We start from the raw sequence: 288,358 nt of genomic DNA on the forward strand, positions 1-288,358 counted from the left end.
GGTAGGTGAGGTAGACACAGCCCGCAGGTTTTCCACCGGCCTGGGAACTTGCACTGCACGGAGAGGAAAGGATGGTGTGAAAGGTCCATTCCCGTATCACCCACCACTGCATTCCGACCCAGCCAGGACACAGATCTACCCCCCAGCTCCAGGGGGATGCCTATACCGTACATCTCCAACTTCAGAACAAAAACACAACAGGGATGACCAACCCATGGAAAATACACGGCGGAAAGACCGTTGCAGATTTAGCACTGTGAGTACATGAAATACTGAAAAGGGTTGTTCCATCTAGGCTGCATCTCTGCGCCTTTGGCTCAGAGGGTGGACTCCATCTCAAAATTGAATTTCTGGGGAACAGCACAAATACCCGATGCACGCAACCAACGTGTTTACACGTAGCAGGAAATCGGAGACATGCCAATCCTCTCACCCCAGTTGGAGCAAAGGGCTGCCATTTGAAAAACCCACAGGCAAACACCAGAAAAACACCAGAAAAAAAAAAAAAAATCACAGAAAACCACAGCAAACACACCACTCGACACAACCCAAGTTATCTCACAGCCCACGAACCGCGAGCCCAAAACTGCTTCCCAGCGAGGCACCGCTTCGTTGTGTGTCTTTCTCTCCCAGCTCTGCACATGCCAGCTTGACGCTATTAAATTATTAAATGGATTTGGTGCACCGCAGCAGGCTTTGGTTACTTTTAGCAAGTAATTAGCCTTCCAAATCCCTCTGTTAGTTTCTGCTTATTTTGCACGTGTACCTGTTTCTGCTATCTGTTTAGACTCCTCTGTGCATTGCTCTATTTTAGCCTCCCGAGGAACTGTGGAGGACACCTGAGATGAAGCATTAAGGGCAGTCCTTGGCACTCTCAAACGACTGAGGGAGCCCACAGAAGCCAGGCTCCAGGCTGGTAGCCCCTCAGTTTAGCAGGAGCATGAGACTGCTCCAGCAAAGGCAACCTGGGAGCACGGAGCAAGGCAATGGGTTGGGGCAGAAGATGTCATACAGCTCTTCACATACAGCCCTGGGGTCTGGGCTGATCTGGGAGCTGACCTGCTTTGGGCAGGGGCTGGACCAGAGCTCTCATTACCTGCAAACCCTAACTTGCCCTTAAAACTTACACCTCCCTGGTGTAAGCTCCAATATTCATTACGTAGCCGGTGATATTCATTCCATAGTATTCATTACGGAAACTGCAGGGCTGTAACAAACCCATCTTCGAAACCAAAAAACAATACAAGTGTTAAAATATTCCGTCCTCGAAACTCTTATCTGGTTCGATTAGTTCTGAGAATACAGAGGTTTGCAATAGGTTTAGCCTGAAGTAGAGATCATTTGAAATGCAAAATTTAGAATGCCTTCACAGCGGATCATGCTGGTGGGTGAAGACTCACACAACTCCTCCTCAAATGGCAACACAAAACAATCCCTTATCATTGGTAAGGAAGCCATAAGAAGTCACCTTTCATTATCCAGGCTGTATCTTCAAGTGCTCTAATTTCACCCTGGAATGCAACTTATCATGCATCAACTACATCACCCTTTGGGATGTCAGCTGAAATCACTTCCTAAAAGAAAAGAGCTAAAAAAGCTTAATAAACTCCTCTGACTACCAGCAGTCTTTTCCCAGAAAATCACTCCCTGCACATCTCCGCTGGACCTAAACCCAGTGACACCCAATGGTGGGAGCTTGTCTGTGCCTTCATCTTGAACTCGAGCAAAACTGGAGGGAAAAAAAAATGAATAACTGCAGCAAAAACGTAAAGGTTGAGCAGAAGGTTATTTCTGAAGATCTTCAACACCAAATTGTAGCTTTTTGCTTTGAATAGGGAGTGTGCTGTGGCATAAAACAAACTCACAAGCTATTGTGCAACTGGCAGATAACAGAATTGCAGCTCCTGGAACAGGCTTTCCGCAAAGTTACATCCCCATTACCAGCCGGTTTCACGCTAACAGCTCCCTTTTGTAAACCGGTATGTGTGCGTCGAGCAGTGATAGCTCAGGACCGCCTGACCCTGCGCTGCCCAGATCCGTCCCTCACCCACATTTATATATTTAATATATTTTTATTTCCTTGGCCCAGCTTTCCTTTTCATTCCATTTCAGTTTTTCTGACAGGCATTCTAATATGCTTAAGGTCTCCATATTTTCAGCACACACAAAGCATTTAATAATCTCTCCTGATCCCTTCTGTCAAATAATCATCTCGTGAAAATTGGCATTAAGTTTTAAATCTTTCCCTAAATTCTTCTTTTTCTAAATAGCAGAGAGGCCCTAGATCTGCTTTACATTCCATTAAAACAAGACATTAAATCATGTTTCTTCTGGAGTCAGTCTTTTACAACAAACAGCCTCCTTGCTTGAAGAAAAAAGGATAAAGGAATGAGGGCAGGCAGACAACTGATGCATTTTCTTTTACCATGGGCTCCACGTTAATGCTGCGATATATTCAGAGAATCACTGCTCCTCCAAGAACACCCTTCCGCTCCCACAAAGAGCTTGGTTCAGCGCCTCAGCCCGCTTCATCAACACGAGCCACCGCAACTGCTGGCACAGTTTGCTGCTGCCCTCACAACCGCCAGGTCTGGGGCGATTTGGTGGCATGAGCCCAATTCAGCAGCAGCAGCAAAAGCAATCGGGTCCAAAGCCAGAAACGCTTGAACACTTTGCTTTCTTCCTTCCCCTGCTGGTTTTAGAAGGATGCAGTCAGTGCCCTTCTGCTGCTGCTGACGGGAGCTGTCAGGGTGGTGGATCTCGCAGTACGGGCTGGAGAGCTGCATCCAGGGCTGGAGAGCTGCATCCAGGGCTGTGCGGGGACAACACGCCTCGGGCTGCCCCGAAAGCGGGTACTTACCATGGACACCTGATATATACCTTGATTTTAGGTATATATTACTGTTTATAGATCTATATTAGGCATACATTGGGTATATATCGTTGTTACAGATCTATATTAGGTATCCATTGGGTATATACCAATATTACTATAGATCTACATTAGTTATCTATTGGGTATATATTATTATCACTGTAGATCTCTATTAGGCATCTATTTTGTATATATTAATATTACTATAGATCTATATTAGGTATCTATTTGGTATATTTTATTAATATTACTATAGATCTACATTAGTTATCTATTGGGTATATATTATTATCACTGTAGGTCTCTATTAGGCATCTATTGGATATATATTAATATTACTATAGATCTATATTAGGTATCTATTTGGTATATATTACTATTACTACAGATCTATATTAGGTATCTATTGGGTTTCTATTACTATTACTATAGATCTGTATTAGGTATCTATTGGGTATATATGATTATTATAGATCTATATTGGGTGTATATTATTATTTTATATATACCTATGTATGATGTATTATTGCAGAGATAACTACCTGTGTTCCTAACGTACTCACTGCAGAGCAGTACTGGCGTGTTTCTAACCCCAGCAAAGAGGGCTATCCTCCACATAAATGGTTACGTCTTGCTTTTCATCTTCCAGCAGTTCTCAAACCTTATGGATTACGGGCTATTTTGGGAGCTAAGCACCTGCCAGCGGTCCATACAAACCCAAAGAGGTCACGTGCAGGTGGCAGTAGAGAAAGGGCCTCCAGAGAACGTCCGTAACTCATTCCCTCCCTCTGTCTTACAGAGCAGGGTTGCGCGTTCATGTCCTGACCTGGCTGCTGATGCACCACACGCAGGGGGCAAGCCGGGAGCCCCTGGCAGGAGGAATGATGCTCAGATCCATCCCTCCAGAGTACGAGCTGAGTCAATGCAGCTTGACTTTGGGGTCAACAGACCACAGCTTCAAGTGGGCAACAGCTGCTGGGAAGACCCGGCCACTTGTAAGGTCTGAGGGCTTGAAGACCTCTAGTAACCCTGCAAAGTTGGATTTGTGTAGGAGCACAAAGGGCAGGCAGCTCTGTGTGCCGGCGAAAGCATCTCCTTACTGAGAGACTCTGGTATTGACCACGCTCATTTTTAGTTGCATAAAACCAGATCTTCATGTAGTCAACTGCTCCTCCAAACCTGCAGGAACACAATTCCTACTCTCACCAGCCCTCACTGCTCTTGCACAGAGAGTTCCTCTTTGCTAGTGTTCAGTTCAACTGCTGATAGTAAGAGCTAATAAGATACAACCAAGATCCAAGTGCCTGAAATAGGAATGTAGGCGAAAATCGCTCAGCAACTGCCTAAACATGCTAAATCTCTCTCTCAAACTTGACATTTTTCCAGCTTTCTGAAGCTCTGCCTTCTGTACCTCAGGCCACCCTGCCTGTGCCAGTGGGAAACTGGCTCAATGCTGAAGCCCTGCTGGAGACCAGGGAGAGGAGCACCTCAACTCCCTGAGCACAGCTCTGGCACCCAGAGAGTTAAGTTACCCCAAGACTGCTGCCTTAAGCTCCATCTCAAGGCGCTGACCTTCCCTCCGAGCTATTGATGGGCTCCAGCCTTGAGTTCTAAGGTGCAGCGATGCAGAAAGATGCACAACAGCCTTTGGACAAGAAAGCAGAGTCCTCAAGACCACCTTGAAGTTGAATGCCTGAATATGAGGTGAAAGGATCACGGTCCTGCTTGTTTTCTCTCTCCTCCTGGTCCCAGGGGTCTCAATGTTGGCTACCCATAGTCCAAACCAACCTCCAGCCTAACGGCCACGATGCTCCTGAACCCAGCGCGCCGTTCAAGGTGTTCACGCTCTGAAGCCTTTCAGGTAGAACAGAGCATGAAACCTTTGTGTTCAACCTTCCCAGGAGAGAGCACATTCCACCAAGCATGTACCACCATGCTTTTAGAAGGAACACAACCCCACTTAGTCCAACTCAACGTTTTTAAAGGCATGCGCCTGTTAATTCTGAGCGAGGCTTCCTTGCTTTCCAGCTCCGTGTTGGGCTAGCCATCTCCATCATGAAAGCTGCTCTTTAAAAACATTTTTCTTAGTGATTAATTCTTCTCTATAATGAGAGGCAATGCTTAAAATGTTCTTGTTATTACATTTCTCTTTCCCTTTAAGCAGCTGGTTCTGTGCTGATCTGCACTGAAAACATTTCAAACATAAAACATCTATGAAGCCACTTGCAGTTATTGATAATAGAGTGCTTGCTTTGATTGCACCTTTGATATCCCCCCTCCCCCCGCTCCTTTCTCTGTAGTTAACAGCTCTAATGATATTTCATTAAAATCTGGTTCCATCTTGCACAGAAAAATGCAACTTCAGAGAGCCTGCAGGCAGTGTAATTATTAACACAGGGAAACCTGCTTCTCCATGCTAGACACGCTCTGGAGATGTGACAGTTGTTTGTCAGGACTGCCCCGGACACCTCCAGTGCTATCCACAAAAGCTGGTGTCGGAATCAGCTTTTGGAAGTTACTGTCATTTATATTTTCACCGAGTCTTCTGGTTTTCATTGCTTTGCCCTTTAACTCTTCACGTGGTGCCCAGCTGCGCCCCACAGATGGATGCGTGAATCTAATATTCTTCGATTTGTTAAGGAACGTGGGACCAGGGATGGTACCCAGCAAGTGATACGATGGAGGTGGCTCAGCTCCAAACATGCAGCGAAGGGAAAGTGCCTCATGGGACCTGCCTTTACCGGAGGAGGTTTGGGAATGCAGCTTTCTTCACCCTCCTGATGTGGAAGGGCTGAGGCTCCGAGGGAGGACAGGGAGCTCAGGGCACCCGTGCATTGCCAGACACCCTGAATGTGTCACAGTGCCACAATGCAAATACTAGAAAGTTTGGACCAAGAGGCAGGTGGGAGTATGGTGGTATCTTCTGGTATCCAGCGATGGGACGTGTGGGAATGGCTCAGAGCTGCACCAGGGCAGGTTCAGACTGGATTGAGGAAGCATTTCTTTACCGAGAGGGTGGTCAAACCCTGGAACAGGCTTCCCAGAGAGGTGCTCAACACCCAGAGCTTGTCAGCGATCAAGAAGTATTTGGACAATGCCCCTCAGAACATGCTTTGCCTTTTGGTTAACCCTGAAGCGGTCAGGCAGTTGGGCCAGATGATTGCTGGAGGTCCCTTCCAACTAAAATAGTCTATTTTAATTAAGGCCAAATAAATCCTTGGCCAGAAATGGATAAAACAGTGGCCAGCAGAAGCATCTCAACACCTGTATGGGTACTTCATTAATAACAAAACTTCATAAAAGTTACGAATATAAAATATATATGTGAAAACGATATAATAGTTTATATATATGAGATATAAGATAATAAAGTATCTTTAGCACCCAGCATTTTCACTCCCCTGCTTATTTTGCCTGACTTCCAAACATTTCAGCACGGATCCACAGTGCAGTTCTCGGAACTGAGCTGTTTGTAACCAACCTGTTAGCCCTGCTACTAAACGCTGAAAGAGAACCACATTTTAAATGGTTTCCTACTATTATTTTTACCCAGTAGTGAGGGGGGCTCTATTTGTGGCAGGAAAGCCACAGGACTGTGGATGGAGGAAGAAGTAGTCTACTGTAATGGTTTGCACTGGGGAGAAAATCTCTCTGCACATCCAAATGTATTAGGATTTCACTGGTGTCGATAAGCGATCTGAAAGCAAATAAGGGATGCAAACATCAACACTAAAAGAACATCACCAACGTAGAAATAGGGAATAGGCTGCAGTCAATGAGATGAATTAATTTAGAAAACAAGCTTTTGTTACAAAATCCATCTGCTTCTGGGTGCCTACGCATGTCCTGCATTTGTTTGTGGACTGAAAAATGGAAGGAAAACCTTGCTGAATGGCAGGGCATTTACAACGGCTGGAGGCTCCACTATGCACTTAGGCAAAATGATAGCATCCGTGGAACCAAAAAGCAACTCTTAGTGACTTCAATAGGGACAGGAATTCAACCTTTAATTTTGAGAAAGAGTGCACAGAAAGATAGGTTACAGCAATCCCGGCTCTGGCTCAGACTTCCAGAGGGAGCTTGGATAAATAATTTAATGCTTTTATGCTTCAATTTCCTTCCCGTAAAATGGCATAATAATATATCTCCTACCCATTCTTTATCTTACCTGCGGCTATTGTAAGATTTCTGGGATAGGAAGAAAGGTCCAGATAAAACAAAGATGAATGCACATCAAACGGAACTGAGACAGAATTTCAATTCCTACATCCAAAGCTATTTTAGAGATGCTCAGTGGCAGCCCATTTTAGAGAACATCCTCCCTTCGACCCTCTCCCAGTGCTGTGCTGGTGCTCCCGCACAGGACCAGAGCAGCTACAGCTGAGCACCTTGTACCCTGCTAACCCTGCTAAGGCAGGACTGGTGATGGCAGCGCCCAGGACCCTGACGGGAGTTGAGCAGGATGATGCTTAAGCAAACACCTCTGTGACAAAGTGATGGGCTTGGATAGCCCACAGAGGTGACCGATCCAGAAAGGACCAATGGACCTACCTGAATTGTTGGCACTTGCCAAGTTTAGCAGGCTGCAGTGCATCCCTTGCTCAGCTGCAGAGGTTCAAGAGTCCGTCTTCTCTTTCAGGTCTAGTCCCTCCATTACTTTATGTGGATTCCATTACTTACTGGAAATCACCACACAAATTCCATGTGGATGCCATTACTTACTGGAAATCACAGCACAAACGGCATCGATTGTAATTTAGGTCTCTAGACACGGCTGCCCTACAGATCAAACCCCGTCTCCCTATAGGGATACCTTTGTTTCTGATTCAAAGGTTTGAGACGAGCTTTGTACCGCTGTTCCATAAAATCGGGTGGTGTTGGCTCCGCTGGAGGCACTGAGCAGGTCTCTTCCCAGTGCCCAACACTGGGCTCGGTGAAGTTTATTTCAGTTCCAGTTCATTACCAGTGTCCTAATTGCCATTTTTTAGGAAAGCTGTAGGGAGACAAACACATCCACAGCTCAGCGGAGGTTTTTGACTGAATATCACCAGTGCTCTTGTCCAGAGGGAGAGCGGGCAGTGCCAAAGCCAAGTGCCAACCCTGGCTGGTGACATGCTGCCCTGCGTCTCACTGGTGTGTGAGTGGGAAGGACGGCCACGCCGCTCGTTGCCCTGCAGCATCAAAACGCTCCCTTAGGGATGCAGGGATGAAGGAAACTGAACCCACCTATTCCATAAGCTAAGGTGACATCTTCATCACTGGCAGCTGCCTCTCCGTGCCCACCCGTACCCCCTGAACTGCCGACTTCTCTGCACGTGGGGTACATCCTGCCTTGGCAAGGGGTGCCAAGGCAGGTCCACCGTGCCTCTGCACTACTGTTTGCATCAGGGCCCTATAAATGTGGAGGTTTCATGCATAGGATGCAATGCCTTGATTTGCATAGTTGATTAAGACACGCTCGTCTGTTCTGCATTTTTCTTTTTGCAGAGAAAAGTGGCTTTAATTTTCTGCTCATTCTTGGCAAGTCAGTCAATGGAAAGGATTTGACTTGGCGTGATGGTGCCTTTGCATCTCAGCAAACCTGGAGCAGAATTACAACACGCTTCTAGCCAGCAAAAAAGCTTGTTTTTTTATAAAAAGCAATGATTAGGTGAGAGGCATGGAATTCTACATACCAACCACCTCCATGAACCATGGAAAGGCAGAAGTGTGCAGCAGAGACAAGCCTCAGCAATGGAAAACCCCCTCTTCTAACACTTGGAGTATTTGGAGTATTTTCTTTGAAGCAGATTATTTCTGGTAAACATGGTCTTCGCAGTCATCAAAACATTTGGGGAAATAATAGTGACAATTTTTGCTTCGCAAGAAAATGAAGCACAGTACTTCCATAATGCTGAAACATCCAGTAACGACATTTTCAATCAGAAATATTTCTTTTCTAAATAATTTTTAAATTCCTTGCGCTGATTTTGGTGCAGCTTTTTGCAAGTGTTATATGCTGGATGACGGAATGAAATATATTGTTTCATTACAGCCCCCCCCCCCCAAAAAAAAAGGAAAGCAATCAAGAGCTGGTTTTGCTGTACTTCAAAAAATACAAAAGCCTCCAGCATCAGAATTACCCGTGAACCCCAAACTTTTGGTCCTTGCCCTGCTCTGGCTGTCATCAACCTGTATGTAAAGTGTCTGATGAAAACCACAGAATAGTTTTAAAGAAGAAGGAAGCAGAAGGGGAAACTTTTAAAATAATAATAATAATAAAAAATATTGTCGCTGTTCTTTCACAAGTCAGTATTAAGTTCATGAAAAATGGGCAGACGCTACTGGGAGAAGATCTGTTAAGAATAAGAGGAAAGGGTGGCCAAGCCCTGGACCAGGCTGCCCAGGGTGGTGGTGGAGATCCCATCCCTGGGGGGATTTAAAAGATGCGTAGATGCGATGCTCAGGGCCATGGGTTAGTGGTGGGCTTGGCAGTGCTGGGTTAACGGTTGGACTCGATGATCTGAAAGGTCTTTTCCAACCAAAATGATTCTGTGATTCTAAGGCCTTATAAAGGAGATGCAAAAGCATTTGAATTCCATTTTAATTACAATATTTCCTATTAGAATGCAACTTTCTAAGGAGACTGACACTTTTGACAGGAGGCAGAAGAACTGGTCAGAAAAGAAGAAAAAATAATCAACCAAACAAAACCCCCAGAAGAAAACATTTGGACTGCGTTACTTCAGTTAATTAAGATAAATGATGAACAGCAAGCAATGTGTGGTACTTTAAATTGAACCCAAGACAATTTGAAAATGAACAATTTTTCTTTCTGGGGTTGATTTGCTTTTCAGTTTAACTCCTAGTCTACCAAGTGGTGACCCCCGACGTGATACGTTTAAGGATCTAACGTGAAGGGCTCTGGAATCGCCTAACTGAGCGACATGCAGCGAATCCCACAGAACTTTGAATGATCTGCTGAAAGGAAGCAGGAGCCGGCTGGCCATAAATCCCTCCGGAGTTGAGAGGTGAGCTGTGGGAAATCTGTAACGGGGAATCAGGCTTCGTCCCCAGAAAGAGACGTATATATCTAGTCAGATCAGGGAGTCCGTGCCTCAATCTCCTCAAATGGTGGCCCCTATGGTGGTGTTCCGAAGCCTTGGAAGAATAAGGATGGAAAAAAGACAGCTCATGGAAGAGGGCTGTGTTCCGGAGGAGATGGCTTGGCTGAACGATCGTCTTGCTGTCTGGACCAGGCGGACAACCTAAACCCCGAGGATAACGCCTGTATGCATTGAGACAGGTGAGCAGCCAAGAAACCTTAGAGATTTTAAATATTTGAAGAAATTTTAAGAAGCTTTAGAAACCTGTACTCATTGAGACAGGCGAGCAGTCAAGAAACTTTAGAGACTTTGAAAGAAATTAAAGCGGTCAGCAGACAATTGTATGATGGTGCCGCAGAGGGGAACTCCGTGTCGGGAATGCATTTAGCACCTTGGTGGCAAATTCTGACTACTCTTTGCCAAGTGTGGACTAATTCTACTAACGGTGCTAAACCAGAGGAAGCTGTAAATTCCACCGACAGCATGACTCTTCTCAAGACATCGTCAGCGATGGCGATTCCGTCCACACCTCCTCTGCCCCCAAAGCTTCTGTCACTGACTGCAGCGACCCTCACAACACAGGACCAAGCACGGGAACAGGACAACTCAGACAATGATTTTATTGACACTGATAAACCTTTTGATCCAGGTCCTATAGATCTGGAAAAGGAGCTAGACCTTTCCCCCACCCCCTCGTCTCTTCTGATGCATTGATTGTATTTTGGGGGAGGGTGAAAGGGGGTCTGAGGGATTGGTGGCAGGAATGCAAGTGGGAAGTGCTTAAGCGAGGGGATTTGGGAGTCGCTATGGCATGTTCAGTATTTTGTCAGACAAATCAACCTGCAGAGTGGCAGCCTGTGCAATACGAGGCTGTTAAAGGGTTAAGCAAAGCAGTGCGGGAAGGGGGGATTCATAGCATATTTGCTATGTCCCTTCTTGAAGCGATGGCAGAGCCTTATACACTCACACTGCATGATTGGAAGTTATTGCTTTGTATGGTACTAACTGATACAGTCTATGATGTGGTTATTTGATTTTTGTGAGCTATGTGTAGTGGCCTTGACTGAAAACCTTAATCGGCGAATTGCTGTTAACTATGAGCAGTTAGCTGGAGAAATTAACTGTGCCGATTCTGTGACTCAGGCAAGGTATCCCAGGGACAACTGTTTGCAAATGAAGGAATGGCTATTAAGGCAGTCAGGATGCGGGAGTCTTGCCACATTCTTGCAGGGTCCTAGAGAGTCACTAACTTTAATACTAACTTGATTGATTGGCTTCAGATTATTTTGCAACAAGTCGAACATCAGGAAGCTCAAGGGTTGCTTTTAAAACAACTGGCTGTGATAATGTCAATGAAAATTGTAAACGGGCAACTTTCACAATCGCAACCCCAACATGTGTCAAATGATTGTAATGCAGAACTCACAGCAGACTGTAATTCTCAGGCTGAGTTCTGGAATGCAGCATAACAGATTTTTGCTTCTCTAATCTCTTCTGTAAGAATAGTACACGCTCTTAACTTGCTTAGTAAATTAGGCTGCTAGCTTGCTGAACAAAGTAATACTACAAATACTATTTTTTTTTCTGGCTTATTAACAGATGTTGATTCTGTCCATCATATGTTGCTACAGAACCGAGTTGCTATTGATTTTTATTATTAGCACAGGGACACAAGTGTGAAGACTTTGATAGGATGTGTTACGTGAATCTGAGTGACCACTGTGAATTAATTTACAAAAGTATACAAAACTCAAAAGCCTTAAAACAAAGATCTGCAGCAGAGCCTGGGGCAGGATGCCTTTGGTCTCTTCTCACGGCTGGGAAACTTTGGGCCATGACTCAAAAGTATTACAGGTTTTATTATAATTATCTTTAACCACCTTATTGATGTTTGCCTTATGTCTCCCATGCATTTTTTTTTCTGTATTCAGTGTTTAGTTGATTGTAACATAAATCGGGTCATGGTCACCCAGCTACACACAACCATTGCCTTGTCACAATTAACAAGCAAAAAAGAGGAGGATAGAGAATGTCTGAAGAGAGATATAGGAGAGGAAGCTGGAGAATATTTGACCTAACAAGAGATGAGAGAACAGCTGGGTATTGTGAAGGAGACTAGGAAAGATAAACATGGTTATCTAGTGTTTAATAGGTGTCTGCACGCTTGTAGAGATATATAGCTATGTAACTACATGAACGATTTCTGCCCTGAGCCTGGTGGCGCACACAGCTGCGGTTTGTGTCCGGGCTCAGATGTAAATAGGGGCTTCTCTGTTATGGTAAAAGTGTCTCTCTTTGCATAAAAAAAGAGAGGGAATGAAGGGAATGACCCCAGAGGTATGTTCAGAGAAGGCATGCTATGTTTCGAACTTTTTGACTGAACCAGTTCTTGTTTGGTGTGCCCTTCCACCTATGTATAATGTTAATCCAAAAGAAGATGATATTGTTTACACTTTGTCGATCATTGTCTTTCTGTAGATGCTAATGTAGTAGGAGGCTATGATGGGAACGTGTTGCAGCGGTTCTTCTCTTATCCAGAGTAACAGCAGGGAAAGCATTAAAGAGTTAAATCACCTTGTTTGGTAGGCAGTTAAGAATGTGAGTCAAAATTGCCACTGCTTTTTGTTGTTGGTTCAGGGACATGGCTGTGAGGATTTTGATGGTACGTGCTTCGTGGATTTTAGGCGCCCCATTGCAGCAACATGTTATCAAAATCTGAGAAAATTTCGGCCTTTTTTGGCATCCATTCACTCAATTGGCAGTATTGTTTGTTTGCTATTACCTTGGTTGCTGTCATGTTTGCAAGGGCCCTGCAGAACATGGCAAACCTGGTACTAGCTGTTCAAAAACAAAAAGGGGAAATTGTAAAATTGTACAGAACAAAGACAGTGGGTTATTTTGACATTGATAATATGCCTTAGTTGGTTTTTTATTTGTTCTATTACTTGTGCCTTGTTTTTGCTCGATTTCAGGGGTTCTTTTTGTGCAACAGGAAGGGGGAGATGTAGGACAAGGCCTCAAGGACAAGAGTCCAAGTACTGATAGCCTGATGAATAGAGACTTGTTAGAACTTGTAGGGCACAAGCCCTGGGAGCAAAGGAACAAGCTAACTGCAGACCCCTGAGCCGTCACAGTTGAGGAGGCAACCAGACGGACAGAGAAACAAGTAGCCAGATAAGGGAACAGATGGCACCAATATGTAATTAAGAAAGCCGCGTAGAAAGAAACTCCCTAACCTTGGAATAAAAATTATTGCTAGGTCAAGATAAACTAGTAAGTACCTATTGTTCTAACGGTGTGCCTTAAATATTAACCAATCAGTGTTTTTTACGCTTAAGATTTAACCAATCAGTGTGTAATATGTAGAAGGTAGAAACATATATAATTGTAAGAAAATCACTAATAAATGGACAACTTGCTTGCATCAAGCTGCGTCCCGTCTCTTCATTCGCCGCAACCAAGGTGGTTACAAAGCCTCCCACTATCAAGAAGCCGGATCCGCCCTCCTTACCCACAGAAAGATGGTTTTTTATGGCATCTCCCAAGGGATCACGATTCCAGCATGCCTTCCCCGCATGCCCATTTTGCAAAGGAAGGGTGGCGATGCCAGGAATGAAACACTTTGCTCGGTGTTTGTTTCGCACGACCCAGCTGGAAACTCCAACTTCAGAGAGCTTCTGGAATTTGCATGATTGATCTGGAAGAATTAAATTTGTTATCTCATCAGGTCCCCCGACAGCTTCTGGAGGACCAGAGCCGGGGCTGAAAGGGGTAGCAGGGCAAGGAAACGGGGCCACACCACCGCAGCGAGGCACGGGGTGGAAACGCACCCAGGGATGGGGACTATTTGGAAAGATGGAAAATTTTCAACTGAGTAAATATCTTGAAGAATCAGGTCACGGTGGCTTTCCCAAGCCAAGATACTTCAAAATTCACTAAAATACTGGAAGAACTGGCGAGGTGCTCACCTGGTCACTTTTTTTTTTTGTCACTTAAACAGGAGGTGAGATTCAATCTAAGCTTCAAGAAAGATGTGCTGAATCTTTTCCTCTCCTTTGCAACTTTTTTCCATAGTCTCTAGGAAGCAGTACAACATAAATCCTTTCTTCTTGTAAACAGCCTTTACAAAAGCCTTAATCAGCCTCCCCAGTGATGTGCAGGGAACCACATATTCAGCAGGTAAGTGCAGATGGAGTCACTGAATATCTGGCTTATGGCACTGCATTTTGTTCCACAAGAGAAACTAGGAATTCAATGGGAAATACAAAGAAAAAAAAAAACCACAACACAGCACTAAAGCGAGCCAGAGTCTGAAGAATAAACAGCATGAGTTGATCTTTAATCTCATATATCAATGCTAACAGCATCTATTAACCAGCTCTGACTACAGTTTAAATGTATCCAAAAAGCAGAAGCTGGCCTGACCTCCCCCGTGGCATGCAGGGACCCAGCTCCAGTGCGGCGGAGGTGGCCGGGGAGCTGGCAACGGGAGCAGGCAGGTCACTAGCCCTGGGAAAAAGGCTCCAATTCCCCACAAAATAAACCCATTTCGATTTGATTTGAAATTAAACCTGCTGTAAAAATGAAAACAGAGGAAACAAAAGACACAATTCATACCACGGAGGCATCCAGGGGATCTGAATTCCTATTTCCCAGGGCACAAGAGGGTACCAAGGATGCGCAACTCTTCTCTCTCTCAAAACAAAACAAAATAAAACAAACAAACAAAAAAGACTAAAAAAATCAAAAGTCTTGAAGGGGGAAGGAAAAAAAAAAAAAAAAGCAGATGGGAAGCCAACAGCAGGACTCTGAGACAGACAGAAAAACAGACACCACCACCTTTTCCTTGATATCTGCCCAACTTTTAGAAAGGAAGATACGTTTCATTAAAGTTTAAAACAATTGGAAACCTCCCCCCCCCCGCCAATGCTCCACATAAATTACTCATAAAATTAAAGAACCATGCAAGAATGGCATAAAGTTACCCCAGGGTGTATTTTACTGAGCCATTATGGAAGAATACACACAAATGAGGAGGATATTAATGACTCCACAGAACACATTTTTCAGTACTGCTTCGCCCTTTTGTCAAATGACAAGAAAAAATCACTTCTGAGGCACTACACCAGAGATGCTCATGGCTCTGCCTGCCCTAGCTCTTCCACATATTGATAAATATCTGAAATAAATGCAGAAATACCCCCGCACCTTCCAAAAGGGCCACTGCCCAAACCCAAAGTGGTCACTCGTTATTCCGGGGATCTTTTTTGTACACACAAGATTTGGAAGGGTGAGAATGCAAACTGAGGCGCTTTTTTTTTTTTTTTTGTGGCTTTAAAATAATATATGTCACGTTGTTGTAAAGTGACGGGTGGAGAACAGGAGCACCGTGTCCTCCGTCCATCACTGTGACAGCTGCTGCAGGATGGGCTGCGGCAGAGAAGGCTCCTGATGGAGCCCATGACTCCCTCGTTAGATGGCACCAGCGGCAGGTCTGTAAAAATTATTCATTTTGGTTAACAACAGTTCATGATGGAAAGGGAAATCCCTGCCACGAGGGATCTTGTTTAAGCAGTGCGGCTAGACCTGTAGCTGGGCATGAGGAAGGAAGGAGGAAAAGTCAATCGGCTCCCACTGCCTCTTTGGTCAACATTGCTTATTTCTGTTCTGGGGATGAAGAAACCAGGAGGCTTCAATGACCTGCCCAAAGCCAGACAGCCTTGCCTCCAGCCCTCCCCACTTCTTAAACACAAGCTCAGTTTTTTCTCCACCCAGATCCATGGCCATTTTGCACTGGAGAAGGGATTCTCATCTCCCTGTTCCCAAAAACCTGATCACACCCACTTTGGTGGAAGGTTTTCGAGATGACCTGCGGGACCTGCCCAAATCCCATCGCAGGGCTTTCCTTTCAGCCAGACCCTGACTATCACGAGATCATTTAGCATCATTTATAGCAACAATGTCATCATCACTGTGACTGAAACCGGTACCCAGGAGAGGTGAGCAGAGAGCAAAGGTGGCACCGGTGCCCTCTGAAATCCTCAGCATCCACCAGCAGTGGGGGCCAGCCCTTCCTGGGGACCCTCACCAGCCCTGAGAGGTGACGATCTGGTGCTGTCTCTACATCGGTGTCTAAAAGGGATGCAGGGTCTTCAAAAAATTAAATTACGCCAGCACATGTTTATTCCGCAAACTTCATTTGTGTGGATCAACATATATGGAACTGATCATTCCTTAAAAAAATTGTCATCTATATGGACTTTAAAGACAGCCCTGCCTTCCCTCGCTTTTTCATGTGAAATTTCATTGCATTAATTTTAATAGCCTTTTAATTTTCTATGTGGTTTTGACATTTATCTAAGAAATGTATGTTAAAAGAGGCTACAGTTGAAATTTTGTCTGTATCTTTGTAACGTTCCCTGTGCAGTAACTTCAAAGAATATTGTCTCCACTGAAAAACTTGTTGCAAAAAAACCCAAAACCAAACCCACCCAACCTACCACCAAACCCAAAAACTTTAACAGCTTCTGGTGCAATTGAACTTGAATGCAGTCCTGCTGGTAGTTTTGTTTCTAGCTGTCTTAGCAAGAAAATTCAGGTGCAGCCAGTCAGTGATTAAAAAAAAAAAAAATGACAAAAGGACTTATTTCTGAGGTTAGGTGCACCAGTCTCTAACAGGAACTGAAAGTAATGACAGAAGCGTCTAGGCAAGGTGTGAACCTTGGTGACCAAAGTCACCCAAGTCTCCTGCACAAGTAAGGTCACCCTCTAGCTGCTGCAAAATGCCTCGCTCACTAGACAAATCCATCCCAAATCCCTGCATTTCTGTCTCAGAATTCCCCTTTTCAGGACGGTGGGGTGGGGAGCACAGCTCTTCCCAGCTGCTCCCCACCTCGGGGGGTCCAGGATTTGCTCCGGGCAGCAGAGCACAGGAGGGGGCAGACATACGGGGACACAGCTGAGCTTCTCTTAAGTAGATATAATAGTACCTCCCTACCTGAGGATGCAGTAATTAACGATCTCTTACAAAGCCCTTAAAGATGCTCGGGTAGAAGTTGAGATGTCGGCGCACGCTAAATTGAAGGGGGATGATGAGAGGTGGCTTTGTGAGGCTGGAGTGATGCCGTCAAGTTTCTTTGGGGCACACCAACGTGCCTTCCTATTCATCTTCTCCTCCACCAACTAATACACACATCAGGGAGACATGAATTTATTAGGAAACTGGTTTTAATTCCGAAGGGGTGTGAAAAGCAGCGAGCCGGTACCCCAGCAGGGAACTGCTTTCAAAGCTGGGATGGACAATTCCAATCCTCCTTGCGAGGATAGATGCTTTTCTTTATTCTCTACTACCAAGCTGCTTTAACAGAATCTTGAGGAGCCCAAATAATACCTCACAAAGTCTCCACATGTGGTATGAAAAGATTAGACATGGCTTAAGCGGGCAGGGATTTAAATCTGGACTGATAATACTGTAGTGAAATTATATACCATAAAGGCAGAGAAAAAGAGGTTGCGGTTTAAAAAAAGAAAAGAAGGGGAGGGAGTGGTAATCTGGGGACAAACCCCTTCATATCAATCCAGCCCATATATTCTGGATGATTATTTCAAAAAGCTGGAACTTGTTCTGGTGATCTTTTAAACTGATTACGGAGCACATGGATGCACTTGTAGAAACGGGAGCTGACGGACATGAATTTCAGATGTCCTTTTTCATCAGCTTTTTCTTCTTTAACAATGCCAGGTTGCATAATACTGCTGATATTTTCAAATAACATGGAAATTCAATTTATGAGCAGCCATGTAATTTATTGTACAAGAGTTTCAGCATGTTGTAAAAGACAGCAGCGTAGAGGCTGACTGCCTCCCAGGACCTGAGAGAGTTGTTTCGCAATGATAAGATAGTTTGGTCAACACGAAAAAGCGAAAGGAAAAATGGAAAGCAATACTTTCTCCAGGCTCAAATTTGATGCTTTAGAGAAATCTTAACAATATTAAATAGGAAAGATATTCTAAATGTCTACACTGCGCCTTCAACAGAGCTGGGAACTCTGTGCTGTGGCAGCTTCAGAGGGTGACAGCAGAGGGTAGCCATGCCTGCTTTTCACTGGGAAGGCATTTTCCCAACTGAAATGTTATTTTACTTCTGTAAATCTAGCTGTATGTTGTTTATATTACATATCTAAAATACAAACAGACGCAGCAACGCGTATATGCACATGTGCGCGCATGCATCTAAGCAGAGGTAAATTGCTAATAGGTAAATGATACTGCTGGGTGGATCCTTGGTGCCTTAATCTCAAAAGGCTCTGATTCCTAAACTGACTTTCAAGGATTATTTCCCCAAAAAGGGCTGGGATAGAACCTTGCTTATGTTTGCACACGGTAACTGCAAGTAAGTGGCAGAGCAACCTCAGAGCAGGATTTGAAGACGTACCTAATGTGCAAAGCTGTTGAAAAAAACAGAAAGCGACACATCTCAGGTGATACTTTCACCAGCATCACAACTCTCGGGGGTTTGGGAAGTAACAACAGGGAGTGAAATTCGTGTTTTGTGATAAACAAAGCTCTAGACAACAGTATCACAGAGTGAGGTTAGTTGAAAGGTCCCTTTTCCACTTGTTCACAACACCCCTTGCCTGGTCAGGGGACATCGCACATGCTCTCGCTGGAACTAATAGACACTTTGCCTGCGGCTCAGCTTAGCTGTTAAGGAACCAAGCAGTTCAAAGGCCACCTAAAGCCACCTGCAGAGGCTCACCTTATGCACAGAATTTGCTTCCAAGCTCTTCTTCTCCTCCACCACCCATGCAGAGCCATTCCCACCTCCTCTACCTGCTCCCAGCCACAAGTCGCCTATGGCAATGAACCGAGAACACATTTCAGGGTGTTCACAGAACAAGGGGGTTTCAGACAAACACTGTCTTTCAGATAAAATCTCTCTACGTGGCAACACGTGGCGATGTAAAACAGTTTCTGTGCAGCGGTACACTCCTGCCTTACTGCATGGAGCATAAAAGCAACTCAGCATCCCACTCCCCCCGAGATGGTTCACCAAAGCGGTCCAGTGCCCATTGGTATCAGACCCAGCACCCAACTCAGTGCTAAGGACTAGATACCAACCTCATTTTAAAGACCAGTCCCTCTGAATTATTACCTTTGCCATGGAAGGGCTCAAACAATGTTTCAAACCTCTCCCTGCAACAGTCCTTCTTGGACCTTCCAAGCAAGAAAAGCTGCAGTAGGACAAACACAACCGGAAAAAATGTCTCTTCTTTCTGGAGAGCAGACATGTGTGCAAGTACTTACAATAAAATGAGCCATAGAGAAAGAGAAAAGTGTCTGCTGAAAGGTTCCACCTGCTCCAGAGATTTATAAAACACACTTACTGCTAAGCATCAACTAACAGAAAACCTTGCTTTCAAACACCGATAAGCCAAAACGTTTACTCCAGCAGAAAGATTTTGTGTTTTTCAGCGAGTTTATCGTGTTTCCTTGTAAAAACCCCAACTCCTTATGTACCGTAGCACAGCTTTTGAGATCACTTATGCTGTCACATTGTAGAAGATGGGACGTGCGATCAAAGCCGTGACACAACCCAGCAATACGCTGCTGTTGAGCAGCTCAGTGCTCTGCCAGAAATTTTACACACTGAGGAAAGGTCTTATTTACCATACGTAAGGACTGGGCCATATTTTCTAAGAGGAGCTGTATAAAACCCTTGAAGCAGCACATGAGGAGAGCTGCAGTTTTTCACTAGAGCTGTTGGTGCCACCCGTGCCCAGCCCCGCTCCAGCACACACTCACGCTCTGGCTGTGTGGCGACCTTGACGGGCTGCGAGCTCTCTCCTGGTCCCCACTCGTTGTACGCCACTACTCGGAAGGTGTAAGTCTCCTCAGGCTTCAGGTTTCCCACAGTAAGTTGCAGAGTCCCAGACTGAGACGTGTTGACTGCCCGTTCCCTAAAAAAAAAAAAATTAAAAAAAAAAAAATCACTTTAAAATGCATTTGGATCTTAAAGCATTATTTATTTATGCAGCTGGTAACCTGCTCTCAAACTGAAGTTTGAGGCTTGTTTGTCTATAGGGCTTTTTTTTTTTTTTTTTTTTTTAAATTTTAAAAAGCCTAATTCAAGTAATGGAGCCCGCTGGGAATGCTGCAAGCACTACAAAGACGACTTGTATTTTAGCACTTCATAAGTTATACGGTATATTGGTCCTTTGTCTTCCTTAATACAACAAAAAAAGGAAAGAGATGGAAGGAAATGGCTATTCAATAAAGGAACACATCTCTGATACAGAAAGGGAGATGCACACGTAGCTTTTGGGATGCAGGAGAGAATTGGAAGGGTAAAAGTGAGAAACCTCGTCGGGTGAGATAAACCCAGTTTAATAGGTAAAGCAAAAGCTGCACACACGAGCAAAGCAAACCCAGGAATTCATCGAGCACTTCCCACTGCAGGCAGGTTCAGCCTCCCCCCCCAGGAGAGCAGGGCTCCATCACACCTAACGGGGACTTGGGAAGACAAACATCATCATTCTAAGTATCCCCCCTTCCTCCTTCTTCCCCCAGATTCATACGCATCCTATGGGATGGAATATCCATCCCCTCCCAATTTCTTGCACCCCTCCAGCCTTCTTGCTTGCAGGGCCCCAGAAACTGCAAAATCCTTGACTTAGTAGAAACATCACGAAGCAGCAATTAAAAATCATCAGCGCGTTATCAGCCCTGTTCTCCCACCAAATCCAAACCATGGCACTGCACCAGCTAAGAAGAAAATTAACCCTATCCCAGAAAAAAACAGGACACCGGGACATCATCCTCCCATCAGGGCAAGAGCCGGGTTAATTTTTCCTGGCACCACGAGCAGCCAGGGCTGAAGGGTGACCTGCACCCTGGCACTGGCTTCCCCAGCCTTGGGTCACACAAAGTTTTGCCAGAAAAATGATTGGTGAGAAAGATACGGACCTAAAGTCATTAATGTGCGATTATCCTGGAAAAACACAATCCCTAAACAGTAAAGCAGGGTTTAAATTGGGCGAAATCACAGTCATTTCACGGACAATCTGCAAGCAGAAGTAGGTAAAATTGCTTTTGTAACTGATTTACTATGGGTGGTGTGCCTCGCTCTTCTCCTTTACTAGGAGCCCCCTGAAAAAATCACAACAACAAAAAGGTAAATTTCATGCTGCAGGAAAAAAAAAACCAACCCCAAAAATCATTTAAGACTGAATCAACTAATTGTTAAACTTCACACAGCGCTGCAATAGCCATAGCAGCAATTCAGAGAATGGGGATTATTGGTCCTTTGGGGAATGTTTCCTCAAAATGAAATTTATCAAACAAGAGATCGGTCCTGTCCTCTAAGCATCGCGCTCCACCGTCGCTCCAGCCCTCCGAGGATTGACTGAACAAGGCTTGGGTGACTGTTCCCTGGGGATAAACGCTCGGATCGTCCCTTAAGGGAGCCAAGGGGAGTTTCATGCCTTTATTCGAGCAGAAAAGTTTCTCTTGGGGGGCTGCTGCTCCCCGGTGAGGATGCTGGCAGGCAAAGCCTTTGCTCTTCCCAACTCTGCTAATTTTATTCTCTTGCCTCTTACCCCTGGTTTCTGTTTGCAAGCTGTCCAAGTGGGTACCCAGTTGCACTGAGAGTGGCTCCAATGGATTTGTAACCATTGGATTGCCTCTGAAGGCAGTGGGGCTGCGGATGGCCAGTGACAGCTGAACAGAACAGCTAGGATATGCTCTTAAACCCTTTAAGAAGAAGCAGGAACCCACAGCCCTAAGAGAGAAAACATACTCTGCCCCGTGTCTTCCCACCTGCAAGATGAGGGGACTGTCAGCCACTTCTCTCACTGTATATATCTTTTTTTGGTAACAGCGAAGAAGCAACAAGACCACCTTTCAACGCCACAAGAGCAGTAAAGAAGCAAGAGAATGAAAAGATGACATGATAAAACTCCAGTCAGATCTCATATAACACTTCTCTGTGACGGGGGTACCTGTGGTGATATGTATATGCAAGTCTGGAAAGGTGCAAAGGTTTGCAGCATTCTTTCAGGAAGTCTTTTCCCATTATCTGGTAAGAAAGAAAGAAGAAAAAAAAAAAAAAAAAGTACAGGTCTCTGGTGCCCTTGGCACTCGTATTGCTGGTGAGTGACTTCCCGAGAGGAATCAAATGCGCTTTTTAGACTAAAGGGACTGAACTAGCACAACTCTCTCGTCTCGTGTCGTTTGGGACGCAGGTGTGAAGGGCTATGATGAGGAATGAAATTCGGACACAGCCCCTTTGGTATCGGATGCTGAGGGTGCGGAGCAATGGAAAAACTCCAGCCCTGCCACAGAGGCACGCGGAGACCCAGGGGTGCCGTTCCTCTTTACAGACCCGCCTTTGCTGTGTCACCCCCCAGCCTCAGCCGCCTGGAAACATCCAAGCAAGTCCTTGGATTTTACTCCAATGCACTCATCTGCAAATGCAATCTCAGCAGCTTCAGTGTTCATCTTCCACTGGATGTCAATGGTGGGACTAAAGCCCATCTCCCAGGACACTTCTCTGTATATAGATACATACATGTATATCTCTGTATATATATGTATAACCAGGAACTGTATAACCACCCAGGTACATCAATGCTCTCAAGCTGATGAACCCAAGGAGCTCTTATCACCTGCATGGATGGGCCAGTCCATTCCTAGGTAAATGTAAGTCCAGGTAAAACTCTGCTGGCTGCTCCCACTGGAAACAGCTGGGCTGGCAGCGGCTGGAGGTGCCTGCAGCCCACCCCATCTTATCCACACATCATTTCCAAAGCTAATTAGCTCAAATCCCAGCCCTGCGCTCTGGTAATTTCATGGTTTCCAGTTTGGAAGCAGAGTTGACCAGCACAAGCTCTTGGCCTGTCCCCAGCCCGTGCCAAAAAATCACAGCGGGAAATCTCCCCGTCCTTGGTCACCCAGTGTGTCCCCTCCACACACCTCAGGAGAGCACTGAGCACATTAAACCTTTATAGGTTTTACTTCCTATAGCTTGGGTTTTCCAGCTATCAGATCCAGAGCATCTTCCAGATGCAACACCAGAAGCCCACAGGGCAGTGCAAGATATTGTTTGTAACTTTAAAAAAAATAAGAAATGGATTGTATAAAATTTTTTTCTAGATTTTCCCCAAGTAAAGAATGAATAAGAATCGGGCAAACACCCCAGAACTGAGACTTAGAGCAACAAAGCAAAAAAGGAAAGGGCTGAGGGTTCCCCCTGGGCAGGCTGAGATGCGAGAACAGTCAGCAGCCCCCATAGCCCCATCTTCCAACCTGTCACAGACATTTAGAGTAATAAGTGACCCAGGACAGAATTAGCTGGTTCTTCTCCTGGCACGGGACAGAAGTACCTGGTTACTCTCCTGGCACAGAGCTCCTGCTCACAGGTTTCTGGAATTTGGGCACCCAGACGATCGTAGACACCCAGATGGGTCTGTCGCCTTCAGACTGACAAACCTCCCCCAACTCCACCGTTCCTGTGTATCCCGGGGCAGCGTAATGATGAGACGTGAGAAAAAAAATTATCCCTTGTCGCGACGGAGGGAAGACACAGTCGCTCAATATGAGTGATCAGCAGACTTCGTTTATTGTACCTTACAGTCACCTTTTATGCCTTCTTATAATTAGCTCATACATATTACAAAAGTTAAGCTCATTATTGGTTAGTTGCCTAAATACCAAGCCCGCCCCTTGTTTCTCTTCTGTAGTTATCTGTTCCCACCTGCAACATTCTTTTCCCACCAAAATCTTCCTGTTATTGTGTAACAAGGACAGCCAAAGACAGTGTATTTTGCTTTACTTCAGATAAGCTGAGAGCGATGTGCATTTTTGTCCAGCCAGCTGGACTATGTCTATGTGACCCTTTTCAGCTAGCCAGTTATCCACAATTCCCCCGTTTTTATTTTGGGCGACATAGGCTTGGTTGACAATCTTCAATAACAGCTTTTTAACACAAGAAAACTACATATCTAAGCACTACTAAAACTATTACCATAATGATCAAAAAAAAAGAATAATAATAATCCCGTTTGCTATGAGATTGTATCTTTGCTGTCAAAAGTTCGAGTTTTTCATGCATGGTCCTCTGTGTGTGGGATTGGAACAGATGTCGAATAGATTCCAGAACAGGGCCCATCGCAAAGTGCTGGCAAAGCAGCGTTCTCACATCGAGCTCCTCCAGCGTGCTCTACAGCAGGTTTTACCCAACGGCTGGGAACCCAAATAGTGCCTGAATTGGTAGAAATACAGACATAACCACGCCCCACATAAATCACCTCCACAGGACCTACCCATTGTCCTGTTTTTGCATCCTTATACAGTACTTTCATGTGTGGTGGCCTGGGGGGTTCTGAGCCAGCGTGGTGCCTTATTATAGGCGGCTCATTACTGTCCCCAAACACACACAAATGATTAAGCACAAAAAGGGCTTTCACCACCCTTTCTCTTACATCCTGAATCTCTTTGAACTTTTCTATATAGCGTTTTAGCGTCCCGTTAGCCCACTCTACAATTGCTTGTCCAGTTGGAGAATGAGGGATTGCAGTAACATGTTTAATATTCCACATTTGCATAAAGCGTTTGAGTAGTCCGCTACCATATGCAGGACCGTTATCAGTTTTAATAGTAATAGGCACCCCTAAAACAGCAAAGCAACTAGTTAAATGCCGGCGCACATCCCGGACCTTTTCCCCGGGCTGTGGTGTGGCCCATAACATATGGCTATAGGTGTCTATAGTAACATGCACATATTTCAATCGACCGAATGCAGGAACATGAGTAACATCCATCTGCCAAACATCATTAGACTGTAGCCCTCGCGGGTTGACCCCGCAACCGAGCCCTAAGCCTGAGTTATGGTGACTACATATAGGGCAAGCCTTCACAATGGCCCGAGCCTCCTCCATAGACAGTTTGTAGGCTCGTGCCAATCCCTTCGCATTTTGATGGAAGATCGAATGGGCTTCTCGGGCTCGACAATGTGGTGCTAATGGGGGTTCAGTAGTGATTGCGACGAGACGATCAGCTCGAGCATTGCCCTCTCCGAGGCCTTCTTCCCACTGGTGGCTTCGGATATGGATCACCGCATACGATTCCGATCTCTGTGCGATTGCAAGCTGCAAGCTCACAAGTAGTTCTGTCAAGCGTTGATTCTTTAATTCACGCACGCTTGCATCTTCAATCCGGCTGACTATGCCGGCAACATAGAGAGAATCTGTGACTACGTTCAGTGGGACATCTCTCCATCTAATAAATGTCCAGACCACTGCATAGAGTTCTAGCGTCTGTAGAGAATCCTTTGGCTGCGCTTGTAGAATTTGGTGTTGCCACCCTTGCTCATCTTTCCATGTTATGGCAGCAGTCCTAGAGCGTCGACCCGCATCAATAAAGGCCGTGAGAGCGTGTGGGATAGGCTGGCTGGATCGCTTCGGCTTAACAATCCAGCCCATGTTCTCCATCCACGACAGGATGGGCGATGGGAGTGGTTTCACTATTATTGCTGCTCCATCGTGGAGTAATGCAGCCTGCAGTTCCTCGGAGTTCTGCAAGTACCACTCCAAGTCGATCTGTCTCATCGGCACCCATATCGTGCCAGGAGGAGTGCCATCCACCTGTAAAATACGACAGCGACCTTTCTTGATCAGCTCCGTCAGCGTCGAGATCTTGTCTTGTATTGTGCGTCGTGGTTGCAGTGGGGGAGCTATCCATTCCAATACGATGGTGGAGTACTCCCCTTTCTCCCCCGTTTTTATTTTTTGCTGTGTTAGAGCACCCATGAGGTACTGAGTGCCACACAAGATAGTCAAATCGATGGGTAACCCTACAACACGCCGATGCGTGGAGCGCGCAGTCACCATTGAAGCTATTTGTTGTAACGTTTGTTCTTGCTGTTCAGTAAGCTGTACTGGGGTTGAAGGATCTGTCCCTCTCAACAGGGGGCGTAGTTGATTTAACAGTTCATTGGGGATGCCCACTACAGGCCGGAGCCATTGCAGATCACCGAGCAGTCGTTGGGCGTCGTGAAGGGTTTGGATATCCAAATGGAGTGACAACTTTTGAGGCTGAATTGTTGTATCAGTGATGCGCCACCCCAGATACTTCCAGGGGCTTGATTCTTGCACCTTTTCGGGTGCTACTACCAATCCCCTAAGCTTGAGTTGTTCAGTTAAAACCTGTTTTTGTCGTAAAGAGAAGGGTGTTGGCTGGGCTAACAAGATGTCATCCATATAATGGTAGATTAAAGTCTTAGCCCAGCGTTGTCGCAAAGGTTGTAGTGTGGCAGCAACATAGAGTTGACACAAGGTGGGCGAATTTCTCATTCCTTGCGGGAGGACCGTCCATTCAAAGCGTTGGTCCGGTCCCTCCCGGTTGATCGCGGGTAAGGTAAAGGCAAATCTGCGCTGATCATCTTCATGTAAAGCAATTGTGAAAAAGCAGTCTTTCAAATCTACAATGAGTAAATGCCACCCTTCCGGTATCATAGCTGGGTTGGGTAATCCGGGTTGTAAGGCCCCCATATCATGCATCTGTTTGTTTACCGCTCGCAGATCATGAAGCAATCGATATTTTCCAGACTTTTTCTTGATAACAAAGATGGGGGTATTCCAGGGGCTCGTTGACAGACGCAAATGACCTTGTTGATACTGCTCTTTAACCAGTTCATGCGCCTGTTCTAGACTTTCCCTTTTTAACGACCACTGCTCTATCCACACTGGTTCCTCTGTCTTCCATCGGAGTGGGATCGGGAAAGTCCAAGCAATGGCCGCCCCTAGAAAGGGAGGTCTGAAGTGAGGACCATCCCCATTTGGGCCAAGATATCGCGGCCAATCAAAGCATGCACCCCCTCAGGCAATGGAATAATTGAGACACAACAGTTTATAACTTTGTCAGCTATAGTCCATCGCAGAAGGGGGGATTTGCGAGCGAGGGTCAATCCCCCCACTCCTGCAACTGTAGCATTGGTCGTACAGGTTGGCCAATGCGCCGGCCATTTGTGTGCACTGATTATAGAGACATCAGCGCCAGTATCCAACAGCGCAGTAATCGAGAGAGTCTGGTCTCCATACTGCACTGTGACCGATCGCCGTGGTCGTTGACGCAAGCCAATAGTCAATAAAGCCATTTGCCCTGTAGACCCAAAGTTACCTTGTCCTCGAGGTTGTTCTTGCAGTGGTTGGAGGGTGCCTGCAAGATGCGGTAGTGGAATCAGCTGGGCTATCTTGGTCCCTTTAGGTATAAAGAGTGGGGGAAACAGCGTCTGAGCCATAATATGAATTTCTCCGTGAAAGTCCTCATCAATCAGTCCCACCAAAACATTGAGTCCCAACATGGTGGCTGATGAACGCCCGATGAGTAATGCTCCAACAGCTTGTCCGCGTATACAAACTGGGCCTTGTATGCCAGTAGCAAGTTTTGTAGGCTTTGAGTCCAAGAGGGTACAATCTACTGTTGTTGCCAGGTCCAAGCCGAGGCTTCCGCTGGTTGCAGGTCGGAGAGGAAAGGATTTTGTGCTGCTGGGCAGGCAGCCGCTTTTTGTGTCAGCGCAGGGCGGCTCTTCCCGCTGGGTTGCCCGTTTCCCGATCGACGACAAGCAGCTTCATTGTGAGTGTCCGAGCGGCAGTTTCGGCACCATACGGAGTTGACATTGCAGTCCTGTCTCACGTGTCCGGTGGCACCGCAACGGAAGCACCGTAGACGAGATGGGCCGCGGTCATTTGATCGCCCAGCAAAGGCTTGCAAAGGAGCAAGGGCTGCTAAGACCTGACTCTGGGTAGACTGCGCCTGCTCTTTTAAAGCACTCCCTAGTTCTTTTATTGCCTCGACTAACATAGCCTGGGGCCCGACTGGCACTTGTGCCATTCTTTCCAAAGCTTCTTCTATGGTCCATGCCCCTGGTAGCATAGCTAGGATGTTACGTGTGGCTGGGTTACAATTCTGTATGGCACACTGCTTTAAAATGGAGCCTTTGAGATAGTCTTGCACCCCAGCCGCCTGTATGGCGTTTGCTACCCGATCAATAAATAACCCAAATGGCTCCTCTCTTCCCTGCTTGATTCCCATATAGGAAGGGATTCCCCCGGGCTCCTTTATACGGTCAAGCGCTAGTCTAGCTAGCCTCATCGCTTCCTTTGCCTTATCCGGTCCCATCAGTGCCTGCGCTTCGGTTCTAAAATAGGGTCCTAAACCCATCAGCTCCTGTAAAGTAACCCCATGCAGTGGGTCCCCTGGCTGTCTAACCACTGCTACCGATTCCTGACAAGCAGCCTGCCAATGAGCGTTAAACAGAAGCTGCTGATGTTGGCTCAAGATTAACTTCATTATACTGCGTATGTCACTCGGGAGTAAGATATTAGTTCCCCAAAGATAATCTAACATTTGCCTGGTGGGTTCCCCTTTTAAACCTGACTCACTCACCGTAGCCCGTAGCTGTGTTAATAATTTCCAATCTAAGTTAGTGAGAGAAACCGTGATATTCCCCTGCGCATCTGGCTGTGAATACGTGACCGGGAAAGCCTCATGCACGATTCCCGCGGCAAAATCGCGTTCACCCTCAAGCATAGCACTGTCTGCTATCTGCTTCCAGACCTTTTGCCTATTTTGGGCAACCTGAAGGCATTCTGCAGAAGGATTCGTACATTCCCTACTCTCTACGGGGTTTTTACGGTCTATCTCTTCGCTTACGTCATCATTCCCCGACGGGGGGGGGGCTGAGGGATTCAACGAGGGCGGCGACGGGAAGGGCGACTGGTCCCAGCTTCCCGCAGCCCCCTGCTGAACCGTCAGCGTACGCACCGAGGGAGGCAGCGGGCAATCGGGGGGGGGAAGCCGATTCCCCCTGCCGTGCGGCTACTGCAGTCCCGCTTGCAACTCCCAGCCGCCCAGAGGCAGCAGCAGCCGCTCTCTGTTCGGCTCGATGTTGCAAAAGGGCATTAGTGACAGCCTGCCACGGTTTCATCAGTTTTTTGGCAGTTTTATTGTCGGCTATTACTTCGGCAAACAGCGTGTCCCCATAATTGCGCCACTCTGCATGCTCGAAAACTGTATCTGGATTCCCAAAATGACCCCTCGCTACCCCATAAGCTAATAACCCTGGTAATTCCTTTTTACAATCTATGCCCCGAATGCTCCGCTTTTCTAAAAAGCCTTTGAGCAAATCATACGTCGCTTGTCTCTCCATACCGTCGTCAGCGCTGTTGTAGCCTTTGCGAGACTTCGGCGACGCGTGGCCGGCGGGACCCTCTGTAGGTGCTCCCGGGCGCGGGGACTGTGCCCTTCCGCCTCCTGCGCTGCTTTCAGGACCGGGCCCCGAATCTCTGTCGAACCGTGGCTCGCAGGTTCAGCCCTCTCTAGGGTCCCTGTTCGGGCGCCATTTGTCGCGACGGAGGGAAGACACAGTCGCTCAATATGAGTGATCAGCAGACTTCGTTTATTGTACCTTACAGTCACCTTTTATGCCTTCTTATAATTAGCTCATACATATTACAAAAGTTAAGCTCATTATTGGTTAGTTGCCTAAATACCAAGCCCGCCCCTTGTTTCTCTTCTGTAGTTATCTGTTCCCACCTGCAACAGTCTTTTCCCACCAAAATCTTCCTGTTATTGTGTAACAAGGACAGCCAAAGACAGTGTATTTTGCTTTACTTCAGATAAGCTGAGAGCGATGTGCATTTTTGTCCAGCCAGCTGGACTATGTCTATGTGACCCTTTTCAGCTAGCCAGTTATCCACAATCCCTTTTGTTTAAACGAGACGCCTGCTAACATCACCTGGCAGGGACGTCTTCTGCGACACCGCAAAGCCTCCAGCTAGTGAAGAGGAAAAAACTCCTTATGACTACAGCAACCCCACACTCGTCTTTGTGAAATAAGTACCGAAACCACACAGATGGGTGCTGTAAAGCAGGGGGCTGCCTCTCACCCCCGAGCTCCAGTGCACTCAGGCTGAAGTTAGGCGAAAGGAGCATCACCCATGTCCATGAGATGAGCATCACCCATGTCCACAAGTCCATCGCCTGCTCCCGCTTACCAGCGAGGGGTTAACACACTTCAGTTGCTACCACAGCACAGGAATACTCTAAAAAACACCAAACATCCTTGAAACAGGCACTCTTTACGTTTGGGCTTTTCTTTTTCAAACCCATCTTGGCCATAAGTTACAATCTAAAAATAAAAGACCTTGACTAAAGTTGTTCACTTTCTCGTAAAATGGAGGCTTTGACATGTAGTTTCCAGTGACTGAAGATCGTGTTACATTACAATATCAGTATGTAAAAAAAAAAAAAAAAAAAAAGATAATTACAGTTCCCATATATCTCTCAGGTGTGTAACAAATGCTTTTATAATGTTTCAAACACCCAATTAGTTACTTCAAGTAAGACAAGTCATGTTAATGCTCCTTGCTGTGAAATGAATACTATTAATTTTAAAATGGATGGACTTCTACTACCTTGAACTCTTTTTTTTATCTCCCATTCTCATTCTCCCACCAAAAAACACGAAGTTCTTGATTATAATAAGCAAACCTCAAAACAAATGTAAATAGATCATCTGGGAATGATATTTTAGAACTTCAGCTGAATTCGGAAGCTAGGCTTTAATCAAATATAAGTTTTTGTATTCAATTAAGTGGTCCCCCGATTCATTTCTTCATGCTGCAACATGCAGGGAGCTAAAGTGGGAGATCTGTGAGCTCGTTGTGACATTTATTTGCATTTATTTGGAACCAAAATCAAGTTCTAGTGAATGCTCCACTAAAACCACACCTGGCTCCAACCTTGCAAGAGTCCTTCACCAAAGGGTTTTACATTCAGCTGTAATGTGGCTGATCTCCAGGGTCATTTTCTTCTTCTTTTTTTTTTTTTTTCCCCTCCTTTTAAGATCAGAGCATTTAATTTCCTTTATTGGGAAAAATGGTTGCTAACAGTTGGTTCAAACAGAATGACAGCTACAAATCAGGACCCGCTGTTGAAGCCAACTTCATATTTCAAAGGTGCAATCAAAACCTGAACTCTATTTTTAGGCTTTGTGCCTTGTCTAATATTGCTAAACAGAAATATATCACCACATAAACGTTTCTCATTATTTATAAATAAATACAGTGAAATTTTTATTGTAAATTAAATTTTAAATTTAGTGATGCAAATTCTCACCGAGAAGGCTGAATTCATTTCAAATGATGCACAGGTAATTAAACATGTCTTGAGGTTAAATTTGAGGAGGTTTGTGGGGTTTTTTTGGTTTAGAGAGATCAAGAGCAAATCAGCCAAAATAAACAACATCTCTTTCTTTGTGGTGACTAATGTGCTCCCATATAAATATCAAACGCTGGTGTGAATCAACGCTGTGCACCGAGAAGCCAACCAGCGGAGATGGAAGAGAGGAGGGAACACACACCACGAAAATCTCAACAGCAACATCAGAGCAACATTTCAACCTGCCTGGGGAGTGAAACATTGAATCTGGCCCATTTTGCAAACAGGAAAAAAAATTGCTCAACAACAACAACAATAACAACAAAATAAATCAGTTTTGCAATTCAGCGTGGGCAACATCCAGGCATAAATTCTGTGGGTTGGGTTGGAAGTTGACTAAAGATGGAGACAGATCCAACGCTTCCCACCTGGAGACCATCCTCTAGCTTTAAAATAAATAATAAAAACACAAGTTTTATCACCGTGTGGATGTGAGAGATGTCGGAGATGAAGCAGCACCTCTGCCCTCGCTGCCCCAAGGATGGCCCTGCTCCCAAGAGCTCAGCAGCTGGGCAGCATCCCACCAGAAAATGGGAAATAAAGCAGCCAGGCAGGGATTTACCCCTGGCGTTGGTAAACTCTGTCTTTTTAATCTTTCATATGACCTTAGTACTTGCATACAAAATAGGGGTTTTTTTTCAGTGAGTTTGTAGCTAAACGAGCTCCTTTCCCTTCTGGAACACCTCTCCTGCGTGGCAGGACAGGTTTTTATGGTCTTTGTATGCACGTACGTGTCAATCCCTTGAAGAGTAATCTCCATCAAAATGCATGCATTAAATTTCTATTGTGCCATTATAGCTCGCTCTATTCAACAGAAAATAAACACAATCAAATGCATACTAAGAGTCATGGACCTACTAACAGGTCCTATACGTGAAACACTATTTCAGCTCATTTTTTCCACCAACAGCCTGCTGTCACCAGGAAATGTTACAGAATCTGTCACTCTTAAATCTGAACTTTTATCTCAATCAGAAACTTTCCTGAGAACAGGTGTATCGTGTGGCTGTTTATTTATTTCCTAATAGATTTAAGGTTCATTTTATCCTTCGTCTTTTAACTTGTAAGTGCTCTTCCCAATCATCCTTATCAGCAAGCAAACCCCTTTGATCCCATGCAGGATGCCTTGCTGAACGAGCGGGGAGATTAAAGAGCATCCCATCAGAAGGCAAGAAGCCAGAAGTGCAATCGCTTCCAAAAGGGGTTTCTTTGATAGGGCTGGGCTGAAAACCCCTTACGAGAGAGTTCAAAGCATCTCTTTTTTTCTGGCTGGTCCCTGCCATGGCCGTGCGCCCTGTGTGTCACGTTGGCCTCCGTGATATCACCAGCTGCCACATGAACACTGCCTGCCCTCCAACCTGGGAAGGCGGCCTCACCCCAGACTGACAGTAATTTCTCTGACAATTCCTTTGTATCCCTGAGGTTAATGTCAAACCCGATATTTATTTCTGAAAACAGAAAAAGAGCTCTTTTGTAAGTGTAACGTGGAAACAAGAAACAATGCGCAAATTCCATTTTAGCTCCCAGTTAGACATTAATTTTAGCTCCTAGTCGGGCTGAAAGTTTGCAGGATGGCAGGTAAAGCATTCCAAAGTTTTCAACCACAGGTGGTATTGTGAGTCTCTCGCTGGAGGGAGCGTAAGTGGAATTTTTATTCTATTTATGTGTTTAGTTCTGTGAACACAGAGCCCTCAGTCTCCTGCAGGAGACTCTTTAAGAAGCCGCACACCTTGTTGGGAACAGGACTCAGGTGTGCTTCTGGCACTCGGGACTTTGAGCAACAACACGGAAATTCTTGAAGTAAAATTATTTGGATGTGTAAGGAAATGAGGGGTGAGCTCTTTTTACATCCTTTTTAATCTCAGAAACACCGCTAAAGGCCTTGTAGAACAACATTAGTATTTCCTCCTCATTGCTAAACTAAAAGGCTGAGTTAGAAGATGACTCGACCCAGTTGTGTGTGGCAGCTCTGATGTTATTAAGCCAGATAAAATAAAGGAGATGTGATTGCACCAGCGCCCTCAGCATGGCCATGTCACAGGCATTTCACGCCCACCCAAAAATCTCAAAGCACTTTATGAAGGGGATGAGAACCCTCACGCAGAGCACAGGAACCTGTTCTGTTATCACTGGTGGCAATGGCTGCAGACAAACGGGAGGACCCACGTGTGCAAAAATATCTGTGATTCAGCCCTGGTTTGGTACCCAGGCTGGTGCAGTAAGGATGCCGCTGAGCATCCTCACTTCCTGAGGAACCCTTCCATCACCCTTTCTGCTCCAGTTACTTTTCCAGGGCCAACTCGTATCTCCCAACCTTCAATAGACCCTTCCTGATGCTCTCCTGAGGGGCTGTTCTTGTTTCACACAAGCTACTCACAGCTGGAGACTCGAGCAAACACAGCACCGGCTCCCAACTCTGACACCCCACCACCACCACCTGTCTCACCCCGCTCCAGTCTCTCCCTCCCCGCTCAGGTCAGGCTTGGAGGGGTGTGTGGAAGGCAAGATGCCCGTGTCTGACCTGCAAACCGACTCAACAAGCCTGGCTCCTACCCTGTGTTTTTGCCACAGACTGGCCTACGCGCCATCCAGCCCACGCGTGACACCCTGCTGCAGCAGACGCTTGCCTCCGGCACCGGCCTCAGAAATGCCAACTTGGATTATCAGAGCTTTCTTTTACGGAGGGAGAGAGTGTTTCACGCTCCTCCCAAGCCCTTTGGGTGTTGTGTCCTTTCAGGCTGCTCAGCCAGACCAGATGGATACCCATCTATAACTAGGAGCATCTGCCTCCTGCAGCAGGTACCACTGCTGTAGCTACCAACGTCTACAAGCATTGAAGCAAATTAAAAAAACTTATACATAGAATCATTTCGGTTGGAAAAGACCTTCAGGTCATCAAGTCCAACTGTTAACCCAGCACTGCCAAGCCCACCACTAACCCATGGCCCTGAGTGCCACATCTACATGTCTTTTAAATCCCTCCAGGGATGGTGACTCCATCCCCTCCTTGGGCAGCATGTGCCAGTGCCTGACAGCCCCTTTCGGTGAAGAAATGGATACGTGGCTATAAAAGAAATCTGGACCTTGTTGGAGATTGAGATCAGGAGCTTGCAACTGTCCAGGCTGGGGCAGAAAATTTTGCCTGTGAGACTGAGCCCATTGGATGAAGGATAAGCCCACGCTGCGGCAGAGGGGAGCTCGCTTTGGTAACTGTGGGATCCCACTTCTTTAGCTCTCATGACTCCAAACCATGTCCACTCGTTTTTCAATTAAATACAGATTTCTATCCAGGTCCCCTCAGAAGCTGAGCTGCCATCAGCGCACACACCAGTACTAGTCACCAGCTGGCAGCTGAAGCGTATCGTGAGCGCAGCGAATACAGGACAGGACACTTGAAGTGAGTTCTTCGTAACGATGTACCGCAAGAGAAAACCACAAGATTTTTCTCAGGCATAAACCCATGTATGAAGTTAGGAAAATAAAACCCAACTCAATGTGCAATACCTTTTCCAGGGTGAAATGAACACATATGATGAGGAATCATGCAAACACCAAACCATCTATCATGCCATTATCACAAAAGACCTATCTGCTGTGCAGCTATAATCCACGTGGCCAGAACAGCCCAGGCTGGTCCATGGTATTTGCAAGCACGTAAAATCCTCACAACCCGCTTCCTGGCTGTTTTCAAGGTCCTACGCCACCTACCCTGCTCTAGAAGCAGTCCTCCTCCTCTCCAGCTGATCAGGGCTCAAAACATTCATCTCCGCCGGCAAGGCAAAGAATATTTGAGCCAGGGTCTTTGCAGGAAGATAAAAGGTAAATATGGAGCTAATGATACTTTATTGATGTTCGACAGTTGAGTAATAGCTGGAGGAGGTAAGATCCAGAGACATCACTGTCAACGCAAACGGTCCTTCATACCAAGACAACAAGCACTGTTACAGAACTGGGGAGATGATGGCTACAAAAATACACCAAAGACATTTCTAGCTTCACACTTACCACAGGGAGAACATCATAAGATCGAGAACCATTTGCAAGATACCCTTAAAGACTTCAGGCCCTCTTAGGACTGACTATCCCCCCATCCAGAGGAGACCTGTGGAGGTTAGGTCTTTACCAGAGGTTGGCACCTACCTGTTGACACCATCCCTGGAGAAGAAGATGGTGTAGGTCTGGACGCTGCCTCGGGCTTCTGCAGGAGGACGCCAGCTGAGACGGACAAATCGGCTGGAGACCAACACAGGGACCACATCTCGAGGGGCAGAGGGGAGGACACTGGAACTTGGGACAGCTGGAGGGGAAGGAAAGGAGTCAGTCAGAGAGTCCAATGGCATGGGGGTTGCGGGGCGGGTGGGAGGAGCCATGATGGCCATGGCTGAGAGGTGTCACAGAACAAAGGGCCAAGGTGGCGTGGAAGAAACGTGAATAAAATGAGAGGGGATGAAGGAGAGAGAAAAAAAAAACCCAACTAACAGTAAAATCACACCTTAAAATACACCATCCTGAACCATCCTCTAATGTCAACAGCAACACGCAAGACTGGAATAGGCTACTTCCTCAGAATCCTGGAAATTATGTCTTGTAGCAGTGATCAGTACGATACCTTCCTCCGTTTTCTCCTGTCTCACTGCTTTTGTCTCTCGTGCCCCGAGTAGCAGAAATATTTAAACTCATAAACACGCGACAACCCACCACTGATAACCTGACACCTACAAACCGATGGGCTCAGGAAGAGCAGAAGCTAAGTAAGGTGCTTCAACACATGAGTTATTAGATCATTGCAACAAAGTGAGATGAAATGAAAAGGAAAAAAAAAAAAAGACAGTGAAACTTCATATTAATGCCATTCCTCACGGAAAAGCGTTCTGTCTACATGCAAAACCCAGAAATGCCTGAACTGCGGATTCAAGTAGTAAAATTCCTTTTAGAGCAGCACCTCTTTACAGAGTTTGAGGGTTTGGTTGTTGCTCACCAAATCCATGTGAAAGCTGGCCTGCCAACAGAAATTAATAAATCAAACACATTTTTTAACAATACTTTAAGTGATCGGCTGCCTCCTGATTTAGCACATGCACCTTATGGAGCGCCCACAGTCACCTAATCCCCTCTGAGGGCAAACATGATGAAGAAGGTCCAATTTCATGGGCCATGCCAGACCTAAAAAGCAGGTTTTTCACCATTGGTATCAAAACGATTTATTGTTTTTCCTTATTGCAAATCTTTTTTGGTCAGTCTCTATGCATATAACTGTGAACTACATTAGCAGCATTAATTTACTGTGAGATCATTAAGAGCATTGTAATATCTAAACAGCTTATGAAGAATAGCTTTGTGTAAAAAGCATGACGTTCACTGAATACTAGCTTTGCGTTTCCTTATATTATCCCTAAACTATTATTATTAAAAGTCATTAACATTGCTATCATTAACAACAAATATCATTACCTCTTACTTATTGTGCTCAATCCAAAACCAGAGGGAATTAAGGAATTTCCCAATGGCATTTCCAGAGTAATGATGTGTTGAAAGAAAATATTAAGCCATGGTCTCGGCTCTTTTGGCTGCAAAGTTCTGATCCATTATTTGCACTGAGGTCATGTTTAGCATCCTTAGTCACAGGCCACTGATCTAAATAATGTGCAAACACAACGTGAGAGAATAATTCCGTGTACATTTATATTACGATGACGCAACTATTTCGCTTGATAGTCAGAGTGAGCGGATTTGGGCTCCTGGTCTATTCTATATGTTGACTCTTGTATTATAAGCATTAAGTGCGTTGTCTTCTTCTAACAAGGGCCGGTGGTAGGTAAACATCTCTAGAGAAGTACCAAGGGCAAGATTGGGGAAAAAAAAAATACACCAAGAAACCTAAGAGGCTTTGAGTTCTGGTACTTAAGCCAAACACAGCAATTCGGAAAACTCCCCGGTTTATTATTAAATTAACCGTTTTGGCACCCGAGGGTCTGTAGAAGCTCAGCTCTCCTACAAAACACCCTGCTTTGTGGTTCCTCCACCGAATCCATATCCTCCCGGTGGAGCATGGCAGTCTGGCACCTCTTTTCCACTGCAACCCATTTAGTACAGAGAAACCGGTGCTGCCGTCAGCCCCAAGCTCAGGCACGGGTATTTAGGTGACTATGTACATGTCTACGTATATACGGGTGTCTACCCCCCCACCCCCCTCAGGAAAGGAGGGCATCCTACCTGACACTGCTGATGGAGCCCAGAAAGCTACTCAAACTACCAAGCAGTTGTATCTCCTTTACTGAGTGAGTATCTAAAACGTGGAGGCGAAGCCACACGCACTGTGACCTCCTGCCTGTGGATGCGGCAGCAGCTGACCCGCTCGGGGCCATCTTATGAAAAGAATAGCAAAAAGATGAGGTGAAAAGTAGCAAGGTTGGGACTGAAGCTCCACTAAGCATCTGTTTTACGCTGGCTTTCAGAAAACTTAGTAGAGCTATCACTGACAAAAGCAATTTCACTTTTATTGTTGCTAGCAGTGAATAGCAAACATATACAGTGCAACAGTACAATATAGAGAGACATATAACCTGAAATTATCTCAGCAAGTAACGTCTGAAATCCTTCAGTCTTTCGTATGACTACACAAGATCAATCCACCACTGGTTAAACCATCTTCATCAGAGTCTGACAGGCTCTGACTTGAGCCTGATGTGGTTTATATTAACTCCTGGCGAAGTGCTACTCTCTCCACTCTCGTGGCGGTGTGAATAATCACCTACCTCTCTACAAAACCAGCGTAAAACCCCACCGGTTCATTTTCCCCATGTGGAAACAACGGTACAATCAACAGAAGTCTGAATATAGACCTGAGAGGAACTGATCCTCCTGTTCCCATTCAGGAAGCCAAAACGAGCATCCCAAATTCCTCATTTTTTTTACAACCCCGAACCAGCTGTGTGTTCTGTGACATTATTATTATTTTGCCAGTAGGGCCCAGCCTTCCACTCCTAAAGCAAACGGTCTTCAAAAATGTAGAAACACACCTGCTGTAGGTGTCCATGTACAAGTTTGACTGGTAAAACCCAGCCCAGATATAAAACATGCACACAGCCAATTAGTTATGGGGTTTTAAAACAACTAAGGGCAAAACACCGCATGTGACATCCCCCTTCACCGCTGCTCCCCACACACAGCGGCCATGGGCTGTTTGTAATTAAAAATAATAGGACCTGTTATTTTTTTGAGTTTCTTTTTAAAATATTTTTATTTTTAATATATATTTTACATATATATATGTTATACATATATAAAAATATATATATATAAACCTATAAAGTTTTTTTTATCAAGTTATAAAAAAAATAACCAGACCTGGCTCAAAGAGGCAGGGTGGATTTTTAATACTTTTCACAGGTAGGTTTGGTTTTTTTGGTTTTTTTTGTTGTTGTGGGTTTTTTTGTATTTAACATATATGTACAGGTAGGGCGAGGGAGGAGATCCTGTTAGCAGCAGCTGCCTACCCTTTAAATGATGTTTGTAGAGGACAGCAAAACTTGTATCATATCTACACGAAGACATGATGAATGAATGAAAAAAAAACCCAAATCCAAACCCTCTTGTAATTATATCCCCCAAGGGATTTGGTACTAAGAAGATACAACATCAGTACTGCTAAGCAGAGGTGGGAATAGATCACAGGAGTTTATTCACGAGTCTCTCCTCGTACAAGGACAGGAGTGCAAATCCTCTAAATTCAAGTTATAAACCATCTCATATTCTCATTTAAGTGCTCATAGGGACTGTATGTGTGTGTATATACAAACACAGAGACCTCAGCACCACTTCTGTCCCCCCGTACCAAAAATCCATTTCTCTTTTTTGAGGTTGTTTTTTTGGGGGGTTTTTTGGTTTTGTTTTTTTTTTTTGTAACATATTTACCAATCTGACAGAAAAGGGAAGGAAGTTTAAGGAAAGTTTGAGGAAAGAAGCTGTAAGTTTAAGATGAAAAGTTAGTCGAGAGTTTACTGTGCATACAGAAAACGCTGCTCTTCGGTGCCAGTAACAGCAATCTCAAAGCCACCCTGGCAATCTGCACTGAGGTCCTAGTTCTGAACTGGAAAACACAAACTGGACTTTTCCACTTTTCAGGCAATGAAAATCTGCATGGGTTTTGTTACTCACATTTAATTCACATAAAACACTGAAGGCTGTTATACGCATATACCACGCTGCCACATGCTTAAATTAACAGTTATAACCATTTTTCAGGGGGATAAATGAATACAGAAAGAGATTGGGCTCCATATCTGTCTATATTTCGCAGAAATTCATGTTCATGACTTTATCCATTTAATGGTTGGTTGTTTTTTTTTTAAATTGTAACCTAAGCAAAGACTATTCAAGCAATTGGTACTGCTTTACACGTAGGGACTGTTAAAATAAGAACATCTACAATAGGCTATCCATACTTTTAAAATACTGTCAAATTAGAGCTTGCCAATAAAATTTGAAACTCAGTACTTTTTCAGCAAAAATAAGAAAACTATCACACTTACAGTCTTCAACTTCCTGCTGCAAATCACACTTTCCTTAAATATCCCACATACCCTGATGCCAAAAATGACATTTCAAGATATCAAGTGAAAGTTTTCAGCCAAGACACTACCTCAAAATATTTTTTATGCCTTCTAACAACTATTTCAATTCCTTGATTTGGATTTTTTTTTTTAATACGCACATGAATTTTTAATCTATTTTGGTTTTAAAAGACTTTTGAAAACTTCACTGAATGTATTTCAACATAAAAGGAACATCTGGGCTTTAGAGTTAAGCATTTAATTTCAGAAAAAAAAAGATATTTTATTCAAGTTAAAATAGAAACCTTTTGAGTTAATTCAAGCCTCTTCCCTGCTCTCCCCCACAACATTTTCCTTGGGTTATGCACTTTACATCAGCTATTTGTACAGCATGAATTTCAAGGATGACCTAAGAACATGACTCTGTTCTCATCTCCAGATCTTCCGCGTTAAAAGAAAAAAGCAATTTACTCGAAATTTTAATTCCAGAAATAACATCAAACAAGTGCTTATTGCCTGGTGTTGCTCAGTACAGCCACAGCCTGGTCAATCTGCCCCTTTGTTACACTCCTGCATTCAGAGAACTGGGTCTTTTTTTATTTGCTATTATTCAGAACATTTTTTTGACCTGTCTTACACCTTCTACCGAGCAAACTGTGAAAGTTATAAGTGAGTAAAAAAACAAACCTCACTGGAGAAATATATGTAACTCAAGGGACACTGCATATGTAACACCCAGCACCCCAACATCGGGGCACTCTTCCAGCAAAGTATCCTTAAATAAGACGATCGGGAAGAGATATCAAATTTGGTGGATTTGTAATTTTTTTTAAAAAAAGAAGAAACTTTTGGAATAATCATTCTCATTTAATTTTACTGCATGCATTTTATTTGAATGGGGCTAAGCCATTAAAGGGCAGAACAGCAGGCAGCTGGGGAAGCTGAGGGACAGGAAAAGGATGGTTACAGACCCGCAGCAGTCACCTGCATGGCTAGCAGGGGAAAAAAGTCATTAAAATTTTTATTAGGTTTTTTAAAAGGGGATTAAATTATTTTATGTATGTTCTTTAATAAAAAATAAATCATTAGTCACGCACATGAGAGAAAGAAATAGAACAGCTCTAAACAAAGTTGAGGTGTAGAGCCCAGTTTTACTTTGCACTGGCTATCACGCAAATACCAATCTACAATTATAGTAAATTTGTAACACATCAATAATTGTTTCTAATTTACTGCACCGGGGACGCGTGGATGCGAGAAGCTGTGTTTTTACAGTGTTATTTTAATGCTGGAAAATTCATTTTTTATGAACTCAAAATAGAAACACAATCCACACCTTACACGCTCCAGATACAGCCATAAGCAAGTCAGGACAGTAACCTGGAGCTGTTTTCCTCCAGATCGGGGAAGACAGCGGAGGACGGAGGGTTTGTGCCACTGAAGAACGTGGTCTCACCCCAAAGACCCTCTGTGTGGAGGCACCACCCCCATGAAGCTATCTGGTACGTGCCTTGAGAAGGGAACACAAGGAAAAATCCTGCACTTCAGACGGGCGAGTAAAAATGTCACCTGAAATTTCATGATGAAATGATGGATTTCATCGCCCAGCCTCCATGCCACCTCTAAAACCCAACGCTAACCTGCAGCGGGAAGATGTTCCCCAGGAAAGCCCTGGGATGTGGATCCAGGAGCTCTCACCATCCCACGTTCAGGAATTAAATGGGTGAGAATCGGTGAAACAGAGGAACAAGAACCAAATGAATCACAGTTGTTTGGTCTGATCATTGCACAATCAAATTCTGGTCTTGATTCCAACAGCTAGGAAGAAAAGCAGACTTTCCATCAGATCCATAAAGAAATGAGACATCTATCAGATGACCTTTATGGAGATATGAAAGAAGTGCAATTTACCACCCCAAATGAGTATCAGATTGGACAAATTACTGGTAACTCATGACTTACACTCAAACAAAACACTCTTTTCCGCACAAGCAACTCCTATTACCTTTCCCGGGGATCATTTCCACCATTTGGCCTTTCCAGCTCCAAGCCCTGCTCCGAGTGCCAGCAGCGATCCCGTCGGCACAGCGCGGATGCCAGCGCACCCATGCACATTTCACCAGCGTCGTGGAGCACATGCTGGGATGACGGGGGACGCCGACATATGTTTAGAGGTTCTCAGCCCATATGCAGCAATACTAATTTAACCAAAGAAAAGCTCTGTCCTCGTTGCCATCCATCCATCCTCCCTTCTAGCTCCTCGTGCAGTAATTCATTACGACTTGGTGCCATAATGATGTTCTCGGAAACAAATCATGCAGTACTACTTTTTATGATGCCTCTTTTATGACATTACGAACCTGGCAATAAATCACTGATGTTCATGTGTGTCAACGATGCCTGAGATATTACCATATAAGGAATTCCCTCCCGACTCAGCACCTCGCAGGATTAGGCCCCTAGCGCTTTGGAAGCAGCACGTATGTATCTGAAATACAAAACCCTCGCAGAGATAGTACCGCCCTATGCCCCCACCAGCACGGCAGCAGCTAAACACACGCTAGTGCTGCTCTTTTCTCTCCAGCATCAGTTTTCCCAAATTCAGGCAACAGAAATGTGCGGAAGGATTCCAGCTAAATTGCTGAGTTGGGAGAGGGGGAGGAAGGAGGCTAGTTATCCGCTAAACGGCATGATCTGAGAGTAGTAACCAGGGACACCCCCCCAAAAAACAAGCCAGTGTATCTCCTCCTACACGCTGCTCGTGGTAGGGAGGTGCTGCTCATGCCCGTGGAGGAGCACCAGGACCTGCTCCCAGGATGGAGCATCAGGCTCTGCAGCTGCAACCACCAAGAGACCCTTCCCCAGCCCCAGGAAACTTGGGACGCGGAGCTGTTGCTCCCCTGCCCCCTAGCCTACACCTGCAATACAGCCCTGCTGTCCCTAGGGTTTTATCCTTATTGCTGCAGCACCTGACCGCCCTTCAGTACGGGTGGAAAAAGAAGATGAACGTGCACCAAACATCTACTCTTTCAGCCTCCAACCCTGCCCTGCACACGGACAGGCAATGGAGGGAAGGGAGCAATGCAGTCTTCTCCCTCTAAGTTGACAACAAAAGCTTGTTCTCAACTTGCCAATGCCATAGACTGAGAAAAACCCACAAATTTTCTCTACAACCCCCTTACAGGGGCTGGAGCCAGGAGGGTCGGGCTCTTCTCCCAGGGAACAAGCGACAGGACGAGAGGGAACGGCCTCACATTGTGCCGGGGGAGGTTTAGGTTGGGAATGAGGGAAAATCACAGAAAGGGTGGCCAAGGCCTGGCACAGGCTGCCAGGGGGGTGCTGGAGTCACCAGCCCTGGGGGGATTTAAAAGATGTGTAGATGTGGTGCTCGGGGCCATGGTTTAGTGGTGGGCTTGGCAGTGCTGGGTTAATGGTTGGACTCGATGATCTTAAACATCTTTCCCAGCCTAAGCAATTCTATGAAGACCACCACATCTCACCTTCACTCCTACCAGAGAAGAGCCAACAGCTTTCATTTTCCCCTCCTTTTCCACAGGGGAGAGCCCCTAAAGGGGTGGCAAAGCCTATGAAGACAAGAGCAGGATAAGCGGGAAGGTAATAGGATGCCCACGCCAAGGTCTGACGGTTGAGGTGTAGAGGAGTGGGGGTAAGAGGAGAGGACAGGAGGAAAGTCCAGGGAAGAGCCCACATCAGGTGGTCAGGGAGACAAAAGGGTGAGGTCAGGTGGAGGAAGGCTATAATAACTACCAAAGGAATAGCACTGGTTAAAATATAACTTGACTGGATCCCCTAACAAGAGCCAAAAGATGCGCTGTCTGCGCTTACTTGTCAATTCAGGCAGAACTCCAAGACCCCGTAATTCAAATTAATCCAGGGCAGATCTTCCCGATGGTTATACTTAAGGTAGTTTAAGGAAGATGTAACCCAGGCGCTTATCTGCTGTTAAAGGTGCAAAACAACATCTCGTACAACTGTGTCCCCTTTGGGGAATGAAGGATGTTTGGAAGTTGGAACCTGTAGCAGGATGTAGGCAGGCCAGGCCAGGCAAAGCTTGGCACAGGGGCCGAAAGGAGATCTACGGGGATGACACCAGTTGTATCGTCACAGTAAAGCTGCTTGGTCAGAGTCAGAAGCAAGTTATTTTATTTGTCTTGTGCGGCGAATGAAGAGACGGGACGCAGCTTGATGCAAGCAAATGTCAATTTATTGTACAGAAGCACGAGTTTATATACACTTTCAGAAGCTGCGCGTTTTAAACAGTTGGTTCTTGAAGCTAAGCATTGCATACTAGGCAATCCCTGATTGGTGGTTAACTACCATCAATTAACAGCAAGGTGTTACCTTTCCTTGGCGCCATCCGTCTCCCACTCCCCTGTGCTCTGTAAACACGTCTCATCATGTTAATTGTTGTCTAGACAAGCTCGAGCACATTCCCCTCAGCTAACTGATTGCCACGCATGGTCCTAGTTTCCAGACCGCTCCTGCAGTCTTGGATCATTAACTATTGTCACCTAAGAGCTACTCAGTGCAAAAAACCCAGCCTGGGTCAAGGCAATACAGATAAAGTCCCGCTGACCAAGGTCAAAGGATGCTGGGTGTGAAGAGCTGTGTGGCACTGGAGGAAACTCCAGGTGTGACCTGCTGGAAAAGGAGACGTTTTAGCGGTTTCACTTATTTTTGGAGAGCTGGTGCTCCTCAGGCTGGCAGCTGCAGCCCTCCATGGATGCATGCTCCATCCACACCCAGCACTGCAACAGCACTCAGCACAGGCACGGCCACTACTCGCCGTTTTATTTTAAAAAGTCACCTTTAAATGATCCAAACGCCTTTCATAGCATTTCTTTACCTGCAGTAAAATCTGGGGTATTTCTGGTATCCTACCTGAGCTTGTTTTGGACACAGCTTGGCTAGCATCTCTCCAAGGGGAGACTCAGGCTAGTACGTGCACAGACATCTCTTCCCGTGCATGTGTAAGCAAGCAACACCTGTACGCACATCTGTCCGTACATCATACTCCACGTCTGCTATTCACATGTCCAAGAAAAAAAAAATAATCCATGGCAGATAGAGCCTTAATGGTTGCTTATGTTCATACAGTAAAGAGATCTCATTAAATGACACTGCAAAATAAAAAAAAAATAATTAAGCAAACCCACCAGTGATCAGCTCTCACATTCGGAGAAGCGCTATTACTCTCCCCCTCGGAGCTGTGAAGGCAGGGCTGGTGTCACCGCGCAGGTGACATCTGTCATCATCAATTAGTCACCAAGAAAAATGGGGGGGGGGAGGGGGCAGGAGGGGCGATGGGCAAGAATTTCAATCACCTGCAAATGATCCCTGAGGAAATGCTGGTCAGTTAATCTAGTCAGCCGTCTCCGACCCACCGAACAATAGCTTCTGCCTCCGGAAAAAGCAGGAATAAACTAAAAATTTTTTTTTAAAGCAGCCGAGGGATTTGGGAAGGCATTTCATGGGCAGATAGCGACGATGTTAAACAGCCGCCATAAATGTTGTCATCATCGGTGTGCTCAAGATGCAGCAGGCGAGCGTGAGCACCTTCATTATTTTTGCAGTGCAGCAGCTGCTTCTAGGAATGCCAGGATGAGTGGCTGGAAGGTCAACAATTTCCCACTGTTGCTGATCAGCTTCTTGTCCTCTGCTTCTTCCCTGTAACCATCAGCTCCCCTGCAACAGCATGCTCTGTTAAAAATAAGCACGGCTTATTTATTTTTATTTTTTTTAGCAACTTGCTGTAAACCTGAGCCCTGAAGGTTTTCAAACAAGCCATTAATGAAGCAAACCTGAAGAATAACTTTTGCTAAGGAAAAAAAAAAAAAGCAGGAAAATTTTGGAAGCATGACAAACTGAGACGTTCTCATGCTGAGAAATAACCATTACTTTTAAGAAACATTATGGTACGTCTCAGCTTGACCTCAAGCAAACTTTCTGCCTTTTGATTTTGGGCTCTCTTCTCATTTTTAATACTGGGGTTATACATGAATCAAGACTGCATCCCCCCACCCGCCTTTGATTCTGTAGAGCACCCCGAAACGGCGTAAGCTTGGAGCACCTACCCAGGGGACCACCCCTTGCTGCCACATTTGAGATTCAGGCACTCTGGTGTTGAGTGGACATTTCAGGGAGGCAGACTACGTACTTCCAAAGTTTGTCCACGCTTAGAGATGTTCATCAAGACCCACCTCTCAGCTTCTTTTTTCCATCAAGTGACACGCACAGCAGCAAGCGGCCACACAAGTCCAACAGCTAGCACCAACGAGACCTTCAAAGGTCTTCAGCCAACTGCTATCCAAACACCGAAGTACAATCTCTGAGTTGTCCCAAACACCTACTCATTTCTGCTACTCAACCTCCTTAAGGTTTTGCCAATGGACACACACAAGCCTCCAAGCCCTGCCATGGTCCGTTGTGTGAAGCTTCAGCTCACAGACCCCTTAGCAGCTCCTCCAGGGATGCAGCCTCCTCACCACACGTGGCCCAAGCCAGCAGGACTTAAAACTGTCCTGCTGCCTTTAATATTTGGTCTGAACCCTCTGTTTTCAGAAAGTGTGGGACAAAACAGGACAAAAGTGTCTATGTCAAAAGGTATTTTACAGCCGATTATAAAATAACAATAATTTCAAGCTAAGCATCCCGAGTCCAGCAAAGACACAAAATGCTGCAGCATCGCTCTTTTCTCCACAGCATTTCCCCGAACGTGGCTAAATGAGGTACGTATTGGCTCAGTATTTTAAATTCTTGTTTCTAATTTTAATTCTATTCCTCAGGCACCTAATTCTTCGCAAATACTATGCAAAAAATAGTTCTTTTCTGCACCTCAGGCACCCACCAGGCACATTAGTTCTTTTGTTAAATTGTACTTTAGTTCTCACCGTTACTCAAAGTTTTGGCAGAAGGTGGCACGTGTTACCTGATCCGTTTAGCAGATTATTTATCAATATTAGTGACGTGAGGGTGAAGTTGCAGGGCAGTCACGTGTAGCTGGCAGGGATGCTTTGAGGTGAATCTGCCTGCACCTTTCCTCCTCACCTGAACGCAGAGAATTGTGAATCCCAGTGTGTTCACAGCAGTGTCGAGGTTCATCCGCTCTGGTACCAAGCACCAGAGGAAAAAAAAACAGGAAAAAAAAATATTAATAACGCCATCCTCAAAGCAGGGTTTAAACAGCATGAAGCATCATCATGGTGTGCTTTATAAATGCAGATTAATTTGATTAAAACACCCGTGGATCACCTGGCAAACCCCCCGCTCTCCACCTGGAGCAAAGCCATCACCAGTCAGCAAGCAGCCCACCAGCTTAAGTTTTTTATTCCCCAAAATGAAATCAAACTTTCCTGCAGCAACTCCTCCTAAAGGCACAAGGCTTTCAAAGCTGGTACATGACGGGAATGGCTTTGAAAGTTAAAAAAAAAAAAAAAAGGAAAGATACTGGACCTCACAGTAATAAAAGAGTAATAAAAGCATTTTGCCTGGATTATAGGCGTTGCGGGTTTAACTGCTACCTCCAGTTTTTTCAGCACAACTTAGAGCATCTCTCTTACACCGCTCCAGTCTTTTCCCATCTGCACAATGAAATAACAATGCTTTTTTTTTCATTGCTTTTTTTTTTTTTAAATGACATGAATTGTAACATACAGCATTCCTCAGGCGGGCAGTTAAAAACGCTCCAAAATCACTTGGCTTGAGACAGGAGTCAACATGGAAGTGAATTCAGTAACATGAAATCACAGAATCACGGAAGGGTTTGGGCTGGAAGGCACCTTAAAGATCATCTAGTTCCAACCCCCTGCCACAGGTGTGCTCAGATCTTACAGAAATAAAAGCATCAAAAGAGATTGATGAAGATCTAAGAGGTCCTTCTCCACCTGTAATTGCTCAGATGCCATGACTACTTTGCTCTTACCACTACCTTTTGCCTGGCGTAGGAATTACATCAATTCAGTTACCTTGAGTTTCCTATGCGGCCCATCATTTTATTGCCTGCTCTGTGTAAAATGGCACAAAAGAAATGCTACCACCCAGCTTGAAAATAAAAAAAGAGAAGAAAAACATCTGAGCCCAGATTTCCTGGAAAGTGAGATTTTAAATAATGTGGACAGCTTATGAATGCTGTCATTGTGGGGAAGGCACGTGCCACTGGGAGAGAACAGCTTAGGAGCAAGGTCAGCCTTGAAATCAGCCATCAGCTCACAGAAAGCTCTGTCTCCCCCAAATATTTCCAGGACTTGACAGCAAAGCTACACAGGGAGGTCCAAGAGGGACCTCCCTCCCCTTTCCCAAAGCAGTCCACCCCCTCAGGAGGTGGGAACAGCTCAGTTCTCCTCCAGGACTGACTCTGACGGTCCTTCTCTGCCCACCAGTCCTTCTCTGCCCACCGTGCGGTTCTAAAGGGAGGCAAAATCTTTTGATCTTCATACTTTCCCCAAGCATTTTAACCTGCCCAGCTGCTTATAACTAAACTAAACAGGAGAGGCAGGCAGATGGAGGGGACAGAAGGACGGTGCTGTCGGAGGCTCAGCTCTGTTATACCGTACATAACACAATCCTGCAATGGCCACAGTCCCTGCGAGGCTGCCCAGCCAGAAGGGCCAGGACTCTAAAGACCGATGGACACCAGAGAGGCAAAGCACCGAAGGGTTTCTTGTCATAATCTGCCCTCTGGGGTCCATCGGCTCCAAGAAGTGAAGTTGCAGCTGCTGCTAAACTGCGGGAGGCTGAAGCACTGGTGGTAAAGAGACTGAACACAAAATAAATTATTTCATTGCCTATCACAAAGGCCAGGCACAGAAATGGTAGAAGTCCTTATCCCTGAAACCAAGACTTGAAGCCCTAGATTGAGATCTAAAAACGAAAAAAAAATAATTTAAAAATATCATCTTTCATGGCAGTTATTGCCATTTCATATTTTCAACATATTTTTTTTTTAAGGAAGTGAAGGTTAACAACCATTCCGTCTTCCTGTCTTTAATTTTTTTTTTAAATTTTTTGGCCAATTCTAACTAATTCTAATTTGATATCAAAATCCAGGAAATCACCACGAGTCTTAATGAAAAGCAGGTCTCGGGTGAAGTGTCCCCATGGAGTAAAAGGCTTCAAGAGGAACTCAGTGACTCCTCAACCTGATGTACAGCCTTGGTACCAAAACCGTGGTCCCCTCTCAGCTGCCTCTTGGTAGGTGGCACTCGGGGGCATCAAAAGCGCTGGGGCTAATGTGTTTATACCTGCTGGGACCCTGGGATGGGAAAAGGGGTCCAGGAAGGACCCCAGTGACCAGGACTGTGGCTTTGAGGGATGGGCTCGTAGGACACAAGTCCCTAGGGAAGCAGGCTTCGTCACTTACGCTGCTCCCAGAACGATTGTTCCACCATACGAGTAACAAAATTAGTAATTAAGAGGATTTCCAACCTCAGAGAATTAGTGCTTCCAATCTATAATAAACCTATTAGAAAGCTCAATGGCAGATTGTGCTGCCACGGGGAAAAGAAAAAAGAAAAAAAAAAAAAGTCAGCAGAGATTTTAGTGCCCTGTCCTTTCTAAAAATTATCTCCCCATATAAGCCAGTTTAAAAAACAGCAATCAGATGGGTTGAATACTAATTCTGAGAGCACTATCACAGTGCAAAGCACTGAAAAAAATATTGTAATATGTTACATATTTCTTAAGGGAAGTTTTTTTTCAGGATATTTGGATTTACAGATAAAAGCCAGAAACCGGCAGATCTAATCTATATATTAATTAAACTCACTATGCCCCATTAGAAAAGCAGTTACTCTGAGACAACAGGAATGATATTTATAGCAATGTGTAGTGTTACTAATAGTTTTGTTAACATTATCTACTTTGCCATAGACTTTAAAAGAATTATACATAATAGTGGTAGTTACGGTAGCATCTTAAAACTTGCTGGCTTTCTGCCATTCTAATTCTCTCTTCAAGCACCTGTAATTTCCAGCCTTTTTCTCACCTATTAGGTTGCAATTTATCAGTGGAGAACTACCCACTAATATTTTGAGAGGAGAAGGGTATGGGAGATTTAATGGGAGAAATATTTTACTCAGTAGAAGGGGAAAAAAAAAAGGTTTGAAATTATTTTGCTTTATAGAGAAGCTACTGAGCCAAAATTTGATCTGGAAATCATTCTAGTGAACAATCATGCGGGCATCTGGAAAAAAAAAATAATTTGGTTAATTTTATGCATTAATGAGGAAAAATCCCATTGCACCTGGATAAATGGGTACAGTGAGCACATGAGACGGCCTGGTGAGGAAGACCTTGATGTCCAAACAGTACATGAAGCTGACCCCTCACCGAGGAAGGCTGGCTGCCACCCAAACCAGCTTCTGAAACCCACAGTGGAATTGGCAAGGTGGGCAAGAGAAGGACCCTCCAGAGGAGCTCCCATGGGGGATGGCACGGATGGGGTCCATCAAGGTGAGAAGCGATGCTTGGACAAATATTAATACAAAATTCAGATTTTTACTACACTTTGGTTTGAGGTTTTGTTGGGTTTGGAGTGGGGTTTTTTTGTTGGTTTTTGTTTTTTTTTAGAAGTTGACACCACCCTCCTCTCCCAGCTCTGTTCCTTGCCCAACGTCATCACAGCACTTTGGTTGGAAATGCTGCTTGCTTTTTCTCCTGGATAATGCTTTGAAATGAAATAGCATTTCTTAGCAGAAAAACTGCAGGACCAAAGAAGGAATCCTTCCTTTTGAAATATTAAATGCAATTTTATTTTGAACTGCAGTGATTAAAAAAAAAAAGAGAAATCTTCTGTGGCTGGGGTTACGGTTCCTCGTCATGTCAGGCGACAGGCTTAAAGCGAGTTTATAATTGTCAGGGAGCTTTAAATAATTAAACAGCAAGGCACAGCATGGGAGGGTGCGTTATTATTGTGTAATAACATCTCAGGATTCATTATAATAATTATGATTAGTCTTGCAAGTTTTATACTGTTTCCTTTGAAAATTACAAGACAGATTGTATGAGGATAGAGAATTTAGAATAACACCGTTGATTTGCTTTTAGTTTATTACATTCCCCTACACTGAGTTTGTTACAAGAGGGAATAGTCCTCTAATGTGCAAAAGCAGAGAAAACAAACTCCTTGACAAATAAATAAATAAATAAATAAAATGAAGTCCTCTACAGTTCAGCTTAAAATAGTCCATGTTGGTGTGATTTGGCGCCTCTTTGGCCTGAAGTCAAGGGCAAACTCCTTTCTGTTTTCAAACGTGTAAAGCAGACCCATATAAATCTATAAAGAATTAAAAATTCAGGAAAACATTTGATGTTGGAGGGATGAATGATGATATCCTTATTCATCCTGAACAGTGCTTATGCTGCAAACGCTTTGATATCAACAGGGCTCCTCCATGCTCTACTTTATTATTCAGAGCCAGGCAGAAGCGGTTTTCCTGTCTCGAGAAGAAATTTGAGATAAAAGAGAGCAAGAGAGAGATGTTCCTGCATTCAGATGAGCGCCAGACCTTTACAAGTTTTTTCAAGGAGAAAGGGAGAGGGAGCTGCTGCCCGGAGCGGTGGGAGAATCCCTCCTTGGAATAAACCCCCAGCTCCCACCACCCCCATCCAGAGGAGCATCCCAGCTTTGCACCCCATTTTGGGAAAAGGGACGGTTTTCATCAGCCCTGGATGGAGCATTATCAGCAAGGCTGGAACTGGAGAGAGAGCAGTGGAGAAGGAAAACAGCAGAATACATCCCTCTTATTCATTGCGTGCACCGTGATGGGCAAAGTTGAAACAAAGCAATAAAACAAAACATGATTAAGTTGGGTCAAGAACAAGAAAGTTTCCCGACTGAGGTATTTCAAGCCGCAGTTAAGATGACAGACAAATAAATATTTTTTTTCCCCCACAGTACTCATGAAAGATGATTCACCAAAGAATGCAGGCAGCTGTAAACAATCACCAGCCCCTTCGGTGGAGTTATTTTCCAGCTAGTCACTGAAGGGAAAATGGAACTAAATATTTCACTGTCTTCGCCTGTGCCACTGACATCTTTAACCTCTCAGCAAGGAACTCTGTGCACACCAGTGTGTAAGACAAGGTGTCAAAGATGCCCAGACATTTATGGAGGTTTAATCTTGGCTGGAATTTTGAAAGTCAGGCTGAAACTCTGCAACGTGGAAAGGATGCCCAGCCAGGTAAGGATGAAACCTGCTGTTTTCTTCCTTCCCGTGTCTTTCTGCAAGCTTCAAGGTTTAAAATGCAAATTCTCTGGCTGAACAACTAAGGGAATAATGGAACTTTCTTGACCTAAAGATGTCATAGTTCTGAGAACAGGTTTTTTACTTCTAAAATGATACTAAACTTTTCACGTTTTATTTACAAAGAGAGACAAATTACTCAGGCTTTAATGTGGGATGACTATTTTTTGGAAGGAGAAAGCAATAAACACATTTCTAAAGGGACTCAAGATCTCAGAGAACTTAAAAACATTTTCTGATGGATCTTGCTGAAAGAACTGGATTCTATGACTCCATACAATAAGGGGGCTAGAATATAAATCAGGAATTTATATTTTTTTCAAATGACAATTGATACTGAATTCTGGAAAGTGAAGCGCTACTAGCATAGCAAGCTAATGAAAATGCAAGGCAGCCAGAAGAGAAATGGGAAGAGAATGGGGGGTTTTATGTAAAAAAAAAAAAAAAAAAAGAAATGTGTTTTATGCAGTAAAAGGAAGCACCATTTAAAAGAAAGGAAAAGACCACCTTCTTAAAAACTCACTGACTCCTGGTAGTTTGTGATGATGAAGAGCATTACAGTATGGGTGATACGGGTGATCACCACCAAAAAAACCTATGGACGTGTGAGCATGAAAGAAAAACGTGGAGAACCGTCTGTACCAACCCTGGCATTGAAGGAATAGATGAAGAAGAATTTTAAAAAAGGATTATTCTTCTTGGGTCTTTGTACAAAGACCCAGTAACCGATTGCTATGCCATGTCCTGAGGAGCTGAAAAAGCACAAGATCTATCTTACAGGTGTTCCAAGACCCATAAATAAGCTTTTATCATGTGTCATCACAGAAAAATGTCATACTGTATCATGTGCTCAGAAACATCAGGCTAGCAACTAGCAGCCGTAAGGAACAGCCCATTTCTCGCATTGCACTGGAAGCCGGCAAGAACAATGGCAAGGAGCATGCACTGGTGACCACTTGCTCCCTCAGAAGCCCCTCCTGAGAAGGGGACACATCCATTGTCTTCAGACAGCAGCCTTAGAAAGTTCTGGAGTTATGTTCTCTGAAAATAAGGCAGCTTGGAAGAGAGGAATACATCTTACCATCATGGGAAAGATGCTAGCCCTCAAGCTTCCTTGAGACAGGGAAGGATGAGGGGAAAAAATATCTAGTAATGTGAGTAAATACCATCCTGGTGGCTATTACAAGCCTGGAAGAACATCCTGCTGGAGCCTGAGGATGTTCCTACTGCTTGAGAAGCTCTCCCTGCTACCGTGGATGTGAAATGCAAAGTGGTGCCACGACTGGGAGATCAGTCCCTCCTGGGGAGCTGTTGCCAGTCAGAGTCTTCATAAGCAGTTCCAGTCTGGGGCTCTCCTTGTAGGAACAAATAAGGATGACAACAGACATCCAGAAAAGAAAGTCTTGGAGATGTTTACAAAAGCCACCTACAGGTTGGAATAACGACTGCTAAGAAAAGCAAGAGATAGGGATCATGAGCTGCATCTCAGGAGATGTTCCCATGGCACCAAGGAGGTGGCTTGGTCAGGATTTGGTCCAGCACTTGGGGGGTGGACATGAGTCATGGCTCAGGGAGAAGGCTTAGCAACAACAGGGAGTGTACACAGTCCTGCAGGTCAGCACTTGGGGTAACAGCTCCTGTTGGTCTCGCTGAATAAATACGCTTTTGAGAAAGAAGAAAGAAGCAAACATGCAGAAACGCTATTTAAGAGTGGTTCTGCAAAAGGATAGAGGAAAACCAGCCCAAAATCAATGTTTCCTGTAAACAGGAACAAAATCAACAAAAGTCAGGGAAAAAAAAAAAAAAAAGGTGCTCCCATCTATATGATCAGCAGCGGTGAGGCTGCGTGCTGGTACAGCTCTGCAGGAAACAATCTGGGGTTGATCATGGGGATAGTAAATCAAATTCCTTGCTACAGTGAAAAGATGTACAAAGCTCCTGGTAAAAAAAAAAATAAAAATATTAAAATATCAAAGCGATTCGTGTAGAGCAGAATACAGCCCAACAGTTTTAACAAAAGAGAAAATGCTGAGGAAATACTCATGCATATCTGATGCTGAAGGAAAGCCAGGGTGCGACTAACATATTGCAAAAAGTGGTTTCCTCTTTGTACAGACGTTGCCCCAGCAAATTCTGTCAAGGTTACAAAGACCTTGCATTACAGCTTCTGTAAAGGAATAGCTGTCTACAAACAGACTTGCAAATGTACTCATGCATCTCCATTTCCCCCCCTTTAATTTAAACCTTTAGTAGGAGTTCTTTATTTCAAGAGTTCCCTTCTGTTAGCAGCAACTATAGCTCCTTCCCCTCTACCCCCTCAGAAATTTCCATAATAGAAGAGTTTTCTATAATGGCATCTTCAGTACCCTGTTTAAAAAAAAAATAAAAAAAAATCATATAGATGAGAGCACACCACACTTCATTAAACGTGACAATCACATTCCTCCACACAGTTGGCCTCGCAGAATGCATTCTGATCCAGCTACCTATACTCTGTTTAATCCATCAATACAAACACTGAATTTTGTTGTAACAGAGGAAGAGCAAAACATGCCTTTTAGCCACCCCACTAAGGCTCCTTTCCCTCCACCAGTAACACCCCTCCTCCCCAAAAGCCAAACTGAATAAATTTTAATGACTGAAAGCTGTTCCAATGAAAACAGAATTCTCTGCAAATCTGAATTTTCTTTTTTAAAAAAATATTTTTTCATTCTTCTTCCAAAAAATTCAGGTTTTATTCATGTCTTTTTAACTCCGTTCCATTTTTGCCAATTAAATGAAATCATGTTAGTGCAAATCAATGAATGAAACAGGTTTTGGTGCTCTCTCTTGCTGGCCAAACATCTCCTCTTTCTGCCAAACTCCCTTTCCAAAGGCAGCCTGGATTTCCCACCGGCAGTTGTTGGGGTTGCATCTCTGTAGTAACATAGTGCTGGACCGACGGTGGATTCTGTGTCCAGGATTGTGTTTAAACAACTCGTGTTTGGCTGAAAGGTACTCTGGGGAAAGCCAGCTGAAACCCTTGGAGAGCCACCCAGCCCCTACTGCAGAGGTGGCCTCGGGAGTGCGGTGGGGAGGCATCACAGCAGCTCCCCCCTCCTGCTCTCTAATCCTCTACTTATATACCGAAATTAATGTATTTAATGCATTATCCCTCTTCTTCATAGCACTTGGGGGGATTCCTATTTGAATGCGCTCTTTCTCCTCCGTCCTTTCCAAGGCGATGCCTTTCCGTGGTATTTCTCCAGCATCGCCTGCTTTCATCTTCCCATATATATGATTTTCTAGTTGGCTATAGTCAAAGCACGGCATTTCAATAGGCTTCGTTTGCTCAGTCTGTGTGCCCATCTCTAACCCATCAAAAACAGTGGTCACACTTTGAATGAGAGCATCGGGCAGCCCCAGCCCGGCACACCCCCCCACACCAGCACCTACATGGTGCTCTCCATCGATCAAACGTGGAAGCACATCAAGGAAGGAGATTGGGTTGATCCTCAAGACGGCATTACCCACAGAGCCCTTTCTGCAGCTGTTCTATCTCCAATCTTTTAATTCATTAAGAACCGATACCTGCGCCAGACCGCCTTACATCCCCCCTCCCCCCCCTGCTGGTGCAACCCCAGTTTGTTAATACTTCCTGCAGCTGCTTGCTTGCCATTTTTTAACGTCAGTGGAGCAATATACACATTCACAGTTTCCATTTCTAGACAGCTTCATCTTTTCTCACCCCAGATTTAACCTAAAATTAGCGTTGAAATAGCTGAATTGCCCACCACATGAACTCGGTGGTTTGCTCAATCCACCTGGAGCTTCCATCAAAAATCCTGCGCCAAAGAGGAGCTTAAAGCTTTGCACAGTGTGATGTTGTCTCACTTCTACCCAAACATAGGCACTTCAACTTTTTTTTTCTTCCTTTTTGTATTTTCACGCTAGTGATTCTTGAGATCAACAGGTAGGGGTTTTTTTATAAAACCTCCTTTCTGTTTTCTTCTCTTCCCAGCACATTATCCTTCCCTTCTGAAGCTGATCACGTCAACATTAGCAAAAGAAACTGCTTCTTCGCAAGCCCACATACACTTTTTTCTCTTGTCCTGCTTTAAATGACCCATCTTCACCTCTTTCTTAGTTCTGTGAACCAAGCTATTCATCTTAAGTGTTTCCTATCCAATTATATATGTGGTATCTATTTTATCACGAACATCCTCTTGTGAGTCTGCAACCATACACTTCCTTTCTTTTTCCAGGTGTTTTAACCTCTTCTTTCCTTTACCCATTTCAAATATTTTTCAGCTATGTTTTAATTACTTTTACTACTTTATGACACTTCTTTGTGAAAGAAACCATCGAAGAATACACACTGTGTGATGAAATGACTATGACAGTTTTTTCCTCCTTATTTCAATATTAGAACCTTGAGCAAATACTGCGATGCAGGATGAGCACGGCATGTTTGGGATTTTTTTTTTAACATCACAAAAAAAACCCCACAGTCCAACAATTTTCCCCAGTATCAGACCTGTTGCTAGAGGGATTTAATGCCCTTTGCTATTTACCACTCCATCATGCCATCCTCTCCCTTATACCCAGTGCTTGCTACACCTTAGCTGTCCAAATCTCCTCCTTGCACATATGTGACCACCAAAAGGGTAGCACATACTCCAAGAATAATAAAATACATGAGGTATTTCACACACCTCACTGCATTGCTGCAGAAACCTGCTCCAAAGCCATTGTGAAGAACTTCTACCGTCGGCTCTTCTCAGCCAGGACAGAGGTTGGCTCTGCCAGTGACTGCTGCAGGCTGCCCTGGGGACATCACCTGAGCTCCCTCCATGTCCCCAAAACCCCTGAGGACCCAAAAGCGCCACAGGTGCTCAGTTACGGCGTGTGGGCTCTTTATCATGAGAACTGCAGGAATTCATACAACTTTAGTCAAGATAAAACACAGACGGATACAACAGATCGAACTGTCCATGGTGAAGTTGTGTTTAGTGTGTATGTATATATTTGTGTATCATATATAAATTTTCCAGACTGAAGCAGAAATAATGGCTAAAGATGCCTGACCTCAGCCCAGCGTGTAATCCCATTCAGCAAATACAGAACATGCAATAAAGCAAATCTGGTGGGGAAAAAAAAAAAAAACAAAACCAGACTGACCCAAACCTACCACCTACTGCCCAGGATTCTTTAGGATGGGAAACCCGGTGCAACAGTTGAGCTGAAAATACTGAGCTCAGCGCCAGAGTCAGCCAGCACGGTAAACTCATGGCAATCTCTGTAAACATCTAAGAGATTTGTGTTAATCTAGAACATTTCATAGATATATCTAACATAAATACTGCACATTATCTAACATAAACACTACATATTTATCTAACATAAATACTACACATTAATGACTACAGACACAAATGAGTGTACAGCACAGGAGGAAAACTGCTGTGGTCTTTAATGGCTGACCCTTCCCATTGCAGCATCGCTCCAAAGCAGCTTTTCCAGAAACAGGAAGCTAAAGAAGTTTCCAGCTTAAATCCAGACTTGGCTTGAAGGCTAAACTTTTTTTTTTTTTTTTCCCCCCCTGTGTCCTGGGAAACCATGAAAACCCAGAGATGGTGAGAGGTTAAGAGGCACGCTAACCGAAGCGCCACGAGGAGGGGAGGGCAGGGTGGCGCTGTCAGGGGATGCGCACGCCAGGGTTGCCCCGTGCCTGCTCACCTTGTGCCAAAGCCCCAAACGCAAGTTTTAGCGCTCAAGCTCTCCAACGCCATTACACACCCAGGTGGAAACCTATAGCTAAGATGTATTGTTCCACAGCAGGAGGGCGGTGCCATTGCAGCCCATTTATTAGCCCGTTCCCACCGTGGGGGACCACGACTATATTGCTCACAATAAGTCCTCCACCCCACAAAAGCTCCTCGCATGTCAGCTCACAGCGGGCGCCTGTCTTCACACCGCGTTTTTCTTCTTACTCCAGAGATATTTTCTTATTAGTTATTCTCTCGGGCTGCATCGCTTTGTCCCCGTTTCCAAGGCGACAGACAGGAAGCAGGAGTTAAGCAGAATCTTTCATCTGGGAGGGGATGATGGGAATGGATGAGGGAGTTTGAGCAAGGTCAGGCATTTACCACTGAATACAAATCTGTCACGCCTAATAGATGAAGCTCTTTAGTTTCTGAGCTACTCAGGCTGCTCCCAGCATCGAAGGAGAAAATAAAAAGACACTCAAGCATGAATGCCAATCAGCTTGTGCTGGCAACAATGATGTATATACATGTGCCATAGCAGCTGTACCAGGCTTGGCCATGGATGAAAGGATAAATTAAATAGGTGTCAATAATTAGAGAAGGTCAGGATCTAAATCCCTGAATACTAAATATATTTTAATAATACTGGATGGCGAAGCAGAGAAGTTATTAAGCTGGGAAGCTCAAGAGTCCTCGACCCAGAGCACAAGGAGATGCCCAGGACGCGGCGGTGGAAAAATGGTGGCACATAGAGCGATCCTGAAACGTGACAGGGACACTAAGGGCATATTTAGCACATACAGCTCTTTAAGCTGGTCTGGCCAAACAGATACGGCTATGCTGGCTGTACAAACAAGGGGAACAAAGCAATGCTGGAGCCGCAAAGTTTGCCCAAGCCGGGGAGGGCTTCACTGAAGGAAAAGCAAGAGGCTGGGAAAGCACGTGCCAGGGTGTCCAGAGCTGGTGTGCCATTTGACACGGGCACTGGAGAGTTGCGGATATCGGAGCACGGAGGGACAGGTATGCCAGGTAATACCCCCCTCCCCCGCCCACAACTGGGAATCCACATTCCAGGTTTAGCATTGTGCGTAAAAATTAACATCACAGCGGTCCATCACTGCCGTAGAGTGCGGTCAACTGGCCATAACCACAGCTATGGGGTGCCCGTGGTCCCAAGGTGGTGGCACGGCCACCTCTACCCCCTCTTCCCCCTCGGGACACTGCCCTGGGGGATGTCCTTTGGCAGCTTGTTGCTGCAGAGGTGGCTGCCATGGCAGGAGACCCCCTGCCTGCAAATGAAGCCAGGAACGGGTCACCATGTGCAGGATGCCCTGCAGCGTGCCATCCCCTCCCCATAGCCACAGCCCCAGGGATGAATTTGGACTACACTTGGCATCGTTTACAGGAATAATTAAAAAAAAGAAAAGAAAAAAAAAAAAGAGAGCGAGAGAAAAAGGGTTGTTTTTTGGTTGTTTTTTGCACCATACATTTTGTGGGACCACCGTATCCCATCTAGCACCCCTCAGCAACTTGCAAACTTGACCGAGAGCATGGAGATTGGTTTTGAATAAGCCACAAAATAAAACATTAGAAACTCCTCGGTGGAAAATTCTGCCAGTGGAAGAGAGGCAGCGGGCAGGCATCCCCCCATCACACATCTGCTAGGACTATCAGCCCAAAGCTCCATGCATGGGGGAGTGCAGAGAGCGCTCCGTCGCTCCAGAATCAATCCCACCTGCTCCATCCCACCCATAGCCACGTGCAAACTGGGTTTTCTCCCAACTAGCGTGCTGGAGTCAGGGCTGCACAGCCCTGCTCCGAAAGCCAGCCAGCGGAGATGGGCAGCTCCTCACCCGCTTCCCTCCATCCTGCGTTAATTAGGAACAAAACCCAGCTGAAGTGACTGAACCGCTGGCTAAACCAAACCCCCTTTAGAGGATAACGCTCGGACTGTAGTTTTCTTGTTTACACACAAATTTCAACATAAAACCACCCCTCGCACACTGAAGGAAAGGCTTAATGGGATTTCAGTTCCGAACGGCACAGCATAACTACAGTAGTGCAAATATACAAGATTACATATGCAAGATTAATTTTTATATGGCTTTCGATTTCTGTGAAAAAGCTTGGTTTCAAGTCGGCGTTACATTAAGCATGCCTTCAACACACTAGAAAAATACCTTAATTTTGGGATATCAGCAGGTTGATTTTGCTTTTTACCAGCGTTGGGCAATGATGCAGGAAGGTAAATGTCACACAGCTAGCACAGAAACACAGTCCTGCAAACATACCAATAGCAGTAAAATATAATAAGCCAGATTCTAATACAATAAGCAACATAGCAGTTGAAATCCAAGAGAGTTATTTTCATTTTGAGCAACTTTACATCAGAATAATTCAGGCCAGAAGTGAGAATAATTCCTCCTGGTAGACTGGCTATATGTTGTCATTGATTTTTAAGAAACACATATAGCTAACAGTATCTTTTTTGTCCCCATTACTATTTTTGGCTTCTCCTCTCGTTTCTTTGCTGGGTTTTACTTTTAAGTCCATCCATCTGCCCCCAGACAGACAGTTACACCAATGGACCCTGGCAGATGCTGGTCAAAAATTTGCTCTTCATGACATTTAGCGATGGACATCATCAGAAAGGTTGGAGCATCGTGGTCCTCTGCACCCTGAATCCTGCTGCCTGCAGTGGGGTTTGGAGAGCAAATGATGTTCTTGACTTTTCCATTACTGCCTGCAAATTTGCAGACTGGGATCCTGTGTGTTCTCACTCATCTGTTTCCATACCTACATTAAAAGCCTCCCAGTTCTTCTGGTCCTTCTCTGTATGACCCTCTGACGATTCCCATGGCTTTCCTCCCTGGTGTAGCTCTGTCCTTTCACGGAAGGGCTCAAAACCGAAGACCAGATGTCACCCCGAGCCTTGGCCCATGCTGACTGAAGCAAACAGCAATTCATTCATCTCACCAACTTCTCACACTGCACTTTGGCTTTTCCAGACAAAGCTGTTTTCAGAAGGATTCATTTTAATTTCTAACTTTAGATACGTATTTAACTTCGGTCAAAGGTAATGGAAATTAACTTTGTTTTTATTGTTTTGTCATCTGATTGAATTGAAAAATGATCGGATTTGATAGCCAGGCTGCAGCCAAATATTTTGCTTCACATTATGCATCTGGGCTCCAGGTCTGTGGGGAGAGTCCAGGCAGTTCCCACCACCGCTGGTGCACGAGGCAAATCACGGCCGCTGAAGGGAATCTATAGAATTAAACATCACCCTAATTAAGCAATTAAACTCAGCAGGTTCCATCTGCCTTTACCTTGGTGTGCCAGATAATGTTTTTGGCCCACAGTGATTATTCCCCATAAAAGAGAAAACGGACTCACACATTGCCAGCATGGGGGACGCAGGGTCAGGCTCTCTGTGCCCTACCCATGCAAACCACGCCGTTAATTGTCCTATTTCTTGTAATAATTACAAAAAGGCATCCACCCCCACCTGATTCTCAGGCTCCTTACCCAAATTCTGTTTATTCCCAGCTTTAACAGCTGTGACAGATGCTTCAAAATTCTCATCCACTCTTCCACACTGCTAGATTCGCAAAATTTCACTTGATTCAACTGAAACCGCAGCCATAGATGTTTTAACTGACAAGAATCGTGAACAGCTGTTGCTACCTGAAGGACAGACACTAACTTTTGGCAGGGAAAATCCTGACAACTGTTTCCGTAATTAAATTGTTAATCTCTCTGAAAAGCTCAGAAATCCGACATAGGCGAACTTACAAATAACAGGGAAAAAAACCAAACAACCAAGAACCCCAAAGCAAAAACTAAGAGGTAAACAAAGGATATCTAAGATATTTTTTTTTTAAAAAAAACAGAATTAAGGGAAGATAAATGTAAGGATATTAAAAGACTGAATTCCTTGGAAGCAGACTAAGGCATTGCTCTTAACTACAGCTTTGGTCCTTCAAGGAGATGGACTTCTTACCAGGTGGTCACCATAAATCAGGACCACGGCCACCTAAGATCAACATGGGTGAGCCAAAATCTATTGGCGTGGAACATTAATGCCCAGAATAGCAGACAGTACAGTAGTTTATTCAGCATTCTTCCACCATGAGGTGCTCAGGTAGGGAGCAAAGGGTCCCTCTTTGCTCCTGAAGATGGGAGGGACACAACGAGGGGCGTCCAGCTCGGTGGAGGAGCCCTTGAGGTGGCCAGCAGCAGGCGAGGGGCCTGGGGGAAGCAGGGGAAATGTTGGGGCAGCCCGTGGAGCTGCTCAGCACCCTTCGGGAACACCACCATGCCCTGGTCTGGCTGTTCCTTTTTTTCCCAGCATATGCGCAAATAGCCAGCGCACCTCCAAACCATCCCCTGGCTATCAGATTCCTTTGTCGCCTCAGGGGCAAAGCAGTTGTATTCTAAAGACAATATTTTGAAGATTTTTTCTTAAACGATCCTGCCCACAGAGATGGCACAAGCTTGAGAGAAACAAAAAGTGTATGGGAAGACCAAGTACATCCCCTCCTTCCTCCCTCTTTTCTCAACAGATGATGCTGCAGAAGGATGGAGAGGACAGAAATACATGCATTTTTAGTTTGGGACAAAAGGAGAGAGGGAAATAATTCTTTTCCACAGTTTCCCTTTATAAAATATTCTTTTCTTTCTCATGTCAATCCTGATTTTCTTGTATGTGCTTTAAGAGCTTTTCGAGCTCTCACTTCCCACCAACACCTTTTTTTAAAGAGATTTTTTTTTTAATTGAGGAGCTAGATAGATGAAATCCTGGAATTTCGGCACATCCGTTCGGACCCTTGCTGTGGGTTAAGCAGATCTGCGCTGCTGGGAGGCGAGGGCTCATCCTCACACTGAAGCTGTCCCATGTCTAAAGTAGCATAAAATAATTAACCCCTCACCGAACAAGAGACCAGAGGTGAGGGCAGAGTTCTTCAGCAGGGCTTTCGGAAATTCAAGGGCAAAAAAACTTTTGCATTTCTTGAACCTAGTCTTCGCTCGAACTAACATTTCTTTCTACAGACGGGAGCCCCATGAATATGGAAGGAAACGAACTGGAAACACCTTTCACCCCAAAATCCGCAGCAGGATTAAGACCCCCCTCATGGGATGACAGGTTCAAATCCCATTAGGTAGAAGGATAGCGCTGCCATACACCGCACGTGAGGGCTGCAGTTGAGATTCTGAGGGAAATGTAATGATATTAAAGAATTTGCAGAAAGAAGACGCACGAGAAAGAGAAATCTTTCAAAGTGAATCAAGATAATGCGATCATTTGGGGTTTTTTTTCTTCTTGAATTTCAACAGGCTGAAGGGACAATATCTTAAATATGAAAATTAGGTGTTTGCTAGCAAAGTGTTCACCTGAAATGCCATGCGGCAGAGATGTGCCATCAGCTTGCAGACGCAGCTCAACCAGGCCAGCAGGACAACTTCTATCAAATGAAACGCTTGGACCTTTCAAAATGAACATCTACCCTTGCAAGGAAAATTACAGTAGATAGGGAAATCGATCCTCATCTCTGCTCCGGTCATACCAAGTACTTGACTTCTGCAAATCTCTCTTTGTGGTCCTGCAATTTTAGCCGAAAGCAGATGCATTTGAGGGAAACAGGACCGTCACATCATCATCTTTATGGGGCCATGGGTAAGAGAAACCCTCCGCTTGGCAGCGTGCCTGGGGCGCAGCGCCGGCTCCCAGATGTCCATGCCAGGAGAAGTCTGCTTTTTTCCCTGCTGGAGGGGCCAGCAGGTTTAATTTTGACAGGACCAATTTCAGAGTACGTGCTCCAGGACAGTCAGTGGTAACTTTTGATGGCTGCTTACCTTGGCCCTCTATTCCTCGTAGAATCAGGGTGTTTTCTGAACAACAATGGCTCTCGCCACTCACCAGCCACCCTTCCCCAGCCCAGTCTTCCACTCCCAGGGAAAGGAACAGTAAGGCAAGGATGTTGCTGAATATAAATAGGAGTAAAGCACAGGGTAGCGCACTACACAGACAAACCCATCAGTGCTCAGGACTGCAGACAATGCATCCCCTGACCTTATTACTCCTGAACTCTGCTGTGTAACTTCAGCCACGCTTCTAAAAGAAACCATTACGTTTAGGGAAAAACGAGCACCTGCCACGCAATAACCAAAAAGAGGAGGTAACTTAAAAAAAATAAGCTCTCTCTGGCTTGCGAGGTGACATGAAGTGGGATGAAACACCCAGATATAGGTGGCCAAAGGAGCAAGGCTAAAAGATCGTGAACCATACAGAGGTGAACAGCTCCTGCTCCTAGCCAGCGTCCAGCTATAGAATATACGCACACCTCACACTTTCCAACGTAGTTACGTTAAGGCCACCTTTGATAAGCAGCCAAACTATTGAAGGTTTGGGGCAAAACCTTTGTCACACCAGCAGTTTAAACATCGGTCTCTCTTCTCTGATGCTTTTCTCCCTATTTCTCCCCCCAATTTCTTCCCTGCAGGTGGTTTAAAAGAAGAAAAGCTAAGCCCGCACAGGCTGCCACGTCCAGTAAAGCCCCCTTACAACTTGAACTGTGGAAACTCAGGTCACAGATGTTTCCCTGGGAAGAAGGGCAGAAGGATCTCAGCCTCTGGCCAACCCTCAGAGCCTCCAGAGGAGCACAGATACTCAGGAATGACCATGGCTTCTCTGAAACTTGCTCTGTCACCTCTCCAGACACGCGGCAAGCCCCACCATCTGTAGCCTCCCTCCATTCCCATTCCGTTTCTTCTTTTCCCGTGTTTGCGAGATCAGCTGTCACTGTTGCTCTGTTACTTGAGAGCATGAATACATCGAAGGTCTCTTTTAAAGTCTTAATCACCTGGCACCTTTATAACGAAGAAAGAACAAGATGATCACGCCTTCACAGCCTACTCAAGTAACCTGTACGTGCCAAGGCCAAAACCCCAAACCTCCTCCACACGTAGACCAATGCACAGCGACTCTTCCCCTTTGCATGTCTGAAATTCACTTACATGGAGATATGGCTATATAGACATGCACAGCTTCTTCCAAGCCGTGAGGAGCCCGATGTTCCCAAAGCAAGGAAGAACACAAACCCAAGGGCCCCTGGAGAGCAGGAGACCCCGCGCCAGGCGGAGCAGAGGGAGAGCAGATGCACAGCCGCCAGGTCTAAGGGGCAGCAGACACCCGCGGCCCCAAGGCTGAGGCTTCCCTCACCTCACATTCCAGCTCCTCAAGAACTGGACTCGGCACCTTGTATAGATTTTTCTATAGCATTGCTTATCTGTGCAATACATCGCCTTGCTCTCGTGAAAACAGAAAACACTGAGGTTATTTACGCCAAACCTAAATGAGCAACTCTTCAATGGCTTCTCAGGAAAACCTTTTTCTTTGCACTTAAAATTCCTCTACAAAAAATAAAGCTTTCTGGTACAGAAACCAAGTCGTTCACACAATATTTCCAAACCCCAAAATCTCATTTTCAAGGTTAAAAAAAAAAACAAAACTAAACAAAAACCAACAACTTCCCCCGTAAAAAAACCAGCCAAAACCTAAACAACAACCCCCCCCACCCAAATAAAATACTCATAGTAAAGAGTTCCTATATGAATTCATTATGTTCAGCTATCTGCAATCTCATATAAGACTAAAAAGTACATCACTTTCCATATTTAAAACAGAGTCATTTCAGTTCTGCTATTCCGACAAATTAAATTCTAACACATAGCAAAGTCTTAGAATTAATTGTGCCGTTATTCATTCTATCTTGTGATTATTCTGACATTACCATGTAAAGTTATTATACAGTAAGTGATATTTTAATTAACACCACCTAAAACCTAATTGTATTCTGGTTTCTCATTATTATTATTTATCAACATATATCCTTTATTAAACGACAAAAAAAAATATATCAGGGTAAGGCTGGATTTTAAACGGTTAATAGCATTATAGGAGATTATTACTCTTCTTTGCCTTTTTTTTTTTTTTTTTTTTTTTTTATTTCCAGTCCACCAGCAAGAGGAGAGACCTCCTACTTCATACCAGGAGACATCTCTTGGTCTCACCACACTCACACAACCTCTCTTTTCCTAGACCAAGGCTTCACTCTTGCTGAATTTCTCCCGGACTGTCTGAAATTTTGCCTCCACTGCAATTTTACTCTGTCAGGGGAAAGCAGAGTGACTCCAGCATGGCAGCTCACCTCCTGAGGTGGTGTAGAAACCCCGCTGCCAGGTTTTTAATTCATCACAGCTCTTACAGAACAAAGCCACCAATTTTTCAACCATTATTCGAAGACAAGATCAAGCATATCTAACCACATCTTTCCAGAACCTGTTGGAATTCAAGATTTTCAGCAACATTCCCTAGATTAATGGAAAGCAGAGCTAGACACGAGCTCATGAACCCAACTCATCCTTTCCTACACCCAGCTGAAAAATATCCCTAGCAGATGGCTACCTAAGCTGTGCTGTAAGACCTGCAAAACTGGACGCTCCAAAAATCTTCCAAGAGAATCCCTTTGGAGTGCATCTATCTAGAGGTGCCTTCTAAGCACCTCTGCTGGTTTTAGGGTGGCCCTTCTATACCAACTCTTTTTGAACTCGCAAAACATTCCACTGATTTTGCATTTTTGCATATGCCTGTTATAAATCCCCAGTAAGGTGTCATAATATTTTAGGAAAGACCACCATAAAAGCATACAAACCAAATTTATTCTTACTATTATCACGATGATTACTGCTTATACAGTGCAATAAATGTGAACAGCTTACCAGTTGGGCATACCAAAACAAAGACGCTCAATCTCGTTTCAACACAAAAATTCCTTGATGCCATGGTTCAGGAGGTTATTCTTTTCCCCATCCCTGGGCATCACATGCTCTTATGGCTTTTTGCTGCCAGTAGTTTCCCCTGCAGCACCTCTTTGGCCAGCACCAGCGGCAGGGCTCCAGGCAGGGTGACAATAGATACAGTATATTAAAATCCTCCAAGGCCATGAGCCACTGGGGCTGTCACCTCGCCTTTGGGAATAAACGATCACGACTGGGCTCCATGGCATTTCATCCTTGGAGCTGCATCCCATGGAAGGTTATACCTCATAACCCTACAGGATATTTACACATCTGCACCACTTCTTGCATTTCAAAGCATCTTAAATACTTGGGACTGTCTCGCAGCTCAATAGTGTAGAGTGATTTTTAAAGGACCGAGGACATATGTTACCATTGTCCGGGTTGGACAACCCAGGCCTGTTAGTTGAAGCTGCAGAGCAACTTTAAATTGTCCTGGGAACAAGCAGGGTGAGAAAGAAAACAAGCTATGCACAAACAAGAAGCCAGGTGCAGAGCAAGTTCTGGGAACTGCAAAATCCACACACTCTCATCGGCACACTCTGATCAGGCGCCTGCAGCATGCTCACCAATCAGTGACACGGATGCCCACGTGGCCAGAGACTTTTATCCAATCACCTGTGTGTAAAGTCGGGTGAGTGGTTGGTTTAAGTTATAAATATGACCTGTTTGTTTAATAAAGTGAGCACAGCATGTAGCCATATTGGTGTGATTGTCGTGACTTGGCCGACTCTCCACGGGGGACCCTCTTTGTCTGGCACCCGAACAGGGACCCATTAAGTCGCTTAAATGCTGTCCGCTTAAATGCGGAAGTCTCCGTGCATCGGACCCGAAGGGAAGTTGTCCAATTAGGGAGCTGGAGGTCGGAGGCGGGCGGAACCTGGAAGGCAAAAAGCGGGGTCCAGAGTTCGGTGAAGAGCTGCAGATTGCACCCTCGCCGGAGGTAAGACCGCGTTGAGTAAATTGTGGCAGGGCTCCCCACTGATTTCCTCTCTGAGAGAGGGGGGGGGCACTAAGGAAGACGGCGATGGAATTAGATGCGGCAATTAAACTGTTAACTAGCATCCTCTTTAAGAGAGGGGAGGGCATTAAAGAAACAGAAGTGGAGACTTTTAGTTCGCTGGGCACGAACAAAGGATAAGATTCCTGAGCCTGAGTTATTGTTTAGTATTACGGAATGGAGAGAAGCGGGAAATTGCCTCTGGGATACTACGATCGAGGGAGGTAAAGAAGGAAAAGAAGCTAAAGCGTTAGAAGCTATGTGGCGGTCTGTAATTAACACTCTGGAAACTGTGAAGACGGAAAAAAAAGTAGCGCCAGCAGCTATAGAAGCATTGGGAGGAGATGTGGTAGAAAAGCCGGTAGAGCAGAAGGGTGATTCACCTAAGCCTTCTCTCTTGGCTACATTTTTCGGAGTTGGGCATCCTCGTCCTATGAAGGGTATGTCAGCCCCTGCGTGTTCAACAGTGCCAGAGTTTTTAGATAAGACAGCGGACAAACCGGAAGGGGGTCTGTTGTAACTGAGCCGAACCCGGAAGAGGCTGTTGAGCCTCCCCAGGAAAGTGGAGCAGCGAGTCCTGCTGCACAAATTGGAGCTGTGGGTGGAGCAAGGCCAAAACGGAGGGTGGCTACAGCTCGTAGGTCACATCAGGGGGGGCAAAAGCGCCGTATCCTCCTCTTCCTGAAACATCATCGGACGAATTTGAGGAGGAAGGCGGGGAGAAGCCTTGTGATAACAATACAGAGAAATCCTTACAGGAGGCAATAGATAAATTAAAGGAACCTGGAAAAGTGAGTTGAAATGAACCTGCCTACTACTTCAATCCCTGTAATTCCTCCTGTTAGCCCAACTACCCCTCCGAGGCTGAACTTGAGAAAAGATCCAATTCTACAGCGTTGGTCTGGTGTTGTTTGTGATGCTATTTTGGAAGGTGACTGGCAGGTGACTAGCTCAACAGCTTGTCCAGTAGTGGTCAATAATATTGCTGCACATAATTGGGACATGATTTATGGAAGGTTAATGATCAGATTTTAGCGATGGGAGTGCTGCAACCTGGTCTTCCACCTTTTATGATGATCCCTCAGATTTGGCAAATTGTTGTGATAGACTTGAAAGACTGTTTCTTTATGATTCCCTTACACCCTGATGACACACAAAGAGACTCACTAACAATGATTTGCAACCGTTCCGATCCTGGTTGCATGTCACTGAAGCCAACAGTCCTCGAACTTGTTCACCAGAACAGCGGTCTGCCCTAGAAGTTGTGTCCCGCAAGATTCAGAATGGCTGGTGTGGTTGCCGAATGGCGAATCATCCGTTATCTTTCTGGACTGCAATGTTGCCATTTCACCTTTTGCCCTTATTTTACAATGGCAAAAGAAAAAGAGGGAAAATACGACGATCGTTTTAGAGTGGTTGTTTTTGCCATTGACACCCAGACATTGTATTTTAAGTCATCCTGAAGTAGTAGCGGCCTTGGTGAGAAAAGGAAGAGACAGGATTGTTGAAATTGATGGGACTGAACCGGCAGGTATCAGTATTCCAGTCCGTGGTGATGATTAGGAGTGGCTCCTGAGACATTCAACAGCCATACAGGAAGCCTTGATGGGCTATACAGGTGCTGTACACAACAACTGGCCCAAAGGACCTCTCTGGAAGATGTTAGAACATTACCAGTGGATTGAGAGACCGTTATGCTCAAAAAGACCAGTTGAAGGGCCAACGGTGTTTACAGATGCAGGATGAAAGATGAAGAAGGCTGCGTGTGTTTGGCAATCCGATAATCAGTGGCAGAAACACGTGATCACCGGTGAACCATGGGACAACCTCCAAACCTTAGAACTGAAAGCAGTGTGTTGGGCATTGGGAAGCTGGAACAATACACCTGTAAACATAGTATCAGACTCATTTTATATAGGTGGTGTAGTACAGCGCATTGAAGATGCCTTGTTGAGAGAGACAAAGAACCAACATCTTGGTGAAATGTTTATACAACTGCGTAGTACTCTTCGACAGAGAAAACATGAATTTTGTATTATGCATATTAGAAGTCATCAGTGGACCATTGGGTTGGGCAAAGGTAATGCTAGAGCTGATGAAGCAGTCAGCTGTCTGGCAATAACTCCTCCAACAAATAAGTTTGAAGAAGCTCGTAACAGCCACGAGATGTTTCATCAGAATGCAAAGTCTTTACATCGACAGTATCAAATACCCATAGCAGATGCAAAGGGCATTGTTCGCTCCTGTCCTCAATGTAGTCATCATGGACCTGGTTTAGGGGTGGGCACTAACCCAAAAGGCCTGAGGGCACTTCCGGTTTGGCAAATGGATGTAACACATGTACCTGACTTTGGGAAGCTTAAGTATGTGCATGTCACAATTGACACCTATTCTCATTTTATATGGGCCACTGCACAAACCGGTGAAAAGGCATTACATGTGGAGAGACACTTAATGTCTTGTTTTGCTGTCGTGGGAGTACCTGTAGAAATTAAGACAGACAATGGTCCAGCGTATAGTAGTCAACGAGTCGCTAGGTTTATGACAACTGGGGGAATTAAACACGTTAAAGGGATTCCTCACTCCCCAACGGGGCAAGCAGTTGTTGAAAGGGCAAACCGTACCCTGAAGGATTATCTTCAGAGACAGAAAGTATCGCAGGACATAGATGTAACTAAATGGTTGACTAAGGTGTTGTTTACCTTAAACTATCTCTCCCTTAGGGAGGGTAGAGAGGGACCACCTGTTGTTATACATCACCAAACAGCGTGAGGGAACCAAACAACTACAGTTCCTGGTTTGAATGTTTTGTATAAAAATATGGCTTCAGGCATATGGGAAGGACCTAATCCGGTGTTATTTATCGGTAGAGGTTATTTTTGTATCTCCACAGATAAAGGACCTATATGGGTCCCTAGCAAGTTTGTGCGACCTGTATGTCAAGATCAGAAGACGGAAGAGAAGACTCAGAGCGAGCAGATGGAATAAACTGTCTATGTTGTAAGGGATGTAACCCACGGGTATTGTTCCAATGTATGCTATGTGGGGTAAAACGGTTCTGTAGGCCAAAGTTTAAATGTAAACGGTGTAAAGAGTGTATGTGTTTGATTAATAATCGGGCATGAAGCAAGAGAAAATGTACGACTCGTGTAATACCATTCTGACTGGAGACGGTATACATCATCAGAATCTGTGAAAGAACAGATTTGTGGGGTGGAATGTAAAAAAAAAAAAAAAAAGAGAAAGTGAGAAAAAATTGTGGAAATTGCAGGACTAAACATGTTTGAGTGGTGGACTTGGTTTATGGTCTTGAATTTTTTACCCATTGGCCAAAGTATTTTTGACATCTTGCCTAGGACAAACATATGAGTGACATGGGGAAATATCATGGGAGTAACAGACTTTTGTTTGAGTCTGCAACAGGCAGGCAACCCCTTTAGAACTTGTTTAATTGGTATTCCCCTGCAAGAGAATGAAAAAAATTCTGATGGTTTTTTTGAATGTTAAAACAGTGGATCTGACTTCCAATCAGAATGGTACATGTATGAGTCCAAATGGGCAATATGTTCGGCCTTCTATGCGTAATGCAGCGTGGCAGAAGATGGTTATTGAGAATTTAAATCAGCCACATCATTTACCTTTGCAGGAGTTAGACCTATTGGGTAGCGTTGTACCTGTTGAATATGTTAATGTAACTGCAACTGGTATGGCAGACTGTACCCACATGTCATCACCACTTCAACCCATGAATGGCACTGGAGTAATTTGGTTTGGTGACCTGTGGCAGTTATGGCTGACACGTCAAGGTGAACGGGGTTTTATACAGGGTTTCAAAATCTAACCGGTTCACCTATTTGGGGTGAATTGAAAACTGGGGGTTTCCATGTAAATGTATCAGGGGGTTATCAGCTGCCACCAGGAGTCTTTCTGATATGTGGGGACAGAGCGTGGCCAGGGATTCCTTTGTATCCTGTCGGTGGACCATGTTATTTAGGGCGGTTGACTTTCTTTGCTCCACATATGAAAGATTTATTAAAAATGACTCAACAATCTCATAGATCACGGAGGACACTGCGCACCTTTGATGAAACATGTAATGACCGAGTCGATCTACATTCCGTAACAGCAAATGTCCTAGCCTCCATATTTATGCCGGGGGGGCAACGGCAGCATTAAATGCTAAGAATATACGAAGGTTAGCGTGCTGGGGAGAGAAAAAATTTAATCTTACATCGCAGATTTTAAGTTCGTTATTGCTTGATGTAGATAGTGTTAGGCATGCTACGTTACAAAATAGAGCTGCAATAGATTTTTTGTTATTAGCACATGGACACGGTTGTGAGGATTTTGAAGGGATGTGTTGTATGAACCTTCCCATTCATTCCATATCGATGCACAAGAAGTTGTCACAACTGCAGGGAAACATGAAGCATATTCTTGCTGATGATAATCCCTTCGATGAATGGTTGAGAGGACTGGGGATAACAGGTCGGTTAAAGACGTTGTTGATGGAAGGAATATGCTTTGTTGTAATCATCGTTGTGATATTTTTAGTTTTTAGCTGTTCATTTTCTTGTTTGAAGAAAGGGTTAACTTCTATTGTGAAACAGACATGGGTTGTCCAAAAAGAAAAAGGGGGATATGTAGAGGGATTTTTAAAGGACCGAGGACATATGTTACCATTGTCCGGGTTGGACAACCCAGGCCTGTTAGTTGAAGCTGCAGAACAACTTTAAAATTTCCTGGGAACCACGAAATCCACACACTCTCATCGGCACACTCTGATCAGGTGCCTGCAGCATGCTCACCAGTTAGCAACACAGACGCCCACATGGCCAGATACTTTTATCCAATCATCTGTGTGTAAAGTCAGGTGAGCTGCTGGTTTAAGTTATAAATATGACCTGTTTGTTTAATAAAGTGAGCACGGCATGTAGCCATATTGGTGTGATTGTTGTGACTTGGCCCAGTCTCCATGGGGGACCCTCTTCGCAGTAGAGTGCAGCTTTTAGAGCACAAACCCAGCAATGGGTTGCACGCCATAGGATATGTCAGGGGAAATCCTCCTGCAGCTACAAGAAGGTTTGGAGGGTGCTGAGGCTGCTCAGATGGTGCTGGAGAACCACGTGCAATGGAGAGTGATGCCGCACACCAGCTCCCTGGTCTCTCCCTGATCACAGCACCCTGGAGCCACACACAAGTTTTCTCGCCAAGATCTACCTGGCAATGCCCAAACCGGAGGCAGCGAGCGAGCCATCAAGCTCAGCGGGGCAAAGGGTCCCTGGTCCAGAGCAGGAATTTGTCCCCATGCTCTTTTATTTAGCCAAAGTCCATAAAATCAGTGGAACTTGCACCACGTGCTTCAATAAGGCTTCAGAAAATCAATACATTTCCACATCCCAGCAGAATTAACATTTTCTGTGTTCAAGAAAAAAAAAAAAGTAATATATATACAATTCTACTCTAAAATTTATGGGTATGGGTGGGATCTTAAAATAGTCTCTTACTTCTTTCTTCTGCTCTGCCTACACAGTGCAAAGTGGCTCTGTGAAATTTGCTGTTTCTAATTCAGGGCAAAAAGAGCAGGCTGAACAGGGAGCACACTCCAGCTCCCTCTGCGAAGGCAGGAACAGCACTGTTAGCACACAGACACATCTGCCCAACCTCCTCCGAAAATTTCCAGTGCAGAGCATTCCTCAGCATTGCTTTTTTACTGGTTTACCAACTGTTAAAAAACCCCACCCTACCCCTATTTTTCCTGATATTTGAAATCACGGCTATCATTTCAGACTAATTTTAAGGTTAACCCCATCAGCAAGATTCACATACACGGTGTGGCTTTCCAACAGACCTGCCAGGGCTACAAATCTGCAGTTTTAATAAAAAATAATAATAAAAAAGATAAGTTCAGTTTCTTAGCACAGAGATGGATTTTATTTTGTGGTGGGTTTTTTAATGGGAAATTAGAAGTATTACTATACTATCATTGTAAGTAACAGAAGTAACGGAATTAGTAATTATAAATAATAGTAATGATAATAAAGGGAGGGGAACTGGTGCCTCACAGAATGTTTTTGTAATAGGGAGAGAGGAAGGGTTTTGAAAATTATTTGAGTCAACCTCTGCTTCTTCGGCAAAGAAAATTAATTCACAGTTTTACCAACCCTAGAGTCTTAGACACAAATGCAAAGTCTTTGCGAAGATCTTGCGCATGCAAAAATTTTAAATCTGCTGGCTGCTAAGCTGAAAATCTGACATGAGCAGGAGCTACGCAACTTGTAAGTAGAGGAATTAAAAAGAAAGAAGTACGTGACCAGAATGGTGATGTAAATGGCACAGAAAGTTGAGCCCGAGCAGCAGGGCTCTGAGTCCACCTGCCCGATGGGGACCAGCCATCGAGGACCACGTCATCCACGAGCTCCAGCGCTCTGTACCCATCCCTGCCCTCCCTGCAACACCCATCCTTGGGTATCCCAAACAGCTGGATATGATCCGTGGACAGACACGCAATCCTTCCTACAACTAATTCCGGCACCGCGTCCCTCCTTGTGCGGCAGCACCTGCAGCCCAGGTGCTGGTTCGGTTAGCGATGCCACTCAGGGCATCGTTTTCTTTCTTGCCCTGTTTGCCAAATTAGCTACCGCTCGTAATGCCAGGAGCGACGCCTGATTTACAGCGCTTTTACCAGCCTCTGGGAGAGAGCACCTGCCTAAGCCGAAGATTTGTCGAGCAAAGAATTTATTGCAGAACATCACTAATCATTATCCTACCTTACACACAAGTTGATTATTTCAGGGCTGTCTTTATCTGATCTCTCACCTGCTAGAATAAAACAATCCCTCCACATATCTTGTGAATATCTGAGGGATATTTCTGCAAGAAGCCACTGGCATAAAGCAAATAACTGTCTGGGAGCTCTTTATAGGAAGATTTTCCTCTGGGACACTCTCCTCATCTGAAGTTATGCATGTCCATCACTCACCACCACGCTGTTCTGTATTAATTTTCTAGGTGTGCAAATAACAGGGTTTATACAGTTATAAAAATAAGACAGTTGGATGAGATCTCTTTCATCTGCTTTTTCTTGCTGAGAATTTCTTTCCCAATCCACATAACCAGAAGCACACACGGTAAGGCTTTATTCCCGGTACCTGCTCGGTGTGACCACCCATTCCTACAGATCGCACAGAGCCCATCGCCCTTTAGCAGAGTCAGGGAGCAGAAGCAGGGGAAGCCAAGCAGCGGAGTGGCCTGAGAAACCCTGAACGTGTGTGTTGGAGATTTAAGGATTTGAGTTCTCCCATCTGGCTCATCTATTGCTTTGTTTTTTACAGAAATAAGAAGCATTTAAAGTTGCGCTTTTTTTTTTCTTTCTTTTCTTTTCTCCCCCATTATAAAATAGTGAGCAATCTTTTCCTAAGAGGATAACATTATGGTTGGCAATGGGAAAGAAAGGAAAAAGGAGGAGATGCATTCCCAAGCACCTTTTCCCCAAAGTGTGCTGGAATCCACAAATGTACTTTGATTTATTGACTACAGCGTGTATCGCAGCCCATCTACCACCACTTACTTATTTTACTCTGAGTCATAATGCACTAAGTACAATGCCTCTCCAGTCTTAATCTCAGTTTTAAACAACAGAAATTTGGTATTTCTCAGGGAGCTCGTTGGCTTTTTATAGCCTAAGCAACACATACCAAAATAGTTTTGATTACCCTATAGCCACATCCGGAATGCTAAAAGTGGAAGCTATTATCTGTGTGAGCTCACAGCCTGTTTGGCTTTCACTTCTCATTTCATTATCATCTAACTCTAATTTAGCACCACAGCCTTTACAAGGGGTATATTTGATCTCAATTTGAGCTCATTTATACTCACTTTAATGCCATCTTATGTGCTGCTACTTCAGGTCCTACAGTTAAAGGTGCTCAGCAGCGGACATGAATCCACACATCTGTGTAACAACGATAGGAGCAGGAACACCCAGATGGATTACAGCCTTCTACTCGAATAAAACTTCCCCCCCCACCCCCAACACAACATATTTAGCCCATTGGACTGTCCAAATTATTTGTAATAAATAAAAGCAACTACCTCTAGTTTTATGAATCAAACACACAAAAAAGAAGTGGTTAGTTTTACCCTGATGTAAATTGGGGGTAATAATCACCATTAGGGTAAAATCATTATTAGTTTAATAAGGAGTTGGTTTGACCCCAGCTTGCAGAAAAAGGAAGCTCTGATAAGCCCTCGGCATGCCTCTGTTTACGCCCCTTCTATTAATGGCTCCAGAAAGGGATGATGGCTATGAACGAGTATATTGAAACTTCCCTGGGCTCTCCTCAAAACACCCACGCAGCCAGAGTGGGATCTGGGGGCTCATCGCCTGCCCCGGGAAGGGGGGAGCCCCCACCAGAGCCCAGCTCCCCAGCAGAGCTCACGCTGAGCATGGCCCAAAGGATCAAAGCAGAGGGGGCTGCATTCCCCTCGCCACAGCCAGCCCCCCCCTTTCATTTGTATTTAGAGCTGGCTTCTCCACCATCTGTGCATACTGGCCCTCCCTTCATCACCCAGGAATTGGAGTGGCATTATTTGAAGATCTTATTAAATAGCCAGAAAAAAGTAATCCATCACTGAAAAAGGGAAATGGAAACGGTTTACAATGGTGTCCTGTAGCTCTTTAGGATTTTCTTTTCATTTTCTTCTATTTTACTTTTAATCCAATGCCAAACACAATAAACACCAACACCGAGCGTAAAATTTACTGACAGCATTTCATTTGAAATGACTAGCTGGGAGCAGCAACAAGTTATCATTTTCCCCAGGGATGATCCCAGCACCAGATTAAACCCTGCTGCAGCAAGGGCTGGCCGCCTACTCCCTTCAGATGTTCATGCAGGTAAATATAATCCAAGCGCACAGACCAAATGTGAGAACCAGCTTAAAAGCAAGCAGAAAGAGAACAAACAAAAAGCTAAAGCAAAACAAGCGTGTATCCCATAGCGAGATCTGAAGAGGAACAGGCTGGTACTGAGCAGGATGAGGATCCCAGCCAGGATCTCACCAACATGACACGAGATGCATTTTCTGCCAGTGAGAACCAGTTTGTAAGTGCCTTCTCATTTTTAAATTTGTCCCTAAGGGAAGAAAACTTCATCATCCCCTCTGGTGACCGCAGAGGGAAATGCCCACCTGGGCAGACCCTGGGCTGCACCGACTGGAGGGCATGTACGGAAGCAGGAACCCAAATCAATACCTACCCCTCCATCCTGGTGCCCAACCACTGACCTCAGGCAGCCGATGGTGCAGAGGAGGGAGCCCAGGCTGCGGGGTCACACTAGCAGGAGGAGGAGAACAATGATGACTCTACAGACATTACATTACACTTCTTCTCTAGTTCCCCCTTCCTGACTCTTCTCCTACTGCTTGATGGGGACCAGCACAGTTTCACGGCTGCAAAGTGGGATGAGCATGTAGGGGAGAGGGGCTGAGAGGTGTCTGACAAGTCCCCAGTTACCACTGGAGTTGCTTTCAGGCAGTGGAGAAAGGAGAGAGAGAAGAGAAAGAGACCAGGCTGAAGGAGATGCTGAATCTCAAAGGAGAAGCAATAAGAGGGACATGAGCTTCGAAGACAGGCAAAAATACATGTTCAATCATTCATTTGGGACCAAGACAGAAAACACAGGGAGAAACCTTAGCCTTGGTCCCATTTCCATCTGCCTTAAGCATCTGCATGGACAGGGCATTGCAAACTGGTAATCTGTGGCTTTCAGTGGTCCTTCCTCCTCGCTTTTGCCTAAAGGTGGTCTCAGCCATGTGGTACCACCACCTCCCCCAGTACTGCCTGGAACAGTGCTGGATAACGGTGCCCATAATGGAGCAGCCTACAGGACTGGACTTACATGGAACTCAGCAAACATCCCTGCTCAGTCTCCAGCCAGATGCTGATGACGTTTATTTACCAGGAAGGTGGGCCGTGGCCATACCACCTATTTCTCTATTTCCAGATGGCCAGCTTTCTGGCAAAGCTCTTGGTGCTTGATCCTTTTCAAAGGATTTCCTAAATAAATTCTACAGTCCGAGCTACCGGCCTGGTTAATTGATCTCAGCAGGGCTGTCTCCAGCAAGTATTTGTGGGCTACCAAGATTCTGCTCTTCCAAAGCCAAACGGGAGAAGGAACCACGCTCCAGTATGTTCTTTTGTTCTCAGCTTGCTGCCACAATCCATGAGGAGCAACAAGTGTAACCTGCAGCTCAGTGCAAGTCACGAATCATCTACAACCCAGAAACTTTGAAAGGCTTTTATCCATGTTTTACAACTCATCTAGCTTCAGATGAAGACATCTTTCTGTTACTTAAAAACCCATAAAGCAGGAAACACTTATGCTGCTGCACAGTACAGTCTATAAAACTAAACACCTATTAATTTCAGGAGAAAATAAATAAATAAAAATCAATCATCCTTCCAGCACGTAGGCACAAACCTTCTCATCTCAACGGTTGGCTGCACTTGATATCCCACTGCCAAACTCTTCTTTTGCTTCCTCTCTCTGTCTCCTCTTCCCCGAGACAAATGCTCCACAACAATTTAACGCAGAACTACGTCTGATGGAATTCCCTATCACTTAGGGACCCCCCCATTCCCTCACCTCACCCGTCTGTGGTCACCTTCTTGCAGTTCAGCGGCACAAAAGCCGACCGATAGATGGGCAAGGCATCGCCGCCGGCTAACCATGCGGGTCTGCTGAGCCTCCAGAGTAATTTCTAGGACAAGGCCAGCATCTGTAATTGCCCCAGAGACCAAAACACCTCAACCTATCTGATAGCCTGGCCACGCTCTTAACTACAGCCAGTCAGCTGGAGAAGTAAGAGGGAGTAAAGAAGAGTAGCTGCTCATTTGGGATTTTGATTGTTAATAGCATTAATTACACCTACAATTCTGTATGTCCTTTGCATCTTACCAGGCTCGGGGATGATTAGCTGTGTGCTGGCCTGTGCATTTCCAGCTTCATTTTCAGCTACACACTGATAAAAACCTTCATCTGACTTTACCAAGCCCAGAATCCGTAAGTTGCTGCCACCCTAGAGAGACAGCAAAAGAGAAAGAAAGGAAAAGGGAGAGAATTAATTAGAAAAACACCATCCAAAGTGAATGCAGATTAGAAAACTTTCCCAGAGCAGATAATTCTGTGAAACGCGCTCCTGGTATGTAACCTCAGCTACAGCTCGCACAGCCCCAGTCCTCCAAGGGCTGTAACCATAGGAACAAGCATCTCTCGAGGCCTCATGCTCTCAGCGCTTGGTTTGATGGTGCCTACAGCCCAGGGGTGAACTCCCGTCCCTGCTGGGACCACCCAACACCCTTCTCGAGGCTTAAGCTCCAAATTACAGCCATCACACGAGCACTCCTCGGAATTTTGTCCTGCCCCTTTGCTGCAGGGATGATTTAAAAGCACTTCCAACTTCGGCATCTTTGAACAAACACTGTTCTGAAGGTCAAATCCTCCTTATGGCTCCAGGCCTAGAGATCCTCAAGAAAAGGTCACTCTACGCTTACTTCATTTGAAACAGATTTAACTTTTAACTTCTGTTAGCACAAGAAGAAACCAATTATGTTGGGTTAAAAAAAAAAATAATAAAATCTCAAGGGAGGGGTATGCTCTGGTTGTAATGTACCTTCCGTTAACTATTGAGTGAAAGGATTTTCTAACACCTCCACCACACAACCATGGCAGCCACAGAGCTGCCTTTCCTTTGGATGGCTTCTGGCTGCTTTCTAATAAGCAATGATGTATTAAAAAAAAAGGCTGAATTAAAAAAAGGCTGAATTAAAGGTTGAATTAAAACAAGGCTGAATTAAAAAAAGGTTGAATTTGCTATTCTATACGGCAGAAGAAATCTATCCTGCATGAAAACCACACTAGAAAAACCCCTTTTTTGTGATAGGCAATTCAAAGACATGATGATCATCAATATTCTTTGTTACGAGAAGAAAAATGAGAAAGCGCTGAACCCAGCCACGTCTCTGAACAAGCCACATCCCATGGCCTATGGAAATGTCCACAGTGGCTGATGGTTTCGGGGTGGTCCCCAAAGTCTCAACTCGCTTACAAGTGAGACGGCATTCAGGAGAGGCCAGTGAGACCAACCCTTTCAGAAAACACAGCGTAAATCCTTAGCCTATATAATAGTCCCTAATAATTCCTATATAATTGTGGCATTTAAACTATGAGATTGGAGTCCCCGATGGGGATGGGCAGGATGCACGACAACTGTCTTAAAAAAAAATAAATACTCAAATAACTCATAGCATTTTTAAACCCCTCTGTCTGAGCACTATTTCCTTGGAGAAGCCACCTATTATTTTTGTGCACCAAGGTCAATGGTAAAGAAGTCACTATACATGGCAAACCATGTTATTAGTAGATACTCAGAGTATAACCTGATGCTTCTTTCTCCCCCAAAAGACCTCGTTCCACCATCACTAAAATCAGGAGACAGTATCAACGTACTTGACCTAACACAAGGAAAATCTATCACATTGGGATGTGTTAGGAAGCAGCAGAAATTTTGTTTTCTTTGGGAAGACTGACAAGTTTACGAAGGCAGCGACTGCATCAAGTATCAGAATGCATTTCAGAGCTTAGTAAAAACATAAAAAGGTCTAAATAAGGAAAAGCCAGATAATTACCACTATCTGAAAATAGTCGCTGGGAATGAGCACTTCTCCATTCTTGATCCACTCCACCGTAGGCACAGGCTTCCCAGCCACGGCACATTCAAACTCAATATCCATGCTCTCGTAGGCATAAAGATTTGCAGGGCGAATTAAAAACCATGGAGGAACTGCAAAAAAGATCAGGCAGGGGGGAAAGAAAAGTGCAATGAGTGGATATAAATCAAGGTTTAGCAAGTAAATAATTTCAATAAGCCTGAAGAATATTAGATGTAAATAGAAAACACATCTGTAATTCAAATTATTCTTTTTAACCCTGAGCCTATTAAAAATTAAATACTAGGGAAAGCATTTATTTTCTAGAAAATACCCTTAAACAGTTGGTGTTAACTTCTTTTTTGCCAGTGAAAGAATGCAAACCTCAATTTAGAAGACAGGGAAGATTTATGTAAAACAAAATACATACATATATATATATATATATAATTCTCACTAAGTGAATAGAGGGGTAATAAAATCTCATTCATTTCAGCGGATCAGATGCCAAGTGCATATATAACAAGGTCCTACAAATCCATACAGGGACAAGACAAGTCCAAGAATTTACAAGTATTTAGAGACATTTCCATAGAACCAAAAGGACTTCTGCCTGGGCTTATAGAAGATTAGGAGATAATCAATAACCAGGAAAACTCTCCTTAGTGATTGGAAGATGAAAAAGGTTGAATTATCTTTGCTGAAAATGAATTCTTATTAAGCCAGCAATTAGCTGTTGCCTTGTATTACTATAATGTATTCACCGTTTTTCAGTATGTATTATGATATGCTAATTTAATTTAATTTCATCATTACCGTAATACTAGGATGATGGAAATTAGCAATTTGAGGAAAACTGCTAATAACATCACATTTCTAATGAGCCCCCCCTCACTGTACTGGAAAACACATGTGAAGACGCTGCAGCCCACACACATTCCGCTAGCATCCATGGGGGAAGGGCAGTCTCGGTTTGGAATATCCATAGTGGCCAGGAAGCCAGAATAGATCCATTTCTAAATCCCATGCATGACTTATCATTTCAGACAGAAAATCCAATTGTATTTCTTGAGCCATCATTCCTGACATCTGATTATAATCTTAAAAAAACCCGAGCCCAAACATCACCCTCTAAATTAAAAGAAGGTGAAGATTACAAAATAAACTGTACAGAAGCTAAGGAATGTTAGAAGCGGGACTGCCCTCGCCTCCCTAACTCGGAGCCCAGGTTTGCAAGGATTACAGCACGCTCTTCCATCACACCATCAAATTCTGTTTCTTCGCAGCTCCAGCAGGACCCCGCTCGCCAAAAAGATCAATTAAGGATTTAATTTCAAGCTTCTTATTTAGTGCTTCATGCTTTCTAGTTCTCAAACTTTTCCCTGCAAACAAAATTATTAATTTCCCAGTGTTTGTTGGGGTTTTGCTGTTTGGTTTTTTTGGTTTGGGTTTGGGTTTTTTTTGGTCCCCTCTGGTTGCTCTTTCTACAATACCCAAGTGAGCCACAAATGTTTTTAATCTTGTAGGAGCTGGACACTAAGAGGTGCTAGTAGCCAAGCTGCCAGCCAACAGGCAAAAGCACCCCCTCATTTTTCTCGTCCGGCTAGGTATGATTTAGAGCAGCCTTTGTTATGCAGTACTCAATACACCAATGTGGGGTTTTTTTCGCACATCAGACCAAAAACTCTCATTAGGGACGCAGAAAACGAGAAAAACAGTTGCAAGTTAGAAACGCGTGGTGTAAGCGACCAAACCCATGTCCATTAGGAATCCTATGGCAGGCATACAGATAAAATTGCATTCTTCAGTGTTTGCATTTCACCACCTTAACTACAGAACTTTTTTTTTTTCTTTATTGACGATAGAGTTTCCAAGCTTTAAAAATAAGCAGAGCCCCAGACATCATCCACTCTTCAGTCACATGCTCCCAATTAATCCCGAGTGCTCTCCAAACAAACGAGGCAGAAATACTTTTGAGAAAATGAGATTTTGTTTAGAAACTGTTTATAACACAAAACTCAAGCAGATCAAAGCCAGACGGCGAAGTTTTTTATGTCAGCATCTTATGTCACACTTAAAAAAGCACCTGACCCGGGACCCTCCTGCACTGTTCCCCCCGTCTTCTCTATTCCTCCTCCAGATCCGTCTCTCCTTCACTGTATATTTAATAATTTTGGATACCTAGAAGCTCCTGATCCAGTTCAGCTCAAACCCAACGCATGCAAATTAAAACTGATGAGGTGTCCTGATTAACTTAGCTGCCTAATTGCCTATCAAAAAGGCTCGGAAGGATGTGCGCGATCGGATCAGGAACGCTCCAGGCTGGGATGCGCTCGCTCTGCAGCCAGACAGGCATTCAACTGGCGTCTCCAGACCACGCAGCCACAACATAGGAAATTTTGTAGATGATTTTTCAAATAAAATATCACTCATAAGGGAACACGGGTAACTAAGATGCTGATCAAGAGGTTGTTAAAAAAATAGCGTCGCTTATGCTAGAGATACACAAAAAGAGGTAATTTAGTGGCAGAGCTACAAAGAATCAGCAGTGATAATATGCCTCCAAGAAAACGAAATAAGCTCTTTTGGTAAGGAAAACATGAAGAAAAAAACCTTTAAGATGGAATCACATTCATATGTTAATTTCTAACACTTTTTTTCTTTTTTACACTAGAGCCCTAGCATAATTTATTCAACAAACTCACATAAACACACCAGTATCTACATAGTTTAGAAACCATACAATCTTTTAGAGCTCTGACAAAATTATAAACTACTCAATCTTCATTAGTGTGGTTTATTGCGATGTCATCAGAAGCCTACAATTAATTTATAGACTTGTAACTCTCAGATTCCTGCCAGTTATTCTTTACGACGCACCAGCTCCGGGACCCTGACCCTGCTTGCCTGCAGCTTCTCATTCCCTCCACCAGAACTGTTGATCCTCTCCCCCCATATCTCCCCCTCCCCCGCATTTTTTTTTTTTTAATTGCTGGCATTTTTACAGACTGCTAGAAAGCTTGATGCATCCTTTTTTTCTTTATGGTTTATGTTCAGTATATGCATATCTGGGTGCCAAGTTTCATACAAAATAGTTGTATTTAACAACTGTAATGCCCTCACCAGCATCATTCCCACAGTGTGTGGGGGTGCACCCTGTGTTTTTCTTAAGGTCGCCATTAAAGCCAGTAAATTGCATCATTACTTTGTTGCAAATTATGCAGTATTAAATACAGGTAAGAGGCCACCAATACGGATAATGTAACACCCTAAAGCAGGCAGATGTAACACATTTAGATGGGAAATATGTATGCATATATATATGTGTGTGTAAAATGTCAAGCACTATAAATATACATTCTATAAATATTTTATATATGAATAAATATCAGGCACTGCCATATTTGCTGTGTCTCTGTTTTTTCTCAATACTGAATATTTTAAAGGCGTGCATATATGAAGAAGACTGGCGAGGTGGGTTGCAAAGGAAATAAAAATACATGCTGTTTTCACGCTCCTTCTAATTATATTGTGGCAATATAAAATGGTTTAAACAACCTGCAGACTCTTCCCCCCAAAAAAACTTACATTTCACAGAATTTTTCTTTTGATTTTCTTAAATTATTTTTCTTTTCTTCAGAAAACATCTGTGAACTGTTGCAAAGTGGGACTGCAGCGAGATTTTTCTAGAACAGCCTTGCACTGTAGGATGCTTATATTGTACTTTGCCCCAGCCCTGGGTGAAAGTCTTAAAATTCTATCTTCAAGCAAAAATAATTTAAAATAACACCTCAGAAGGTTACATGCATTCCATATCAGGATGAAGAGGCTTTCAAAATGTTCATTTTCATTATTTCATGTTAGCCTAGCTCTATCAAAATGTCCCAGTCACAGACTGAGGATATTTTACATTAGATACTGAGCCAAAAAAAAAGGAGGAAAAACCCTAAAAGGCTAATGGAGATCTATAAACGAAGATGTCCATGAGATTTTGGGTTTAACAGAATTCATATCAGCAAGTAGTATCACAGTCCTCACTGAACATCTCCGGATAAAGGATTAGGAAAGACCCCAGCGTGCCACTCTATTGACTTGGGAGGATTTTTATTTATCTGAATGATGAGACTTAAATGAAATAGAGGATAGGAGACATTTTGTTGGGACGTGGCATCACAGGCTCTGAATCAAACCGCATCCCCGTGCCAGCGCACCCCCAATGCCTCCGAGGAGAGAAAGCCCTTCGCATTCCGCAGTGCAAGGAAAAAAAAATAATGGAAAATTAAATTGAGTGTGTATAGCCCTGTAAAGATGATGCTCCAGCCCTGACCTTCACTTGCCCAAAGGCAGCTGGGATGAAGAATGTGCTCTGAAGGCTGTCCCGGCTGCCAGCCGGCACCGAAGCCCATCATCCCACATGGGCACCTACAAAACTTCTGGGAAGCCGGCGTAGGAATGATGCCACGGCTGCCGGTGTGGGTCTGGGTCTCAGCTCTTCAACACTGGCTTCAAACAAAGGGGTTTTTCCCTTTAAGAACCACAGCTGGCTGCATTCATTACCAAAAATGTCAAAGATGGGTTGTAATGAGCCTGTAGCAGAGGCTCAGGGACTAATGGAACACTTGCCAGCAGAAACAGCTAGTTTAGAGAGCCGCGTGTTGGGATGACCTCCCTAGTTCTAGAAATACCTTTTGTGAGATGACAGCTGATCTTGCAACAAGAGGAAACAATTTTCACTTGGAGAAATGTCAGCGTTTCCTAATGCAAAGTGTCTTTTTTGCATGTTTGAATAAAGAATGTGTTTCTACTGACCCAAGAAAGATAACTACTGTCAGCAAATGCCCAACCCTGTCAGCCTTCTGCATGGGAAGATTTCCAATTGCATGTACTTAAAGGGTGGCTTTGTCATCTCATAGATTCAAAACCTTAAAAAAAAAATTAAAAAAAATAATAATGAAAAAAATCCCTTGTACTTTTCACTGTTAGCTTGCGCAAACCGTGAATTGAAAATAAAGTTACATCAAGTGAATGTGCCGGGTTGTGTCTGCCTTAAAGGGAGTCAGCACAATCCAACTCAAAGCCAATGCCAATGGAGTCCTGCCAGATCTAAAAATGACATGAGAATTGGATTTCTATATGAATATTTTTTTATATGTATGTATTTATGTATTTACTACTCTTGCCTATTATACATAGAAATTCCAGAACCCTTATTTTTCGAGAAGTTAAAGAAAGAAATAACAAACTATGAATAGTATTACAATATATGACCCTTTGGAAAGAGTCCGAGACATAAAACCCTAAAACTCCACTAATGTGTGGAGTTCAACACACAGTAGCTTAAAATTACTCTCTCTCTACCTCTTACCATAGCTCTGTACCCTCATCTTACTCTAAACTGTACCCCTGACAAGCAGAAAGACAATATGATCTCAATGTATCTCCCCTCAGACCAGCCTTGAAGAAATAAATGAAAAATGAAGCTGTTATTCTATGTAAAACTTCATTCTTCACCTAAATAAAGTTATTACTTGTCTTATTTAATGATTTATTTTCATGCTGCTTTAGCTCTCCACATGAAGGTCAGCTCACACCATTACTGCTGAACAGCAGAAGTTCATGGTTCCCAAGAGAAAAAGAGCTGAGCCACCACAACTGCAAATGATCCATCAGCATGATCCCATGGGAACGGGAGAGAAGGCATGGGAGACAGCTCCCACAGCTGGAGCGGGGCTGTTGCACCCAAAGCGTTCCCACCCCAGACACCCACCACCCCACTTTGCGCTGAACATAGTAGAAACATATTTTCATCGTCTGAATCTCCCATCCTGCGGGTACCCAACAGGGACCCTAGTCCCTCAGTATAACTTGGAGCAGCCTTTAAACTTCCAGAGTTGCCCGTGGGTTCAAATGCATCCTTAGAGTAAAATAGTGGGACCTGAGTAGTGACCGGGGAAAACGGGCTAAGAACCAACACCCACCAGCACCGATCTCCCAGTGTCTAAGGTTAGCTTTAGCCAACTGAAAAACTGCTAATCTTTCAACTCCGGCACTATATAAATGAAAAATAATCAAATTAAGACATTTTATTTTCAAGGACTGCATTACTAAACACACTTCTGTTAACGAGCGCCCTGATGACACGCTTAGAGAAAAAGACAATTTCAGTTTTATAAATTACGATGAAGATTCTTCCTCGTTCCACCCCAAAAACACAGTGAAAAGCAAATCTTAACATTGCTCCCACCCCTCTTTCCAAAGGTGGAAATCCTTCTGAAGTGCTGGGAGGACCTGTGCTGTGCCTAAAGAGCTACAAATCATGATCTTAACTACATAAAAAGGTATTTTCGCTCATGGATTTATAGGAGCCAGCCCCTCACCCCAGTGCACGGGAGAAGGAGACGCTGGTTTTGCAAGGAAAACCCATTGTTGCCTCTGCATTGGTTAAATGGCAGCTCCGCACGGAACCCCAAAGAGCTCAGATGAGGTCAGAGCAGTAGGGTTCGTTAAGATGTTAAGAAAAAGGGACTTTGTCAGTAATTCACATCCACCAAGATTTCGTTCACACGCCGGGAATCAAGTAAGAAATTCAAATCACAAAACACGACTTGCTCCTATACGCTATGTGTCATTTCCTTTCTGTCTAAAAATTAATTTTAAAAACTTGCCAAGGGCATCACTGTGTCTCATCATAAAAATTAAATAAAATAAAAAAAACAACCACCACCCTCTTGAGGTTTTTTTGGGGAAGCTTGCATGGTCAGGTGGCAAATAACAGCTCCCACTTTATTGCCCTCCTGGTAGCCAACCCCTAGTAAGTTCAGCAAGGTTGGTAATGACCCTGTGAATACGCTCCCAGCTCCATCTGGCTGCTGCGACCTCCGCGCTGTCCATCCTCACAGCAAAAGCCTACACAGTTAAAAAAAAAATAAAAAGTATTGGGAGCAGATCCAGAGAGGGCAAAGCTTCAAGGTCTGCGCGGGGAAGGTGCACGTGCTCATCCCCAGGTTTCTGCGGAGTATGCTCTGTGTAATTCCTAGGAGCCCTACCGAATAAAAGCCACCCAACCCCAGAGACCCCACACATCCTACCGCAGCGTAGAATATTACAGGATTAATGTAAACGTCTGTGAATTTCGAGTTTATAAACAAATCAAATGGATCATCCTACTAAAATGTTATTTCAACAGCGTTCAGAAGGACTTGTGAAATACAGGGACGCCCCCACCACCGGGAGAGAAGTTGGGCATGGAGGGATTCTCTCCCACGAAAACACCGCGTCACGTACAACCACCAAGTTAAAAGCAACATGAAATAAGAGCATCCCAGCCCCTTGTAACAGGTAAAAATGTTGCTCCGGCTCCTGGCTGGGTTTTCCTGGCTGGGGACCACAGAAGCAGGATGCCGTATGTGTAATGTGTGGATAACGGACAGCCTGGGAAGGGAAAACTAAGGTCACCTGTATCTATCGATTTCTAACTACCTAAAGATTTTATTTGATTGCTGCCTTTATGACTTATAGGACAGACAACAGTTATTGACCACATCCCATCTGCCCTGGGAACAAAATGAGCGTTTCATAATTGCGTATCGGGTCAAATTTTATCTTTGGATGCATTAACGTTATTCCTGTCAACCCCTGTGTAGCAGCAAGCATGCATCACAGAACAGGCTTTCCGAAGGGTAATATGATACTGACAATTAGCTAAATTTTGAGTAAATAACATGAAAGAGAAAATTAGGTTGTAAGAAAGTTGCAGACAGAGCTGTATCCTCCCTCCTCCTTTTTATTTATTTATTTTTTTTTAATAATATCCTCCCTGTGTGCCTAAGGATAGCCTAAATGGGTATTAATAGGACCACAAAATTGGAACAAAATGTAAAGTCACACTTTCCGGGGTCTCACAAGGCACACCTGGTGGGTTTTGAGTTAACGCAAGATAAGCGCTTAGAGGCACCAACCTTTATCTCATCAAGAAACCTCCCAAAACGCAAGAATATTCTACAGCCTTTCCCCCTAGGCATCCCCGCAAGAGGCAGTGTTTGTGGGTAGAGAGAAAAATAACTGGTGACCCTGGATGCTGCACCATCTCTCTCCTGTTCCCCACAGTACGTTAAGGACCAGCAAAGGATCTTTTCCAGAGCTCTTTGCTGAGATTTGGGCTGACACCAGCATGCCCCATGCTATCAGACTTGATAATTGCCACGATAATGCATTGCATTTGGGGATCTCAAAGCAATATGTAGACATTAAATAATTCACAAGCATTTTACAGATACACACACAGAGATTAAATGACTTGCTCAAGGTCATGTAACATATCAGTGACAGATAATTAAAAGCTAGTGTAATTAATAGATGTCCCTAGTGTAATTAATAGATGTGATATTTCTGTATATCTAAGGCTCCCTTCCCTCTCCAGCTGCAAGAGCAAGCTGCCGCTTCGCAGTATGGATTTCCCAGGTTTACTTTCAGACTGGCTTCCTGAAAAATCCCTTTCAGGATCCGCATGTTTTCGCTGTGCTGCACCCAGTATGGTCCCAGCAGCTGGCAGCTGCTCCTGCTGGAGCAGAAGCCCGGTCCTGATGCCGGCTCTCGTTTGCAAGCAGGTCGGTTAATGAGCCAGCCCCATCCACTCCATACAGCTCTCCTCCTCCTCAGCACTCCTCATTAAGGTTAAAAGCAACCACTGTAACCTCATCAAAAAGAAAATTGGAGAGGCTGAAAACAGCTAAAACCACAGCAGAAGTGAGGGGAGCACTGTATGAGTTGATTACCCTCTTTGTTGCAGGTCTGATCTCTAATAAAGGCGCTTTTTTTGATGTTGTTGTTGCTCTTATTTGCAATTCTATTCCTTTTCCACTTCTGCCACTTCGTGGCTTTCCCTGTGGTAAAGAGTGGGGCCAGAGAAGGTGCCTTTCCAAACGTATCCTGGCTGATGCCACCTTTTTAATTCAGGAGCAAAATTTCCAAAGAAAGCCATTGAGATTTGAAGGTGTAGAGATGGTAAATCATGGGATTCACTCCATGACTCAGCCAGGTCCGTGCACGGGCAGAGCACGGATCCATGCTTGCTGAGGCTCATCGTCATGCCTCAAAAGAACAAGGAAAGCACTCTTACCTTGAGAACCTGCAACACGCTTGGAAGTATTAAAAACACAGAAATATTTTTTTTAAAAAAAAGAAAAAAAATATTATGGCAGCCCCTCTGTATTTTTCTTTCTTTAATTGCATTCTATTCATTCCCAAGCTAATATTTCATAAAGAAAAATCAGCAATTGATTCACATGGAAATACCCTTTCCCAAAGCATGCAAGCTGATCCCTGGAACAACCCATCCCATCCATTAAATTAAACTAAAAATACATTAAATGAAATTAAAAATACAAGTGTTAATCCACTTGAATCACCCCATGTGCAGTTTGCCTGGCAGGCTGAAGTTCTGCCTGGAGGAGGTCCAACACTAAAGACTGGCAACAGTCTGTCACTCTGCAAGAGGGAAATATTGAGGAAGTCTGCTGAAAAGGTACTCTTTTTTATTATTTTTTTTTTGAGCTATTTGTATGGCCTTAATCTTCAGTTTATCACACTGTCTTAAAAGAAAGGGAAATGAGAAACTGAGGAGCAACCAGATAAGACGGAATATGTATTACAGCAGTAAATCTATGGGACACGTTACTGCACTCTGTTATGATGTTTATGGTACTTTCAGTACCATCTTGATGGACCTGGCAAGTTCAAGAGTGATTCTCACGTCATTTTTTCAGGCTCGGACATTAACTTTTAAATTACCCCATTCAAACCAAACCATTAACACAGACTGAGGGCAGACGCTCAGAACGAGTACCCTGGAAAAGAAAGACTCAAGTGGTGCAGGGAAGGCTTTCCAAACCCCGCTCTGTAGAAGACTGCAAATGAAGAAGTGCCAAAAGGTAAGAAAACCTTCTGAATTCAATTTTCAACCCCTGGAAATAGTCACGAGGAATCGCTGGCATCCGAGCTACCACAGCCCGCAGGTAAAGCAGAGGAGAGCAGCTGCCCGCCAGGTGTGATGCCAGCGCCCTGCCAGCCGTTGTTCACCCACCTCCTAACCCCAGTGCCCACCGCCTGTGCGGAGGAACCGCTCCTCACCCAAACTCTTTTGCAACTTACCGGATGAATTTTATCCCCCTCGCTCAGAACAAAGGAAGAGTGGGGAACAGCTGATGGGAGCTGTGGTGGTACCTGCCAGGTTCTCCTGCTCAGAAATCAAATGAAAAGAGACCCCGCATCAAGGCTAACGCCAGCTCTCACTCTAGGGGTCATGCCACTCCATGGGCACGTGACTGTCAGTCCGTACTAGCTGTTGAATAAATACATGCAATGTCATTTCACCTTCCTCGTAGAGAGGTAAGGCTAACAGCCAGCGAGTGCTAGGTCTTAATGAAAGCATCGAAAAGCTCCATTTAGCTTAAAAACCTAAAAGCATAACTAGGCAGATTTATTTTGGTTGATTTGGTTAACAGCCCTACCTGCCAGCTGAGTATAAAGATGTGAGCAATGGCAGAACATGAATTATGGAAAAGACTGAGGATGCTTTTGGTGCAGCTGGCATGACTCTCCCTGTGCCCTGGCCGCTCTGGCATGGGCCGACCTTTGTTCTCGGCACTAAAATTGAAGCACCGGGAGATGAAAGGGCTTGGAGCAGCCCTCACAGCTACAGGCACTTCATTACATGACCCCCCGCTTCTGCTCTGGGTGAGGCAGTTGCATTTTGATCAAAGAGAAAGGAATCAATAAGCTCTAATTCGATTAGCAAGTGAAAACGGCAAATGATTTTTAACTAATCCAAGGGCACCGAGAATAAAAGCAACTGAGGTAGGCATGCACTGTTCACCAAAATATAAATCAGACGGATATTCCCTGGGCAGCGTCTAAGTCGCCTGCTCCAGCCACCCAAAGCCCCAGTCTTTGTTTTCCATTCATTCCCCCAAAAGGCAGCACCCAAGCAGCCGACAGCCCTTGTACCACCCAGCCAGGATGAAGCGGAGCGAGGGGTCTCCTCTCCCGCAGACACCGCCAGGCACACCTTGCTCCAGCCCTCTCTCCCCAGATGCCCTGTGTACAGCTACCCAGAGAGGGGAGAAAAACACCCTAAAAACGCAGATTGCTTAAGCAAAGCAGGGGGATGGGCAGGAAAGCATGCCCTGAGCTGGCACCAGCCGAGGGGATGCTGCTGCCCCAAACACCCCTGCATCGCCCACAGGGCAGCCAGAAACAGGGAATCTGTGAAAACCCCGAGACAGCTAGGTTTCAGAAAGCACCCCGCTTTGTGGAATTGCTTCCTTGGGATAAGACGCATTCGCTTTTTTCAAAACTGGTATCAATTAAACAGCCTGTGCCTGTGTAATGGCCTTGAGTGCGCCGCTTCTTCATTTCAGCCTTAGTACACCACAGACTGCACAGATATGGCTTGAACGGATCAAGCACATTGAATTACTGTCAGTAATTCAAAAAAGCTCGGGAAAACGAGTGCAAGTGGATCAGGCTCATCAGGAAGGGGTGCTCCGATGATCTCGGCCAACCTAACGTTTAACTCCGAACAGGACTTCCCTGAATTAATCACTTTTTTTGAATTACCACGTATATTTTAGGAAGCTCATGTTTTCTCCCAGTGACACTAAATACAGCTGAGCCCTTGGTACATTGTTCTACTGATTAATTATTCTCATTTACATAAAAAGTATTATCTTCTAGCCTACACTTGTCCTTTTTCAGCAGTGGTTGTTCTCCCTATTGTGGCCAGGTAGGCTGGAGGGCTCCACTATTACATTTCTGTTCTTTGCACAGACGGTGACAGACCCTGATCAAACCACCCTGTAACCTTCTCTGACAAATTAGATAAATAAAAGGGGCTCTTTCATCTTAAGTATCTTTTCCAATTCCTTAACCAATGGCACAGTTCACCCTGGATACCTTTATAGCGTCTTTAATTTTCCTTCTTAACTACGGACGGGATTCTCCAGCAGGGTTTTCCCCAGTGCCAATTGCAGAGGTTCTAGGTTTACTCAAGGGTCCAATTTTTTTATTTTTATTTTTTTAGGAGGGATTTATAAAATCACATCAACAGTGCTGGGTGTGACGTTCAGCTGCTCAGCAGCCTTGACCCTCAAAGACTTTCAGGCTCCGTATTTTCCAGCACAGCCTGCAATCCGTACAGCTGACCTCTTCCATCCAGTGTACACACCCACACCCATCGCACGTGCTTGTACCAAGCTCCCCTAATTACTCTAGGTCAATCAGCCACACGTTTTCATTAATTCCTGCTCTAGCAAAATAACGTATGCGTGCTTGTGTTATCTATGAATTTTGTCAATGCTTTCTTTTCTTTCGGTTCACAGGTCAAAATATTAGAAAAAATATTTTCTCTGCTGTGGAGCCCACCACCAGCAAGTCATACCCTTGGCATCTTCCACGATTTCCCGCTATTCCCAGAATTACTAAAAAAAGGCACATGAATAATTCTTTTAAAGTTCTTGAATACAATGTATTTGGACAAGCTAATTTGAATGTAGGCATTTGAAGACATTTATTTTAGGTGGCACTTTTAGACTTTCCTGATCTAATTCCTACTCAAGTTCCCTCGATGCCCAACTCTGGATCCATCACCCACCTTTGCCTCAGATAGCAGCTTTACTAAAATACTACCAGCCTCTGTGTTTCTGTGGCACTTTAAGCATCAGGCATGTATTCGTTATTTATGGGGTTTGCTGTCCACACAGCTTTCGGAGCTAATATATTTTTAAGTCAGGGAAGGGATGAGCTCTGCCCTGGCCTTGGATGGGTGCAGGATCCAGGACTTCACCGGAAGCCCTCCTAAGCACCCCAGAAGAAGTAGGAGAAATAGCGATATCCTCCAGTTATCCACGAGATTATGTCCAAACACATGGGTGCATGAGGTATTCCAAACAAACCAAAGAAAGCCCAGGTGAATACAAGACTACTGCATCATTAAAGTACAGTAAAATTAAAATACAACCCCTTTGGTTTTATGGGGAGGTCAATAGGTTACTTCTCGCCCAACTCAGGTCAGATCGATCTGCGTGTATGAATTTATACTGAAGAAACCAGTCTTAAAACGTACACATGCATACGCGTACACAAAAAGATGTACTTCTCCCAGCTCAAAACCTTATTTATATTCCAGATAGTACGTGAAACAAAAAGTGACTCTTCAAAAATACAGCTGCTCATTTCATTATCACTACTGCCCGATATTTCCCTGACAGCGATCTGAGCTACCAGTGCTTCCCTGTGTGACCTACCTCAATACACCATAGGACAGATACCGATACACGCGATGCCTTGCATCACACCGCTCCCACGTCTCTGCCACAATCACAGCTGAGCATCTCTAAACTGGTTTCAAATTTTATCTCACTGCCCTTGGCTATTTTGACCCCTTATTTGCTCCTACTATAATCCCCATGATTTTCAGCATATGATTGCGTCAAGAAATATTATGAGTTAATTACAGCTTAGCGCATTTGCAACTCGGCCTTTTCTTGTGACTCTAAAAGCTCTCAGTGCACCAAGGAGCTACGGGAAGTCCCTGGATTTAGCAGATAACTAAGTTTTGTCTCCGCATGTAAAAACCAGCTGGCAGCTGAGCCTACTCCTACAGGTGAGGGGCCAGGAGAGGCGTTCACCTTAACTCGGGCAGAACTGGGCATCCTGCATCCTTGAGCTGTGCCCAGAGCAGGTGCTGGTTCACCAGCGGGCAGTGGATCTTCACCGAGGTCATCCTTGGCACCACAGCAAAGGATAACGGATCGCAAAGGCACGGGAGCATGTGCATCTGATGAATTCCATGCATCCAACGCATCTGATGCATCCTGCGCATCCGACGCACCCACGGGCAGCCTCTTCACCTCTGCCAGGCAGGTGTGAACCCACTCGTGGCGCTTTGTTTCTGTTCGTGTCGCTGAACTCACTCATCTGATGGAACTGGAGCAAGTGTTTGGCTGAATCTGGGTCACATTGCTGATCCCAGTCTCTGTCAGCCACTCTTCCCTGAATTATTAAATCAACGCGCTGTGTCATGCCAGTGGGGACACAGGACTGCTGGGAGTGCTGCCTCTTTTTAATTAAAAATTAGAACCAAAGCTTTCATCGTTACTGGTGATGATTAAAGCACCTGCAGCACCTTTTTTCCACAAGGGCAGCGTTAACTTTAAAACCCTGAATGACCATTGGTAGGAGGAATTAAACTGGCCCAGATATACATCTCATTACTTTAGATACAGCATTTACAAGTGTTGGTGCACATTGCAATACCATTTTTACAGCTCTTGCATTCTCAGCAGTTTACAGAAGAAATAAAAGCTATAATCTATAACCCTAAGGTCGTCCCAGTATGATCCCAAACTTGTGGGCTCTGATTGTATTACTAGGATTACTGTTTACTACTTGAAGTAATGCTCTTGACCCCTGTTTAATAATAGATATTTCATCTCCTCTGTTCAAACAGCCCTCTGCTTCACGGGCTGTGGATAAAATTCACATTGGCACACAAGACACGACTGTTTCCTTGAGGCTTCGTAGAGAATTTAGGATGGACACACAAGGCTCTCTGCTAAGCCACGCACTGCATCCCCAGAGCATCCTTTTTGAAGAAACCATTGATGATCTTCAGAGAAGGCGGTGATTGTTAAGACAGGACCAGAGGGAGGTCCTGGGTTGCTTCTCCCACCCACCCTGTGATTGCTCATACCTTAAGTTATGCACAAGACAAAATTTCATCTGCTTTAAGTACTCGGCTGATGCGATACTAATCACTCTGACAGCTGTCACTCTTCCCATCACCACTTCACACATTTTGCTGTTGAAGTGAAAACCAGACTAGCACACAAATAAAAAGGCTTATTCTGCAACAAAGAGTTTTAAAGATTTGCCCCTGGAAAGTCTCGGGAAAATTACAGTTTTAAAACTGCAAATAAGGACAATAAGGGGGAAAAAAAAAAAAAGGAGAAAAGCTGAAAAAGCTGATAGAAATATTAGTAAAAACCAGCTTGAGTTCTAAGGAATTACGTGTATCAATCAAAATTCACTGCACTTCAGGGGATGTAAGGAACACAATTTATCAATTTATTAAATGAGCTTTGATTCTTACTGAAGTGTTTCATTTATTGAAGTAGGAAAACGTACTCATAAAACTAATTCAGGAAATGTATGCGCCTCTTGTTACCAAATGAACTACCTTGCTGAAGTCCAATTACTCCCAGAAACACCACGCTGAATCCCATTGCAACAAGATGCTGGGCACAGAGCAATGAATGTAAAAACCTCCATCACCTCTGCTGGATAGGAGCAAACCTGCAAGAAACCTCAACGGCGACCAAATTTTCACCTAAAACTCTTGGTTTTAAAGCCAGGCTTTCTGAAACCAGATGATGAAGGCAGGCAATGGTCAGTGTGGAGAGAGGGAAAAAAATATAAATAACTCACACAATGAAAGCAAGTCATTGTGAAAAGAGAAAGGCTGTTTCCTACAATTAACACAAAAATTGCACAATTCTAGCTGTGCAGCCAGATAGGACTCACCAGGGCAAACCTGCTAAGTAGCCATTGTGGGATTATTTCACATTCTCCTTTTTATTTATTAGGAAAAAAAAAAATCCTAATTCCCCCCTCCCCCCCTTTAATAATTACTTCTATCAGAACTGGTTGTATCATTGGGTGATATCGCACATACACTCGGCAGAGCTCCACGGTGTCACTCCTGCACGTTCGCTTGCTGCCTACCAAGAAAACGAACCTCTCCTGAAAAGTCACCCTCAGCACCACTTTCCTTGAACAGGTATTAAAAACGCGGGAACAGCTTTGAAAGAGAGAAAAATTGATTTCAATGCTGCTCCTGAAAGCACGACCTGGCTCAGCACCGAAGCCACAGGTCCCTTTCCCCCAGTAGATAATGTTATTGCACTGGGGCTAAGGAAGTTTTCAACACTGTTTTACGAATTAGTACCTAGCTCAGGGGTCCTCAAACTTTTTAAACAGGGGGCCAGCGCGCGGATGAAATGGCAGGAGGTCATCTGCTGCTGCTTGGTTTCGCCCCCCAACCCCCGGCGGGGGCGGGGGCGGGGGGGGCAGGGGGGTTCTGTAAATACTGGGGGCCAGATTGAGGACCCTGGGGGGGTGTATCCAGCTCGCGGGCTGTAGTTTGAGGACCCCTGACCTAGCTAATTGTTTTGTCTGAGGTGTTTTGCTATTTAATAGGTATTTATTAATACTATTAATAAATGTGCTTCCTGAGAGGTGAGAGAGCTCCTGGGGAAATTATACCTCATGTCAGGGCAAACCACACGCAAAAATATAACCGCTGCGTCTTTTCCCATCCAAAGTTAACGAAACGACATCTGTTTGCTAACGAATGTCTTTTAGGGCCTTAATGCAGAATTGAAAACCAGACTGGAAAAAAACCTGTACATTTACATTCCTTCTGCTACTTTACAAAACGAACTCTCCTTTATTTCTCTTTTCCCCTGTCATTTTTTAAGTCTTGCTTTTCCTTTTCCCTTGTATTTTTAAAGAAGCAAAAACCTTTTTAAAGAAGGTGTAGAGGAACCGAAAATATGTTGAAGGCCAAAACTTTTGGTGGAAAAAAACCCAACAAACCCAAACCCTGAGAAGCTTTTTCATTAAAAACTAAAAGCCAAAATGAAGGAAAAAGGAAAACAAGGAAAACAGCCTTTTTCCTTTTTTTTGTGTTACACACAAAGCCTTACAGCTACCAGAGGGAATTTGCTGTTTGTCTGGAAAATTCTGACACCCGACATCCAGTTGGGAAAAAAAATCATGGAGTAGATAAGAGCTCATGTCCAAACCTCGGGCTGCACTTCTCTCAAGCCTTTCATAAAATTTTGGAAATATTTCCCTGTTGATAGGCAGCTATGGAATTTTGCCATACGCCAGCAGCAATCCCCTGCTCTGCAGCTGAAGCATTTTGGTTTAGCACGTTAATTTTTAAATACCTTCTGAATGTTAGGAACCCTTGGGGGGAAAAAAAACCAACCAAAACCAAAAACGACAAATGATCCTCTGAAAAACATAATAAAATCCCCCAAATAATATTAATACTATTATTAATTAAAACCTCACACCAAAGGAACATCAGCACAGTAACTCTCCCTTCTCCCCCCAGCGGCACAGGAGGATGGGGAAGGGGGGTTCTGGTCAGTCCATCAAACACTGTCTCTGCTGCTCCTTCCTCCTCATACTGCTCCCTCCTCCTCATACTGCTCCCCTGCTCCAGCGTGGGGTCCTTCCCACGGGAGACAGTTCCCCACAAGCTTCTCCAGCATGGGTGCCTCCCATGGGTGCAGCCAGCTCCAGCCCAGGGGCCACAGGTCCTGCCAGGAGCTGCTCCAGCGCAGGCTGCCTGTGGGTCACAGCCTCCTTCGGGCATCCCCTGGCTCCAGCATGGGGTCCTCCTGGGGCTCCAGGTGGAGATCTGCTCCACCACGGACCTCCCCGGGCTCCAGGTGGAGATCTGCTCCACCATGGACCTCCATGGGCTGGGGGCCACATCCTGCCTCACCATAGCCTTCACCACTGGCTGCCAGAGAATGCTCCAGCACCTGGAGCACCTCGTGCCCTCCTGCACTGGCCTAGGTGCCTGCAGGGCTTTTGCTCTCACATACCCTCATTGCAGTTGCACAGGTTGGGTTTTTTTCCCTTTTCTTAAATCCATTCTGCCAGAGGTGCCACCACTGTTACTGATGGGCTCAGCCTTGGCCAACAGTGGGTCCATCCTGGATCTCCATCAGACACGGGGGCAGCTTCTCACAGAAGCCACCCCTGTAGCCTCCCGGCTACCAAAACCTTGCCACGCAAGCCCAAGGCAACGCTAGCTTCAGCTGATGGATCTCAGCAACATCTTTGCCATTTTACTCTATCAAAAAGCCAACCTGATGGGTTCCAGGATTTTCCTATTATAGTCACATGTACTCTGTAGCTTGGTTCATTGCCCTCAGACTTATTTCACATTTGTCTATATAACGCTGTATGTTTTCATGTAATTTTTCCAATAACCGTGAAGCTTAAAACCTTCTAAATGTGGTTGCATTATTTCTCATTAAACACAAAATTGAAATTGATGACAGAGCAGGTTCCAAACTGGAGTGGAGAACATTATAAACCACAAAAATATAATGTATGTAACACCCTAATTTTGTCTCATTAGTCCAAATTTGATATAATCAAAAGTTTAATTGCTTCTCTTTCCATCCATTTCATTGAGCATATGCAAATATCTATCTATCTATCTATATATAATTTATACATACAAATTCCCAAGTAAATTACTTATATTCATGATCTTGTAAAGTGGAATTATTATTTACAGTTTCCAACATGCCACCTCTATTTTATAGGCAATGTCCAATGTTACCGTGACTTAGTATCGCAACTCTGAACCTAATCTCCAAAATTTCGTCCCTCGGCTACACGGGGAACTTAGTAAATGGGTTTGGAAAACTTGTAACATCCATTGCCTTGCTCTGGTCTACCAAAAAAGAACATAACCAGCAGGTTACTAGAAGTTGCAAGATTAACTTCTCGTATTGACTGGTTCTAGGCATGTTGTCTCACTGTAACTGCCACCGCTTTGCTTTGATATTAAAATGTGCACAATACTTCTGTATAAATAAAAACCTTCCATCTTGATGTATGGAAATTATTATTCGGTATCATAGCTGATGCTACCCAATAAATTTTGTAGCTGCAGTAGTATTTTGACAACCCATTTCCAACCCAACTTAACATTCCCTGAAAATTCCGGTGTCACACAAGCACACAGAGTGGCCAAATCCAGCTTATGCCCTGCTCAGGGGATACAACTCATCTGCCTTAAATTAACAGAACTTGTCCTCCTGAGATTTTTTTTTTTTGATTCTACGTTCAAATCCAGATTTTTTTTCTTAAGCAGACATGGAAAATGCTGCTGGAATGCCACGAGCTGTCATTCCCTCCAATCTCATTTGAGCGTCCATCCTCACCATCAGGCCAGAACGATAAGGCTCCTGATTTTCCATTTAGTTCCTGGATCTGCCCATCCCTCATCAGGCTACACGGATTGCTTCTTTTCAATGCAACAGGAAAAACACTGGGAATATTTCACCCCAGCTATTTCTTGAAGTAGAAGAGGAGGAGAACATGGAGAAAAGCCCTTGAGTCTCCTTTGCCTTCTCTTTCCCCAGGGAACGATATGTAATATACTAATACTTACTCAATTTTAATTGTATTTACATAGATCCAGGAAATAAGGCAGAATAAAAAAAGAAAAAAACTCGATCAAATATTTGTCCAGGAAAATACGGTTTAGGCAATCATTAAGAGACAGGTACCACCTGATCCCCATCCACAGGAACACTGAATATTCCGCACTCACGCTGCTTGAAAGAAACGTCTTTTGCCACCGGTCGACTGCAACAACCAACAGACAGAGCCCTACAGCGAATACTGCTTATACTTTTGTAGTTCTGGAAAATTCATCTTTGAAATGAACATCTCTCTCATTAAACTTACCGCTCACCCCGTAAGTTCAAGCACCAGCGAACGTGATAGCTCCGGGGGCGTGCAGAATAACCGCCGGCGCACAGGCTGTGGTGTGTTTGACCACAAGCAGGTCGGCATCCCGTGGAATACGTGACCTTTCCCAGCTAATTTGCTTTTGAAGATCTCATCAGAGAAGCACACGCGTTTTCAGAGTGCAAACATTCAAACATGCTCCTTCTTCAGAAAATGAAACACGGAGTCTTAAATACGCCACAGCCAACGGTGAGGCAACTCCTCGCCTTTCCCAGCCCCACACTTTAACACGCTGCCTTGGGGTGTTCCCCATCTGCTGTATCCTTAAGCAGATGGCAACGCTCCATCCTACCCACTCGGTAAGATTTGCTTTCATGAATGACAGTTTTACAAAATTATTTCATCCGCATACATCACACCCATTTCTTAAATGATACTAAACACAAAAGCAAAGAAATAAATCTCCACCACCTGTTACAACCTCATCACGGATGGACGTCGTGCATGTTTCCACAGGAATGGTCCTGCAGGAACAGGACATTCCAGCAGAAGAAGGAAGCGCATGAGTTACGAGGCAGGAATCTTCTTGTAGAGGAGAACGGGAGAAAAAAGATCCCTACATTTTGAACAACAGTGGGAAACAGTTTGATATTGAACTGCTGTCACCTTTTTCAGACTGCTGCATCAGTAAAGATGATTATGCTGCAGATTGAAAACCTAGAACAAACTTCAGGGAAATGAAGAGCCTCAAAATCTTTTCAGTGCAAAACATAACGTCAGCCAGGAATTTGTAGGCAATTTTTTTTTTTCCTGGTTGACATCCATTGGCAAGCACGCTCACCCCCAGGGTGCCAAATATTCAGGTCAAGAATCCACCTTTTATACTCATGGGTATGTCTTTAGCTATTTCAGAATATTTTGCAACCTATAACCTTAATCTTGAGCAACCGCAATTCCTGTGCTGATTTTTCCAGGGGGTGTGTCTGGGTGAATGTGTCATGCTCCCTCAAATGAATACTACATATCCATTCAGCATCACCTCCAACAGGCAGGCAACAAGGGGGAAAAAAAAAAAAGGCATTGGGGGACCTTGTGAAAGCCAAAGATGGGCTGTCTCTGAGATTTTCAAAGTAGAAGAAAGGGAGAAATTATTTCTATCTTTCTGCCAGCAAGCAAAAGGTTAGGGTTTGACCTTTTGCAAGTCATTGTTTCCATCACATTGTTCCCATCAAACAGAAACTGTATTTACAGTGGCTGGAAGACCACTGAGCATCCATGGCTCCAAGTCACTAATGGTTTGAAAGCTGTAAGGAGAAGAAAGGGACTGGAAAAACCTTGAGGTGACATTTAACTGTTGGATGGCTGGGACCTGGGGGAGAGGCAGCATCCCCTCGTGGCAGATGCTACTGCTGCTCATGGGAATCCCACATTTCTTCGGAAGTGCGAAAGCAGTGTGCATGGCAAACAGAGCCCGCATGGCCTCAGGTTGATGAACTCTGCATTTCCCCTGCCTGGTTTAGGCAGGGTGGTCCACAAGTTGGCTGCTGCTCCCAGATCTGGAACCTTGCAAGAGGCTTGTAAACTCTTTACCGCTGACATTGAAACAGGCTGAGCCCCCATGGAGGAAGCCGGCTACTCCTCTGCAGGAGGGGGCCTGGAAATCAGGACCATAAAGTGGCAATCAGTTAGCTGAAAGGAATGTGCTTGAGCTTGTAGGCCACAAACACTGGGAGGACAAGGAATGTGAATAGATAACAATCAACAAGATGAGTCATGCCTGGAATGAGGAACTGATGGCACCAAGGAGAGGTAACACCTTGCTGTTAATTGATGAAAGTGTCCTTTGTTTGTAGTTAACCACCAGTCAGGGATTGCCTAGTATGTAATGCTTAGCTTAAAGAACCAATCTGTTTAAAGCGCACAGCTTCTGAAAACATATATAAACTCGTGCTTGTGTACAATAAATCGACATCTTGCTTGCATCAAGCTACGTCCCGTCTCTTCATTTGCCGCACTCCTCCATGTCCGAGTCTCATGTCCAGCCCCAGAGCCACCATCCATCACCCGGGACATGCCACCCTTCTCTCTGCCCTCAGGTTTTCTCAGCATCCACCGTCCTGGTCCCAGTCCTTGATAAATCCAACCAGAGGTTCGGATTCCAAATGACAGCTTCAATCTCGCCCATCCCGACACCTGTTTCCAACATGCTTGTTGCAATTATGGGAGAATCCATAGCTTTGCTCCTCAGCACTCCACTTTATCAGGCATTTCTCGCTTCAGTTTGTCCATGTTGATTATTTTGTTTTATAAAGCGATTTCAAAACACACGTTGTGAAAAGTGCTGTAAAATCAAAGTGCAGTATTACTCTTGTTAATGCCTGCGGTCCAAGAAAATAGGGCAGAACCCTAATATTTTCTACTTCAACACCTTGACAGTCTTAAATACAGATCAAAAAGCTATGAGTACTGGAGAATTAACTCTTTCCAGCCCCAACTTAATAGAGCGTACACTTAAAAACAAGTTAGCAAGTTCCAGAGCTGGAGAGCAGTATCTGGAAAAGTGAAGCTGTCAGTAGGATATCACTGTGTCAGGAAAGAATTCCATTTGCCTGAAAAAAGCAGGAGTATTACTGGATTAATTAAAACCATGACTGCCCTGATCTTCAAAGTGTCACAGGGTGGGTTTTTTCCCCTGCTGCGGTATATAGAGCAGCGTCCCCAACAACTCTATTTTTAAAGTCTTAACACCCCTAAGCCAAATTCAGCAATATTATTCCTTTCTTCTTCTAAATTTTGCCCGTGTATCCTGCCTCCATAGTAGCTTATCTTGTTCAACAGAGCTACTCACATAGTATTAGGACACTTTTCAGCCTGAGTATATGGCTCACAATCTGGCTATTAATTTGAAAGGATCTTGCACATTAATTTATTATATTAATACTTTGCGCTTTTATGGCATTTTTCTATTAAGGAATCACAAAGTACTTTACAAAAAACTAATAAATTAAATATCACTGTGCTATTGAGAGACAGCTATTATTAACCAAATTACTTAAAGGGGGGGCGGGGGGAACCTTCTAGAAATGCTAAATGAATTACCCAAGGTCAGATAAGGAGTCCGGCACAGAGCTCAAAATTAAAAAGTAAATTTCAGCTCGCACTTTTGACAATCCCTCTCAAAAATAACAAGTACATCCCAGAGAAACCAAAACACACGGGAGTGAATCCTGCAGATCTTAATGAATCAGTTGGGAGTTTCCCTACCTACAAGCAAACCTAACAGATTGACTAAAGCTTTACTAAGGTCAGGATTGGTATTTCCTTAAGGACAGCGCACAGCCCCCCTCCTTCCCAAAAAAACCCAAAAACAAGTGGGGTTTGAGTCACCGCCACAAGAAGGGATCCATATTAGCGGGAGCTGCACTGCTCAGCTAACATTGACAGTTCTAGGGAAAAAATCCAGTGGCTCCAATGCTGATCCACACGCTACTGTCATCTAGCAGTCAAGGTTCTACTCTAAAGAAAGTTTTTCTTAATTAAATACTCTTGCATGTCTCCTACTGACGCATAACGAGGATGTGAAACTCCACCTAACTCTGCTGCAGTAACTTCAGGTTTTAATCATGTCACAATATTGTGCGTGCATGTGTATTTTCATATATATAGAGATATATGTGAATGCACACACATCTCCCAAATATACCTGCAATTAAGCATCTTTCTTACCATGTGCTTTGCTCAAGCTTAGTAATTCTAGCAAGTATATTCTGGGATTAAATCCAAAAACGCTGTTCTCTCTTTTTTTTTTTTTTTTTTTTTTTTTTTTTAAAATTAAAACCATGCAACACTAAACAAAACCCCCAACTTTCTATGATTAAAATGTCATTAATATTTTTGCAAGAGCATTATATATTGCAAGGCTTCCTGCCCAGCTTTAAAGATTTGAGAAGGCCAGAGGAGCACTCAACGTTTTCATGAGGCGATACTCCCCTGTACACTGGAAATATCGAAGATGTTAACAGAAAACAATTTTTAAATGTTGACAGATAGAGAAGGGTCACTGACAAAATTGGCAAGTAAAACCCAAGATGGAATTCTCCTCTGATTTAAATGCCATTTAAACAATTAAATTAAAATAATAAGAATATCATTTAGTCTACCATACTTTAAGCATAATGGAGAAAAAGAAAAAAAATCCATAATCCAATTATTTTGATGGCCAGTCATACCTCAAAGAAAAAAAAAAAGTAAGACATTACGCAAATAATACCTCTAAGAGTAAGATGAAGCCTGTGATTTGGGACACAACAGAAGAAAATTAAGAGTCGGTTACCTGAAATTTACAATTCTTTGGACAGATTTACCTCATATGGTTTTTCATTAGGTTTAATATTATAATCCACTGTAGGATACACAGAAAGCTATTAGTAAACCCAGACATTTCTAAAAACATATGCTGCAAGCTATAAACAGACTGCTTTTCACAGTGAAGCAGCAGTTAACCTCTACCCTTTACCTAAAAATGCCCCGTTCAGTCAATCAGATGTTTACTCAAAACAGGCTTTCATCCAATTTTTCTATAAATTGGATAATCCCACTGGTTGGGGGCAAAAAGAAACGGAAAAAAACCCCAAACCCACAACACAACCAAAAATCAACAAAACCAGCCAAAGGTGTTTCTCAGTTAACCAGAAACGCTGATGACCTTCCCAAGCGCCATTGTTCATTGCACTTCTTTTACAACCACCCAGTGCCACCAGTGGCATCACCCAGTGCATCCCAGGCAGCCCCCGGGTACCAGCTGCTGGCTCTGTATGCCACCGCCAGCCACCAGGTAAACTCGCTGCCTGCCTCCCACAGTGCATGCTATCAGCACTGCTATAACACCCAAGCCACACAACGCTTGGGTTTTCCCCCCATCTGATAAACACCTTTTTCTATTTATTAGAGTTTACACACAGTATTTAGAAAATACTCCAGTGGTACTAACTAAACAAATTCTCCTCTGAAAAGGAAGATGCACACAGACAAGAGATCCCCAAGCTTGCAGCAAGACAGATGTTTACAGATCCTCAGCCCAATTTTGTTCCTGCTACTTGCAAACCAAATACACGCCAAGTGATGCAGAATTAGCTTCGTGCACCGAGACGCAGCTTTTATCTAAGCTAATCCATCAATAAATCCCAACTGTTGTCAACCTTCTGTGTCTTTATGCCACAGCCATGTCTATTTATCCCAAGTTTTTTCACACCCAGAAGGGCAACCTTCCAATCAAGCAAAGCAGATGCAAGATACAACAAGGAAGAGGTATAGTCGGAGTGTTGCTACAACACTGTGTAAACATACAGCTGTATGTAATGTTTTTGTTGCTGAGAAAGCCTGTGGCGAACCTAAACTAAGAGGCACACAAAACAAAGGTCCAAATATACAAATTGTGTATTGTATATTATATATGTATTATATATTATACAAAATATAATATTATATATTATACTTGCAATGCAAGAGTCAATCTAATTAGCAACTCAGACCACAGCAGAGGTCTTCCCTTCTACTTGCCACCCCCTATCTTGTGCACACCATGCACTTCTAAATTCCCTGGAAAGGCTCTCCACCCTTCACAGAATTCTTACCTAGCATATCTATCATGCATTAAACATCTCGTCAGCCTATGACAGAGAACGAAAGGGTGCAAAAGTGACAATGAGGAGACACATCAACATCGTGGCTGGGAAACTGAGGCAGGATGAGCAGCAATGCAAAGCACAGATGTGGAGGAGGAGAGGTGGGAGCACATGGTTTGTTCTGAAGATCTACCCCAGCAGCACCAGCACACAAGGGATGGAGTGTCGGGTCCTGCCCTCGCCGGCAGTCTCCTCTCCCTGCTCTCACCATCGCGGCTACTCTTGTGAAGAGATTTGCAGCCTGCTGCTCCCGTTCCTTTCAGGCATGTGGGGGAGAGAAATTAGCTGTAATTCACCATCAGAAGAAGCCCAAGATGCTGTAACATCCCCGTTATATAAGGAAATCTGATACAAAGATGCTCCAGCCTGCAGCTAAGCCTGCTATAAATATACCTGCTCGATTGAACACTGCAGGCTGGGAAGAGAAGGACCTCGTGAAGTTCAAAGGCAAGTAAAGGTCGCACCCTGGGGAGGAACAGCCCCCTGCACCAGCACAGGCCATGGCTGACCTGCTGGGAGAAGGGCTTGGGGGTGCTGGGGGACAGCAGGTTGCCCATGGGCCAGCAGCATGCCCTCGTGACCAAGGGACCCTGGGGTGCAGGAGGAGGAGTGTGGCCAGCAGGCGGAGGGAGGGGATCCTGCCCCTCTGCTCTGCCTGGGGAGGCACATCTGGGGTGCTGTGTCCAGTGCTGGGCTGCCCAGTTCAGAGAGACTGGAAGCTACTGGAGAGGGGCCAGCAGAGGCAACCGAGATGATGAAGGGATGGAGCATCTCCCTGATGAGGATGAGCTGAGAGCTGGGCTGATTTAGCCTGCAGAGGAGAGGACAGAGGGGATCTCATCAATGTCTACAGAGATCTTCAGGGCGAGTGCCAGGAGGATGCGACCAGGCTCTTCCAATGGGGCCCAGCGACAGGACAAGGGCCAACGGGCACAAACTGCAACACAGGAAGGTCCATCTGAACGTGAGGAAGAACTTCTTCACCTTAAGGGTGGCAGACCCCTGGGACAGGCTGCCCAGAGGGGCTGCGGGGTTTCCTTCTCTGAAGACATTCAAACCCACCCGGACATGACTCTGTGCGACCTGCTCTAGGAGAGCCTGCTTCAGCCAGGGGTTGGACTAGATGGTCTCCAGAGGGTCCTTCCAACCCCGGCCATTCTGTGATTCCGTGAGTGGCTCATCTGTCAGATACATTTATCACCTATTTCTCCATTCCACCCGTGTCAGGACCTACCCGATCAACAAGAATCCACAGCAAAATTATCATGAAACCTCAACAAATGGTTCAAACCATCAGCCTCCTCTAAATTCAAATAAAAAAAACCCACTTTGCAGAAAAGATCATCCTGTTCCCTCTGGGGAAACAGGACCCCATGCAGCACTTACGGGAGTGCTGGAGCCCCAAGGAAATGTCACCTCCTGGAGTGCTCGCACCCAGAGCCCAGGCGGTCCTCTCCCTGCCTCGCCTGCAAGCCTCCTAATTAACGCCACTCATCTGAAAATGAGGTTTGTGTCTAACAGGTATTTCTCTGCCTGTGACGCCATAAGAAGAAGAAATTGTTAAGTTATCAGAAGCCGTTGCATTTAATGCAATTGCATTTTCCTGAACCCAGAATTATCGCTTCAGGTGTGAGATAAGCAGCGCGGGCAAAGAGATGTGGAAAGCAACATCAGGTTGCATCCAGATTTGTTAAATATAAAAAATAAGGGGAGGAGGACCAAGAAGAAAAGGAAGAACATAAAGTGTGAATTGTTTCTAAACTGAATGTTTATTGAAGAATTTTCAGACGCATGAGCAGTTCTTTAAGTGGCAGGTTATTGCTTTCCTGCAGATTATATGTTATACAATCAAATTGAATTATTGAAATGCCTTCCATCCACCAACCTATTTACATCAAAAATACCGTGTGATTTTTCACACTGTGATCCTGGCCTTCACAGGAAGTCTTTCCAAAATGTTATTTAGCGCATTTTATTCATAATAGTGACATTTTTTACAGTCGTTTAATAGGTGGAATCCAGCCTATTAATGTTAGTTATCCTGCTCACCACAGTTATTAAATTTTTAAAGCCCCACAGGGTGGGTTGTTTGGTGGGTTGTTGTTTTTTTTTTTTCAAGACAGTAAAACAAAAGCACAAGACAAGGAAAATCAAGAGACGATATACTGGCATGGGTGTCGAAGGGTATTCTGAAAGCCAGCAGGGTGGTCTGACCAAAGCCTTGCCGAGAGCCTTGATATCGCAGGTGATGCGCTTACATTCAGAGGGCTCAAACAGCCTCCACCAGAGCTCTCAGTACACCGTGGTGGCTAAAACACCAAGTGTGAGCCTTGGGATGTTTAAAAAGAAGAACATCAAAGTAAAGCAAGGGTCTGATCTTGCCTGACTACGTCGCCTTTCTGAGACCGCTACTTCGAGTCCTGGTACCCACTTCGAGGGAGATATGGAGATACCGGAGGGAGGGAGCACAAAGGAAAGCCATAAAAACAATCCAGGAGCTGAGGACTTCGAGACTTCCCTGTTTAATGTCTTCAGCATATTGAAAATGCTGAGAGGTGGCTACATCGCTGTGAAGAGGGACTCTATTTGAATGACTTGTGGCTCGCCCAGAAGGCTGATAACGCTTCCCATCTCAAGCAACCAGCTGACTATTTTTTTTTTTTACATCATCTCAGAAATGGTTCATACTTGAAAGACCGTGGAGATGCTATCACAGGCTATTTACTTGGATGTTGCTGCAGAAGACACGCAACCAGAGTGGTCCCACGTGCAGCTACATGTGATGCTAAGCAGCCAGCGCAGCCAGGCTGCCCCTCCACGCATATCCTGTCAAAGCTGCTGTGTTTTGCTTTCTGTCATCACAAGCTCAAACCTGAATTAAATGCATTAAACACCAGGCTACTGGCTTTTCATGGAGCCCTTTTTGACTGGAAAGAGGCAAGGTAAAACCATTGTCCGTGGGTACCCACAGAGAACAGGGCTCAGCTGTGCTAAGGAGAGAGAAGGAGCGCGACGGCAGTGGGCTGGGAAGGATTCAAATGGTGGTTAGGAATTGATTTAGTGACTGATCAGCAAAAGATCAGCACCTGACCAGCACCCTTGGGAAAGGACCACTCTAATTGCGTAATTGTTAGTTACTGACTCAGGTTCATTTTCAACTCCAGGAGCACGTTCCTGCTGCTAGATGAATGCTAAGCAATCTTATTTCACCTAAAACACAGCAAGTGTAAAAGATTATATATGGGCACCAGAAATAATTAGATGTTGGGGCTGCATTTATTCTACCAGTTCTTTCAAGAGAGGCACTGGCTCTTTTCTGTCAAAGTCGAAGATATTACTCATTAAAGCCCCTGTCCATCGCCCAGGCGCTCGCAGCAGAGCAATGGCACATGCTGCGCCATGCATGTTATCCCACATCCCCCCAAAATACCACCAAAACAAAAGTAACCAAAGCCTGTCACTGCCCGATTAGATACTTATTCTTCCAAATGATAATTAGATTAATTATCCCAAACTTGGGAAGTCGTGATTTTATTACTCTGTAACACAACTCCACCAACCTGCTGTTACTCTAAATCAAGATAACGTATCTGATTAGGCAGGGGGGTTGTTGCATTGGATTGCCACAAACTGATTGTGCCATGAAAGCAGCCCAGGGATGTATTAGATTTTTGCTAAGATTAATTGCAACATTAACAAAACAAAACAAAACGAGTATGAGGCAATATCACACAACTGGGCCTAATCACTTTCTAACCAAATTTTAAATGGTAATACTTGATGTATTTGATTAAGAAAACATCTGTCACACATCCTTTAAAGAGACATTCCTCTGGCCTTGCTGCATCTTCCCACTAGAGGGAAAAAAATAAATGCCAATGCCAACATTACCAACATTTTAAGGTATCATTGTTGGGCAGGTGAATATAAGGACACACGTTGGTTCTCATCAGAGTTTTGGGAGGACTGAGAGTATTTTACTTTCTTCATTAAAATAAGCCCAGCACAAACCAACGTAACTTCTCTCACCCTTAAGAGTCCGTCTATAAATCAGAGCAGTTTAAGACTAGAGTTGCTGTCATCAAATTGCAATGCCTGTGCCACTGCAAAGGAGTACATTCCTGATGATTTTTATTTGCTTTCACTTTTAATATCTCCTTGTAGCTCCACAGCCCATGGTATCAAAAGGTGATAAAAAAGAACAAATGAAACTGTTAGAGCAAGGTCTGTAAATGTCTCTTTCCATCCATACAGGAGGAGGGGAAAAAAGTGTTATAATGACAATGTCATCTCTGTTTTTATTATATTCTGGATAATTTGGGGAATTTTGTGCATAAGGTGAAAGAAATCATTTTTTTCACATTAGTTGCCAGTTCCAATATATTTTACTAACAGGAAAAGAGCAGCAGGAAATTTATGGTTACCCCATAATCTCCTTTATTCTCTAGCATGGCCTTTAAATCCAAGCCTTTCCGTCAGGGAGCAGGCAGGTGCGCTGGGGGAGATGGAGGGAAGGACCAACGCAGGAGCAACCTCAGGGACACAATTCCTCACCAGATAGTGCCGTGCCAAGGACCAGCACAGCTTAACCCCAGAGAACCCCTGAAAAGCTTCCAGAAAAATGGTGGTTTAATTCCCAAATCAAATTCTTCAGGATGATGGATGAGTAAAGAACAACAAAAAAACAAAAAACCAAAAAAAGGTGACTTGCCAGTGCTGATGAGAAAAGGGACATGTCCTTCCAACCTAACCTCCAGCTTTGAAATAATCACACATATGTGTGAAATTCCCCCAAAATCAAACAAAAATCAGTGCAAGAAAGATGGCAGTGAGGCTCAAACTGGAAAGCTGGGCGAGTCCCAGCAGATTTTCATTTTTCCTCAGTGGCTTGTGGCTAGAACCATCCTGGCAGGGAACGCCAGCCTGCTCCCACCTTTCCCACGTGCAACATCTCTCCAGCCTCTCGCACCACCACAGAGCGAGGGCAGCGGCTGCAGGCGACACGCTGCTCTGCCCCATGCTCATCCCTTCCACACCAGTGCCTCTGCCCGAGGAAGGGAATGGGATCGTCCTCCTCCTCCTCTTTCTCCTCCTTCCGAGGATCCCTGCTGCTGCCCAGCCAAAGAGCAATGCCGGCTCCTGTCAGGAGCACTCCCTGGATGCAAAATTTCCATTTGGCACTGTTGCCTCGTATAAACCTTGTTGGAATTTCTTGCAAATCTGATCTTTGCCATCTCATTCATCAGCACAGAGATAGTTTTACAGCACCTGACGTGGTGTCATTGCTCCCAAGCTGCGCTGGACCACAATCCTTTAAAAATAGTAAAAATTCGCAATGGATGTAATTTTGGGGGTCTTTTGGATTTTTCTTTCTTTCAGCAGCTTCCACTGGGAAGGATCTCGGCTAGGGCAGGCTCCCAAATTGACCCACCTCCTCGTGCCTTGATGGATGCCTGCATTCACTTCCCAGCTTTTTCCAACTAAGGGAACAGGCTCCGGATCCAACCGATAGCTCCCAGCAAAGGGATTGCCAGGCTCTGGCGGGATCACCGTACCTGCCTTCTGCGTATTCACTGGACGGCACCCACAGCCAACCGTACTGCAGCTTTGGTCTCCTATTTTCTGGTGCCAGTTTTTCCTACTACCCCCACAACCTTACGGCTTCAAATGATTGTATCCACCTCTACATCCCCTCTGGTACCCGCAGATGAACGTGCCATCCAACCCTGCTGCCTTGTTGCAAACAGGCAGCTGAAGTAGAACGGGCTCTATTTGTGAATATTATGATGTTTTACAATTTGTTTGTTTGTGGTTGGTTTTTTTTTTTTTTTTTTTTTTTGGGGGGGGGGGGGCAGCTGGGTGTAAAGCAGATAACTTGCCTCTATCCAGGTGCATTCGGTAGCCCTGCAATAACCCCACATTTCCACTGAATTACACCCAGGCATTATGGTGGCATCGCTGGTACATACTCACTCTGCCTGCACCAGCATCCAAAGGATGCTAAATCATCCCTCCAAGCTCTCCAGGCTCATTATTATTTGTTAGGGCACAGTATAAACCTAACGGAGACCATGTCAGGCCCCGACTGAACTCAAAGGGTATTTATTGACAGGCCCGTGACTTCAACCTTTCCTCACCAGAGCTGACAGGGTCAGAGCAGCTCGCTGGTGCTAAACTAGTCGGCCAGAGAGGCTGCGATACGAGATAGCTTTGCTAACGGGCTTGACTTCTCCAATATAGTTCCTCTGACATAGAAAACATCTTTTTCCAGATTAATTTCTCCAGTTTTGGGCAACTTCCAGTGAACAGGCTCTGGATACCAAACTCGTTAGAGAAATACAACACCTGCCGCAGGGATGCGCACATACTACAGCCAATTGTTCCTTCATTTCACATCTTCTGGTGAAGTTTAGTCCTCCCTGAGCTTCTTTTTCCCTGGGACTCTAAAATACTTCTTATTTCAAAAAAAACCCACATCTCCCTTAACCTGGCATGGGCCCTTTCTTTTCTCTTAAGAGAGGAGATTAATGTCGTTCTCTCGGGATAAGCGTTTACAGGATGTAAATGACATCGTTAAGGAAACTTAGAAGCCACCTCTGCTTTACTCTGACCTGGGGAACTGTAGGGGCTGGACCATGCTCCAGGGTAACTTGCAAGTCTACAGCTGCTTAACAGAACCACATTTGTCAATGTTAACCAAACCCCACAAACGTCTTCTTTCGGATCTGAAAGCACCTCAGAGGCTGATTGTCACTTTTAGCCCAGCCCGCGTGGATATTCCCTTGTATCTTTCGTGTTATCAAAAAGTCTCGCGTGCCTAAAAAAATAGCTAAGAGATACCAGGGCTGAGAAAGTCAGAAGTGGTCATTCCTCTAGCTTGGCAGAAGGAAAATGTAAAAAATAGCAGCAAAGCCGGGCTATCCCCCGTGGAACACCTTCCGTGGGGGTGCAGTGTTATTTTCACTCCTTCTTGCTGACATTTAAGGGATGCCATGGCGGGGGCAAAGTGGAACAATAACCCCTGCAAGCCACCTGGGAGCAGCGACCTCAATAGAAAAGAAAATGAAAAGCTACATTTCAGCAACTCAAATCAAATCCTTCTCCAGGACCAAATATGATTTTCCTTCCCGGGATGTTTTATTTTATATGAAACACTGACGACTGCGTAAGTTGGTAATTAAGAACGTAAACCAGCAAGGAGCAGTGCCCCAGCAACGATGTGGGAATTGCAGGTATCTGACACCGCTCCCTCATTTGGAAATAACATCTATAGAAAACAAGTAAGGTATAAACGAGGATTTCAACATGAAGCTTTACACACATTAAGATAATACGTAATCAGCATTTACTTCAAACAGTGGTTTTCTTTCAAACACACACAAATCCAACCTCTCTCCGCTCTTTCGTTAAATAATAAAATGCATTTAGATCTGCCAGTAGGAAACACTTTGCTCTGTTACTCGAGCAATTTCTCTCAAAAGAAACAAAAGGCCACCAGCACCACAGCCACCCAGACCCCCAGCAGCAGCCCTGGGGGGGACGCGGTTCCCTGCAGCCCACCCCAGGAGCTCACACCACCATGTACTGAAGCCCATTAAATCCTATTCTCCAAGAAACACTCTTGGCACTTCAGAAAAGACTGAGAAAAACGATCTTGCTGCTTCAACAAGAAGCACAGGGCTCTCCATGGAGAAATCACGAAAGCAGTGCGAACACCGGTGGCCGCGTTGCGCTGGGGGAAATCTCTGCATTGCTTGTGTGATGGGGTTAGCGGTCAGCTGAAAGCTAGACCAACCGTGTCTACCACCATAACCCTCGTTAATAATAAAAAAATAATAAATACAAAACCACCAGCCACAGAGTACTTTGAGCAGAACTCACGTTGTACGTGAAGCGCCAGGGAGCCCTGGGAACAAAACCCTTCCATTCCTCTGTTGCTAGCTCCTTCTGGCTTCCCCCATCCCAAGATATCCACTTTCTACCTAAGAGGTGTAAACAGAGATAGGCACAGAGATAACAGCACAAAGGCCCTTCCCCCCCCCCCCCATTTCTAGATGCTAATAGCAGTGAGATTATTGCATCTGATGCTCTCATCTTTTTACCCTCATGCCAGGCGCTAACGCCTTGGCCACACTCAAGAGCCGCTTCGTCTGTCTCCTGCTGACTGACACTCACATGTGATGTAGCCATCGGTATCACAGGTAAATTTCTCAGATCATCCTCCATGAGAGATTTTCCCGTTGGTTGGTTGGTTGGTTTTTTCTTTTTTTTTGTCTGCACGACAACATAATCTGTATTTCAATATCTTCCCACAAACAAGACTATTATTCATAAGCATCATTTCTTTCCCTCAGATTTGTGCAAAAGTTAATTAATCCTAGCAAAAAAAACAATGCAAAATTTATTAGCGTGGTCACCATGACCATAATTATAATGTTTGAGTGTTTGAACTTCCCATGAAATTTGTTTTCATGTGTTCAGCCTGTCTGCCTGAGATACAGCAGGGGGGGTGCAGGGGGAGCACAGTTAGACTCTATCAAAGGCAGAGCCTGGAAGAAACGTAAAGCAAAGCATCATGCCTTCCCTCTCAGACAAGAGGCATTCCTCTCAGCCCCTTTTCTTCTGCCTTTTTTTAAATTTTTTTTTCCCCCTCTGTTCCCCTGTATTTTCATTACCACAGACCATTTTCAGAAGAAAACTACCAGCGAAGTACATCTCTGTCTTGCTCTTTGCTGGGGCTGAACAAATCCTCTTCCAGTAGAACAGTCTCCTGGCTGTCCCTAATGACAGCATGGACATCTTGAAAATCATTTTCCTAACCTTTTTTTTTAAATATTTTATTTGATTTTTAATAAACCCCAAATGAAGAACAACAGAAAAAAACCCTTGGCACAACAGCAATGAGAACTTACTGCCCTCCTTCACCAAACCAGTATTTGTTTCTCTCTCTACATGAAACAGTTTTTTATTCCACAAATTTTGGATAGCTACTAGAAAGAGGAACCGAAACAGACACCTCCATTTCTTACCTGACCTTTATCTTTTGAAGACAACTGCAATGAATTGTGAAGCTACTCACTGTACAAGATTATTTGCAAAAGACATGTCAAGGTTAAAAAAAGACATCCTTTGTTAAACTTTAAGAACACTCAATAAATTAACAGAAAGAGGCAAACCAGTCTGACTAGAACAAAAACCAATAAAAGTGGGATTTTGTGGGTTTGCTTAACTCCAGGATAACCTGGTTTAAAAAACTGTATGCCAGCACAATTAGTCCTTTTCTGCTTTTAAGAAAAATAATAATAATAATAAAAAAAAGCAGGACAAAGTTGCTCTGGGTTTTTTTTTCCATGGATTTGGAAATCATGATAGATGAAGAATAAATACATCCAACTGCTAACGGCTGATGCGGACCATAAAGCATAGGTCTTATTTTAAAGTGCAGTTTGTCAGCATTCATGTCAGTTTTTATACGGAGGGGATGGGATCCTCTTGACACGGCTCATTCCAGCCGGGTTCTATTTCTAACACGTTTATTCTAAACCCTTCATAAGTTGTGTGTTTGGCACAGAATCATTTAATGGAAAGACCACAGTCTGTGCTATGCAGAAAATCAGATGATTAAATCCTTCTCCACACCTTGAATTTCCCTGATTTACGAGCTGTGTCCTTGACAAAGACAATAGAGCCTGCCACAGACAACCCATTCTGCAAGCTTTCACCAGCCTCATTAGAAAAGCAAGGCATTAATTCACAAATAAATAATGCAGGAAATTATGGTTTAATATCAAGCATCTTCCTTTATCTTGAGAAAACATCTAGTGCTCGCCCCTGACCCAGCTCGTGCCAAACAGACCCCCCCCCCCAGCCCCGGCTCCTGCTGACCAGCCTTTCCAGTCATGTAGCAATACAATTCGTTCAATAATTGACTACTAAATTAATGATTCTTTGGAGCATTTCTCGTAAAAGCAAATGGCTGGCATGGGGTTCTCATGATGCCAAGGAAAACCCCTGGGCAAGCTGACTTAGTATCGCATGGTTTTGGACCAGAATTGCTCAGAACACTAATTTAATGTCTTTTTAGATAAATACCAAGTCCAGCACCACACGTATTCATCTTGTGTCTTCTCGGTTTCAACATCCAAGTTTCAAACACAGGCTCCAAAGGCTGTGCCTTATGCAAGAGAGGAAGGGTGCATAGGGGCCCCATCCGTACAGACACCAGCTATAAGCAGGGCAGCAGATGAAGCCTGGGCTTGGCACCATCTCAATCAGAAGAAACTGCTTGGGTCGAGCGTACTCACATGGATAGGAGTGCTCTGCTGACCCAGCACCGCTGCCTATATGGATCTATATGGCACTTACGTTCGCTCCTGAAAGGAGCCGTGTGCCCGTCTTCCAAAGTAGAAGCAACATACCAAGACAAGCAAGAAAAATATTGCACTGTTCATGTGCAGGGTGAAGGTATGCATCCCTCCCCCATGTAAATTAAGCATTAAATCCATCAATGATGGACACAACTAAAACCAAAATTATATCAGAAAAGAATAAATATGGGGGGTAATGGAGATTAATGCATACTGGCAGCTTTAGACTGATGGCACTCATTAAGACAAGTCACTTAGCATGCAAATTAGTGTCTTTTTTTTTTGCCCCCAAAGAATAATTGTATTAATAACAATATTAATATGAAAAATAAAAACTTTATTGATAATTATAAATTCAACAGGGCTATAGTTATTATAGCTACAACTATCACAAAATACCAAAATACATTTATTTATGCATATGTTGATAATTTTATAGCATCTTTACAAAAACAGAACACCAGTTAAAGATGTTTAATATATATATTTATACATATACATAAAACTAAGCCATCCTCCTGCTATTCTACAGCATCCTGCCTTGTTTATTTTTCTGTGACAAAAAATTTCACTCTTGCCATTCATAATCACTGTAGGTCACTGGGGAAAAAGCTGTGTGTTTTACACTGAGCAGGAGAAATACTGCTTACATTAAGGTTAAGGAGAGGCTTCTATTTTTCCTAGGAGAATCACACACGGGGAAAAAGCTTTTTTCAAAGGGAATACTTAACTCCTTTCTGTAGGTACCTCCATAAGAACTCCCAAACTGAGACAATTTTGAGCGCTACTCAGTCTCGCCCTTCCTGGGAAGAGCCCAAACCTACACCGGCATTATATCCTAACACTAAGTTCTACACCAAAACTACCCAAAGTGAAAGGTTAATGGGTTGCACCTTCTCATTGCTGGAAAGCTTTAATTAACAGCCAGTTTGAACCCAAATGTGTTTCACGTTTTACTCAGACTGAAATTGTCTTCCCTTTGAGTTGTACCCTGGATATCGTGGGTAAAAAGGAGATGAATACATTTTCAGCTGCCCTTCAATTCCATACCATGTACAGCCGTTCACAGGGATACGGGGAGGATAAAATCAAGCTAAGGTTTTTGACAGAGGATCAACGGTAGCGCTAAGAGAAGGCAGGAATCTTGTGTGTCCCCACCTTCTGGCACCGCAGGGACCGCGGTACGTTACTCCTTTTCCTCTTCCTGGGCTTCAGGTGGCCAAAACAGAAACAAGGCAAGAGCAGAGCCCAAGCAACCTCTTCCTCCACAGGGAAAATCATGTCTGTCACCCCCACTCCCAAAACACTCCCTGTGCAAGGTGGCCGGTGCCTACGCCCACAGCCCAGGCTGCACATCCCAACTCCTCCCCATACCTGCTATCAACCTCCAGTTCCCTACAAATCATCCAGGAGATCAAACCCCAACAGAGGAGCAGCTCTCAAGTCCCCCGGAGCATCTGGCACTCACAGCTTCTGCTTCCGAGGGCAACGTGCTCCTCCCTTGGGAAGATGAAGGCACCACTGGAAGAGGAGAGTAGCTGGTACTCGCTGCCATTTAACGTGCTGCTCCGCAGTGCTCTGGCAACATAAATGGTACCAAGACATCTGAATTCCTAAATGGTTTAGGCTCTGCCTTCTAAGAGGATGGCTACGGCTTTAAGTAGAAAATGGCATACGATGAAGAAATTCTGATACATCGGAACAAGTAAAGGATGCAAAACTGACCCTGAGCTGTGGGGTAGCTTGCAATATCCTAATGAAATTATTCTGTAAAAAGTATAGTGAAATATCTTGCCAGAGAAATTTTAAGGTAAGCTGTGTGGTGCAGACCAAATCTTTTATTCCTCGGTAATTCCAGCAAAGATGAGCTTGCAGAAAAGATACACCAATGGAAAAAAAAAAAACCAAACAAAAAAACAAAAACCACCAAACCAAACCAAACATCCATATTCTCCTTACCTCCAGTGGTACACTACAGCTCTTCCTCAAAAGAAAAATAAAGCAAAACAAAAAGAAAATGCTCAATATCATCAAATCAAATAAATAAATACAAAGGCTGCTAAAAGCTCAAATCCAACATCCAGGATGCGCTTTTAAAACAAAACATATGCCTTTGTTTTCAGCTTTCTCTAAAATTTGAGCATGTTTGCAGAAAGCATTAATCTTTTGGAAGCAGAGAAAAAAAAAATGAGCAACCAAAATGGTTATTCTGAACATTCCAGAATAGCTCCGGCTTGAGTCAGAGCCAAGAGCTCATCTTGCAAGACCAAAAGCTTGCAAAGACAAATCCCCTTCTCTTGGGTAGATTATCCAATGTAAGAGCCAAGTCATAAGAATCCTTTTGTCAGTAAAAGGTCTCAACATGAAGGGACATAACATCCCCTCAGCTGGAAGATCCCGAGTACCTTCCATAAATTCATACAGTGTAACAGTCATTTTGAAAGGAGGAGTTTTCATGCCAGTAAAATCACCTACAGACACCGAAAAATGTTCTTTCTGGATATTTGGCTCTTTGACAGTGTTTGTAAGAACCTAGGGGTGCGCTTACAAAATGAACAGGCAGCAAAGCTCAAAAAGTCCCATCGATTTTCCTGTGAATTCCTAGAACGAGGCAGCAATAGATTTTCATCTCATACATTAAAATCTAGATAAGCCCTGACAACACATCATAGCCAGAACTGCAATGCAAAGCCATGTCATACGTAAGCAATACGCTGATCGCACTAACCAGCCATTTCTGCGCCATCATTGATTGAGATGCTGAACTAGATGATCATTTGTCACAATGCAAACCGGACCGTAAACACCCATTTTCTTTGTTGTCCCACAAAGAGAGGTCAGGCATAACTCCAGTGTCCCTATCTACAAGGGCAGAAGAAGGGCTACCTTCCCAAACATCATCTCACAGCTCCGCTTCACATCAGCTGAAGCTGTTCGATTTATTTCCAGCGGAGATCTCCATGGTGTCCCAAGGCAGCTCTCCAGTCCCCAGCAGCAGATCATCACAATGGGACACAATCTAACCCAGGGGTCCTCAAACTTTTTAAACAGGGGGCCAGCGCACGGATGAAGTGGCAGGAGGTCATCTGCAGCTGCTTGGTTTCCACCCCCCAACCCCCGGCGGGGTGGGGGTGGGGCTGGGGGTTCTGTAAATACAGGGGGCCGGATTGAGGACCCTGGGGGGCCTTATCTGGCCCGCGGGCCATAGTTTGAGGACCCCTGATCTAACCAAACAGCCTGTGTCCACCACAGAAGGGAAGGGACCTCCAAGCCTCCACCTGCTCCGGCAACACGGTCCCTCAGTCCAAACACCATCATTGTGGTGTCTGCCTCATTTGATCCCTAAAACTCCAGCTACTTCAGAAGTTTTCAAACATATCCAAGCACATCTGATCAAGGAATTCCCCAGTTGATAGGCTCAGTACACCATCTCTCAAAGGAAGGAAGAGAATCACGTAAAGGATGAAAAAGCAGACTACAGACATCACATATTTATCTGCTCCACCCAGGCTCACGTTATCCCTTTGTGGTAGATTCTCTGTTCCCTAGGACGTATCACAAAACAAATACGTTTGGCTCTAGAAACATTTATTCATAGTCAGTCCTTATCAAGCCAGATGAGAAAAGACACCTATCCTTGGGGACACACAATAATTTAATTTGATGTATTCACAAACCTTTCTCTTACACTGTGATCTTTAGGACAAATATTTCACAGCAAAGGAAAACAACAAATAGAAGACTCAAAGCAGCAACAAAGTCAGAGCTGGTATCTTTGCAAGGAGCGTGCATCCTGGCATCACTCACAGCAGAACCTGCATCATCAACCAGATTATCCAGCCACTTCTTTAGGATTCCCAGGAGTCATTAGGTAGAACAAACCACATGCACAAGTGCAAAGCAGCCAACAGAAGAATAGGTGTCTTGCAAGAAAGAGGAGTCTAAAAGAGAACCACTAGATCACTTCCAATTGAAACAACAAAACAATCCCAACTGAAAAAAAAACAAACAACAAAACAGCAACCCACCACAAAAAAACCCAACAAATCGCTGAAAAACTGTGTTCTGAAATCTTCTGGCTTTGTTTTAACCCAAAGGGAAAAGGACATACACTACATTCATAGCAGCAACTGAATAATAAATATCAATACAGCTTAAACCAAGATGTGAGCACATATTCCGTCTGACTCACCTCTTCGTTCGCACAGTTTTGTACCCAGCTTGCCCTTACGTGAAGAACTACTAGTTTGTAAGGCAGAAAAAGACGAGGTGACAATAAAGGGGGAATGTAAAAAAAATGTATCAATAAAAGGTTGGAGCTATTCAAGGACCGAACTCACTATGACACCCCGGGTTTGCTTTTCCAACCTCCCCAAAGGAAATATGTTTGCAAGAAGGAGCTGAAGTCACAGAGGCTGAAAATGGTTTGAAATGTCCGCGAGAAGCCAGAAAGAGAATTACAGAAATTACCCGAGTGCTCTGGCACTTCATTGCAGGAGTGGGCTGGAAACTAGGACCATGCATGGCAATCAGTTAGCTGAGGGGAATGTGCTCGAGCTTGTCTAGACAACAATTAAGAGAGCATAGGGGAGTGGGGGACGGATGGCGCCAAGGATGGCACCAAGGAAAGATAACACCTTGCTGTTGATTGATGGTAGTTAACCACCAATCGGGGATTGCCTAGTATGCAATGCTTAGCTCAAAAGAACCAATCTGTTTAAAACGTGATATTTCTGAAAGTATATATACCCGTGCTTCTATACAATAAATCGACATTTGCTTGCATCAAGCTGCGTCCTGTCTCTCCATAGCAGCACTTCATTGCAATAAAAGTGACAAAGTTGGACATTTTGGGGCTGAGCAATACAGATGGAGACATCATCATGCAGAATGCTGAAGGTAATTTCATTTGAAAGACGGAGACAACCCACTGTAATTAACCAGAGACGAGAGTAACGCAACCTGAGAAATTACCTAGGTAGGTGGTTTGGACAATTGCCTTTGGATTTGGCTGCTGCCTTTGGGCTTCACTGGAAGGAAAAGCATGTTCAGATGATGTTAATTAGCATCATACTGCTGGAGATTTGGTCATGTTTCACACTAACCACTTAAAAATCAGCAGGAAGCCAAATCTTGCAACCACATCAAAATTAAATTCCCACTGGATTAGCTGTTTAGATCAAAGACAATGATGGTCAGAACTAAGGGGTTTGAAAGTAAGAAAATTATTATTATTTTAATCACAAAAAAATAATCCTTTCAAGACAAGTATGTAGGACATGATTTTATTTATTTATATTTTTTTTTGTCATAGGCTATTTTGGAAGAGGGAAGAATAATCTACATGGTGGGTTAGAAGAAAAATCTCTAGGATTGCCAAGTGTTTTTTTTTTATTATTTTATTTTTAATATAGCGCTCCCACTGATCTGAAAGAGTAAGATCTAGTCATTTCTAGGGCAGCCATAAGGAATATACACATGGTGGAAGTTATTTGCCAGCTTCTTGAGCCTTCATCTGTTCATCTGCTTCAAGAGCACCTGGGAAAGGCAGACACTGTGCCACGGACCCATGTGGCGGGGGACCGATGTTCAACACATTCGCAGTTTCATCCATAGTGACAACACAGTCCTGTCCGCCTGATTCCCCCCTCCTCAGGGGAAAGAGGACTTGATCTGCTGCCGCTTGCGTTGGTTCCCCCAGGGCATCCAGATCATTCCCTGGTTCAGCCCAATAAGCCTTCTGCAATTTAGAAACTTGGGAATGTGTTAACGGCAGACCCTTTTTCTTACGGGTCTTATCCCTTCTGTTCTCCTGCATGGCACACAAATCCTTCCAGAGCCGGATGGCTCTCCAGCCTCACAAGTTTGGCTTTATTCCCAACATTGACAGGTGGGAGCAGGCCCCCAACTGGTCTCATACAATACTCATCCAACCCAAATACTCATCCAAAGCAACAAGAGTCACTTTTGGATCCTCATTTTCCCTTAATGATACAACAGAATTATAACCCCCAGGACCTCCTGTGGTCCCAGATTTGCCAGTCACAAATGCAGACACAAACCGTTGGGACCCAAGATGGGTTGTTCACCCATAGTTTAGACCCATTTGCCCAATGGCTTGTGCCATCCGGCTAACAAGAGGCTTCCCTGGGGTCAGAAGCCATAGGAGCACCCGTGGATAGAAGCTGATTTTCTGTTTGGAGAAGAAGAGAACACAGAGGGCTTTTGGGAAGTGCTTGACCGCCTTTTAGTCTTCTCCAGATAGCAAAAAATAAATTCCTGGAGATGACCTGTTAGCCTGGTATGTTATCCACTTCGCCACCGAGGTGGCTATGACAAGCATGCCCTAAGGGTCTGCCAGACAGGGGACACCCCACGGGTTGTACAAAAAACACAGCAGGTCCACTAAGGCTACGCTTCAAAGTTAAAATCCAAAAAAATCTGATGCGACTTGCTAACTGGGCAGCTGCAACCAATGGAAAATAAAAAATAAGAAATGCCTTAAGGTATTTTTTTTTAAAGGAAGTTCAAGGAACAATGCTTTGTCAATGGATTCGAAAAAATAGTGCGAGGGGAGGGAAAGCTTTCCTGCTTGAGGAAAAGCTGCTGCAGGGGCAGGAGAGCTGGGCTCTGGCACTGCTACCAAAAGCGCGCGGGGGTTTTTCCTTTGCTTTTACCTGCTCAGTCTGAGCCACAAACCCTTTAGGTTGCATCTGCTTATTTTTCACATCTCTGTCATCTAGAGTACCACAGGGCATTGCTCGCAGGTACTATTTCAAGGCTCTACTATCATGCTAGCAGCAACATCAACCCTAATCAATCTTCAGTGGAGGTTTTTTTTTTAGTTATCAGTGGAAATAGTACTTTTTTTTCCTCCAGCCACTATGAAATACTTCCACAGGATCCGAAACAAGTCCAATGTAAATCCAGCAATGCTTACGCAGGCACCAGCTCCCATTAGCATCAGAGCAGCTTTTGTAGAACTAATATTTTAGAAGCCATACTTCAAAAACCTACAGTCGACTGCCCAATCCATACAAGAAGCTACTCTTCGCCTCCTGCTTTCAAGCAGATCAGCGGACAGATCATATATGTGGTTCCTTTACCTTGTCCTGTGCTCCTGGTGTTTTTTGAGAAAAGACTTCTACCTTTACAATGTGCTTTCAATTTAAATAACCAACTTGCTCTATCAGGGTTAGCCTTTGGCTGCTGCAGCTTGACAGGGAGCAAACAAAACAAGCCCAGTATTGCTCCTTGCACTGTTAGAAAATATAGCGCAGGAGGCAGTGAAAAACGACCACTCACTTCTTTTCTCCCAGCTGATACATATCTTATTTATTTTTTCTCATAATGTGTGAATGCTGTGCCATGCCCTGTTTTGTCTTCTGCCTCAATTAAAATGTAAATTTCTGCAGCCCATCTCTGTAATTCCAAACTGCTCCAGGAAGGGGAATTTAAACTGCTTTTAATAAAACCAACTACAGACACGGCAATAAGATTCCTTTCAGAACATCTGAAATCTATATTTTTAATAGTTTTCTTTGTATTACACAGTTATGTCACTACTCTGAACTTTCCCACTAAATCAGGATCTGGAAAGAATATGCATGACCCAAGAAATAACAGGCAGGATTGCAGCTGGCCCCACGCACACACCCAAACACATATATACACCTCCCACCTCAACAATTGATAGAAATAATTGCCGTTTCTTTGACTTTCATCAGATGCAACGTAATAACCTGGTGGTCTGTGCGCTTGAGGTTGGCATCTTAGAAATCCTCAAAGCCTTTGCACCAGCCAAGGCCTCCAATTAAACCTTGGCAAATGAACTTTGCAGTTCAGAATCCGCAAACCTGCAATGGCAAGAAGTTGTGCTGGGAATTCCCCGATTTTCTTTTTTCCCTCTTCTGGAAGTTCTGTACCATTCAGTCATGTCTTGCTGGATTAAGTTTGGTTACTTAAAAGGGCAGGGGTCACACTCAAATTTATAATAATATATGAAGCGCTCTCAAAGGGCTTATTTCTGACAGAGCAGTGGGACTGCCCACCTACTCTAAGGACCAGGACAGTCCCAGCCCAGAATAAGCCCCCACCCATCACAACGAAAACCCCAAAGAACCCTCCTCCCTCCACGGCAGGGACACGGTGTCGCCTTTCTACAAGTGGTCTCGAAGAAAAAGAGGAGTTGCAAAAGTCCCATACAAGAAAAAAAAAACCAAAACAACCCCAAAAACCCCACTAGATTATTTACTGCCAAGCTAAAAATTAAATCAAGACACCCATAGGTCTCGATTCCCTTTGTTCCTACAAAGGAAGACCCAAAATAACTAAATTTCCTCAACCCACAGACCTACAGCCTATAACAATGTGTATGCACGCCAGCAGCGCCACGCTTTAAGGCACAGAAGAGCCTATGGAAATAGTCCCAGTGCTGTTTATCACTCCCTGAATATCTGGAAAATGAGCGTTTCATTCTAAACCCCTTTTTAACACGGATTTGCAGGGAGAATGAGAGACGGTTCGGGTCCTGCTGGGTAGCGCTTGCTTGTTAGCTAAATTAGCGCATGCAGATCTTGTTCTGAGTTTTGCTTCACCTCTGCATTTTTGGACGATAGTTCAATTTTCACCCGATTTTTCCCTGGCAAATCCTGCAGAGGGTAAAAAGCCCAAACCCAAGCCCCAGAGGACCAACAGTGCCGGCAGCTAACAAGCACTGTCAATTTGGAAACCCTGTTTCCAGCTGGGATGCTCTGAAATGACAGACTAGGAGGAGGATGACTTGCAATCAAGGTGATGCTTTCACTCTCCACCTGCCCTGCCTCTGCAGGGTACCCGCAGCTCTCCTGGCATCTCCCCCCACCCACCCAGCAAAGTATTTTTAATTTCCAATGCAGATGCAATGTTCATCTCCATCTATATATGATTTTATTTAGTCCACAAAATGACAAAGTATTGAGATTTAAAAATTAAGAGGAGTAAAAGATGTGACAAAGCAACACTCAAGAACCTTAAATCTCTTCTTAATCAGTCTCTGGCTCAATGGCAATACGATTAGCAAGATTCACATCGTGTTGGTTATTTGTTTCTTCATTAGCATAAAGCTAATGAAGCTTGAGAGTCAAGATGCACCTTTGAACCTGAGCCCTAGAAAGCCAAGGTATTTGCTTCAGAGGTGGACCGAAGTGTTTTGATTAACAAACTGCCTATTACTGCATTTCTCCTCAACTTTTTTTGTCCTTGGGTCACGGTCTGACATCTCTGTTACAACGAATGACTAAACTTGTCAATTTTTCATTTATTGGAAACATTGGAGTCGGTGCAGTTTTCGACAGCACAACATTCAAACCAATTTGGGAGGGGTAAAACAGTTAAATGAACAGGAATGTTATTGCATGATATCTATAAAGCTTGTGCAGCGCTGCGGGTTACTCTCGACGTGCTCATCCACGTGCGTTTTCCTGCCGTTTCAGGTTTCCCATCAAACTGGCCACGTATGATCAACACGTTAAATATCTGAAAACATACTTCTGTACCTAAATCCAATATTAAAAAAAAAAAAAGGCAAAGGGCAACCCCTTTTACTCTGAACACTTCCACATGCAGCAAGCTACCACATTCTTCATCCTTCAAAATGCTTTGCGTTTTATGGGATGTAACATGAGTTAAAAACTCAAAGCTCTAGGCAGGTCAAGAGGGAAAAAAAAAAAAAATCAACCACAGCCCTTATTTGCCTCTCAGGGATGGATTGCCCTTTAGTCTTTTTTGGGTGACCCCAATCTCATTATTTGGAAGACAACTTAAAAATTACCATCTCCAAGACACTTGGATTCCAGGAACTTCATAATTTTAACTCCCCATCACTAGCTGAGACAACCTGCAGAGACCTGGAAACCCTTATCCTACCAATGTCAACACGAGAAAACCTTTACCTTCTTGCAAGGAGATTTTAATAGCTTTTTCATTTGTGCACAGGGTGAACCCCTTCTCTCATTCAGGTCCACGTCACACCCCATGCTCCAGTAAGGCAGGTGCCACCCAAGCATCCTCCCAGTGCCTGGCCGAGGTGCCTCGGGAGTCAACGGCATCTTTGGGACTTGCTCTAGGAAAACTGCTGCAATATTTAAACCTCTTCTCTGTATCAAGAGAGAGCGAGATGCAGGAGCGGTCTGGAAACTAGGACCATGCGTGGCAATCAGTTAGCTGAGGGGAATGTGCTCGAGCTTGTCTAGACAACAATTAACATGATGAGACGTGTTTACAGAGCACAGGGGAGTGGGAGAGGGATGGCGCCAAGGAAAGGTAACACCTTGCTGTTAATTGATGGTAGTTAACCACCAATCAGGGATTGCCTAGTATGCAATGTTTAGCTTCAAGAACCAATCTGTTTAAAACGCGCAGCTTCTGAAAGTGTATATAAACTCGTGCTTCTGTACAATAAATTGACATTTGCTTGCATCAAGCTGCGTCCCGTCTCTTCATTCGCCGCAGCGAGACAGAGAGCTACTGCCAACCTTAGATCCTAGCACCTGATATATTGCCTATTTTAAGTTGCCATCTGCCTGGATGGTCAATTAGCAGAAGGGTTATTTTGGTTAATAAAAAGGACTGAGGGTTCCATGCGCTCATTTCAACAACGCCACATGCCGCAGCGATCCAGCGCGCCGTTCAACAGACATCTGACATTTCCACCCTGTAAAGAAAACTATTGCAAAGCACTGGGAGACAAACACTATCCCTACGAAATTGATTTCGGTCAACTTGCTAATTGAAATGATGTTTTCAGCAGGTGCTGGTTGAAGACAAATTTAAGACATCAGAAAGCTTCCTCTTTTTTCTTTTCTTTTTTTTTTTTTTTTCCCTCCTCTCTCCCGGTATCTGTGGGCTATACCACATTGTTTCCTCTTGGGTTTATTACATGCAACGGCAGCTGCAAATAAAAACCAACTCGCCGCACCAGCACAGAACTAACAAAGTAGGATGGTCACACTGGTGTGGCAAGAAGCATGCAGGTGTGCATCCCTACTGCTAAAGCCATCGTGAATTTTTTATCACAAAAAGTGAAAACAAAGGCCCTTTCCAAGGTGTGAAACGCACCAGAGAAAAAGCTCTGCAAAGCACTCACCTCTGCTGCACTCGACTTCAAAATAAAATAAAAAAAAGTAAGAGAACTCTTAAGAAAATACTTTTTTCTGAATCATCTTTGTTACTGCAGAAGTACTTTTCCAGGTCTAATAAATCCACAAATAATATGACCTTATGATTTATAGGAAAAAAACCCAACCCAACTTGTTTGTAAAGGTTAAGGACTTGCTAATTAGGTTTAATTTTGTTATAGAAGGCTAAGACTCTTGAACGAAAGATGAAGCATTAAAAAAATAAAGGGTTTCTTTATGACTTTTTCAAATACTTTTTTTTTTTTTTTTTTTTACATCCTGATACTATGAAGTCCTGGATATATAACCCGACTATCACAGCAATCGCTTGCATGAAAAGAAAACCAAATCCTCCCTTTCCCAAGCAGCACCCTGAAGACAAGGAAATGTCCATCATTCCTAAACTTTGGGGGATAAGGTGAGGAGGTCCCTTCTACCCCACCAGGACATGGAGGACCTTTTCTTTCTGATTTACTGGTTGATGGGCACCGTGGACTTGAGAGAAGTGGTCCTGGGAAATATTAAATATTATTACAGTTGCAGGACTGTCGTAGAGGCATGAGCCTCAGCATCTGCTCGAGCACTGCCCTGCTTGCTAAACCTTCTCTCCTCGGCTGAACTGTTCCTTCTTCCTCCTCTGTTTCCATTTGTTTTGAATGCAGATAAAGCAAAGTTAACAGTCTGCTGCCCCACATTAAAAAAAAAAAAAAAAATTACAGCCAAAGAGACATTCAACATTGGATTCAACGATGCATTTGAAGATAATGTGGCACAACAATGACACAAAGCAGACGTAAGTACAAACGCTGAATAAATATAATTTCTGCTTTTAAAAAGAACTTACCAAGGCCAAAGGCAAATGCAAAGAGGATGCTGTGTGAATGGGGATGGGAAAACAGAAAAGCAGGGAAAAGAGACTAGGCTGGATTGTGGTTTCCTCTGAAAAAGAGCTTTTATCCAAGAGCCCCTCACAAAGATGCTCTTATCACACACACATATAAGCTGCTCAGAGTTTTTATCCCTCTCCTTTGAAGATAAAGATTCAAACCTTGCAGGTCTGATACAAACAAGGCTCCCGCTGATCTCGGTGGATATTTTGGTTGTGTAAAACCAGAGGGATGTGGTGTGATCTCTCCCTCTCATGTGACTTCCTTGGAATATTTTATGTTTCCAGGAATTAGCCAAACCATTCCTCTCTAGGGTTTCCACTGGGAATGGCTAGCAGCCCACTGGGACACAGAGGAACCTGAACATCCCTGTGCTAACTTGGCCACGGTTCCAGTGGCGCTGAGCCCGTGGGGTTTTGGGACACAGTGAGTAACTCCCAACGGATAGCTGGGGAGCAGCACAACTGTGACACCTTGTAAAGCAACTAATCCATCGGGACACAAAGGCTTTTAAATAGAGAACTCTGAATAAATGCAACAGCAGATATAAAAAAAGATCTGGTCCTGCTAAAAGTAAAGCCTTACGCAGAAAATTGCTTTTCTCAGTAGGAGCTGTTCAAAAAATTTTAACGAAAGCTGAAGGAGGAGGGGAATGGCTAGTTCCAAACTCACTTCCATACATTCTCTTGTACACCAAATTTATTTTTGCTTTAGAAGATGGTCTTGACAGTTTCCATTGTAAGTTTAAGAAATAAAACAAAATCCAAACCCTCGCTGGGAAAATGCTAAAAATCTCTTCATATTTGTCAGGCAAAATGAAGAGCTCTTCCACTGGAAATACCAGAGCCAGGTATAAACAAATAGACTTATTCATCTAGGAAAGCAGTTCATGACTTCAAAATACCATGCAGTCACATTTAGTTTCCTAAATAATCTGATATATTCATTTCATTTTTAAAAATCTTGTCTTTAAAAATATGCATATCTAAGCAAACAATTTTGTTTTGTGGTTTGGTTTTTTTGTGTTGTTTTTTTTTTTTTTTTTTTTCTTCAGGAAAGACAGCCCAGCTTCTTCTGTTTTGTTGGGGGTTTTTTTGGTTGTTTTTTTTTTTTCAAATACAAGCACTGTTATTCAATAGATGCAGCCATCTCAGCTGCCTGTGACAACACTGCATGAAAACACGCCGCAGGAAGGGCTGTCTCAGTTACAGCTCTACCTGCCCAAGTCATTTATCCATATGGATTATAGCATCCAACAAAATTGTATCATTGAGAGGTCCATTTTACGTGATTTTACAAACTGAGGTCCTAACATTACGGCTCCTATAGAAGGCAGCGCACTTACCACAGTCCTGCTCTCTTGGAGAGGCGAAGCTCCTCCATCCCCAGCACGGACGTACCCACCATCCTGCAGCACCCGCCTTTGGTACCCATGTTATCCACGCCGCTGTACCAGCTATTCCTAGAGGAATACTTCCTTGGCAGCGGCACCTAAAGCATTTAGTTCTAAACGCAAAAAACAACAACTGTTTTGGTTTTTTTGTTTTGTGGGCTGTTGTGTTGGTTTTTTTAAACACGCTGTTTCAAATGTATGCAGACATCTGTTGTTTTTATTTCTCAAACCTGGCCAGCAATATGGGGAAACTCATTTCATTTGTGTCTTCTTTCCTTGTCATTTTCCATTTTTTAAGAAAGTATACAACATGCTCGCTGTATTGGAAATAGCAGGGTGCTAAACCATGCTAATATATAAATTATTATACCATACTATGAAGGATTCCTAGCCTTGTTATTAGATATTCACAGAAGCAGCTGAATGCTACAAGCAGATGCCACGGCCAAGGAACTGCACAGTGGCAGAAAATATACATATTCCCTGGGTTTCATTGTGTTTTGTCTTATCCCATTGAACTCTCTGAAAAGAGAAACTTGATTCATAGTTAGCTATAAATATAAAAATGCAGTAACTAGTGTTATGCAACACTTCCACAATTATAAAGTAATAAAGCTAGTGCTTTTGAAAACCAGGAGATTTATACGGAAGATATGTGGGGTTTTAATCTCAACATCCATTAAAAATTGCTGGAAGAGCAGCTCTAGGTCTTCTGGCATCACCTATGGCTCAACCACTGAAGTTGAAGGTCTTCCCACCACCTTCAGCGCAAAAGCCCCACATCCTCCACCAGAGCCTGACATCCCACCACGGTTCCAACACCTTCTGTACAATGCAATTTTAAAGGAGATATTCGGTGGTAAAATTTTGAAAAAAAGCACTGGACCTACAAAGGAGACCCTCAAATGGGTACTTCAGCTCCAAAAAGTCACCACAGGTCAAACTGACCCACCAGTTTGGGTTTTACCTCAAAGACTTTTCACTGAGTCCGCATTAAAAGCTCTTGGGCAGAATATCTCTGCAACTCGTGGAAGCTGATCCCCCAAATTAAAAGTTTTAAAAGCAGATTATTCAGACATCTGGTATCGTTAAGCCTCCAACATTCATCTGCCTCTGGATTCAAAGGGGTTTCTGCATGAATATTTAAACATAAACCTGTAGATCATACCCAGATACAGCAATTTTCTTATGGGCAACCAAGTGAGCACCAGTATTGCAGAGCTTGTTAGGTGTATTTATTTTTAATAGGATTGAATTTAAACACCATTATCAGAAAACGGCAACATTAAGAGTTTCACTCAACTGCTTTTTACAAGTGTCAGGTGCTGAATAAGTGTTTGATACTCGTGATGCATTGACAAGAATTACATTTCCAGAATGGTCTGAATTAGGCACTCAGCTTCTATTCCATCCATGGCAATAAAAATTAGCTGACTGTCTTTCAATTGCACACCATTATCGCGAAGAGCTCCCCCTTGCCTGCAAGTAGGCATTCACCTCATCATTCACAGACTCCATTCAAGGAAAAAATAAAAAAATAAAATCACTCAGAACAAATTCTTTAAACTGCTCTAAAAGCAAAATAAGACATCAAACAGACTGGGGGAGGGGGGAAATAAATACCCAAACCTATAGGGAAGTTCTCGATGATCAGGCTGCATCAACTGTATCAAAAGCATCAAGTATGCTGGGAGAAACTTTGTGGTAAATAAGTACCGCATAAGATGTGCCTATTAATTATTATTAGATGTTATATTATGCATATATATATTATATAGATGTTATATCTATATATATAAAATGCCTAATAATTATTATATAGATGTGGATGCTTCTTCCCATAAAGCATTGAGTCAATCTTGACTCCCTCACACACAAATATATATATATACATATCTTCTGTCTTTTTATATAAAACCACAGGCACACACAAGACCCTGTTGAAATCCTATTTTCTTGGTGTTCAATATGCCCACACCCGATAAAACAATGCCAAATCTCGAAATCAGGCTGGAAATCCCTTGGCCCCAAGGTCACGCTCTAACAGGAAGCTCCGCAGGTTCATTTAATACTGTTTTAAAAGCAAAACCAATTTAATCAGCTTTAAATTTGCAGCAGTGATGTCACCACTCACCCCTATGCCAATATTTTGTCCGTCTCAAGGGCACTCAGTCGTGACATGAGTTTCTTGACTCATTGAGGGTGCTGGACAAGCCAGTTGTGCTGCTGGGACTGCTTAGCTGAACTGCTTTATGTAATTTAAGATATAGAGATAGATATAGATATATAAAAAAGCACCAGAATGTCAAGCTTGTTCACACGTAAAAGGAAAACTGCAAAAATTTCTGCAAAACTCTGCACTGACTCAGCACAACGGCAGAAGTGCCGGGCATTTAGCCAGGCAGATGCCACCCTGTACCCCGTTTTCAAGTGTCCTACTAATAAAATACTCTTCACACACCAGGCTCAGTGAGGACAGCCCCTCCCCCCCCACCATCCTTTGAAACTGTTGCCACCCTTATGCTTTTCCTCTTTGCAAGGGCACCCCTCCAGAAGGCAAAACAAACCCGAGATCAAGAGAAACGGAGGAACTTGGAGTAAAAACCTGTCCTTAAGAGAAAATAAAATAAAATAAAATAAAAATCCTTCAAGGGAATAGTTTTGAGATGGGCTACAGGGTACCCCCGTGACATCATTTTGCTGTCTCTACTTGCGTTCAGCACCGTGCGCCCACGCCACACTCTCCATCAGCAAAGCAGCGGTTTCAAAGGGAAACATTTCAGCTTCAGTTGCATAAAAAAATTCATTTGATATACTCTCCAAAGGTATTTTTCCTGGATTAAGAAAAAAAAAAAACCAACAAAAAAACCCCAACCAGCCACCACTGCACTGAACGCTATTGATTAGGTAAAACATTTTTGTAATTCTCTAAATGAAGGGGAGTGAGCACAGAAGGAGCTATTGACCCATCTAGTCCATCACCTTCATCTCCAAAAGCCTGGTTCCATTCCAGCAGGTAAACCCAGTACTGCCAAAGGAGGCTGGGCTGCCTGCCCCACATCGATACCCTGAAAAAAAGCTTCTTCTCAAAGCCTGGTATAAATATCTGGCTTCCATATTTCCAGGTGATGGTGCCGCTAATTTTCCTCTTTCATCTCAATGCGAAATAGGTACCACAAGCTCCATCAGCCTTCCGGGAAACGGGCGTCGGAACAACACATTGGACACTTTGACTTGAGAGAGGAGCTGTAGGGATGGGACACCTATGTTGCCATGGCATGGACTCAAAGTTATACCTACAAGAAATATAATGGATGGTATCAATGTTGCCGTTTGCACGGAAACACTTTTCACTATCAAAATTCATCAGCAAAACGAATGGGAGAGAGGCAGCCTTTGCTTTGGGGAGAGATCAGGGTTGATGTTTATTTGTCTCATTTTTGCCTCAAACCATACCAGGATTTATCACGGATTACAGTGCTGCTATGCCCCGTCAGCTCCCATATAGATACGCCCTGTTCCATAAGGAACTTGAAACTCAGAGCAGAGGATAATTAAATAGCCTCTTCTGGGCTTGCTTTCTTCAACAAGATAGCAAGACACGAGTAAAATTAACTTTCCCACAGCACGGGATGACAAAGAAACAGATCCTCAGAGGTTACTCAATGTTTCTTGGGCTCATCAACATGGCGCCCATTCTCTGCCGATACCTGCCTGCTTCTCCACAGGTTTCTAACAGCAGGTAAACCCCCTATTCTGGAAATTATTTTTCAGTGATCATCTACCACCAGGGTACGTCACTGGGTTTAACATCAGTGGTAGAGGGTAAGTGCTTTTGTAAATCTTTCAGGCCTGGGGCATTTGTGGGAGAGCAGCTATGGTGGCGCGCGCGGTGGCAGCGTGCGAAGGCATCTCGTTTGTCACACTTTCGCTGCCGTGTCATGCCACGTTACGGTGACACAGGCTTCCCTCTTAAGCCTACTCACTACCTTAGCAATTCACACACCACGATGTGATCCGCGCCTGCTTTCTTCAGCACTTTCCCTGACCTTGATCTCTGAAAAAAAACCCAAACCCCCAACATTTTGCTACAGGAATTGATGCAGCGGAGTCAGAAGTAAAACTGATTTGCCCGAGATGCGCGGTGCTTATTATCGCTCCTCACGTGGCCTTACCTTTCATGTAGCTTTTCATCCACAACAGCAACCAAAACTAGTGCTAAAACCGCTTTGGATGAAAAACTCCCTAAGAAAAGGCATTTGCATAGGAAAAAAATACTTCCAAATTGCAGTCGAGTCATTTGGAGCTTATACATACAGATGCTCGGTAAAAATTTGCAGCAGTGTTTTTCTGCAAACACAGTCTTCCAGATAAAGGGCTGTGTTTTTTAGTTTGTTTGGGGGGGGGGGCTGTGGTTTGGGGGTTTTTTTTTGCTTTTTGCTACTGCTTATTCTTACTTTAGACAGTGACCTAAAAGTATCTCAAACCAGCATACCTGACCCAATGCTAATGGAAAACTGTTTCTCTGTTCTTCCGTAAAGAGCATTTTAAGGGTTGGGTGGAAATGAGCTCAGTCTTGATCCATTTAAAAATAGCTGCCCGATTAAAAAGCATTGATACTTTAATTCTGAATATATGCATTATTATGCAAATAGCATTGGACAAAACAGCTCTTGGAAGACGCGATGCTCTTGCCTATGCTATCAGTACAATTCTAATTTGCTCTTTGCTGCAATTAAGGGACAACCCAAATACTAAGCAGGAAGAAAAAGAAATAACGCGTGACAACCTATCACCAAATCAATCAATTCAGTTACGATCACCTACAGAAAGTTGGTTTTCTACAATTACAATTACAATTACAATTAAAAAAAATAATAAATGTGAGTCTTACAACGCAACACCGATGGGCAATTTACACTTTGTTAAATAAACAAGCACACAAACTCTTAAGGAAACACACAGAAATATCTGCATCTGTATCTAGCCAAAGAAGAAAATAATCCTAACAATTAATTACTCTGTTTATGAGATATTATGATTACGGGAGAAACTTCTGTGCATTTGAGGGCTTCCTACTGGCAAGGATGGATTCAACAACCAAACCCATTCCGAGAAAGTTCCTAACCCTGGTACATCGCTCTGGAAAGACAGGTATCAGGGGACTGCTGTCATCATCCCTCCAGCTTAGTCATGTCATTTCCTTGGAACATTTTCCATTATTAATACAAATATACATGAACACCATGTTTCTTTTTCAGGTAAGTGTCTCAAATGAGTGATGTACATGTGAAAACAAGAAACAGACATTAATATTGTGCCTAACTTACAACTCCTTCCCCCCACACACACACATTTGTTCTGCATTTGTGAATTCCATACGTGAACGGAAACTTCACCCAAGAAATCTTTCACCCTCCCACAAGGGGAGTACAGTCACATCGTGCCATGGCAATGCAGTTTTGGTTTCCCCTTGAGACTGCAAGGGGCCAGCAATGGTGGCACCTTCCATCTTCGTGTCGGTCTAGTTCCAGGCTTAGGACTACCCTGGCACTCTGTCATCTCCTCTTGGAGATTTTCATCATCTTATACTCATCCCTACACTTGGGTCATCTTGCCAGCAAGCAGGTCTCAATGGGGATGAAAATTCATGTACCTTTAACTTCGACATGACACTTAGAGCAGAGGGTGTGATGAAGCCAAAGCTAGATGCAGCGCCGACAGAATGCAGACAGGGATAAAATTTTTAAAAGGTCCATAAACGACTTGGATGCAAAACTCCTATTAATTTTCACAGGAACTGCGCGGTCAGAAATGATCTATGCAATAATCTATGCCACGATCCTCCAAGCCACAGTTGCTCTTGCCAATAGATCCTGCAATCTGTTACTGGGGAAAATACCCATGAAATTTATTTCTATTTCACAGCCAACCTGCTGCACGCTAGAGTTGAAATCCACATATTTAAGTGAGGAAAATAAAGCATACTGCCCCAACTCTTACCTGCCTTTACAGGATTTGATTCCTTATAATAAAACCAATTCCATAATACGTGAACTTCCACAGTCAGAAAGCCACGGTTTTATTTTTAACCAGTAAAACCATGTATGACTTTAATGTAACTAAAGAAATAGAACTGAACCCTCCATCACCAGTAATTATTATATTTTATTATGGCTTGATAAAAGGATATTGTTATACAAGCACTGATTATCCTATAATCCAAATTAAGGCTTTATTCACTAATGAAAGCCAGAATGCAAAATGAACAACACAATGAAATATATTATTGTTTGACTAAGTATTAACAGTGTCATTCCTTAGATCTGACTGAGTAACACTAATGTACCCTGCTATTGTTCAATAGTTTAAATAAAGAAAAAAGAAAAAAAGGTAGAAATTAGATTTAAACACTTTTTGGATTCCATTAATATTTGCCATGAGGAAGGAGCATGGGGGAAAGCAGGTTCTGTTAGGGGGGCACTTTCAGAAGATTTAACAGTGGGAACCCTGAGAGAATCACTGCCAAGACAGGAGCTCCAGGAATTTAACTTGGACTTTTGTTAATTTGATGAGAAGATACATTGAATTTTCTTCTCTTACCATATTGACTGTTCAGGGTGTTAAAAAAAAACAAAACAAAAAATACCACAACAAAAACCACAAAACCAGCTACCAATCTGATTTTCAACCCACTGTGCTTGATATAGTGAACAGGGACATCCACTGGAATGCTAAAAATAAGGCTTCAGGAAAGAGAAATAAAGGGAAAGGACCACGTACAGAAAGCATTTAGCATCTGATAGCAGAAGATGCTCGGTAACAGCAAGGCTACTGGGCACGGTGGGAGGCGTTCAAAGATTTACAGGACTTGGTTTCCATGGGAGCAACTAAATAAAAATCAAAATCAAAGCAGGGAAGGGACTCACAGTTTGCATTTATGGGGAATCTTGAGAAGTCAGGTGTTCTGGAGAAGGGACTAACTGCAAACGCTGTTGGAAAAGCAAAGCGGGCGCATGCCGTGTACTCACCCATCACTGACAGCTCTGCGGAGCCGCTGCTGTTCACGTTTTTGTAGGTGACTATGCATGTGTACGTCCCAGAATCGTCGTCAGTCACGTTGGATATGAGGAGGTTACTCCCAGCCAGTAACGAATACTTTTTGGACCTGAAACAGGGATAACACAAGTCCGCGGTGTATTAGAGGCGCTCTTCTCCATCTAGAAAAATACACCTAGTAAATTATGCCGTTAAGTAATTCTCAGCCGTGATTTTGCCGTTAATAGCTTTACACTTCCATTTTAAATACCAGCCAGGTGACATTTATGATCAAATTCCACCCTCGGATTCGGTGTGAAGATGAGTTATAGCAGCAGGTTAGAAGACACATCCAGCACCACTATCATTTAGGAGGAAAATCTCGTCCCCCCCAAGCTCACACCATTGCCCGTAAAACGTTACTCAGTGGTTTCCCTTTGCTTTGCTCAAGGAAACGTAACATTACCCACGCAACTCCCAAAGGGCTGAGCTACCTGATGGGGAGCACTTCATCTCCTCGCAGCCACGTGAAGGTGGGAGGGGGGTACCCAGAAACGCAGCACTCCAGAACAGCATCTTTCCCTTCCATGGCCACCACGTTCGACGGTTGCTGCAGGAAAAACTGCTGCCTGTGCAAACCTGGATCTACAAGAGCAAAAGAGACATTTGTCATCCCTTTAAAAAAAAACCAAACAACGTAACGGAACAAAACATTCTTTTTGTCGGGAATGGGGAATATAAAACAACTGATCAATAACAGACCCAAGAGACTGGGGCTTTCACAGATTCTTACTGATGGGAAAAATAGAAAAATCATAGTACAGATGTATAAAAAGTGTATCAAATGGCAATCTTCAAGCTGCTTACAGGTTGAACTCAAGGGAGCAATTTGATGACAGAAAAATACCAGCTTTTGGGAAAGCGAGAAAGGGCTGTTTATAGCCTGGTATTAAAGTCAGGTCTTGGAACGCCACAGGAAAAGGCATAGCCATGGCAAGAAAAGACAGATATACATAAGGTTAAGAGTGGTACTGGATTAATGTCACTATTCCGGAGTTGCAAGAGGGGAGTTCATAAATACAGTAGGTGAGGGAATCCAAGGAGAGCTTCAAGGAAACATGGGAAAGCACAGGAAACGCAGAACAGAGTAACTTAGAAAAATCTGAATTGAGAAGTAATAAGTAGAAAGATTAGTGCCCCAAATTCTCCTTTCCTTGACCGAAGGACACCCCGTGTGCCAGAGGCTGTCCTGGACAGCCCTGGATGCCCATCCGTGGGCAGCTGAGCCGAGCTCAGTGTGAGCTAAACCTCTGCCTCTGACTGCCCTGGGTGCACCACTGCTGACTGGGGGGCATCCCAGACCCAAATGTCACCAACCCTGCCTGAAATTCCAGTAAACAGGCCAAGGAAACCAGTCGGGTTTGTTTGCTTTTTAATGAGCCTCCTCCTTCCCTGGAAAGCAACTTCATTTTCTTATCACAGATGTTGAAACAAATGGCTGGACATTAAATATTACTCCTTGTTTCCTGACAAAAACGTCAAAAAATTACACAATATAAATGAATATTCCCACCAAATTAACAGCTACGATATCTCCCAGGATCATCTCCAAGTAATTAAGACTGCTTCTGCCGTAGAAGTAGAAAGGAACTAACTAGCTGCATGCATTCGGTATGGTTTTCTAACAACAGCATCTTTCCAGTGCCTACTGGAACCAGATGGATGTGCAATTCCCAGCCATCGGTGAGTGCAAAGGATGCAGGAGTTGCCCCACACAACTCAGTGGCTTCAATTTGCGAAGACACCTTAGCTGATCACAGTGACGCTTGTGAATTGCTTGGTGTCTCTTTCAATAATCAAAGCACACGTACTACCTAAATATACACATTTAAATACACCATAGCTAACTGGCAGAAAACCAAAGAAAGCTGCTTTTTTTTTGTTGTTTAGTTTTGCTTGGTTTGTTTAGATTCTTCTTTTTAAGTCACTTGTCCAAAGATGGAAACAGATGTGCAAACCCAGAAAGTACAACAAAACCTGTGAGCAGCATCCAGATCTCGACACAGGAGCGTCTCCTTCCCTGCAGAAGCACTTAGGTCTGAAACCACAAAGAGGTTGTCTGATTAAAATCCCAATCCTAGTTAGGATGCAAGATGTAAGCAGCAGTAAGATGGGCAGCAATAAAAATATAGGGAAAATGACATCAATTATGATGAAATTTGAAGTTAGAATAAGGAGATGATTGATAATTGAAACCATAGGCTTTAGGGGGATATGTTTGGCTGAGATGGTTCTTCAAATTCATCTGGAATAAATGGAATTCTGAAGCTGGTATAGGCTGGGTATTAGACAAAGCTGCACAATCCTAAACCACACACAAGTAGCTCAATAGGCATTGCTCCTCTGTACTTGGAAAAAAGCAGGACAGCACATCCACATTTTATAGTGACATGAAATACATTTTTGTTGTACTGGGGACTAGAAACAACATTAATGAGACATCACTATTGCCTCCACTCCTCCAATGAAAATAATGCACTCATTACAACTCTGCCAACAGTCTGAAGATCAGCTCATAACTAGCACAGATTAGAGCAACCCCATCCTTCAACCAAAATGAAACACAACAGTATTTTACCTGAGATTTTTCCTCTCTCTCATGTGTTTTTTTTCCCCGGCAAGATTTTGGATGTTCCTGAGAGATGCGATTAAGTGAACATCCCAATGAAAGCAAAACTGTTAGCGTTAAGGCATGCAGGCAGACAGCTAGACCGAGGCCAAGGTTAAACTGAGACGGTGCCAACGTGAAAAACTGCTGAACACTGGAAAGGGAAAGTCACCATCCAACACCAAACCCAGATCCAAATTGTTAGTCAGGAATGGCAGGCGACAGCACAGACTCAAAAGTAGGTAAGCATTATTATTATTATTATTATTATTATTATTATTATTATTATTATTATTGTTGTTGTTGTTGTTGTTGTTGTTGTTGTTGTTGTTGTTGTTGTTGTTTGGGGATCTGTTAACCTGAATTGTCAATAAGTTCAACTTTCAACTAGTCATTATTTCAAATTACTTTTGTATTTAATATGAGAAAACACCACCACTAAACATCCCTGTAACATAGCTCTGCTTTCATCCCCACTGAAGCTGATGTTTAAAAATCGTCTCCTGCTTAGTTCCTTTTCCCAACATTTTCTCAGGGTCCGGACGGCTCCTTTCCCCTCTGGCACGCCTGGCACTGCCTTGGGCTGGCTGCCACTCACCACTCTGCAGGCAAATGCCCCCTGCCTGGGTCCTGCTATATGCCACAGCACTGCCATCGCCTGCTCTTCGCCTTTTCCATCTCTTGCTCCATTCACGACTCACAAAACAGAAGCTTCAGCTCCTATTTGAACTTTTCTGAACTCCCTAACGATGTAGCTGCTCACTGGAAAGGTGATGACACCTCTACATCCCTCTGCCATTCAGAAACGCAGCTCAAAAGCAAACAGAAACCAGATGTGCCAGCTGTGAATCAACATTTTGCTGCCTGATTCCCAGTCGAGTATGGCCAAAGTCAGCAGCTTAAAGCTGCATCAAGAGTTGAAGAAAATAATTGCTACAGGAAGGAGGAAAGCAAGTATCTTTATTCTTTTCAAAAACTAAGAGGAGGAAAAGAGCTGTGGGTTTGAAATCCATGCAGATCAGACCTGGGACGTTATTCAGACAAGTCCCTAGCCAGGGCTGAGCATCCCGGGAGGCAGCAGCTGTGCCCTTGGGCATCACGGCTGGCAGCCGGTGCCGAAAACAGCCCAGGGAAAGCTCAAGGCAAAAACTGGCATCAGGTTTGCTATCAGAAGGGTCTGGATGGAGTAACCAACAGGTTTTGGTTAAGCATCACAAAGCAAAACCACAGCTTTCACGGTAGGAAATGCTAGCGAGGAGGATGGACATGCTATCAGACTGTGGCAGTTGGCATCACACCACCTCTGGCTGGGTACCGCCTGCCGAAAGACTGAGGTGCTCAAAAACCAGAGCTCGGTAACTGGGATGTAACCTCGCAAGGAACAAAGGAGTCTCCAAAAACACCACCCTTTCCTCCTGGGGGACATCTAGGTTCCTCTCAGGAGCCAACATCCACACCTTGACCAACGGGATGGTGTTAGATGTTAAAAAAAATTAATTGACTCAAAAGTCCGTGAGACCACAGACTGCAAACCTCTGCAGCAGCGTTACACTGAAGGCAGTACAGTCTCCACTTGGAAGGTAAAGGAAAATAAAATAATTTTTAATTTATTTTTTTTTTTAAATCACAAAACATGTTCTGAGTAAACCCTACAAAAATATTCATCAGTGACAAAAAAGACCTTGTGAGGAACTCGGGTCTTTCTGCGAGCTTAGGGAAGCGGTACCCAACTAGTGCCCAGGCAGTGATTCCAGTATCTGACTGGTAATTGTCTGATCGCTGATACAGACGCAAAGCAGCCCCAGCCTGGAGCCCTGGGTGCTCACAGCCGTGATGTCCCCATCCATGGGGACAGGACACCTCTTGGTCTTTTTTAGCTTTCGACCGCTTGCCTGGGATGGTGGGGCACAAACTGCTCCCCCCTGCAGGCCACAGACCCCCACCGCTGCCAGTGCTTATGCTCAAAGCCTGATGCTGGACCAGCTGGAAGCAAGGGCTACACCAGCTTCCCATCCTGCGGGGCATATCACATCACTGGTGTTAGTTGATTTTTTTATTATTTTTTATTAAGCACATTTCTATAGAGTAATGTTTAAGAATGAGCAGTTATACCTAAACCCAATTAGAAAGCAGTGAGCCGCAAGAACTTCTTTTCCCTGAACAAAGTGAAACCTCTCATTTCATATTTAGCATTTTTCTTGAGCACACAATGTGCGGTAATGAGGTACAGCTATACACATATTTTCCATGCTCATTAAATCAATGACACACAGTTGAAATTCAAAACCACAAATAGGATCTGCGGATGTGTATCTCATTCCAACAGTCCCCATTACACTGATGTCTGAAAACACCACCCTATTTGGAAAAAAAAAAATAATGTATATATATATATACATCTTTGCAATGCCTTGTTAGGATAAGTCATTTTATCTCCTTTTTATAGATGGTTAATGGAATAATTGAGATATTTTATGATTAACTGAGGACATTATATAATCTCAGCAGGGAAAGGTCCTGAATTATTTCTTTTTCCCCCCTCATACTTATGTCGAAGGCAGAGCTTCTACCACGTTTTGGCAGCATACTTCACAGCCAGCCACTAACTGCTCTCTCAGACCCTCAGACAGGTGTCAATATGCATTAATGAGTGCTGTGGATGTATTTCACCGATACCAAATTGGTCTTAAAGCACGCAGAACTGGAGACATCACATTTCTCTCTTTCAAGGCAGGTGAAGTTGCAAGCAGTTCACTTGGATTCAGCAATACAGACACCGCTTCGGCACTCAAGGAGAAAAATGTTACTGCAGTATTTTTGCTACGTTATATACTGGGGAGAAAAAAAAAAAAAAAAGAAATGCTTTCATAAAAATGTGTTGCATCCCGTTGTACGGCATCTCCCCGCGCTAAGCTGCTTTGTGCTATAATGCATTTGTAAGTGTTGTTCAATTGACAAAAGACTCCCATTGTATCATACCCATGAAATTTTTTTCTGAGAGTATTTGGATAATATTTTACTTTTCCAGTATATATACTTTTTTTTATTGCAGTACTTTTTATATTGCAAATTCCAGAACTGTGATGCCTTTAATGTGACACTGATGTGACGGACTATCTCTCTAAGTGTTCATAGTCACATTTCTAAATTCGATTAAAAAGAGATAAAGATTTACACCAAAGAAAACCCAATTTTGCTCTCTGCTGGCAGTGAAGGCAGGCCGGCAAAATTCCCCAACCTGGACTCACCATCACGCCTAGAGGCTGAGCACTTAATCCCAATGAGAAAGCAAGGGTTATGTGGGAACGGCATTGGAGAAATCCGTCATTAAAATGATACCGATCTCTCAATATACAGAATGCATTAAAATGTATAACCAGAACACAGTCACTACTTTGGGATTCGGCTTTATTTTTGCCTCCACCTCCCAACCCCCTTGCTAGCATTTTCCTGCTTCAACCCTCCTTTCCCCACCCCCCACCCCCCAAAAAACCACCAGCCTGGCTCGGCAGAGCTGGGGGATGTGACATGACCAGGAGCATCTTAAGTAATAAGGACACACACAGATTGTAACATTAGCCCCGGCATGCATCAGGGCGTGAAGACATTCTTCTTACTGTAGTAACTTCAAAATACATTAACTAAAGTACAAGGAAAACTGTGCCAAGTTGCCGCTGGAACATGAGGCTATACATCAGGGGTCCTGTTTCCAGCTTTAATAATGATTTCTGGCGAGAGGCTCTGTTTCCTCATCCATAATGAAGATAAAAAAATTTACAGGCTTTTGACTTGTTCTTTGAGATCCTTAGGTAAAAAAAATAAAAATACAAAATTTATTACTGCAGGGGTAGAGAAGGGACACAGCTGGTTTGTATTTGCAAGACAAAAGGAGCGAGCTTTTTCTCTGGCCATTAAAGTTTTAGAGGCAAAATTGAAACAGAATGAGGAACTGCTCCACAACTACATTATCTCCTATCCCCAAAATGGGGAATAGAGCAGAGGCGAGCAAGTAGTAACACATTTACACTCCTGCTTTCAGCTGAGCAGCAGTGTCAGCAGACACTATTTCAGACCTACATTGTCCTTCAGATGCAAAGCACAAGCAATTAAAGAGCAGCGATTTGATCCAGGTAGTAACTGAAGGCAGAGAATAACCTACAACAAGGTTTTTGATGCAGCCCTACGAATGTAACTCGAGAGAGATGTCATGCCCAGTCCTAGTCTGGTTTGAGTTAAACAAAATAATTAAAACAAAAAAAATCAAAGACTCGCTTAGTCAACGTTGAAAAAACAAGTAGGAGCCTCTAACCACTTTGCGGCTTATAAATGGTAACTGGGACAACCTTTTCTGATGGCCGTTCTCTAAGCCCCCTCCAAAATTTCTGAACACGTGGTCACTAGTCAGACACGCAACATATTAGAGTATATTAGAGAGTATGGACTCAAGAACACCTCTCTGGCTCTTACTGAGGACTCTCCTAAAAAAAAAATGAATATCTCCTTAGTAACCATTTCTATTTGGAGACCTGACTGCTATCAATCTGATGTAGCATATAGATGCTATACTGATTTTCAATTTCCCTAATGTCTTAGGCAAGGAACCCTCCAAGAAATCTACTACAATGATACAAATAATCATCAAAAATTATGTTGACATCACCTGTTTTGATACACTGATACCAAATTGTTTTCATTGCATGGACAATCCCATTATTTTGTGTCGTAAAGATGCCAGCTTGACAAACCATCAGGTACTCAAAGTTTGGGTTAGTTCCAGATCACTGGAATCTTCAGTATTCCAAAGTTATGGTCAAGAATTAATGGTCCGGAGAATTTCTCAGCTTCTCCAGGTGCTATATTTTCACTTGGGTATAATGACCTGAAAACATCTGGTTTTAGACAAGCTTTAAGCCACTCATGTCATGGTAGTAGTAATTTTTATTTTTAATATAAAATTATTGTGAAATAATCAATGCCATATGTACAGGCACTTTTTTTTTTTTTAATTAGTAGTGGTTCTTAACTTTTCTGCCCTTTAAATACTGAAACAAGTTCTACCACTTTCACCCATTCTTAGAAATATTGTTTCAGCTAGGTTCGAAAAACATTTGCACCCTGAACTGTATTGATTCTTGCTGTCTTCCCTGTCTGCAACTCTTTTGACTCCCCACAAATGCTGGTTTTTATTTTATAATTACTATTATCAGATCACTTGCTCCAATTTTCAATTTTTTCCTAATTTCTTCATAACCAGACTGCTGGGGTTTTCAGTTAAGGCTGCCTGTCCTTCCAGGGTGTTACAGTAACATTTTATTGCATATATATAAAAATACACTTGGAATTCCCCAATAGCCATCTGATTTATTCCACTGAAATTCTCTCTGGCTGCTAATTTGACTCCTGTACAGGGGAATTCTGTTCTGATTTAAGCAATAACTTTACAAAACGTAGCAGTGATAAGACAGTTGTGTATGTTTTGCTAGCAAATTGGTTTAGTGGCCGGAGAAGAAAACAATGCGTTTCATGCAATTAAAAGAAACAAACCTAATAAAAATATAAAATGCAAGTTCATAAAAAGCCAAACTTGAATGCAGACTTCAGTTACATCCGTCACCTCTGCTGTTTGGTATCTATAATAGTCATAGTCATTAACAGTCACTCATAGGATGCTGTTAGTAGTAGTATAAAATAATATTCCATATTAAAGCTCTAGTGCCACAATCTCAAAGCAGGAACGCCAAGGCTGTTCCCAACACTACAGAATTCTCTTTTCTGTTTGGGATTCTTTGCGGAGTACATTTTGCAAGCGGGATCTGTGATGAAATGTAAAGGGAACTGCCTTGAGCTTCCCTGCGGAACCAAATCCACCAGGCAGCCTACAGTCCTCCGGCTGCCAGAATCGGCAGCCTCAAGCCAGTTCCATTGCCTAAGGTTACCCATACACCAGGAACCTTCCCAATAACACCTTCTGCTTCCAAATACATTCAGCAATAAATTCTACACTACCCTTCAGGCCCTTGTCCTGAACTCAAGCTGTGCTTCCAACACAGCTCATACAGCCCGTCATCTCATTTCGTGCCATCGCCGATGACTTTACGCGTTATTTCCTCACCACCGATGGGGCGAGGAGCCAGGCAGGTGCTCAGCAAACCCCTCTGTACCAACTATCAGGTGCTAATCTTGCGATGGCGCTGCTCCTCACATCAGCTCCACGCTAAGAGCACACCCCAACGGCACTGCTGCCTCCGCGGTTTCCCTCCCCACAACGGGACACTGCTATTTATATTTATTATATTTATATTTATATTTATTTATACCTATTAGGTAAGAGATTACTTCAGCACTAATCAGATTTAACCAGGGGAAAGAGGCAAAATAGCTCTTTCCCTTGGATTATTAATAAGCACTGTAAATTTATCATTTTTTTTTTTTTTGCTTAAAGGTCAGAATGTACCCAGCTTATAAAGCGACCTCAGCAATTCTATTCATTTGGGCAGCTGGAATCAGGAATAACCCAGATACTGGAAGTTATTATGTGGGTATACTTCCCAAACAGGAAAATATCTTTCTCCCAAGTGATCCAAATACTACCAATATTTAAAGAAAAAAAAATCGGAATAATTAGACTATCACTAAGAAACACAGCATATTCTGTAACAGGGCATACCCCACCCAAGTGGTTCTCTCCTAATGAGACAAAAACGCAACTGTTGCTAGAAATTCTGGCAATTCAGCAGCACAAGGGATGCCTTCACCGAGCACGCTGCTCAGGACAAGGCTTTTGATCCTTTTGTTGCTTGTTTTGTAAGGCAGGAGGAGCAGCGACTAAAAAACCCACCTTGATTTAAATGCAACTGCTGTTGCGTTTTTCACAGATTCAGTACAAAAATAAACAATTCCGATGGCTATTACTGGGTTTAAGTGTTTAAACTTTCCTCTGCTTGCAAGAGCATAGCTTCAGGTTTCTAGTCATTAGTTTTTCATGCGGTTTATAAAACCCTGCAGATTAAAGAGCCTTTTCCCCCCAAGTAAGTGCTTAGAGAGCGCACGCTAACAGCAAGTCTATAAAGATCTGCTGGATGAAGTACAAAATCTCCCCCATGTTTACCAAAAGGAAGGTGCCATACAGTAAACACTCTTAATTCTTCACTGAACTATTAATTTATCGACAGCCACTCCCTCAACTACTGACTCAAACTGGAAGCTTCTATTCAGTTGGCATTCACCTAGCAGAAATCCATCCCTTCCCACGCACCCTCAGCTCTAAGCAGAGGCTCCCATGCATCACCTTGCTGGTAAACGAGCATCCAAACAAGCTTTGCTTACATCATCATCTGGTACCCTCTGTGGAAGGTACCCAGCTCTGGCATCCTGCATCACCCTGCAATTTGCACATCTGGATGCCACAATTGGGACTGTTGGGGTTTTTGGTTTTTTTTGGTTGGTTCTTGTTGTTGACTGGTTGGTTTTTATATGTACTAAGCAGAATTAGGGCAAGACACCCCTGCAGCAAATAGGTGCTGGAGAACATAAATGGGAAATTAGTTCGATTTTTTCAAAAAGAATAATTCACAAGTTTAATATGTATTTTAAGTGGGCCACATCTGTTGCAAATCTGTTTTCATCTAAGAATAAACACTGTTGAGTACTAGCTGAGGAGGTTAAGACTAAGGTAAAAGACCTGATTTAAACAATTAGTGGCTGTTAGGGAATGTACATCAACACAGGGATCCTCCTGGGGTAGAAAAGATGAGAAGAAATCTTATCTCCGCACCCGATCTGTTATCGATTTGTTAAAAGGTTAAGATTGATTGACTTTATTTGTTTGATTATTTGATTTTATAGAGTTATTTTATAGAATAGAAATATAGGAGGATAAAAATATATTTTGAAGAAACTTATGATTATTTAGTAAAAGCTGTTAGGAGACCCTCTGTACATCTTGTACTAAGGCCAGAAGAATGGGCTGGAACCATTGTTGAAACTTAAGTAATAATTTAGGGTTTGAAAGGTTTCTTTGTATCTGACCAGTCTTCTGTATATAGAAAGTGTATTGAGATGTCAGAATATGAGATTAATGGAAATTGGGAAGAGTCGACTGGAACAGCTTGTAGTTGCCTGCCAAGAAACCGTGAACTTTAGTAAAAGGTAATTCCGGCAGGGGGAGATCGCGACCACCGACTCATATACCACCTACCCAAATAGTACCCCAGACCCATTACCGGACCTTTCTAAGCTCTATTGCACAGAATCAGATATGGGAGGAGAATATGTTAATGATTTATGGGAAATATCATGGTTATTCATGAATACTTAATGAATACGTATGAATAAGTTCTATATATGATATCTGATTTTGAAGCTTGGTATGCGTTGATCGTGAGAGGACTCACTCACGCACCCGGCCATTAATAAAGAAGTGTCTGCTTATCTACATCACATTGGTGTTGATAAGTTCTTCATTCCGAGATTTCGGTAACAGATCCAGGCTCCACGTCTTGTATGAGGAACTGATGGCTGAGCTTCAGAGAGGTTGCATGCTCCAGCTCGGTCAGACCCTCCTCCAGGCTAAGTTTAACTATAAAACTCCTAATAAACAACAAACACACCATACAATGTAATCCAGTATATTCCACCCCTTTCGTTTCCCAGATGGGATGCCCTCAGACAATATGCTTCCTCTATTAACATGACTACGGAAAAATCAAGGCGAAACAATGGTAGCTGCAAAACTCCATCAGTACCACGACATTGCGCTGTATTTTAACCAAGATTAACAACACAACCACTTTTCTTTTAACGAAGGGAGGTTCCTAAGCATGGGAGCAAGCCTCAGCTCCTGATGTATGCAGTTACTCAAACACGACCACCACCCCTCTCCTGCCCTACTGCTGGTGGGATGCGTTTACTGCCTGGTCCTTTTTGCTGCCTCCTCAGGAATGCAACGGCGAGGAAGGAGTGGAATCACCCAGCAGCAGCCAAACGGTATTTGCATGACCTATAAAGGAACTATGTGATATTGTTACCGTCATCTTGAACAGTAGCTCAGCAGCCAAGCTCAGGGCCAGAGAAGGAACCTCCACGACAGACAATAGTCCAGTGGCAAATTACTTCAATAGCTAACGATAAATGCAGGAGTATTATTTAGAAATCGAGAATTAATAGCTTTCAGACATCCAATTACTCAACTTCTGCTTTTAAAACATCATTTGTATTCCTGGAGTGTACAGACCTCCCAAAGAAACTTACTCAATTTCGAGAAGCAATGAATTCAGCTAAGAATTAATTCCTTCACGCTGGTTTGTATAAGAACTTTTGTGGGGGTTGGTTTGGGGGTTTTTTTGTTGTTGTTTTTTTTTTTATATATATAGTAGCATTAATCCTTCTAAATTAATTAGGTGAGTGCATGTAGTTATCTCAATATGTATTTCCTCATGCTTTCAGTATTTGCTGAAACTTTTCACCTGGGATTAAGTTTCTAGACCCCAGAGAAAAGAAGAGCACTTCAATTAGAAAAGTGGAAAAAACGTGCATTTGAAATGAGCCTTCTGCAAACAGTTGCAACGGCCACTCTTAATTTGAAGAGCAATAAATAAAACCCTGACATGTTAAAAACCCGTCAAGAGTTTTGCTCAGGTTTGTTGGGGTTATTCAATAAACACCGTTCAAGACCCGTTCTCGTGGCATACGGTTTCTGGGGGAGGATTTTGCAAGGCTGGAGCTCTGTAAAATTCATTTTGGATGCACCAAGGGGAGAATCAGCCCCTTCCAGACCCTCCCCAGGCAGAATCAAACATAGGAAACACTTCCAAACAGTCACTTCTAAAGCCTTTTCTAGTTATTGAAGTAAAATCTTCGTGCCCAGTGCTTTGCCCCACATTTATAGACACACCGAGCACCTACAAACTCCTCTTTGGTAACGGAGGTTAAAGGCTCAACTATTCCCTCATTTACATGGCGAGTTAAACTACAGGCTTGGGTCCGGGATAAGGTGAATTATACTTTTTTTTTTGGTCCAGGAAATCCATAATTCCTTCATCCAAATATTTTGGTTTTCTCACCTGTCTTCATGTTGGATGATGAATTTTTCTATCAAGAGGAGATACAGATATCTGCAGACCCACCGTAATACCAAATCAAGTATTTAAGCCACAGGCACTTTGACTAAAGAAATTAAATGACAAAAGATGTTTATCCCTCATACATCTTTCTTGTGTTCTCTTTGGAAGCAGCTGTAGAGAACTTCAGCAAATATTTGCCAGGATTGCGGTCAGCTTTGCCACAAATCCCAACAGATGTGCTGTGCATTCAAACAAATCACAACCACCATCTGGGGAAGAAGCAGCATTTTTAAAATACAGAATTATAAGATACTACCTACACTTTTTTTGGTTGTTGTTTTGTTGCCTATTCCTTTGAATAGGATTTAAGACTTTCTTTTTTTTTCTCCTCACTAACCAGGGGAAAAAGGCCAACAAGAGTATTCTGCCTTCACTAATTATGGAAGAGGAGAGTTGCAACTGAAGACAGATTTCTCCCAACAAGCTAAAACAGGAGAGGCAGAATTAGCAGTGAAGTATCAGATAGCTCTGAACCATCAAAGCATGCACATGAGAAAAAAAATCCCAAGAGGCTCAGTAAGATCTGAATTTTTGTTTCAGGAGCATCACTCATTTCTTATAAAAGCTGCTGTCTGCTCACATTATCCTGAAATGAGACCTTGTGCTGCTTGCCCTAAGCCAAAGTCTGACAGACTCCACTAGTTCCTTGTTATATATTTTCCTCATTATTTGCTCCACTGTTTCCCTGGTATAAAATTTTAACATGCTAGGAAGAGATAAATTAATTCCCCTCTCTCCTATAGACAGCCTGAGAGAGGCCATTTAGCCAGGATGTTAACGACCGAAACTGGGAAAAGGAACAAACATCAATCCATCCACAATCCATCAGAAATGGAGATGCATGGCAAATTAACAATACTCTGAGGAGGCGAAGAGAAATCTTCCAGGTCTGTCTTAAAATACAAAATTTTGTGCTTTTCTTAATTTCAAATAAAAACATCTGAAAAAAAAAATATATATCTTCATCCCACCCCACCCCACCCTGGATCTTGTTGTTGTTACTAACACAGAGGCAGGAATGCCTTGGTGCTGCCCAGTGCATGAGGAACGGCACAGGCTCCGAGGCTGATAGTGAGCTTGAAGCCTCAAGAGCAGCCACCCTGGGGGCACTCTGGGGGTCAGGACCACCCTAAAGAGGCCAGCTGCAAGTTCGGGGGGAGGGAGAAGAAAGCTAGGAAAAAAAAACCTCTCAGGGTACTCCAGGTGATGTGGTCGTCTCCTGTTGCCAACTCTCCTGGCTGTTACTTTGCTTTGTGGCTCTGAAAAGGATCAATAGCTACTACTGCAGCAGAGTGTGAGGATTCGGGCTTGGGTTTGTAATCCTAAGTTTAGAGTTTGGGGGTGGTTTATTTTTTTGGTGTCAAATCCTAAACACCCCAAACTCCATCGCCATAAGCCCCTGAGCTACAGACCACTCCAAGCAGCAAGGATGCACGCATCAAGCTTGGCTTGCCTTAGTCCATGGACACATTCCCTGATCCTGGCCTTCCTGATTCCTACAGGATATTGATTCCAAATATATATATTTGGGCTAGCTTAGAAGTCAGAAAATCCTGCTCCATCCCCTCTCAGGGAGAAATCAGGCAAACCAAAATCATTTGTCTAGAAAATGCATATATATATATATAAAAAAAAAAAATTATAAAAACGCAACATCTGCCCGGTTTAATTAGCAGTTACAAGTTAGCGGGAAGGAGAATTTGCAGCAATACCTTTTGCAACCACTCTTCTGGTGCTCAGTTCTTGATGCTATACCACAGTGGTAACCATCTATTAAGCTAATGAGTTTTTTAAGAGGGAGAGCAAGATGCTCACCGGGCCATGAAATTCGGAACATTACCTGTCACAGCTAAACTGTGTCAGATCCCAAACCACGCTCTGGGCATATGACACCAGGCACTGAAGTATCCCAGCAGCCTAATTTTGAGGAGGTACATCCAGCAGCCAGTCCCAACAGACTGCCTTTCTCATCAGCGGAGCTCTTCCAGAGAGTTCTCTGGGACAAAAATCATGGTATGCTGAGATGGGAAGTATTTCTCTCGCTCCGTTGACCATGGAAAAAAAAGGAGACCAGCTTCATACAGATCTAAATTTGGTCCTTGTAGTTAGGCAGCAGGAATACTTCCCTACGGTGTCATCTCTCTCCTCATCCAACTGCTTTCCTAAAGGTCTCCAGGCTCTTCCCTGTGAAGAAGACCTTGGAAACTTGTTGAAGTAACTGGAGAAAAAGTGGGATAAATCAGCCTACCTGCCCCACGAGGGCTGTTCTTTCAGACAACCAAAAGGACAAGACCAGAACAGAGAAAAAGGGCGATGCAGAAGGGTCCGGTGGTTCTTACCTGCCAAAACTCTGACTTCTGCATCATTCCCAGTTCTCGAACTGGCTGGGTTTTTCGCCAGACACCTGTAGACCCCGCTGTCCCCGTGCTGAACCCTGCTGATCTGTAAAGCTCCGGAGGGCAGGACGGCCACACGCGTGTCACCCAGGCTTGGGGACAGGTCCTCCTGGTTTCGCTGCCAGTGCACCGCGGGCATGGGCTCCCCAACGACTTCACACTTCAGCAGAATCGTGTCTCCTGCAAAAGCCGTGACAGATTCTGTCTGGGAAAGAAACCTCAGTGGTCCTGCAAAGGCAAATGAAAAAAAAACCAAAACAAACCCAATTATATAGATGCTGAAAATAGACGTTGTATGCTGTTTCCACGCTGATTTGAATTTTGCTAACAAATCCAGACTAAAATAAGGAAAAGAAAAAATTGTGTGCTATTCTGAAAACTACTTGGAGATTGCTATAATGGTGGCTTGACTAACACTTTACTTTGTAAATTACTCTCATTAACAGCAAAGAAAAGATGTGTTATCAGCATACAGAGTAACAAATTGCACCTGTTACTTACAAACCCACTCAGGAAAAACTTTAACAAAGTACGGACACGCTCTCATGCTATCCAAACTGCTCAGAACAGGCTGGCATTCAAAGGAAAGCACAACTAAACCTACCTGAGGTTTTAAATTTAAAGCATTAAGAAAATGATACAGTCACATGTCGCTGTATTTCCTCTTCCCTCCAAATAAAAGGAAAAATACTCTAAAAAAACCCCTTAATTCACTTGGGTCACACAAGCAAAATATTTCCAACAGGGAATGGCCTGTGCCTGTTTTTCCATGAAACATTTCTGACTAATGAGGGCGGGAGAGAAGAACTGGGAGCTTTAATTGCACAACCCCCAGGTGCCCCAGCCCCACTTGGTGGGAAAACACGAGGACCACAGCCTTCAGCTGCTACAGAAGAAAAACCCAGCAAGAACAGAACACTGCAGGATTCAAAGTGCATGTGAAAGATGTCAAGCTCATGGATTTTATTACCTGGAAGCATCAAAACATCATTGCTTTACTGATAGATAAACTCATACTGAAGGAAAATAAGGGGGGGGGGGGGGGGGAATCAGTCGTCCTTCAAGCCAAATATAAGAAAGACAAATCAAGATATGCTGAAGCAACTGCTTGGATCAGGGATGTGCTGGAGATGGTGAGGATGTATTTTGGGGACCTGCTGTGGCTCTCGTCCTGGTTGATCCCCAGAAATGACCCGAGCAGCCACCAGTCCAGCTGGGCACAGGTGCCTGCCTTCAGGGACTATCTGAAGCCATACAAGTACATACCATCACTCAGAAGTCTGTGCAAACAGGCATCATGTGTTTGACAGAGCAAAAAAAAATAAATTGAAAAGATGACACTAAAAGCCACCAGAAAATATATAGGAAACAAGTATCTTTTAGATTATGTCAGCTGGTGTTCAGCAAAGGCTTGCAAAATGGAGCTGTCATTACAGGCTATTAAGAAGCTGAGGAAGCAAAGAATAAAACCCCCCAACTTTCTCAGCATTAAAACACCACCCAAATATTCAGCAAACTGGTGTAGTGGGGAACGATCCTGTACTGGGAAGGGCGTTTGAGATCCTGTACTGGGAAAGGTGTTTGAGTGGGAGCCCCATGTTCGTTCCCCAGTTCAAATACCTCTTTGCTGGTGTGAGGAATATCTACCCCCCCATGTCTTCTCTCAGTTCTCCTGTCTCACAGAGCACCTGCGAGGATGAGATTGTGCAGCCAGGGGGATGCGCTGCCATGAGCTGAAGCAGGGGAATTCTTCAGCAAGGCTAAAACTGGCTCAGCGCAGGCTTCCTAATGGTATTTCCACACACCAAAAAAAAAAAGAGCTGACATGAATCTGCTGTTGTGTGGGCAGTGGCATTTCCTAATCACTGGGAACAGGGAACAAAACGAGGGAAGAAGAGGAAGTGGTACCCAACCCCATCCACCCGCTGCACCCTCGCACGCCTCCCCGTTGCAGTGAGGATGCTATTTTTCAGCCGAGCTATTGGCACAGACGCACAGCTAACAGCTTTGCACCCCCAGTAAAGCTGGTGCAAGCAAGAAAAATAGAAACATCCGACACTTTAACAACAAATATATATATATATATAATTGAAGATAAACACAGTGTGAACAGACCTGGAAAGCTGTTGAAAACTGCACATTTTTCCAAGAGGAAAGAGAGCTAAATCTAATTTACTGCAAAAATAAGGACTAAAACAATTGCTGTCGAGGGATTTCTTTTCTTTCCATGGCAGCACCATACCTCCCATGCCCTTGCACCCAGCCAGCTCACATCTTGCCCTGCTTCCACACCATCTCCTTTCTGCAGGTATCCCAACTCTTTTTTTCTTTTAAAGCTGAAAAAACACACTCCATAAAATCTACACGAGAGATCAGGATGTGGCAAAACCCTTTTTGCTGTGTCCCAATGAGAAGACACTAAGCACCTTTTTCCATGGTTATGTACAGAACTCCTTCATCTCTCTGCAGGACTGTAATATATGAGACCTTAAAACTATCACTGTGTCTTTTTACAGCTCTCCTGGCTTACGCTGATTTATTTTAAAGACAGTTTTTGAAACTACACAGATGTTTGAGTTGTCGGGAGCTGGCTCAAGGGAACGGACCAGCAAATACATTCTGAGAAAGTCATATTCGGCGACAGGCTCTAGAATTAAACAGCGCAGATCCTCAGTGCCGCTTCGCTCTGTAGCCAAAGGGTCACAGATGCACCTCCCTTCATTATACCCAAACCTACTCAGAAAAACTTAATTGGAAGCAGTACCCAACTCCGATTTGCCATGTAGGCTGGTTGGCAGCTTATCAGGATCCCCATCTTTCCTTACAGAAGACCCAATTATAAGCAATTAAAGTTCACTTAATAAAAAGGCTTATCATTTGGGGGACAGACCTCAGGGTCTGGAACTCTTTTAGCTATTAAATATTCAGCAATTTAGTAGCACTCAGTACAATCCCCCCGAGAAGAACCACTTTAAATGCTTTGTTTGTTTCAAATTAAAGTCTGCAAGGTTACTTAACATCAAGACCAGACCTTTTTTTTTCACTTTCAATTCACATAATAGCTGAAGAGCAAAAAACCAGGATAATGAAAAAGAGTGATTTCCATCGGCTTGCTTCAGAAAATAGGAAAGGCAGCAAGCATGGATGAGTGCGTCTAGAAATGTAAATATTTTAGAAACTGCTGTCTAATTCTGTCTTCCATGGGCTGCTTTCCAAAAAGGTACTGTAGTTTAGTCACTCGATAGTCTTTTTCATTCGCTAGCTGCAGTTTACAATTCCGAAAAGATGTGCACCGAGTAATGTGCGGCAGAATTATCTGCACAAGACCTAGAGACTTCACCAAATAACCCAAGTACCGACTTCGTGTACCAAAACTGGAGCTACATAAAAATGTTGCCCTTCTTGCTGCAAACCCCACCTTCTGGTACTGGAAGCCGTACATCTCCGAGGAAATAGAACTGATTACAAGCTGTACAGGCAAGCTTCTGGTTTAAAAGAAACTAATCAGATGGAAAACAAAAAAATAATCGAGTTACCAACATGCATTCAGCAATATTGCCAGCCGGGGAATTCCCACACTGGGGTACCAGGCAGCCACCCCTAACACTATCAGCCTAATGAAAAGAATTCAAAAGGAAGCATTTTAATAATACAATAAAATTAATAGTAACAAGCTATTTTATGCTTTTGCATGGTTTATGTATGAAATTTGGGCAGTTGAGGTTTATAGAGATGGAGGTTAAACCCATTTGCCACAAAGCACGCAAATGACCACTACAAATAAGGCTAGATTATTTCTTTTTTTTAAATGCAAACCACACTCAGTATGCATTCTGCCTGCACAGAGCCCATTTAAATCCTGTAAAACTTCATCCTTGAACATGAAGTACCAAGATTCCAACTGCAACACACAGACACGGTCCCTACTGGTAGATCACATCACATATAAATACACCAGGAATCAGGGAATACGCAGGTCCCATGATTGAGATTTAGGATGTGAACATAGGATTGCCTTCATTTCTCCTCCCTGGAGATACACATGAACAAACTTCCCTAGAAGTTAGCACAGCTGGCTGAAAGTACATAAATTATGGGTAATGACAATATAGTTATCGCACATCAGAGAAACTGTTCCATCAAAAAATAAGATGCTGAAAAGTAACTGAGAATTTCAAAGAGCAACACAGCATCCTTAAAAATAAATCTAGACAACTCTTCATTTGCCTCCTTTTGTTTTCCCTGGGTCTCAGTTGTAACCCACCATTGCAGCTGCCTGTGCCGCTCAGCATCCAGGGCTGCGGCCACGGGGAGAGCAGGCACAGTGTAAAGTCTGGAAGTTTGATTTAAGAAGTCAGACTTCAAGTCTGCAGAAGAGAAGGATCAATGTGGGCATTGAAATTGCGTATTGAGATGCCAAGTAATTACTTACAAAGTGGGCCAGCAGTTCCAAATACCTTCAGATTAACTGAAATGCAGCTAGTTACATAGCCTTATATATATACACACACTTACGTAATAATTAGTAGAAATAATTGTGTACATAACTGAGCACATCCCAGCCTTCAATTTGTATTACGTAAACAAGAGATAATATTTCCATTTCATAGATGAGGAATGGAATCTCTCAGATAAAGGTTAAAATTATTGAAAGGCGACAAAGCCATGGAAACCAGCATCCCGCCAGCTTATGAAATGTGGCAGCTTTAACTCAGAAGAGTTCCTCTGGCTTCTTAGGCACTTTGGAAACTGCTACAGCGACTGAGTTGCTTGCTCAAGGTCACCGGCAAAATCCAACATAAGCAGGGGTTTGAACAGAGCTTTCCCAAGCTCTTCTATAAATACGTATCCTCCTTTTTCCATAAAACTGAGTGGGAGTTTCTTTTGCGGTACCCACAAACTGATTAGCCAAGGGGGAGAGAGGAGTGTCAGGTTCATGCGGAGTTCTCAGTTTTCCAGCAAAAAGGAGGAAAATCCTCCTAAGGGAATGAGTTTAAAGTACAAATCAAGCCTGTGGGCTCTACTGAAGAGGGATTGAAAATGTAATTCCTGCAGAGAAAACTTAGGGACCACCATCAGCAAATACCTTTAAAAGAAAAGAACGAGCTTAAACAGACACCGTTATGTTTAATATTCATTGCGCAAGTGCCTTAAAAATACCTACTTCACATGCTTTTCTGCTGCCCTCTTAGCATGTGTCTCATCGCTTTTGGATCGAGGAGTGACTCATCCTGCTTTGTGCCAGGGGAGTGAAAGCAGCTTAGATGCTTCCAGCGAGCTCCATCCCAAACTCCAAGCCAAACAAAGCATTTGGCCTCATTTCAGGAGAGCCAAACTGCCATCGCTTTTTCAGCCTTCCCATTTCGGGGCGAGACAATTAGTGCTGCACCTTGTACTTGGCATTCAATTATCGTACCAGCAAATGCACCTTGGCATCCTTGCTGTTAGGTCCTCCAGTCTTTAGCCAGCCCTCCAAGCTCTGTGGCCCTTTTGGGAAAAGGAGAATGGAGGTGACCACAGCTCTGGAGGGAATCTCTGTACTCGGTCAGCTTATAGCAAAGGCAAAGAAACCAGGCATGGATTTTAGTGGGCTGCAAAAGCAATAGCTCGTTGTGTGTATATATGGAAATGGCACGTAAGAGAGGATTTAGGGGAGAGTTTGGGTTCGACACAGTGTTGAAAGCCTGATGCTCCTTAGTCATGGAAGTGCCCCCGTTACTCAGGCATCCTTCCCCTTTGGAGGAGGTTTTTGACTCTGGCATCCTTCCCCTTTGGAGAAGTTTTTTTTACTCGGGCATCCTTCCCCTTTGGAGGAGGTTTTTTACTCGGGCATCCTTCCCCTTTGGAGGAGGTTTTAAGCCATACAGGTTACTGTTAGATCAGGTTCTTCATGCAATGCCAGGGGAGCTGAAGCCATCGAACTCCTCCACCAGCCCTACCCTGATGCGGACACGCTCACTCAAATGCCGCTGGACTCACCATAAAGGAGACAGAAACCGTAACTCATGGACAGACAACTCAGAACATCCCGTGTAGGATGAAAATTTCCCCTTTTCTAGTACCAGGGCACATCCAGGTCTCCAGCACAGCAATTTTCTCTCCCAGCATGTACAGTCCATTACAATTATTATAGCCCCAATTCTTGGCAGCAATCTAATTCCACCACGAAAGGTTAGCTGAAGGAAGATGAAGCCAGGATCTGCCCTTTGATGCCTCTTACCTATCACAGGAAATAAATTAACTTATTTTCCTGAAAGAGACTTTTCCCTAGCCTGCGTTGCCGATGTCGGCTCAGATTATCAAAACTGCAAGAATTTTAAAATCTAATTTACTTGTCACCTTTTATGTGGCTCACTTGCTGGCTTTGCTCAGCATAACGCATGGAAACAATCTATTTTTTTCATCCACATATTTATACTGGGGGGTGTGTTTGTGGGATTTTCATCAAGGATCCAATGCCTTCATGGTCAGTTCTGCTTAGTCTTCGCAGATCTTTCTTTCTGATTCAAAGCACCAGCACAAAGCTGTTGTGCCTGAACGTCCCACGCATGCACCGTATGTGCGGAGCAACAGAAATTCAATTTTAACTTAATCATTCAAGTACAACCCTCAAGATTGTTTTTCCTCTTCGTTATACAGCTATTTTTTTTCAGCACTTCAGAGTTCCCCAACACCAAATTTGTCATTCTGCAAGATTACGGCTTGAAACAATGACCTTCTTCTAGCCACGGGCAGAACACAACTCTCCAGAGATGCACACCTATAGCTCTCTCTATAGAGAGAGATATATAGTGTCTTCTACAAAGACAGAGCTGCAGTTTTCAGCTTAAGACAATCCCCTGCTTTCTCAAAGAGGAGAAAGCATAGCAGATACTCCAAACAACAAACCTGCTGGTATTTGCTAACAACCTGACGGGGTGTCCTGAATCTCTGGGAGCACCTCCCCGCTGTTCACAGTAGTACAATACACCTGCACGGGGAGAAAAAAATATCAGCCACCGACAAGTCCACCCACCACTTTGCCCCTGTTAATACACAAATCGGGGGGTGTAAATCTCTTCATCGTCCTGTCGGCTGCTCTTGCCAGCACCTGTGACTGGCAGCCAGCGAGCAGAACAGGCTTCCCGCCAGTCGCCAATGAAACAGTCAACTCTGCTCCTCAAACAGGGAATAACCGAGAAGAAAATAGGACTTTTTTTTTTTTTTTTTTTTTTTTTTAATTGCTGAAGAATCTAACAAGGGCCGTATTGCAAAAGCTCTAATTAAAACAATAAAAAATGCAGGCTCTCTCATTGGAGCGCCTTGCACCGGGAGCTCACTGGTGCTAGCATCATTTAGTCCATTATATTTAAAGCCTTGCACTTAGAGCAGTGACTTGGCTTCCATAAAGCACTGTAGAAGTAGTATAAAGATGTGCTGAGCGGACCAGCAAGCTCTTGATGTAACAGCCTACAAATGTAACATGATATTTCGGCGCCTTGCCTCATTTAAAGTACTTCAGAACCACCTTGAAAAGACCTTCAGAGTAATTAGGTGTAACTCCACCGCACCTTCCAATAAATGACCCAAGCCTTCAAGCAGGGCAGAGGCATCCCCAGCTCCGGAGAAAGAACGAACCAGCAACCCAGGCTCCCACCAGCGAGGATTGCTCCAGTGTTACCCCGACAGCACTGAGCCCAGCGATACTGGGGGACAACAGCAGCCAGAGCTGGAAGCCCATTGAATCAGCAACCAGCCATGGGTGAACCATGAGCCACGTGGAGCCCTGTACGAGCCAGCATGTCTGTAAGGCTTCCACAAACCTCTGTGCCATGCACACCCCATCCACTGCAGCTTCTGAACGTGGCTAGCTGCTCTGAGCCTCACCTTTCAGACATCTGAAACGCCGTGACCTGTGGTTCTCTCTCCAGCTATGGCAGTAGATGTTTAGGATGCAATGGACTGGTTCTAACACACTGAAGGTCCATCTGTCCAGAGAAAGGAGGGGTAGGGGCTTTGCTACCAGGAGGAACAGCAGAAAAAATGTGGATGTACGGTCCCTCCCCCTCATCCTGCTCCCCGAGCATCCTTCCACAGTGCTCTGAAGAGCCAGAATGTATATGAACTACTAACGCAACTCGTAGCAAAACCCTTCTTCTCTGCCCCCTCCTCCACTGACCATCCCCTGATGAGATCAAATCAAGTTCAAGGCTTCAGTCCTCCAGTGTAAGGCCCTTAATGGCACAGGCTCACGATATCGATTTCAAGAAAAGATCAATTCAAGACCCCCAGTCATCAAATATCACTCGTCTTCAGCAAGCGTTCATCTTGCCTGTGCTGAAGACCAGACCTTCTCAAGTGGGAACTGGGACAGACCACAGAGCGAGTTCTTGCAAGAAGAAAGAATCCAAGATGCCAGATGCCTCAGACATAAGGATAAATTTATTTTAACTCATTGAGAGGAGGCACAAGGCCTCCCATGCACACCGGGCGCTGCGTATCAGCGTGCAAGGTCTACATGGCTCTTTCTCAAATGCCTGAAGGCAGAGAAAGAGGCCTGACAGCCCAAGCACCGGAGTTGCTTGGGAGAAGATGCAGAAGGTGGTGTAAGGTGTTGACAACCAAATGAAGATGGGAACACTGAAGCAGAAGATGTGAATGCAGCACCTGAGAAGTTCTGGGTGCTGTCCATTTTACTTACTTTCAAGTATTTTATGCTTTAAGGGTTTGTCTCAGTGGGCATTCATTTCCACAGCTCCTGCCTGATGAACAAAATATCTTTGAAAGCCATTTATTCTGCTAACTGCAGCTCCTCAGGGGCAGGACGCACCACTAGTGATTCAAGGGATGCTACAGGTCAGGGAACTTTGTTTGGACCAACTTCCAAGAGTAGGGACATCAAGCCTTTGAGTCCATGAGCATGGGCCAGGAGTATCTTACATCGTTAACAAAGATGAGACCAACAGGATGCTTAGACATCCAAACCCACAGGATGTGAAGCAGTTGAATCCTTGGTGGGTTTCATTATGCCAAAGGAGGCATTCATTCTATCAAGTGCTCCAACATAGTTCAAAAGACAAGAAGGAAAAAGAAACCCCGAAAAATTTATCAATTCTCTAGACCACTACCTGACGTGCTGCATGAAAACACACTTTAGGTCTGTCTCATCTCATTCCAGACACTAGGAAGGTTCAAAGCATAGCCATTACTTACTTATCGTACCCAAATCCCAGTGGATTTGTCCAAGTGTGATCTGAGCACCACAAACCCGACTGTATTCACCCCTGAAAGGTGGGAATCTCCCTCAGCCCATGGTCAACCACAGTGCTACGGGGGCTGGCAATGAACCTGGGGACAGCACGCTTGAGCCACACTCCCACGGGGCAGCTCTAGCCTCCAACACCTCTCTCCTCACATCCCCTTCACATGAGGGTAAGCGCCACATGGTAAAAAAAAAAAAAAAAAAAACCCCAGCAAAAAAAACCCTGGAGAAAAATGCAGACAGAACAAAGTAATTGGAAAAGCGATTCTGACAGATGACGCATGATACTAGGGTGCCCATCCAAAAAAACCTAAAAGTCATGCAGAAAACCATGTCAGGAATCATTTAAAACTTAAATGAGACATTAAATGGGATTTTAAATTATTTTTCTCAGTTGGCTAACACTATTGAACTTAAGCTTCATGTTTTTAAGATCCTTCTTTTCTGCCACATCCTTTCCCTTACAGTATAAACCCTGTGATGTTTGCTAATGATAATGATCGCAAAGCTAAAGGTTACGGACAAAAATACCCCCCTCCCCCCATAAGTTATTAGAACTGTGCCCAAAATACAAGAACTGGCTAAATTGTTTTGGTTTTAATTATATTGGCTAGAAGGGTTTTTTTAAAATTTGCCTTCAAGAACAAATTGCAACAGCATATAATCCACCCTATCTTAGGGAAGACATCACACGCTACACAGCTGAACACGTAAGAACCTGGTTATAATTGTTTTGCCATTACAAGTAGCAATATTTTTCTACAATAATCAGTTCCTCATAAGCCCACAGTATTTATTTATGGGAGATCTATCTAAACATGCTTTTCCACACATTAGGATTCAGCCTCCACCCTCTTTCCCTAACCATTAGAACCAGCAAAATCACTATTGCCCCCACCCCTCACGCAATCAGCGGCTTCCTCAGAAAAGCAATTAAAACCAGCTAGTAATTTGGGTCTGACAGATTTACTAATATATCGGTAGGCCAGTAAAACATTTGAATCATGTGACCCATCTTTTTTACGAGACAAATTTGGTACAAGCATGTCAAAGCCCAATTCTGAAATACAGTGCGATAAATGAATTAACTGAGCACAGTGGACTCTCCATGGCCATTAAACTGGAAGAAATGCAGGCAGAGGCAAATACCAACTTGAGAAATGCAGACCCAATTGGCATTTTATTGAACATTAGCAGGCAACCCTAAATCACCGGCTATCGTTGTGTATAAATAACCATTTAGCAGCAGTGGTATTTGTGTTTCAGCAATTCCCAGGGGCCTCAGTGGGTGTTACAGCTCTGTTATTACACACACACACAGAGGACGGGTGCAATGCAGTGCAGGCACCGGGCGCTGCAGGTATAAGGGGAAAGAACAAGCGAAAAGCAAGGAAAGGGAGGTGAGAACTGCCAGCTAACATAGGTCCACGCTGGCAAAATCCTTCTGACCACATGCCAGAGCCAGGCTTGGGAGAGCAAGGAGCCAGAAACTGCACATCCTCAGATATGACCATTATTCGCTCCTATTTTCCCCATTTCATTCATATAATTTATGCACAAAGCATATGCCATGCTGCTAGGTCAGGACATACTGGAGCCCAGCTCCGTGTCCTGATGTGCTGAATGTCAGCCACCAGGTCTGGAGGATGGTAGCTCCTAGCTCAAACTTCAGCCTTTGGAGGAGTTGGGGCAGAGGAGAACGCGTTCTCTGCATCAACCTGCTGCTCTCCATCACCTGCAGGGTAGGAGAAACCAGCCTTTTCAGCATCCTCCCATCCCTCCCTGGCTGCCAGAGCTCACCTTGTCTGGGGAAATACAAATTCATACACTTAAAGCACAATGATTTACGTTGGCTTGTTTGATCGTGCATTGCCAAAAAGACAAATGATTCCAACAAACAGCCACAGCCGTGACACGGTGCAGGATCTGGTCCCCACTGTTCTCTGGCTCACACCTGCAGTTACTGGGCAAAGCAGCTCATACAAAACAGAAGCAGCGAGTCAAAGCCCTGCAGATTCATTGCCTTAAAGACAAGCAACAGACGTTTTAGTAATAGTCTGGAAAAAAACCCCAAAACACAACATTGGAAATGGGGGGGGGGGGGGGGGGAGTATTAAAATTATACCAGGAGAAACCACCTAAAAATATGTAAACTGCAGAATAATCCAGCCCCCAGTGCTTGCCCTGGCTTCCAGGCACGCTTTATCTTCCACTGGCATGTGTCCCCGAACAGAGCATCCTCTCCCTGCTCCTTCCACAGGGACTTTGTCAAGACTAACATGGTTACCTCGGGCTTTCCTCCGGTTTAGCTCGCCAAACCCAGCCGACCGGGGTGAGCGACGTGCCCGTGTCCAGCGCTGCTGCACAGCAGGCGAGGCAGAGGGGGGTGGCATCCAGCCCCAGAACGGCAAGCGCTGCGTGCCACCCAGCCATGCTCCAGTAACCCCTGTCTCAGGAGATCAAACACCGTCCTGGCACCCGGGCAGAGCCACTGGCTACTCTTGAAACTCTGGGATGCGAGGAGTCAAATCCTGCTTTATTGACGTATGCAGTCTCAATGACTTAAGTGCTACTGACTTTAATGGGATGCTCCTTTCTATCACAGGCCATTTTCTTGCCCATAGCACCAACAAAGCAATGCTGATAAAATGGTCTGTTCTGACGGGGCTTAGCTCTTTTCTGAAATAAAAAGATAATGATGATAACAATAACAACATCACTGGAAACCAAAGTCCATTAAAATGCAGCAATCTGCTAGCTCTGTTCCAGTTGAATACTACAGCACTGTCATGCTTTGTCACAAATCTAAGATAAATCAGCAGTAGCCTTCAGCATCAATAAGGAACTTGAATATTTTTATAATGGAGCATCTCCGACTTCAAGTTTGCTTTTTATCAGTAGCGCAGGATCGGTTACATCCAACCAAACTGCCCCAGCGAATGCCACAGCGTTGCATTTTCAGCACAGTTATCCTCATTTCCCCTCCTCTTTTATGACCACAGAGAGAATACCATATGCTCCATGTTTGCATTTCTCTGCTCCATATGTCAGTGTGAGACAAGGATATAGTATGGTGGTACTAGAGGTTCTTCGTGCAAAGTAATGAAAGTTGCCCCCAAGTGCAACTCGAGTGGCCTTGTCAATTCAGAGTAGGGAAATAAATAAATAAATTACAGATCGTGTGAAAAGCAGAGTTTTTCCTGCCTTCCCTGAGTGGGAATTTCGGCGTTTTGGAAGGAGCTGTTCAAAATCGGTCTTCTAACATCAAAAAAAGGATGCTAAGTGCAAATAAATCAAGTCAAAGAGAGAAAACAGGATGAGAGTAGTTAAAAGGCATGGTGGCATCTTCCTAGCATTTGCAGGTAATATCCAGTGCATTTACACAAGGCTATTTATCCACTGATCTCAAAATAATTTATAAAGTGTTAATTGACTCGAGAAGATTCACGATCTTCCCCTGGGAGCAAAAGTAAAAACATCATTTATACGACATGAAAGCTGCTTGGGAATTTGTCAGCGGGATGGTTTCCTCTGGTCATTTCTCACTCGGTCGGGGCAATGCTGCAGGGACAGACCCGACAGCTCTCCCACCCCAGAGCTCACAGGCAGCTCCAGAGCTGATGGGACCCAAGCCCTACCATCCCAACTTTTTCCAGCAATGACCCTGCATGCTCCCAGGATCCCTCCATCACAGCTTCCCAAGCCTACAAGCACCGACTCCAGCAACCTCTTGGTTTACACAGCGAGAGGGAGGCAGACTCCCAGTCTCCAGCGCACACCAAGCTGTTTGGTGGGCCAGTGTTTTGGCACCCCTCATGATCCTTTAGTTTCTCTTTTTGGTTTGGGAGGTGACTTCAGGGAAGTCACTTCTCCATGCTTCATTCTCTCCCCCTGCAAAACCGGGAGGAAGAACAGGAGCCTCGCTCATACGATGTCTCCTGATGAAAGGCATTACCTAGGAATCACGGAATCCCATCTCTACCCTGAAACCAAAAGAAGATGGAAAAAAAAATATATTTTTTCCCACTTAAGATGCTTAACTCACGGCGTAGCTATCTGCCAGTCGCTGCTGAATGATGGTGCCCATCAAGTGACAATTTACTTGCTGTTAAAAGCCAGAAACACACTGATACAGTCATGCTGTTTACTGGCACCTGTCAGGATGCAGAAATCCCCGTGTTCCAGAAAAGCTGTAGTGGTGGGCACAGGGAAGAGGGAAGTTTGCTTCCAATTTGCTCTTGGACAGGAGTTCAGCTTCTTCTCTCCCATCTGAAACAAGGTTTTTTTAATTTCCAAATTCACCTAGAGTCACTGCAAAACTGAAGAGTTAATGAATGGGACATTAACCCCTTCTGCTGGCCCACCCTGGCGAGGTGACCCTCATCATCTTTAAGCAATTTGGAAATCCACTCTACAAAACTCCCTATCTTTTATTGAGAAACAGTAAAACTTGCCAGGATTTTCAAGCATACATGACCACATTATCATGACACAAATAAATACATTTTTTCCAGTAGTACCAAGGAAATGCAAAGCAAACGTCCACACCTATAACCTTCCACTTGAGTTTACCATTAGCACCTGCAGGAAACTGATTTTGCTCCATGTTTCCAATCATGTTTTGCAGTAGACCACCTCGATCTTCATCTTAAAAACCCAGAAAGGATATGCAAAAGCAGCATTCTGCAACTCTGAACCACCTGATGAACACACGCAATTGTATAGCCCAGCTTCCAAAAGTAATTCTTTTTTATATTGGAAATGCTCTTTTACTGTGAATATGGAACACAGCCACGGGTTTGAGTTAAGAAGAAAAGAAGTATGATTATGTTGTCCTAATGCCAGCTCAAATATATGGGTTGTTGCTGGGTCTGAAAGATACAGGTTCCTGGTTCTGAAAATGTGTGGTTATAACTACTGCAAGACCTTGCTCTGGAACTTCAGCCACCCGTAACCCAGATGAAAGATCTGTTTGGCACCCACCTTTCCCCCCCCAGCTGCCTTGCCTTCCCAGCCCCTTCCCCATCACCAAGCCCAGAGCCATACACGTACACCCTCCTGCCTTTACCACAGCACAGGTCCTTCTCACCGCTCCCTTACCTCCTTCTGGCATTCTCACATTTCTGCTTTTGAACCCGTTCTTCTACCTGGGGAAATTCCATTTAATCCCATGAACTATACCGTTCACTTTAAATTTATAAATTGTTACATGGCAGGTGTGGGAAGAAATAAAAGTCAGTGTTTCTATCACCAGTCTCCATTGAGAAATGTATTAATATCCCTATTCTACGAGTGCGGGGCTACACAAAACCTACCCTTTGGTGCAGCTCTCTACCACAAGTCCTTATAAAGCTGTCTCACCTCATCAGGAAACACTAAAGGAACAGAACTGAAAGCCCACAAAGTTATAGCTGTAGTTAACAGGAAAGGAGAATCAAAGTAATAAAACCAGAAGATAAAATACCTCCCGTCTCCCTGATGTAAGAGGCCAGAACCCCCTAGAAGATGATAAAATAACCCAAACTTTTAGGATGGTGGCTCTGCCAAGGACTGTCCCGTTAAGGCATTAGGGAAGAGCTGTACTCCCTGCTCCCTGGGAGTCAGGACCCACACGTCAAACCACAGCCCACAATGTGCAAAGTTAAATACTGATTTGCATGACCGTATTTTTACTTCAGTGGCACCCAGGCAAGGGGGAGAGCACCAAACCCAAAGTCTCCTGGAGTTACAACAAACTACCTGCTCCTTCATATACCACTGTGCTTTCAGCTTTGCGACAGATTCCTTTGAATTTAGCGTTCACCGAGGAGAAATCTCTACTCATACATCGCCAGTTATCTCTACAACCAAATAAAACCTCATAGGAGTTTCACGATCTTTAAAGTCACTGCTATTCTGTCAAATCAGGTTCAAATCAGCCAAAAAGTTCAAGTCACCAGGAGGAAAAAAAAACAAAAACCAAAAAACACCAAACCAAAAAACCCAGCTCTGAAAGGTCTTTGAATACACAGGATTCAGCACCTACCAGAAGAGCCCACCTCCACCTCAAATCACTTCTTTACGCATTCCTGCATTTCACTGGACTGTAGCAAATTTACAGGTCACAACACTTTACGACTCAAACTTCAGAAGACCCAGTTAATTCTTCCCAGAAAGAAAAAGCTGAAATACCGCAGCTTTTTTTATTTCCTTCCAAGAGATATTTAATACACCTCTCCCTATGTTGAATTACGTACTCCTGTAACCAAGGATTTAATTATTTACAGTCAATGTTTAGTTCTTTAACTACAAGATGATGATGATTACCTTATTGGTACTCAGCTGGCTCATTAGAGCTCTAACCACTTCATCTCAGAGAGGACGGGTAACCTTTTGGATGACTTCGCCAGCAAAATTTTTTACTCCACTGTAAAGACAAGACTTGCCTACCCCAAAAACCTGCACGCACAGCACCTTCAACACCCATAAAGGGTCCCCAGCACTCAGCATCCTCTACAGCAGGTGTTTCATAGAAACGTTTAGGTTGGAAAAGACCTTTGAGAGCCTACTGCACCAAACACAGTAGGTACTGATTAATTTTTTTTAATTTATTTTAAAAAAAAGTTATTTCTGCTGATCATGGACACTCCCACACAGCAAAACCCCTTGCTGGTTCGTGGCTGAGAACCCAGCCACAGATGCTGTGTAACCCCAGCACAGGGGTGCACAGACATCATCGTAACGACACTTGCAAGATGTCAAGTTCTTCCTCACACCCCTATGATGATGACTCTTTTGACTCAAATTTTCATATACTTGCCTCTTTCCCTGACTTTCAGGTCCCTGCCCAGGTTGGCTGTTCATACTTATCTAAATGTTCAATATTTGAACCATTTCAGGTGCTTTAAATTGCTACTTTGGAACCTCTTTTTTTTTTTTTTTTTTTAATTGAGTTGACTTATATATCTGCCTTCAGTGCAGATTTGTTTGAAAAGAAACTGATGGTTTGATCACTTCAGGGATGACAAGGGGCAGTTTTGTCTTAATTAGCTTAGAAGAGTCATTAGTGTTAATGAATAAACTGCTTGGTTTCTTCTTTTTGTTTTTTCTCCATCTAAGAAAAAGGTGATTTAAATTATAATGCCAAGGGATAAAAAAGTGATTATGTAAAACTAGTCTTGGCACTAGTCTACAGGAATTCTGGTAGTGTTGTGAAGCCCAAGGAATAATTCTCCCAGGCTTTCTGGGAATGCCATGGGTGGAGGCAAGCTGGCAAAAGCACAGGTCTCAGGTCTTCACAGTCGCTCCCTGAACCTTCTTTGATCAGTAGCTGCTAAAAACGCCCCTGAGGCATAAGGTAAATGCATCTTCATTCCACAAGTCGTCAGGAAGAAATACAATAACTTGTACTACTTCGTAACAAATGTGCAGATCTTGTCTCTCCGAGCACCTCATGCTGAACCTCCGCTGCTGAGGGGTGCTTTTATTGGCTTACAGAAAATAAATTGTCTCCAGAACAATAAAGCTAGCATTTATTATGTTTCTCTAGATTTTCTGCCACCTTTCTTTCCGCAAAGTATTAATTCTCACTGCAGTGACTTCAGTGCGGCTACATAAGGGATTAAATTATGTTCGGGATGTGTAAGGACATTGGGAGCTATTCCCTGTGAGGAGCTGCAACATTCTCCCATTTAAAAACTGCGAGTATGAACCACTTCAGAATTTGAATAATATACTCTCCGTGTTTTCTTCCAAGGACTGCTAATTTAAATAAAAAGGTTTTTTTGGGGGGGGCAAATAAATAAAATCCATGTTCGGCTGTAAATAGCTATAGGGACATAAACAGTGCTTGGGCAAAACAAACCAAACTTCACTGTTAAGTCCTGGTAGTAATTATGAAGCCGTGTGATGTACACATGTGTTATTGATACAGATGAAGTTGTAAAGCTGGTTTTAGTGACTTTTCTTAAAAAACAGTGGAATGATGACTATGCTAACAAAATTACTCTGCAGCTTTCTGTATTTGTTTCCAAAAGAATAGATATCATAACCTTAACTTATACTCCTACAAAGACTTTTGGTACATGATTTGCCACCTCTTAAAATATTTAAACCCATAAGGCAGAATTCTGTGAACATCCTGGCAATGATACGGTTGGAAGCATTAAGAAGATTTAAGCCGGATGGAGTTAGACTGTTCTTGCTAGACACTTCTGTGATGTATTATATAATTAAAATCAAACATTGCAGTCTTAAGGAGCCACAAATACGAAGCATGGTTGATGTTCTCAGCAATCACGAGGCATGATGAGAGGCAATTTGCCTGCAAGCGCCTTCTATAACCTGCTGTCTGGTAATTTAGTGGGCTGGCTGCCTCCTGATGTCCTGGTTCCTTATGGTGTGTCCAGGGATGGGCCGGAGCACAGGCCTGTGGGGAGCAGCTGGGGGAGCTAGGGGGGTCAGCCTGGAGAAGAGAGGGCTGAGGGGAGACCTTCTGGCTCCCTACAACCCCCTGACAGGGGATGGAGCCAGGGGGGTCGGGCTCTTCTCCCAGGGAACAAGCGACAGGACGAGAGGGAACGGCCTCACATTGTGCCAGGGGAGGTTTAGGTTGGGAAAGAGGGAAAATCCCGTCATGGAAAGGGTGGCCAAGGCCTGGCACAGGCTGCCTGGGGGGGTGCTGGAGTCACCTGCCCTGGGGGTGTTCAGAAAACACCTAGATGGGGCACTTAGGGCCATGGGTTAGCGGTGGTCTTGGCAGTGCTGGATTAACAGTTGGGCCTGATGATCTCAAAGGTATTTCCAACCCAAATGATCCTGCGATTACGATCTCTGGGGCCACCATTCACAAGGCCAGCCCCACTGCTGGAGGTGACACTGGCAAGAGGGGTGCCACATCTTCAACCTTAACGGCACACACCTCTAATCTCAGCCTGTGTGTCCCCAGATGGTTCTGCCCAGTATTGTTCCTCTGCCAACCCAAAACTTCATAGATGGACCGTCCACCCACTGGTTTCTGTTTTGTGCAGATACACTCCTCCCAGAACATTTGTTACAGTTTCTACTTCACTGTCTCTGACAATACAAACAATGTATTGACTTCCCAAACCAAGCACAGATGTCCAGTTAGAAAGGCAATATGTGAACAGAATTACTGTGCAAACTGAGCCATTAATCAGCAAAATTAGTTTAGAAATAGAGAAATAAATGGGTCATTCTCATAAATTTATTTATTTATTTATTTATTTATTTACATCTAGGACTACCAAAAAAAGCAATAGTCATGCTTTCTGATCATTTTAAAGACATCTACTCTTTTATGTTTCTCTTTAATTTTACACTGGAAAGTCATCTTATACTAGAATTTTTTCCTATCAACCCTCTCCATCACCAAACTATTTTATTGGCCATCAAAAGAACACTAATATTTTTTAGTAAAGTGTTTTTCTCCTGTATTTATTAAATTGATATTTTCAGGCCTGTATTGCTACAACAGAAAATATTTCAGCTTTGGATGCTGAAAGCGCCAAGCTTATCTCTGCTAGGAGATAATTTTAGAGCTCCTGGACACCGCAGAAACAAAAGAAGTCTCCAGAAACCTTCTCACAAGCCGAGGGATGAGAAAAATGGGGAGAATTTAATTTGGAAAGATATGACTATCAAGTAGAAGTTTAATTGGATCTTCTATAGGAAAGACATTCGATAACAGAGTCTAACATTGAATACGCATCTGGCTAAGGGCCCAGTGCTTACTCTGCCTCATAACTTTAATATGATGTACCAAGTCCTAATTTCATGAACACGTGAACTTGCACTGAACTTCACTTATTGGATTTCAAAGTTTACTGTACTCAAGGGATGAAAGCTGTCTCAACGCGAGGACCTTGGGGTTTTTTTACTGGCACACAGCAGTATATCCACATACCCACACTCTTCCTGCTCAGTACAAAAATCACCTGTTTACTCTCAGTAAGTGAGTGATAACTTATTGTCCATGCATTAAGCAAAATAAAAGTGTATTTCTGAAGTTACCCTGTATCTCTGAAGTTACCCTAATGAAATGGTTCCTCTTTAAATACCTTTACTCAAAAAGGTTTCTGAAAGTTTACTGATGTAGTCCCCAAATTGTCCTTTCATCACGGATTGACAATTAAAATCTTACGAAGAATATAATTTCAAAACAGATTTTAAAGTTAAAAGACTAGTTATGTTTAGGAACTATGGAAGGGGTAAGTATCTAGATGAACTTCCCTCTCTAAGAACTAGGAGCACTTCCAGGTTTTACAAAGAAACGTGGCTGCGCTACTCTAGAAAACACCACGTAAAATCTGTCCTTGATGAACAGTCTTAGAGATGCTTTCTCATAATTTTAACACAGAAATAAACACCAGGCACAACTGCCTCAAACCACTATTCAGTAACTCCAACTTTTTAACACCAAAGCAGCTCGATAAGATAAAGGTGTGACAAGAGCACCCCAAACCAGACCCAGCAGCGCCCCGCAAGATCCAGCAATGATGGAGGTGGATATCACACACAAGCAGGGGGTTGGGGCCAGGAGGGGAGTACTGGGAATTAAAAAGCACAAAGAAATTAGGCAGAGCTAAGCATATAGACATGCAAGCGGCAAACCACCGGCACCTTGCAAACCATGTCACAGCTACCAGGTACATCAGTTGGTCGACTCCAAGCCAGATTGTGTCAGCACAATTACAACACAGTTTCTATACATCAAAAGAAACTTCCATGAATTCACTAGTGAGAAGGACCCCGTCAGCCCCCAAACCACAAAGTGAACTGTGAACGTGAGTTTGTTTCACCTCAATACCGGAGTTCCCAAGGGTCCCCTCTAAGGGGTACCACCACCAAGGCAGCAGAGACCAACCCAGGAGCACATCCCCGCACCGCACAAGGTCGTGGGCCACACTGAGCCCACTCGCCCACTTCTGGCATTAAATGTGGGGGACTCCCATGCCCATATAAAATATCATCATGAACATATGATCCTTCAGGAAAAGGAAGGAAAGAAAGGAATGGAGCCAAAAGTAACATAAAGGAGCAGAGAGGACTTTCCACTGCCTAATCAAGGTATAACAGCACCATTTATGAGCCAACGCACAAGAAGCTATATACTATATTGCCTGTAATGCTTTGGGTGATTTAAATGTCAGTCACAGTATTCAACTCATTAATATTTAAGTGTATTATTTTGTTCAATCATTAAGAAAATGTTTGCATAAGCTGCTTTATGCTTGTGGTTCCCAGATTTAATAACTGTATCTCAGACAGCATCAGTGAACGGCTGCACAATTTCTCTCGGAGTAAGGAGAAGAAAGGCAGTATCAGACTACTTAGTAAAGCACAAGTAAGAAACAAGACAGGCAAAACCTGTAGTTGTATTTTTAAGTTTAAACAGGAGGTATGTGTGCATATTTAGCCCCAAGTATCAAAGCACAGGTACTAAACCCCATTGCACAGAGAGGGTGCACGGTGAAGGTCAAAGAAAAAACGTAAATCAGGTGACACGCCACAGGACAGCTGACAGTATTAAGCTCAGCAGAATAAAACTTATGATGGAGACACTGAAATAAAATACCAACGATCTCATTTCAGTTTGGAAGGTGTGGTAAGATACTTCAGCCCCTCAAGCTACTGAGTGTTTTTCCTTTGCCTAAAATATTTAGAAAAGCAGCTTACAACCCAGACCACAAATGCTGTCAAGACTATGCAGTTATTAGTTAAGCTGAAACCAGCTGATAAATCAAACAACTAGAAACTGCAATTATTTTATTCATTTATTTCTCCCCACAATTTTACTTTGGGACTTCAGATAATCCAGAAGAACTTACATTTTCTTCCATATTCTCTTTGCGTTTTCATTTTTGGATAAAATTGGCCACAAACACTAACAACCCATAGTTCTTTGCTATATGTTTTCTGGCCCCAGTAAACCTGAGTCACCCTTAAAAGCAATAATGAGAAGCTGTCATATTTAATGACACTTTTAAACTGGCTTTTCAAGGTCATTATTTTAGGGTATAATATTTGTGTTATTTAAGTTACATAAGCAAATAAAAATGCACATAAATGCACAAACATACAAATATACACTAGTATAAATATTTTTATTAAATTTTTATTAAAGACCAATATAAGCAATCCCCAGCCAGGACATACAATCAGCATCTCTGTGGGTATGACTGCTGTCACATCTCATGAAAAAGATCCCTCCTACACATCTAAAACTGGTATTTTGGAAGGATTCAGAAGCTCTTGATATGAGTCAGCCAGTCATTTTAGTTGTATTTATACTCCTGCTGGCCTTTGCAGCCACCAGCATAAAAGTATATGGAATATCTATGGTAACACTCAGTTCTCTGTACTTTTAAAATTACTGGAGAGCTCATTGAAAAAAAAAAATTAAAAAGAAAAAAAGCCTGAGTGCTTTAAGTATTGGTTCTCCTGGTCATCGTGGGACCTGATGATCAGACATTTGTTGCCTTCTGTTCAGAGAGCTTAAAAAAACAGTGCAGCAGCATCGTCCTTCGCACCCTCCGCTCTACAGCCTGTGTAGCATTACCAAGTGACAAACATTGTAAATTAAAAAACAAATCTCAAGTGTGGATTAAAAAATTCTAATATTTATATTGATTCAGACACAAGCCCCTTTATTGAGAATAATGCTGTACTGGAAACCACACAAGCAGAAATAAAGAGACAGACTCTGCCGCTATGCTAGGCACATCTAAGAAACATTAGTCAAATTAAAAAAATTGAAAATTAATGGAGAATCAAGCTTCAAAGCAACAAACAGCATCCAAAAGTGACTGGGTATAAAAAGTGCTTGTATGCGCCTATACGTTTCTCTCAGTTTAATGAGTATGATATATATTATGTCAGCTATCTAGGGCTGCTCCCCATCATAGCTTCATAAATAAATTGATTTCTTATAGCTTCAATGAATCACAAAGAGCAAATCTGAAGGATGAAAGAGCACCGGTTCATAAAACTATTCTTTTAATAAAGTGTTGTGTAAAATTGTAGTAGATATATTAAAAGTATCTGAAAGCTGAAAATTACATGAGCTAGTGAAAAAAAAAACAACAGGGGGAACCTGTAAAGATGAAGGGAAAATTTTCTCTGCTAACCTGCAGAGTGGAGAAAAAGGCTGTTGAATTGAGGGGTCTGACAGCAAAGGTGGGCACAACAGAAGAGGAGGAGAACCCGGGTGCAGAGAGTAGCCCTGAGGAGCCTGAAAGCGAAGGGGAATGGTGAAAAGTTTTGGAGGAAGCAGCAGCAGGATCTGGATATAGGGAGCAGAAGCTTAGTGAAAGATCATGGAATCATTTTGGTTGGAAAAGAACTTTCAGATCATTGAGTCCAGCCATTAACCCAGCACTGCCAAGCCCACCACTAACGCATGGCCCCCAGTGCCGCATCTACACATCTTTGAAATCCCCCCAGGGCAGGTGACTCCAGCCCCCCCCCGGGCAGCCTGTGCCAGGCCTTCTTGGCCACCCTTTCCGTGATGGGATTTTCCCTCATTCCCAACCTAAACCTCCCCCAGCACAACGTGAGGCCGTTCCCTCTCGTCCTGTCGCTTGTTCCCTGGGAGAAGAGCCCGACCCCCCTGGCTCCATTCCCTGTCAGGGGGTTATAGGGAGCCAGAAGGTCTCCCCTCAGCCCCCTCCTCTCCAGGCTGACCCCCCCAGCTCCCCCCCACAGGACTTGTGCTCCAGCCCTTTCCCCAGCCCTGGACATGCTCCAGCCCCACAGGGTCTCCTGGACCCTTCACAGCAGAGCAAGTGACCACAGCCAGCAGGTCAGGCCACTGGCCAACACACCAAGCAATGGGATTTTTGGTCTCCAGAAGAATTCAACATTAACCCAGCAGGTAAAACAGACCTTTCCTGCTCACCACGGGTCTCAGATTCAGCACATGAAACTACACGTTAACTACTTTATTTGGCCATCCCGCCCCGTCCCCTGATGTCTGACCCAGTGCCATCACTTGGTTCACATCCGATTTCCCAGTTCCACCAGTACATGCCAGCAAGAGGGACGCCAGGCTGAGTGCCCGGCCGAGTGGGACCATGGCTGCTGGCACAGCACAGGCACAGCAAACACTCAGGTTTTACAGTTGCAGTTTATGAATGAGCTTGAAATTAAAAGGAACTCATGCTAGAAAGACTTCCTTCTCTGCTGTGTAAAAAATAAAATAATTTCTTGGCTTAATGAACTGTATTTTGGAAGTTTTAATTGCCTAGCTGTATTCTCTCACCAGATGGTACATATTCCACGCATAAGGCTTTTTTAAAAATCTGTATTTTTGTGACAGCACAATTTATTATTTATTTTACATACAGAACATCCAAGCCTTTCGGTCAAACTTTTCTTGAAGGAATACTCACAACAATTACATTCTAAAACATGGAGTGTTCGTAACAACTCCCAGTCACCTACTCAACTATGAGCAACGTGTTGCGGGTGACAGAAAAATTCAGCAAGAGGCATTACAGATGGGTATAAGCATCTGGTTAATCTGCAGGACTCCAATAGTCTACGAGCTATTAACTAGTCATTAAAGTGATGTTAACCATTCATTAACCCTTCGTGAAGTAGGTATACACGGAAACTTCTCTCCTGTGAGGACAGGTTGGGAGAATTGGGGTTGTCTGGCCTGGAGAAGACTCTGGGAGACCTTCGAGCAGCCTTTCAACACTGAAAGGGAGCTCAGAAGAAAGATGGGGCAGAGTTTACAGTAGGGCCTGTAGTGATAGGACAAGGGGGAATGTCTTCACACTGGAAGAGGGGAGACTTAGATTGGATATTGGAAGATTAGATTGGAAGGAATTATTCATTGTGAGGGTGGGAGGCGCTGGCAGAGGCTGCCCGGGGCAGCTGTGGGTGCCCCGTCCCCGGCAGTGCCCAAGGCCAGGCTGGGGCTTGGAGCCACCTGGGCCAGAGGGAGGTGCAGGGGGTGGCCCGGGGGGGCTTTAAGGTCCCTCCCGACCCAAACCTTGCTGTGAGTCTGTGATTATGCACCCCCAGCTTTGCAGGGAGTTTGTTTCGAGCATGGGACAGTCACCAGTTCTCCGTGCTTGCCGGCATTCAGCAGTGCCGTCTGCTCTGCCACGGTGCTGTCCAAGTATCTGTGTTTTATCTGGTTCGACATACACAAATAACAACTTGGATATCTATTTCACCCTTACTGTCAGCTGACAATACTTTGGATTTTTTTTCAGCTCTCAAGCAAGACTGGTGCGCTGCAGAGCTGCTGCCCAGCTAACAAGGATCTCATGTCCCTGCTGTTCTTGTGCACACCCTGGGAACCACGTCACAAGGAAACTCAGCAAGAAAGCGGAGAGAGGAGGAGTAAGAGATTAGAACATCTCAACAGACAACTCACAGTTTGGGGGCTCTCTCACCAGCATACTGGGAATTTACTTGGCATCTTCCATTAATTACCATTACAACCCCACCCTCTGGCTCCGTGTATTTTCCCCCACATCTAAAGCTGATCTCACCAGCACTCACACCACGTTACAAGTCTCTTCAACCCCAGCAGCAGTACAAAGGTTATATGGCTGAATATACAGTCTTAAACACCCCCAAAAAGACTTTTTTCCAGCACCTTGCCTGCTTGCCTTTGCATCAAAGCCCTTCTTCAAAAGCACGTTCGTTGCCGGCAAAACCAGGCTAGTGGTCCACTTTTTCCGTCTCATGTTATGGAGGACAGGATGAAATGAGCTTCCCACAGATATGTTAGGCTGAAACAGGGCACTGGATTAACCCTACCCTGCCGAAAGGACACTGTCCAGCTCCCGACCAGGTCTCTGTTAACCCCAGGGTTCAGGTTTGCTCCAGAGCTGCCATGTAATCAGGCAGGTAATCCCAAATCTGCCTACATCACAAGTTAGGAGCCAGCATATTGTTGAGCGTACATGAAAATAACAACGCCCCCCGTGCTTCTTACAGCAATGGTAAAACTCAAGTAACACTAAAAGCAGCCAAGAGCACCCAACATTTTTGTGATAGATATAGCTGTACGGCCAGAGAGCTGCAACCCCAAGGGCTATGGCCCAGAAGGATACTAGACAACATTTCAATTTATATTTTTTTTTCAATCAACTGTTTTATCAGAGAAGAAATGTTTTGAAGAGACATCCCTATTTGGGCACAGATTTTGTTGTAAGATACACTCCTCGCATCCCTTGCTAGGGGCACTGCCCTGCCAAGCCAGACAGTCAGGCTACGGTCCAAGAGATGCTACTCCGGTAGAAATCTTGTTCTTAAAAACGCCATATTTAAATCTATAGTAGGATGACCTTGAATAAAAATATATTCTAAATCTTCTAAGCTGTGGCAAACCAGAAAAAGCACTCCAGCCTTTCTGATGTGCGAGAGGCTACATCAGAGAAAGGGCTCTGAACATCCCAGCAGCCGGTGATCATGGCGTGCATGCACCCGTCTCTTGCAACATCCCAGGGATAGGCAAGATTTTAATTTGGGGGGGAAGGGGGGTAAATAAAAAAAATGTTGGTTCCTCCCACCACAGAGAATTGCTAAGGGGAAACTGAAAAGCGTTCAGGGGAAGTGGGACTGCTGGCTGATAAACAAGAGCCTCTTTAGGAAAGCAGGGATAGCACTGATTTCCCCCCAAATAAATTATTCAGTGTTGCTTGTGACAGCAAAAAGATGCTTCTGCTCTTACAAATAGGCATTAAAAATCTCTGCCGAGTTCCCCCGCAGGAATGGAGGGTCTGTTGTCATACAGGGCTGATACCCCACTCACTAAAATCATATGTCTTCGTAAAATCTCCTCCTGGGGTACTGAAAGGCTCAAAGCCAAGAGGGGCTAAAACGGAAGTGTAGAGATGGGTTCATTTTGCTTGTTTTTTCTGTTTTTCAACAAGATTTCCCCGTGTTACTCAGGCAGGATCCATTAGCATGTGCAGCCCTGCGGGCATTAACCACAGTCACTTGCTTCATATGTCTGGTTTTTACTAAACCCACCTTCTCCCCCGACTCGAGAAAGCGGAAGTGCTCGCCCTGAGCCTGCCACACCGCAGCACGTGCAAGAGGGAAGAGAATAATTTCTGGAAGGGTTTTCCAGGGTTTGTTATCAGCAAAAAACTGAAGAAAAGGGGAAAACTGATTTAAAAGGCATTTTTCTTCCCTGTCCTCGGCAGTGCCCAAGGCCAGGCTGGGGCTTGGAGCAACCTGGGCTGGAGGGAGGTGGCCCTGCCTGTGGCCCGGGGTGGCCCGGGGGGGCTTTAAGGTCCCTCCTGACCCAAACCATGCTGTGAGTTTACAATTCATATCAATCGGTTCCAAATCTATTGCACCATGGAATGAGTGCTCAAGCAGTCTTAATGAAATGACCACAGACCCAAAATAGAGATTGACCAAGACCCCCCAATGTCCGAGGCAGCAGCGGGGTGAGCTGAGCCCCCATCTCCCGCAAACATTAACCAGCCGCCCACCGTGTCCAGCTGCGCTGCTGCTTGGCAGCTGTCACTGGCGATAGCTTTACACATCACCACTGCTGAGAAAAGGCTCCACAACCCAAAGCTCACGTTGCCCCGTTATGAAGGGGCTTCCCAACCAGTTGTGCTTCAATCAGCCAAGCACCGCACTTGATAATACACTCTAAAAAGATTTTCTTTTTTTTTTTTTTTCTATATCTGATTTTGGTTCTTCAATATTTGAATCCAGAAACTTCAAAATGAGATAAGAAAAAAGCACAACTATTCTCTCACAAACTGAAAAAAACCCAACCAAACCACCAATCTGGTTAGGAATCACAAAACAGAGGTTAATCCTCTGTTGTGATACAACCAGTGGCAAAATAGCAGATGTTGCCAGGTAAACACAGCGTGGATTTTTTATATCGATTGATTCACAGGATAAATCAGACATCGCTTTCACAGAAAAAGCGTCACCTGGTAATATATATCCTAGCACATGGAACGGGCACAAATCCAAAGCATCCCTGTGAGGGAGTCGGAGCAGCTGTGGGTGCCCTGTCCCCAGCAGTGCCCAAGGCCAGGCTGGGGCTTGGAGCCACCTGGGCTGGGGGGTGGTGGCCCTGCCCCGTGCAGGGGGTGGCCCTGGGGGGCTTTAGGGTCCCTCCCAACCCAAACCCTTCTATCACTATGAAATTGGGTTCTTTTTATTTCCTAATTATTATGCCCAGAAGTTCTTCTTCCAATACAATAGACACACGTGCATGTGAATGTATATGTGTGTGTGTGTATATACATATATATATATATATATAAATATAAATTCCTCAACTTTATTCTGACCGACCAGTTTGTTGTTGCTCACCACCAGAGCTGGGGTTTGTGGCCCCGTCTCTCCCGAGCCCTGTTTATGGACTTACCGTTCACCAAGTAACACGGGACCACAAGTCACTTCCCAACCACAAAGTTCAGGGGAGTGTTTTAGCCATACAAAGCATTAGTGGCCATGGCAACCATAATGCAATGACCTTTTGGCTTTTTTTTTTTTTTTTTTTTTTACAGCATCAAATCAATATATCTGCCTTAGGAGAAAAACTGGGGCAGTCCCACATTGGCCTGGAAGATGTGTCTAAGAGGAAATTTTTGTTTTTTTTTCATGCTAAGTAAGATTAGAAATAGTTGTTATATAATGGGATGAGCCTTTAGCCACTAATGGAAAAAAATAATTAAAAAAAAAAAGTCACATTAAACTCTTAAACTTGTACCTATGCTAAACCCCAGAGCCTACCAAAGGTTGGGATAAGCACTTGTTTGTGTCAGAGTTTGTAAAATTACACAGTGCTCCAGGATTATTACGGATCTTGTCAAAACTACTCCAGAGGCAGAGGGGAGGATTATGGCAGGGAATTGACTTTCTCGGACTGATTTTAATGAAAAAGTCAGATTTCTGAGACAACATTTAATAACGCTTCCACTTCTCCCCGCAGCTTGGAGCATCTCTGCCTTTCTCCCCCCCTCGCTCGCCTGTTCCCAAGCTGATAGCAGCACTTTGATGTACCTTTCCCGGCCGGAGCCGGTCGCCCCCTGCCCCAGCCCTGCTGCAGTAGGGATGATTGCCAGCCCATAAATATGACTGCGCTGTGTCAGGCTGATCAAAGTGTCAGGCTGTCACATCTGCCTAAAAAAACCAAAGCTGCCGTTTGCACTTGATCCGTAACATATGTAGGACATACAAATGCTGCGCTATAAAATTACTCATCTTAAACGTGGTAATAATCAGGAGTGGCTGCTACAGATAGCCTGTTATTATGCATGTGTTTAAAATTCAGATAAGGAATGTCTTGTTATTACTTTTACAAACCCACAGAGCGTCATGGTTTCCCCAAGCAACATTAACCAACCTGCTACTGAAACGACACTGTCTCAAAAAGGGACTCTGTTCCTCCTCCTAAGAGGACATTTACACCAGGGCTACACTGTCATGTAACACAGCAATGAAACATCTCCACTTAAGTGTAGTGCACTCCAACCTTCCCCACACCCTTTTGTTCTTTAATAACTGCTTTGTCTACCATATGGATTGCTTACTATAGATTTACACCTATCCCTGAAGCTTTAGGATGAGTCGTGGTGGGTTTGTTGGGGTTGGGTTTGTTGTTTAGGAGTTTTTCCTGCCATTTTGGTGGGTTTTTTTCTTTCCTTCTCCTTGAGATCGCAGCACTGAACGAAACGGTGCATTTTGGGAAGCCTATGTCAGGTTGCTAACGAAGCCTTGTGCCTTCCTTGCGGGGTGAATCGGGATATAACCCGGACACTCAAATTCCCCTGCGTGCTACCACAGACAGCGTGCACAAAATAGGCTACCTCACTTTAAGGATAACTATCCTCATTTTTTGTTATATTTTTCTTAAGTGCACAGTCAGATTTGTTTGGGGGCACAGGCTGCAAGTAACACAGTCTTTAGACTTTATTTTCTTGTCGAGGCGATGTGCAAGCACAGCACCAGCGAGCCAGCACCGGGCTGCCCTGCAGGCTTTGCAACAATTAGGGCACTCTCCCCTCTGCATCGCTTCCCCTCCTCTCTCCCAACACATTCACTTTGCCTTCTCGTTACTGGGTACATAATGAGCCATTTCTTTCCACAAGAAACCTCGGAGCGTGCCGCAAGGAGCCAGCACCTCCTTGCAACTGAGGAGTTTCAGCTCCACTTTGCCCGTCCTCCCCGGTGTCCTCCAGCAACACGCACAGACCCCCCACCGTGCCTTGGAGACCGCAAGCTTGCTATTGTAGTAAACATATGGAAGAAAATAGGTTTAAACTGCTGGTATATTTCCCCATGCATGGTGAAACAAGGAGTTAATGTTAAGGAAAATCTTAAAGTTATCACAGAAAGCAAAAAAAAATAACCACCTTCCATTTTTTCTCCATTGGGGTCTGGAGGAAAAGAGAAACCTGGGGATGTTCTGCCCAGTGCCATCGTGGGATGGAAACCCCGGGTCAGGTCACCCCAAAAGTCATGAGCATTTAACAAGTCTCTCCCCTACCCCCTTAGGGGCCTTTCGGCATTTTGACCAGAACTGTTATTTTATAATTGGATCTACAGACAGTTTTACCAAAAATCAGCATTATTGCAGCTACAAGCTTCTTTTCAATAATGTGTTCTTACAAAATCACTATCAAAAAAATGCAAAGCAGCACCTACCAAAATAATTTGGAAGCACAGGTTCAACATTCCCAATGAAATTGTTCTTAACAGACTACTTCTCCAGGAAGCACGTACTGCAGCCCTGCTGAAACAGGGCAACCAGATGTCACCCCTTATTTGCCTCAGTTTACCAAGTTAATCAGTAAACAAGCCAACTCCAAACACAACTAACTACTCCTTACTGCTTGATCTCCTTCTCCTTGGACTTCACACTTGGAAGCAGAACTTCTGCCTGCTTGGAAATCAGCTGTGAACCCAAAAGGTAGCCAGAACGTGCGTGCTAAATATTGCTGGCTTGTTTCTACAGCACCACAGAAGAGCAGATGAGCTCCCCCATACTCAGACGAGCTCCCCCATACTCACAGCCTCTGAACCACCTGTGTTTGTCTTCTGCTGGCAGGTAAGACATAGCTAAGAAAACCTCAGACCCTCTGAGAAACAGACTTGATAAAATTCATTTTACATCTCATTGCGTTCTACACCGCTACATTTCAGACTCATCTCAGCAGTGCCAAATTATTCAACACTTGATAAAAATTGTAAATTTTTCAAAAACACCACACTCAACCTATTGAGAAGGAGTTTTGCATTCAAAGCCATTGCTGAAGTACAACATACCTTCCGCTGTTAAGGCTGTACTGGATTTCCCACCTTGAAATAGTCTCCTTTGAAAATATTGTATTATTTTCACCACACAGGGATGCAAAGCTTTAACCATGAATCAGAAACATCATTGTTGCACACAGGGAGGGGAGGGGAAACCCAAAAACGTTCATTCCAAAGACAAGTGATGTCAGTGGCACGCAGGGAAACTTTGCTACCTAGTGCAAAGGGACCTAAGAAGAGACCAAGAATTTTTTCAGATTTACCACCTGAAAGAGCTATTTGCTTTCACAGCATGGCTACAGGTTTCTTGTAAACCAGCTGTCAATGGCAATTCATGAGCTTTGGCATCTCCTGAGTCACTCAGGAGCTACGAGAAGTCAACTTGTACTCTCTCCTCCTCCTGCATCACCCATTTCACTGGACACACACAGGCCTTTGAGCACCAAGGGTCATACAAAGATGTTTTACCAGCCGCAACATCAGAGCAATGGTAAATGGTCAAGCCTGGCCAGGTCCCAACCCACCCAGCAAACTCCAGGCCTCTTGTCCCTTCATGACTACATCATCAAGTAGCAAATTACATCCTACTCTCCGGATTTAATCTTCCTTAAGATACTTAACATATCCCACCATGGCCGTACCTGAGCCCTGCTGAGCAACACATGCCACCACACCACTCCTCCTCCTAGTTTACACGTGTGTAACAAAAAGGACCCCTCTTAGCTTCATGCTTCTAAAACGTGTAGAAAGGCCTGAATGTTTGTCACTGAAGATATAACTCCCAACTTTTCTAAAGAACATGGCTGTTGAGTCAGAAAGCATCATTTTTACACAACCACTTAATCATGAAGAAAGATGCGCTGTGAAATTATCGCTCTCAAAAAGCAACAGCATAAAGGCTTCCTCTGTTGACAAAGTACTTTTTGATATGCAGCAGAGAAAATACAGTCAGTAAACAAATTTCTGCCTTTGGCAGATGTGTTCTAATTTTCTCTTTTCTTTGTATATCCTGGAAATGACATCCTTTGGCCAGGCACCTGCCCTATCGGCCTCACAGCCGTTTGCTCACTGCCCCCAGCAGGGTGGCGGGGGGTGGGGTGGGTGGGGGGGTGGGACAGAACCGAAGGGCAAAAGGCGAGCAAACTCACGGGCTGAGATAAAAACAGTCTAATCCCTGAAATAAAATGATAAGAATGAATTGTAATGACAAGGATAATAAGAAAAATAAGAGAGAACCAAAACCCAAGACAGACAAGCGATGCGAATGAAAACCAACTGCTCACCACTGATTGACCGATTGACCGATGCCCCACCAGACTCCAGCCAACGTCCTCCCTCGTTTATACGCTGACCACGATGCCATACGGTATGAACCATCCCTCAGGTCAGTTGTCCCAGCTGTGCCCCCCCCCCCCCGGCCTCTCACACCCCCCAGTCTGCTCGCTGGTGCGGTGGCGTGAGGAGCAGAAAAGCCCTCGTCTCTGTGTAAGCCCTGCCCAGCAGTAACTGAAACATCCCAGTGCTACCAGCACAAATCCCAAACCCAGTCCCATATTAGCTACTCTGAAGAAAATTAATTCTAGCCCAGCCAAAACCAGCACATGCCTTCATCAGACATTCATGTAAAAGGACATCACATTATAGCATATCGTGACAGTTCCTCACGACATAGTGCCTGCTTAAGCATAGGAACCTTTGTTGCAAAGGTAGATCTATTTTTTTAAATCAGGATTTTTTCCTGGGTAGCCTGAAAGGAAGGAGACATCCCTTTCTAACCATTCCTTTAAAGTCTCCCTTGTCGTACTCCAAGAATTTTTTTCAGACTTCCAAGCAATGACCCAGAAGCATCTTGCTGGGGCAAAGGAAGCCCGTATCCAGAGGACTTTCCTTGCACTAATAAGAACAGCTGAATAATGTTGAAGCATTCTCTATTTAACTGGTACCGACAGAAATTTACCCCAAGGAAAAAGGAAATGCAGAAAAAAATAAGTGCTTTTGCTCCATTTTTCAGAAAAGCTTGACAAAGTGCAATGCATGGATTATTCCAGCGGCGGCTCCTATGAAATCCCTCCTCCACTGTTACCACTCTGGAGAGCAAGGGGGGTCCCACGCCAACATGAAAATTGGGACAAACCCCTGGCAGCCTGGGTACTGGCTGCATTCCTGCGGCAGGGCACAGAGCCAGCTCTACCCACCCTTGGCTGGTGAAGCACCCTGCACCTCAAGGGTCACCACCTCAGAGTTTCAGCCTACACGCCATCGGCTCAGCCTGGAAGGTTGTCCTTGGATCCACACTCCAGAACACCAATTTTAGACTCTAGGACCATTAAACTGCAAGTTCAGGCTATACATTCAGAGGATTAAAAGAAACACTTCAGAGATGGAAAGAAGATAAAAATCCGGTTTAAAAAAATTCTTTTCCCTAAGAGAGTTCGGCCAAATTGTGGGTCACTTCCAATAGCACAGAAATATTTCCTCCGCATCTCAGAGCCTAGCAAGAATAAGGACGGATTGCAATGGAAATAAATTTATGTCAGTCAGCTATGCATGCTGCCACTACTGTTTTTCACAAACTAAAAAAATCTGATGTCTGATCACAGTGTAGTGTACCAATAAAAAAAAAATAAATACAATTCTACACTCACCAAGCAAAACAGCTGCTCATTAGTTCTGGTCCACATTTTAAAAAATAGCTTCTGGAAACAAGAACTTGAAAAAGAGCTTAATTTTCTTTTCTTCTTCTTAAAATCAATTATTTCTAGTCTTACCAACTGTGGAAAAAGCTGAACCAAGTGCATTTCCAATTCCAAAGCCAGACAACACGTAAGAAGCATTCAACCAGACTTCACGTCCCCAAGGCGATTCCCTAGCATCCTGCTCCCAGCCCACAAACCTACGTTTTCTGTGCAGAGCCCAGAGAGCTGCAAACTTAGACTGGACATTCCTGGAAACATCCTATGAATTTTAAACACTTCAAATGTTTACCTTCGAAATATCTACAAACATGATAGGGCCACACCTTCCAGTCATTAAGGACTCCGTACACGCACGCTATCTGGATAAAGCCAGGCAAAAGAAAGGATTTTCTTGTTTACAAGTAACTTATGTCCCTACTCTATGTCCCTATTCTACCTCCTGAAATCTGGTATAATATTCCGTCTTCCACAATTCAGAAATCCGGATCAAATCCATGAGGGTGGATCTTGCTAGAGAGCAGACTGGAAATTGCGATTACTCTTTACTCGACAAGCCCATATCCTTAGTGCCACCAAGCTGGCGACAGGTTTTACCCTCCGGGGACATGATTTCACCCGGCCTGGCCTTCCAGGCTACTGAATATTTGGGGGCAGAATCCTCTTAGACCTTGACCACTTCATTTTTCTCTTCTGCTTGAGCAGGGTCTAAACCTCCACGACTCAACTTGTCCGGCCCCGGAGGCAAAACCGCATTACAGAGCGCAGTGTGACAAAGGTGTCGCTGCTGGCTTCAAATGAGCTAAACAGGGAAAGAAAATGAGCAAAACCAAACCAGGCTGGAAACTAAAATATCCCTGCTGAATTGTTGATTCATTGCTTAGTCTAGAACTTGAGGCACGATTCTCCCCACGTGGTTTTTCTCCCGTAAGATCTGACCGGTCAGCGTAGTCACAAATTGCAAAGAGCAGCTCAGAAATGTCGCGTCCAACGTTCTCCGCGAGCTCACGCTTGAGGACAACGGGCAATGTCTGTTTTAAAGTCACGATTTTATTTAGACCTAGCCAAACACGTTATTTTCCAAAATATTTCCAAAATGTTCCTTTCTGACTGAAGAACTTGGATGCCAGGCACCAGCCCAGGTGAGCTTTTAGGGCTGAATTATAAACCCATGAAAATAAGAGTTTATAATGGAAACGCTCACAGGCTTTCGCCTACAGCTACGCTAGTGGGAACCACGGTAATAAAATGAACACAATCACTCACCTTGTTTTACCAGTTTTTATTGCTGTAGAGAAAATTAAGGAACTTAACATCTTGCTCTCCACTAAATTGCTTTTTCTTCCCCAGACTTTTTTGGTGTGCCCTTTGTGATACCACTTACTTGTAAACATCCTCATTTTTGTCTGTGTATTAAAACACATGCATTTGGCAGCTTAGATTAGGATTTTTCTCTCTATAATGTTTAACTTCCTAATTGGCCACTTTATTCTGAATCTTATTCAAATTAAAGCAGGGCTATTATGCAAGGCACAAAAGTTCAATTTGAGTAAAATCTGGGAAGGATTTTCTTTTTTGCATGAAAACAACAGCATAATAAATGCTAATCATTATAATCTTTTCAAAGTGAAAGCTTTTTAAGAGTATTTTTGCATTTACGAATATAAAACATGCTTCCAATTTACATTCTAAAGGTTTGCATAGAATCCAAGATGAGAGATGGAAGAAACCTATATGTCATCCCTTCAATCCCCTGTCAGTGCTGGATTGTATCATCTGCTGGTAGATATGGAATAAGAAGGTTTAAGAATTATACATTTTAGCTTGTAAACCCATAATCACCCTACATCAATCACAGCATGCAGAGAAATTCGGAAGCCTAAGTTTCTGTAGCGCTGTGCGTCAATCAAGTCCCCAGCAAGCGCATACATCAACGACTTCTCTTGGTCGGATAGAGGCACCAACTAGGGTAGAGAAACTTGACCCTTTTTAATTAAATTGCTTGGATGATGTGTTTTATGGAACTTGAAAATTGACCCAGCTAATTTAAATCTCTCTCCCCTTTAGTGACACAGTGGCATCACAACTGACCTATTTCTAATTTGCCCAAGAGAGGTCACCAAGGACAAATGAGAGGGTTGTAAACAGCTTCTCTCATCTTATTAAACATCACTTCTGCAACGTGTATAGATTTCAAGTAAGCAAGGTCAAGAAACCATTAGAAAGGTTAAATTGGAAACATGAGAGCATGCAAGGTGGTCACAAGATTGTTCCAAGTCAGAAAATTAAATTAACCCTAAAGAAATCCCTGAAGGTGACTACATCTTCATTACTTTTATTAGGGACAAAAATCAAGAAGTAGGGGGAGACCTATAGAAAACAAGATGCAAAGCACCAGCTACCCAGAAAGCCTTCCCACTCCTGAATTCCCCCCCCCCCACCATCTGATCACGTGTGTTCAATATTTCAGGTTCACTTTTCACCAGCAATTTTCGCAGTTTTACCGATAGAGACGTCAGCATAAGGCAAGCGGATCATGTGGAGACACATTTTAAAAACTACTGCACTTGTATTCATCTTAAAATGCAGTGCACGCTCATCCAAAAGGGGGATCAGAGGAATACTGCAGGCAAAATAGCACTTCAACATCTAAAGAATATGCTTACTCAGAACTTGGTCAGCCAAACCAGAAAAAAAGAGCCAGCCAAAAGCATTCTGCAGGACCCACTGAAGCAAATTAAGCGGTATAGATGACTAAGTCATCGCTAGAAAATGTACTTTAGTGCCTAAAATGATACTTGCTGAGTATATCCCAAACCCTTCTGCTCTGGCTAGACCCAGCTCTCTGAACACTCAGAAGTTCATGCTCCCTGAGAGAACCAAGCCTCAGAAAACCACCCAGTTCTCCAGACATGCCAAAAAACACCCGACAGACTCCACCAACATGCCCTACAGTCACTTTTCATTAAAAACACGTAAAAACGGGCCCCATCCCGAGCAACTGCAAGTCCACCCTTTGGCTGGACTGTGTTGATGCTTCAGGCCAGGGTAACAGAAACGTTCTCCTGGAAAACAGGTGCGATGGGTTCACGCCCCTCCACCAAAAGTGGTCTGAAACACAAATCTCCCATTGCATTTGCAAGAACTTCAACAAAACAAGCACGGCTACTTCTTCCTCTAACGATGCTGTAATCAGAAAAAGCATCCCACCTACGCCCAAGCATGTGTCATTTCAAGTACAGAAGGTACCTCCCAGCTCCGGAGCCCAGCAGAGGAAAGAGATGAGACTGCAGACACGTTCCTCCTTAGCAGACGTTGGTATTCAGCACGCCGGCTCCTACAAATCTCACTCTTTGGCATTTAATTCTCCCCATTCACTGTAAATGACACTTAGGATCCAATTCATCATTATAAATGCTATTCCGAGAGCCAGGTCCCTAATGTTCAGGATATGCAGGGTGAGCAATTTAAGTCTAGGTTCACTGTAAACTCTAGATATTATATCCAACTACCCCAAACTACATGACACCAAGTTTGAAATGTAATACCAAATTACACTGAACTGCTCATGGTTAAGAAAATTACACATTTCAGCACACGTACCCAAAGCTTTCCCAAAGAAATAGCTCCTTCTTCTTCTGTGATCTTATAAGATAAATACAACTATAAAATTATCTGGTTTTACTGGTCTCAGGATAAAAGTCCTGATCATTTATATGACATTAGACATGTGTAAAAGATGTTTACATTTTAATCCTTGTAATAAGTACACTACACATCGCCTGGAAGAACAGTTTCAAGCATCTCCCCATAACATAGACTTTTAAAGCACATACAAATATCCTTCACTTTTCCTGCTCCTTGTGCCGTCAAACACTAAAGACCCTGCTGTTGCGTAAGTGTGTATAGCCTGGACATCCAAGTAAGCAACAAAAATGGTAATATACTTATGAAAATAATGTATTTGACAGTTTAATCAGGTTTCTTTAGTCCAAAAGAGGAAGGATGAGGGGTCTGAGCAAGAGGTACAACAGATTTTTAACCTATTAGATTGTAATTGATGAAATTATGATCCCTCCATTGTTCTTGGTCATAAACAGAAAGATTAGATCAGATTCCTTAGCATTAGAGAACATGTAGGTTGGACATCGGAAAATCTGTTGGTGTATCAATCATCACAGCATGGGTTGAGTTGGAGGGACCTTAAAGCCCACCCTGTTCCAGCCACTACTATGGACAGGGCCACCTCACACCAGCCCAGGTGGCTCTAAGCCCTGTCCAACCTGGCCTCGAACATTTCCAGGGACGAGGCATCCACAGCATCTCTGAGCAACCTGTGCCAGCGCCTCGCCACTGCCTTTCTTCCATTGATGCTGGTGATGGTCAGACAGCACCTGAGCAGGAATTTCAAAGCCAAAATTTTAAATGTCAGCATCTAAACAGAAGCAAGCTTCCCTTTATTTTATTTTTAATCTATTCTTTCTTTATTTTCCCCAGTTTTAAAACTGGGGTAGCATTGCTTCTGATAGAATTATTCCTATTTTTGCTAAACATTTTCTATACCAATAGGCTGACAAATGCATCAAACACTTGCATATCATGCTGAGAAAGGCTCATAGGAAACACAGGAGGACTCCGACTCCTGCAAATTCAGGTATGAGCACTGCTACTTCCAGAGAACAAAAAAAGATCATAACGAGAAACGTTAAAGCGCAAAAAAAAAAAAAAAGATAATTGTTTTTTGCCTAAAAATCTAGCAAGTCCAGAGCTCCTGAAAACGTAGATGATGTAACTGGAGGTAAAGAAGGGCAGAAGTACGAAGACCCAGCAGCAGCACAGCCTGCCCTGCCAGCCGAGAGCAGGAGACCAGCCCTGGGCAAGGGGTTGCTCACATGCTCACAGCAGCAAAAGGAAGGGAGAAGAAACTCTCCGAAATGAAAGCCACTTCCTAAAGCCTGAACTTGAAGCTGATGGCACCAGGAGCTCAGTGCAGGTAAATCTTTCCATCACACAAGTGACTGCCACTGGGAGATGAACTGAGGGAGGAGAAGAGACACTAAAGAAAAAAAATAATCTGTACTGACTAAAAAGTTTTCAGCAAGTATCAGACAAGCAACAGGGCCTGGCAAGGTGAGAGTCACAAAGTTTTTTTTCCTCACCAAAATTGCTGCATCTATTATCACCTGGTCTGCAGGAACACAAGCAATGCGAAAGACACTTTTATATCGGGGGGGGGGGGAAATGAATAAATGAAAAAACTTATAAGGTAAGCACTTGTTCTCAGGCTTCGAACATTATACCCCACCAGCACCTTCATCCCGCACGATAAAGGACAAAGCGATGACAGCAAGAAAGCTGAGGTTTCATTTCCAGAAAAGAAAAAAACCCCAAAAACCAATAAAAAAACAATATCCTGACAGATCTGTTAGGCACAGTCCCAAGGGAGGCTGTGGGAGCCTGCTCGCTTAGGGCTTCTAAAAACCACAGCAGACGGATGATCGGCAAACACTGTGTGGGAACAAGTCTTTCCTGGAAAGCAAACCCACCAGATGAGCTCCAGGCTGATGGCAGCTCCAGCGCCCATGATCTATGACACCCCATTATTTTAATTCACTGAAAACTTATGTCCCTGCTAACCATGGCAGCTCCCTTCTCAATCCAATCTCCTCAAGTTCGGCCTAAGTAAATCTCTGCCAGGCACTAAAAATGAAAGCGAAACCTTTCTCCTAAATGAAATTTGCTAATTAACGTTATGTTTCTATGAAGCACAAGGGTAGGAAGAGCAGGGATTGCAGTGGCACGCATTCCCGCTGAGCATTTCTCACAGCCCAACAGCAGGAGGGAACACAGTGCAGAACCGACAGCGTTTGTCATCACATAACGCACAAATAAAAGGAGTATTGTTCAGTAATGCAGTTCTCAAACCCTTTTTTCCTTCTGGAATGCCGCTTTCCTACATGTTGATACACTCACCAAATTGAAAATGATGGAAAAATCAATGTGTTGACACAAATTCCATAGTTTTAGCTACTGATTTTCAAACTTCTGTTTTTACGAGCAAAACAGTTACTGGCTCACTGATGTCCATTTAAAAAATTACAAAGATCCCATTTATCCTAGCTCTTTAGGTATCGCAAGCCCCAGGAATTCAGCCATTGTGTTTGAAAACACGGGATTGTAAAGAGGCAGGTGATCCCCCCCGCAGGGCTGCTGCCACCAGAACACCACCAGTCACCATCGGACCCACAGGAGTGGACAACAAGAATAGAGGCCCAACCACATCGTGTGATTGGGAGATGCCAGCCACGATGAAGAGCAGCACTGCACCTCAGCCCCTGCCTTGGAAAAGGCCACCTATAATAATTAAAGACTTCCCCCCATCCAAAAATATCTCCTGCTTTCATTGTAAAAGTTGAGACGCAGATGGAGGGTGGGCAGGAGAAGAAGGTGAAGCAATGAGACAATACATGCAACAGAAGGAGAGGTGGCTCGGCACTCAGACACCTGGCTGCAAAGGAGGGGGTGAAGGGAGGACTGCGGCATATCGCTCCCTACAACTCCCTGACAGGGGCTGGAGCCAGGGGGGTCGGGCTCTTCTCCCAGGGAACAAGCGACAAGATGAGAGGGAATGGCCTCACATTGTGCCGGGGGAGGTTTAGGTTGGGAATGAGGGAAAATCCCGTCACAGAAAGGTCGGCCAAGGCCTGGCACAGGCAGCCCTGGGGAGGCGGGAGTCACCGGCCCTGGGGGTGTTTAAAAGACGTGTAGATGTGGTGCTCGAGGCCATGGGTTAGTGGTGGGCTTGGCATTGCCGGGTTAACGGCTGGACTCGATGAACTTAAACATCTTTTCCAAGCTAAACAGTCCTGTGATTCTATATGGGCAGGCAAAATACGCACAGTTACAGTTTAAGCTTGCGGAGATAACAGCACTAATTGTCCCACCACCTCCTTGGAGGCACCTCCCAGCAGAGCTCCAGTCCCCGGCTACGTGACATCCCAGGGGCACAGCTGGTGGGCAACAATAGCATGACAGAGTATACATTTGTTGGAGTGGTGCATGTGGGTCTTACAAATACAACAAAGGAACGTTCAGCAGTGATAGTACCAAGCGAGCACTCAGGAATCATCCATTCCATTAATCAAAAAACTATTAAGCAATATAGTTCATCAAGTGATGTAAAAAGCAGTCCCACAGGCATATATTATTATTATTATGGAAAAAAAAATCTAAATCAGCTAGTCTTTTAACATCAGACTTAACCAATTCCTGACAGGCTCCTAAGTGGTGTTCTGTGCCCCAGAACACACCATGCGTGCTCTATGTAGTCATATAAAATGCAAATATAAAAAGGCATATTAGAGAAAAAAATCTGTTGGCCGAGTTCATAAACATCCATCTGTTTTGCTGAATTCCCTGTCAAGGGGTAATACTTGTAAACGAAATATTCCAGCTAGAACGTCTGTTCTACAGTTATTAAAGACTTGCCTTTTTTTATTTTGCCATTTATCAGGAAAAAAATAATCAATTTTTAGAGAACCAAAATGAGTTTGGGAGGGAAATGGAGTTTGTTGTAGTTTTGTTCACTACTTCTATTATGGTTTATGAATTCACATTAAATAGCCTAAAATCTTCTGTGATTAGGTATCAAAAAGGGTAGGAATAAAAAGATTAAATCAGTATTGGCTCATTTTAGTTGTTATAGATCAAGTTACACCTCCCAAGTGATTAATGCCTGAAAGTATTTTTTCTGTCTTAGTTAAAAAAAGTTACCACATTAGATCCAGGGGATGAGAAATAGGCACCACTTTAGACCACATGTTGTTTACTCTATCCCATACATTATTTCCTAAATCTTGTTATAGCAAGTTCCCCGTGTTATCCCATCATTTCTTAGAAGTGAAACCTCCTTGTATCACTCATTCATTTTCATCCTTAGGTCATTAAAATCTAAAAATGCTGGTAGGCGATCGTATCTAATATTATATTTCCTCATTTATTAGCCATTCTGTGTGCACTCAAATAGATCTTTTGGAATTATCAATGAATTTAGACAATCCTAAAAATAATTCAGTGTTACAGCTTCCTTGCCTTCCCAAGGGGGGGGATTAAAAGTTCTTCCAATCTGCCAGGCTCTAACCTTGGGTTCAACAGCTGTCCTACCAACTAGGTGTCTGCTAAGGTCTGCGGTAAAGCCCAAGGTGTAACCACCAGAAATACTACAGAAAAAAAGGATGTAATTTTTCACTTGGGTTACCTTGTCCCTTTGGAGTCTCCTGGTGCTCTGTCTGGACAAGTACACAGCAAAGTTTTGATTCTTACCCGCACAATTATAACATATTCCTTGCATTTACTTTTTTTTTTTCCTAATACCAGTGAAGTCACCTGATAAAACACTGTGACACGAGCAGCAGTCGCACACTCAAAGCTGAAGAACACATTGATGGTGTCAAACGCCACTTCAAATTATTTTTAAATCATTTAAAGGTCTTGAAGCTTGGCTGACAGGGGTTTGGGAGCGTCCAGGCTGACCTTCAGCTCAAGGAGAAATATAACAAATGTGTTTTCTTTATTCTGTGGTACTTGCTCAACACACACAGCTCAGTCCCACAATAAAACTGGTTGGAGTAACAGCTGGAAAATTCCTGCTTTTTCTTCCCGGGATATTAACCACTGTGAAAGTTTCTTCCACGAGAGGGAAGCCTAGAGAGGCTACACAGCAGATGACAACTCCCGTAACACCGCGTTGAAACTTTCTCACAAAATTAAGTCTTTCAGGAGCTCAAAGGGCAACACAGGCCAGCTGCGCTTTTCCACTGGCCTCATCAGAGTGGAAATATTTTCAATTTTTGACAAAGCATGTTTTAACTATTTTTCTAGGTGTTTATTTGTTGTGGGTGTTTATTTGTTGCCACTGAATCAGTGGCAATATACCCATGCAAGGAATGGAGTGCTGAAAGTATATACAGGTTAAGATCAATTTGTTGAAGGAAAAAATAAATAAATAAAAAGGCGCTTAAACACCCAAGTGCTACACTTCTGACTCAAGAATTTAGTGACACGTAGCCCACATTGACAACTGAGAGAGTCTTCAGATGGACTATATGGATATATATTTTCCCTATAGTTTCTAGCCATCTGCTACTGGTGATGACCAAAGGCAGAACATTGGTCTCAATGTATCTACAGCTGTGCCACAGCTTATCCATTCTTCGGTTTGGGTTTGTGGTTTGGTGGTGTTTGGTTCTAGGGGTTTTGGGGGATGGTGGTTGTTTGGGCTTTTTGTTGGTTGGTTGTTTTGTTTTGGGTTTTTTTACAAGAAAACAGTTACTATAAATAATTTTCAACGTAAATAATTTTCTAGTTCTAAGTCACCACTGCGTCACACAAAAAATTCCTCTCCCATCACATCAGAGAGCTGGTGTGCACCAAGGGGCTGGATGCTACAGTGTGGGAGTTCCCCTATAAAGGAACCATGGATTCCACTTTTGATCATCCTCTGAAACACCAGCATTTCAGATAAATTTCAGATAAACAGTCAAGCCAGAGCCTTTGAAGGGCTGATCCTGCAACAGTCCATAAATAGAGACATAGGACAGGTTAGCGAGGTTTCTCTCCGAAACCCTCTTGATTACTAGAAATACCAATAATCAGTAGCCTGTTAAATTGGGAGGATTACTAAGATACTGGAGAGGGAAGCAGCTCTTAGTTTCTCTCCAGTGCTCCCATTTCCATTTCAGATTGAAACACTTTTACAACTGGAGCACGTCGGGGCTGTAAGGACCCTTGAGAAGTCCTTACAAAAAGTCTATCTTCCCATACATGGCAGGCTTGATGCATAAAATCCTAGACTGATTAAAAACAGTTTTCATTTGCTACGTTTTCTTTATCGAAAGCACTTTAAGCCATGAAAACGTTAAGGGGAAGGGCTTTAATAGGGCAATATACTTTCAGTACCCCTCCAGCAGCCTGTTCCACAAGGAGTTGCCTGTTACCTTTTAGCGGTGACTGCTTTACTGACTGTTAATGCTTTTAAAAGCACGGTGAAATCACGTTCCAAGTCTTTACGGCAAGAGGGAAAGATATATGCCCCTTCTGCATACCAGTGGCGTGGTAATCTTAACCTCCAAAGACATAAATGTTGATGTGTTCTACGGTGCCAAACAGCACAGTGAGTATTTAAAATGCCATGAACAGACCGATAGTTGAGAAGCGACGCTACCCAAGATTAGACTGTAATTCAGTGGAAGAATCTCTTCTTAAAACCCGCCTGAAAATTAAAGCTCACGATCATTCCTTTGCAGTTTTGTGCAGAAACGGGAGACAGAGAGAGATGAGGATACCTACTGTTGACATCAACAGAGTCTTCCACCCATCAGGAAAGCACAATCGCATGTCCCACCATCCCACCACCCAATCCTCTGGACGAGAGCATCGGGCTCTCCAGCCAAAGCCTGTCTGGCAACGATCCCTTCTACATCATGCAACGGATCCAAAAGATTCCGTTTTCAAGTGTCAGAACGTTCAGCATAGCTCTACCCTATCCTAATCCTTGTCTCTGTACGAGCAGGCTTTTCTGAACATAGGAAGTTTATTTGCTTTGCCAAGCAATGATTAACACAACATACTGGAGTGTGAGACCTTAATTTCTCCTCTTGCCCTCTCTCCCTTTGCTCTGCCATGTTTCCATCTGCCAGTGCCTTAAGTCAATGATGTTCTGCCAACATTGCTCAGTGACTTCCTCAAAACCAGAAAACAACAAACCCACACAAAAATTCTGCTCGCTCAGGAGTACATGTCCTTCAGAAAGCAAAGCAGCACTTCTGCTTGAAGCTGTTGCCAATTTTAAATGCCATACATTAAATGCCACCTTATAGTATGAACCATTTTCACACAATCAGAAGAAAAAAAATTAAAAATCATAATCAAGGTCAGAAGACCCCTACAGAGATAGTCTAAGGGCAGCTACCAGCAGGTTGCACTGCCTTGTGTCCAACTGGGTCTTGAATGTCTCCAAGCTGGACACTCCACAGTATGCCTGGGCAACCCATTTCACCGTGTGACCACACCTTGGAGGAAAAATAGTTAAGTTTAAACAAACATCTAGTATTTCAGTTTGTGTACATTGCCTCTCATCCTTTTCACTGTCTTGCCAATTCAGAAATCATTAGCAGTTCTTCCAGTTTCAGCCAAATAGTTGTTGAGCAGAGTAAGCCCCCCCACCCCAAACTTCCCCCCGTCACTGCAGGGATCAGGACCTACCATGCAAAGCACAGTTCATCCGACGAAAAGCTCAAAATTACACAGCACAACAGAAAACTCACATATGTGCATTCACTTAAAAAGAATAATTAGAGTGATTTTATTAGTGGTTGCCAACAACCATGATCAAGGCCAAGTAACAACTTGAACTAGTAAAAGCCCACCCTGGCAAAGCGTGGCTCCGCAGGCTCCCTCCAAGGGTGAGACCTGATAACAGAATGGCCCATTTCTCCATATCTGTGGGACTCCCCATCCCCTGGGTAGGGACCATAGTACAGGAGTACGTTCACAGCTGAGGATGTGAGGTTAAAAGACCAGATATTCAGACAGAAAAGTGGTGGGAAGGAGGCAGATTAGGAAAGAGCTGAGACTCTTATTAGCTGGTTTGATCAGGTACCATGAAAAAATATATGCCTTTTCTAGCTGGTAGAAAAGGGTTTGGAAGAAGGGAAGTGATCTTCAGTTTAAAGGACTTTAAGACTGGAAAAGGCACGGAGTTCATGAGGGACATTGGGGGAACCAGCTGAGAAGAGAGCTGCCTGGGCTCCCTTCCCAGGGGAACCAGTAAGAGTTTAGGAAGACCCAGGATGGCCAAAAGTTGTAGAGCTCCTGGACCAAACTGGATTGAACCTATTTTATTTTCCTTGCCCGTGTTGTTCAAAACATGGCAGGTCAGCAAGACTAGCTAGAGCATAGACTGGATTCCCAGAGAAAAGCAGCCAGGTAAGACTGAGAGCTTCAACACAGCCTGCCTTCCAACGTTCCCTTAACGTAAACACACACTGCTCCATCGCGTAACCCATGTGCTTGAACAGCTCTGAGCTCATCTGTGCTCTGAAGGCACCAATTGTCCATCCTTTCCCCAACACAAAAGAACATTTTATCCTCTTTTCTCAAGGTTACAAAGGCAGTGCCTGGGGATGCTGCTCAATCCTCGGCAGGACAAGGCAACCAGGGCGCTCTTGAACAGGTTTAACTCAGTGATCTGCAATACACAGTAGCTCCCATCCATCCAACAAACAGAAACAAAAAGCATCCGCTTAGAACAAGCAACATTCTTCAATAATGGCCATAAAGAAAATTATGCTGAACTCTCGCAAATTCTAGTTAGTCTCAGTTACCACATGATTTGGTGTTCCTTAGTAGGTTTTATTTCAAGGATCCCCAACCATTTTTCTCCCCAATAATGAGATGACCGAGGACTCGCTACATCCTTCTACAGGCTGATGAAAAGGCAAAAGACCCCTTGAAAACGTCAGACAAGCATCTTTCACAGCAGATATCTATATTAAGTCAATGAGAAGCCACAAGTGTTCTCAGATGCCTGTTAACAAACTTCTGTTCCCGCTGCCATATACTTACACAAGTGCTTTAAAGGAAATACAAAGAGGCTGCCAATTCCAGCAAGCTGCATAATGAGTTCTTGTCTATTAAAAAGTCCCGAAACCATAAAAATTTGTACATTCAGTGCCCTACGGAAGTTTGGTGCTTTTTTTTTTGTGATCTTCAATTCAAGAAAAGCAGTTAATTTCTAACTTCAGAATTTTCATCTATTTTGAAGACAATAAATATGCAGCAGATAGAGCAATGAAGAGATGATTAGACACATTTAAACAAGAATAATACCTTGTCAGAAATAAATTACTGTAGCAGAATTGTCATATCTAGCTTTACTTCTTTTGAAGAGAGGAAAAAAAAGAAAACCCACAGCACTTGAAGTGCATTTTACATACTGGGGGGGGGGGGGTGTTGGTGTTGCCTTTTTTTTAAAAAAAAAACAAACAAAAAACAAGCAACTTCTCACAAAGAGTATTTCTAGCAATCCAAAAAGTAGGACTGTTTCTCCCTACCTGCTACCATGACCTTAGCTGTCCGACTGATGATAGCTCCAATGCCTTCTAGAGATGCTTCACACTGGTAGACACCTTCATCTGGCTTGTGGTGCCTGGAGTGGACTATGTTTTGTATCAAGAGTGATCCGTTGGCCAGCTGCTGCCTCCTTTCGTCTACCGCCAGGTTTAAGAAGACCGTGTCTTTCTTCCATTTAATAACTGGGGCTCCTTGGTCTGATTCTGCTACACAATTCAACAGCACGTTGCTTCCACGTATGGTGACAGCATCGGAAGGCTCGGTCAAGAACCTCAATGATGTGAAAGTCTTGATCAGTGAACCTGAAACAGCAAAACTGTAAGAGATGAGGCGGAAATACCAGCTGCACATTTCTATGGAAGAAACATACAATATTAGATATAGAAACTCAGTATAAGGAGCTACTGTACAACCCCCAGAGGCACCATAGACATGGTTGGCAAACATAAGAAATTAAGCTGTTTCTCTGTAAATTGTTTTTACACACACAAAACCCCACCAAGCATAAATTATATTTTTGCCCCATCACTACAAAAACAATATTTGTAAATAAACAGATCTTATCCGTGTAAAACATGGAGATCAAGCAAAGCTAAAAATCTGTACAACTACACATGCCTGCATTGTAGATTAGCATGAAACCACCATACCTCTTGAGGTTTATTTGGAGAATTTAATGGCTTACAGGACCTACTCCGAGGTGCACCGAGATGCATTTCACTGTGCCCAGCACAAAACCAGCACTGGGTTCTTAGTAAACAAGGGGGAGGAAAGCAAGCGAGCCTGCAGCCTGATCATCCGTCAGAAACTGTGCCAAAAGCTTAAACCTGGTGGATCATCCTCCACCTCGCCAAAAAAATGTTCTCCTCATTGCAAACAGTCTGGCCACTGCTCTCCAGGAGGCAGCAAAAGAAAAGGGAAAGCAGGGAAGAGGCAGGGGAGGCGCTGAGCGCCAACTGTGCACACATACCATGTCCCCAACATGGCACTGAACACCCGAGATTCCCACCCGCTGCCAAAACAGGGGACAAATTCTGCCACGTCACTTTGGTAACAAGACACCAATAGGGGTAGGAGAGAAATCAGACTTTAAAGGCAGAGGGAGATGATCTCAGAGCAGAGCTACAATATTGGGTCTACCAAAGAGTCGAAAAATCATGAAAAACGCTTCAGAACGTGTTACACAGAAGGGCACAGCTCAAAATACCATTAAGGGGCCCTTTTCTCTACTGCACCAAGCGTTTCCTGGGAATTTCTAAACAGCCAAAGCATGTACAATTTGTATTTTGAGACAACATAGTCTTCTCGAGTCTCAGCGACTACACTTGAGTGAGAAAGTATCAGAGCAGTTTCCACCACATCGCAGGAAAATCCAAGTTTCTAACACATCATGGACTTGCCTATCCAACCCCACACAGGGGGGCACCTCCCAGTGCATCCTCTGGTTCCCAGACAGGCTGCTCCCCAAATTCCCAACTCCGTGCAAGTGCCAGCACCACTGTTCCATGCTCCAGCACGGGGGGGGGAGCAACTGCATATGAATGCAAAAATGGCTTTTTTCCCCCCTCTCCATCAAATTAATCCTTTTGCTTAATTAGAGCAAGTGAAAACAAAAACTTACATCATAAAGAGCCTGATAAAGATCCACAAAACCTTTTATTTCTTGAAACATTTATTTCTTGAAATATTTATTTCAAAAAATATGATTTCTACTTTGTACCTCAAACCAAAGCTTTCTATGAATATCTGTATAACAATGCATAAACAGCTACTCAGTATTTCCTTTATAGAAATTAATTTTATTGTCAAGTACCTCGTTCCACCCAGACACTAACCAAAGGGGCCAGGTACCAGATTTGCCTTCAAAGCATTTAAACAAAAAGCAAAAAAAGTTGTGGCTTTAAATAAATTAATAAGATTTAGCAAAAAAGGAACGCAAGAGTTGGAAGCCTCAAGTTGTACAGTTTCAAGCACAGTAACAACAGCACCATAAGAACATGGAATAAAATGTATCGTCTAATGACATCGAGAAGAACAGTCTAATCCCGATTTGTTTTCCCATCTGTCTTAATGCTCCGATTCCAGCTACTGGAAAAAACACATCAAAATTATGCCTCAAAGCTGCACATTGGCACAAGGCACTTTTGCTCCAGAACACAGGTAACATTACAGAAATATATTTACAATGGAGTTACCTTAAGAGTTATCTTAAACCCGTGTTACCTTCCCTGCTCCCAAAGGCAACTGCGTTCTGTTGGTAAAACACAGTGCTTCTGCTTGGACATTTTATTTACGCCACCAAGACTTATAACACAGTTTAACACAGCTGTTTATGACAGCGTGTTAATGATTTTATGCAGCTATTATCACAAGTAAATAATCCACTGCTGCAGAAGAAATGGGGTTATTACAGCTTCCAGTGCAGCAAATGCAGAAGTTACAGAAGTTAAACAAAGATTAACTTTCTTTTCATGCAATTACCCTTGCAGTTCACTTGCAATTTCAGTTACTCACATCCTCTGCAAAAAGCATATTTAACTTAAATTGCTTGACTACAAGGAACCTAACAGCTTGAATAACCTGGAAAGCTTTCTGAATGTGAGGAAAATTCAAATCTTCTTGGAAATATTATTCCTGAAGATAGAGGTAATGGTGACACCTTAGAAATGGAAGAAAAACGACCATGTCTTTTCAGAAGATATTGCTCGGAAGGGTGAGAATCTAAAAGCCATGTTTTTGTAGAAGGTAGTGTTATAGATTTGCTAATAAGTTAAGATTGATTGACTTTATTTGATTGATTATTTGATTTTATAAAATCAATCATGTAATAGAAATATAGAAGGATAAGAAATATATTTTAATGAAACTTATAGTAAAAAGCTGCTATAAAAAATCCTCTGTACAGCCCCGTACCAAGGCCGGAGGAACTGGTCAGAATCACCTAGTAGGAATGTTTAGAACTTAGATAACAGACTTAAGATTTGAGATGATTGTTTATATGTAACCTAGGAGGATGTTCTAAAATGTCAAAATGAGAATTTATGTGAACTGGGAAGAGTCGAATGAAGCAACCCATAGTTGCTGGCCAAGAAACAGTTACCTTAAGTGAAAGGTAATTCCGGCAGGGGGAGATCGCGACCACCGACTCATATACCACCTACCCAAATCGTACCCCAGACCCATTTCCGGACCTTTCTAACCTTTATTGCGCAGAATCGGATATGGGAGGAGAGTATGTTAATGATTTATGGGAAATCTTATGATTATGCATGAATATTTAATGAATATGTATGAATGAGTTTTATATAAGGTGTATGATTTTGAACCATGGTGTGCGTCGATCGTGAGGGGACTCACTCACGCACCCGGCCGTCAATAAAGAAATGTCTGCTTATCTACATCACATTGGTGTCAATAAGTTCTTCATTCCGAGATTTCGGTAACAGTTTTGGAGACCCAGATGGGACCTCGCTGAAGGAGACGGGAGGAGTCGGGGACCTGATCAGTTCCAGCCGGCACCGAGGATTTCTTGGGGATACCCATCGATCCCCGATCCGTAAGGCTCTTCCCAATGTTCCCTGGATTTTGGTAAGACACTTCTTTTTGTAATTGTAGTAAGTGGGTTAGAGTCCCACTAAAGCAAGTGCACTAAAGGAGTGGGTAGGAGTCCCACTATAATAAGTGTATGGTAAGGAGTGGGTTGGAGACCCACCAGTGGGTTTGAGTCCCACTGAGTAAGTCTGCCTGTCAGACGCGGTGAAAGCTGCGCAGGGTTGGACTGAAAGGATCCTTGCGGAAGTGGAAGCCTAGGCGTCTGCCCATAAGACATAAGCGAAAGCTATTGCAGGGTTGGACAAAAGTGGAAACAAGAGAACCTATATGCTATAGTGTTCTCTAAGGTAGTGCCTCTAACAAGAAGTTAGGAGGGGTTTTTCTTCTGATACAGAATTGTTTATTGTGTCTGTGTATCGAGAAGAAAATTAGAAGTGTATAATATTGTGTTTTATGTCTTTGTTTAAAGTAACAATTGTGGAAAAGTGTGAGTGTGGCTGTAAGGGTGAGACGTGCAATTAAGCACGAAAGCGACTGTGGAGCGTGGATGCGCGGATCGGGGAGACAGAGTTGAAGAATTGTGTATTGTACTGTGAGTGATTATACCATGGCATCTAAGTTAACTCGGTTGTTTAAAAGTAAAAGCATGGGTAATCTTGCTGTAAATGATAAAAACCCGAAAAATTCTCCATTGGGATGTTTATTGGCACATTGGGGAGATTTATATGAGGATTTGCCAAAAAGCCAGATGATTGATTATTGTAATAATTGGTGGCCTTTGTATATATTGGATGATCAGGAAAAGTGGCCCATAAATGGAACACTGAATTATAACACTATTCTGCAGTTAATGTTATACTGTAAAAGGGAAGGGAAATGGAGTGAAATGCCATATGTGGATTTGTTCTTTTACCTGAGACAGAGAAAAGACTGGCAGGACGAATGCAAGTTAACTGATGGAGATAATTTTGTGATGGCTATAACTGCTGATAACAAGAAAGTAAAAAGGTGTTGCTCAACTTGTGAGATCGGGAAAGGTTGTTTAAAGAAAAAGATTGTTACTGAGAGTGATGATGGACCAGAATTAGATATATACCCTCTTAGGAGAGAAAGGAATCAGGGTCGAGAATCTAAGGCACGAGAACAGGCGATTGAACCGGATAGTAGTGGAACAGGAGATGTGGAAGAGAGATTATCGGAGATTGTAATTCATACTCCTGTTTCACGGAGAACTTGGCAACAGACACAGACTATAGCTCCCCTGCGACAGGGAGTTGGCAGTGATGGACCGGTCTATGTGAAAGTACCTTTTACAGCTATGGATTTGATGACCTGGAAGCAGGCAGCAGGAAATTATAGAGAAGATCCTGAAAAAGTAGGCAAGGTGGTAGATACTATAATTAGAACACAGAATCCAGACTGGAATGATTTACAGGTGATCCTGGATAATGTGTTAGATGATACAGAGAAGCAAACGGTATTAAAAGCTGGTAGAGTTGGATGTGATGAGTGGGATTACAGGTGGAACAATAGAACAGAATTTTCCATCTGGGGATCTACAGTGGGATCCAAATAATGTAACACACAGAGAAAGACTGAGACGGTATCAGAAATGGGTTTTATATGAGATTAGACATGCCATGCCTAAATCTCTGAATTGGTCTAAATTATATGAAGTAAGACAAGATAAAAATGAATCTCCCTCAGAATTTTTGGAAAGATTAAAGGAAGATGCCAGAAAATATACTGATTTGAGAGTGGAAACAGAGGCAACACAAATGCAACTGGCTTTGATTTTTATGGGGCAATCGGCACCAGATATAAGGAAAAAACTCCAGAAACTGGAGGGAGAGAATTCAAGGAGTTTGAATACAATGCTGGAAGTCGCATGGAGAGTATATAACAACAGAGAAAGAGAAGAAAAAAATCAAGGAGAACAGATTTATTGGCAGTAATGACAGGAACGGCAGACAGAGGAAGAGGCAGAGGAAGAGAACGGGGATTTAATGGAAGGGGAGGTTGTATGCACTGTGGCAATTGGAAATTTAATACCCCCTTAGGAGTAAATCAGTGTGCTTTGTGTAGAGAAGAAGGAAAACTGGAACATGATTGCTTGGCTACCATCAAGTATGTTTATTCCTGTCGTGAGGATCTGAAGGATGTACCATTGGAGCAACCAGACTGGGAATTGTATACTGATGGAAGCAGCTTTATGGAAAAAGGAGTCTGATACGCCGGATATGCGGTAACAACAGAGACTACAGTTATAGAAGCAGGAGCATTGACTAGTACCACATCAGCACAAAAGGCAGAACTCATCGCTTTAATTCGAGCCTTAGAGCTAAGCAAAGACAAGAAAGTAAATATCTGGACTGATTCAACATATGCCTTTGGGGTAGTGCATGTCCATGGAGCTTGGTGGAAAGAGAGGGGGTTATTGTCCTCTCAAGGATCAAACATTAAACATCAAACAGAAATTTTATGATTATTGCAAGCAGTTCAAAAGCCAGATCAAGTAGCAATCATGCACTGTAAAGCACATCAGATTGGAAATACAAAAATAATAGCTGGGAATAATTTATCTGATAAAACAGCAAAAAGGGTAGCAAAGAAACAAGCATCGCAAATGGCAATAATTCCTTCTAAAACAGTAACCCTTCCTAGGGAAAAACCGAGATATTCAGAGGAAGATGACAAATTGGGTCAGTTATTAAATGCTAAGAAAAACTTAGCTGGATGATGGATAACTCCTAATGGACAAGTAGTAATTCCACCTCTTTTGATGAGAGAGATAATTCAAACAAGACATCAAGTATGTCACTGGGGAGCAGAAGTCTTAGTAACATCTTTACGAAAACAAGTAGCATCTGTTAAGATGTTGGGAATAGCTAAAATGGTAACTGCAAAGTGTGAAGTATGTTTGAAAAATAATCCAATGATTAAGAAAAAGGTTCAAATGGGTAGACTGAAATCTGGTGTAGAACCTGGAGATTATTGGCAAGTAGATTTTTCAGAGCTGTCCAGCCAAAATGAGTACCGGTACATCCTGGTAGGGGTTGATACTTTTACAGGATGGCCAGAAGCCCTTCCCTGTTGCACTACACAAGCAAAAGAAGTGGTGAAGTGGTTATTACAAGAAATAATTCCGTGATTTGGAGTTCCTATTGGAATTTCTTCTGACAGAGGTCCACACTTTGTTGCTGAAGTAGTCCAAAGTGTTAGCAAAGTATTGGGTATTAATTGGGACCTACATGTGTCTTGGAGACCCCAATCTAGTGGGAAAGTGGAAAGGATGAATCAAACTTTGAAACGACAAATAAGTAAAATTTGTCAAGAAACCAGTCTAAAGTGGCCTCAGGCGCTTTCATTGGCATTATGATGAATCAGGGTACAGCCAAAGAGTGGAACCTCAGTCAGTCCTTATGAATTATTATATGGAAAACCATATGAGTCTCCAGAACCAAATCCAAACGTACATGTAAAAGGAAAGCAGGTTGTATATAACTATTTGCTTTCTCTAGGAAAAACTTTGGCTGCAATTCGAAGTGCAGTAATTTGGAATAGACCTTTATCCCTGGAAAATTCAGTGCATGATTTCCAACCAGGAGATTATGTCTATGTGAAGACCTGGACCTCTGAATCTTTACAGGAACATTGGAAAGGACCTTTCCAAGTACTGTTAACCACTTTTACGGCTATCAAGATAGCAGAATCGGATGCTTGGATCCATTATACTCGAGTGAAGAAAGCACCTATTCCATGGAAGATTATCAACCGTGACCCAAAGACTTTATAATTGACTTTGAAACATGTCTAATTTTTCATATCAGGTTATGATCGTTCTTTGGATTCCATTTTGGTTGGTAGTGTTGGCAGGATCATGGGCTGACTTGGTGGACAGGAATGAAAGACAAATAGATACAGAACATGTGATTGAAATTCCCAAACAAACGGCTGAGGAAAATTTGATGGTAGGATTGATTAAAGAATTTGCCAATTTACAAAATGTTACGCAGATCACTGCTTGTTTACCAATACCGAGGGCAGTAGGTGAATCTATTCCATGGGGAATCTTAACCATGAATCTGACCAAATTAGAATATGAAAATGAGACAATGGATTGTAAACAAGAACCTAGGGAAACTTGGGAATTGCAAAAGGTTAAAGTTGGGGAAGAATCACCAGTATATTCAACCATTTGGGAATGTAAAGGATGATTTGTAGCTAAACTGGGATTATATGGAGATTTAGGGAACAAGGGATGGTGTTATTACCCTAAAATGGCTACAACAAACACCAGTGTATGGACAAGAGACAAAATGTGAGAAAAAGAATCGAACCCTACAGGAAAAGGAAATAGTTTGGGATTCGGTTTGGTCTATGACCTTATATTCCCATTTTCAGTATATGGCAAAAACTCCTTGGTGTTTTACCTGGGATGGAAAAGTGTTTTCAGTATTACCCTGGGTCAATGATAGATCAACTTCATTGGGAGAAAAGGAGAATAAAATAGTGCCATGGTGGAAATGTGAAAAAGTGTATGATTGTAGCAATGCAGACTTAATAATTCAAAGAATCCCTCCTTTGGCAGCTGATTTAAAATATGGTTGTTTTTCTCGAGGTCTTAAGAATAATCTCAATCTACCTAGCGCCTATATACCCAGAAGAGGAATTATGTTTAGTTGCAGAAAAGCTACTATTCAAAGTCCAGGACATTTAATTTGGGCATTGAGTGATGGAACCTGGACAACTCATCTACCATTTGATGGTAAAGTGAAACAAATTACTTTAGGCATGCCAACATTGTGTCCGATTTGGAAGAAATCACCATTTAGAGGATCCCTAGAAAATTTAGAACTGAAACGAACAAAGAGATCTGAGACAAATGATGATACTTGGAATGAACCATCTACAGGAGTGAAAATTGGCTGGGCACTTGAATCACTTTTAAATCCTATAGCATCATACAGAAACAGAGCATGGCTTTATAAGTTAACTGGTCAAGTGGAAAAATTAGCAAACGTTACCAAAAAGGGGTTTAAGGAATTGAATATACAATTACAGGCGACCTCCAGAATGACTTTACAAAATAGAATGGCATTAGATATGCTCCTACTTAAAGAACATGGAGTATGTGGATATCTCAAGGATAAACTGGACCACTGTTGTATCCACATTCCAAATGTCACACAAGATGTGGAACATGATTTGGATTTATTAGAAAAAATTGAAAAAGAAACAAAATCAATTCAAGAAGATATGTCAGAAGACTGCTTAGGGAAAATTTTTAACAAATTAGGATGGAACTTGAGCTCTTGGATACAATCCATAATCAAAACTTTGGTTTTGTTACTGATTGTCTTTTTGATGATCATGTTAGTATATGCATGTTTGAAGAAGCAGTTTACCAATAGAATTGCAATTAATTGTATGATCATGATGAGAGAAGTACCAACTAGTCCACCAAGGTATAGCCCACCACCAAAATATCTTGAAACAAATGATATGTAAATAATGTGAAAGTATTGAAATAATAATTTCAACACTTTCAAAGGGGGGAAATGTTATAGATTTGCTAATAAGTTAAGATTGATTGACTTTATTTGACTGATTATTTGATTTTATAAAATCAATCATGTAATAGAAATATAGAAGGATAAGAAATATATTTTAATGAAACTTATAGTTATAATAAAAAGCTGCTATAAAAAATCCTCTGTACAGCCCCGTACCAAGGCCGGAGGAACTGGTCAGAATCACCTAGTAGGAATGTTTAGAACTTAGATAACAGACTTAAGATTTGAGATGATTGTTTATATGTAACCTAGGAGGATGTTCTAAAATGTCAAAATGAGAATTTATGTGAACTGGGAAGAGTCGAGTGAAGCAACCCATAGTTGCCGGCCAAGAAACAGTTACCTTAAGTGAAAGGCAATTCCGGCAGGGGGAGATCGAGACCACCGACTCATATACCACCTACCCAAATCGTACCCCAGACCCATTTCCGGACCTTTCTAACCTTTATTGCACAGAATCGGATATGGGAGGAGAGTATGTTAATGATTTATGGGAAATCTTATGATTATGCATGAATATTTAATGAATATGTATGAATTAGTTTTATATAAGGTGTATGATTTTGAACCATGGTGTGCGTCGATCGTGAGGGGACTCACTCACACACCCGGCCGTCAATAAAGAAATGTCTGCTTATCTACATCACATTGGTGTCAATAAGTTCTTCATTCCGAGTTTTCGGTAACAGTAGGTGCTGAAGGGAAAAAAAAAAAAGGTAGAAAAGTACTTGAAAACCCATTACTACCTATCTGCAAGAGCCCAACTACTACGTTACACCTGAAGTCAGGGCAGCCTGGAGAGCTCTCCCAATACCACATCATGGCATTGTACCCTTGACTTCCCCAGAATCTTCTCCATTTCTACCTCAAGCAGCAAACACTAAACCTGACTCCTCTAGACCAGTGTATAAGGAATACACTACATCTTATACATAAACCTATTTCAGCACCTAAAAAAAAATAGTAATTAATTTCACAATATAAGCCAGGATAAACAGCTGCAGCCTTCGTTGAATTAAGGGAGAGAAATCTCAGACTTGATTAGACCCCACCACACCTCCCACCCACCTCCTAGGTGCATAAAACTAAGAACTGTCACCTGAAAAAAAAAAAAAAAACCACCAAAAAAACCCAAACAGAAGATCCACATATGAAATTTAGAAGAGTTTTAAACTTGCCACAAGAAACCAAGCTCTGCTAGCACAGCTCATGAAAGGCTCGTTGACCATGTTCTAACAGCCCAATTGCCAAGACTATTTCAACACTATGCCTCAAAAAAAAAAACCAAAACTGCTTAAAGTTTCTTATTATTGGGGGCTTCTTCCCAGGGAAATGTGAATTTCTGAGCGAAGATTTCCGTATTAATTGTATCTTCACTAATGACAGCACATGCTTAGGTGTGGACATCCATACACATACCCTGAAACAGAACTGAGCCTAGGGAAGAATTGCAAAAAACACCGACAATTGCAACCTCTCCCCCTACTTTTCCTGATGGTAGGTGTACTTTGAGGTTTAAGGCAAACCTAAAAAGAATTTCCTTGGATCGCTTTTCTCCTATATAGTACTAATCTTGCTTAAAAACACCAGGATTTCAGTTGGTGCCCCAGCCCCAGTCACCCACTGCCCCTGTGACTGCCACCCCAGGGGCAGGCGGCTGAGGAATCGGGGCAGAGCACCCCACACCCACGCTGCTCCTCCACACCCTTTGGGTGCCTGCTGCCAAAACTCCCCCGCTCCCCGAGAAGGTGACCAAAACAACCCTCCAGCTTCGGGATGCCTTTCCTCCCAGGTCATACACTGCACTGTGTTGTTTCTTCCCACGTTTTGCAGACTCGGGAGTGCCACTTCCAAAACCGCCTCTCCAGCTACCTATTGCATGGCTTTTTCAAAGCTGGAAAGGTAAAGATGATCAAAATGTTCTTTAATATCCCTCCAAACCCTGAGGCAGCTCCTTTGCCATTGCACATTATGGTGTCTCCTCTCTGAAACTGCTTCAATGTCAAGCTACTTGGCCATCTTCGTACGCGCTCAGAAACAGACCCACTTTAAAAGAGAGACGCTAAACCTACAATTTAAGCCCCACTGTGATAGCTCAACTGAAAGCAAAGGCAAGGAGAAAAGAAAAAAAAAAAAAAGGTGGCACCCAGGCAGGAGAAATAAACATTAAGAGCTCTTCTAAAGCTGTAGAACGTGCTTGTGCTTTCCACTCCCAGGTTTTCTCTCAGAGGGAGCAAGTCTCTCCCTCTTTTTTTTTTTTTTTTTGCCAATGCCCTTAGTTTTCCATCAGCACCTACTTGCAACCCCTCAGAAATCCAAGTCATTCAACAACTAAGAAAAGGCCATGGACTTCAGTAGTCACCGAGATGTGGAGAACGCCCTCGTCCACATCTACACCCAGCCCCAGGCTGATGCTCCCTAGTTTACAGAACCCAACCTACACCCATAGTGGTTGTTAACCCTTTCATCCACCACCTGCACCACAGCAGGGACATCCTTGCGGCTGCCTCAGGACCCCCTGCCTTCCCTGGGACTCCCTCCCAGAGGCTTTACAAGTCAGGACAAGAGAGGGAAGCACCCTTATAGCTGCTCCACCTTCTACATGCACGCTCACAGCTCTCAGTTAAGGTCCAGCACTCTCACATTTGAGGACTTCAAGGGTGTTAAAAGAGTACTGCAAACCTGAGCATCCTTTAGCCAAAGAAAAGAGGAAAACTTCAGGTGAAAGACCCCTAGCGTCGGTACCTCTCTGCTTTAGCCACCCAGACGTTACCCTGTGCGATGACCTGCTTTGTGAGACAGGAATAAAACTAATGGGCTTCTCGCCCTGACAGGCAACATCAGAGTAACTTCCAAGGTTATCATACTCCAGGCCACAGAATAAATTAACATTTAAAAGATGATCTCTGATGTGCTGCTTAATCAGTCCCTTGCTTTGAATCCTCCACTTTCTGTTCCGGCTTTGTGAAATGTCATCTTCCAGGGTGGGGGGGGGTTTCCCCCCTTCATGTTCTGCATCAGTTGCTTCCATATAGAGAGGGAAGAGATGTCACAGTTGCAAAAGCATTTGACTGGGCCACCCCTGGAGCTGCCTTCTTTTTCAAATAAAGATTAAGAAATAAGACTTCTGCACACAGACCATTTGAAATCCGTGGATGCAGAAATACACCCCAAGTCTAACTAAAATTTGGTAGCAGAGCACTGTAGCTGAACTAAGTCTATTACAATGAAGTGTATTTATGGACACTCAGAGTATACATTTTCTCAGAGGATTCCCCCTCCCCCCCCCCCCCCCTTAATCTGCAGAACCTGCATATATTAGCTTAATGGCCAGGCTAATAAGCATTTATTTACATGCTTAGGTAATGCAACATACACAGCAAAAATTGATACAGTTTTATCTGTCTGCCCAAAATACACTAACACAACGCTTAATATATATTAAAAAGGAGAACTCTTGTTTTAATGTTTTTATTATAACTTATGATGTGCCTCCTGGGGTGTTTCAGCTCTATGAAATTTTGAAAATCTCGCCTCGCCTGCATTTGATGTTCAAATGTCAAAATAAAAACTCCTGCTTCAAGAAACGTACAATGCAACACACAAGCGCGTGGTACACTGCAACATTGTTCAATTTTTATGTAAAAATGAATATGTAATTTTTATCAGGACTTTGTCATGATGTTCCAAGATGATTAAATTTTTTAAGTTGTGCTATCACAGGATTTTGGACTGCATTGAGGTAAAAGCGCTTGTAACAACTACTCCATGATAACTCTACCATATTCATTGAATTGTTACAAACACATGGCAACCGGCTGGCTGATTTTTACTTGAAAGCTTTAGTTTGATAAAACCAAGGTGTTCAGGGGGGTTATCACTAAGGGTAGTGCCTCCACACCGCAGTATCCCACTGCTTACATCCAGAGTGCCCAAAACATCAGTTACAAAGAACTTTTGCTGGGTACAATTGATGTGCAACACCTAGAAAAAGGGCTTTATCAGGGCCAAGTCCAAGAGCACGGAATAAATCCATCCTGCATCCCATGTTCAAGCCACCCTTCTATTTTAAAATCTGTTGCATAAGGCAAAAGTAAATGAACCCATTAGCAAACCAAACAAGCCAAGGTCCATGTATACGAGACCGTGACCCACATGCAACACTTGGGTTTGCCACATCACCTCACACACTCGGTGCTCAGATTTGGCCAGGCTGCAGAGATTGAACGAACTTTGATGAATGAGCACGCACACACTCAAAGATTCACCTTTCCACCACCCCTCTGACTACTGAGGGCTCTGAAAGCACTTAGTGATTGGACCCCATCTGACTCCTTCCCCAGTAACGATATTTGGGATAGCCCACTCAATGAGAGAACAGCTCCATAAGTGACCCCAGGCATTCTCTGGCCACGAATGGGACACTCCTTCCCCTCCTCCACCTGGGCTTCCCTCTCTTCAGCTCCAGCAATTGGAAAGACATGAGAGCCAGCTTGCCCTACTGACCCTTAAAAAGAAAATCACTCTCCTCTGCCAGATTAGGTTACTTGGAACTGAACATCAAAGCACAAGGCAGAAGGTAAGAGCACAACTACTGAAGAAAAAAAGACCATGGCGGTCGGCGGCTGCCTACTGTTAACCCAATGGGGGCAGAGAGGACACGCTGGCTAGTCTATATGTGATAAACGCAGTCATGATTCATGTCAAAAATAGAATGTACTGTGATAAGTGTAATTGTTGTACCCTGTGTGTATCTGGGACCTGTGTCGCAGTTGTGGTGAGTGGGCGTGTGTGGTTCTCCTTTGAGACAATGTGATGGCTTCCCCTTCCCCTGAGGCAATCGCTGCTTGGAAAAGCCCACCAAAGGAGATAAGGAAAGCATGCCAGGGAAAGCCCGCCAAAGGAGACAAAGACCTTGAGATTCAAACAAGCACGCCAAAGAGGATCCAATAGGAGGAGAGGGTGTGCCCTGGCGACCCAATGGGGAAAGAGCAGGATGAACATCCAGCGAGAAGAGATTGGTCAAGATCCGGGCATAAAAGACGCTGCTTTTAGGACTCAGGTGTGCGTGTGGTGGAACTAATTGAGTTCTCTGCACACTCAGCGCTGTTTTTGCTTATTGTTTCTCAACCTAAATTGATTGAACCCAAACTAAAATTGTTTTAATTGTTATCGTTTATAACATATAAAAAATTATTTCAACTACATGCACCCATGGTTTGCTTGCCAGGCTCGTGCACTCAATGAAACTCTGTCTGTGGCAGCCTCTGGAGACAGAGCTCATGGTCTCAATGCAGATCATCTGATGCCAGGGGCAGGCATGCTTGCCTTAGCACAGTATGAGCGATTCTCAGTGCCTAATTTTAGCCACTTCAGCTTGATGAACAAAATCCAGTCTCCCCAACCAACAAGCCCTGCAGTACACACCACTCCAAGCTTATGAACAGATTTAAACTACCAGTTCATGGGAACCAATTCAGAAGATCCAGTTATCCCTGGAACAAAGCGAGAGCATTGTTTTGCATACAGCACAGAGGACGCACAGCACAAGGGTACCTGGCTACATTTAAAAATATGGGCAGTATATCTGAGGAGGACTGAGATTTGCTCACAGCAGCAAGATAACAGCATCTCTTCTGGTCCAAAGCCTTCCAGAACTTCAGGTAGCAGCCTCTGCAGACCTTGCTGCTGTCTGTGCAAAACCCAAAGAGAGCCTGGTGTTTTCTTGGCGACAACAGCAAATTGGATTTTCATTTTGAGCACCCAGAGAAAACTGCTTAACGATTAATTGCACTGACTTGACTGCAATTTTTTTCCCCGCTATGTGCTTTTGTTTCAAATGCTTTAATTACATTACCAGAAAATCATATTGTTTGCTGGCTTTTGTCAGCTTCCCTCAAGACAACCGATACCTGCACTTGCCAATTTGCATATATGAGTCCCACAAAGAAAGAAAAAAACATACAGCACTACACCTATGGACAGAAGCCCAGCATCATTGGTACTTCCCATATATCACGTTTAATATACTTCTCAAGATTAAAGGAATGTAAAAGCATAGCCAACATGCAAGCTCCCGGAGAATATCTGTTCTAAGGCATCTGAAAGTAGCATTACCGACTAGGCTGTTACCATAATTGTGAAAAATCCCATTAAGTTTTCAACCAGGTCTCAGGAGAAGCCTCCAGTGGAGAGGAGGCTATGTTAAGTTCATTTCCCCAAGGTACGCCACATCACCAGCGTGTTGCTGGTTTCCGCATTCTCCCCAGCAGATACTGTCTTTCTGACAAAGAAATTGCTCTCACAACCATTAAGTAGATGTCCAAAACATAGCACGTTTCAGCTTTGCCAATCAGAAGTTCCAAAATAGTGGATTTGAGGAGTCAGCTGAACATGGTCCTAGGGAACAGGGCTGAAACTCCATCCCGACAGGCACAGTATGCCAAAAGCTGCCTGCTCTTACGTCTCTGAGACCTACAGTGCAACAGCCTTGTCTAGTAAGTTATGAAAGAGATATTCCTACACTGATTCTTCAAAGCTCCATCCTCCTCCTGACAGCACTTCCATCTACAGCATCCCACAGATAGGTTTCAATGAAAGGGATTCTACCCCTCTGCTCTGGCTAGACCCCCCTGCAGCGCTGTGTCCAGCTCTGAAGCCCCCAGCATAGGAAGGGCATGGAATTGTTGGAGCGAGTCCAGAGGAGACCGCAGGGAGGATAAGGAGCTGGAGACCTCTGCTGGGAGGCAGGCTGGGAAAGCTGGGGTGGTTCAGCCTGGAGAAGGCTCCAGGGAGACCATCCAGCACTTTCCAGCACCTAAAGGAGCTGACAGGGAAGCTGGAGAGGGGCTTTGTACCAGGGCCTGTAGCGACAGGACAAGGGGGAATGGTTTTACACTGGAAGAGGGGACATTTAGCCTGGATATTCGGAAGGAATTGCTCCCTGGGAGGGTGGGAGGCACTGGCAGAGGCTGCCCGGGACAGATGTGGGTGCCCCGTCCCCGGCAGCGCCCAAGGCCAGGCTGGGGCTTGGAGCCACCTGGGCTGGGGGGAGGTGGCCCTGCCCGGGTCAGGGGGTGGCCCGGGGGGGCTTTGAGGTCCCTCCCGACTCAAACCATTCTGTGATTTCACAGTCCATATCAGCAGAAGAAAACACAGAACAGACACCTGGCTGCAGATGTGGGACTAAATATAGGTGAGCAAAGAGAAGTAAGTTTGGGGTATATAACTGTAGAAGCAGAAAACAACAAAAATCAAGTCAACTAAATTATTCAATCATGTTGCTATTAGACTAAATCAACTAGATAACATAAAAATGCATGGGGAAGAGGACAAGGAGATCAGGACAGAGCAGTGAGCAACACCAAGCATAAGGAGGAAGAGAAAATCCCCCCAGGGCAGTGAAGGAATGAACAGCCAAGAAGCTGGGAGAAAGAAAGGAAAGAAAGGAAGACAACAACAACAACAAATAAAAATCAATCCAGCACTGAAACCAAGCCAAGCAGAAGAAAGCTGAAAGGGTAGAGTTGAGTGTAATATAAACACAAAAAGGCCCACAGATCTGTCCAGATGCAGGTTTTTACTAGTCATTGTGGAAAAACCAGGCTGCCCGAAGGAGATGTAAGCCCACGGAACAGACATCCCTGCTCCGATGAATGGAAAAAGGAGAGCAATAGCTGGAGAGGGCAAGGACATGAAAAGGTATGCAACGGACAAAGAAAGATGTCAGGTGAGAAAAAGAATAAAGAGCAGGATGAAGAAATAATGAAGAGAGATACGGAGTTAAAATATCAAACAGAACACATTAGTTAGCAAAAAAGAAAATCCCTTGGAAAAGCTTTAAGCCAGAGAGACAGGCAGAAGGAGCAAAACCAAAGCCAGTATTTCAACAGTTTGTTGTTGCCCCCCCCCCCCCCCCGAAACGGCGATGCATTTAGGGAAAACAGATCCAAGGATGAAGCTAGAGTGAAGCGGATTAAAACCAAAAAGGAACACACAAACAAAAACCAGACTCCATGAATGACAACTCTGTGCTAAATTTAAGAGCATCCTAGCTCAGACCAGCCTATAGCACAAATGCTGCTGCTCAAACACACATGACAGCGCTCGGAATAAACCCACTTCTGGGGAAGACAAAACATTTAGACAGGGAGTTTTTTGTTTTCCTATTTGTTCATTTCTTAAATGCATTCCTCCTTCCTTGGAGGCCATTTAATAATGCAATAAATTAATTTGTACTTTAGGGTGAACTCTTTAATCCTTTTTGTTCTCTCCCCTCCCCATCAAATGCATACTACTCGATTTGCATGCACTAGTATAATGAAACATTAATTACATATTATTTTGGATAGGACAAGCATAGAGCTTCAATCAATCTCAATAACTCACATCAGGAAGGTGAAAACCATTGTCCAAGCTTATCAGGACAATATAATAGACACAAACAATCAGTAGCACCTGTTGCGGGTGTGATTTAAATGAGGCATCCGAAACCAAAACACACTCCGAAATTTACAAAGAAAGTAATAAATATCAATTATGTTAATGATACACAAACAAATTGTTTTCTCCTGGTTTTGTTAGAAACTAGAGCCATGTTTGCACTGAAGGATGAGCAGGACTGATCTGGCACATCCGACCCGGAGAGCAGGTTATCTCCTGCAACATACTGGGTGATACCGCTGCCAAAAACACCCCACACATACCCGCCAGCAGCAAACTCCTATGACTTTACAAAGACTGTTCTAGTGGTTGGTTATCATCCCATCTGCAGCCTTGTACAGCATCTTCAACGTACCAGATGCTACCGCTGTGCCTTGGGTTGCACGGGGGCCCTCTGCCAGGGCAGGTCCCATGGTCCAGAGCGGCCACCCAGGGCCCCACAAAGCAAACACCAAAAAACACTTTACAAGTGTGCCCACATCTCCTGATGCGTACCCAAGACCCCCCAGGTAAGGAAATAAGTTGGTGGTATCCTCCTCCCATCACCGTGTGCACAGTCTCTTTATTACAATGTTCGCTCTATTCCCATTTACAAAACAAAGACAGACAGTTTCTCGTTCAGTCCTTGAAATTAAAATTCTCCCACTTCTATTTAGTGAAAGGCTTCTGGGAACACCAGAATGGTGTTCATTAAGGAAACAAACTGCAGTGCTACAATAATGTATGTGAACATTAAAGAAACAAATGGGGACTTGACTGCAGATGTAGAGCCCTTCCCTCCTTGCACAATGGAAGCACACAGCAAAGCCAATGGACTGTGTGCCCTGAATGCATCAATTCAGCTTTTTTAAAAACCCAAAAGAATTAAGATTTTAAAAAAAAAGTCTAATCTGAGCATAATCTGAGTCCTAAAACATCCAAGGGCAATCGAGACTGCTGTTGTGAGGGATAACCAACGAATATCAAACTGCTCCCATCACACTCCCTTAATGCATCAGCCTTCCCAGCAGAAAAAACCCACTCCATTTCATTTCATAATAAATCAGTTTCCTTGTTTTACTTTCTTTTGTCTGTCTCAACTACAGTAACAGAAAAATTGAGAGGCTAGACTAGATGACCTCTCGAGGTCCCTTCCAGCCTAAGCTATTTTATGAATTGGAAAAAAAAAAAAAAAAAAAAAAAAAAAGACAAAAAATCTGGCACCCGGCACCCCTTCAAGGCGAGGAAGAATCCAGACCTTGGAGAAAAGAAAAGCCTAAGAAAAATCACTAGCTAGAAAATGAACCTCTCTTTTGGGAGTTTGTCACATATCACAAGCCTCAGTACATTGGATTTGTCTCCATTTGAGCACCTTCTAATTTAAGCATATCCCTACATCCCTTCTATTTTTACTGTCAGCACTAGAGGCACGATTTTGATTTCACAGCAACTAAAACTTGAGTTCCGCATGTTTTGGAAATCAAGCCCAATACATGATGGGTCAGGTTTTGACTTTGACATTGATGTCCATTTACATCCACAAATTATCTGGACCAAAATATAATTCAATATTATATTTTCATGTCCGCATCATGACAAAGAGAGCTTTCCCTGAAAACCACAAAGTAAGAGAACCAGCTTTTGTGGCAGGTCAATATTCAGAAGTCGTTCTGAAAGGCATAAAGATCCAACGAAAAAGCATTAAATATCATTGTAGTTAAAAGGCACCATATAGCCTAGGAGAGACATCGTCCAAGTAACATCCCATGGTCTCAGTATGGGTTTACTTGCAGGATATAAACTTCAGTTGGGAACTGGCTTTTTGCCACCCACGTACAGTAATTTCTCATCACACCTGTCCTTCGGGCAGAAATATCTTCAAAGCCCCTCATCCTCTGCCAGCTAGCAAATACCAATTGACTGAGCATTTCCTAACTAAGAGGGGGAAAAAAAATTATAAAGAAGAAAAAGGAACCAACTCAGCACATTTTGTTCACTGAGCACAGGGAACAGCAGAGCTCCTCTGCCTGGGCTTCAGTGCCCGTGCAAGGCTGGCCTCCAGCAAAGACTGGCAGGTCATGCTGGGAAAGGGGATAAGGCATCCCAAGGGCTTATTCTGTGACCCAGCAGCTGAGGTTTCATGGAAAAAAAGTTTCTGTGGGGAAACCCAAACCATTTCTGCTCAGGAACCCAAACACCTTGCATGAGGTGAGCCCTCTGCCACTCTCACTTCCAGGCATGCCACAACAGCGGATTCGCTTGCCCTGGGCTAGCTACAATATTTACCTTAACACATTGGGAAGTTTCTCATCACATTGTAAGGAAGGATATAGCTTTTATTAAGTGTTTTGTTCCTGTGCGCTCCTTGAACATATGCTGTATTTCAATGGGAGCAAAGATGCAGAAGGAAACCCCCCGGTACGGTTTACCACTCCCTCTCCTCCTTGGTATATGCGTCTTCTGCTGAACAGTTGTAACTCCACTCAAGGGACATTTTCTCCTTCTTAATTCTGCTCTGAGCTACTTGTCCTCCAAAGGACAAGAAGTCTCTGGCTTTCTTCCACCCATAGTTTTTACACCACTCTTTACTCCTCTCTTTTCCGCTCCCCAGTCCTCTCCGTAAAGGCGAAGACGCTCCCTCCAGGCTATCACAGCAGCTGAAGGACGCTTCCCTCAAGCCCCTCAAGAGCTGGATCATTATCTAACCATGGCCAACAAAGGAATCTGACTATACTCCCCCAGGTCCCCCTACCACCAAAGCACTGAGTAAGCACTGAACAAGCCCAGATACAGTTAAAGAGCAAAGTCAAGGTACCACCAAGTATCCATCCCAGTGTCGGCCACCACACTTGGTGTCAGGAACAAGTTCACAAAGAGCCCTTCTGCCCTTCTCCTGCCAGGATCGGTGGTCCTTGGCCGTGCAAGAAGCTGCACTTCTCACACCCAGCTTTCCTGGCTACTTGCACAAAGATGCTTGATGGGAACCCAAGTGGCTCAGTACCAACTGCATTGATTTACGCTTGATTCCTACTGCAGGTCTGTTGAAGAAAACTCCTCGCTGTCAAATCACCACAGTCACCCAAGACAGAGGGGTCCTGTTGCCTTCAGGCAAGCTGGCCCAAGAGCTGGCATCCACCGAGGCTCACAACGCCTGGAAGCCACACACCGAGCTCGCCGTGCAATCCTGGTTTCACCACGGACACCGTTTTCTTGTCTCACTAACCTGTATCTGTAATGACTAAACGGATACATCTGTACCGCTCCTCGAGACCCTCGAACATCACCTTCTTCAGAGTATTGCCCAAGTTCATGTCCAACTCTGCTGACCATCTGCTTTAACAGTTGGGTTAAGAGGAGCAGCACAGCACCCATAGGAAGGCAAGCCCTTCACCCGTATAGCCACGACGGAATTACTATACAAAACCCCCAGCTGTTAAATACATCTTCTGAGACTAGGAAAAGATTAGAAGTCTGCGCACAAAATGTAGTCACTTAATAAAATGTTGTGCAATAGTAACTTCCATTCTATTTTAAACACCGAGCAAATAAATCCAAAGACACCCTGATGTCCTGTTCCCAAACTGAGAAGTTTCCCCATAATAAAAGTTAAATTTTAGAAGTTTGCCAGCTCCCAGGGAAAACAGAAGGAGCAGTCCGGCATTATATTATTCACTTGAACGAGTTTCCAAATTGAAATCACCAAGATTGTAAATATAGAGTTGTAACTACATGGGAAGCCATTTGAAATAATTTCAGAGCTGAATATTGCCATACGGTCCTGTTGATTTCAATGAAAAAAACTACTCATGTGGATAATACTGTGCAGATGGGGCAGCAGCTTTGGGGACTTTTGCCAAGACTCTGCCTGCTCCTGGCCACCCCCGCAGCTGAACGCCTTTCCATGGCAAGGATTTCTGGGGTGCAGGGGGCGGGGGGAGGGGCCTCTATACCAACAGTATTTACATCTTTTAACTGGGGAGGCAGGTTTATGTTGTAACCACACGTCTGGCGTGTTTCTCTATTTGAGGTTCTGGGAAAAAGCAAAACTCAAGGCTGTTGTTGGGAGGGTTTAGATTTATGGTATTAGATAAAAAGCAGGACCAAAGGAAATGCAAAAGAAACCAAGGCTTGTAAATAGAAAAAAAAAAGCCAACAACACACAAACCAACTTTTTTTGGTTTGAAAAAAAAAAAAAAAGAAACCAAGGCTTGTAAATAGAAAAAAAAAAAAAAAAAACCCAAAACAAAAAGAAGAAAAAAACCCACACACAGAAGCCCCACCACAAGAACATACAGACACAACCTCGCAGTCCCTGTCCCCCCAAAGGGGCTGGTGACACACAGCCGACGGAGGTGAAGCCTGCAGCAGGATAGATGGTGCGTGTCCTCCAGGAAAAGCGGGGAGTTACTGAACTGGCCCCACACAAAGCGTTGGAGTCCAAGAGAATGTCAAGGGGTTTAAGAAGGAAGGATTTTTTTCCCCAGATCCTGCTTCTGATCACTCTTCCCTTTACACCAGGAGGTTGGCTTGCATAAAAAGTGTCACTGACCCTACGCGAAAGGATTTTCTCCAGCTCTGCTAAAGATGAGAAAGGTCCTTTACTTATTTCAATGATGTTACAAACTATACCAAGGTTTAATAAGCTGGTGTTTAAGCACATAACAACCAAACGTGCCAACTGCTTCAGGGATACAGCCAGTCTCTGCCTCTCTTCACCCAACCCATCCCCAACCTGCTTCTCTTTCTTTCTACTACAGCTTCTACACATCTCTCTTGCCATTACGGCTGGGTGACTACTTTCTGCTTCCCGTTTGCTTGTTCAGGCAAATCCTGGCCAAGCTACAGAAAGCCACGTTGGCACATCCGACAGCAAACTCCCACAACCAGCCGGAACAAGACAGGTTTTATTTCACATTTTTCTTTGATGCCTTCCAGCTCTACACCTGATTTGAGCTGGGCAAGGGTTCAATTCACACAATTTCAGGATGAAAAAAATCCAGGTCCTGAGCTATAGGGGAGGCAGGTAACAGGAGAAGGAAATGTTTGTCATTATTTTCAGTGAAGTCATGAAAAACGCAATTACCAACTTCAAAAGACAGTTGGGGGGCAGTCCCAGACTTGCTCCATAACCTTTTACCATGGGTAACAGCTTCTCAGAAATGCAAATTCTGGCACTGGCACATGCTGGGGCTGCAGTGGTCCCTGGAGCCCCCCACAGTGCCCCATTGTGTGCTCTAAGAGTGCCTGCTACAATAGGGACCTTATTCACCCAGCCTCCCACAGAAAGCAGGCTGCAGCATTCCACAGCTGAGCCAGAGCCCTAAGCCTTACCCCAGCTGCCCTGAATACCAATAACCCTCAGAGTCCACCCTACATCTTCTCCCGGCTGCAAAGTTTCCAAAGTTTTCCAAAGCAATACCTGTTTGCAAAGCAGTGGTGTTTGCTGTGAACTGCCACGACCACCTCCCAGCCCACCTCTGCACCGGTACAACTGGAGATGGCATCTTTCTAGGCTTAAATCACCAACGTGACAATGCTGAACGGAGAAGCAGCTGCCACGAGCTGAGTGCAAGCCTGAAACTTCTGAAATCATCTACTTGAGTTTACACTAACCATGGTAATCAACAAAAATAAAGCCCGCAACAGTCTGCTTACTGTAGCTGCACACTTGAAACGACAGCCCATTCTGCACATCTGATTTCCATGTCCCATGGTACAACTCAGTCATTAAAAACTTCTCATTAAGACAGGACACATCATCCTCCCACTAGACAGTCCCCTTTCCCCAGCAGGAAAAAAGAAACCCATTCCATGCTTGGATAGTGGGGTAACACCGTGCCATAGGTTCATTAAAACTCATAAACACTGAATAAACCGATTAGCATGTGGGATCTGAAAATCAACGTAACCTTTAAGAAATAGAGAAACACTTCACACTTACCAGAACAAGAAAATAAAAAAAATTAAAAAATCAGAGAAACTAGATGAACGCAGGAGGACACCGTTCCCTGTGATCAGTAGATCAGGGTGTCTTTTAGTCTGCGGCTCTTCCCTTGCCAGGGCAACGCAATGAATCCTACAAGGTTGTTTGAAACACGATTCACAAATGAAAAGCAGAACAACAAAAGAGCTGTAGACTTGTACTTTTTTTGAAAATATTTTTTTGAAATTTTGGACACTATCATTTACTTAAAATCATTAGTCCATCAGGATTCCTTCCCTTTTCTGCCATATAAACACATGTCAGAAGAACCACCACCAAGAAGCGTGAGAAGTCAGAGTTCACACAACTGTAGCTCAGTCAGGTTCCCCTGGTTGGTTTTTCTTCTTTTTTTCCCCTCGGAATTAATATCAAACACCCCATGAGACTGTTCTTGAAGAACACCATCACTTTAAAAGCTCCATCTTTAATTAACAAATTGAAATGTTACAGGTTTTTTCCTTTGGTTTTTAAGTTCCGCAACAGCTTTCTCAAAGCCCGGCACGCTGCGGGCATTGGAGACTCTGTTCCCCATATTCCTTGGTGCTATATGTAAATAAAACATGTAAATATTGACGGTCTCTGGCTTCCTATATAAAAGGGCAAGTGGGAGACATGAAATACAAGAACTTGAGGGTACTACAACAGAAAGAACACGTGAATAAAATCACTTGCTGGGGAAAGAATAAAGGTTAGGACTAAACATTTTAATTTAAATTACTAGCACTTGTGTAGATAAACAGTATTTGGTAATTTCACTTGGGTACTAAAGAGGTTTTCACACTGCCCATTTCTATCAATTATGCCAATTAATTGGGGGGGGGGGGGAGAAGATGGAATAGAGGTGCTTTGGTTTCTTTCTGAACAAAGATAGGAAGAATGAAAAGCCATTTACATTAATAAGTATCCATCAAAGTACCACGACTGACAGCTGGTGTAATGGAGCAGATACAACACATATGGCTCCTTCACCCGCTGCTCCACGCCTTCCCACGCACCCACGGAAACCCGGCCGCACAAGGAAATAATTGCCATTTCTGCCTGAAATATGGATGCAGCCACATTAAAAACCCCAAAAGTACAAAGAGGTTTTGGTTTGGGGGTTTTTTTGGTGTAGGTTTTTTTTTTTTTTCCTCTCCAATTTGACCCTCTATAATCGTTTCTAATTAGTATTCTGCCCTGGCTGTCTGAAGGGTAATCACGTCAAAGCCAGCAAACACCATGCCTCATATTTTAACTTTAACATTTTTAACATATTTAACAACTGGAACAGGAAGAAACCCCTGCAAACAACAAATGTTTCTCTACAATTAAGTAGAAGCATCCCCTAAAAAACCCTGTTCAGTAAGCAAATCTCAGGTAAGACTTCTTTAGAAATACAAACCCTACTGCTGTAATAACAAACAAAACTTTATTCTATTTACACCCTATCTTTTCCCAAGTGCTGTATTTTTCATCACACACAATCAGCAGCAGCAAAGTGCAACTGGGGCAAGTGTCTCCTGGCCAGGTTTGCAAGCTGGCCCTGCATTTGCCATGGCATAGAGTGACCATAGCCTGGGGTCGGACACCCCCCTGAGGCATGATCCTTCATGGGGTCTATGTTCTTCAGCCAGATATTTATCTATATTTTTATTTTATTTTATTTATTTTTAAAGCTCCGCCAGGCAGCGTGCATCTTTGAGCCCACGAAGGCTTTCCCACATCTACCCCGGAGATCTCCTGGGAAAGACAAGAGCCTTGAGAGACTTTGCTACAAGTAGGATGAGCTGGTGGTACCCCCAACAGACGTTGCATTAACCTGCACATCTTGAGTGGGACACGACCCATAGCTGCCTAGTGCCACACCGAGTCACGAGGGCTGTGCAAAACCTCCACGGAGACCACGGGAGCCCTGGGGACAAAGTAGCCAGAGCAGACCCCCTATGTGATGCCACCTCAAGGTGGCTGGTGGCACGAGGGGAGCCCCATACAAAGTCAGTTTTCTGCAAGGGAAAAAGAGTTGGTCCCCACTCAAGAAAAATGCCATGGAAATCATAGAATGAGCCTGAATTCTTGAATTATTTTTTTTAAAGCATACGTAATTATATAGCTTAACTATCTTTAAGAATTACAGCAATTTCTGTGCAAAGCTTCATTGCACGCAACGAAACAGGTGTCTGTGTTCTCCAGTTCAATTGTTGTTGGTTTTTTTTAAATAAATAAATCAGACCTCAGTTTTCCTGCAAGAGTATAGTTTCTCAGGTCCCCTTCCAACCATCCACATGATCAGAGACAAAAATAGGGCACAGCCAGGATGCCACTCCTCAGTGACTAATGGTTATTTAGTTTAATTTTTGCACTTCAGGACATAAATATTTTTCCAGATTATTTCATGGCAGAGATTCCACCCCTTGCAAGCAAAGTTTAAAGCTATGGTCATTTACAACAGGTGTTTGGGTGGGAGGTTTCTGCCTCAGTTTAATAATCCAGTGTGGAGATGCGAGTGCCTATTCCAGTGAATTGGATGAGAATTCAATCCAATCAGCCTTTGCATTTCTTCCTCTAAGTATGGGGCTTAGTCCTCCTGTTTGTTCAGAATCTGACCCCACTTTTAGTCAAAATCTGGATTCAACTCCTTTTCCTTTGTGAAGTCAGCTGGATTAAAAAGCTAACCATATCTTACCCCGTTTGGATGCATCTTCTGCTTTCCCTCCCTACTCTAGTCTTTTGTGGATCATAGGATATTGATTTCAGCTGTCATACAAAAGGCTATAAATAAAAATATTAGCTAGTGAAAGTATTTAAGTATTGATCTATCCTGCAGGTTTTTAAACTTTTTTTTGTTTTGAATCAAGCAGAAGCAATCAGCAGAAGTAGGATAGGCGACTACAAGAAAGAGATTTAACAACAAAACACTTTATTTTGACATGTCCATTTGAGTAATGATAATCCTGTTCACATCTGCAAGCCCCAAACCTCCAGGAGGTACCAAACCAGACCTCCCGGCAGCTGTTTTTTCCAGGGTGGACGATTACAGCAAGCCACCAAAGCCAGAGCCCATTTGGACATCAACCTTGGAGGAGCCAGATCCAGGAATGTTTGATCCCTGCTCCATCTGTTCCTGCTCCAGCCTGGCTCTAGGGAATCCGTGGATGACACAACAGGAGTGTATCTCACACTACACCACCCATTCTTCACACCTACCATCTACTGAGCAGGACAGCCATTTGTAGCACACAGGTGATGAAGTGGCTGCTTGAAACTATGGCATAAGTCAGGCTGCCTTTCAGGACACTTCCCAGGGAAACAAGGAACATTTTGTTCCATTTTAATAGGATGTCAGAAGAAGAAAGTGTGTCTAAGTGCTTTTTTTTTTTTTTTTTCTTTCCTTCCTCCACTACTACAAATGCTAAATCTGCCTATTTTCCAAGCAAAAAGCGTAGCATCACCGCTGCTATTGTAATGCAAGTGCATTCACTGCACAGAAATGTTTTAAGTAATAAAATATACCTAGTGACAAAAAAATCTGCATATAGTATTTGAACGCAAGAGCAAAATCCATCACATTTTTTAAATTACTGGTTATAGTGCCACCAAACACACATCATCCAAACCCTGTTTGTCACTTCAACATAAACACTTTTTCTCTCCTTCAAACCACCTTGTTATTCTAGAAGTTGAGCATGAATAACTGTCTTTACCCCGATTCTCAAATATATAGGCAGGCACAAATGTATTTGCAGGTGAATGAAAAACTATTGTTAGAACCAGGAGAAAAGACAGCATTTAGAGGATCTTTTACAGGAGAAACTCTATTCAAATTCTAGTCAAGCATCACATAGCAAAGGGAATTGCATCACTGAGTACACAACTGAAGCTGTCTTTCACAGATCAAAGCCACTCAGTAATTGGTCAACAGTTGTTTGCAATGCTTATTAAAAGAAAAACCAGTTACTGTTAAGGAAATAAGATTTACAACTTGACATCATTATCACAGAACTGGTCCCAGCTTCCTTGCTGGAATGATGAGACTTATTTATGGCTCTTTGAAATATGTTTGAACAAGTCACAACAAACAATTTCATTACAACTAAATTTGTACTATTGCACTATTTCTGCTAGATAAGCTGAGCCTCCAGATATTCCCATTCAAAAACCTGCGTGAATACAAACAGCTCTAATGTAGTAGTTACTAATTAGCAGTATTTACAAAGCTGAAAGCATCCATCTGCAAGCCAGTTACAGCTTTCAAAACCCTCAAAGCAAAATTAGTTGAAAGCACAGGTAGTAAACTCCAGCCTCAGTAGAGGAAAAAAAAAATTTAAAAAAATGAACTATGTACAGTTTAACTTATTGTCATTTTTGTGGGTTTTGTGAAAAAGATTATCAGCTCTGCAGGGCATTTCATCACCTTACAGAACAAGCTGGCACGGAGGCTCTGACCCTCCTCCAGCTTGGCCAAGCAGGGCAGCTCGCCTTTGGCCACCCCACCGCAGCAGAGCTGGATCAGCAGTACCGTACGTACCACCAGAACTCCCAGCTTTGGCTTGGAAACGCAATGAAACAATGGGAACTCATCCGAAAGCCTTCCAAGGTGCTCCATGCTGGGCCAGCTGGAGCTTGCCCCAAGAGCTGTGCACAGACTTCAACACATGCCTGCCTGATTTCTGGAAACGACAGGGCAAGCTAGAAACACCGTTGCTTTATCCAAGGGCAGCCTCCTAGATGGGCAGTAAGGTTTAAGCATCTTAGACACCACCAACACAACTCAAACCTGCTACTGCAAATGGCAAAAAAAAAAAAAATCTTCCCCAATTTTGATGCAAACCTTCAGAAGCACTTGCTAAGCTTTCTACATCTTTCTGACACGACTTCCCTTTCGCCTGAATCTTCATACTCTGCAATTTTTGATCGCAATAAAAACCCGTCACATCTGTCACCTGATTTTGATAGGAATCCAGAAGTCAGCTCCTGTCTGAAGCTTTTCCTGAGCCTGAAGAAGAATCAGACTTATAAACCAGAGTTTACAACATAATTGAGTTTCTTATATGCCTGGTCACCAAACTAGGTCAATTCTTCTATTTGATATTAGTGCAAATATGTGCAGAGTCATAACCTTTTGAACCTCTATAGTTAAAAAAAAAAAAAGATCAGCTCTTTATTGTAGACAGCACTTCTAAAAATTGCACTGAAGCGAGATGTAGCTAGCTTGAAACCGTTGGTTTTTGTGGGTTAGTAACCATTTGAAAAAACACTTTTAACAGCTGAAACCCTAACATACATGGTATTGTATCAAAACAGCATTCATCTGGTGCAGAAGTTAGGAGACCCAGAAGTCAGCTGAGTTCTCAGAGCGCTGGGATTTCTCTGGGAATTCTGGTACTTTGGGGACAGATGGAGCACACCCCCATTAGCATTTCAGCTGGCTCTCCACAGCACTTAACAGAGTTCCTTGAGTCTCGGACCTGTAGTGCTCGATCCACATGGTGGAGCAGTCTTCAAGCACGTAAACTGGATCCCTTCTAGCTGAAGCTAAACCTGAAGCTCTGCTGCAAGCATCCCACAGGCACAGGGGCCCTGGGATCAGACCAGAGGGACTTGATGGGAAACCTCCCAAATGAAGGTAGCGCGGACACCAGAGCCCCTCTGCCAGCTGTCTTGCTTTGGTGCTGCTCAACCCACTCCCTCAAACCAGGTATTGCCATGCTCTTCCATTACCACCCAGTTTTCCAAGCATCTGTTTTCCAGCATCAACTAGGAGGACAGCAGGGTTAATGCAGAAAACAATCAAAATATTGTTTGGAGCTCACCAAGTCCCTGAGTGGGATCCAACTTTATTTCTGGAGAAGTAGTTGGCTGAACACTGATGGCACAGCTCATCATAAATGGGTATGGACGAAACCGCAGAGGTGGACTCAATGCATTCATTCCCTCTGAATCTCAAACATTTGTAAATGGAGGAACAAATCAAAATGTTATTAAATAATTCTGATAACCCTCCAAAAGCGGGACTTCAATTGCTAGAACATACCTCCTTCTCTTCCTTCACTCCCCTAATATTCTTTCAAGGGAAATTGTGCAGTGCTGAGGTAAAACTAATATTTTTTAAGTTTTATCCCTGATAGGTTCCAAAACTTCTCCACTGACCCTATATTCTTAGGTTTATATTGATTTTTCAATTAAAAATTTATCAGGACTAGAAGAACTAATAAAAAAGCCCAAATCACTATGGGAGACCAAGAGATGAAAAAAAACCCCCAAGGTTGTTTCAGAGACAGAGACGAGCTCACAAAAGCAATTGATGCATGCAAAGTCTAAATACTGGCAACAAAACTGGTCTACCACAAAGACAACAAGAAAGAAAGGAAAAGGATGAGGAAGCAAAAGACAATCAATGCAGTTAGATTTATAGCGAAAAGGTTAATTAAATCTTTTCCTGACTTTTACTTTGGAAGTCACTTTTTTTAATGTAAATTTATAAAGTGCCCTTCTCCGAGACTCAACTCTCAAAAATACTCGGTGCATACAAAAACACCCCACAATAAATCACCGCTTAAATTTATGAAAGATAAAGTGGTACAACTGTATAGCAGTTGACCTGCAAATAAATCTTACTATGCAGACATGTCCCTTTCCATCTGGCACTGTAACTACTGGAGGCATTTCCTTCCTTTAAACAGCAACAGAAATCTTGTAACACAGGACTATGGCTATCAGAAAGGATCTGTGCCAACCCGCACGCATAAATCTCTTCAGATAGAGCCACCAAGTTACTTCTCCAAAGCTTAAAGAACAGTTTCATAAACTGAAGAAACAGTGAACTTGCACAGTGTCATCTCCAAAGGTCAAGAGCAACACGACAGGAGCAGTATTTTCCCTTGCCCCCCTTCCAGCCAAGCCTCACCACCCTTACCACACCTATAAGTGATGGAAAACCAAAGATTCAAGTTACCCCAGAACAGCATTCATGGAAAACACCACAGTAGAGCGACCGTGGGATGGAAATCCAGACAAACAATCTCAAAACCCACAGAGGCCCACGATGTACAGAAGTGGGTCATCCCATTTCCGTGAAATCTGAACGCTCAGAACAAAAAAAACCCACCACCCTGAGCCCAGCCTCTGCCTTGTTTTCACTATATCTTCAGTAACAGATCAATTCTTCACGCTATCCTTGATTTATGTATTTTCAAAATTACAGAGTCTGCCTGCTACTAAAATAATTGTGCATGATGGAGCTGGATGAGGTGCGGGGCAGGAGGAGGGCAAGAAGAAGGGGAAAATTACAGTACATTTTTCCCCTAAACAACATGCCAACATTCATAGATTCTCACATGCTTGAATAGGAACCTCTCATGTGTAAAATCAAAACTAAGGGATGCAGTTTCTTCGCAGGGCTGATCTTTCCTTCTCCTCTTGCCAGCCACACGCAAACACTCACGGCTCTCCAAACATGGTATCACGAGCTACTTTGTTCAGCCTCAGAACAGATCATAATAGCTTCATCTTCCAAACAGGCAGCCATCACACCCTTCCAGCTACAGAGAAGATATTTAATGATTTACTGGAAAACCACCATGACAGCAGTAAAGAAACGGCTGAGCTGAGCTCACCGCTCCCTCCTGCTGATGCTTCTCCTGGAAGCGTGGAGAGGAAGCAAGTGCCAGGATCCCACCTTGCTGATAAGCTCCATGTCTCCATCATATACTTAAGCCCTACCACCACTCAGAAGAGGGGCCAAGGAAAGTCATCTCCACAACACGCTCCGAGGAGGATGAAGTGTCGGAAAAGAAAAAAACTAAATAAACCCCAGATTCCACAAGCCCCAATGTCACCAGCTTCCCCCCCCCCCCAATATCCCCTCCATCTCACCTGTCGGGCACTCACCGATGTGCAATGTGTGGATCCTGCACGGACAACCATGAAATACATGATTACACAATATCAGTGTCCAGCATCTGTTGCCTTCACATCATTTTTCTCCCCATATGGGCTAAAGAAGGAGAAAAAGCTTCTTAAAGGGCTCCAGATACAAAAATACTGTTTTAACAAACAAAAATGCTGCATTATATAGCTGGCCTGTCTCTTCTTGATATACACGGTGCAGATCGCCGGGTGTAAAGACCTACAACTTGGAGTAAAGTGAAGGAAAAGCAGTATTTTGGGTCAGCTTTGAAGCAGAATATAAATCTACAGATACCAACGTAACCCCTTCTGACCGTGGGTCCTGAAAAGCACTCAAAAATGTGGATGTCACTCACACAGGTGATTGATAATTACTACCTTCACGCAGAGGCAAGAGAAGTGCCCAAGTGCTGCCCAAATCTCCGCACGCAGCCACGGAGCAGGCAGGGACCTGGGTGACAGGGCAGCCTACATGTGGATTGTCAGGCACGACTTCCACTTGACCGCGCCTTCTGCTCATACCGATGCTCACACAAGGAATTGTAGAACCGGAACGAGAACACAGCTCAGTCTTCAGAATAATTTCTTTTTTTTTTTTCATATGTTTCTTTGGATAAGCCTGTGCGGCGGAGGAATGAAATCTGAGGTTTTTCCCTAAGAAAACCACTTAATATTAACTATAGCAATCGTTAGATTATTCTATTTATTTATAGGGTAACAATATAAAACTTCATGTTTCCAGTCCTTCCTCCCTTTCTCTCCATTAAGATTTTTTTTTCCTCTTTAAATACCCTCCTTAAAGAAATAGATGCTGGGACATATCCCTAAATAATACCACTGTAATGACAAGCACCTTTCAGGAGAAGAAATTCCAACTTATAGACCTTTTAATTTTTATTTTTATTTAAAAAGAAGAAACAATAGAAGAGAAGCTTAGAAACCATCCTTGGCATATTCCACAAAACAAAGACAATCATCTCATCAGAAGGAATCAAGAGGAACCAGAGATACGATATTTTCCTATATACGTCCCATTGTAATTGGTCACAGACACAGTTACTCCGTTCAGGTGACCGTGCGACACGACAGTCATTTCCCCAAGGATTACTTTTCGAGGGTCTACAATCAGAAAGACACAGTGAAAAAGGTCAATTGTCTTAACCTTGTTTTACAAAAACTCAAAGAGCTCAAATTTTTTTTCCTATTTTTCATAAAAAGAAACAGCAATAATTATTTTTTTCCTATTTTTCATAAAAAGAAACAGCAATACCTGACTCTGGATCACTTGGATTCATAATATAAAATAAAGCTGAAACATGAATATTAGTTTTTTCCAAAAGCTTCTAGCTGCCTTTTAAATGCTATGTTTGCATAGATGCCCTTTAAAACATAAAATTCTTTGTGCAAAATCATTAAGCAAATTCCAAGTCAAACCCGACAATCAGCTTTATGAGCAAAGTAATAAACACATCATTAACACAAAACAAAAACTACAAATTCCAAATCAGCAGGTGCCCATCGAATACAGCAGATGAAGTTCAATTTAACCTTGTCTCTTCTTGTCCCCATTTCTTTTTATCTAGGTTTTTTCATTTGGGTTTCCTTTTTTTCCAGGATCACAAAAAGCAGAAGAGTCTCAGCTGGTGTAAATTAGCATAGTTGAAGTCTTATACTTAAGACTTCAAAATAATGCAAATATTTACCATCTGTGGATCTGGACCCGATCTCTCAGAAAAAATAAAGGCAAAATTTTCTCATCATGTCTGATATCTAAATATAAAGCTTTGTGTTTCCAAAGATCAGAGAGAATGCACCGTGAATTAGTGTGCTTTAAAAAAGATCCTTTAACTTTTAGTATCATCTCTTAAACCAGCATCGTCATCTTTGCCACTTTTCCCGTCTATGCAGTGTGTCCTCCTACAAACCCCACTGTCAGCCAGAATCTGAGTAATTTATTTGCTGATCTTTCCAAAGCAAGACCAAAAAAATAAAATTAAATTGAAAATACGCATTGAAAGGTTTCTGCTCGGTCAATTTTATTTGAGCTTTAAATTAAAGAGGAGGAAATAAGGTGTTTCTCCATGAAAGCGCTCGAGAGCCAACATTTCTGTGCCCTTTTCTAATGAAGCTGCCCATTCCTCCGAGGTGTATTGTTGGAGTTGAAGTGGTGCCCATTGTTCCCCCCCCAGCTCTAGGAGGGCTCCTGACAGATGACCCAGGCAGGGCTCCCTTCTTTGTCTCCAAACCTCCTTATCACCCTTAATTGCTACTGAAAAGGGGCAATCTGCTTGGCCTCCAGCCTCTTCCCAGGAGCAGCAGTTGGTGAGCTGGGGGTCTCCTCATCCCCCTTGGCTTTTATGCAGAGCATGTTCACATCCTAATTATCCCAGGAGAAGTTCTGCATAAATTAGTTGATATTGTTACTAAAGCTGTCAGCAATAAATTGTTCTTATTTGCCACAACTGTCAAACGGAGGGAGGGGGCTCCGAGATGAGCTTTGACACGCCAGTGCTGCTCAAAGGCAGAGATGCAAATGCTACCTCCTGCCAGGGTGTTGTCCTGACGGCTCCTACCCATGCTCGGGAGATAATAATAAAACACAGGTACCCACAGCTGCCTCCGAGACTGCCGTGATCTAGCAGAAGCATCCTCTGGATTAGGAATTAAAAAAAAAAAAAAATCCGGCATCAGGACAGAGCTGTAAATAACCACTTCTAGGCTCAAGACTCACATGTCTAAGCAGGGTTTTGAGCCATATGCCCACGGCTTTGAACGCAGGTTTGCGGTTTCCATAGGTGAGTGGAGGGTTCAGTCCTTTTTAAAAAAGGAGAAACTAGGAAAAAAAAAACAAAAAACAACCCAGCTAAGGTGTTTATGTCAATATTTGGTACTCCATTTGCTAGGCTTGCACCAGGAGCCCCAGCCAAATTAGGTGCAAGCAGATGCAAAAAGGGCAGCCAAAATCCATTGCTCCGTCTTGTGGGAGTCAACTTTCAAGGGAAGAGGGAAGAATTCAGACCATGACTGGGTGCACTCACAGCTCGGATGAGCACCTTTCAACCTGTCTGCTCCGCTTTTTGTGTCAACCGGAATAGAATTCTGCTTAACCAAAACTATTAGATATAAGAATGGAAGGGAAGAAAAAAAAAAGAAAAGAAAAAAAAGGTCATCCGCTTTATGCTATAAACTAAAGAAATAGAAAGCTTTCAAACCATAAAAACATTGCACTCCCCATAAGTCAATATGGTCATTTCTGATTCATACGTGTACACAGAAAGCAAGCCTGACCCAAGAGCATCGCATCTTGCTACCACTTAACAAATAGATGGCCTGGCTAAAAATAGGAGAAAATTACCAGCAGTCTCCAGCCACAGACATTAGCATGCAGAAAGAACAGAAACAAAGAGGTTAAAGACAGAAAAGCAGTTTGATTCTCCCAAGAAATGTGAGGCCAAAGCAAAGTAGCGTCCTTAAAAAACTTTTCTAATTTATAAATAAGCTTTTCCATTTGTCCAAAATAGATCATGCCCTACCCCCCCCCGTTTCAGTTTCCCTTCCGACTAAAATACCAAAGAAAAAGTTAAAGATAAATCAAGAAGTCTTTCCAAATGGAAATTTCAAGTAACTCACAAAAATGTGAATCCAATGTGATTAAAAAAATAATATCCTGAGATTACTTATCAACTTCCCACTCACTGTGCGTCCTGCGGATTTCCCAAACATCGCAGAATATATTGTACAGGGGGAAACACCCAGAAACCCACAAAAAACCTAACACCCCCATAATTTACTTACTTAGACACGATCACAAAGACAATGATCAGTTTACCCCTGGCTCTACTAGCCGCCCACAGCCCACCAGGACATTACTCCTCCGAGGGGAGCGGGTTAACTACACTGCAGCTCCTCCACCCTGACGACCCCACGCAGTCTTCAGGGTTCGCACCTGATTGCCAGTTCCTACACTGTAATTTCCATATGGATCATGCCCTAAATCTTGATGACCTTTTTAATGCTGAAAAGACAGCAATACTTTCTGAAGGAACATGAAAGAATATTGATTAATTATTCATTAACTTTGTTAGACATAAAGGAATAACTGCAATGAATGGCACAGGTTAATCTGTTCCTCAGCCTCTGTCCACAGGACGCCGTGCAGGTACAGCACCCATCACCCATGCAAACAGTATGGTCAACAACACTCATGAAGAGTTTGTTGGTGTTTTTTTTTTTAATTTTATGTATTACATAGGTCTTCTAATCCCATCGAACCCAGAACGTCTTGCAAACTTCATGTGATTTCAGAAGCAAATAAAAAGCCCACCATGAAAAACTGCCAGTATCAAAAGATGTCCTGACATTTTAGGATGAAATACATTCATTTTTCATTTTCAAGGTTTGGGGTTTTTTTTCTTTTTCGCATCATGGAAGAGCTACGCTGTACATAAGTACAATACGAACATATTGCTTTGCACATACCAGAACTCTAGAAACTTAATTTCCTGATAAATTACAACCCATTTTCTTACGCTCTCACCTCATTAATTCCTCCTCTCCCCACTGAGTCACCTCCAATATCCCAGCTCTCTCCCTCCAGCCAGCACCACGGCTGCCTCCCAAAGCCTCAGCACCTTTTGCTCAGGATACCAACCATGGTCTCCGCCCAACCCCCCACCCAGGGGACATTTGCCTACTGTCCCCCAGCACCACTGACACGCTTGGGTCTGCTTTTTTCTTCCAACCCTGACCATTTGGTGATTCTTTGAAAGGGTGGCCAAGCCCCGGCACAGGCTGCCCAGGGACGTGGTGAGGTCACCAGCCCTGGAGGGATTTAAAGATGTGTAGATGTGGTGCTCAAGGACACGGTTTAGTGGTGGCCTTGGCACTGCTGGGTTGGACTCAATCTTCAAGGTCTTTCCCAACCTAAATGATTCAGGTTTCTCCTTTCCTCAGCTACTGAGCTTCATTAATTCTGTAGGAACTTCATATTTCTTAAACACCTGGTCGACTGTCAAGTTCAGCTGAAATCGGACAACGTGTTGAAAAGTTATCAGTAGGGAGAAGGACTTGCAGGGAAGTAGAAGAGCAAAATTAGTTTTGTGCCGCAGGAAGCAAGCAAAAAGAGTCAGTCAAGACACAGCAGTTTTATACAAGATATTTCAATTATTTAAAAAATAATCCCAAAGGATTTTAACATTTTTGTAAGTGGGGAATTTTGATAAGTTAGCTTCTTAATATTTTAAAGTTGAGCTATATTTTGGAATCAAGCCCTTCGTGAAAAAAAATAATTAAAAAAACCCCACATGCTGCATACCTTTGAACAGCAGCCTGGCAACATCCCCACTATATTAACGGGAACATCACTTCTTATTCCAAAGAGCCTACACCAAATTCTCTTTCACCAACAGGAAAACAAACAAACAAACACAAACATCTCAAAAAACCAGTATCATGAATTAGCCTAAATCTGCCCTTTCTGAAACCAAGAATCAAATTCATTCACTGCAGTGGGGTAACTGCAAAAAATATTTCTGAAAAATCCCCAAGTTGATTTAAAAACAGTGTCTTCCAACACAACCTGGAGGGGAAAAAAGTCTGATAATGGACTCTCTGCCTATATAGGTGATGCAATCTGCTCCTGTATAGGCAGAAACTGGAATCTCCAGGCTAAACGCCTTGTACTAAATGTGTCTGGGATTTTTTGCCTGGTTTTGAGGTAGTCCCCCCCACCCCAAAGCCAGGCTTAGTCACCAATTTTTCCCTATTTTCTGTGATTGGAATGATTGATTCTGTACCTGAAGATCCGAGCGCAAAGCATCCACTTACGGGCATTAGGGAGTAATGTCCCCAGACATCTATTTTCTTTACAGTAATAATGCACATCCAAAAATATATTGCCCTAGTGATAGTACATTGTTGACTAATTAATTATTTAATATTGCTATAAGGCCTACAAATCTAAATGCTATGAGGGCGTTTGACAAATTCTTCGGGAAATTAATTTGTCTTGTTAAACAGAAGATAAAGCTTTGATCTCAGTGAAATTGTTCAAGATGTGTGATGAAGACTGTTCTATCCTGGTCTTAGACTTGGTGAGAACATTAATTATGACTCGCATTCACTGTGTATTGCCAGAAAAAAACCACCAACATCAATTAAGTACTTGAACCCACCTCCTCCAAAGGACAGATTACAAAGATGCAAGGGGTTTTTTTTACTTTGAACTAATCCTATACTATTTCCACTAATTATAGTTTCTTACAGATTTGCTTGGGCAAATGAATCATTAATGCATACGTCCATGTCATATAACCCATCAACTTCATTTTCCAGCATGGCCTTGACACCAGTGAGACTTTATCAGTCCCACCTCATGAAGAAGTCACTTGGCCACTACCGTTGCCCATTTGCTCACCCCATTTATTCCAAGCTACCACAGCGAGCTGCTCAGCTCTCATTTCTATGTTTCCAGACTGAGTATTTCTGAAACAGGCCCTGACCCTCCTGCACATTCGAGGAAGAGAGCTACTCCTTGCTTAACTGCCAGCACACGTGTGCCACGGGCAGCTCAGCTGCCGACCTGGCCTTGCCCGCCCCAGCATGGGGAGCAGCCAAAGGTCCTCAGAGCACGTCCAATGCCATGGCAGTGCTCCCATGTGGTTTGCAGGACCGAGAAGTGCAAAGGCATTTTGCTCTCAGAGGAACCCTGCTGAGAAAGGGTGTTATAAAGGGAGAGTTCACCCCCAATAAGATCTTGCTCGGGAGGCGCAAAGGCTAATGATAAGGCCATCTCGAGGTCCAAGACACAACCTGATGGACCTGCTCGAGTTGCCCTGCAAGCCACCTTGACAGGAGAGCCTGCTATCATCAGGGAACACTGAAATCACCTTGGTGCCAAAGCCAGAAGAGATACAGCTGGAAGGGATGTTCTAGTTTTGTTTCTCCATATCCGCCCTGAAACACATCACCCAACTTCCTGAGCTTCACAACCCAATGGAACAAAGCGAACAGCTTGAAGCTGGACCAGCCTCAAAAGTGCTTTCCAAAAGGCTGGTGAAACCCCAGCCAGGCACTGCCCAGGAGCTGTGCAGCAGGGTCCCACCACGACACCAAGGGCAGTCTTGGGGGGCATGGTAAGAATGAGGAGTTTCTTGGGGACATCAATGTTTCAAGGGCCGCTGCGGAAGATGAACCAGCACAGCAGGTGGGGATAGCAGCATCCTTACTGGTAAAGCGTTAACCAGAACCTCTCTGGCATGCCACGCCACAAGGGAGGTCAGCAGAGAGAATACGGGTCCATGCTTTGCAGCGTAAAGGTCTGCAGGGCAGAAAAAAGGTCTGGGCAACTGCTCTTTCGCTAGGCAAGGACAGAGCCCTTGGCAGATACCTCTTCTGCTCGCACCTGATAGAGGGATGTACGGCTGCACGTCATTGCTCTGGACCCACAGTGCAGCGAGGACACGACCTCCTCCCCCTCATGCCCAGCTGTCAGTGCTGCAGGGACACAGATCCATGCTGCTGGAAAAGCAAAAGAAGATAACACCTCTCATTGCCCAAGTCAGGGAGCCAGCAGCTTTCCCAGGCACCCAGCCACCACCCTGCCCATCCATCCCAAGGGTCAATACTAGATGAGGAGACCAACACTCGGCAAGCTTTCCCACCCCACCCCTGTTTAAAAGGAAGAACAAAGCTATTTTTTCATGCTCTTCACAGCATCCTGGAGGCTTAGGAAAAAAAAAAAAATTACCAGGAGGCAGGCATGGCTCCCAGGTAATGCCATCACTCAGCACAGCCAGAGCCACAGTTGCAGACCTGCCAAGCTGCCAACCTCCCCAGATCAGGAATTTAATTAGCCTGCAGTGCTGAGTGAGCAGCTGCTTGGTGGCTCTCACCTTGTTTATTTATAGCTGCACCTTTTCATCCTGAGTGGGGACTGTGGTGGTTTGCTTTTTTTAAAAAAAAAAAAAAAAAAAAAAACACCACCACATTTGCATGATGAAGATGCATGCAGTGCAACTTCACCAGCACCATCTCAGAAGACTTTCTGCACTTAAACTAATGGCCCATGTCATATATCACTGAGAATAGCAATGAAGAGGTGTCAGGAAGATTTCAGCTTTGAGGCCCTTGTTCTGTTGGACTGATTTAAGAGGTAGTTATCTAATAAAAAGCTCTTACCGGCTTTTGCATGACCACAGAAATGTTGTATATTATGACCCCACCTCCTTTCTTTAATAGGTAACTTGGATTCAGTAGCCCTCAATTCCTTACCACGACCAAATCTCCTGCGCCGTTAACATACTCCAACATTCCCTGATCTACAGAGTTGTAGAACAGGTAGCTTTCATTTTGCAGGCACCTTCCAATATTTCAGGTTTATGTTTTGTTCTAGTTAGGGTAACTTGATCAAGAGTCAAATGCCTCAATGTAACACGTTCCTACAGAACAGCAGACGTAGGGTAAGCTGACTGTGTATGTCCTGCTTTCTAGCAAACACAACACTGTGTAAATGGCCCGAAGCCCATTTCATTTCAGGCTCAACTACATTGTTTGTCCTTGCATTTTGCTACGGGTTTACACTCTAAGTAGGTTCACCACTGTTCACTAACCACAGGGCTCATCTCCTCTTCCTCTACTTAGGCAATCCCAACCAAACCCTTCCCAAGCAGATTCCAGCAGGGACCTCTCAGAGCCATTTTACAATGAGCCTGGCACTTACACCGGGAACCTGGTTATTTCACTACCACTCCCCTTGTCTCTGCTTCCCTCCGGACCTCCAGGGATTTTGGCACAGTCCAGAGTCACACATCTCACTGTCATGGGAGGCTGAAGATCCTGCTTCATTCTTTACAATAATGATTGTAGTGTTAAAGCACATCTAGAAAAAAAAGTCAATCTAGTTATAGTTAGGGAGAAAAAAAAAACACATTATAACAAAAATACTTACCCAATTGATTTGCTTTTAAATAGGCATGGTATTCTGCACTAGTTTGCTAGCTGGTATTTCAGTATCCTCTAAGAATTATCAAAACCATTCTTGTTAAGACACTCCTTTAAATTCTCCTTTATGTCATCAACCCACCGAGGCTGCATCCCAGAGGCCTGTAGCAGAGCCACATCCTCCCTACCAGTGCCACCAGTAAGATGCTGCTGACCTGCCCAACGTGTGACCACCTTGCAGATGCACGTGGCTCGGGAGCATCACTAGCAAGTGGCTAGAGATATGTCCCCGAGCTGGGAGAACACTGCTGGGGGCTTCTATAAACAAGCTTGCCAGTTCCACAGCTCCAGCAAGAACTATTATGGGGGTTTTTTTAAGTAGTCCCTGCAAAACCAACTCCTTTCTGTATTCCTTACTGTGTTGGGGGATCGCATAGCGGTGTTACCACTACGATGGTATGGTTGCACGGTGGTGCACTACGCCTCAGCATATGAATGCAGTATCTCACTGAATCTGAGTTCTAAGCCCATGAAATTACTCTGGTTTCAGTGGTGAAGCTGCAGCATAAAACTGCAACACGGGACCTGGTCAATCCTCTGAGAGATCAAGTAGTTTTGCAGTCCATCCAACATCACCTTGATTAACACACTTCTTGGCTATACAGAGTTATCATTACTAACTTAATTCCATTACAAAGATGACCCAAAACCAGCAGTGGGAGTAAATAAAATATTAAAGGTTTCCTCAATCACAAAAAAAAGTGACCTTCCTTATTTGAGAGTTACAGTTAATCTGTGTAACAGACAAGAGCCAGGAGTCTGATCCCACCTACACTGGTAAGTCCAAGAAAGTCAATAGATTTATTCCAGATTTAAGTTTACGATTTGCACCTATACTGCCTTACTCAAAGGTAACCAAACTACCACATTTCTCAGCTCAGTAAGATTAATTACTAACCCTCCAAAACAGTTTCAGAGAATTACTCTTGGTTTTACACCACTGAGTCAGGCCCAAAACAGAAGATGACCTGCACCAGACCTTGCACTACTTGCCTCCACCATTTGATTCCAGAGACCATATGAAAAAACTTCAACCAGCCAAAGGTAAAAATCCAAACCAGAACAAAACAGAGAAGCATGCATAAGTCACACAGTGAAGACTTTAACAGACCAATACAAACCCCTGTATCCCATAATGGCAAGCTTTGAATAACCTTAATTACAGGCAGCACACCTACACCAGTAACACAGAGCCCCAGCTGCTGCCAGCAGAATTTGTTTCTATGATCAACAGATAATGAGTTTTAGCTAGGCAGAACTTCCACCTCCAAATACCTGAAATATTTATAAAGTGAGCAACTTTCTGTGGGATCTGCCTTACACAAAACTAATGGCTTAATAAGATGGGGTTATCCTGACAAAAGTCTGAGCCAATAACACATCCTTTCCTGTGAAATCAAATATAAATCAAATCTTTCTCTGCACAAGTTTCGGAAACCGCAGGAAGAATTAAAGTTATTTAAAGCATCTTGGATACAAACCTTCCAAAATGGCAAGGGTCAGTTAAGAGGAAGCTCTGTTGCTAGGAGACCATAATGATAAAGAATGAACATAAAGGCTATTGTTTATTTTCACTTTAAAAAAATTCAGAAACTAAGAACAAGGGGCATCCTTCTTTAACAAGGACTGAAGTTACCAGCACCATACCAGGTTTAAACCTGTGGCAGAGGTAGAAATCTAGAGCTATAATAATCAGCAACTAGATATTTATGTCCTAAGCATCTACTCCCACATCCAGTCAACAAAATACAGGTAAACAACAACAGCCACACGAGGGGTTTCATCCTTGCGCTCCATCAGCTGATGCTCAGTTCTTCAGTCCCAGAGGTCCCAGGTTCAACCAGTTGCAACACCCACTCCAGCAAGTACCTCAGCTCTGGCCTCCCTCTACAATAACAGCAGCTTTTCCGATTATGATACTTGCCCTTTATTGCTTTTATAACTACCTGACACATAACAGAGACACTTTTTCACTGAATACTCGTGTAAACTATTTAAATGAGAGAGGGGGGCTGGGGGGTAGACCAGAGCTATGCTTTTTCTGCTGCAAACCTTAACAATTCTGAGTAAGTTGCTCCTGCATTGTATCACTTGGAGTGTAAACCCTTCTGGTTTACAGAAGAAAAATAAGGGGTCTTATTGCTTTATCACCTACAACTCCACAGAAGGAGCTTCAATTTATAGCGATGAATGCATCAGCCTTTAAAAACTCAAGGTAATTGTTTGAAAGGGAAAGGAGGTACACGGGTTAATGGAAAAAGGCAAGGGTTCAACTGCTCAGCACGGTGCATTCACCCTTTATGAGTGCTTCAATTCCACTACACAACACAGAAAATTTATTCCTGCAGTCATGCATGGAGGATTTAAGGCTGGCAGATTTTTATTGACAGCATGTTGCAAAATAAACATAAGCAGTTTCATTGCACAGGTGGGAAGGGTCCTTTGCTTGAGAAAATACTTCGAGAAGTGAAATCTCCATCTGATTTTTTTTTTCTTTTTTAATGAGGAAAATAAGAGTTGAAACTTAATATGAAATGAGACATCTGAAAATTTTAAATATGGTCACTAAAGCATTTCAAGTTCAATTTTCTATAAATAGTAATGTCAGATACCCATTTACGACTCAAGGATTTCACAGCAAATGTAAAGTGACTCAAATTTAGCACGCTAGTTTTAGACTCAAAGTTTCACCCTCTGGAGATTTTTTGGGTTTGAAATTTACGGAATTCTTTGAGATGAGATTGCCTTTGTACCCTGAAGAACCAGGTCTGTGGAATAAGATACAAGCAGGTACACCGGAGATGAATATTGAAAATCCACCTAAGGACAACGAGCTGAGAACAACTATGTGTGACGTTACAGCTGCTTGCACATTGAAGGAGGAATACAAAACAGTTGCTCAGTTGGAGAAATTGCATGAAATTCAAATCCAAGTTTACAGTGAGATTTTTGCCATTGAAACCTATAAATTGTTTCACTCCTGCGTGTTATCATCTTCCCCTCTTTTTTTTTTTTTTTTTTAAACCTGCATGTATTCCTAGTGCATCTACAAATCTCAAGGAAAACCCCACAGTTCTATATTGGGGTATACGCTCTTTTCCATTAAAAAGGGCATTTAAGAACTGATACCACTCAGATCCTAAGGATGAATGAGACAGCCTCATCCCCTCATCTGTTCAGCTAACAAAGGTCATTCAATTAGCAATTTATTAACGCCAAGAACTCATCTTTGAAATAAGTACGCCGTACAAGCCAACCTCACTTCAGTTCCAACAACCAGCATGATGGACATTCACATTTTAACTCCCAGCTGTTGGTCCACGACATTCTCATCAGTGTTAGGTTTACCAACTCAATCGTTTCTGGCACCTTCTCCTTTCTTGTCATCGTTTTGCCTCTCAAGTCACCGAGAGCTGGAACAAGTCCATTGCAGACCTTTTTGCCCACCTTCAAGCCTGACTTTTATCATAGAAATAATGATAACCCAGCATTAAGTATACAATACCAATAAAGACATCATTGTCCATAATGAAGGATGACTTTTTTTTTTTTAAAAAAAAAAAAAAAGGATGCTAAATCTGCATACACCTGAGCCAGGTATTTCGAAAAGGCTCCCCAACTGGACCCAACCTCCTTTGCCCACAAGCTGCACGCAGGCAGGTTTGGCAACAGGCTCAGGCATCTCCCAAAATGCTTCTCCCACTGTTTGCTCCCTCCACGATGCTGGCAGCCATCTAGCCTTGTCTCCAGCTTGGAAACAGCACCAGCACAGTGATGCTGAATGGGTGAATCTCAACAGACCCAGAACTACATCACCCGCAGCATAAGGCCAGGTTTGATCAGTTATCAGATTACTGGTCTCCGAGACTCAGAAATTAGACCCTGTTCTGCTCAGAGAGGTACGTACATCTCTTCCCTCAAAGTTGCCAGAGGGAAAAGGGATGGTTTTCCTCCAGAACTGGTACCTTCCAATAAGAACCACAGAGAATAAATAATGCTCAAATAATTAAAACTAAGAACACTCATGAGACATCTCTTCTCAACAGCCTCCGAACCAAGGCAGCGTCCAGATGGGAGCACTCCAATGCTATTTTCTCTGGTGCTCCTGTCTTCCTATTTTGCACCAAACCAGGATACAGATGCTGTGGATTATGTTCACGTGCTTGCCCTAGATGGAACAATTCTTTGAGCATCTGTGACAAATCTTGCCTTCCCATTAAGATTTAACAGCCAAGAGCATGACTGCACACAGAACAAGGACTGAAAAATCCCATTAAGCATCTGGTCTGCTTTAATATTATAAAGGGGGGACAGGGTGGGGACACTGCTTCCCGGGGTTTTTCTTTTGTCCACGACAAACTCAGTCCAGCTCCTTGGAACAGCAACATTTTAGCCATTACCTTTAGTAAAAACCCCACCATATTTTTTCCCCTCAATTACAGGAGAAGAGAGCATTTAACACATCCCCCAGTACATGTCCATCATCTCAGCACGGCATGGAATCAAATATTTTATTTTCTTTTTTTTCAGTGAAAGATTTGTCAGTTACAGATACAGGATGAAATACCCTAAATTGCATAGGTATAACTATACATCACAGCTCAATTGGTTTCAGTGCAGGTCACATGGGAATCGCTTGACATATAGGCTGAAGAGCGTGCTCAACAAACGTGTCTCAAACCATACGGGGGGTTTGCTTTACCACTCAGCTTTTAATTTCTTCCCAGCTCCTTCCCTCACATCCTCATTTTCTTTCATTCCATAGCAATTGTCCCAAAACACAGAAGGAAACAAGATTGTGCCATCTCTGAAAAATCACTGGGATAGAACTCTATACATAATTTATGTTGTGTGATGTTCCAGAAAACCTTAGGCACAGAATTGTATTTTGATATTAAATGGACCTGATTAGTTCAGTATTTTATCAAGCTCTAGTCAGCAATAATCAACTAATAAAAGTTTAATGACATATAGTCCCATGTTGCAACAATGTGATTTTATTCATAGTTACATCAATAAAGATAACACATAAGGGATTCTTTCCAACATACCCTAAGGAAGAATTAACTACAACACTAACCCAAGGGTAGTGGGGCGCACAGTTTTTGTGAAAAGTTAATAGCAAATAGTAAAAAGCAAAATACAAAAGCATCATAATATTTATATTGCAAATTTTCACTTTAAGCTAGTGTATTGATTTACAGGATTAAGAAAAACTAAAGCGTTTTAAGCTACATTAACCCTGGGTAGCTCCTGTTTGTAAAATTTCACCGAGACCCTTGGTGGTTTTGCTTTCTGGCTTTGTCTGGGGTTTGCGGGGGGTGGCGATGCTTTGGGTTTTTTGGTTTTGTTTAGTTTCTTTTAATATGAGGCACATTTCATGTTTCCCCCAAGTCCTCAAAGACCGAGACCATGTTTAGAGGTAATGTTTAAAAAGCTTGCCTAACAAGATCTCTGAAGAGAAAACCTTTATCCAACATGATTTAAGCACAAAGGTAAATGTATTTTAAACCCCCTGCTTCGTATCCCAGAAGGGGTTTAAAAATATCTCACTCTGCTAATATTAAAATTCCACAGTTATCAATAGCCATGGTCATTTAACCACTTGAGTGCCTTTGGATGTATAACAGAAACCCTGGGAATTGACATTTATTCAGCCTAAGAATACACAATTTGGATATTTCCATTCTCACCGCTTCAGAGATCACAGGGGGGATCCCTTGACAGCAGGTTGCCATGTGCATTTGCCAAACTGTACTTAGCGAAGGATTTGGCATTTAGAGAGACAATTTAGTTTCCCGGCATTTTGCATAATACCACATGCACCCTAGTTTCCATGTCAAAATATAAGAGATTGCTAACCCTCCCGGAGCCCCAAGAAGCACCGCGTGAAGTGTGTAGGCTGTGCCGAAACAAAATAAAAAGTATTAGTAGTAATACTACAAGAGCAGAGTAGTATTCCATAGGCATCACCCTAACAAGCTCCAGCTTCACCCCACAGATTAAGACCAAAGCACTCTAAATTTGTCAAGACACCAATACTGACTGGATTCCATTATTTGTCTCCTTGTTTGAGTGATTTTTATATATTTTTTTCCACCACTTTGACCAAAAGAAAATATAAAAATCCCTTACTGCTCAGGGGCTGGCAGATTTCTATATGCATGTTTCTAGACTAGCAGAAAACACCGATTGGGGAGGCTTGGAGGGATCTGGTGGCCGCGGGGAGGCCTGGAGGGTTCTGGTGGCTATTGCTCTCAACTGTACATACTAAAGGACACTTTTTTTCTCCTCTTTGATGAGCTCTAGACAAACCTATGAGCATGGGCTGCAAGCAGAGCTCTGTTGCTGTTTTATAATGCTTTAAACGTCAAAGGAACAGGATTTTGAGATAATTCAAATGCTTTGTAAAGGATCTTGAGAGAAAACATCCATGCGCATACTACACAATTACACAAGTGGATGATTAGTAAAAACGTAGTGAACATTTTATACAGTATGTTTTCTGGTAAACTGTTATAAACAACTGGATAAATTGACCTTGCTAGGTTTAACCTACAGCAAGGCCCTAGTAAATTCTGTAAGTATTTATTTCCTTAAGGCAGGGGTCCTTAAACTTTTTAAACAGGGGGCCGGCGCGCGGATGAAGTGGTAGGAGGTCATCTGCGGCTGCTTGGTTCCCCCCCCCAAGCCCTGGCAGGGGGGGTCTGTAAATACGGGGGGCCGGATTGAGGACCCTGGGGGACTGTATCTGGCCCACGGGCCATAGTTTGAGGACCCCTGCCTTAAGGTACAGCCTACCCATGCAGGAAAACCTATGTACCATGCAAATCTTCAGATGTGACTTAACTTCTCACGGATAACTGGCATTATTCAAGGTCTAAATCCCTGGGAAATACCTTGTTGTAGCTCAATGATATTAAAAAAAGAAAAAACTGTACTTGACATGCAGTCTTAAAATACATCTAGACTTTTGAACCAGCAAAGGATGAACTGGGACCAACTAAACACTTTATCAGCTGGGTTTAATACAGCCCATAGAGTTCACCTTGCCCAAACAAGCCATCAGGCCACGTTGCATACAGCAATAAACCGATCAGCGTTGGAAGGGAAGGCAAATAACAGCCACAAATTTAGCTTGCTGGTCAGGCAGCAAAAAAATAATTTGAGTTCTGGAGATAAAGTTCCAATTTGCAATTGCAGTTGCAGCTCAGTTTAGTTTCACATTGCCAGGTGACACAAATACACGTACAGGAATTCCAGGGGTTGTTGCTCTCGAGCATTGCACGAGAGAAGACCACGGATTCCAAGCTCTAGTCACTACTGCTTGTACTTTAAGTCAGTGATATGGGGGAGGGCAGAAGCCATGCTATTTAATTCCTGCGTCACCCAATTAACACTATAATGATTGTCCCAATCAAAAAAAAAATCAGCAATAGCACAAAGACATTTTAAAGCCTTCTAATAATTATTTTTCAGCTTCGCCTCAAGAAGAGCATAGGCAGAATTAAGGAATACGTACACTGTCCCATCCTACGGATCTCAAACTTCAGGAGTGCTTCACAGGTGGCCCCGAACAGTTCTGCAGTGCACATCTCAACAACTCCACTTATCAATTCCTCATGGTTCAGAGCAATCACCACTCCCATTTGCAAAATAAGGAGGCAGAACAAATGAGAGAAAGGCCAGGATGCTCATCATGGCTTACTGTAAAGATACCAGGAACAGTCTCCGACTTCCCCTCCACTGCTCAAGAGCTTCAATGAATTCAAGACATGGAAACAGCAGAAGACAACTAGAAATTAACTATCCAAAGAAAATATTCAAGGCTGCAAGGGTATTTTAGCATTTTCAGGAGAGATTCTGTATAATAGGACTGGAATCTACAAAACAGAGCTAAGCAAAACTTGTAAGCAAAAAGAATTAAGTCGTACATGCAAATTCTAATACTCGAGCTTGACACAATGCTGCATTTACCCAAGTTCTTCTACGGAAGATGGAAAATACGGTAAGCTGAAAAACACTGCAATGTCAGGACTGAAACAAGGAGAGATGGAGAGTGCCCCATGATTCTGTGCGATGCATGGATTGATCACTGGGCTGCCATAATCTCGCACCTTCGACACCCACCGACCTTAACTTTCCTCACATACACGCCAGTTGACCAACATTATTTAGGTAAGCCTTGCAACACCTCCATGAAGCAGGGAAATATTACTGGCCCTAGGGAGAAGAACGGGGAAGTTCCAGCTTAGAGAAATGCCTCACCTTAAAAAATAAACTAGGAAAATCAAATTAAAAAAATAACACAACAAATCAATACTGTAACAAGGTGGGGTTTTTTACTCCAAGCACAATCCTCCACTTGATTCAACAGCATGCCATTAAACCCTGATGAAGCAGTACCTCATGCATCTCAAGTTCACTGCATGGGGTTATTTAACCCTTCAGTGTCCTGTCTTCCCCCTTCCAGAAGGCACATGTTCACATCCCTGTCCCACTGACAGGGGGCTGCTCACAGCCACCTCTCTCAAGCACTGCAAGTGTTTCCTCTCACCGATATTCCAGCCCCACGGAATGGGGAAGACCTCGACATGGCCACCAACCTACACCCGTGCCTGCCGAGGGAGAACTGCCAAGTGTTCCTCCAGCTCTGGAGCAGCCGGCACCTTCAAGCCTTCCCGGACACTGGAGAGCAGATGGGTGAGGGTGATGCTGCTCGGATTTTGCAGGATGCCCCACTGTGTCAGTCCTGCTTCACTCAAACAAGACAACAATTCTATAGTCTTAGCACCACACAGATTTCCTTGGGGAAAAAAAAATTACTTCAAGGAGCAGGTTAGCATCTTTGAGGTATTTTTAGAATTTGCCCTTGCGGAACCAGGCACGAAGGCATTCAGCCCCCTGTAACCAGGCAGGAGCTGATGCCAGCCCCCACCTGGGCTGCTGCACATAAAAGCAAGTGTGAGTACACACGTGTACATGTGTGTTCTCCTCCTCCTCACCTTGGACCCAGTCCACAAGGGCTGTAAACCTGCTGCAGCCCAAGCTACAAAGCCATGTTTCGCTCTCTGGCTGGGGCTTTACTGGGTGGGTGTCCTTTGCAGTCAGACAGGAGGACTTACAAACCCACACCTTCCAACAGCTTAAGCGCGTTTCATTAATGGCTGAGAGAATCAAACAAAGCCATTTGTGTTCAATAAATTGAGGTTCAATAGTATGAACCAGCAGCCCCAGCACAAGGCTGGGAAGTGATTGTGAAGGAGCTTTGTTAAAAAAACACACGCAGCTCTGAGCTCTGAAAGGCTATGCTCTCCCACATCGCTTCCAGTCACTTGTCCTTTTACATGTAAATTATGGGTTAGGGCCACATAAGCTACCTGAGGAGTGATGGCTGAGGTCGATGGAGAAATACCCTTTCATGGGGGGGGGGGGGGGGGGGGGGGGGGGGAGAAGAGACTCGCATCACTGACTCTTGAGTACACAGCTGTGTTGCATGTAAGCTATGTAAAATGACAGTGGTGTTACTGGAAGAGGAATGTTAGCACCTATCTAGACATTAAATTGGAATTGAACACTGACAAGCATTTGCAGAAGGCAGGAGCTGTCATCAGGTTCTGAGCTCAGGCACTGATCTGGATTTTTAATATACCTGCTCATAAACCGGATTTTTATTATACCTGCTAATAAACCTTTGACATTTAAACTCTTGCACTTTTTATTATAAAACACATTAACATTAATTTTCATGTTTCCCTCCCCATATATACAATGATCACTTTCTTACTAGATTTATTAATACATTTGACAATGTATTTGCAAAATTCCAGACAGCTATTTCATGGGCCAATACCAGAAACCCAGCAGAAGCTATATACATTATAGCTGCACACATACATCTACGTCATGAGGCTTGTGACAACATCCTGCCAAAAGGAACAAATTACAATAAGTAATAATTTCAAAAGTAGCCATCAAATTAAATTTATAGCCAGCAATAGTGCTCCCTGTGAACACTGCACAACCCAGACTGTTCACGCACTGGCACTCAAACCACTACTGGATCGTTCAGATGCCTTTGAAGGGTCTGGAAATCAATGAAGACATTTAGAATTTTCTTGCCCTTCCAATGATTTCATGGGAAAAGTTAGTCATCCAAATAGAACCCAAAAGAAAAGGGGTTTTTTGCCTCCCCTAGCAGTAAGCATCTGCCAACATTGGACATTTCAGTAGGGAAAATGAACCATGGATTAAGTGAAATAGTATAGCAGCCCAAAGCAACAGATTCATGTGCAACAGGCAGTATTTATTTTATTTGCCTGTTTGGGCATTCTATTCCAGTTATGCTGGGCACTGGATGCACCTGTAACTAAAAAAAAATAAAAAAAAGATGTATCTGCCTTCCCTAGAACTCAGTCTGAAAACAACAACGCAGAAATAAAACAGTCCTAATTTATTTTAAAGGCAGACAGCTTGCTAAAATAATCTGTCAAACTGAAATAACCTGATGTTTATTTAATTTTAAATTTAAACATTTAATTCCTTATTTATTCTAAGAACTCTTCCTTCCCAAACCAGAGAGGAGGAACACTTGAAGAAAAGCATTACAATAAACAACATTCAATGTTCATTATCAACAGAATCAGAATTTTATGCAAGATATATTCGTTATACCAGGAAAAAAAAAAAAAAAGTATGCAGGAACATCACTGGCACAACAGAACTAAATCTTTGCAAACCACATAGGTGTTCCAAAGAAAACAGCTTTTGGTATAGGCTGACCTACAGCACGGAGCCACCACGGTGCTTTTAACATCTCATTAGCACTAAGTGCTCCCAGGCTGGTTCCAGACCTCTTCAATACTCTTCCAAAACATTTCCATGGCAATCCGGAGCTGCCCCACGGATTAAGGTCATATAAGGTTTGCCTAAGGATCCATCTTAAGGAACTTGCTAAACCTGAGCTCAGGCTCCAAACCCACAACTTCACACGTGTCGCGCTGTATTAATGAGGAGGGGGGAGGGAAATAAAAAGATGGAGAGGATGGAAAATTCTGTATTTAAGCTGACATTTGGCATGAGTTCAATTGAAATTCATTGTAGTTATGCTGAGGAAATGAAAAGGGCAACAAGAACCAGCATGGTAAAGCAGGGATGTAAAGATTAGCATAATAAATCATAAAGGTTTATAGAAGACGCAAACAACTTTTGCAAAGGGCACTGAGGATCTACAGAATAAGACAAACTGTTTTAAAGATCTTTAGCAGAACAAAGAAATGCTGAATGCAGAGTCACTGTCTCCAGGCATTTATTTCACCAGACGGGCTCACACACACAAAGTGCCCATTTTGGGGAGTTAGAAAAACTAAGGAGGGTACAGAAGTTACCACATCATTCAACAGTCCTTTAACTCGTATTTTTTGATGACTTCGAAGCTGTCTGGAGAAAACAGCAGCCCTCACTCGGGAAGATATGCCTGCCAATCACTCCACTAGCAGTAACGGAGAAGCCTGATGAAAACCAAATAGGAAAACGCAATTGGTTTTGCAACACGTGTTTAATTATCAGCTTATTAGACTTGGTCACTTTGCTTTTTTTTTTTAATTATTATTTTGTTTTTAAATGCTCTCATTTTCCAGGTATTTTGTCCTTATCACAACAGAACAGAGATTACAGATGGAGCCTCCTGGAGAACACAAGTATGATAGGAAAAAAAAAATAGTATTAATGTGTGAGAAACTAACTAGTGTGCCCAAATCACCAAATGAGAAATTTTACCATAATCTGATACGAATAAGCCAAAAATATATACGCTTTAGTGATAGAAGAGAACACACACCAAAAAAAAGTATTTCAAGATAGAAGGAGGAACTTCCATACTTTTCATTTTTGGGAGATGTTCCTTTAGCTGCATAAAAGCATTGCCATAAAGGAAATTAAAGCTATTAAGAGTTATTTTACAATGTTGAAAGGTTATCTATCAACATTAGAGATCACACTCCAAAGAATAAGTAGCAAAGATTTTCTAAAAATACTTACAAAAACTGAACCCAAAGCATTGTAGAATACTATAGTTTCAGCAGGATTTTTCTCTGATTTATTTCATTAGCGTCCTTCAGACATAGAAGTACAGAGTTTAGGTGCCAATTCTCTCAAAATAAACTTCTGGAGCTCCATGAATGTAATAAAAATTCATTAATAAGCCGAGACACCTTCTAGAGCTCTTTGACAGAAACCAAAGCCATACAGGATATATTCCCAATATATTTCTTCTGTTTCTTCATAGAGCCAGAAGCGTACAGAGATCATGAATTTAGAGATATAGATAACTATAATGGGTAACACATTTCAGTTTAGTATTATTTTCATTGTAATTCAGAACACATTCTTTAATGAAACTCATAAATCAGGGATTATGTCTGGGAAAAACATATATTTTAAATACAAAACACTAAACTGAACAGGTTTTTAATGTGTTTCAAGATCATTGTCAATAAAACTACTTAATATCATCTATCACAGCAGATGAACTGGAGCCAAATAAAAGCCAAATAATGATGTGACATAATTACTGTGGTCCAATTCACTTTCTCTAAATGAACCTCCAGAATAACTTGGCCATTTTTAATTCTTCCCAAGATCTTCACAGCCTTCAGGAAGGTGCAAGGACAAAGTTCTGAAGAGTTCACACAGTTCATTGTTTCCACCATTACATGGGGAAAACAAGACTTGTGCACGGTCTCCCCAAAAGCAGCAAACCTATTTTAAAGGGGAGTTTAGGAGAATAAATACAGTTGAAATACCCAACTATTTTTCTGAAAATTTCAGTTACAGTTGAAAAAGTCTGTATGGCACCTTGAATTTCCTCTGGTTGTTCAGAAGCCTGAGCAGAAAAGAAGATGCGCTAGTCTCCAGGGAAGGAGACTGCGTTTCAGAAACGACTGATGGAGTTTTAATCAGCCACTAAACCAGAGTTATCAGGGCAGCTTATAGGGGTAAATGTTGATTCCTGGTAAAATAACAAATTTAAGCTTTTGCAAATTGAAGCGGGGCGTGGCCCCAGCTGCAATTAGACTTTTGACAGATCTACTGTCAAGGCAAAAGACTGAAAGTTGGAAGCATTTTGAAGAGAGAAAGGTGAATTAGGAAGCAAAAGCAGCCTAGCTCATCCATCCATGCTGCAAGCGGTGGAGAGGAGCCACTGCCAAAGTCAACTGGCGAAGTTAAAACCCTCCAGCAGAAAGAGTCTCTCTTGCCTTGGGAAGAGGAGTGAAGGACGTCGAGTACGTGGTAACAGAGATATCCTCTGACCCTGCATGCAGCATCTGGATCAGGAATGAAACCCATCATTAGCCCGCCAGCATGCGAATGGCTGATAAGAGGAGAGATTATTTCAAATCTCCATGGTTATTAATCCAGTCACAAAACGAAGGGGTCAAGCTTGTTACACACCAACGGCATTTCTGGAGCGTTGGAACAAAGATGCTCCAGCGCTTTCAAGGGCTGCTTATCCAGGAGCACAAAAAGCAATTTCTGCCCTCCAAGCCCTCCACAGCAAGCCATATTCCTTTAAGATCCCAGTTTAAAGACCACTCGTATCCCTGGGCTTTCAAACAGTGCCATACCAGCATCATATTTCTCATTTCTTTTAAAGACCTGAGGTTCAACTATCCTTAGAGGTTTTCACTTTCACACTTCTCTCGTTACAAAAATATTTTTGCACCTCAAGCCATTGCGATTGGGATTGCAGTAAGGACCTTTTGTCACAGTTTTGAGAAATGCTTGGTAGTGGAGAGAGGCATTTCCTACTACCCCGTTCCCTACTACCCCATTCCCATACACAAAGGCATCTTTCACTTCCGAAAATATAGGCACATAAAAAAAGGAAATAGAAGTGTCAATTTATATTTAGGTCTAGAGGAACCTTCACAGTTTTAATTACAGGATGCAAATCTCAACTGAGTCATTTAATTCTTGCCGGGATTTATGAGGATGCACTCATTTAACAGAGTGCACTGAAGCACTTAAAAATGCTTTATTGGGAGAACTTCATATTCATGATTTACTACATGGATATAGGCTTCTCAGGGTGGTGCTCCCTTCCCCTAACACCAGAGCTGAATTGTTACGCTCAAAGTAAAATTTCTGTTTGGGGACCATGGGAAGATGCAACACAGTTTCTGCCGCTCTGAACAAAACCAGCAAATTCAAGTGCAACAACAAAAGCCAGCATTACCTGAGCAGCCACGGCTTTGTGTGTGGTGGCGGGGAGGGGGACCTCTCCCCCTTGTACCCAATGCACGCATCTGCACCACTGATTAATTCCACTCTCCTCCCTGACTTTATGATAAGCCTTCAAGATGTTTTGCAATGAAGAGATGATACGCTATGCTGCCAAAATCCAGATTTTTAAAAATTTTTTTTTGACAAGAAAAAAGGTGAGGGGAAACAGAAAGAACAAACTTGAAAACAGAAAATTAAAAGGTTGACTGTAAGGCAAAATGATAGATTTACTAGAATAAAGTTTCTGTGCAATACAGTATCCTTGCATAACCTTGTTAGAAATTTGCATAAAATAAGCCAATGTATGTAATCCTGTTACAAACCGTTAGTTTACAGGCTTTATGCAGAGGAACTGTGTAATGAGATTAAACCACAGAAACAAACATGCCCGGTTGCAGCTTGCTGAATTTGACAGTTATAAAGAAATCTAAAACAAAAAGCCCTGAAAGGACAAATACCATGGTACCCACTTTTAAGTCAAGAGCAATTAAGTGGGAAGATTGTGTGGCAATACAAACGCATCCTCACTTCTCTGCGTGTTCTGGTATAGCTTTCCCAGCCTCGCTTACTTCTTAATGGTTGTTTTGTGGGGTTGGTTAGTTAGTTGGTTCTCAGAGGTCCACGAAGAAGCTAATTGCTCTTAAGGAATATTGCCTCTGATCTCAAAAAGTGGTTCCCAGAAAAGTGCACACGCACACATCCCCGCTTCATTTTTGTCCCTGAAATAGCACCATATTCCCAGACAAATACCAAGAAGTATTGGGGGGGGGGGGGTGTGGTGGTGGTGGTGGTGGTGGTGTGTTTCTCTTTTCCTAGGCAATAACATCGCCAAAAACAGACCACAAGCATCAAGCCCCCGGCTTCCTTACATGTAATCAACATCAATCCATACGTTGGCCTCTGACAATTACACGTAGGTCTTTCCCAAAAGCATACGACCCATCAGCAGAGCCCACTCCCAAGGGTGAGCGGTCCGTCTTCCCATCTCTCTCCATCAAGCTCCCCATCCACCAAGGCAGCTGGTGTCCACCGCCCTTCATCTCCTCACACATTTTAAAGTGCTAAAAGCATATATAAAAATAATTATCAAACTGAAGAGTTACCCCCCATCCCCCACCCCCAGTAAAGCAATTTATGGTATTTTATTACTCTTGTAGACATTCCATTTTTCCTGCCTCTCACTACAGGCCTTTACCACACTGTGTCCTCCATTGCCGATTTGCTGCAGTCAAAAACACACTGTGAAGGTGAAAAGTTTGAATTCAGCATCAAAATAAGATAAAATATCAACAAGACAGACTATCAGGAAGAACCGCTTATCACAACATCAGCAGAACCACCAAGATTTCGGCAGCTTGATTCTTTTACCTGTAGCAAGCAAAGCTGGGGTGTAACTGAGGCACCTACATGCAACCAGATGCCCACGTCCCACTTAGAGTCAACTAAAATCAACCCAACAAGATCTAGATGCCAAGTTAATGGACCAACTTGTAGCAGCAGTTTGGCTGCCCCTACGTGGGCTTTACTTGCACCGGAGATGCCTTCTGATAGCCTAGATCTAGTGCCCTGAGGAAGCCCTCCAAATTCGTTACTTGGGCTGCTGACCACCCCCAACTCAAGGCCTGAAGGTCACAACTCCATCATGGTTTCCACACTTCAGTGGCCAGCAGCTATTCCAACTTTGCCTTCTGGCCTGTGGCCTCAGGTCTCCCTTGTTTATAAGAAAGGCCTTGCCACTTACACATGAAAAATTTATAAAAATGTTCCACAACTTCGTAAGCTACTCAAAACCTCAGATCTCATGTAATACTCAAGTCAACAAAAACCTAAATGAACACCTTCTAATACAGTTAAAAAAAACCACCTGGTCTAGTAGGACATTCTCTAAAGCTTAATAAGATTATAAACTGCATTCTCGTGTAGAACCCTACCCCGTCCTGCTGTCACGCTAGGAAACAAAAACTTAAAAAAAAATATCCAATAAATTATCACATGGCAATGGCCTAGAACAGAACAGATCCAGGATAACTGATGTGGAGAAATCAGCTTTCAACAGCAACAGATCCTTAGGGAAACCCATCCCATTTACCTCAACTTTTTTTCATGCATCTAGAGTGGAAGACCAAACTTTAAAAGACATGAACTGTCCCAGAAGACAGCAAGCACCTCTAACTGCCAAACTTCCACACCAGTACACGTGTACTATTCCTGAAGCCTTGATGTTTCAGTGGTGTTTGGGCTATATTGTATTTTCATGAAAGCTGTTGTCAGGAAGGTAGAAATCTGACATTTAAGTGACACACATTTTCTATCGAACAAGACAGAGTTCATCCCTCTATTTAGCTGTTTTAATATGAGCCTGTGTTTGAGAAAAAATAGTTCAGTAGCATCCTCCTCATGATGCTGGCAAGGCTGTTGTGTTCCATCACTGATCCTAAGTTGGCACAACTCTAAGAGTTCTTACTACATCTGCATGTTCTTATCAAAGCAGCAACTGTGATCCAGTTTCACATTGTCTTTTTGTCCTTTTACAGTCAACACACCAGTTTTGTTAACAAGGGTATACACTTTTTTTTTCCTGCAAAAAGTGAGAACTTAGTTTTTGAAACAGCTCCTCAACATTCATATATAAACAACTTCTAAACAGTGTTTCTGTTGCGACAGAGGAAAGACACAGTCACTCAATATGAGTGATCAGCAGACTTTGTTTATTGTACCTTACAGTCACCTTTTATGCCTTGTTATAATTACCTCATACATATTACAAAAGTTAAGCTCATTATTGGTTAGTTGCCTAAATACCAAGCCCGCCCCTAGTTTCTCTTCTGCAGTTATCTGTTCCCACCTGCAACATTCTTTTCCCACCACAATCTTCCTGTTATTGTGTAACAAGAACAGCCAAGGATAGTGTATTTTTGCTTTACTTCAGATAAGCTGAGAGCGATGTGCATTTTTATCCAGCCAGCTGGACTATGTCTATGTGACCCTATTCAGCTAGCCAGTTATCCACAATTCCCCCATTCTTATTTTGGGCGACATAGGCTTGGTTGACCATTTTCAATAACAGCGTTTTAACACAGGAAAATACACAGCTAAGCACTACTAAAACTATTACAATAATGATCAAAAATAATAATCCCGTTTGCAAAATGCCTTTAAGCCAGCCTCCTAATCCCAACCAATTTCCCATAGCGTCTAAGCCAAAAAAAAACAAACAAAAAAAACCAAAAAAACCCCCCACGATATCTTTCTGTACACGCTGGGTGTGGCTGATAAGGTCTTGTATCTCCTTATGTATAGATATTGAATGATCCTCTAGATCCATGCAACACATCCTGTCAAAGTCTTCACATCCATGCCCGTGGGCCAGCAACTACACCTCTTATTGATGATTCAGGATTGTTGCTGAATAAGGATTTTGGTCACTTTCTTCCTAATCACGTGAAACTCTAATAAGCGTTTGCTTTGGCTAAACAAATTCACAATTCCCACATTACAACCCTCGCAGTTACGTTTGATAAATCCAAAGTTCACGGTAACACCCTACACACCATAACAATACCCACGCCCCACAGTTACAGTTACCACATTTAAGGCAGCTGGAGTGACCAATTGGCCTTGGGTTATGAGATTGTATCTTTGCTGTCAAAAGTTCGAGTTTTTCACACGTGGTCCCCTGTATGTGGGATCGGAACAGATGTCGAATAGGTTCCAGAACAGGGTCTATCGCAAGGTGCAGGCGAAGCAGTGTTCTCGCGTCGAGCTCCTCCAGCGTGCTCTACAGCAGGTTTTACCCAACGGCTGGGAACCCAAATAGTGCCTCAATTGGTAGAAATACAGACATAACCACACCCCACATAAATCACCTCCACAGGACCTACCCATTGTCCTGTTTTTGCATCCTTATACAGTACTTTCATGTGTGGTGGCCTGGGGGGTTCTGAGCCAGCGTGGTGCCTTATTATAGGCGGCTCATTACTGTCCCCAAATACACACAAATGATTAAGCACAAAAAGGGCCTTCTCTACCCTTTCTCTTACATCCTGAATCTCTTTGAACTTTTCTATATAATGTTTTAGCATCCCGTTAGCCCGCTCTACGATTGCTTGTCCAGTTGGAGAATGAGGGATTGCAGTAATATGTTTAATATTCCACATTTGCATAAAGCATTTAAGTAATCCGCTACCATATGCAGGACCGTTATCAGTTTTAATAGTAATAGGCACCCCTAAAACAGCAAAGCAACTAGTTAAATGCCGGCGCACGTCCCGGACCTTTTCCCCGGGCTGTGGTGTGGCCCATAACATATGGCTATAGGTGTCTATAGTAACATGCACATATTTCAATCGACCAAATGCAGGAACATGAGTAACATCCATCTGCCAAACATCATTAGACTTTAGTCCTCGTGGGCTGACCCCGCAACCGAGCCCTAAGCCTGAGTTATGGTGACTACATATAGGGCAAGCCTTCACAATGGCCCGAGCCTCCTCCATAGAGAGTTTGTAGGCTCCTGCCAGCCCCTTTGCGTTTTGATGGAAGTTCGAATGGGCTTCTTGGGCTCGTTGACAGACGCAAATGACCTTGTTGTACTGCTCTTTAACCAGTTCACGCGCCTGTTCTAGACTTTCCCTTTTTAACGGCCACTGCTCTGTCCACACTGGTTCCTCTGTCTTCCATCGGAGTGGGATCGGGAAAGTCCAAGCAATGGCCGCTCCTAGAAAGGGAGGTCTGAGGTGAGGACCATCCCCATTTGGGCCAAGATATCACGGCCTACCAAAGCATGCACCCCCTCAGGCAGTGGAATAATTGAGACACAACAATTTATAACTTTGTCAGCTATAGTCCATAGCAGAAGGGGGGATTTGCGAGCGAGGGTCAATCCTCCTACTCCTGCAACTGTGGCATTGTTCGTACAGGTTGGCCAATGCGCCGGGCATTTGTGTGCACTGATTATAGAGACATCAGCGCCAGTATCCAACAGCGCAGTAATCGAGAGTGTCTGGTCTCCATACTGCACTGTGACCGATCGCCGTGGTATTTGATGCAAGCCAATAGTCAATAAAGCCATTTTTCCCGTAGACCCAAAGTTACCTTGTCCTCGAGGTTGTTCTTGCAATGGTTGGAGGGTGCCTGCAAGATGCGGTAGTGGAATCAACTGGGCTATCTTGGTCCCTTTAGGTATAAAGAGTGGGAGAAACAGCATCTGAGCCATAATATGAATTTCTCCGTGAAAGTCCTTATCAATCAGTCCCACCAAAACATTGAGTCCCAACATGGTGGCTGATGAACGCCCTATGAGTAATGCTCCAACAGCTTGTCCGCCTATACAAATTGGTCCTTGTATGCCAGTAGCAAGTTTTGTAGGCTTTGAGTCCAATAGGGTACAATCTACTGTTGTTGCCAGGTACAAGCCAATGCTTCCACTGGTTGCGGGTCGGAGAGGAAAGGATTTTGTGCTGCTGGGCAAGCAGCCGCTTTTTGTGTCGGCGCGGGGCGGCTCTTCCCGCTGGGTCGCCCGTTTCCCGATCGACGACAAGCAGCTTCGTTGTGAGTGTCTGAGCGGCAGTTTTGACACCATACGGAGTTGACATTGCAGTCCCGTCTCATGTGTCCGGTGACACCGCAACGGAAGCACCGTAGATGAGATGGGCCTTGGGCATTTGATCGCCCAGCAAAGGCTTGCAAAGGAGCAAGGGCTGCCAAGACCTGACTTTAGGGAGCCTGCACCTGCTCTTTTAAAGCACTCCCTAGTTCTTTTATTGCCTCGACTAACATAGCCTGGGGCCCGACTGGCACTTGTGCCATTCTTTCCAAAGCTTCTTCTATGGTCCATGTCCCTGGTAGCGTAGCTAGGATGTTACGTGTGGCTGGGTTACAATTCTGTATGGCACACTGCTTTAAAATGGAGCCTTTGAGACAGTCTTGCACCCCAGCCGCCTGTATGGCGTTTGCTACCCGATCGATAAATAACCCAAATGGCTCCTCTCTTCCCTGCTTGATTCCCATATAGGAAGGGATTCCCCCGGGCTCCTTTATACGGTCAAGCGCTAGTCTAGCTAGCCTCATCGCTTCCTTTGCCTTATCCGGTCCCATCAGTGCCTGAGCTTCGGTTCGAAAATAGGGTCCTAAACCCATCAGCTCCTGTAGAGTAACCCCATGCAGTGGGTCCCCTGGCTGTCTAACCACTGCTACCGATTCCTGACAAGCAGCCTGCCAATGAGCGTTAAACAGAAGCTGCTGATGTTGGCTCAAGATTAACTTCATTATACTGCGTATGTCACTCGGGAGTAAGATATTAGTTCCCCAAAGATAATCTAACATTTGCCTGGTGGGTTCCCCTTTGAAACCTGATTCACTCACCGTAGCCCATAGCTGAGTTAATAATTTCCAATCTAAGTTAGTGATAGAAACCGTGATATTCCCCTGCGCATCTGGCTGTGAATACGTGACTGGGAAAGCCTCATGCACGATTCCTGCGGCAAAATCGCGTTCACCCTCAAGCATAGCGCTGTCTGCTATCTGCTTCCAGACCTTTTGCCTATTTTGGGCAACCTGAAGACATTCTGCAAAAGGATTCGTACATTCCCTACTCTCTACCGGGTTTTAACGGTCTATGTCCTCATTTACGTCATCATTCCCCGACGGAGGGGCTGAGGGATTCGAAGAGGGCGGCGACGGGAAGGGCGACTGTTCCCACCTTCCCGCAGTCCCCTGTTGAACTGTCAGCGTACGCACCAAGGGAGGCAACGGGCAATCGGGGGGGGGGAAGCCGATTCCCCCTGCTGTGTGGCTATTGCAGTCCCGCTTGCAACTCCCAGTTGCTCAGAGGCAGCAGCAGCCTCTCTCTGTTCAGCTCGATGTTGCAAAAGGGCATTAGCAACAGCTTGCCACGGTTTCATCAGTTTTTTGGCTGTTTTATTGTCGGCTATTACTTTGGCAAACAGTGTGTCCCCATAATTACGCCACTCTGCATGCTCGAAAACCGTATCCGGATTCCCAAAATGACCCCTCGCTACCCCATAAGCTAATAACACTGGTAATTCCTTTTTACAATCTATGCCCCGAACGCTCCGCTTTTCTAAAAAGCATTTGAGCAAATCATACGTCGCTTGTCTCTCCATACCGTCGTCAGCGCTGTTGCAGCCTTTGCGAGACTTTGGTGACGCGTGGCCGGCGGGACCCTCTGTAGGTGCTCCCGGGCGCGGGGACTGTGCCCTTCCGCCTCCTGCGCTGCTTTCAGGACCGGTACCCGAATCTCCATCGAACCGTGGCTCGCAGGTTCAGCCCTCTCTAGGCTCCCTGTTCGGGCGCCATTTGTCGCGACGGAGGGAAGACACAGTCACTCAATATGAGTGATCAGCAGACTTCGTTTATTGTCCCTTACAGTCACCTTTTATGCCTTGTTATAATTAGCTCATACATATTACAAAAGTTAAGCTCATTATTGGTTAGTTGCCTAAATACCAAGCCCGCCCCTAGTTTCTCTTCTGTAGTTATCTGTTCCCACCTGCAACATTCTTTTCCCACCACAATCTTCCTGTTATTGTGTAACAAGAACTGCCAAGGATAGTGTATTTTTGCTTTACTTCAGATAAGCTGAGAGCGATGTGCATTTTTGTCCAGCCAGCTGGACTATATCTATGTGGCCTTTTTCAGCTAGCCAGTTATCCACATGTTTCATAGAAATGATAGTAACCTTTTTGACAGCATTTACTGTTCTGCTACTAGGACAAATACAGCTTTGTAACCCAAGCTGAAGGGAAAAAGGAAGGGTGGCAAGGGCACAGGAGGAAAGGAACAAGGGAGAACTTTAAACTTTAGTACAGACAGTGTTCTACTCTACTGTGACTATACCTACTGAAAGAAAAGTATCAATAGAGTAAGAGGAAAAAAACCGCCACAAAATACCTTACCTAGAAACCATTCACCAAACCACCTTCAAAAGTAGTAAATTGTATTAGAATCATAGAATCTGTAGTAAATTGTATGAGGATCACAGAATATGTTTAGGGTGGAAAAGACCTTTAAAGATTATCAAGTCCAACCACTCACCCATGACCCCGAGCACTCCACCTACACAGTTTTTAATCACCCCCAGGGCTGGTGATTCTGCCACCTCCAGGGTCAAACTTTTTTTTATTTTAGTGCAAATTGCTTTCCTCTTTCCATTTTGTCACAGTTCTAGCATGCATTTCTGAAATTCTGTATTGCTTACATGAATTTTGAGTACTACACGTGAATTTATACATCTTTGCTTCTTCTTTATATCGCAGTGCTGACTGCTTTCAAAAACAATTACAAGCAAAGTATTACTTAACAGGAAAATTAAGCATTTAGTAGAAGCCAAACGTGATTCTATGCATCTCTGTTTTCCCCTAATGCTTACTATATCGTGAAAATAACCAGAGCAGACCTGTGATTTTGAGATCTCCCCAGTTGGTCACCTACGTGCGAGCATTAATCCCTCGCACAAACTCTTTGACCCTTCTGAACAGAAACAGTTTTGAGTCTGACAAGGACCAAAGATGGGGGGGGAAAAAAACAACCAGCCATCAAATCTCACCGATCCAGTACTCTCATATACTTGCATTTCTGTGCCTACCAAAGAACAGTTTATTTTTAGCTGCTTTTTCTCCTGCTACTTGATTTTTCCTGACACCCAGCTCAAATTAAAATCAATATATTTGTAGAGTAAATATTCCCTACAGCCCAGCGAAAATATAGTTTTCATACATCACCATAGAGCTGCTACAATTAATTTTTATTTCAGCCTATGTATTTGGGAGGAATATAAAAAGCAATTAACCAGGAATGTCCATGGCCTCTCATCAACTGCAGCTCACACTGGGCAGGGCTAGCCGAGAACTCCAGTAGAAGTTTCCCAGTAGTTGCTTCTTCTTCATTTAATCACGGTTGGTCTGCACTGCTGAATATATCCCAGGGCAGAATTTATTCTCTGGATAAAACAGATTCCTAGAACACCCTCACTACTGCTGGGTCACATCAACGCATGCTTGCAGCCTTGCAGACCAGCTCTGAGGCAGCGTTATCCTCAACTACGCGACATTAAGTTTAGGTACCTCTTAGCGCCACGAATTCGTAAAGGAACAAGACAGAAGTAGATACGTTGGTTTTCATCAACGTGAACCAGCTTGAGTTAGTCAGACTTTGCTGTTTGCTGGATAAATTTATTTTTGTCTTTCAGTCACTACGGCTGGTCAAGTAAATACGACAGGCACTGGGAAAACATTAAATAGAATTTACAGATTACAAAGAGCACCACCGTTACACCTCTTCCTTAGCAGGCTGTAGGAAGCTTGCTGTACTCAAAATTACCATGCAATGAAAAGTGGCTCAAAAGCCACACCAAGACACAGAATCAGCTACAGAGACACAGTCGTGATAGCAAACCCCTCTCCTAGCACGCCATCAAGGCGGTGGAAGTGACTGTAGCAGCAGGTAACGAACATCACTAGCATTCATGGCTTAAGTCCCGCAAAAAGCGGCGACTTCAGAAGGTTGGAGTGGCCAGACTCACTCTGCCCGCCCAGCCCCGCTCCTTGTGGCTGGGAGGCACCAGGCTGTAATTCGGGATGCCAGGATGCTGGGCGCTGCCCTCCAGGGGTCCTTCTGGCTTTTTGAGAAGTCACATGCAAAATGACCCCAAACCATTGAAGGACTCTTGCCCTCACCCTTACCTAAGGAAAAAAGGAGTCAGAATACGTATTCTCAACACGTACCCTCCAATACATTACCTGTAGGAGGTACGATGGCAGCCCGCAGCCAAAGGACCGCGTGCAAGTACATGGGACACCAGCCAGCCGCAAGGGTACATCTGTTTCCTGATGCTTTCCCATTTATATGCCTCATTCCTCACTATCTTCCATCGGCCACTGCCACCCCGAAAGCCATATAGGACCTAATGAAACTTCCACATGCTCTTTGTTGAATTTTGATCCGTGCATTTGAGACTGCAATTTCCTATCAGACCTTTAGATGTGTTGGAGGACCTCTACCTCCACGGTATTAAATCCGACAGGAACTCCCACCCAAGGCAGGGGTACAAGAAACCCTACCAAATTAAACAGCTCAGGTATTCTGATCAGAGTTTGGCTCATAAATGCAACAGGTGAAAATCCACAGCAATTCCACCACGGAGATGGTGCATCAGCAGCCTTAATCCTTATTTGAAGCATGGCAGCAGCCTGCAGATCAACTTGTCTGCATTGCAGCCAAGATAATCCTTCATTTGAGCTGCTCATCTGAGACCTACCCTGCTATTTGGGTAGGAGGATTTAGCTCTTAATGGACTACTCTTCAAGATACTGAGCCACTCCTGACAGATACTCAGCCTCCTCAGCTCTTCATGAAACCAGCAGTGGAGGGACTGTTCAGCGCTGGGCGCAGGCAAGGCAGGACCGCACAGGATGAGACGCCCCAGCTACCTGGGGTTCAGAGGAGCCTGAAAGAGCCACTTCACCAACCTACAGCTCTGCTTAAGGATAAATGTTTGGATTTTTAAGTTACAGTTCTCCTGTTACCTTCAAATAAACAAATAAAAGCAAAAGTATTTTCACATCTGTATATACAAACATTGTTTTGCTTTGCAGGGGAAAAGAATGATGCTGCTTGAAGCTATAACAAAATAAAACAGGCTGAATCCATACCTTTCCATAAGGATAAGGAGGTGAAAGCTCAGCATTATCAGTCAATCCCCCCCTCTTTTTTTATCTTTTATGTCTTCTGATGAGTTCTAATTAACATTCTTCAAAAATACGCTGAGGAATTTCTTCCTCACGTTTGCCACACTATTTTCCATTTGAATTTTTTGTTTCCTAGCACCTACAGGGAATTAAGTAATCGATTCCCCATTTCCCTTATGCCCACCAACATTTAATAACTGACACGTAATGTTGCTTTTAAGCAATAAGAAGGTGGTATCTTTGTATTTATTTTATGTAATTGCCTATACTAGTAAAATATGAAGTAAAGCAACGTACAGCCATGAATTTAACACAGATAATTCATATGCTGTTACTAGAAGTTGAACTCCACATAAATTATGATGATCTTTGTCCATTTAGAAAATTGGCTTCAGTTATGAAAATGCCCTAAATGTTCAATTCTGAGGACTGTGTACTTAATCTTTGTTTCAAGACAAACTCTACAAAGTAATTTGCAGTACCAGCTCCCAGCTGAGTAGAGGTTAATGAGGAACTCCTGGAATACAAGACAGATCCCAGATCCCTGGACAACCCCAGAGGAAGTTATGGATGCTGAGCAACTCCCTCATCCAGGCACATACTCTATTACAGGGATCCTAAAACTTTTTAAACAGGGGGCCGGCATGCAGATGAAGTGGCAGGAGGTCATCTGCGGCTGCTTGGTTTCCCCCCCAACCCCCGGCGGGGGGGTTCTGTAAATACGGGGGGCAGTAGTTTGAGGACCCCTGATCTATTACTTCAACTCAGTGTGAGCACTTATGATAACACTTCATCACAGGCTACCAAAACCTCAGCACCATAAACACCATTAAAAAATTCTCCGTGTTTCAGCACTTTATTCCACACAGAAGTCACGGTGGGGCAGCGGGAGAGGTTACACAGGGGGGCTGGGCAGCCTGCGCCTTCGGAGGGTTTGAAGACCCAGCTGGTTAATCCCTGAACTTTAAGCAGAAGATGGACCAAACGACCTCCCGGCACCAACCAGCCTGAACTAGCCTACAGCAAAGCAGGCACTGATGGATCACCACCGTTGCATCCTTCAACTATCTGCCTACCATGTGTTGGAAGTAACAGCCACATACAAGCCCTCAGAAACAACCTAGCTATTGATGCCAACTACTGATGTCTCGCAGTCTCCAAAGACATCCTTTATTTTTGTCTCTTGTACTAGACCGCCAGGTGGTCACGAGCATTTCATTTCGGATCTCTGTAGGAATCTTTCTTCATCTTTTAAATAGGGATAAATGATACTAGAACCCCAGGCAAAGCGATTAAAGCTTCACTTTAAAACTCTAGCAACAAACATAGCTTCCTGTTACTAACACCTGGTTGGTGCTTAGTAAACTGTAACCATCCCCAATAACTAGTCTACAGAGAACTGACTGTCATGCAGTATCTCCTCCACGGTGACCTAACTTAGGAAAGACAATTATGAACAGACAATTCCGAAGTGCATTCAATATTTCAGCCTCACATTAAAAGCAAAATTAGTGTGATCTTCTTACACATTCCTAGAATACATAACACAGGCTTGACATAAGAGCTACGGAAAAGCTGCAGCGAAGTCAACTTATGAGGACTACCTGAGCATCGCTGAGATTACAAATAAATGAGATGACAAATTCCCCAGCAGAGACAACAAGCAAATAGAGGCAGAAGTAGCTGACTTAGGACCCTGTCAAGGGACTGTCATATATTCTGCATTATTTCATCAAGGAGCGAGCAAAGTGTGGCTGACGTGACAGCAGAAAAATACATTCAGGTTTTAACAGAGATCAATTCTTGACACTAACTCTCTGCCTCTGCTCTCAGGCACATGTTTTTGTTCTGGATTTCTGATCATCAAGCAGCTATACAGTATACAGATACATTCAGTAGATTTAACCCACTTGGGGTTTTAAACACTGTGCCCGAGCACCATATAGGGCTGACAAAAATTGCATGGAGCCCCCTCCTAATCAATAGGAAACGCAGTGTAAAGGGTATTTAATGAAACATAATTACAGTTCTGGTTTTCCACATAAGGCACGCTTACACACACCTATTTGTGTGGTTTGTACACAACACAGTCATCACAATTACTATGACCAACTGCTACCAGAGCCCCAGGCAGCCTTTCTATAATTGCCAGCAGTGAGGAGCCCTGACCTCAGATGGCAACCTATATCATTACCTCTGAGAAGCCCCAAGAAACTGTATCGATTGGGTTTCTGAGGGATACTGCAGCAGGCTGGAGCACTGGATTCAAATTTAACTACTCCCATTATCCCTAATCAATTAAGTCTTTAATTGTGTAACATTCACTGTATGACATCCCAAATAAAGTCAAGAGACAGCAATGAAAGATGCGGAGCGAGGAAGCAAAGTGGGAGCTGGCAGACCGGAGCCAGGCAGCAGTCTGTTAAAGGTAGGGAGAACTAGGAGTAAAGTGTGTGTTACAGAAATGCACATACACATCACTTCAGGCTGGTGGCTCTGGACTGCTTTGAACCCGCTTTATGGCATTTCATCCATTTGCTATTGAGTTGAGCTTATGATTACCTGCACACTCCCTTAGTACCTTCCTTGGCCTAAGCGACTCACTGTCTCAGTAATACCTCAACAAGTTAAAAGCGGTAAAAAGTTTCCCTTTTTCGTACCACAACTTCTGGTTACAGGTTTTTTTCTAGTCAAGAAGTATCTACATTTCCACGCTGTCATGAGTTATTAGAGGAAAGTTACATTGCACCATCTAACAACAAGTTAATTTAAAGCAACCTGCGCCAATGACAATTTGAAGATATTGTGCTACAAAGCTTCCACTGCAAAACACAGGGGTTTTACTAAACAAACTCATTATTTTGACTGGCATGGTGTTTCCCTTAGTCTAACGAGCTACATATGATCATACCAACAGAGAAACCTAAACACTGCTATCTGCCTCTTGAACAGTGACAGCTTAAGATTCGGTTTCGCTGAGTTGCAAATAGGGAGCGAATTAAACTCGAAAGAAAAACAAGCTTTGCCTTCCTAAGGAGATATTCATAGCCTGGTGGGTAAACAAAAAATGAGACAACCAGGTTGGTAAACCTGCAAATAAGAGATAATGCTGCTTCACGCACACCCTCTGAAGGAAGTTCTTTCTTTTGCATGAAATCTATTCTACCACTTCAAGGGCAATATTCGCCCGCTCCTGCCTGTTTCCTTTTCCATTTCAAGATGAAGGAGTTTATTTTCAAAGCAATCTCTCATTTGTTTCTCAGGTTTGTTCTTTTGCAGGTTTTTTGTTGATTTTTGGGGGTTTTTTAAGTTTTTTGAAACAGGCAATTAAGTATGCACTCTACGTTGCTTACGAAGATGGATGAAAAACAGTTTTCTTATCCGCAGGACCTACACGTACATTTAATAAAGACCATTTTATTTCATCACAATTTCAGGCAGAGCAAATAAAAACAATCTCGAGATCACATGCCTTGTCCAAGCAGCCTTGCAGAGCAGCCAACACGAGCTGCAGTATGAGAAGAAATGGCTGGGAAAAAAAAAGTCACTCACACTCAGGGTGACCAAGACTGGTGCCCTCAGAACAGAGATGGAGACTCAGAAGTGAGCTCTAGCAAGAGGTCAGCCCCTTGGTTCTCAGCTTTGCTACGAACGCTGAACTCCCAGGCTTGTGTCAGAGGCGTTGCACTTATTTTCCAAGAATAAAAAGTTGTGTTGATTGCTTCTAAAATACGTCAGTTAGATCTTGCCCGCTTCCCCCAGCTCATGCCATGACACCCGTCTATCTCCCCCACAGTGCACCTTTTGCATAAATGTGCTACTTGGGACTTTCGCTGCAAATATGTAAAATCTATAGCGCGATACTCAAGCGATCTTATTTTCAAGTTCAGGGATTCTAACCAACAACCATTACCGGGGAGACGGACAGAGACGATGCAATCCATATGATAACAATACCAGTGGTTCACTGGTAATTCACAGCAGATCTCTCACTGCCTCCCACACTCCCACTTCCCAGCGGCAGGAAGGAAAACCGATGCATGTTTTATATTCATACATTGGTTTCGTTATGTCCTCAACTGAAGCGGAAGAACACGAAGGCTGGCTCAGATTCGATACTACCACACGCTAACAGAGATACGCTTCTGGGATCCACAGCTCGAGAACCTCAGGACACGCCACGGAAACTATTTCAGCTCCATCATCTCCATCGCCCTGCACTGTGCCACGAGGACACGCTGCCTGTACCGCCTCCACCCTGCTGCTATGAATCAGTACGTTTAATTAAACAAGGTATGAGATATTGAAGTGGGGAGATGGAACTGGATTCCTGCTTGTTATGGTCAACAAATTAAATTCTATTCCCAGTCACACCGTTGTAATTTGTTTTAATTTCCAGGCAATGAGGCAAATTTCTACCTTTACCTCACGAAAAGGAATAACGTTTAGCGTAAGTGAATGCAAAATGTCACCCAGAGGATTTATTACAGCCCCACAGAATTTGATCACTGTCTTCTCCGCACTCTGCAGAAGTCAGTAATGCTGCAGCCACACCAGTTATTTCAAAACTCCAACCAGCCGGGTTTTTAACATGCTTTTCCCATTTTAAAATCCTGAGCCACATTTGCCAGCAAGGAGTAGTGCAGGGAAAAGATTGAGTAAACATCCTAATTGGTGTGATAGCATATTTTCTGCATTGTGAGAAGTGACAGCAGTAATATTGACCGAACGCTGCCAGCTGACAGTGAGATGTCAAGACAGGGTTGGAACAATATACTTCATAATGAACCAACTCTGAATACAAAGTCAAGCAGAGAAAGTGGAAGTCAAATGAGAATGAAAAAGTATAAACACTTCTGATTAACAGCCAATAGCACCAGCTGTAGCAGGCAATATAACAGCCCTCTCGGAGCAGAGGGGTCAGCTTGGCAACACCACCTTGTTAGCGGCGAGATGAAACCTCATTTGCTCACACATTTCAGAGGCTGTTCCTCAGACAGCTGCAGCAAATTGATGTTAGTATACGAAATTGCATTTAGCCCTAACTTCCTGGCACCCGGCCCCAAAGCATCCAAATAAGCCACGGCCGCAACCATCACAACCACAACCAGCCGGCAAAGCACGTGGGAGATGCAGATGCTCGAATGCACTCGCAGCAAAACCAGCTCCTCCTGATCAGACTTGCAGCACAGGCCACCCACTGCAAAGAAAAATTATTCTTTACCAAGAAAATAAATACATTAAAAAAAAGGATTGGAATGATGCTGAACTTCACAGCTCCATCCAGAAGCAGTATTGCCAGTCAGCTGACGATGCTACTTCCAGAAAGTCTTCTACAAGTAGGTCAATTACAGCCAGTTAAAGAATTAACCTCATAAATAATATAATATCTGAATGGTATCCTTCTCTAGGAAGCTCCTCGTTAAGATTTCATATTAAAAATGAATGTTAATTTCTGGTCCCCAAAGGTCTCTTTTCAGCATCCCAGCTCCACGACTCTGCTCTGCATCTGTATGTCGGAGCTAAAAATCCCTGCAGGATTTTAACAGCTACATCCACCAGAATTAAAGGAATGGTTTCCCGGGAAGTGAACGAGCAGCCACCTGGTTCTTCACATTTCTGTGATACCAAACAAGGGAAAACCGGATCCGCAGTCTCTGTGGAGACCATCATCAACTTCCATCAACTTCAATTTGGAACAGGAACCACAGTCAACGGGCAGAGCCTCAACCAAGAGAAATGGGGAGCACTCTATCGCATATCAATTATTAAAAAGCACTTGGAGGTCTACAAATAAATTAACAGTTAAGAGATTACGGTTTAGTCTGAAGCATACTGAACGCTACGGGACCTGGCTCAGACCAGAGCCAGGCAGCGGGACAAGCAGCCGCAGGGGAGCAGGTCCCTCTGCACAACGAGAATGGTTTAGGATTTTGATATATTTTCCAGAACCTGATATCTCTTATAACTGCTACTTAAAAAAAAAAAAAAAAAAAAAAGTCTTAGCCAAATACAAGAAGTCCCTCATGTTTGGTGCCTTTTTCTTTGGAAAAACAAAAAAACAAAAAAAAAAAAAAAAACAAAAAAAGAGGTGAATTGGCAGGTTGTAAAATTCAGGTGGGTACCTGATGGTGTAGCAGTCTGTGAAGGGACAGGAGAAACAGCATCGAGAGGGCGATCAGCGAGGGCTCCTGCCTCCCACCAAAAGCTAAGTCTGTGTTACAAGCAAGCCCAGGAGAGTCATTTTCCAGGATATTTCACTTCATTAGAAGCTTTTTAAAAAAATGTTAATTGTACGAAAACACAAACACTATTAGTTGGATAGCATTAAACCCCATTATTCATTAACCATTCACCTTTGGAGGCTTTTTTTCGTTAAGCTACAGCAAGGCATTAGGGAAATGAGGCAGCAGCATTTCATTGAAATATAATATGTTTCAGGTTTGGGAAAGAAACAGGGGGTTATTTTGTGATAAAGCAATAAAACAAGCAAAAGGTTTTAAATGGCTATCCTGCTCCTTGTCAGGTGATTTCAAATGGGGTTTCCCTGATACGGCTGTGATGGCATGGTGCTGTTCTAATCCTACAAGTTAGCTCAGATGTCCTAAAAACATTTTCATCATTTCTCCCAACGTACTATATCCCATTTTCACCATTTGACAGACAGTATAGAATAAAAACTTAGAGCCTGTCTCCTCTGTAACAAAGCCATCTCCTAGACAGCTGTAATGAAAAGCCAAGCTAATAAATAGGGAAAGATGAAAGCATTTGAATTTCACCTCTCGCCAAAACAGGGCTCCCGATCACATTCTAACAAATTCCGTAACAAAATATTCCTTACAGTCCCAAGGTTTGTCTTTGGAAGAGCACATTCCCTTTTCAGCTTTCCTGACCTACCCTGGGTCACCACGCTCTGGTTTTTTCTCATCTCTCCAACAAAACCAATACTTGATATTCACTTCACGGCAGGCTGCTGTTGTTTAACCAGAGCCACAGCACAGTTTTTTAAGACCAACCTGAACTCCCTGGTGGCCTGCCACTCAGTGGGACGGCAAGGCTGTGTTTGCTGTGGGTGCTGCTGGCTACAAACACCTTTTTGTTGAAAATAATTGTTACCATCCCGCCTCTGCCCTGCCGTTTCTGAGGACCAAAGCATCCTGACCAATGGGGGCCAGCATAAACAACGATTAATTCAGCATCTTCAGGGACTGCAGCCGCTCCTGGATGGTGAAGGTACATTTTCTCCTATCTTGGGGAAAAACAGCTTCTGTGTACAAATAATTTCAATTTCTTTCAAGTCTGCATCTCAAAAGGGTTCATCAGTCCCTAAGAACAACTCAAAATATGTCTTGAAGGCACAGATATTTTCTTTTCTGTTTTGATTTCTGCTCTAATTTATACTTGACGCGCCAGAATAAACCCATGATAAGTGAAATATTAGTGTATTTATTTTGCAGAAAGGAACAGCAGCACAAACCTAAATTTCAGACCCTCAAAGGAATCAATGACAATTGTACCTAAGCAAGTTCTAAAAGCTGAAGTTACACACAAAAAAATGGAACAAAACTCAGGATTGAAACTTCTCCCGAGAGAACAACTTTTGACTGTCTTCTCACAGCAAGAATAATAGCAGTAATTCCTGATCAAATGTGTTTATTTGTTGTTTTTCATGTCCACAAACCTTCAAGCTTTTTCTGTCCCCATAAACACTCATTTAACTTTTCCTTTTCAAGGGCTGACATCCCATCACGGATCAATGAGGATGGAAGAGGAGTCCTGAGCTCGTTTCTTTTACCACGTACGACCGACACCATCGCTCCTGTGCTGATGATGTACCTAGAGCATCCAAGACAACATTTCAGAGGACAACAAATGCCAAGACTATGCAAGAGCAGAGCATCTTCTTTGGTGTAAGCCGGAGCCACACTGAGAGTGAAATGGCTGCTGGGCTTGCAGCACAACACAATTTTTAAATATAAAAGTGTGGAGAGCAGAATCACTGCTTTGAGCGTGAAATGTGCACAAACGCGGCACCAAGGGCAAAAAGGACCTTCCAAAAATTGGACATTTAGTGTACGCTAGCGATGTGCATTCCCTTTATCTTTAACAGATAAGCCCTTCCACCTGGCAAGCTTCCCATCTATTTCTGGGTAGGATTAATCTCCCTTTCATGGTACCCGTATCGCTGCCGATGGAGGAAGCTCAGACTGTCAGCCATCTAGTCAAAACCCAAGTTAGATGAGACAAATCCCACTGTAACTTATTTAACCAAAGACTCACAAAATACACCTGGTAGAATCAGAAACAAACTTACTCAGGCCCATTACACTACAGTTCCTCTTTAAACTGGCTCTGGGGATTTATATCTCTCTCATTATCCCACTGACTCCCTGGGACTGGAAGAATGTCAAGGATTAATACAGTTAACCTGATTCTCCACCTATGTCTCCGTGGTTTTGTTTCCCCAATGTGAAATTTAATTTATTTATAAATGCGGGAAGGTTTATTTCAGGCTCTCTCCTGGCTTACAGTAGTAGTAGCCTGGCTTTTTTTTTTGCATGATGGACACTTTGGGGGGATGTAAACTTACACCCAAGAGGACAATGAGACTGGGAATGCTCCAGAGCTGCAGTGACAACACAGATACTCAACCCAGCACTGCCACTGCAATCGTTTTCAAAGCGCTTTCTTGACCGTTAGAAGGATGACTGCTCCCCTTAACAGTAGTTGCATTTCTGAAGAGGTTCACGTTTGGTCCTTGTGCTGGAAGTTTCTAATGTTCACCCTGAATTTTCCTACACCCAGCAGAACCACATGCCGCAGCCCAGCAGCAGGAAACATCCCGATCATTCCCCATCCCCTCAGAAAAGCCCCACTCTCTTCTGAGTCGAGCCAAGGCTCTCATTCCTCGTTCAGCACTTGTGTTCCATTGTTCTATCCGCAAATGAATTCTGATCTACAATTACTGCCTTATTTTTGTATCAATAATTACTTGAATAAGTTGTAATTGATTGCCTTCACCAAGCTGGGAGAGCACAGAGGCTGTGCTGCAAATGGTGAGGAACTGATGCTTTGTCTGCTCTGAACCACTGTGTGAGCAGCCTTAAAGGGTTTCGTTTCAAGGGGAAATAAAAATAGCAATGACAATGCACGTTATATGGTAAATCAGAAAGTACAGCTCTCCTCGAAAGGCGCGGAGGTGTAAAACCCAGTCCTTCAGGCCACCTTGCCAAAGAACTCAGGATGCTGCTTCCCAGGCGGTCCTTTTTCTCTTTGTTTTATTGCCGTTTTGAAAATCCCAGGTATTGTGTAACAAGAACAGAGCGAAGGGGATCATCTTTTAACTCAGGCTTGGCTCCACAACTCAAGAGACTCACATACTAGTTGAGATATTGCTACAAATTCCCTGTTAACTAATTGACTGTTGGACAAGCCAGTTAGGTTTGGCAGGGATCACCCTCACCAGCAATGTCAGACAGCTCGTGAGGTTTTTGTATCTCAGGTTACCTAAGTGATCCTCACAGGTTCATTCATTCACGTGAACAACATCTCTCTGCGAAGGATGAAAAGGGTTGGTACCGGCGTGGACTTGGGAAGGGATGCGGAGGGATAATTAATGGAAATTAGCCCTGGGTGTACATCGCTAGGAACACGCTAGCTCATAAGTGGCTATATTTCAGGGTTGGTTTGTTTTTGCAGAGATGTTCTCCTGCTAGAGAAAAAGAACTACATTGGCTTTATTTGGCACAGACAGATTTCGCTTTGTGAACACAGAAACTGAACTGGCTTTTGTAAACAACGTGTTTTCCATACGGCTGTCTCCAAACTGCCCACCTATGGAAAATGTAAAGCTCTGATTCAAATCTCTTTTAACTGACTATGCTGAGACATGTACTCTTTTTTTATTATTTACTTCCCAATATGTTACATATAAAGCTTCTGGAAAATAATTGATCACTAAGAAAAAAAAAAAAAAAAAAGAGAAGAAATCTTCAGCGGTAAATGCCTAAATGCCGCTTCTCTTTTCCCGCAGAAGATGACACTTGCACAAAGGACCTTCTCTTTTGTTCAACAAAGCCAACAGGGTGGTGAGGTCAAGTGAAGGCACTTGGAAATGCTTATCTGAATTCAAACCACAGAGATCATTCAACAGACGGAGGGGAAGGAGTCCAAGATGATTTAATGACTAACATTGCCTCCAAAGCAACCGCTGATGCAAGAGCAACCAAGCCTTTTACGAAATTAGAGCAGGAGGACAGGAATGATACAAGATACAGTGTGGTTTTCATTTCCAGGAGGGACTCAAGGGGCTGAGCCTACTTGGAAGAAAAACAGTGGCATGGAAAGATCTGCTGGACACTTATAAAACTGTTGGAAGTTCATGGAAGTTCAATAGGGAAGGATTATTCACCATGTCACCAACATGAGAACCAAGAGGTCCCTATGAAATCATTGCTGAACTTTTTAAGTGAACTGAATAATTTGTATGTGCGATGCATAATTAAATTGTGGAACTTGAGAGCTGCAAGATGTTATGGAGCCAAACGGTTGAAGAAGAGATGAGACAAACAGGGAGGGGAGGGAGCTCTTGGACAAACCCAGACACCAAAGGGAAGCCTGCAGAGGGTGGAAGCAAGGACAGGTAGCTTGGGTTGGATGGGGCTTGGAGCAATCTGGTCTAGTAGAAGGTGTCTCTGACCTTTAAGATCCCTTCCAACCCATTCTGTGATCCTGTGATCTGATTACGCTATCGAATGCGACTGAAAGCAGCAGCAGCTCTGTCAGTTCCTGCATGCCAGCTGCCAAATGAGGGAGGACACGCCAAGGCAAGACCACTCCAAACTTGTCTCTTGTCTCTACTTTAATTAGCCATTGCTTCCCCTTCCAGAAGACAGGCTACTGACCGAGACAGGTTTTTTAATCTGATCAAATTTCTGGCCGTCTTACAGCCGTCTTTAATTTATGGCCAACTACAAAACTCGTAACAACTTAACTCTCCTTTCCACTTTTATTATGAGCACTCACAAGGCAGAGGCAAGTATCTAGGTCACTGGATGTAATTTTTTTGAAATTACAGTTACCAGAAAGGACCACATTGACCATACTGGTTCTCAACCCTTAGAATCAATTTTGCATAACTCTGCATTTCGGTGCAAGGTGAGCAGCTGCAGCAGTACCATTCCCAACAGTGTCTATGACACCTACAACCGTCTCAGCTCTTCCCACCTTGGTCACTAGCAAGGATATCTTGCCATGTCTTCCCAAATGCTCCCGACAACTCCCAAAGCAGCCATAGCGGCTTTGCAGGCAATGTACAGCCAAAATTGTTTGCTATTACTTGGTTGGCCTACTGGTTGCTTGCTTGGCCTACCAGTTGCTTGCTTGGCCTACTGGTTGCTTGCTTGCTTGCTTCTTTCAAAGCAGTTCCCATTGCATTTAAATACTGTATTAGAATACTAATTCTAGTAGAAAAGTGTAGTTAGAAATTGTACCCCTGTTTCAGAAGTACCGGAATTAATTCTCTCAGCCCACAGAAATGCTATCTCGTTCTCTCCCACTTCCAAAGACAGCAGAGCGAAGACCACTTGGTGCAGGGAAGGTCAGGATACCTTCATGTGGACTGGGACAACAGTGCGGCGATCCAAGCAGCACCCTTCCGAGCAGAGGCAGAGCAGGCAAGGGGCAGCTTTACTCCATGTACAGCTGGAGGGAGAGGAGACCCAAGTTCCACTTCCAGTACCAGCTATAGATTTTATTCTACTTACTCGCTGCCTAAAAAGAGGACAAACATCTCTGACTAAAGAAGAGGAGGTCCAGGTGTAGCAAGGAAGTAAACAGGAATTTTCCAAGCCTACAGACCTAACTCTCACCGTTGGTACAAACCCAATACAGCAACCGCAGCCCATATCACTGCAGAAAGAACCATACAGAAGAGAAGTGCTGTTTCCTAATTTTTAATAGCAGTGTCTTCCTTCTCCTGTGAAAAAAATGCCTCTTAGTACTGATTAAAGACCCCGTAAACAACCAGGAGGAAACCAAAGCGAAAAGCCCATCATTATACAGAATCAAGGCAGGTATCACAAGCTTCAAAAGTGATCACGTTGATGACAAATTCCGAGGGTGACCAACACAAATAATGCAAGAGAGTGCGGCATAGCCAGTGCGGTGCACGAGCACAGACCTCTACTATTACCACCAAAGGAAGCCCATTACTAGCGCGGAGAGATCCACCTTGATTTACTCATTGAAAAAGTGGCATATTTGCCAGTAAAACTGTTCAAATAGGGGAGGGTACACTGCCAGTAAATTGTGGCTCTTCGGTAATGTATTGTCCACTGTGCTACAAGCTGCATCACGAAAGAAAAAAAACTTTAGCCTGCCTCCTGACAGCAAAGGACAAGATGACTGACTCTCTGTTTGTATCTTTAAACACAGTGAAGCATGACAGAAAAAAAAAAAAAAGCAACAGAGTTGTTGCAGTGAATTCATCCCCTATTTCCAGGGCTCTGGAGTTCTGAAAGTTTTATAGCGTTGAAATATTATAAATCCAGGAAAGCACCGACTTGATGGACTAGATTTACTTCTATGAGATTTCTTGTTAAACCTAAATCTGTCCAGTTTTATAATTCACTCCCTGAGATTCTTGAACTCTTCCACATTTTGGATATTAGAAACTATTGCTGTGCCAAAGAATTTATGAAGAAGTTTGTGTCTGAGTTGAAATGAGGCTAAAAAGAAAAAAAAGATGTTGGAAAGAATTACTGCTAAAAAACTAAATTGACTTGGAAACCGTACAGATGTTGTGAATTCTGCTGCAGCCAATATGACTTTACTTGAAAAACTTGACATAGCCCTCCATACAGCTTCTATTAGCCTTAAAGGTATGGGTTTTTTTCTCTGTAAAACATCTATGCTACCTTTCTGTGCCTGTAATTAATTTCAGGTACAGGCTGTAGTAGTTACTTTGCAGGTAACTAAGCTTATATGACTATTACTGATACTTCCCAGAAGCCTTGGGGAAACTGGGTAAGAAAGGATTTTATTATCTCAGAAACAGTTTTCCATTTAAAAAAAAAAATCTACCTCACTTTGAGGGGGAAAAAAAATCAAAATAAAACATCACCTGTCAAAGATATGTTTTAAAGGAAAGAAAGATATAAATATATATAATATGTATATTATATAAAATCTATAATATAAATCTATTATATAAAATCTATAAAATCTCAACAAGTAACCATTTTAGTCAAGGGGCTTTGCCAGGACTGAGGAAACCCAGGTTAAGGAACTTCAATCAAGAGGAAAGGGGTTGGTACCTAAACAAATTCCCAATTCCCACCCCATCCCAAGCCAATGTCAGATCCAGCCATATGCCTCCAATGTGCTTCGCAGCAGAAATCCAGCAAACGAGAAACATTTCTCAACCAAAGATTCAACAAACAGCCCACAGCCATTCTACAACTTTACTCACAAAACCCAAAAAAGCCGAAAGATGGCCACAAGCGCACACGAACTGCACGAACACGAACACGTGAAGAACAAAAATAACAAAAATAAACCCCTGATAAGGAGGGGTATTTTTCAGTTTCAATATACACTGATTGAAAATATTACCTACACGTGTTCTCACTGGATTACAGCCGGCAGCGACACAGTAAGAACAGAAAAGTTCTGGTTCCAAGGGTTTTAATTAGAAACATGTTGACGTGTGAGTTTCTTATGTACAGAAGAAGAAGAAAATGCCTGAATTAAAAACATACAGTTTTTAAGTGGATCAGTGACATACATTATTTATTTATACTCTAGGGCAAAGGGATTAATACCAGATTACAGTATGCAGGGTCCTCCCCGTCTGAGCCTGACCCTTCACATGTGTCCCTTGAAGAGATCATGCTCCTTCAATTGATCTTTCCTAACTAGTCACTAATTGATAATGCATACTGTACCTAATTAGCCTTCATGTCATAACCTATTAAGCAGAAATGCAGTTATTCCTGTTGAAAAATCCCAAACTGCGAATGTCACATTAACCCATGCTTAGGCCACATGGAGAAAATTATTGTCCATGCAAGACTCAGCCCTTTCTGCAGGATTTTTCAGGCTTCTGGTTTGGTTTGTAGTAGTGCCGTTAGGAAAATATTAGTACCATGCTACATTTGGGAAACCAAAGTGCCCACAGTTTAAATCAATAGCACAACAAAGAAGAGGAAAGTGATTTCCATGACTTTCATCTCAGCATTCACCTCAATTTTATCCAGTTGCTCATAATAATCACTAAATTTAACTGTATGGGAATCAGATCATTATGGGTTTGGACTCTTTGATATGGAACATGAGAAATACATCTTTGATCAGTTCCATGTTTGGAAATACAGGGAAGTTTTCAGATCCCTAAAATGATGCCAACCAAAGTCAAGCAATGCTGTGGGCAACCTTACCTCTCCTTTAGCCTCCAATTATTGCTGACGTCTCTTAAAAGAGATGTTTGCTTTCCAGCAGAACGCAGGGAGATGCCTGCAGAAAAACTTCAGTTAAGTTGGAGAAGGTGCTTTCCAATGGGAAATGCAAAGTAAAGGGAAGGCGAAAAGAAAGGATACGTTCCACCTGCGGTGCTGCTCCATGGAATTCAACACGGCTGTGCCACCCACGTGTGTGGGATGAAAGACATTTGGTAGAGTGTTTAACCAGCTATGTAAAATCAACTTTCCCCCTCAAAAAACGATTTTTAAAAAATGAAAACCTTTTTAAAATGTAAAATTATGTATGAATTCTTCATAAACTTCGGGAATGAGATGGTCATTATAAATTGCACTATCCAGGAATTAATAGATCATTGTTATTCATTATTTTTATGCGCCATTCTACTAGAAAGAATCAATAAACTCATAAAGACATTTTCCTACAGAAATATCAAGGGACAGAATTGTTTACAGCTTGTTTACCGTTAAAATTTCATGCAGAAGCAACAAACTAGGGTACCATTTAAAACTGATTTGAGGCTTGGCATTGCACTTCACTTCTGCTGCAGGGATGCTCCCATTGTACACGCAACCACTGTTCCACGGCACCAGGCAGGACCATCAGGGACATCCATGCAAGTGCCATTTCACACGTCATCGGGACAGCCTACCCATCCAACACAGCCAAACCTTCTAATGGAATGGATGTGCAATCACTGGGCTCCTGAATTAGTCAGTAGACAATTGGAGGTTCATCATTAGCTCGTAATATTTTATGAACAGAATTGTTTAAATAAATGTGGTTGAGAAACAGCGATTAAATTAGCAGAGGCCAAGTTGGCAAGCCAGGCCAAGCTTACCCAAAACCACTGGGAAAAAAATGGTTTAACTGGCAAAGCTCAATGAGAAAACAATGGAACATCCAGTACAGTGTTTTGTTGAACCATGCTGTTCCTGCTCGTTATTTCTATAGCTCACAGGCTGCCCAGGGGGGTGGTGGAGTCACCAGCCCTGGAGGGATTTCGAAGACATGAGGATGCGATGCTTGGGGCCATGGGTTAGTGGTGGGCTTGGCAGTGCTGGGTTAGCAGTCAAACTCAATGATCTTGAAGGTCTTTTCCAGCCTGAACAATACGGTGATTCTATTCTAGGATTTCCCTAAGACAAAAAGAACGTAACCTGTTCAACATTAATGTTCAGGAAGGAGACACGGTACAAGAAGAAAATGAAAAATACCTTAGGCACGCAATTAGAGAGATGAACTGAATCCAGAATTGTTTTTTCTAATTTCAAATTTCTACGCAACCATCAAAACACATTACTTCCATTTTTAAAACACATTCTAATTAGATCCAAGCCACCCTGGAATGAACTCCAGCCAATACCGTTTTGTAGGAAAAGATGTATAATGCTGCTTTTCTACCCAATGCCATAAAATATTTCATTTATAGCACAGCTCCAAAATTACTTGCGGCGAATGAAGAGATGGGACGCAGCTTGATGCAAGCAAATGTCAATTTATTGTACAGAAGCACGCGTTTTTATACACTTTCAGAAGCTGCGCGTTTTAAACTAATTGGTTCTTGAAGCTAAGCATTGCATACTAGGCAATCCCTGATTGGTGGTTAACTACCAGCAATTAACCGCAAGGTGTTACCTTTCCTTGGCGCCATCCCTCTCCCACTCCCCTGTGCTCTGTAAACATGTCTCATCATGTTAACTGTTGTCTAGACAAGCTCGAGCACATTCCCCTCAGCTAACTGATTGCCACGCATGGTCCTAGTTTCCAGCCTGCTCCTACATCTCCCCCTTCCTGTTGCACAAAAAGAACCTTTGAAACCGAACGAGTAAAAACAAGGTATAAGTAATATAACAAATAAAAAAGCAACTAAGACATCTTATCAATGTCAAAATAACCCACTGTCTCTGTTCCGTACAATTTTACAATTTCCCCTTTTTGTTTTTGAACAGCTAGTACCAGGTTTGCCATGTCCCGCAGGGCCCTTGCAAACATGACAGCAACCAAGGTAATAGCAAACAAACAATACTGCCAATTGAGTGAATGGATGCCAAAAAGGCTGACATTTTCTCAGATTTTGATAACATGTTGCTGCAATGGGGCGCCTAAAATCCACGCAGCACATACCATCCAAATCCTCACAGCCATGTCCTTGAACCAAGGACAAAAAGCAGTGGCAATTTTGACTCACATTCTTAACTGCCTACCAAACAAGGTGATTTAACTCTTTAATGCTTTCCCTGCTGTTACTCTGGATAAGAGAAGAACCACTGCGACACGTTCCCATCATAGCCTCCTACTACATTAGCATCTACAGAAAGACAATTATCGACATTCAAAGTGTAAACAATATCATCTTCTTTTGGATTAACATTATACATAGGTGGAAGGGCACACCAAACAAGAACTGGTTCAGTCAAAAAGTTCGAAACATCGCATGCCTTCTCTGAACATACCTCTGGGGTCATTCCCTTCATTCCCTCTTTTTTTATGCAAAGATAAACACTTTTACCATAACAGAGAAGCCCCTATTTACATTTCTGAGCCCGGACACAAACCGCAGCTGTATGCTCCACCAGGCTCAGGGCAGAAATCATTCATGTAGTTACATAGCTATATATAACTACAAGCATGCAGACACCTATTAAACACTAGATAACCATGTTTATCTTTCCTATTCTCCTTCACGATACCTAGCTGTTCTCTCATCTCATTAGGTCAAATATTCTCCAGCTTCCTCTCCTATCTCTCTCTTCAGACATTCTCTATCCTCTTTTTTGCTTGTTAATTGCGACAAGGCAAAGGGTGTGTGTAGCTGGGTGACCATGACCTGATTTATGTTACAATCAACTAAACACTGAATACAGAAAAAAAAAGGCATGGGAGACATAAGGCAAACATCAATAAGGTGGTTAAAGATAATTATAATAAAACCTGTAATACTTTTGAGTCATGGCCCAAAGTTTCCCAGCCGTGAGAAGAGACCAAAGGCATCCCGCCCCTGGCTCTGTTGCAGATCTTTGTTTTAAGGCTTTTAAGTTTTATATACTTTTGTAAAGTAATTCACAGTGGTCACTCAGATTCACGTAACACATCCTATCAAAGTCTTCACACTTGTGTCCCTGTGCTAATAATAAAAATCAATAGCAACTCGGTTCTGTAGCAACATATGATGGACAGAATCAACATCTGTTAATAAGCCAGAAAAAAAAAAAAAAAGAATAGTATTTGTAGTAATACTTTGTTTAGCAAGCTAGCAGCCTAATTTACTAAGCAAGTTAAGAGCGTGTACTATTCTTACAGAAGAGATTAGAGCAGCAAAAATGTGTTATGCTGCATTCCAGAACTCAGCCTGAGAATTACAGTCTGCTGTGAGTTCTGCGTTACAATCATTTGACACATGTTGGGGTTGCGATTGTGAAAGTTGCCTATTTACAATTTTCATTGGCATTATCACAGCTAGTTGTTTTAAAAGCAACCCTTGAGCTTCCTGATGTTCGACTTGTTGCAAAATATTCTGAAGCCAGTCAATCAAGTTAGTATTAAAGTTAGTGACTCTCTAGGACCCTGCAAGACTCTGGCAAGACTCCCGCATCCTGACTGCCTTAATAGCCATTCCTTCATTTGCAAACAGTTGTCCCTGGGATACCTTGCCTGAGTCACAGAATCGGCACAGTTAATTTCTCCAGCTAACTGCTCATAGTTAACAGCAATTCGCCGATTAAGGTTTTCAGTCAAGGCCACTACACATGGCTCACAAAAATCAAATAACCACATCATAGACTGTATCAGTTAGTACCATACAAAGCAATAACTTCCAATCATGCAGTGTGAGTGTATAAGGCTCTGCCATCACTTCAAGAAGGGACATAGCAAATATGCTATGAATCCCCCCTTCCTGCACTGCTTTGCTTAACCCTTTAACAGCCTCGTATTGCACAGGCTGCCACTCTGCAGGTTGATTTGTCTGACAAAATACTGAACATGCCATAGCGACTCCCAAATCCCCTCGCTTAAGCACTTCCCACTTGCATTCCTGCCACCAATCCCTCAGACTCCCTTTCACCCTCCCCAAAAATACAATCAATGCATCAGGAGAGACGAGGGGGTGGGGAAAAGGTCTAGCTCCTTTTCCAGATCTATAGGACCTGGATCAAAAGGTTTATCAGTGTCAATGGAATCATTGTCTGAGTTGTCCTGTTCCCGTGCTTGGTCCTGTGTTGTGAGGGTCGCTGCAATCGGTGACAGAAGCTTTGGGGGCAGAGGAGGTGTGGACAGAATCGCCATCGCTGACGGTGTCTTGAGAAGAGTTGCGCTGTTGGTGGAATTTACAGCTTCAAAGTCTCTAAAGTTTCTTGGCTGCTCACCTGTCTCGATGCAGGTTGTCCGCCTGGTGCGGCCAGCCAGACGATCGTTCCGCCAAGACGTCTCCTCCAGAACACAGCCCTCTTCCACGAGTTGTCTTTTTTATCGACCAGTTCCGTCCTTATACTTCCAAGGCTTCGGAACACCACCATAGGGGTCACCATTTGAGGAGACTGAGGCACGGACTCCCTGATCTGACTAGAAGACCCTTCATGAGTCCATATACGTCTCTTTCTGGAGACGAAGCCTTATTCCCCATTACGGATTTCCCACAGCTCAGCTCTCAACTCCGGACGGATTTCTGGCCGGCTCCTGCTTCCTTTCAGCAGATCATTCAAAGTTCTGTGGGAATCGCTGCATGTCGCTCAGATAGGCGATTCGAGAGCCCTTCACGTCAGATCCTTAAACGTATCACGTCGGGGTCACCAATTTGTGGCGAATGAAGAGACGGGACGCAGCTTGATGCAAGCAAATGTCAATTTATTGTACAGAAGCACGACTTTTTATACACTTTCAGAAGCTGCGCATTTTAAACAGATTGGTTCTTGAAGCTAAGCATTGCATACTAGGCAATCCCTGATTGGTGGTTAACTGTGGATAACTGGCTAACTGAAAAAGTTCACATAGACATAGTCCAGCTGGCTGGACAAAAATGCACATCGCTCTCAGCTTATCTGAAGTAAAGCAAAAATACACTGTCCTTGGCTGTTCTTGTTACACAATAACAGGAAGATTGTGGTGGGAAAAGAATGTTACAGGTGGGAACAGATAACTACAGAAGAGAAACTAGGGGCGGGCTTGGTATTTAGGCAACTAACCAATAATGAGCTTAACTTTTGTAATATGTATGAGCTAATTATAACAAGGCATAAAAGGTGACTGTAAGGGACAATAAACGAAGTCTGCTGATCACTCATATTGAGTGACTGTGTCTTCCCTCCGTCGCGACAAATGGCGCCCGAACAGGGACCCTAGAGAGGGCTGAACCTGCGAGCCACGGTTCGACGGAGATTCGGGTACCCGTCCTGAAAGCAGCGCAGGAGGCGGAAGGGCACAGTCCCCGCACCCAGGAGCACCTACAGAGGGTCCCGCCGGCCACGCGTCGCCGAAGTCTCGCAAAGGCTGCAACAGCGCTGACGACGGTATGGAGAGACAAGCGACGTATGATTCGCTCATATGCTTTTTAGAAAAGCGGAGCGTTCAGGACATAGATTGTAAAATGGAATTACTCGGGTTATTAGCGTATGGGATAGCATCCAGGACCCCCGCGGCAGCGGCGAGCGGCGGCGCGCGGCCCGGCAGGCCCCTTCCCGGCCGCTGTTTCTCTCCAAGGCGGCCCCCTCCCGCTCCGATCGGCACCATGGCAATGCAAGCGGCCAAGCGAGCTAACATCTGGCTGCCCCCAGAGGTCAATCGGATCCTTTATATTCGGAACCTGCCGTATAAAATCACAGCGGAGGAAATGTATGACATTTTTGGGAAATACGGACCTATTCGACAAATCAGAGTTGGAGACACTCCTGAAACAAGAGGAACAGCTTAAGCTTCTCAAGGAAAAATACGGAATGAATTACAAACAACACCCCCCCCCCCCCAAAAAAAAAAAGTGCTTCAGATGTCCCCTACAAGAAATGGGTTTCTGCCTTGAACTAGCAAACATCTCTGTGTTTAAAAAGAAGCCTTTTTGCCTTGATGGAGATAATTCTGTATTCTGTATTTATGCTGTATTCTGAAAGTGGAAATTGGTTGGGGCTAGGAGGCTGTCTTAAAGGCATTTTGCAAACGGGATTATTATTTTTGATCATTATTGTAATAATAGTTTTTTGATCAAAACCAGCCAAAATTATTTGTAAGCATTAGGCATATCTGAAGAGAATGCCTTTATTTGAATCAGCAGTTAAGGTGTAGTTTAGTCTGATGCTGTGGTTTTATCTGCTTCTGGTGAATTTTTGAAGTGATGAAATCAGAGATACAAGGTATACTAAGAGTTATGAGGTAATAAGGTAATAATCTAAGTAAGGGTGCTGTCTTTTATATCTACAAGTGCAATATGCTTTTATGTAGCAGAGAGAAACTTTAACAATACTGTTGCTTGAGCGAGATGTGCATGTGACAACTTGGGAAAAGGGATATCACAACTGGAGTGCAACAGTGTTTCTATGTCTGGCAGAGTGAAATCTTTCAAGACCTGAGTTTAGACAGTCTAAAATAAGTTGTTAGTATTCAGAAAACCCATCTTAAGCCTCTTTTGCTTACATAGTGTTATGGAAGTCAACTGCTATTGTAGAGAATTAATGATTTTTTAATACATATTAACAAATACTACTATTTTACCTTGAGGCAGTTGAGTGAGAAATACTCACGTGTAGCATTTGAGGGAATGTCAGCATAAATCGCACTTACAGTAAGACTGCATTTTTAATTACTGTACTCGTTAAGATTCGATGATGCCATAAGCCTTTTATCACAGATTGGTTCTGAACTAAAAGGTGTGTGCACATGTAGATATGCACATTTGTGTTATTTTCCTTAATTGGCTACAAAATAATATAATTAGGTTGGGGACTAGATCTTGGGAATTTGTCTATTATACTTCTGTTTGTTAAGGAACGTGCATAACACACAGCACCCATGTAGGCTTCGCTTGTGGCATAGTTGTCAAATTTAGCATAGACATTCAGACAGATAAGCAACGTACTCTTCTTGTGTGTATCACCTACAAGCCATTATGGCTTAGTGTGTAAATCTGTATGTAACTATTGAAAAATCCACTTATGAATGTATATAGCTTAGAACTAATTTTTTCCCTTTGTTAATTCTTTGATATCAATGAGGTATTCTTCAGAAAATGTATGGACTGGTTGGTTGCATAAGGGCAGTTGTTATTTGGACAGAAAATTGTTAATGGTCAGGGATTTTCCACTAAAATATTTGCAAATATTCCTAGTCAAACATCAGTTTGGTTTCTTTTTGGGTTTTGAGCTTGCATTAGTCCAGGTTCAGAACTTTAAAATTACCTTTGAATTTTTTAAACCTTTTTATATCACTGGAACAGAAAGAGCATCTAAAATAAAGCTTCAAGCTAACTTTATTTTTCAAGTATTTCAGGAATTATACTTCTGAACTGAGATTTTATAAGTTGGCTGTGTATTTTCCTGTGTTAAAACGCTGTTATTGAAAATGGTCAACCAGGCCTATGTCGCCCAAAATAAAAACGGGGGAATTGTGGATAATTGGCTAGCTGAAAAGGGTCACATAGACATAGTCCAGCTGGCTGGACAAAAATGCACATCACTCTCAGCTTATCTGAAGTAAAGCAAAAATACACTGTCCTTGGCTGTTCTTGTTACACAATAACAGGAAGATTGTGGTGGGAAAAGAATGTTGCAGGTGGGAACAGATAACTACAGAAGAGAAACTAGGGGCGGGCTTGGTATTTAGGCAACTAACCAATAATGAGCTTAACTTTTGTAATATGTATGAGCTAATTATAACAAGGCATAAAAGGTGACTGTAAGGGACAATAAACGAAGTCTGCTGATCACTCATATTGAGTGACTGTGTCTTCCCTCTGTCGCAACAGTTAACTACCATCAATTAACAGCAAGGTGTTACCTTTCCTTGGCGCCATCCTTGGCGCCATCCCTCTCCCACTCCCCTGTGCTCTGTAAACATGTCTCATCATGTTAATTGTTGTCTAGACAAGCTCGAGCACATTCCCCTCAGCTAACTTATTGCCATGCATGGTCCTAGTTTCCATCCTGCTCCTGCATTACTTGCTCAATGCACGGAACCAAACTGTTACCGCAGACAGAACTGTCCTGATAGCCTGTCAGGAAGGACCTTCATAAGACCTCATTCTTCTGCCCATCGTTGAGGAATCATCTTGTATGACAAGACGATTGCATGACGGCAGCTTTCAATCACCAGTTTCACATTGTTTTGCATAATAGGATCATAAAACGAACAGCTTCTACATTTAAGAGTCTTGTACTCTAAAACAGACAAGGAAAAGGATTTCAGTGACAGAGAAAGCACCAGCTTCAGTCTCCATGGTTCCAAAGTGGTTTGTAGGTGACAATTACCAGCGGCTGTCGAGATTTGCATCATTTGCTCCAGTCTCCTTTGGCCTCTTGACAATGTAGATCCCTTTGGCCAGGGGCAAACAGCTACAGAATGGGAAGGCAACTTAAAAGAGGGTAATATCAGATGCATTTGTAACTTTTAAGAAACCTGACCAAGATATTCTGCCCAACTAACATAAACATGTTGCTTGAACCTGTTGGACAGCGAGCCTTTTTGATTGTACCTAACTGTAGCTTATATGGTAAAGCAACAAATAATTTCAACGGAGAGACAGAAGATGCAGTCCTGGTGTTCCTAAGTTGTTTTTTTTTCATTTTAGTGATCAAAACGAGTGAAGTTTTTCTTCTTCACTAATACAAGACCAGCAAGGGTAAAACACATTCAGAAGTTTTTATAAGAATTCTACAAATTCCATTCATGTTAATGCTATCTTTGTGCTCCTAAATGTTGTCATTCAGGATTCTGTCTCTTAACTCTATAAGAAACAAACTTTCATTTCAACTGATCATTTTACATAATATGATAAGCTAAACATAGAGAACAAATATTTACAAATATTTCCTGAAGGGGTAAAATAATTCTCAGGGAAAGAATAATCTTGCTCACTAAATTTAATTGAGGACTTTATCTTCCCTACAAATCATCCACTGGAATCCTAAGTAGTTATTCTCCTCCAGCACCCCCTGCAACTAAAACCCCCAGGAACGTTTTGTTTAATTTCAGTCTCAAATAAGGTAGGATTAATCAGTTTAACAACCATTTAGACCCTCTCACCATTAGCTGTTTTAGTGCTGAATTAAAAATGAAGCCCTAGATTTTGCTTCTTTCCGTATCTTTCTGAAGCCAGATGTGCGAATTGTCAGCTAATGCGAGCGAGACTCTTCATGACATCTGCATAGCGCTGGGAGCAGCGTGACAAGGACATCATCCCAAAATTCAATTTTGCAAGAGTTTCCATCCAGTATGCACATTTTAAGAATTTCAGGCATGTAGGCATAGGCAATTTTCATGCTTAATTATAACAAACTTGAAATCCAAATTTTTGGGTACTCGCCTTAAGAAAACTGCAAAAATAAACCTAGTCATACCTAGCGAGATGCGTGCAATTTTAACTTGTTACCAACTGCAAAATATTTCAATCCCTGGGTTTTCTCTCCGATTACCACCAAAATGAAGCCATAAACTTTAAACACAGGGTAAGACAGAGTTTGAGCTGCGCACAGGGATTCCGAGATGAGAAGCATTTTCAGCACTTGGACGTGAGGAGGTACACATCTTTAGAGGTTTCATCAGAGATAACAAACTTTAAAGCCCCTGGTTTTATCTGGCATTACAATGAAAGAAAGCAGCAATACCATACTACTACGATACTACTACATGGCCGTGAGTGGTTTCCATGATCTGCTGCCTAACACCTTCAGAAATGCCTGCCCTCCACTAGCACGCTCTTGAGTTGCAGATTTCTGATGAACCCCAAAACAGAGGTGACTTTTGTCAAGTTGGAAATTCTGTATCAACACTGCAAAGTTGTACTAATTATTGCTGGGGGTGGGTGGGTGGGAAATTGGAGCTACCACAAAACTACTTATTTACCCCTAGAAAGAGTAAGAGCCAGCAAAGAGATGCTCTGGACCATTTCCTTCTTGAACAGAAATACTTTTGTAATAAAAAAAAAAAAAAAAAAAATTCAATCTGACCTCCTTTTTCTCCCAGCCCTTAAAGGAGGGCGAGAAAGCAGAAGGGGAAGCAGTGTCAAGGCTGACTGGCCTGAAGAGGTGCGTTACCTATATGACAACCTGAGCTTATCACAGTGGGGGGGAACTTCAGCAGGCGCCGAACATCTTGAAATGAAGGGGTGAAGAGAAAAAAGGAAGGAAATGCCAAGGGAAATGATCTGAAAATGGGAGAAAACAACCTATTATGGCTTCTTTTTTCTATCCCACCATTGAGTAGGACTCAGACTAGCTGTCAAAAAGCTTTCTTTGCTGAGAGAAACTAACAGGGGGTCCTGAGAGTCTCATGGGACGGTAAGTGACAGGAGAAGGATACTATA

General features: G+C 43.5%; 1 protein-coding gene across 1 annotated transcript; it reads right to left on the reverse strand.

Moving 5' to 3' along the window:
- Positions 1-34,053: 34,053 nt before the first annotated feature.
- LOC129783059 (netrin receptor DCC-like) lies at positions 34,054-198,322 on the reverse strand. Its single transcript, XM_055792719.1, has 8 exons — positions 197,953-198,322; positions 151,592-151,876; positions 136,958-137,108; positions 136,457-136,593; positions 80,352-80,506; positions 78,622-78,742; positions 35,380-35,536; positions 34,054-34,063 (listed from the first exon to the last, which is right to left on the reverse strand). Exons 1-8 carry the CDS (start codon positions 198,320-198,322, stop codon positions 34,054-34,056), a joined length of 1,386 nt encoding a protein of 461 aa, XP_055648694.1.
- Positions 198,323-288,358: the final 90,036 nt, after the last annotated feature.

Source organism: Falco peregrinus, chromosome W (genome assembly GCF_023634155.1).
Source record: "Falco peregrinus isolate bFalPer1 chromosome W, bFalPer1.pri, whole genome shotgun sequence".
Taxonomy (NCBI): Eukaryota; Metazoa; Chordata; class Aves; order Falconiformes; family Falconidae; genus Falco; species Falco peregrinus.

Excerpts from the sequence above, each read along its gene's own strand:
- LOC129783059 (XM_055792719.1), bottom strand. The coding sequence starts at position 198,322 with ATGTGCAGCTGGTATTTCCGCCTCATCTCTTACAGTTTTGCTGTTTCA. Across the intron at positions 80,507-136,456 it reads CGCAGAGCTGTCAGTGATGG|TTCCTCCATGGTTTTTAATT; the intron begins GTGAGTACACGG and ends TCTTTTTTGCAG. Across the intron at positions 35,537-78,621 it reads GCTAATCATCCCCGAGCCTG|CTGTCCCAAGTTCCAGTGTC; the intron begins GTAAGATGCAAA and ends CTTCCCCTCCAG.